Source organism: Leptodactylus fuscus, chromosome 9 (assembly GCF_031893055.1).
Source record: "Leptodactylus fuscus isolate aLepFus1 chromosome 9, aLepFus1.hap2, whole genome shotgun sequence".
In the NCBI taxonomy this organism is placed as follows: domain Eukaryota; kingdom Metazoa; phylum Chordata; class Amphibia; order Anura; family Leptodactylidae; genus Leptodactylus; species Leptodactylus fuscus.
In genome coordinates, this window is record NC_134273.1 from 86,138,442 (window position 1) to 86,426,799 (window position 288,358).

The following is a 288,358-nucleotide window of genomic DNA, read 5'->3' on the forward strand; positions in this document are numbered from 1 at the left end:
CAGGTCAGCTCCTTGCTTCCCGCTGCCCGCCTTTCTCCCTGACACACGCGGCTGAAGCTGCTCGCGTGCTCGCTTCGCCGCTGCGTCTCTCTCTCTCGCTGACACATGCGGCTGAAGCGAGGAGCTGACCTGTGTCAGCTCCTCGCTTCGCCGCTGCCGCCGGGTCCTGGCCTGTAGACGCGATGTACACGCCAGGAGCCAGCGGCAGCAGCGAAGCGAGGAGCTGACACAGGTCAGCTCCTCGCTTCAGCCGCATGTGTCAGCGAGAGAGAGAGACGCTGCGGCGAAGCGAGCACGCGAGCAGCTTCAGCTGCGTGTGTCAGGGAGAGAGGCGGGCAGCGGGGAAGCGTGGAGCTGACCTGTGTCAGCTCCTTGCTTCAGCCGCATGTGTCAGCGAAAGAGGCGAGCAGAGAGCGGCGAGGGAGCGGAGGAGAAGGTAAGTTTAATGTGGAGGTGGAACGTGAATCTGGGGGCAGATGAAGGAGAGGACGGCATGACACTGGGGGCAGAGATGGAGAGGACATGAATCTGGGGGCAGAGATGGAGAGGACATGAATCTGGGGGCAGAGATGGAGAGGATATGAATCTGGGGGCAGAGATGGAGGGACATGAATCTGGGGGCAGAGATGTGGGACATGAATCTGGGGGCAGAGATGGAGGGGACATGAATCTGGGGGCAGAGATGGAGTGGACATAAAACTGGGGGCAGAGATGTGGGGACATGAATCTGGGGGCAGAGATGGAGGGACATGAATCTGGGGGCAGAGATGGAGTGGACATGAAACTGGGGGCAGAGATGGGGGACATGAATCTGGGGCAGAGATGTGGGACATGAATCTGGGGGCAGAGATGTGGGGACATGAATCTGGGGGCAGAGATGGAAGAGGGACATGAAACTGGGGGCAGATGAAGGGTGTATATGAAACTGGGGGAGAGATAGAGGGGATACATATAATTTACGGGTGACTGTAGGAGGATTATACTGTGTGCGGGCACATGAAAAATTAACGAGTGGGCGGGGTCAACACAAAAGTGGGCGGGGCTAAATTTGCGGCGGCGCGCTATGCGCGCCGCACATTTTGTCCCTCTTTCGGTTCTTCAAAAGTTGGGAGGTATGCATTCAGGGCTCTGGAAAAGCTGGATGCAGCACTTATTACAAAGCAGTCACTAAAATACACCCCCGCCCCCCCGACAAGTGATTATGTGGTTATAAATGACTGTAATAATCCATAACAATGACGAATAGGCAGGACCGGGCGCAGAGAGGCCCTGCTGGGCTTTATTGAGACATTTAGCATCCCAAATTGGCGTCTATTACAAACAAGTGACACCACTCGCTTACCTAACCCTGTAACATGTAACATCAATAAACACAGGAGAATTCCCCGACTGTTCCTATGGACATGAGATGCTGCCACAGGTCTGAATCACGCCTTAATGCTTGTTTTATGGAGCATGGACCCTGCGCTGCTTCACAGATGGCATTATGTAAACTATGAGGCTCAGCGGGCAGGAATGTGGCGGCCGAGGGATGATTTATAAAGCTTATATTAAAGCGAGCCCATCCTGAACCAGAGGACGCAAGATTATACGCCATAAATGGGAGAAAGAGAGGAAAAGCCCTATTCAGCCATGGCGCAGCGATGTTACGGGGCCGCCATTATAGTGATAGGGGACTACTAACATATAAGGCTGGATTCTCACGGTATAAAATGGCCGATCCGGCCCCTCCGGTCTCCCGCAGCGGAAACTACCACACAGCTTCTCCCAGCTGAATAGGCTCAGAGGAATAACGTTGCGCCACTTAATCTCCCGCCATTGAAACCAATGGTAGGCCGAATCTGGGGCGGAATCTGCATAACATTGGGCCATGTGAACAAACCCCAAGTTTCTGAGACTTTTCTGCAGCCTTGTTCTGTTCTGTACATTTCTCTCTCACAATAATAAGATGCTTTGGGGGGTTTTTTGGCGCTCACTAATATTCGCCACATCTATAAGTCCTCAGCTCTACAGTCAATGAGGAAAACAAGATCTAGTGTGACGGTGACATCACTTTTTCTAGGAATCCATACAAAGCTCATCATGGGGAACACATCTGGGCAACAGAGCTGTGGAAATGTTTAACATTGCAGTGGAAGAAACATATTGTGGATCGGGAGGGGGGTGGGGGTGGCGGTATAACGTTATAGTATTGTCATAGGGAGATACCGCAGAATAACAACAAATAGGGGAGGGGGGAGGACGGTGAGATCTGATGGACCACAGATGGGAAGCTTTCTAGGACTGTGTCGCACGCCAGAGCAGCAGACAGTATCACAAATGTGTCTTCTGGGGGGGTGCCTATATACTAACTATAAGAGGGTCAGATATAGACAGCAATGAACCAGGATCTGATTCTTATAGGGGGCGCTACTAATTCTTCATCAAAAATAAGAAATAATACACAGTATGGAATGACTGCCCGAACTAATACAACCTCCAAAACCTCGGGGGATTCTAATATCTGCAACCGTGTTTGAATAAAGACACTCCAGCCAGTAGAGTGGGGTTGTGGTGGCCAGGCCATAGCGTTAAATGGAGGTAGTATTATAATAGTTATATTCTTGTACATAGGAGGTAGTATTATAGTAGTTATATTACTGTACATAGGAGCAGTATTATAGTAGTTATATTCTTGTACATAGGAGTAGTATTATAGTAGTTATATTCTTGTACATAGGAGTAGTATTATAGTAGTTATATTCTTGTACATAGGAGTAGTATTATAGTAGTTATATTCTTGTACATAGGAGCAGTATTATAGTAGTTATATTCTTGTACATAGGAGTAGTATTATAGTAGTTATATTCTTGTACATAGGAGCAGTATTATAGCAGTTATATTCTTGTACGTAGTAGTAGTATTATAGTAGTTATATTCTTATACATAGGAGTAGTATTATAGTAGTTATATTCTTGTACATAGGAGGTAGTATTATAGTAGTTATATTCTTGTACATAGGGGCAGTATTATAGTAGTTATATTCTTGTACATAGGAGTAGTATTATAGTAGTTATATTCTTGTACATAGCGGGCAGTATTATAGTAGTTATATTCTTGTACATAGGAGTAGTATTATAATAGTTATATTCTTGTACATAGGAGGTAGTATTATAGTAGTTATATTCTTGTACATAGGAGTAGTATTATAGTAGTTATATTCTTGTACATAGTAGTAGTATTATAGTAGTTATATTCTTGTACATAGGAGCAGTATTATAGTAGTTATATTCTTGTACATAGGAGCAGTATTATAGTAGTTATATTCTTGTACATATGAGGTAGTATTATAGTAGTTATATTCTTGTACATAGGAGCAGTATTATAGTAGTTATATTCTTGTACATATGAGGTAGTATTATAGTAGTTATATTCTTGTACATAGTAGTAGTATTATAGTAGTTATATTCTTGTACATAGGAGTAGTATTATAGTAGTTATATTCTTGTACATAGGAGCAGTATTATAGTAGTTATATTCTTGTACATAGGAGTAGTATTATAGTAGTTATATTCTTGTACATAGGAGCAGTATTATAGTAGTTAGAGAAATCATCCAGCAATGAAACGAAAGTTCCTCCAATAAAAAGCTTTGCTTTATTTCATGTCCACAGGATAAAATATAAACACGCAGTCACAGGAAAAGACAAAAAAGGCTAGCGTCAGACGACGCGTTTCGGATCTTATATCCTTCTTCAAGGTCTGATCAAGACTGACAAAAAGGCTTTTTGTCAGTCTTGATCAGACCTTGAAGAAGGATATAAGATCCGAAACGCGTCGTCTGACGCTAGCCTTTTTTGTCTTTTCCTGTGACTGCGTGTTTATATTTTATCCTGTGGACATGAAATAAAGCAAAGCTTTTTATTGGAGGAACTTTCGTTTCATTGCTGGATGATTTCTCGTACTATTTCTGGACTTCACTCCCAGCCAAGGGAGACAGGCATCCGGGCAAGTCCAAGGATATGCATTCAAATCGGATAACATACACTTGAAGATTTCTGCAGGAGAGCTGAGTATAATCCTTCCCTTTTTCCCTTTTCCAGTCTGTGTTATAGTAGTTAGATTCTTGTACATAGGAGTAGTATTATAGTAGTTATATTCTTGTACATAGGAGCAGTATTATAGCAGTTATATTCTTGTACATAGTAGTAGTATTATAGTAGTTATATTCTTATACATAGGAGTAGTATTATAGTAGTTATATTCTTGTACATAGGAGGTAGTATTATAGTAGTTACATTATTGTACATAGTAGTAGTATTATATTAGTTATATTCTTGTACATAGTAGTAGTATTATAGTAGTTATATTCTTGTACATAGGGGCAGTATTATAGTAGTTATATTCTTGTACATAGGAGTAGTATTATAGTAGTTATATTCTTGTACATAGGAGCAGTATTATAGTAGTTATATTCTTGTACATAGGAGCAGTATTGTAGTAGTTATATTATTGTACATAGGAGTAGTATTATAGTAGTTATATTCTTGTACATAGGAGCAGTAAAATAGTAGTTATATTCTTGTAGTAGTTGTATTCTTGTAGTATTATAGTAGTTATATTCTTGTACATAGGAGTAGTATTATAGTAGTTATATTCTTGTACATAGCGGGCAGTATTATAGTAGTTATATTCTTGTACATAGGAGTAGTATTATAATAGTTATATTCTTGTACATAGGAGGTAGTATTATAGTAGTTATATTCTTGTACATAGGAGTAGTATTATAGTAGTTATATTCTTGTACATAGTAGTAGTATTATCGTAGTTATATTCTTGTACATAGGAGCAGTATTATAGTAGTTATATTCTTGTACATAGGAGCAGTATTATAGTAGTTATATTCTTGTACATATGAGGTAGTATTATAGTAGTTATATTCTTGTACATAGGAGCAGTATTATAGTAGTTATATTCTTGTACATATGAGGTAGTATTATAGTAGTTATATTCTTGTACATAGTAGTAGTATTATAGTAGTTATATTCTTGTACATAGGAGTAGTATTATAGTAGTTATATTCTTGTACATAGGAGCAGTATTATAGTAGTTATATTCTTGTACATAGGAGTAGTATTATAGTAGTTATATTCTTGTACATAGGAGCAGTATTATAGTAGTTATATTCTTGTACATAGGAGTAGTATTATAGTAGTTATATTCTTGTACATAGGGGCAGTATTATAGCAGTTATATTCTTGTACATAGTAGTAGTATTATAGTAGTTATATTCTTATACATAGGAGTAGTATCATAGTAGTTATATTCTTGTACATAGGAGGTAGTATTATAGTAGTTACATTATTGTACATAGTAGTAGTATTATATTAGTTATATTCTTGTACATAGTAGTAGTATTATAGTAGTTATATTCTTGTATATAGGAGCAGTATTATAGTAGTTATATTATTGTACATAGGAGTAGTATTATAGTAGTTATATTCTTGTACATAGGAGCAGTAAAATAGTAGTTATATTCTTGTACATAGGAGTAGTATTATAGTAGTTATATTCTTGTACATAGGAGGTAGTATTATAGTAGTTATATTCTTGTACATAGGGGCAGTATTATAGTAGTTATATTCTTGTACATAGTAGTAGTATTATATTAGTTATATTCTTGTACATAGTAGTAGTATTATATTAGTTATATTCTTGTACATAGGAGCAGTATTAAAGTAGTTATATTCTTGTACATAGGAGTAGTATTATAGTAGTTATATTCTTGTACATAGTAGTAGTATTATAGTAGTTATATTCTTGTACATAGTAGTAGTATTATAGTAGTTATATTCTTGTACATAGGAGGTAGTATTATAGTAGTTATATTCTTGTACATAGTAGTAGTATTGTAGTAGTTATATTCTTGTACATAGTAGTAGTATTATAGTAGTTATATTCTTGTACATAGGGAATAGTATTATAATAGTTATATTCTTTTACATAGGAGTAGTATTGTAGTAGTTATATTCTTGTATATAGGGGGCAGTATTATTGCAGTTATATTTTTGTACATAGGAGCAGTATTATAGCAGTTATTTTCTTGTACATAGTAGTAGTATTATAGTAGTTCTATTCTTGTACATAGGAGTAGTATTATAGTTGTTATATTCTTGTATATAGGAGTAGTATTGTAGTAGTTATATTCTTGTATATAGGAGCAGTATTGTAGTAGTTATATTCTTGTATATAGGAGCAGTATTATAGTAGTTATATTATTGTACATAGGAGTAGTATTATAGTAGTTAAATTCTTGTACATAGGAGCAGTATTGTAGTAGTTATATTCTTGTATATAGGAGTAGTATTGTAGTAGTTATATTATTGTACATAGGAGTAGTATTATAGTAGTTATATTCTTGTACATAGGAGCAGTAAAATAGTAGTTATATTCTTGTATATAGGAGCAGTATTATAGTAGTTATATTATTGTACATAGGAGTAGTATTATAGTAGTTAAATTCTTGTACATAGGAGCAGTATTGTAGTAGTTATATTCTTGTATATAGGAGCAGTATTATAGTAGTTATATTATTGTACATAGGAGTAGTATTATAGTAGTTAAATTCTTGTACATAGGAGCAGTATTGTAGTAGTTATATTCTTGTATATAGGAGTAGTATTGTAGTAGTTATATTACTGTACATAGGAGTAGTATTATAGTAGTTATATTCTTGTACATAGGAGCAGTAAAATAGTAGTTATATTCTTGTACATAGGAGTAGTATTATAGTAGTTATATTCTTGTACATAGGAGGTAGTATTATAGTAGTTATATTCTTGTACATAGGAGTAGTATTATAGTAGTTATATTCTTGTACATAGGAGGTAGTATTATAGTAGTTATATTCTTGTACATAGGGGCAGTATTATAGTAGTTATATTCTTGTACATAGGAGTAGTATTATAGTAGTTATATTCTTGTACATAGGAGCAGTATTATAGTAGTTATATTCTTGTACATAGGAGCAGTATTATAGTAGTTATATTCTTGTACATAGGAGTAGTATTATAGTAGTTATATTCTTGTACATAGGAGCAGTATTATAGCAGTTATATTCTTGTACATAGTAGTAGTATTATAGTAGTTATATTCTTGTACATAGGAGTAGTATTATAGTAGTTATATTCTTGTACATAGGAGGTAGTATTATAGTAGTTACATTATTGTACATAGTAGTAGTATTATATTAGTTATATTCTTGTACATAGTAGTAGTATTATAGTAGTTATATTCTTGTACATAGGAGCAGTATTAAAGTAGTTATATTCTTGTACATAGGAGTAGTATTATAGTAGTTATATTCTTGTACATAGTAGTAGTATTATAGTAGTTATATTCTTGTACATAGTAGTAGTATTATAGTAGTTATATTCTTGTACATAGGAGGTAGTATTATAGTAGTTATATTCTTGTACATAGTAGTAGTATTGTAGTAGTTATATTCTTGTACATAGTAGTAGTATTATAGTAGTTATATTCTTGTACATAGGGGGTAGTATTATAGTAGTTATATTCTTGTACATAGGAGTAGTATTGTAGTAGTTATATTCTTGTATATAGGGGGCAGTATTATTGTAGTTATATTTTTGTACATAGGAGCAGTATTATAGCAGTTATTTTCTTGTACATAGTAGTAGTATTATAGTAGTTCTATTCTTGTATATAGGAGTAGCATTATAGTAGTTATATTCTTGTACATAGGAGTAGTATTATAGTAGTTATATTCTTGTACATAGGAGCAGTAAAATAGTAGTTATATTCTTGTACATAGGAGTAGTATTATAGTAGTTATATTCTTGTACATAGGAGGTAGTATTATAGTAGTTATATTCTTGTACATAGGGGCAGTATTATAGTAGTTATATTCTTGTACATAGGAGTAGTATTATAGTAGTTATATTCTTGTACATAGGAGCAGTATTATAGTAGTTATATTCTTGTACATAGGAGTAGTATTATAGTAGTTATATTCTTGTACATAGGAGGTAGTATTATAGTAGTTACATTATTGTACATAGTAGTAGTATTATATTAGTTATATTCTTGTACATAGGAGTAGTATTATAGCAGTTATATTCTTGTACATAGGAGCAGTATTAAAGTAGTTATATTCTTGTACATAGGAGTAGTATTATAGTAGTTATATTCTTGTACATAGTAGTAGTATTATAGTAGTTATATTCTTGTACATAGTAGTAGTATTATAGTAGTTATATTCTTGTACATAGGAGTAGTATTATAGTAGTTATATTCTTGTACATAGTAGTAGTATTATAGTAGTTATATTCTTGTACATAGGAGCAGTATTATAGTAGTTATATTCTTGTACATAGGAGCAGTATTATAGTAGTTATATTCTTGTACATATGAGGTAGTATTATAGTAGTTATATTCTTGTACATAGGAGCAGTATTATAGTAGTTATATTCTTGTACATATGAGGTAGTATTATAGTAGTTATATTCTTGTACATAGTAGTAGTATTATAGTAGTTATATTCTTGTACATAGGAGTAGTATTATAGTAGTTATATTCTTGTACATAGAAGCAGTATTATAGTAGTTATATTCTTGTACATAGGAGTAGTATTATAGTAGTTATATTCTTGTACATAGGAGCAGTATTATAGTAGTTATATTCTTGTACATAGGAGTAGTATTATAGTAGTTATATTCTTGTACATAGGAGCAGTATTATAGCAGTTATATTCTTGTACGTAGTAGTAGTATTATAGTAGTTATATTCTTATACATAGGAGTAGTATTATAGTAGTTATATTCTTGTACATAGGAGGTAGTATTATAGTAGTTATATTCTTGTACATAGGGGCAGTATTATAGTAGTTATATTCTTGTACATAGGAGTAGTATTATAGTAGTTATATTCTTGTACATAGCGGGCAGTATTATAGTAGTTATATTCTTGTACATAGGAGTAGTATTATAATAGTTATATTCTTGTACATAGGAGGTAGTATTATAGTAGTTATATTCTTGTACATAGGAGTAGTATTATAGTAGTTATATTCTTGTACATAGTAGTAGTATTATAGTAGTTATATTCTTGTACATAGGAGCAGTATTATATTAGTTATATTCTTGTACATAGGAGCAGTATTATAGTAGTTATATTCTTGTACATATGAGGTAGTATTATAGTAGTTATATTCTTGTACATAGGAGCAGTATTATAGTAGTTATATTCTTGTACATATGAGGTAGTATTATAGTAGTTATATTCTTGTACATAGTAGTAGTATTATAGTAGTTATATTCTTGTACATAGGAGTAGTATTATAGTAGTTATATTCTTGTACATAGGAGCAGTATTATAGTAGTTATATTCTTGTACATAGGAGTAGTATTATAGTAGTTATATTCTTGTACATAGGAGCAGTATTATAGTAGTTAGATTCTTGTACATAGGAGTAGTATTATAGTAGTTATATTCTTGTACATAGGAGCAGTATTATAGCAGTTATATTCTTGTACATAGTAGTAGTATTATAGTAGTTATATTCTTATACATAGGAGTAGTATTATAGTAGTTATATTCTTGTACATAGGAGGTAGTATTATAGTAGTTACATTATTGTACATAGTAGTAGTATTATATTAGTTATATTCTTGTACATAGTAGTAGTATTATAGTAGTTATATTCTTGTACATAGGGGCAGTATTATAGTAGTTATATTCTTGTACATAGGAGTAGTATTATAGTAGTTATATTCTTGTACATAGGAGCAGTATTATAGTAGTTATATTCTTGTACATAGGAGCAGTATTGTAGTAGTTATATTATTGTACATAGGAGTAGTATTATAGTAGTTATATTCTTGTACATAGGAGCAGTAAAATAGTAGTTATATTCTTGTAGTAGTTGTATTCTTGTAGTATTATAGTAGTTATATTCTTGTACATAGGAGTAGTATTATAGTAGTTATATTCTTGTACATAGCGGGCAGTATTATAGTAGTTATATTCTTGTACATAGGAGTAGTATTATAATAGTTATATTCTTGTACATAGGAGGTAGTATTATAGTAGTTATATTCTTGTACATAGGAGTAGTATTATAGTAGTTATATTCTTGTACATAGTAGTAGTATTATCGTAGTTATATTCTTGTACATAGGAGCAGTATTATAGTAGTTATATTCTTGTACATAGGAGCAGTATTATAGTAGTTATATTCTTGTACATATGAGGTAGTATTATAGTAGTTATATTCTTGTACATAGGAGCAGTATTATAGTAGTTATATTCTTGTACATATGAGGTAGTATTATAGTAGTTATATTCTTGTACATAGTAGTAGTATTATAGTAGTTATATTCTTGTACATAGGAGTAGTATTATAGTAGTTATATTCTTGTACATAGGAGCAGTATTATAGTAGTTATATTCTTGTACATAGGAGTAGTATTATAGTAGTTATATTCTTGTACATAGGAGCAGTATTATAGTAGTTATATTCTTGTACATAGGAGTAGTATTATAGTAGTTATATTCTTGTACATAGGGGCAGTATTATAGCAGTTATATTCTTGTACATAGTAGTAGTATTATAGTAGTTATATTCTTATACATAGGAGTAGTATCATAGTAGTTATATTCTTGTACATAGGAGGTAGTATTATAGTAGTTACATTATTGTACATAGTAGTAGTATTATATTAGTTATATTCTTGTACATAGTAGTAGTATTATAGTAGTTATATTCTTGTATATAGGAGCAGTATTATAGTAGTTATATTATTGTACATAGGAGTAGTATTATAGTAGTTATATTCTTGTACATAGGAGCAGTATTGTAGTAGTTATATTCTTGTATATAGGAGTAGTATTGTAGTAGTTATATTATTGTACATAGGAGTAGTATTATAGTAGTTATATTCTTGTACATAGGAGTAGTAAAATAGTAGTTATATTCTTGTACATAGGAGTAGTATTATAGTAGTTATATTCTTGTACATAGGAGGTAGTATTATAGTAGTTATATTCTTGTACATAGGGGCAGTATTATAGTAGTTATATTCTTGTACATAGTAGTAGTATTATATTAGTTATATTCTTGTACATAGTAGTAGTATTATATTAGTTATATTCTTGTACATAGGAGCAGTATTAAAGTAGTTATATTCTTGTACATAGGAGTAGTATTATAGTAGTTATATTCTTGTACATAGTAGTAGTATTATAGTAGTTATATTCTTGTACATAGTAGTAGTATTATAGTAGTTATATTCTTGTACATAGGAGGTAGTATTATAGTAGTTATATTCTTGTACATAGTAGTAGTATTGTAGTAGTTATATTCTTGTACATAGTAGTAGTATTATAGTAGTTATATTCTTGTACATAGGGAATAGTATTATAATAGTTATATTCTTTTACATAGGAGTAGTATTGTAGTAGTTATATTCTTGTATATAGGGGGCAGTATTATTGCAGTTATATTTTTGTACATAGGAGCAGTATTATAGCAGTTATTTTCTTGTACATAGTAGTAGTATTATAGTAGTTCTATTCTTGTACATAGGAGTAGTATTATAGTTGTTATATTCTTGTATATAGGAGTAGTATTGTAGTAGTTATATTCTTGTATATAGGAGCAGTATTGTAGTAGTTATATTCTTGTATATAGGAGCAGTATTATAGTAGTTATATTATTGTATATAGGAGTAGTATTATAGTAGTTAAATTCTTGTACATAGGAGCAGTATTGTAGTAGTTATATTCTTGTATATAGGAGTAGTATTGTAGTAGTTATATTATTGTACATAGGAGTAGTATTATAGTAGTTATATTCTTGTACATAGGAGCAGTAAAATAGTAGTTATATTCTTGTATATAGGAGCAGTATTATAGTAGTTATATTATTGTACATAGGAGTAGTATTATAGTAGTTAAATTCTTGTACATAGGAGCAGTATTGTAGTAGTTATATTCTTGTATATAGGAGCAGTATTATAGTAGTTATATTATTGTACATAGGAGTAGTATTATAGTAGTTAAATTCTTGTACATAGGAGCAGTATTGTAGTAGTTATATTCTTGTATATAGGAGTAGTATTGTAGTAGTTATATTATTGTACATAGGAGTAGTATTATAGTAGTTATATTCTTGTACATAGGAGCAGTAAAATAGTAGTTATATTCTTGTACATAGGAGTAGTATTATAGTAGTTATATTCTTGTACATAGGAGGTAGTATTATAGTAGTTATATTCTTGTACATAGGAGTAGTATTATAGTAGTTATATTCTTGTACATAGGAGGTAGTATTATAGTAGTTATATTCTTGTACATAGGGGCAGTATTATAGTAGTTATATTCTTGTACATAGGAGTAGTATTATAGTAGTTATATTCTTGTACATAGGAGCAGTATTATAGTAGTTATATTCTTGTACATAGGAGTAGTATTATAGTAGTTATATTCTTGTACATAGGAGCAGTATTATAGCAGTTATATTCTTGTACATAGTAGTAGTATTATAGTAGTTATATTCTTGTACATAGGAGTAGTATTATAGTAGTTATATTCTTGTACATAGGAGGTAGTATTATAGTAGTTACATTATTGTACATAGTAGTAGTATTATATTAGTTATATTCTTGTACATAGTAGTAGTATTATAGTAGTTATATTCTTGTACATAGGAGCAGTATTAAAGTAGTTATATTCTTGTACATAGGAGTAGTATTATAGTAGTTATATTCTTGTACATAGTAGTAGTATTATAGTAGTTATATTCTTGTACATAGTAGTAGTATTATAGTAGTTATATTCTTGTACATAGGAGGTAGTATTATAGTAGTTATATTCTTGTACATAGTAGTAGTATTGTAGTAGTTATATTCTTGTACATAGTAGTAGTATTATAGTAGTTATATTCTTGTACATAGGGGGTAGTATTATAGTAGTTATATTCTTGTACATAGGAGTAGTATTGTAGTAGTTATATTCTTGTATATAGGGGGCAGTATTATTGTAGTTATATTTTTGTACATAGGAGCAGTATTATAGCAGTTATTTTCTTGTACATAGTAGTAGTATTATAGTAGTTCTATTCTTGTATATAGGAGTAGCATTATAGTAGTTATATTCTTGTACATAGGAGTAGTATTATAGTAGTTATATTCTTGTACATAGGAGCAGTAAAATAGTAGTTATATTCTTGTACATAGGAGTAGTATTATAGTAGTTATATTCTTGTACATAGGAGGTAGTATTATAGTAGTTATATTCTTGTACATAGGGGCAGTATTATAGTAGTTATATTCTTGTACATAGGAGTAGTATTATAGTAGTTATATTCTTGTACATAGGAGCAGTATTATAGTAGTTATATTCTTGTACATAGGAGTAGTATTATAGTAGTTATATTCTTGTACATAGGAGGTAGTATTATAGTAGTTACATTATTGTACATAGTAGTAGTATTATATTAGTTATATTCTTGTACATAGGAGTAGTATTATAGCAGTTATATTCTTGTACATAGGAGCAGTATTAAAGTAGTTATATTCTTGTACATAGGAGTAGTATTATAGTAGTTATATTCTTGTACATAGTAGTAGTATTATAGTAGTTATATTCTTGTACATAGTAGTAGTATTATAGTAGTTATATTCTTGTACATAGGAGGTAGTATTATAGTAGTTATATTCTTTTACATAGGAGTAGTATTGTAGTAGTTATATTCTTGTATATAGGGGGCAGTATTATTGCAGTTATATTTTTGTACATAGGAGCAGTATTATAGCAGTTATTTTCTTGTACATAGTAGTAGTATTATAGTAGTTCTATTCTTGTACATAGGAGTAGTATTATAGTTGTTATATTCTTGTATATAGGAGTAGTATTGTAGTAGTTATATTCTTGTATATAGGAGCAGTATTGTAGTAGTTATATTCTTGTATATAGGAGCAGTATTATAGTAGTTATATTATTGTACATAGGAGTAGTATTTTAGTAGTTATATTCTTGTACATAGGAGCAGTATTGTAGTAGTTATATTCTTGTATATAGAAGTAGTATTGTAGTAGTTATATTATTGTACATAGGAGTAGTATTATAGTAGTTATATTCTTGTACATAGGAGCAGTAAAATAGTAGTTATATTCTTGTACATAGGAGTAGTATTATAGTAGTTATATTCTTGTACATAGCAGGTAGTATTATAGTAGTTATATTCTTGTACATAGGGGCAGTATTATAGTAGTTATATTCTTGTACATAGGAGTAGTATTATAGTAGTTATATTCTTGTACATAGGAGCAGTATTATAGTAGTTATATTCTTGTACATAGGAGCAGTATTATAGTAGTTATATTCTTGTACATAGGAGTAGTATTATAGTAGTTATATTCTTGTACATAGGAGCAGTATTATAGCAGTTATATTCTTGTACATAGTAGTAGTATTATAGTAGTTATATTATTGTACATAGGAGCAGTATTATAGTAGTTATATTCTTGTACATAGGAGTAGTATTATAGTAGTTATATTCTTGTACATAGGAGCAGTATTATAGCAGTTATATTCTTGTACATAGTAGTAGTATTATAGTAGTTATATTCTTGTACATAGGAGTAGTATTATAGTAGTTATATTCTTGTACATAGGAGGTAGTATTATAGTAGTTACATTATTGTACATAGTAGTAGTATTATATTAGTTATATTCTTGTACATAGTAGTAGTATTATAGTAGTTATATTCTTGTACATAGGAGCAGTATTAAAGTAGTTATATTCTTGTACATAGGAGTAGTATTATAGTAGTTATATTCTTGTACATAGTAGTAGTATTATAGTAGTTATATTCTTGTACATAGTAGTAGTATTATAGTAGTTATATTCTTGTACATAGTAGTATTATTATAGTAGTTATATTCTTGTACATAGGGGGTAGTATTATAGTAGTTATATTCTTGTACATAGGAGTAGTATTGTAGTAGTTATATTCTTGTATATAGGGGGCAGTATTATTGTAGTTATATTTTTGTACATAGGAGCAGTATTATAGCAGTTATATTCTTGTACATAGTAGTATTATTATAGTAGTTATATTCTTGTACATAGGGGGTAGTATTATAGTTGTTATATTCTTGTATATAGGAGTAGTATTGTAGTAGTTATATTCTTGTATATAGGAGCAGTATTGTAGTAGTTATATTCTTGTATATAGGAGCAGTATTATAGTAGTTATATTATTGTACATAGGAGTAGTATTATAGTAGTTATAATCTTGTACATAGGAGCAGTATTGTAGTAGTTATATTCTTGTATATAGGAGTAGTATTGTAGTAGTTATATTATTGTACATAGGAGTAGTATTATAGTAGTTATATTCTTGTACATAGGAGCAGTAAAATAGTAGTTATATTCTTGTACATAGGAGTAGTATTATAGTAGTTATATTCTTGTACATAGGGGCAGTATTATAGTAGTTATATTCTTGTACATAGGAGTAGTATTATAGTAGTTATATTCTTGTATATAGGAGTAGTATTATAGCAGTTATATTCTTGTACATAGTAGTAGTATTATAGTAGTTATATTCTTGTACATAGGAGTAGTATTATAGTAGTTATATTCTTGTACATAGGAGGTAGTATTATAGTAGTTACATTATTGTACATAGTAGTAGTATTATATTAGTTATATTCTTGTACATAGTAGTATTATTATAGTAGTTATATTCTTGTACATAGGAGCAGTATTAATGTAGTTATATTCTTGTACATAGGAGTAGTATTATAGTAGTTATATTCTTGTACATAGTAGTAGTATGATAGTAGTTATATTCTTGTACATAGGAGGTAGTATTATAGTAGTTATATTCTTGTACATAGTAGTAGTATTGTAGTAGTTATATTCTTGTACATAGTAGTAGTGTTATAGTAGTTATATTCTTGTACATAGGGGGTAGTATTATAGTAGTTATATTCTTGTACATAGGAGGTAGTATTATAGTAGTTATATTCTTGTACATAGGAGTAGTATTATAGTAGTTATATTCTTGTACATAGGAGGTAGTATTATATTAGTTATATTCTTGTACATAGGAGTAGTATTGTAGTAGTTATATTCTTGTATATAGGGGGCAGTATTATTGTAGTTATATTTTTGTACATAGGAGCAGTATTATAGCAGTTATATTCTTGTACATAGGAGGTAGTATTATAGTAGTTATATTCTTGTACATAGGGGCAGTATTATAGTAGTTATATTCTTGTACATAGGAGTAGTATTATTGTAGTTATATTCTTGTATATAGGAGTAGTATTATAGTAGTTATATTCTTGTACATAGGAGCAGTATTATAGTAGTTATATTCTTGTACATAGGAGTAGTATTATAGTAGTTATATTCTTGTACGTAGGAGTAGTATTATAGTAGTTATATTCTTGTACATAGGAGTAGTATTATAGTAGTTATATTCTTGTACATAGGAGCAGTATTATCGTAGTTATATTTTTGTACATAGGAGTAGTATTATAGTAGTTATATTCTTGTACATAGGAGTAGTTTTATAGTATTTATATTCTTGTACATAGGAGTAGTATTATAGTAGGTATATTCTTGTACATAGGAGTAGTATTATAGTAGTTATATTCTTGTACATAGGAGTAGTATTATAGTAGTTATATTCTTGTACATAGGAGCAGTATTATAGTAGTTATATTCTTGTACATAGGAGCAGTATTATAGTAGTTATATTCTTGTACATAGGAGGTAGTATTATAGTAGTTATATTCTTGTACATAGGAGCAGTATTATCGTAGTTATATTCTTGTACATAGGAGTAGTATTATAGTAGTTATATTCTTGTACATAGGAGTAGTTTTATAGTATTTATATTCTTCAGGCTAGTTTCACTATGAGTAAGGGACGCCTCAATAGTCCCGAAACGCGTCAGTTTTCTAGCGGTTTTTAACTCACCATGTCCAGTGTCTACCTTGTCTACACTATGTTTTTTTGTGTTTAAATGTATACTCCAGCCTATGGTGGCAAACAGAAATTTTAAAAGGATGAAATAAAAAGAAAAGTTTTTACAAGCTGTGAGTCGCGGACCCTTATATCGAACCTTCGGTTTGACAAGATTATACTTCTATTTATATTCTTGTACATAGGAGTAGTATTATAGTAGGTATATTCTTGTACATAGGAGTAGTATTATAGTAGTTATATTCTTGTACATAGGAGGTAGTATTATAGTAGTTATATTCTTGTATGTAGGAGGTAGTATTATAGTAGTTATATTCTTGTATGTAGGGGGCAGTATTATAGTAGTTATATTCTTGTACATAGAGGGCAGTATTATAGTATTATATTCTTGTACATAGGAGTAGTATTATAGTAGTTATATTCTTGTACATAGGAGTAGTTTTATAGTATTTATATTCTTGTACATAGGAGTAGTATTATAGTAGGTATATTCTTGTACATAGGAGCAGTATTATAGTAGTTATATTCTTGTACATAGGAGGTAGTATTATAGTAGTTATATTCTTGTATGTAGGAGGTAGTATTATAGTAGTTATATTCTTGTACATAGGGGGCAGTATTATAGTAGTTATATTCTTGTATGTAGGGGGCAGTATTATAGTAATTATATTCTTGTATGTAGGGGGCAGTATTATAGTAGTTATATTCTTGTATGTAGAGGGGCAGTATTATAGTAGTTATATTCTTGTATGTAGGGGGCAGTATTATATTGATAAGTGATAACATAGTAAAAGTTATGTATGTATATAAGTGTTTTCTAGATTTATCCTCCATTATTTGTGAGCACAGTCTTGTCCTTATAGCTATAGTACAATACAATATGTTTTTGTTTTTCGTACAATCCATATTTCCTCTAGGCAGGAGTACACATTTTTGTCGCTTGCACATACCATACAGCTTAGCTGTACTCCCGGAGAATCATAGTGCGGCCAAGACAACATAAAATATGAATGCCTGTAGTAAAAGTTATTGTACGTTGTTAATATGCAATAAAGACTTGAACAATAAGAGGCCCTTTAATATACCAGACCTGTATACATATAAATACTCTGCACCTCAAGGACAGGACACTGTTTACTACATGTATATGGTTTTCTAAAAGATCTTAGGACACTGTTTACTACTATATGGTTTACCCACAGGTTACAGAGCCTGATTTATGACTACATTGTTTACCCTTAGGCTTTAGGGCACAATTCACTATTATATAGTTTCCCATAGGCTATAGGGCACTGTTTGCTATATGGTTTCCCTATAGCCTGAGATGCTTTGATGTTAATTATATCGTATCCTGTACTTAATATATTACTTACAAGAATGCCAGATCACTAACCAGCTCAACCACATGTGGAATGTATGAAGTGGATACAGATGTTCCGACCGCACCACGCAACGGGGGAAGGAGAGGGGCAGCAAAGGCTTGTAAAAGTTTCATTGCCTGGGGAAAAATGTTATATATGGCTATATAAGTGAGTATCTGCCCATGTACACAAGTTTTTGTCATCTATAAAGTTTCAAATCTTTGTGTTGAATAATTTTATAGTCCGAGCTCGATTGTCTTATACAAAACTCCAATAAAAATCTGTCCACCTGCCGTCACCACTAGGGGGAGCTCAGGAGCTTACTGCATACTGGCTGCACATTGAACTAAATAATAAAACTGTACATATCACTTGTGCTTGATGCACTGCTTTGACTTCTTAGGGCCATATGAAGTCACATTCATATGTCATATGGCCTGATTGTAGCTCAGTCCCATTCAAGTGCATGAGACTGAGCTGTAATACCAAGCACAGTCACTATGCTATCTATGGTGCTCATCCCAATCCTGTGGCCTCTTCATCCAACTCATCTGTGGGGCCCTGGGTGTCAGACGCCCATCAATCACCTATCAAGGATAGGTCTTCAATATATATGACCCAGAAATTTCCTTACAGAGATTGATGTATGATGCATTAAGCCAATAGTAAACTTTACTGAGCTGAATGTAGGCGATATGGAGCTCTGTGTTTGGAAAGGTGGACATGGCAAGGGTGTACGCCCGACAACAGGTTCTGAATCATGCGGCCACAGGACTGACTAGAAACCTAAATGATGGGAAAGTGCACCTCTTGTACTTTGTCTACTATCACAAGGACCTGCACACCAAGGACATGTGACCAAGGGTCCTTCTGCGTGTACTACAATGTAATAAAAGTCAGTATTGCAGCTTGGTCACTAGGGGGCAGCATAGAAATGGAATTATTTATTTATATAGTTACAAGCATTCCAATGATCAACAGTTAAAGGGATAGGCAGGTTACAATAGAAGATAGCGAGGTGATACAATAGGAGAGTTAACAGCCTGTAATCCTAAATCTATTTATCTAAGGTTTCCCATTGTTGTCGTGACTTTCATGTGTATTGACCGCAATTGCCTATCCCTTGCTATAGGGCAAATAAAAGTGAAGCTGATTGTCTGTAGACCGATGACCTTCATCATGGACAGTGTGTCAAGGTCACTCCCAGGATCTGAGAACCTTCCATCTCCAGCATTTGTATCCTATAACTTGTTACAATGTATCTTATATGTGATCGGGACAATCTATCCTGCATTGTTGAAAGCTGTAAGGCCAGAACTGTCCATGGGGAAGGCTGAGTAAAACTGATGCCTAAGGTCCCCATTATAAAGTTGTCCTTTTATGAGGTGCCTTCCCAAAAAAGTCCAATTCACCATCCTATTATTGCCCACACCCCAGACCCTTCATATTCCTCATAGACCAGGTTATCAGAGGATGCTGGGAATTGTAGAGAGATCCAAAGTTTCCATTAGACCAGAGATCCTGCCAAGGTTGGGATTAGATGAAAGAATCTATTTCCGCCTCCCCCCCCCCAAAAAAAAATAGCGCCACACCTGTTCATTGGTGGTGTTTGGTATTGCAGTTCAGCCCTATTCAATTGACATAACCTATGGACAGGGAACCATTGATTGCAATCCCTTCACTATCTTGCAGTGAAATCCAAGAACTTCCCGTCTTTGAAGTCCATTCAATATTGGTAGAAGATTCAAAGCCGGTCCCGGGACTGAGAGGGTTAAACCAGTCTCCGAGTGTTAAAAGCCTTCACTTCTCTCCCAGTAAAGTTACTCAATGCCGCCAGATTTATAATGTCGCTGGTCTAACTTGTGTAACACTTTAACTTGTCCTCTGGGAGGCTGCAGCGCAATGAGGTTGATCCTGTAGACATGGCGGCTGGAGCAGGTTGCGCTACATTCCTCTTATATCGGATTCTAGGCCAAGGGCAGCTGACAAGGAGACTTTTAGAGCGCACCAGAAGCAGAATATGGAGATTATGATGTATATCTGGAGGAAAAGACGTATACAACATGGCGGACAGAAAATGTACTAAGTACGGTGTAATACCCAGGCTCCTCACCTTTGTTGAGACCCCTATCCTCATTTTATGTGCAAAAGTTCCTTGATCATTTTCTTGTTAATAAACTTCACTTTGTGCATTGACTTCAGGTTGGGCTTGTGCTTATCCACAGAATCAAATCAGAAGAAGCAGAGCTTCAGTGTAAAGCATGGGAAAGGGATAAAGATAAGATGTTCATTTCAGATCAACTCAGTTCCCACTAGATAACACAGTGAACATGGCGCTACTGATGTTAGCAAAGCCTTGATAGAGCAGAACTGCAGGGTAAAGCATTTCAGAAGCAGAGAGTATCTGGTGTTTGGTGCTAGTCTACCATGGATTTCTCGCAGTATGTACACACCTTTACCACCCTCCCACCTGGGGTTTGCCAGTTGCATGCTGGGAGTTGTAGTTTTACACCCGATGTTAGGTCCCCTTTAAATGACTTGTATTTGTTGTTATATTTTTTGGTTGCAATTTTGTATCCGGGGAAATATTTGCTGGATAAAGGTCAGAAATGACAGCGAATATTTATTGATCTGAGGATCCTGATGAAAGGGAAAAGATGAAAAGCGACAGATGGATGTGAAGGGATTGAGGGCCTGCACCTGGTGTATGGAAAACGCCTTCTCCACATAGCGGATCCTCTCCTGTACTCAGCTACATATGTGACAACTCTTCTCACTTCCCCTCCTCGGCTCCTCTTGGTAGATGATACAAAGTGTAATCAGCAGGGGGCGGCAATGAGCACAAGAGAAATCCCTCCCATGAGGAACCATGTGCTCCATTCTGAAGTGACAGGGCAGGACAAACTTTAGAAAATGGTTTTGCACCATTGTAACATTTTACGGTGTCCTGAAGTGGAGCAGAGCCGGGGTCCTGAGGTGGAGCAGAGCCGGGGTCCTGAGGTGGAGCAGAGCCGGGGTCCTGAGGTGGAGCAGAGCCGGGGTCCTGAGGTGGAGCAGAGCCGGGGTCCTGAGGTGGAGCAGAGCCAGGGTCTTGAGGTGGAGCAGAGCCGGGGTCCTGAGGTGGAGCAGAGCCGGTGTCCTGAGGTGGAGCAGAGCCGGGGTCCTGAGGTGGAGCAGAGCCGGTGTCCTGAGGTGGAGCGGAGCCGGGGTCCTGAGGTGGAGCGGAGCCGGAGTCCTGAGGTGGAGCGGAGCCGGGTCCTGAGGTGGAGCGGAGCCGGTGTCCTGAGGTGGATCAGAGCCGGGGTCCTGAGGTGGAGCAGAGCCGGGGTCCTGAGGTGGAGCGGAGCCGGGGTCCTGAGGTGGAGCGGAGTCGGGGTCCTGAGGTGGAGCGGAGCCGGGGTCCTGAGGTGGAGCGGAGCCGGGGTCCTGAGGTGGAGCGGAGCCGGGGTCCTGAGGTGGAGCGGAGCCGGGGTCCTGAGGTGGAGCGGAGCCGGTGTCCTGAGGTGGAGCGGAGCCGGTGTCCTGAGGTGGAGCGGAGCCGGGGTCCTGAAGTGGAGCGGAGCCGGGGTCCTGAGGTGGAGCGGAGCCGGGGTCCTGAGGTGGAGCGGAGCCGGGGTCCTGAGGTGGAGCGGAGCCGGGGTCCTGAAGTGGAGCAGAGCCGGGGTCCCTGGTCATGGGGAGATCAGGGCAAGTTAAAGAGACTCCAGACACCAGAATTTGGTTTCACAAAAAATACAGTAAACTTTGGCCTACAGTCTATTGACTTCAAAACCTTTTAACCCTTAATTCCCAGAACCGGTTTATCCACAAGCATCAGCTTCTCTGTCCTTACCGCAGGTCATCTCTTGAGTGTGGAATGGGCGCCGGCCTTGGGCCATTCAAAGAATGTTTCAAAAAATTGCTTCTCTGTTGCTCCAAAGAGCTCATTTGCATATTGACAAAATGGCGATATCGCAGCGACTGAGACTGTAATTCACAAGGCGAAGTCATAGGGTTGATTCAGGTGCCCCTGTCTGTTTATAGGACTGGGTTGATATGTTGGGTTATGGTGACACACACCCTTTAAGAATTTTAAGGGATTGTCAGGTTTAGAAGACCCATTTTTGGATACTTTGTCGTCTTAATAGAGGGGTCTTTTCTTTCAGGACCCTATTAATCAAAATATTAAAGCAGCTACAAAGAGTTTCTCCTGCCTTGGAGGACCCGACATGTCCATACATTACAAGTACAGCCCATTGGTTTGAATGGTAATTATGTAATACTTCATTTCCCCTGTGGAGGTGCTGTAGTCAATTTGAATCCATGCTGCTAGATCCCTCCAGCTGATCACTGGGGTCATTTGGCCAGCTTTGCATTATTATAGATGTTGTCAGTCTTATTATCTCCGCTGGCACAAGCCGTGGCCAAAGAAAACCGAGACGGGGCCCAGAAAATATCAAAGCAATGAATCTATCAGAGACAAGACGAGGCGCTCCCTGCAGCCTGCCGGCCAGACCTGCCAACCGACCATCAGCCACGGCATCAGCGTATTGTGAAAACTGCTGGCACCCGCACTGGGTCACCCGGTGTCTTCACAGCTGGGAATTCTTGCAGACGTTCGGGAGACCTCTGAGCCAATCTCTGGGCCGAGGCTCATTGGAGGACGGAGGCCTCACTGCCTGCCAAGTGCCAGCTCACATGAAGCAATGGAATCATGAAATATATAGCAGTGCTGACCTTGCAGCTGGCTGCCCATACAGCAGGCAGATATGATTTATTGACCTAGTGATGGCTGCAGATGTAGCAGTTTGTCATTTGGCACATAGAGGGGCTTCTAATCTAGGAAGTTCTTACAGCCAGGTTTTGTGCGGGGGCAGGGAAGTGACAACCATTCTCTACACAAAAAATGCTGCACAGGGACCGGTCATTCCTCTGGATTGCTCCATCTAGAACATCCAAACGTGTCACCAACCCGGTTAAAGGGGAGATACATTTACCTTAATTCATTCATTAAGTGGATTTTTGAGAGTGAGCCCAGGGTTCCACTTTGGTTTCAAAACCCTGGGTCACATGATCAGAACCGGCCCCTGACCCCTGGGTTGCTCTGCCTCCTCTCTCTCCCTCTGATCTCTCAGGTGCTATGGGGGCAAGCTGACTATCGTAAACCCAAGGGTTGGGGGCTGATTCCAATCACGTGACCAGGGGGCAGAATCAGTCTGGAACCCCCAGATCCATCATGAAGAATCTTCTAGTCTAAGAAGATCTTATAGCTGGGCCTAAGACGTGACCTCCATCCTGCAGCTGTCAGGTCAGGCCGGAGCTCCACAGGTTGGGGAACACTGTCCGATGGGGTTAAATCATTTTTAGTCCTTTATTGATCCATCTTAACTTTTGCAGTTTTTCTTCACCCCCTGGTGACAGATATAGATTACTCAGCCATTTGGGATTGCACAGTCACCTCGTGCCAGTTCCCCTTGACCCGCTGCGACCCTGTTACAAAATACGTCTTTGGCAAACGAAGTTCCAGAGATTTTGGCAAATGCCAGTCTGATTGCTGAATCCGTCCAGTGACCGAGTCCAAGGCATTAACCCCTGCAGACTAGACAAATGCAAGAAGGGCTTTCATGATAATATGGTGACGGGCATGCTGGGACTTGTAGTTGTGTCATCACTAGGCACGTTCCTGCAAAGCAGATATCCCATAAGAGCCGTCTCCATAGGGGTGCACAGGGGGTCTCGGACCCCGCTCTGGCTGATGGAGAATGTGACAACTAGATCAGGAATAGTAAATGAATCATTTATAGTATTTTTTTTCCAGATTTTCCCTTCCTGTAGAAATTACTGTCAAAGAATTTATATGGCTGGTTTATCCTCAGGACGGATCATAAATATCACATTGGGAGGCTGAACCCCCGACACCCCCATGAAGAGCTGCAGAGAGGACAAAACCAGTTCTAACCAAGCCGGGCTTGTTATGAGTTTTCCAAAAATCTTGGATTCGGCAAACTCTGTGATTTTTAGGATTTCTACAGAGGAGGAAGAGACTGCACACAGTGATTTCTACAGAGGAGGAAGAGACTGCACACAGTGATTTCTACAGAGGAAGAAGAGACTGCATACAGTGATTTCTATCGAGGAAGAAGAGGCTGCACATAGTGATTTCTATCGAGGAAGAAGAGACTGCATACAGTGATTTCTATCGAGGAAGAAGAGGCTGCACATAGTGATTTCTACAGAGGAAGAAGAGACTGCATACAGTGATTTCTACAGAGGAAGAAGAGACTGCATACAGTGATTTCTACAGAGGAAGAAGAGACTGCACACAGTGATTTCTACAGAGGAAGAAGAGACTGCATACAGTGATTTCTCCAGAGGAAGAAGAGACTGCACACAGTGATTTCTACAGAGGAAGAAGAGACTGCATACAGTGATTTCTACAGAGGAAGAAGAGACTGCACACAGTGATTTCTACAGAGGAAGAAGAGACTGCATACAGTGATTTCTACAGAGGAAGAAGAGACTGCACACAGTGATTTCTCCAGAGGAAGAAGAGACTGCACACAGTGATTTCTCCAGAGGAAGAAGAGACTGCACACAGTGATTTCTACAGAGGAGGAACAGACTGCACACAGTGATTTCTCCAGAGGAAGAAGAGACTGCACACAGTGATTTCTACAGAGGAGGAACAGACTGCACACAGTGATTTGTACAGAGGAAGAAGAGACTGCACACAGTGATTTCTCCAGAGGAAGAAGAGACTGCACACTGATTTCTCCAGAGGAAGAAGAGACTGCACACAGTGATTTCTACAGAGGAGGAAGAGACTGCACACAGTGATTTCTACAGAGGAGGAAGAGACTGCACACAGTGATTTCTCCAGAGGAAGAAGAGACTGCACACAGTGATTTCTACAGAGGAGGAAGAGACTGCACACAGTGACTTCTCCAGAGGAAGAAGAGACTGCACACAGTGATTTTTTTCAGAGGAGGAAGAGACTGCACACAATAATTTCTACAGAGGAGGAAGAGACTGCACACAGTGATTTCTCCAGAGGAAGAAGAGACTGCACACAGTGATTTCTACAGAGGAGGAAGAGACTGCACACAGTGACTTCTCCAGAGGAAGAAGAGACTGCACACAGTGATTTTTTCAGAGGAGGAAGAGACTGCACACAATAATTTCTACAGAGGAGGAAGAGACTGCACACAGTGATTTCTACAGAGGAGGAAGAGACTGCACACAGTGATTTCTACAGAGGAAGAAGAGACTGCACACAATAATTTCTACAGAGGAGGAAGAGACTGCACACAGTGATTTCTACAAAAGAAAAGGAGACTGCACACAGTGATTTCTCCAGAGGAAGAAGAGACTGCACACAGTGATTTCTGCAGAGGAGGAAGAGACTGCACACAGTGATTTCTACAGAGTAAGAAGAGACTGCACACAGGGATTTCTACAGAGGAAGAAGAGACTGCACACAGTGATTTGTACAGAGGAAGAAGAGACTGCACACAGGGATTTGTACAGAGGAAGAAGAGACTGCACACAGTGATTTCTACAGAGGAGGAAGAGACTGCACACAGTGATATCTACAGAGGAAGAAGAGACTGCACACAGTGATTTCTCCAGAGGAGGAAGAGACTGCACACAGTGATTTCTACAGAAGAAGAAGAGACTGCACACAGTGATTTCTACAGGGGAGGAAGAGACAGCACACAGTGATTTCTACAGAAGAAGAAGAGACTGCACACAGGGATTTCTACAGAGGAAGAAGAGACTGCACACAGTGATTTCTACAGAAGAGGAAGAAACTCCATAAAGTAATTTCTGTGGAAGAGAAAGGGACGGTGCACATTGATTTCTTAAGAGAAACAAGAGACTGCACACAGTGATCTCTACAGACGGGGAAGAGACTGCACACAGTGTCAGCAGATTCACACGTACAGACAGCTTTATCTTGTAGATGGGGGGGTCATTCACTGATAGATAAGGATAATTAGAACAGATATTTATTACATTATTGGTAGGGACTAAGTGTTATTTTTCTGTTGAAAAGTAATAAAATTCTGTGATCTATTTCATTGTCTTTAATAGGAAAGAGCGCGGCTTTGTAACATTTGTTCATTACAGACCCAGCACATACAGCAGAGCACTGGGGTAGCATGAGGCAGACACCCCACTAACACCATCTGTAGGGTGCGATGACATCACTGGACAGTCTGCAATGGCTGCTGCAGCTCCTCTTTTATCTTATATTTGCAGACTTTGGACCCCAATAGTTATCTGCCCCTCTATAGCTCCACCACAATAGAAGAGCGATTCCTAATGCATATGGTGGAGAAGGACATTACAATCCTACACGTCTATGAGACATTCTCTCATCAATCCATACTTGTCATGAATGGGATCAGCAAACAGATAAAACGGTGAAGGATTGAAGCCCAGGTCTGTGGAGGGGCGGCCGCTGCGTCATGTCACAGTTTAGCTCTACGTGGACCCCTGACCCGGCTGCCTGTGTTGTAATAGGAAATCCTCACAGCTCCATCTGCTCCTCATTAGATGTTAATGTTTTTAGGAGCCCCCCAGAGCTGTTTGTGGGTTAAGCTTGACAGGACCTTGCGCCTCAAATATCAACCTGCGAGCCAAGGTGACCTCATAGCGAGCTGTGATATCCAATGGAACAGGACAGGGCAGCGGTCAGCCTGAAAACATGCCATTAATAATCACAACTCGCCTTCTGAAACGCTCACATCCCCGGAGTCTGCTCTAAGCCAGGACACATGTTATATCCCAAACATAAACGAATCCTGTATATAACTACCAGGATAGCAGATATAGGGGACACTATAGGGACCGACAGCAAAGGGGACCGCTATAAGGTGAACGTGACCCCTACACTGCAGTATTACTTTTTGCATTAGTTGTTGTTTTGTGACATCACTGCGTGTATTATCCCTGTAATGTGACATCACTGTGTGTATTATCTCTGTACTGTGACATCACTGTGTGTATTATCCTGTACTGTGACATCACTGTGTGTATTATCCCTGTACTGTGACATCACTGTGTGTATAATCCCTGTACTGTGACATCACTGTGTGTATTATCCTGTACTGTGACATCACTGTGTGTATTATCTCTGCACTGTGACATCACTGTGTGTATTATCTCTGTACTGTGACATCACTGTGTGTATTATCCTGTACTGTGACATCACTGTGTGTATTATCCTGTACTGTGACATCACTGTGTGTATTATCCTGTACTGTGACATCACTGTGTGTATTATCCTGTACTGTGACATCACTGTGTGTATTATCCTGTACTGTGACATCACTGTGTGTATTATCTCTGTACTGTGACATCACTGTGTGTATTATCTCTGTACTGTGACATCACTGTGTGTATTATCTCTGTACTGTGACATCACTGTGTGTATTATCTCTGTACTGTGACATCACTGTGTGTATTATCCTGTACTGTGACATCACTGTGTGTATTATCCTGTACTGTGACATCACTGTGTGTATTATCCTGTACTGTGACATCACTGTGTGTATTATCCTGTACTGTGACATCACTGTGTGTATTATCCCTGTACTGTGACATCACTGTGTGTATTATCCTGTACTGTGACATCACTGTGTGTATTATCCCTGTACTGTGACATCACTGTGTGTATTATCTCTGTACTGTGACATCACTGTGTGTATTATCCTGTACTGTGACATCACTGTGTGTATTATCCCTGTACTGTGACATCACTGTGTGTATTATCTCTGTACTGTGACATCACTGTGTGTATTATCCTGTACTGTGACATCACTGTGTGTATTATCCTGTACTGTGACATCACTGTGTGTATTATCCCTGTACTGTGACATCACTGTGTGTATTATCCTGTACTGTGACATCACTGTGTGTATTATCCCTGTACTGTGACATCACTGTGTGTATTATCTCTGTACTGTGACATCACTGTGTGTATTATCCTGTACTGTGACATCACTGTGTGTATTATCCTGTACTGTGACATCACTGTGTGTATTATCCCTGTACTGTGACATCACTGTGTGTATTATCCTGTACTGTGACATCACTGTGTGTATTATCCTGTACTGTGACATCACTGTGTGTATTATCCCTGTACTGTGACATCACTGTGTGTATTATCCTGTACTGTGACATCACTGTGTGTATTATCCCTGTACTGTGACATCACTGTGTGTATTATCTCTGTACTGTGACATCACTGTGTGTATTATCCCTGTACTGTGACATCACTGTGTGTATTATCTCTGTACTGTGACATCACTGTGTGTATTATCCTGTACTGTGACATCACCTTGTGATTGAAATAATCCTGTCATTGCAGTAATTCCCAACTTTACTGAGACTTATCATCAATCTTCGGCGTTATTGTGGACTTTGGACAGGTAGGGAAGGGTTAATAAGGTAATTGATTATGATTTAAGACGAATATTTCTTCTAGAGTCGGCTCCATAAACAAGTCTGATTGACCATAAATCTGATACAATGGAGTTCTGAGTGTGTCCCCAAAGACGAGCGCCCTGCCAGGATCTGCTGTAACAAAATGATAACATCAACATCGATCTATAACATCTTATCATGGGACCCCAGGGGCCCGGACCAGCCAGAACTATCAGAGGTTTGTGTGAATTTTTCCTGAATAGAGAAATGTAGATACAATCTTAAAGTCCATGTCCGGCTTTTATCATCATGACATTGTTAAGTCTGAGGCTCTGGCTGATATATCTTCATAAGGGTTGGCTTTGTTTTTCTGATACTTCTAGACTCCAAATCTCCTGCAAAGACACAGCGGCAAATAAACAAATTCTACCTTCATGCAAATCACCACTAGGGGGAGCTTAATAGCTCACTGTATACTGTATGTATGAGAAGATAACCGACCACAATAAGGACATCATGGCTGGTTATCAGGAGGACACTACATGTATGAGAAGATAACCTGACCACAATAAGGACATCATGGCTGGTTATCAGGAGGACACTACATGTATGAGAAGATAACCGACCACAATAAGGACATCATGGCTGGTTATCAGGAGGGGACACTACATGTATGAGAAGATAACCCGACCACAATAAGGACATCATGGCTGGTTATCAGGAGGACACTACATGTATGAGAAGATAACCTGACCACAATAAGGACATCATGGCTGGTTATCAGGAGGACACTACATGTATGAGAAGATAACCTGACCACAATAAGGACATCATGGCTGGTTATCAGGAGGACGCTACATGTATGAGAAGATAACCTGACCACAATAAGGACATCATGGCTGGTTATCAGGAGGACACTACATGTATGAGAAGATAACCTGACCACAATAAGGACATCATGGCTGGTTATCAGGAGGACACTACATGTATGAGAAGATAACCGACCACAATAAGGACCTCATGGCTGGTTATCAGGAGGACACTACATGTATGAGAAGATAACCGACCACAATAAGGACCTCATGGCTGGTTATCAGGAGGACACTACATGTATGAGAAGATAACCTGACCACAATAAGGACCTCATGGCTGGTTATCAGGAGGACACTACATGTATGAGAAGATAATCCGACCACAATAAGGACATCATGGCTGGTTATCAGGAGGACACTACATGTATGAGAAGATAACCTGACCACAATAAGGACATCATGGCTGGTTATCAGGAGAGGACACTACATGTACGAGAAGATAACCTGACCACAATAAGGACATCATGGCTGGTTATCAGGAGGACACTACATGTATGAGAAGATAACCTGACCACAATAAGGACATCATGGCTGGTTATCAGGAGGGGACACTACATGTATGAGAAGATAACCTGACCACAATAAGGACATCATGGCTGGTTATCAGGAGGACACTATGTGTATGAGAAGATCATGGTTGGTTTTCTGACCATAGAAGTTCCTGCATTTATCACCACATCCATTGGACATCAGACTTCACCACTAAGATGATCAGAGAAAATTTATAAAACTCAGAATAATTAATGAATATTTATATTTACAAAGATAAACTTTGAATTGTCTACAAATGTCTATTTAGTTACTTACATGGGAAATTCCCTTTAAATCGGGACGCCCCTTTAAGAATTAAAGGAATTTTATGTTGTTTAGTTTTTTTAGTTTTATTGACTAGTTTGCTGTTTTCTGCTCGCAGATATTGAGGGCGAGTTACTTGCGGGGGGCGACCTCTGACTCCTCGCTCTGTATTTTAAGGATTTTTGCTATATCTATGGATCCTTCTGCAGTGCAGACCTTCTACACGTCGCCCCGTCTCAAGGGCCCGCTGCATACCAACGATATTTAGCGAGTTCTAATCGTCAAGGTCCCGCTTGTTGCTGTGACAACCCGGAAGGGACACACAGAGAATGTTCTATGTGAAGGCCGATGAAAGAGACAAAAGTTAATGTGTAACGGAAAATCCTGCAACTTGCAACTAAGAGAATTCTGCTCCATAACAGCTGAGGGTTCGCCAAGTGCAGCCGCTTCATAAAAACAAGAATATAAACAGCTCATGTGGTTCAGATAGTTATTCCTGGCAATGGAAGGAAAAATGGAGTATGGAAAATCATTGCCGTCTGCAGGGACAAAGTTACTAGGAAGCAGAGGTAGTAGTCACATCCGGGCCCTGGTGCGCAGGGGGGCCAAAAGCCCCTGTAATAGGAAGACTCCAGTAAGCAAGGCAAGGCAGACACAGCACTTGTCTAAGGAAGTTGCAGCTATGACCCTGTAGGAGTCCAGAGTAGCTGATCGGTGGGGGTCTGACACCTGGGACCCCACAGATTATCCGCTCAATGGTGCTCAGGTGAGGGCTGCTCCTATTACACAGGTTAGTGATGTCACGTCACAGTTTGGAGCTCAGTCCCATTCAAGCAAACAACAATCCACGTCATGTCCCTCATGCTTTATACTGCAGTTCCGCCTCTTCAGATTATCCTCCTCTAGATATTTCTATCTGAATTCACTTTGCAGTTTCCACTTCTCCACCTTAAACCGTTCAGTCTCTCTTGGCCGGTGTTTACTAAGAAGGGAAATAATCGTCGGCTCAGCTTAGCCAGTAATTAAATGTTTGGTGAAGTGTAGCCGCGCCGGATATCGTGTGCCCGCCGGGCGGCCAGGAGCCTGTCGGCAAGTTTATAATTGACTCGGATCGTTCCTGGTAAATGGCAGCAGATTAAAGGAAGTTATTAAAGTGCAGGGAACGCAATACTGGAGCCTTCATCATCATCATCATCATCATCATCTTATACCTGAGAGATCCAACTGTCCCCGGAGTGTGGGAATAGGAAAAGCTGAGTCGTTGGCTCCTGTTATATTTCATTACAATTCTGATGACATATTAATAACCAATATAATAATCTTCCTCCATGTTCTATGGAACTGCCTGTTAAGCAATTTTCTAATATATCACCAGATGCGCCCAACATGTGACTTGCAGATGGTGAAGGGGAGAGCGGCTGCAGAGTATTTGCCTTCTGCAGCTGCTCTCCTCTCCAGCTCTTATACAGTACCTGCCACTAGGTCTGGAAAGTCTAATGAGATCATCTGATCGACATCATCCCCCTGAGCAGTTTGACTTATTCTCCTTGTATTCAAATCAGTCCAGCTATTCCAAAGTTATATGCCCTTTAGTGTTTATCCAAATCTGTTCAGCCGTTCCACAGATATAAGCCCTGTTGATGTGTATAGTAGCCAAAACGGCGGTAACACTGTATGGCATACAGGACAGAGACCCTGCCCACATTAACCACAGTGGTACTGCCCACTATTCATCAACACTAAAAGGGCTTATATCTATGGAATAGCTGAAGAGATTTGGATAAACAAAACACCAAAATACTCAGGGTGACAGCACCGATCAGATGAGGTTTGTCATTGGACTACTCAGACCTGGTGAAAGGAAGCAATTTAGGTCCAAATCATATATTATGGCATCTTTCTGAGTCCAATATCTTAATATTGTATATTCAATCACATGCAGGCAGGCCGGGGGTGCAAGTACGGTAGCTGCTTTCACCTGATTGAATAGAGGGAGGAACAATCAGGAGCTTTCCCCCAATCACCATCACAGGAGGATTGTCACATGGTCAGGGCACTGTAAGAAAGATAACAAACCTTTACAATCCTCCTTACAATGGAACTGCTAGAAAGTTACAATGTTGTAAACTGTCTGAGAATTCCAAGGATTGTATTCCTCTCCTGCGTCCTTGGGATTTTACTGAATTGTTTCAAATGTCACTTTCTATACATTTGTAAATATGTTTGTGCAGCACTTTCATCTATATGGGGAACGGCAGCTATAAACCACCCAGCTTTCCCACAATCAGATATATTATAGCACTGGAGACTTATGCACCCAGTATCATAGGTTAGAACATTTCTGGACAAACAAACTTTGCCAAGATTGGACAATTTTTCCATTTTGTGAACCAACACCCTGGAGTATATTATAGGTCTGTGGTCCGCTACTTCATGTCTAGCACAGAGACCGAATAATCTTATGACAATACAATGTAAGATAATATAATACACTATAATATAATATTATTGGAGGGATTGCTCTTTGATGTGCAGTAATTCCTCTCCACCTCCGATATGGATCTTGTTTTCAGAGAATACTGATGATAAGGACCTCTACACATACAGATACATTGTGCTTGTTTGCTCACTTGGAAGAAAAAGTGCAATAATAACAATCTATGATGGAATAACAGGCCATAAACATAAGGAAAACCTGAATGGACTTCACAAACAACCTGCTGTTCAGCCTCGGATTGGACAAGAAGAGTCAGATAAACAGCTACGCGCGCCGCTAATCATTAACCCCAGAACTTTGACGCCAGTGCCATCCTGGGCAGATTCACCTGTTTGTTTGGACAAAGCATGACTAGACTGAAATCTGACGAGGAAAACAGAATAACATGTGTATCTGCGGCTTATCCTCCAGGACAGAGGCCTCACAGGTGATCTAGGTCGTACACATGGAGATGACCGCTAATGGACACAAGTCACAAGACACGGCCTCCGGGTGGGAACACTGCCAGCACTTTCATTCATCTAAAAAGCACTAGAGCAACTTAAGACCACCTTACTCCATGGCAGCCATTTTGGTCCTTAAAGGGAACCCGCCATAGTCCTATCTGCAGGTGGCGTGTTATGTTGCCACATAAGATACATATATTGAAGTCCCCTAGTGGGAGCTGCAAGAAACTTAATTTTTACAATGTATTTCTATGTCTATGCAGAAGATGTAGAACTCTGTATCAGAAAAGACTGAGAAGACTGAGCTCTGACTACAAAGACAGAAGGAATGTGAGGAGTCTTTATTGTCAGCAATAACCGCTTGTTCATTTGCTGGAAGACCCACCAAGAGCTCTTCATATCTCACTTTCCTTGGGCATCTTATTTACTTACCTGTTCTTCCTTCCAAACTTCTGCAGGTTCAGCTCTTCTTCTGCAGGTCCTGGACCTGCACCTGGAATGAAAATGAGCTGGACCTGGAGAATTAGAAATGGATCTGTTGAATGGGAGTTGGGCCTGCAGAAGGGGAGCTGGGCCTAGAGAGAAGAAGAGATGGACTTGCAGAAGGAGGGCAGGACCTCTTCTTCTTCTTGTGCAGGTCCATCTCCTCTTCAGCAGGACCTGCTCTTCCCCTGCAGGTCCTGCTCCTCTTCTCTCCAGGTGCAGGTCCTGTTCCTCTTCTGTAGGTCCTTCTTTTCTTCTCCATCTCCTCTTCTCTCCAGGTGCAGGTCCTGTTCCTCTTCTGTAGGTCCTTCTTTTCTTCTCCATCTCCTCTTCTCTCCAGGTGCAGGTCCTGTTCCTCTTCTGTAGGTCCTTCTTTTCTTCTCCATCTCCTCTTCGTTCCAGGTGCAGGTCCAGTCCCTCCAGAATTTTTAGGCTCTGGTCCCTATAGTCATACGTGTGTTTGGCCTCTGATGTCTCACCCCTTCTATATGGACGCGACGTAATGACAACACGATCAGGCAAAACATATTTTCTGAAGTTTATTGTCAAAGTAAATATATTTATATAGAACCTGGCGGAGAATCCAGTATTATTCTTATATACACGTATCACAGAGAGATTTCCATTTTGATTTCATTTACATAAATTTCGGATACGTTATTACAAGGCATTTATCTAGATGGAGATTTCTATATACAGATTATTTACATACATTCAGAGGACGTAAACCGCTTGGTCAGAGGCAGGTTGGTCAGATTGGCAGCTCTACATACAGATCGGATGGTTAGCTTGTGGCACCTCCACGGGAACAACCTTGTCATCGGCAAAGCCTGATACAGCAGAGAGGAACGGCCAAGGATCTATGGCAGCCCTACTTAAAGGGGATGTGCAAGATTAGATGAACATAGCTGCTTTCTTCCAAAAACAGCGCCACCCCTGTATGCAGGTGGTGTGGGGTATTGCAGCTCAGCACAACCTAATCTTGGTATAACTGTATTTGCTTGTTACACTATTTTTTATTTTTTATTTTTTTTTAATAGGAATGCAAAACTCATTAACCTCTTCAACGCCGATCACTAAACAGCCCTGTCCAACAACAAACCGTCTACATATAATTTCAGAATTTTTTTTCGTATTGGATTAAGGTGGAATTTAAGTGCATGATTGTAAAAAAAATTCACAGAAAACTATTAAAAGATAGAGATTTAAAACTGAATAAAATAAAGCTCAAACAGCAGCAGTAATAAAATATATATTATATATCTAAGACCGGTACAACGAACGCATACGTAATCCTGCGGCAGAGTCATGTGATCAGCTGGAGGCTCCTCAAAACAGACTGGAAGCTCAGGAGCGCCCCCTAGTTCTATGTAAAGGGGCCGGTACATTCAGTCTTGTTGTCTCCGCCCTTGTGGCGGATTGATGCGTGACATACAATGTAGCACATTCATCGATATGGTCGGGAAGATTCGCGCCTTCACTGCGGAGAAGGATTTCTTCTAAAATTACATTTTCACATTCTTTTCTACAGGATTTTTAAAAACTTTTTGTAATTTCATTTTTTTTAGAAAAATAAACGCACTGAACTTTTTCAGACGAAATAAAGCTTGTCGGAAAGGTTACAAAACCGCCATTGGTGTTGGCCTGAGAGGCTACGAGTTTTTTTTTGGCGTTTGGCAGAGAAGGCGATGGGAGACGGATCACAGTATCAGATAAGACAGCAGATTGTATTGTTCTATGTGGATAGAGATGAGAGCCCTGCACTGAGAAATACTGATATGGCGTCGGGTGGGAGGATGGGCTGGGGTCAGAGGTCATTCTGTTATAAATATTGAGACAAAATGACATAAAGTGACAGAATAATGAACAATGCCCCCAAAAACCTGAAAAACCGGGAAAACCAAGACCGAGTACATTCTTTGATCCCTTACGAGATAATATGGAAGAAAATACAGAAATCACAGAAACACAGTACAGTCATATCCAGGAGCAGAGCTGATGTATCTAATCCTATCCTGTGTGATACTGTATACTGAGCTGTGTATCTAATCCTATTCTGTGTGATACTGTATACTGAGCTGTGTATCTAATCCTATCCTGTGTGATACTGTATACTGAGCTGTGTATCTAATCCTATCCTGTGTGATACTGTATACTGAGCTGTATCTAATCCTATCCTGTGTGATACTGTATACTGAGCTGTATCTAATCCTATCCTGTGTGATACTGTATACTGAGCCGTGTATCTAATCCTATCCTGTGTGATACTGTATACTGAGCTGTGTATCTAATCCTATCCTGTGTGATACTGTATACTGAGCTGTGTATCTATCCAATCCTGTGTGATACTGTATACTGAGCTGTATCTAATCCTATCCTGTGTGATACTGTATACTGAGCTGTGTATCTAATCCTATTCTGTGTGATACTGTATACTGAGCTGTGTATCTAATCCTATCCTGTGTGATACTGTATAGTGAGCTGTGTATCTAATCTTATCCTGTGTGATACTGTATACTGAGCTGTGTATCTAATCCTATCCTGTGTGATACTGTATACTGAGCTGTGTATCTAATCCTATCCTGTGTGATACTATATACTGAGCTGTGTATCTAATCCTATCCTGTGTGATACTGTATACTGAGCCGTGTATCTAATCCTATCCTGTGTGATACTGTATACTGAGCCGTGTATCTAATCCTATCCTGTGTGATACTGTATACTGAGCTGTATCTAATCCTATCCTGTGTGATACTGTATACTGAGCTGTGTATCTAATCCTATCCTGTGTGATACTGTATACTGAGCTGTATCTAATCCTATCCTGTGTGATACTGTATACTGAGCTGTGTATCTAATCCTATCCTGTGTGATACTGTATACTGAGCTGTATCTAATCCTATCCTGTGTGATACTGTATACTGAGCTGTGTATCTAATCCTATCCTGTGTGATACTGTATTCTGAGCTGTATCTAATCCTATCCTGTGTGATACTGTGTACTGAGCTGTATATCTAATCCTATCCTGTGTGATACTGTATACTGAGCTGTGTATCTAATCCTATCCTGTGTGATACTGTATACTGAGCTGTGTATCTAATCCTATCCTGTGTGATACTGTATACTGAGCTGTGTATCTAATCCTATCCTGTGTAATACTGTATACTGAGCTGTGTATCTAATCCTATCCTGTGTGATACAGTATACTGAGCCGTGTATCTAATCCTATCCTGTGTGATACTGTATACTGAGCTGTGTATCTAATCCTATCCTGTGTAATACTGTATACTGAGCTGTGTATCTAATCCTATCCTGTGTGATACTGTATACTGAGCTGTGTATCTAATCCTATCCTGTGTGATACTGTATACTGAGCTGTGTATCTAATCCTATCCTGTGTGATACTGTATACTGAGCTGTGTATCTAATCCTATCCTGTGTGATACTGCTGAGCTGTGTATCTAATCCTATCCTGTGATACTGTTTTGGAGATAGTGTATCTAAGCTTATCATAAATATGAGAGATGAATTGCTTCTTCTCCCTCTTCCATTCCTTTGCTATGTTTGCTGGGACTTGTAGTTCCATCTCAGCTGCTGATGCTACAGAATGTTCCTGAGTAACACATTGGACATTGAGGGTCCCGTCCATGGCAGTGTTCAGCGTGACCCTTGCGGGCTGTCGGTTACCATGACATGATTTTTGGAATTTTTAGTGACGGCCTAGACTCAGATACGACAGATGATCATGGAATCGCGTGGACTACAATGTAAAGTGCCCCCATTAACCCTTCACTGGCAGGACGCGCACCAAGCTCCTCCGATGCTTCATTCACACCCATATTAAATAGTAGCAGAGAACCAACGTCCAGTCCGACCGGCCATATTTACCGCACCAATAAGTTACGACAGGAAGACGGACAAAGTGCTTGGGATGTCACCCGGATGCTAAGGGCGGGGGTCAGTTTGATAAACGTGTAGAACGGCTGCTCCGGGGAAATCTGTGCACCTTGATGTGTTTGGACAGGTGGTCGCTGCGAGCAAATTTCTTTTCGCAGACCGCGCACTGATACGGCTTCACGCCAGAATGTGAACGGCGGTGTCGGGATAACTCGTCAGATCGGGAAAACCTGCAGAAAAAAAAAAGAAATAATGTTCTAAAATGTGCAAGTGATCAAAATACCTTAATGTAAATCTTATACTCCATTCACATCCAAAGCTGCATTCAAATCATTGCTGAATTCCTGATCTGGGGCTGCATGACATCCTATTCTTCAACCTGACAGATAAACTACAAACACCCACAATGCAAGGCAGCAATTTGCAAAGCCACGTTATTGATGTATTTGTATTGCTTACGTATATAGCGCCATCATATAGCGCAGCACTGTACAGACATTCATTTGTATCTGTCTCTGCAAACATCTGTAGCCATTTATGAAAGCAGATACATGACGCCCCTAAATGTCATAGCCGACCCCCCCTCCTCTGATCATTTATAGCAATCACACGTCACATATAATAAGTCTTATGGTTAACACTTCATGTGCCAAATCTGCTGCTCACTAAGTGCCAAATGCAATTAAAGGCGTGAATCCTATATACAGCTGCTAGAATGTTCTAGATCATTTCTAGGGAATGTTACGTCCTATGATATAATACCATATATACGGATATATACATTCCAACCACTCCATACAAGGTGATGTTGTCCTGCTCACATAACAGTTCACTTGTAACATTGTAACAATTTTGATACATTGTGATCTCTTCTTAAGTGGACCTGATACAATGTATCACAAGTGGCGATGTAATAATTTGTATTCATGTATTTAGGGATGGACAGTATACATTACCCTGACACCCTATAGCGCAGCGTTCTGTTACATTGTATCAGCAGAATATCGGATAGTCTATTTATTATGTCCTCCTTCTACCATTGCCCTGTTCCTGACCCCGGTAGGAGATAGGCAAGGAGTCAAAATCAGTTTTCTGCGCTGTGGTTCGGCCTCGTGATTACAACATAGTGGATTTTTCATGGTATCTCTTTACAGGAAGTGAAGCTGCGGTTTCGGTAATCTTTCTTCTTGTCTTAAACCACAAATTAATTTCAGCTCATGAAATGATAGCGGATCGGGCGTCCTGCAATGTGCAATCGGGGAGAGGATCTGTATACCTTGTATAACCACTCTAGGCTTCCTATACCAGACAGCTCTGCCATCTGGACCCTGGATATGTCAATGGATCTGTCACTTGGTCACCCAGGCTCCATAGACATGCACAGACCCTGCTCTCTGCTTCCCATCCCTGCAGCTATATCCATTGCTCCAGAAAGACTAAAGCAGCGCCATCCAACTAGTTACTGCCCAAGTGTTGTAAAACTACAACACCCGGGTTGTCAGGACATTCTGGGGGTTGTAGTTCTTCAACAAGCCACAGGATAGAACATATAAAAGGTGAATAAGATAAGTTGGTGTTTTGCATATAAACACATCAAAGTTTAGGACAGTCTAAAGGCCGCCGTCTCTTTAAGACCTGGCTTCACTACAGATGGCTGACCTGAGCTTGGAAGCCATTCACGTCAAGTCAACCAACCATATAACTACAGTCAAGCACATGAACTATTGCAAATATTGTATCACTAGCTCCGCTGGACCCAACTTACAAAATAAGAGAGTATAACAGATATAATCATCTATATACAGTATACTTACCTATATATCCTCATCTATATACTCAGTCCCTGCAACACAGATGTCTGATATCCCCAAATATACATTCATTTCTCTATCTATATTTGTCCATAGGATCACTAGTAACACCAAAGTCACCTGAACTAAGACCATTTACATGCAAACCCATGAAGTCATAGAACTCGTCCTTCATCCATCTAATAACTAAGCATGGAAATAGCGATTACCGGAGTGATATAAATCTAATATAACAACTGGTAACATATGCTGACTGCACATACTACAAAGACAAGGCTAACAAACATCTGCCGAATAATGAGCTACAAATCCTCACCGTGTGACATCAGCAGCTGAAAGGGATCATACAATATTCATGGGATCCCTAATTGATTTTTGTTCCCCTGCTCGTAAAGGAAACATTGTCCAATCTCATCTTACAGTCCACCAATAGAGTCAACAAAAGTGCTATAGAAAGGGAGTCTATAGTATTCTGGTGGAAATATGTCATACAATAACTACTATAATACTACTCCTATGTACAAGAATATAACTACTATAATACTGCTCCTATGTACAAGAATATAACTACTATAATACTGCTCCTATGTACAAGAATATAACTACTATAATACTGCTCCTATGTACAAGAATATAACTACTATAATACTGCTCCTATGTACAAGAATATAACTACTATAATATTACTCCTATGTACAAGAATATAACTACTATAATACTACTCCTATGTACAAGAATATAACTACTATAATACTACTCCTATGTACAAGAATATAACTACTATAATACTACCTCCTACGTACAAGAATATAACTACTATAATACTACTGCTATGTACAAGAATATAACTACTATAATACTGCTCCTATGTACAAGAATATAACTACTATAATACTGCTCCTATGTACAAGAATATAACTACTATAATACTACTCCTATGTACAAGAATATAACTACTATAATACTACTCCTATGTACAAGAATATAACTACTATAATACTACTCCTATGTACAAGAATATAACTACTATAATACTACCTCCTATGTACAAGAATATAACTACTATAATACTATTCCTATGTACAAGAATATAACTACTATAATACTGCTCCTATGTACAAGAATATAACTACTATAATACTACTCCTATGTACAAGAATATAACTACTATAATACTGCTCCTATGTACAAGAATATAACTACTATAATACTGCCCCTATGTACAAGAATATAACTACTATAATACTACTCCTATGTACAAGAATATAGCTACTATGATACTGCTCCTATGTACAAGAATATAACTACTATAATACTACTCCTATGTACAAGAATATAACTACTATAATACTACCTCCTATGTACAAGACTATAACTACTATAATACTGCTCCTATGTACAAGAATATAACTACTATAATACTGCTCCTATGTACAAGAATATAACTACTATAATACTACCTCCTATGTACAAGAATATAACTACTATAATACTGCTCCTATGTACAAGAACATAACTGCTATAATACTACTCCTATGTACAAGACTATAACTACTATAATACTACTCCTATGTACAAGAATATAACTACTATAATACTACCTCCAATGTACAAGAATATAACTACTATAATACTGCTCCTATATACAAGAATATAACTACTATAATACTGCTCCTATGTACAAGAATATAACTACTATAATACTGCTCCTATGTACAAGAATATAACTACTATAATACTGCTCCTATGTATAAGAATATAACTACTATAATACTACTCCTATGTACAAGTATATAACTACTATAATACTACCTCCTATGTACAAGAATATAACTACTATAATACTGCTCCTATGTATAAGAATATAACTACTATAATACTGCTCCTATGTACAAGAATATAACTACTATAATACTGCTCCTATGTACAAGAATATAACTACTATAATACTACCTCCTATGTACAAGAATATAACTACTATAATACTGCTCCTATGTATAAGAATATAACTACTATAATACTACTCCTATGTACAAGAATATAACTACTATAATACTACTCCTATGTACAAGAAAATAACTACTATAATACTGCTCCTATGTACAAGAATATAACTACTATAATACTGCCTCCTATGTACAAGAATATAACTACTATAATACTACCTCCTATGTACAAGAATATAACTACTATAATACTGCTCCTATGTACAAGAATATAACTACTATAATACTACCTCCTATATACAAGAATATAACTACTATAATACTACCTCCTATGTACAAGAATATAACTACTATAATACTGCCCCCTATGTACAAGAATATAACTACTATAATACTACCTCCTATATACAATAATATAACTACTATAATACTACTCCTATGTACAAGAATATAACTACTATAATACTACTCCTATGTACAAGAATATAACTACTATAATACTACCTCCTATGTACAAGGATATAACTACTATAATACTACTCCTATGTACAATAATATAACTACTATAATACTGCTCCTATGTACAAGAATATAACTACTATAATACTGCTCCTATGTACAAGAATATAACTACTATAATACTACCTCCTATGTACAATAATATAACTACTATAATACTACCTCCTATGTACAAGAATATAACTACTATAATACTGCCCCCTATGTACAAGAATATAACTACTATAATACTACCTCCTATATACAAGAATATAACTACTATAATACTACTCCTATGTACAAGAATATAACTACTATAATACTACTCCTATGTACAAGAATATAACTACTATAATACTACCTCCTATGTACAAGGATATAGCTACTATAATACTGCTCCTATGTACAAGAATATAACTACTATAATACTACCTCCTATGTACAAGGATATAACTACTATAATACTGCTCCTATGTACAAGAATATAACTACTATAATACTACCTCCTATGTACAAGAATATAACTACTATAATACTACCTCCTATATACAAGAATATAACTACTATAATACTACCTCCTATATACAATAATATAACTACTATAATACTACTCCTATGTACAAGAATATAACTACTATAATACTACTCCTATGTACAAGAATATAACTACTATAATACTACCTCCTATGTACAAGGATATAACTACTATAATACTACTCCTATGTACAATAATATAACTACTATAATACTGCTCCTATGTACAAGAATATAACTACTACAATACTACCTCCTATGTACAAGAATATAACTACTATAATACTACCAACTATGTACACGAATATAACTACTATAATACTGCCCCCTATGTACAAGAATATAACTACTTTAATACTACCTCCTATATACAATAATATAACTACTATAATACTACTCCTATGTACAAGAATATAACTACTATAATACTACTCCTATGTACAAGAATATAACTACTATAATACTACCTCCTATGTACAAGGATATAACTACTATAATACTGCTCCTATGTACAAGAATATAACTACTATAATACTACTCCTATGTACAAGAATATAACTACTATAATACTACCTCCTATGTACAAGGATATAACTACTATAATACTACTCCTATGTACAAGAATATAACTACTATAATACTACTCCTATGTACAAGAATATAACTACTATAATACTACTCCTATGTACAATAATATAACTACTATAATACTGCTCCTATGTACAAGAATATAACTACTATAATACTGCTCCTATGTACAATAATATAACTACTATAATACTACTCCTATGTACAAGGATATAACTACTATAATACTACTCCTATGTACAATAATATAACTACTATAATACTGCTCCTATGTACAAGAATATAACTACTATAATACTACCTCCTATGTACAATAATATAACTACTATAATACTACCTCCTATGTACAAGAATATAACTACTATAATACTGCCCCCTATGTACAAGAATATAACTACTATAATACTACCTCCTATATACAAGAATATAACTACTATAATACTACTCCTATGTACAAGAATATAACTACTATAATACTACTCCTATGTACAAGAATATAACTACTATAATACTACCTCCTATGTACAAGGATATAACTACTATAATACTGCTCCTATGTACAAGAATATAACTACTATAATACTACCTCCTATGTACAAGGATATAACTACTATAATACTGCTCCTATGTACAAGAATATAACTACTATAATACTACCTCCTATGTACAAGAATATAACTACTATAATACTACCTCCTATATACAAGAATATAACTACTATAATACTACCTCCTATATACAATAATATAACTACTATAATACTACTCCTATGTACAAGAATATAACTACTATAATACTACTCCTATGTACAAGAATATAACTACTATAATACTACCTCCTATGTACAAGGATATAACTACTATAATACTACTCCTATGTACAATAATATAACTACTATAATACTGCTCCTATGTACAAGAATATAACTACTACAATACTACCTCCTATGTACAAGAATATAACTACTATAATACTACCAACTATGTACACGAATATAACTACTATAATACTGCCCCCTATGTACAAGAATATAACTACTATAATACTACTCCTATATACAAGAATATAACTACTATAATACTACTCCTATGTACAAGAATATAACTACTATAATACTACTCCTATATACAAGAATATAACTACTATAATACTACCTCCTATGTACAAGGATATAACTACTATAATACTGCTCCTATGTACAAGAATATAACTACTATAATACTACTCCTATGTACAAGAATATAACTACTATAATACTGCTCCTATGTACAAGAATATAACTACTATAATACTCCTCCTATGTACAAGAATATAACTACTATAATACTACTCCTATGTACAAGAATATAACTACTATAATACTACCTCCTATGTACAAGAATATAACTACTATAATACTGCTCCTATGTACAAGAATATAACTACTATAATACTACTCCTATTGTTAAATATTATTGCCATATTGGATACGTATATGAGGTCTATGTCCAGCAATCCTACAGATGGACCATATAAGTAATAATGACCTTGCTGTCCATATCGACCTTCTGCACCAACACATCAGTCACGAGGCCTTTGCATTAGAAATAGCTCATGTGAATTTTCCCTTTGCTGCCGTGTGTGTACAGTAGAGCCCTCACCGCGCTGCACTCATGTTACATATCACACGGTTCCTATTTTTGGGAATTATGAAGTGCGCTTCTACAAGGGCTGAATACCAGAGTCCACATCTGCAGCCTCTTCTCTGCTCTCTATATGAAGGACTTTAGGTGTTAGATTATCAGTTATTACCATCGGACTGAGTCATGCAAACATATGACAGATCACATGTTACAACAGGTTCTACAATACGGGCCCGTCCTCCATGTTACCACACCAACAAACAAGGTTACTGCAGGTTACAAACATGAGATGTACAGAAGCATCAGAACACACCCAGGGCTATGCTACAAGAGCCAACAACTCTACTTGGAATGTCATTCACTTCTTCAGAGCCAGGTGTCAGCCAATATGGCCGCCTTTACAATTGGTAAATATCCGCAGTGATACACCCAACCCAATGTACTAGGTTCAGAGAATAATAGGAACTGACCTCCATCCACATCCGGGCCACGTGCAAGCAAACGGCTTCTCCCCCGTGTGTCTACGCAGGTGCGCCTTGAGATGACTACTCTTGGTGTACATTTTGGTACATCCAGGAAAAGTACATTTGTGCATTTTTATGAGTTCTGTAGCAGGATTTTTGGGGAACTTCTGGCCAACCATAATACCAGACTGTCCCTGCGCTCCGCCACTTGGGCCCACAGGTTTAGCAGCAATGGGCACCGGAGCGATGCGGACAAATTTGGAGGACGTGTTTGACGACTGGACTAGTTGTGGGACCAGAGCAAAGGTCTGACCTTGAATGTTAACCAGAAGTTGCGCTACTTTAATGTTTTCTGGAAACTGTGAGGGCGAGGCTTGGTTGGCGGTGGACTCTTGTTTGATCTCTAAGGGTTGGATCTGTAATATTACAGGAATTCCACCTTCAACGGCAAGAGGGCCTGGACTTTTACTACCAGGTTCTTCTTGTGATGTGCAATTTGTCTGCTCCTTTGCATCCTCGTTTGTGTTGTTGGCCACCATAGGGGCCTGCTTGAGTTGCTCGGAAATCAAATGACCACAGTTCCTCAGTTCCTGTTGGGTTTCAACTTTTAAGTCAGTTTTCATGTTTTCCTCAAGAAACTCCTCAATTTCATCCAAGGTGGGATGAAACAACGAGGTCTCCTCCATGTCCACCCCAAAATCGGGAACTTTGAAGAACTCCTCCTTGACCATTGTTGGATGTTTCCTTTTGTCCCACCAAGATAAAGAGGCGTTACCCAAAGACGTCTGGGACAAAAGATAGTCTAGAATACTGTCCTGACTCTCCGCGCTGCCCGTACTACCATAGCTGGAGCTTAGCACCTGGGAATCAGGACTGGAACAGGAGCGGAAACTGGAAGAGTCACTGTCATCCTCTGAAGTGGGAGAAGGCAACATCTGATAGCTCCTTCCTCCCATCAACATCTCCGTTGTGTAGCCGAGGGTTGACCGTGTGGTCGAGAAGCATTCATCTGTAAGGAGCAAATGATCCACCATTCCTGGATGAGCTTCTGAGAAGATCCCAGCACCATAAGCAAAAAAACTAAATAAATATCTCTCAGGGGACGGGCTCTGCAAGAGAAGAAGACATGGGATATATGAAGTCAAGTCTGGTTATATCTAAGGAGCCTCTTTTTTGTTGTGTTTTATCATTACAACCCATGATATGGTCCCACCTACAGTAGACTTGCCAACAGTGGACAGCCAGCCTACAACCATCTTCTAGATGGTCTAGCGTAATACTGGGATACTCTTGTTTCCCACCTCACTTCATCACTATGGGTCAATTGTCAGGGCCACCTTTCATTCCTTGTTCAATATCACATCTGTTTCACCTGCCCCATGTTTCATGCCTCTTTCTCTATGGATGGAACAGTAGAGTTTTTACAGTTGCATGGTCTCCTAGGTTCCTCCTAATTTCTAAAAACTTGCATCTAGGTTAATTGGCTTCCTATAGGTATAACAGTCTCTAAGGTAGGAAAAGAAGACAAAAAAGAGCCAAACACAACTGAATAACCTGGTTTAGAAGATAAGAACATCTACAATAAACAAAAAACAATCCATAACTCAATCGCGCCGAGTAGAACATTGTGCTTGGAGAAACCACAGAGCCCTCATTCGTAGTCCTACGTAAGTCTTGTACATTCCTTCCCTTGGTTCTCAGAACTTTGGCTCAATGTATCGGCCAAATGCACTCTGAGTACAAGTTGTCTCATCCCCCTGTTGGCAGTGAAATGGTAAACTGAAGGTGGAATGTGTCCGTAATGAGATGTTTTAATGCAGGAACATTCAAAGATTGCTGGATCTGGCTATCAGTTCCGCACATAGGGCAAGATTGCTGGCTCCAGAGGGGAGCGGGATAAAGGCTCCTTTCTAAGAAGATGTAAGTCTATTACAAGGGTAACAGTCATCCCCCCGTCATATGAGGGCTGTGACTGTGCATGTATGAAAACCCTAGTCATGTTCACCGCCACACAGAGCCCCTTTCCACATGCTACACTGTTGCTCTGTGTTTTGCTCTTTCAGATGAATAGTCAATAGGGGATTATGTGATGTCTTAACCCCTTTCCTTCCAAGAATGAAGGTCAACCGTTCCTGGTAATTGTACATGTCATCATCTATCATGTCCATCGACCACATTGCAACAGCTGGTGGTCACGACTGATTATGGGTTCTTATAGACCTTTGGAAAATTTTGGTTACTCTTGCTCAAATAGCTCGGCTGAACCTGAAGAATTAGTATGGGAAGTCCATTGGAAAAGTTTGGTTATCCTTCCTTGAAGAGCTTAGCTGAACCTGATGGGTTCCTATAGGAAGACCTTTGGAAAAGTTTGGTTACCTTTGCCCGAATAGTGTGATTAACCTCATGAGTTCCTATAGGAAGATCTCTGGAAAACTTTGATTATCCTTGCTCAAATAGCTCGGCTGAACCTCATGAGTTGCTATAGTTAGACAGCTGGAAAATTTTAGTTACCCTTTCTTGAATAGCTTGGCTGAACCTGATGGACATTGTAGCCTATGTAATATATAGTGGACATGTTAATAGAATTATGACATCTGTGGTCCACCAGGTGCTTCAATGACCCTCTAAATCCCATGTGTGGAAATGTCTCTTGGCTACTACCAATGTTAAGAGTGGCTGAATGGGAACTTGGGAGCCCTAATTCTTCATAGTGGTGGGATCCCAGAGGTTGGACCTTCACCTATGACATGTTTAGAACCTATCTAAGGATCATATAATAGGGCGACCTCTTTACCAGCTCTTATGATGGGTCATTATAGAAGCCTCTTTCCATATACCCTATGAGTTGAATCTGAGGGTCCACCCTAAGACCACCGGTCATCATTGACTGAAGTCAATGGACATCCATGGCAATCGTGCACGCAGTTCGTGGTTCTCCAGAAAATTGTAGAGGCCACCAAAAGACCCTCACCCTCAATAAGAGGAATATCTGGACAACCCCAATAATACTGCACATGGTATCAATCCATGTCTCTGGTCTACTTGGATACAACAGACACCACACGCGCTGACCTGGAGATCATGTGGATCGGTTCTCTCCCCCCTAGTTTACATATGAGTAATTTTGCATAGGTGATGGCGCTTTACGTGTCTCCGGCAACAGCTGGACATATTTTTGAGGCTTATACTTGACAAACAAGAACTAATCAGCTGGGAAAGCGCCGAGGCCGCTTCCCTCTCGTGTGTTTGCTCTTGTGTTTAACAGAAGTGGAAAGATTGTTAAAATCTTATCAGTGACTTTGAAGAGTTACATATTAATCCGGGCGATAGGATAATGGGCGCGTGATGGCGGCACAACCAATCCCACGCACCAGCTAACATGACGGACAGGAGAAGGTTTCCACCCATCACTTAAAGGAGTTGTCAACCAGCTTTCCTAGAGCCCTGAAAGGCAAATGTCTAGTAATGTCTAGTAATGCAGTGATGCCTTCCTATATATCTAGACACATGGAAAGGTCCATTTTCTAGGGCCCTCCTTAAGTTTGCCACAATATGACCATTGGGATGAGCCCACTTACTTTCTATGGAGGGGGATATGTCAGAATTTAGGTGAAATTGTGGGAAGTAGGACCCATTAAATTATCACCATTTCACCTAAAATACTGCATTTATGGTCACATGACCACCGCGTTGCAAGAAATTCAATGGAAATTACACAATTTCTATGGGCAGAAAATGAAAGTTCCGTAAAAAGTTGCATCAGGCAATTCCAGAGAAAATCCTCATCTCCTGCATGACTAAGGGCTCGCTGACTGCACAGGCCAGGAGCAATGCACTTGACCCGCTGCAATTCTCCAGTAGTCAGCGGATTATCTAGAAGAATGTTTGTATTGTAATAGCAGAGCCTGGATCACAGATAAGACACAAAGAAAGCTGCAAAACAGGATCCACAGCTGCAAAAGCTGATAATTCATCCCAAATGGAACAGACATTCCCCTCTGACATTCTGGAGGTAGCGAGATGGATGATTCTTATTGGAAGAGAAAAAATGCTTTCATGTTACATGCCACATTGTGCAATAGATAGGAGATAGATAGATAGATAGATAGATAGATAGATAGATAGATAGATAGATAGATAGATAGGAGATAGATAGATAGATAGATAGATAGGAGATAGATAGATAGATAGATAGATAGATAGATAGATAGATAGAAGATAGATAGATAGATAGATAGATAGATAGGAGATAGATAGATAGATAGATAGATAGATAGATAGAAGATAGATAGATAGATGATAGATAGATAGATAGATAGATAGATAGATAGATAATAGATAGATAGATAGATAGATAGATAGATAGATAGATAGAAGATAGATAGATAGATAGATAGATAGATAGATAGATAGATAGGAGATAGATAGATAGATAGATAGATAGATGATAGATAGATAGATCGATAGATAGGAGATAGATAGATAGATAGATGATAGATAGATAGATCGATAGATAGGAGATAGATAGATAGATAGATAGATAGATAGATAGGAGATAGATAGATAGATAGATAGATAGATAGGAGATAGATAGATAGATAGATAGATAGGAGATAGATAGATAGATAGATGATAGATAGATAGATCGATAGATAGGAGATAGATAGATAGATAGATAGATAGATAGGAGATAGATAGATAGATAGATAGATAGATAGGAGATAGATAGATAGATAGATAGATAGATAGATAGATAGGAGATAGATAGGTAGATAGATAGATAGATAGATAGATAGATAGACCATTAATGTGAATGTGCTGATAACGGGACAGAAATAAACAACATAGCAGATGAGGTGTCCTCCATATTGATGTCCTGTCCCTGTCTGGCGGCGTACATCACGCTATAGATAATTCTGCTCTTCTCTCCTGTAGCTTTCCATGGCTGCTCACCTGCACAACCTCTATACAGGCAGTTTAAGGGTTAACCAGCCCATATCACTAGTGCAAGAAAGTGAAGTCACAATGGACTTTGTGGATTGTCAGGCCTGTTTAACCCTTAGAAGGGAGAGTTTGCCAGGGGGACTATGAGGGTCAGAGGCCTCCAGTCTGTTCCTGCAGAGGCCCCTGACTATACAGCCGATATCTGTGAACACTTTGTGATACTTTCCAGCAAACAGATGGTACTATCAGCGTCAGGTTTAGATTGCAAGCTCTGCAGTACACAGCAGCTCACGTGTTAATATACTTGCATTACTAGGATGCATTAAATGTCTGTCCATATTAAAGATGCCACATAATGCAGCCAGTGTGAACAGGTTGCTGCGTCTTATCAAAAGAAAATGGCGAAAATTCCCAGAAATGCTACTTTTATTTACGCTGTAAGGGATGGCTAACCGTATCAGATCTATGGCTTACAAGGGGTTAAGAAGCCTTAAAGTGATAGCAGCTTGATAGTTAATGCAGATTATCCTTGGCGCTGTTTGTGAATGGCGCATTGTACAGTCTATTATTGAGTCCTTGTGCTGTTCTCCACTCCCCTATCCTTGGCCCCTGGTGCTGAACATGACCGCTAGTAACCCTCGCCTGCCTGCCTTCCCTCCCTCCCTCGCAGCGCACACTGTCAACATTCTCCTCTCCATAACAGCCCACGAATAGCTCTCCAGCACATCGCATCTGAGCCCTGCACACAGCACCCATACTGCCCCACTATACTGCCCCCGGTACACAGCACCCATACTGCCCCCGCTATACTGCCCCCTGCTACACAGCACCCATACTGCCCCCGGTACACAGCACCCATACTGCCCCAGATACACAGCACCCATACTGCCCCAGCTACACAGCACCCATACTGCCCCTGCTACACAGCACCCATACTGCCCCACTATACTGCCCCCGGCACACAGCACCCATACTGCCCCACTATACTGCCCCCGGTACACAGCACCCATACTGCCCCCGCTATACTGCCCCCTGCTACACAGCACCCATACTGCCCCCGGTACACAGCACCCATACTACCCCAGATACACAGCACCCATACTGCCCCTGCTACACAGCACCCATACTGCCCCACTATACTGTCCCCGGTACACAGCACCCATACTGCCCCCGCTATACTGCCCCCTGCTACACAGCACCCATACTGCCCCCGGTACACAGCACCCATACTGCCCCAGATACACAGCACCCATACTGCCCCACTATACTGCCCCCTGCTACACAGCACCCATACTGCCCCCGGTACACAGCACCCATACTGCCCCCGGTACACAGCACCCATACTGCCCCAGATACACAGCACCCATACTGCCCCAGCTACACAGCACCCATACTGCCCCTGCTACACAGCACCCATACTGCCCCACTATACTGCCCCCGGTACACAGCACCCATACTGCCCCAGATACACAGCACCCATACTGCCCCTGCTACACAGCACCCATAATGCCCCCGGTACACAGCACCCATACTACCCCAGATACACAGCACCCATACTGCCCCCGGTACACAGCACCCATACTGCCCCTGGTACATGCCACCTTACAGAGCCACAGAGGTGCCCATGACAGTGCCCTAAACAGCAGCATCACAAGACCTATGTGTGAGCTCTGATTCATATTATCAACACATTCCCTGCGATACATTGTATCCACTACATCGACACATTCTGATAAACACTTCAGGCTCTATAAAATGTAGGTCACACTATAGAGGATGACATACTACCCCCCATCTGTCACTCTATAGAACCCATGGTAAACAACTCCCCCTCCCACCAACCAATCCTGCACGGTATAAACAACCACACCAGTCATTCATGGCACCGCTATATCCTTACATACACAGTCATGTTGTAGAAAGATTGTATACTGTATATATCTCATGTAACCATTACTATACACAGAGATGTAGCAGAGCTGAGCAAGTCATCAAGCATTGTTAAACCACCGGGTGCAGGTTTGCAGTCCTATGGTCAACCACAGGAAACACAGTGTGATGTGACCAGATAACAAACTCAGCACTTCTACACCGCAATGTTTACCAGATGTAGATGGAAGAATAGATAGATAGATAGATAGATAGATAGATAGATAGATAGATAGGAGATAGATAGATAGATAGATAGATAGGAGATAGATAGATAGATAGGAGATAGATAGATAGATAGATAGATAGATAGATAGATAGGAGATAGATAGATAGATAGATAGATAGATAGATAGATAGATAGGAGATAGATAGATAGGATATAGATAGATAGATAGATAGATAGATAGATAGATAGATAGATAGGATATAGATAGGAGATAGATAGATAGATAGATAGATAGATAGATAGGAGATAGATAGAGAGATAGATAGAGAGATAGATAGATAGATAGATAGATAGATAGATAGATAGGAGATAGATAGATAGATAGATAGATAGATAGATAGGAAATAGATAGATAGATAGATAGATAGATAGGAGATAGATAGATAGATAGATAGATAGATAGATAGATAGGAGAGAGATAGATAGATAGATAGATAGATAGATAGATAGGAGATAGATAGATTTGGTGTCAGCTCTCCAGCTGTTGCCCAGATGCAAATCCCAGCCACCACACAGGCAGTGCATGCTGGTACTAGTAGTCCCACAACATCTGGCAGCCCCTCGCTGGCACTTGACATACTAATAAATCCTGACCCCAGGACCAGTCCATGAAGCAGCAGGTCACCATATGTTGTGTTTTTGACAGGGAATACTCCACAGTGTGAACACGATCCAGGATCCTCTCCCTACCTGCTACTCCAGTAATGCAGCAGATCCCTGGGAATTATTCGGAAAGTTTTGGAGTTTTTCTCTGCGCCCTTGGAGTGACAGCTGCAGCAGCTCCTCTGGTACAATGTGCCCACAGCCCAGCAGAGTAGTACTAGTGATACTCACATGACTGTGTGTGCAGCAGGGGAAGGCTTGGAGAAGGCTCGACCACATCTACCTCGCCCATTGGCTCCTGGGCCCAGGAGGGGGGGTTTGTGCCTTTGTCGTCAATGGGAGTTTCCAAACCCCCCTCCTTCTTCCCCCTTATCCAAGCCAAGAAATAAATGTACAGGAATGTTTCCTTACACCATGCTGCAGGCATGTCATGTGGGATCATCTGCAGGATTCTCTGCAAAGGCTTCATAGAGTTGTAGCAGGGCTGAAGTTGTCATGTGGCGGCATCAGGGACAGTAGTCATAGTAAGTCATGCACAGGCCACAACGCCCCACACATTCCATGTGACAAACTCAGCCCTGCTACATCTGGAATAACCCAGATCTCTCCACATTTTAGCTAAAAATATCTGTGCTATGACTCTCACACAATGTTTTGATTTATACTGATACTGAAATGCCAACACTGACACATTGTAACAAACCCTCAGCTGTGAGCAGGACACACCGGACACAACTCTACTCATGACCCCCCTAACAATAAAACAGTCCTCAGTATTAGCCCTGACCGACGGCTCCAGCTTAGCTGCCCTGTGTATTGGAGGCCGGAGGGGTCTGTAATGTCTGACCTCTCCCCCATGCTTTATATTGTCGCCTTGCTTGGAGAGTCTCAGTGAGGGGGATTTAGGATGTCTATGGGGCTGAGGCAGGAGCTGTAATGTAATCTGAGGGAGAGCATGGTTGAGTCTATATTTGTGCTACAGTTGTGAATACATAAAGATGGCGCAATCTGAGCAGACATTACAGAACAGCGGGGGCGGCGGCGGAGTTGTATATTGTGCAAACCCTACATTTCATAAGATATCAGCAGTACATGAGTAGGGAAAGCAGTGGATAATATACTATAATGTACTATACTGTAATATACTGTACCGTAATATACTGACTGTAATGTACTATACTGTAATATACTGTACCGTGCTATAATGTACCATACTGTAATATACTGTACCGTGCTATAATGTACTATACTGTAATATACTGTACCGTAATATACTGACTGTAATGTACTATACTGTAATATACTGTACCGTGCTATAATGTACTATACTGTAATATACTGTACCGTGCTATAATGTACTATACTGTAATATACTGTACCGTGCTATAATGTACTATACTGTAATATACTGTACCGTACCATAATGTACTATACTGTAATATACTGTACCGTAATATACTGACTGTAATGTACTATACTGTAATATACTGTACCGTGCTACAATGTACTATACTGTAATATACTGTACCGTACTATAATGTACTATACTGTAATATACTGTACCGTAATATACTGACTGTAATGTACTATACTGTAATATACTGTACCGTGCTACAATGTACTATACTGTAATATACTGTACCGTACTATAATGTACTATACTGTAATATACTGTACTGTACTATATTATACCCTACTGTACTATAATATACTGTACTATAAAGTACTATACTATATTATACTGTACTATATTATAAGCCAACTTTTCCACAATGTACTGAACGATAATATGCATTATAATATATTGTACTGTACTATAATATACTCTACTGTACTTTAATAAACTGTACTATAATATACCCTACTGTACTATACTACACAGAAATGTTCTATATATTACTGCAGTGTACTGTACTGTACTGTGCTATACTACATAGTAATGTTCTACAATATACTGTACTGTGTTATACAGTAATATAGTCTACTATACTATAATATACGGTAATATAATGTACTGTGGTATAATCAACTGTACTATACGGTAATATACTGTACTGTACTATATTGTAATATACTGTGCTGCACTATAATATACTGTACTGTACAATACTATGATTTACTACACATTAATGTTCTATATACTATTCCAATGTACTATACTATACGATATACTATACTGTACTGCACAGAATTGCTCTATATTATACTATACTGTATATTACTACACAGTAATGTTCTATATTATTCTGTACTGTACTATACTGTACTACATAGTAATGTCCTATATTAAACTGTACAATATACTATACTGTACTATACTACACAGTAATGTCCTATATTATACTGTATTATATACTGTACTGTACTATACTACACAGTAATGTCCTATATTATACTGTACTATATACTGTACTGTACTATACTATACAGTAATGTCCTATATTATACTGTACTAAATACTCTACTATACTACACAGTAATATTTGCTATTATACTGTACTACACAGTAATGTTCTATATTATACTGTACTATATACTATACTGTAATATATACTGTACTATACTACACAGTAATGTTCTATATTATACTGTACTATATACTATACTGTAATATATACTGTACTATACTACACAGTAATGTTCTATATTATACTGTACTATATACTATACTGTATTGTACTACACAGTAAAGTTCTATATTATACTGTACTATATACTGTACTATACAGTAATGTTCTATATTATACTGTACTATATACTGTACTACACAGTAAAGTTCTATATTATACTGTACTATATACTATATTGTACTATACTACACAGTAATGTTCTATATTATACTGTACTATATACTGTACTGTATTGTACTACACAGTAAAGTTCTATATTATACTGTACTATATACTGTACTGTATTGTACTACACAGTAATGTTCTATATTATACTGTACTATATACTATACTGTACTATACTACACAGTAATGTCCTATATTATACTGTACTATATACTATACTGTATTGTACTACACAGTAAAATTCTATATTATACTGTACTATACTACACAGTAATGTTATACATTATACTGTACTTTTTACTATATTGTACTATACTACACAGTAATGTTCTATATTATACTGTACTATATACTATACTGTAATATATACTGTACTATACTACACAGTAATGTTCTATATTATACTGTACTATATACTATACCGCACCATACTACACAGTAATGTCCTATATTATACTGTACTATATAATGTACTATACTACACAGTAATCAGTGGCGTAACTACCGCAGAGGCAGCAGTAGCAGCTGCTACAGGGCCCGGGCCATTAGGGGGCCCGGTGACAGCCGCTACCGCTGCGTTTTTTTTTCTCAATAGGCTGTTACGGGCCCTATTCACTTGCCGATCCTGGCTGGGCCGGGATCAGCAAGTGACACCGCGGGCCCCTCAAAGGCTATCATTATACTCGGGGGTCTTTGCAGACCCCCGAGTATAATGATCGGCAGACAGGAGAGGTAAGGGAACATAAAAAAAATGTTACTTACCTCTCTGCGATCCTGCCAGGCTTCCGTCCTACTTTTTCTGACGTCTCTGACGTCACATGAACCTGGCCTGCTTCCCGAGTCATGTGACGTCCGACGTCATTAAAGAAGGACGTGAGCGCGGGCGACAGCGTAGGAGCCGGGAGACAGGTAAGCAACAGTGTTTTATTTTAATGTTCTTATTCCCCAGATCTCCGGTTATTATACTCTGGGGTCTGAAAAGACCCCAGAGTATAATAATTGTTTATGGGTGTCCACAGTGGGGCATAATACTGTGTGCAGGGGCCACTATGGGACATAATACTGTGTGCAGGGGCCACTATGGGACATAATACTGTGTGCAGGGGTCACTATGGGACATAATACTGTGTGCAGGGGCCACTATGGGACATAATACTGTGTGCAGGGGCCACTATGGGACATAATACTGTGTGCAGGGGCCACTATGGGACATAATACTGTGTGCAGGGGCCACTATGGGACATAATACTGTGTGCAGGGGCCACTATGGGAGATAATACTGTGTGCAGGGGCCACTATGGGACATAATACTGTGTGCAGGGGCCACTATGGGAGATAATACTGTGTGCAGGGGCCATTATGGGGGATAATACTGTGTGCAGGGGACACTATGGGACATAATACTGTGTGCAGGGGTCACTATGGGGCATAATACTGTGTGCAGGGGCCACTATGGGACATAATACTGTGTGCAGGGGCCACTATGGGGGATAATACTGTGTGCAGGGGCCACTATGGGACATAATACTGTGTGCAGGGGCCACTATGGGACATAATACTGTGTGCAGGGGCCGCTATGGGGCATAATACTGTGTGCAGGGGCCACTATGGGACATAATACTGTGTGCAGGGGCCACTATGGGACATAATACTGTGTGCAGGGGCCACTATGGGGTATAATACTGTGTGCAGGAGCCGCTATGGGGCATAATACTGTGTGCAGGGGCCACTATGGGACATAATACTGTGTGCAGGGGCCACTATGGGACATAATACTGTGTGCAGGGGCCACTATGGGACATAATACTGTGTGCAGGAGCCGCTATGGGGCATAATACTGTGTGCAGGGGCCACTATGGGACATAATACTGTGTGCAGGGGCCACTATGGGACATAATACTGTGTGCAGGGGCCACTATGGGACATAATACTGTGTGCAGGAGCCGCTATGGGGCATAATACTGTGTGCAGGGGCCACTATGGGACATAATACTGTGTGCAGGGGCCACTATGGGGTATAATACTGTGTGCAGGAGCCGCTATGGGGTATAATAATGTGTGCAGGGGCCACTATGGGGGATAATACTGTGTGCAGGGGCCACTATGGGGCATAATACTGTGTGCAGGGGCCACTATGGGACATAATACTGTGTGCAGGGGCCACTATGGGACATAATACTGTGTGCAGGGGCCACTATGGGACATAATACTGTGTGCAGGAGCCACTATGGGACATAATACTGTGTGCAGGGGCCACTATGGGACATAATACTGTGTGCAGGGGCCACTATGGGGGATAATACTGTGTGCAGGGGCCACTATGGGGCATAATACTGTGTGCAGGGGCCACTATGGGACATAATACTGTGTGCAGGGGCCACTATGGGGGATAATACTGTGTGCAGGGGCCACTATGGGACATAATACTGTGTGCAGGGGCCACTATGGGACATAATACTGTGTGCAGGGGCCACTATGGGGCATAATACTGTGTGCAGGGGCCACTATGGGGGATAATACTGTGTGCAGGGGCCATTATGGGGGATAATACTGTGTGCAGGGGACACTATGGGGCATAATACTGTGTGCAGGGACCACTATGGGGGATAATACTGTGTGCAGGGGCCATTATGGGGGATAATACTGTGTGCAGGGGCCACTATGGGACATAATACTGTGTGCAGGGGCCACTATGGGACATAATACTGTGTGCAGTAATGTCCTATATTATACTGTACTGTACTACACAGTAATCTCCTATATTGTACTGTACTATATACTGTACTGTACTATACTACACAGTAATGTCCTATTTTATACTGTACTATATACTATACTGTACTATACTACACAGTAATCTCCTATATTATACTGTACTATATACTATACTGTACTATACTACACAGTAATGTCCTATTTTATACTGTACTATATACTATATTGTACTATACTACACAGTAATGTCCTATATTATACTGTACTATATACTGTACTGTACTACACAGTAATCTCCTATATTGTACTGTACTATATAATGTACTATACTACGCAGTAATGTCCTATATTATACTGTACTATATAATGTACTATACTACACAGAAATGTCCTGTATTATACTGTACTATACACTATACTGTACTATATTACACAGTCACAGTAATGTCCTATATTATACTGTACTATATACTATACTGTACTATACTACACAGTAATGTTCTATATTATACTGTACTATATACTGTACTGTACTATACTACACAGTAATGTCCTATTTTATACTGTACTATATACTATACTGTACTACACAGTAATGTCCTATATTATACTGTACTATATACTATACTGTACTATACTACACAGTAATGTTTTATATTATACTGTACTATATACTGTACTGTACTATACTACACAGTAATGTCCTATTTTATACTGTACTATATACTATACTGTACTATACTACACAGTAATGTTCTATATTATACTGTACTATACTACACAGTAATGTTCTATATTATACTGTACTATATACTGTACTATACTATACTACACAGTAATGTCCTATTTTATACTGTACTATATACTATACTACACAGTAATGTTCTATATTATACTGTACTATATACTGTACTATACTATACTACACAGTAATGTCCTATTTTATACTGTACTATATAATATACTATACAGTAATGTTCTATATTATACTGTACTATATACTGTAATACACTACACAGTAATGTTCTATATTATACTGTACTATATACTGTACTGTACTATACTACACAGTAATGTCCTATATTATACTGTACTATATACTATACTACACAGTAATGTTCTATATTATACTGTACTATATACTGTACTGTACTATACTACACAGTAATGTCCTATATTATACTGTACTATATACTATACTGTACTATACTACACAGTAATGTTCTATATTATACTGTACTATATACTATACTGTACTATACTACACAGTAATGTTCTATATTATACTGTACTATATACTATACTGTACTATACTACACAGTAATGTTCTATATTATACTGTACTATATACTGTACTATACTACACAGTAATGTCCTATATTATACTGTACTATATACTGTACTGTACTATACTACACAGTAATGTCCTATTTTATACTGTACTATATACTGTACTGTACTATACTACACAGTAATGTCCTATTTTATACTGTACTATATACTATACTATACAGTAATGTTCTATATTATACTGTACTATATACTATACTGTACTATACTACACAGTAATGTTCTATATTATACTGTACTATATACTGTACTATACTACACAGTAATGTCCTATATTATACTGTACTATATACTGTACTGTACTATACTACACAGTAATGTCCTATTTTATACTGTACTATATACTGTACTGTACTATACTACACAGTAATGTCCTATTTTATACTGTACTATATACTGTACTGTACTATACTACACAGTAATGTTCTATATTATACTGTACTATATACTGTACTATACTATACTACACAGTAATGTCCTATATTATACTGTACTATATACTGTACTATACTATACTACACAGTAATGTCCTATATTATACTGTACTATATACTGTACTATACTATACTACACAGTAATGTCCTATATTATACTGTACTATACTACACAGTAATGTTCTATATTATACTGTACTATATACTGTACTATACTACACAGTAATGTTCTATATTATACTGTACTATACTACACAGTAATGTTCTATATTATACTGTACTATATACTGTACTATACTATACTACACAGTAATGTCCTATATTATACTGTACTATACTACACAGTAATGTTCTATATTATACTGTACTATATACTGTACTATACTATACTACACAGTAATGTCCTATTTTATACTGTACTATATACTGTACTATATACTATACTATACAGTAATGTTCTATATTATACTGTACTATATACTGTACTGTACTACACAGTAATGTTCTATATTATATTGTACTATATACTGTACTATACTATACTACACAGTAATGTCCTATACTATACTGTACTATACTACACAGTAATGTTTTATATTATACTGTTCTATATACTGTACTGTACTACACAGTAATGTTCTATATTATACTGTACTATATTATACTGTACTGTACTACACAGTAATGTTCTATATTATACTGTACTATATACTGTACTGTACTATACTACACAGTAATGTCCTATATTATACTGTACTATATACTATACTACACAGTAATGTTCTATATTATACTGTACTATATACTGTACTATACTATACTATACAGTAATGTCCTATTTTATACTGTACTATATACTATACTGTACTATACTACACAGTAATGGCCTATATTATACTGTTCTATATACTATACTGTACTATACTATACAGTAATGTTCTATATTATACTGTACTATATACTGTACTGTATTATACTACACAGTAATGTTCTATATTATACTGTACTATATACAGTACTGTACTATACTACACAGTAATGTCCTATTTTATACTGTACTATATACTATACTATACAGTAATGTTCTATATTATACTGTACTATATACTGTACTGTACTATACTACACAGTAATGTCCTATATTATACTGTACTATATACTATACTATACAGTAATGTTCTATATTATACTGTACTATATACTGTACTGTACTACACAGTAATGTTCTATATTATACTGTACTATATACTGTACTGTACTATACTACACAGTAATGTCCTATATTATACTGTACTATATACTATACTATACAGTAATGTTCTATATTATACTGTACTATATACTGTACTGTACTATACTACACAGTAATGTCCTATTTTATACTGTACTATATACTGTACTGTACTATACTACACAGTAATGTCCTATATTATACTGTACTATATACTATACTATACAGTAATGTTCTATATTACTCTGGGGCCCATGAAACTGGGGGGCAAATGAAGGGGAGTGGGGGGACGGCATGACACTGGGGCAGATGGGGGGGGTTACGGCATGACACTGGGGCAGATGAGGGGGAGGCGGCATGACACTGGGGCAGAGAAGGGGGGACATGAAACTGTAGGCAGATGAAGGGGGAGAACGGCATGAAACTGGGGACAGAGATGGAGGGGGCCCAATGAAATTGGGGGGCAAATGAAGGGGAGGGAGGAACGGCATGTCACTGGGGAAGATGAAGGGGGGGGAGAATGGCATGATACTGGGGAAGAAGAAGGGGGGGGGGAACGACATGATACTGGGGCAGATGGGGGGGTGGAACAGCATGACACTGGGGCAGAGACGGGGGACATGAAACTGTGGGCAGGTGAAGGGGGAGAACGGCATGAAACTGTGGACAGAGATAGAGGGGGGGACATGAAACTGGAGGCAGAGGCAGGGTGTATATGAAACTGGGGGAGAGATGGAGGGGGGGGCATATAATTTACGGGTGACTGTAGGTGACTCCTGCGTGACGTCACTCGCTTCATCTGCGACACACAGTGTCGCGACTCCCCCGTCTCCTTTACAAGGGGGCCCACTGAGGCTCTGTCGCCCAAGGGCCCATAAAAACCTGGAGCTGGCCCTGACTATACTGTACTATACTACACAGTAAAGTCCTATATTATACTGTACTATATACTGTACTGCATCGGTCCCTCCTGCACCGTGTGACTGTAATCCAGTGGAAAAGACAGTACTGATGTTGTAACCAGGTGTGATGGTCCTGGAGCGAGTATAACCATGGGTAGCGTGCTCTCAGAACTGAAATGAAGAATAACCCCCAAATCTCAGCATGTAGTCAGCGCCATCTACTGGACATTATATGTTACTGCACCTGAGGAAACGTGTAAATAACCCATCCTACTAGAAATCCAAATTATCTGTGTATCTAAACCTATCCTGTGTGATACTGTATACTGAGCTGTATCTAATCCTACCCTGTGTGATACTGTATACTGAGCTGTGTATCTAATCCTATCCTGTGTGATACTGTATACTGAGCTGTGTATCTAATCCTATCCTGTGTGATACTGTATACTGAGCCGTGTATCTAATCCTATCCTGTGTGATACTGTATACTGACCTGTGTATCTAATCCTATCCTGTGTGATACTGTATACTGAGCTGTGTATCTAATCCTATCCTGTGTGATACTGTATACTGAGCTGTGTATCTAATCCTATCCTGTGTGATACTGTATACTGAGCTGTGTATCTAATCCCATCCTGTGTGATACTGTATACTGAGCTGTGTATCTAATCCTATCCTGTGTGATACCGTATACTGAGCTGTATCTAATCCTATCCTGTGTGATACTGTATACTGAGCTGTGTATCTAATCCTATCCTGTGTGATACTGTATGCTGAGCTGTGTATCTAATCCTATCCTGTGTGATACCATACCTCCCAACTTTTGAAGAACCGAAAGAGGGACAAAATGTGTGGCGCGCGTGTCCCCTCCATCTCTGCCCCCAGTTTCATGTCCCCTCCATCTCTGCCCCCCAGATTCATGTCCCCTCCATCTCTGCCCCCATATTCATGTCCCCTCCATCTCTGCCCCCCAGATTCATGTCCCCCCTCTCTGCCCCCTATTCATGTCCCCCCTCCATCTCTGCCCCCAGATTCATGTCCCCCATCTCTGCCCCCAATTTCATGTCCCTCCATCTCTGCCCCCAGTTTCATGTCCCTCCATCTCTGTCCCCAGATTCATGTCCCTCCATCTCTGTCCCCAGATTCATGTCCCCTCCATCTCTGCCCCCATATTTATGTCCCCTCCATCTCTGCCCCCCAGATTCATGCCCCCCCTCTCTGCCCCCCAGATTCATGTCCCCTCCATCTCTGCCCCCATATTCATGTCCCCTCCATCTCTGCCCCCATATTCATGTCCCCTCCATCTCTGCCCCCAGTTTCATGTCCCCTCCATCTCTGCCCCCATATTCATGTCCCCTCCATCTCTGCCCCCCAGATTCATGCCCCCCCTCTCTGCCCCCCAGATTCATGTCCCCTCCATCTCTGACCCCATATTCATGTCCCCTCCATCTCTGCCCCCATATTCATATCCCCTCCATCTCTGCCCCCAGATTCATGTCCTCTCCATCTCTGCCCCCAGTTTCATGTCCCCTCCATCTCTGCCCCCCAGATTCATGTCCCCTCCATCTCTGCCCCCATATTCATGTCCCCTCCATCTCTGCCCCCAGATTCATGTCCCCCCTCCATCTCTGCCCCCAGATTCATGTCCCCTCCATCTCTGCCCCCATATTCATGTCCCCCATCTCTGCCCCCAGATTCATGTCCCCACATCTCTGCCCCCATATTCATGTCCCCCATCTCTGCCCCCCATTTCATGTCCCTCCATCTCTGCCCCCAGATTCATGTCCCCCATCTCTGTCCCCAGATTCATGTCCCCTCCATCTCTGCCCCCATATTCATGTCCCCTCCATCTCTGCCCCCATATTCATGTCCCCTCCATCTCTGCCCCCAGATTCATGTCCTCTCCATCTCTGCCCCCAGTTTCATGTCCCCTCCATCTCTGCCCCCCAGATTCATGTCCCCTCCATCTCTGCCCCATATTCATGTCCCCTCCATCTCTGCCCCCATATTCATGTCCCCCATCTCTGCCCCCCATTTCATGTCCCTCCATCTCTGCCCCCAGATTCATGTCCCCCATCTCTGCCCCCAGATTCATGTCCCCCATCTCTGTCCCCAGATTCATGTCCCCCATCTCTGTCCCCAGATTCATGTCCCCTCCATCTCTGCCCCCAGTGTCATGTCCCTCCATCTCTGCCCCCAGATTCATGTCCCCCATCTCTGTCCCCAGATTCATGTCCCCCATCTCTGCCCCCAGATTCATGTCCCCCATCTCTGTCCCCAGATTCATGTCCCCCATCTCTGCCCCCAGTGTCATGTCCCTCCATCTCTGCCCCCAGATTCATGTCCCCTCCATCTCTGCCCCCATATTCATGTCCCCTCCATCTCTTCCCCCCAGATTCATGCCCCCCCTCTCTGCCCCCCAGATTCATGTCCCCTCCATCTCTGCCCCCAGTGTCGTGTCCCCTCCATCTCTGCCCCATATTCATGTCCCTCCATCTCTGCCCCCAGTGTCATGTCCCCTCCATCTCTGCCCCCATATTCATGTCCCTCCATCTCTGCCCCCAGTGTCATGTCCCCTCCATCTCTGCCCCCATATTCATGTCCCTCCATCTCTGCCCCCAGTGTCATGTCCCCTCCATCTCTGCCCCCATATTCATGTCCCTCCATCTCTGCCCCCAGTGTCATGTCCCCTCCATCTCTGCCCCCATATTCATGTCCCTCCATCTCTGCCCCCAGTGTCATGCCGTCCTCTCCTTCATCTGCCCCAGGCTCGGACTACACAGGGATTGTTTGTCGTCTGTTACCATGGAGACACATAGATCTGCACAAAGCTGTAAACAAAGCACGTTGACTAATGTAATGAAGATGATTTGTAGTGACTTTCTAGTCTGTGTTGGACACATTGAGACAATAACACAAATATCTGCAGAAGTTTATAGAAGATCGGGGAAATAAAAAAGAAGATGAGATTATCTAAAGTCTAAGGGGACGCAATGTAACCCCCCAACACCGCCAACAGGTCACATGATGATGGAGAAGGCCCAGCAGAATATTCCGGAGACCCCACACATGGCAGATACTCAGAGAACACAATGACATTAACTATGACTGGACAGGAGCTACAGCAGCACCTCCTGTTATGTGAACATAATGCAATAACTGCAATAAAGACTGACACATAAGAAATGGAAGGAGTCACTGGATTGAATGCCGATTATATGTGATTGAACGCCCATCAGTGGCCATCACTTATAACAAGTTAGATCACTGAGAAGATCTTTTGGGATTTTTGGAGGTTTTTTTCAATAATAAATTTCAGAATAATCGCTTTGTATTTCTTCCAATATAAATCCTGCGACCCCTGCAGGACAACCTGTATTACTACACTGATCCCCGCTATACAATATTTAGCATTAACTGCTCCATCTGCTGGACAATCTTCATTATTACACTGCTTCCTCTGCTGGACAGTCTTCATTATTACACTGCTCCCTCTGCTGGACAGTCTTCATTATTACACTGCTCCCTCTGCTGGACAGTCTTCATTATTACACTGCTCCCTCTGCTGGACAGTCTTCATTATTACACTGCTCCCTCTGCTGGACAGTCTTCATTATTACACTGCTCCCTCTGCTGGACAGTCTTCATTATTACACTGCTCCCTCTGCTGGACAGTCTTCATTATTACACTGCTCCCTCTGCTGGACAATCTTTATTATTACACTACTCCCTCTGCTGGACAGTCTTCATTATTACACTGCTCCCTCTGCTGGACAGTCTTCATTATTACACTGCTCCCTCTGCTGGACAGTCTTCATTATTACACTGCTCCCTCTGCTGGACAGTCTTCATTATTACACTGCTCCCTCTGCTGGACAGTCTTCATTATTACACTGCTCCCTCTGCTGGACAATCTTTATTATTACACTGCTCCCTCTGCTGGACAGTCTTTATTATTACACTGCTCCCTCTGCTGGACAGTCTTCATTATTACACTGCTCCCTCTGCTGGACAGTCTTCATTATTACACTGCTCCCTCTGCTGGTCACCGATAGAACTGCAGAGAACGGGCCGCGTTGTGTGACACGTCACGTTGCTATGGCGATCACCTACACTGTACACACTGGGCGGATTGCTGCCGCTGCTGTATATGCGGTAAGTGGAGGGACACTTTCTATTTCTCATGTTCATGTGTTTTTTGTTGCCCGGATATGGACAGACAGGGGTGGAGGGGGTGTCGGATGTCGGTGTGATTCTGCCCTGGGTAATGTCTTATTGTAGAACTACAAGTCCCAGGATGTCTGCAGAAATAATCACGTGATGGCAGCTCCAATATATACACAGTGACCATTGGGGTAGTGTACACAGCGATCAGGGATGGCGGTAACCAACTCTGACCCTGTCAGCCCGCCACATACACCCCTGACCCTGTCAGCCCCCCATAACCCTGACCCTGTCAGCCCCCCACATACACCCCTGACCCTGTCAGCCCCCCATATACACCCCTGACCCTGTCAGCCCCCCATATAAAACCCTGACCCTGTCAGCCCCCCATATAAAACCCTGACCCTGTCAGCCCCCCATATACACCCCTGACCCTGTCAGCCCCCCATAACCCTGACCCTGTCAGCCCCCCATATAAAACCCTGACCCTGTCAGCCCCCCATATACACCCCTGACCCTGTCAGCCCCCCATAACCCTGACCCTGTCAGCCCCCCACATACACCCCTGACCCTGTCAGCCCCCCATATACACCCCTGACCCTGTCAGCCCCCCATATACAACCCTGACCCTGTCAGCCCCCCATATACACCCCTGACCCTGTCAGCCCCCCATATACACCCCTGACCCTGTCAGCCCCCCATATACACCCCTGACCCTGTCAGCCCCCCATATACACCCCTGACCCTGTCAGCCCCCCATAACCCTGACCCTGTCAGCCCCCCACATACACCCCTGACCCTGTCAGCCCCCCATATACACCCCTGACCCTGTCAGCCCCCCATATACAACCCTGACCCTGTCAGCCCCCCATATACACCCCTGACCCTGTCAGCCCCCCATATACACCCCTGACCCTGTCAGCCCCCCATATACACCCCTGACCCTGTCAGCCCCCCATATACAACCCTGACCCTGTCAGCCCCCCATATACACCCCTGACCCTGTCAGCCCCCCATATACACCCCTGACCCTGTCAGCCCCCCATATACAACCCTGACCCTGTCAGCCCCCCATATACACCCCTGACCCTGTCAGCCCCCCATATACACCCCTGACCCTGTCAGCCCCCCATATACACCCCTGACCCTGTCAGCCCCCCATATACACCCCTGACCCTGTCAGCCCCCCATATACACCCCTGACCCTGTCAGCCCCCCATATACACCCCTGACCCTGTCAGCCCCCCATATACAACCCTGACCCTGTCAGCCCCCCATATACAACCCTGACCCTGTCAGCCCCCCATATACACCCCTGACCCTGTCAGCCCCCCATATACACCCCTGACCCTGTCAGCCCCCCATATACACCCCTGACCCTGTCAGCCCCCCATATACAACCCTGACCCTGTCAGCCCCCCATATACAACCCTGACCCTGTCAGCCCCCCATATACACCCCTGACCCTGTCAGCCCCCCATATACACCCCTGACCCTGTCAGCCCCCCATATACACCCCTGACCCTGTCAGCCCCCCACATACACCCCTGACCCTGTCAGCCCCACCATATACAACCCTGACCCTGTCAGCCCCCCATATACACCCCTGACCCTGTCAGCCCCCCACATACACCCCTGACCCTGTCAGCCCCCCACATACACCCCTGACCCTGTCAGCCCCCCATATACACCCCTGACCCTGTCAGCCCCCCATAACCCTGACCCTGTCAGCCCCCCATATACAACCCTGACCCTGTCAGCCCCCCATATACACCCCTGACCCTGTCAGCCCCCCATATACACCCCTGACCCTGTCAGCCCCCCATAACCCTGACCCTGTCAGCCCCCAATATACAACCCTGACCCTGTCAGCCCCCCATATACAACCCTGACCCTGTCAGCCCCCCATATACACCCCTGACCCTGTCAGCCCCCCATATACAACCCTGACCCTGTCAGCCCCCCATATACACCCCTGACCCTGTCAGCCCCCCATATACACCCCTGACCCTGTCAGCCCGCCATATACACCCCTGACCATGTCAGCCCCCCATATACACCCCTGACCCTGTCAGCCCCCCATATACACCCCTGACCCTGTCAGCCCCCCATAACCCTGACCCTGTCAGCCCCCCATATACAACCCTGACCCTGTCAGCCCCCCATATACAACCCTGACCCTGTCAGCCCCCCATATACAACCCTGACCCTGTCAGCCCCCCATATACACCCCTGACCCTGTCAGCCCCCCATATACAACCCTGACCCTGTCAGCCCCCCATATACAACCCTGACCCTGTCAGCCCCCCATATACAACCCTGACCCTGTCAGCCCCCCATATACACCCCTGACCCTGTCAGCCCCCCATATACACCCCTGACCCTGTCAGCCCCCCATATACAACCCTGACCCTGTCAGCCCCCCATATACAACCCTGACCCTGTCAGCCCCCCATATACACCCCTGACCCTGTCAGCCCCCCATATACAACCCTGACCCTGTCAGCCCGCCACATACACCCCTGACCCTGTCAGCCCGCCACATACAACCCTGACCCTGTCAGCCCCCCATATACAACTCTGACCCTGTCAGCCCCCCATATACAACCCTGACCCTGTCAGCCCCCCATATACACCCCTGACCCTGTCAGCCCCCCATATACAACCCTGACCCTGTCAGCCCCCCACATACACCCCTGACCCTGTCAGCCCCCCACATACACCCCTGACCCTGTCAGCCCCCCACATACACCCCTGACCCTGTCAGCCCCCCACATACACCCCTGACCCTGTCAGCCCCCCACATACACCCCTGACCCTGTCAGCCCCCCACATACACCCCTGACCCTGTCAGCCCCCCATATACACCCCTGACCCTGTCAGCCCCCCATATACACCCCTGCCCCTGTCAGCCCCCCATATACACCCCTGACCCTGTCAGCCCCCCATATACAACCCTGACCCTGTCAGCCCCCCATATACACCCCTGACCCTGTCAGCCCGCCACATACACCCCTGACCCTGTCAGCCCCCCATATACACCCCTGACCCTGTCAGCCCCCCATATACACCCCTGACCCTGTCAGCCCCCCATATACACCCCTGACCCTGTCAGCCCCCCACATACACCCCTGACCCTGTCAGCCCCCCACATACACCCCTGACCCTGTCAGCCCCCCATATACAACCCTGACCCTGTCAGCCCCCCATATACACCTCTGACCCTGTCAGCCCCCCATATACACCCCTGACCCTGTCAGCCCCCCACATACACCCCTGACCCTGTCAGCCCCCCACATACACCCCTGACCCTGTCAGCCCCCCATATACACCCCTGACCCTGTCAGCCCCCCATATACACCCCTGACCCTGTCAGCCCCCCATATACACCCCTGACCCTGTCAGCCCCCCATATACAACCCTGACCCTGTCAGCCCCCCATATACACCCCTGACCCTGTCAGCCCCCCATATACACCCCTGACCCTGCACAATATCATCCAGGTACGTCCTACAAAGTTATTTAATGGTCAGCGACTGGTTGAAGGTTTTATTCTCCCCTTAGTGATGGCGATGGCGGTGCCCACTGTAGGGGAACATCTGCCGGCCCGATAGAGAGCAGCCACTACAGATGAGACCTATGTGTCCTATGGATATGCCATAAAGTTCCCTGTTATCTCTCCTCCCCTCCCCCCTCTTCTCTTTTTGCCACAGCCGGTTGACCAGAGACCCATCGCCGTCCCACCACCAGTTCCATCTATACAGCGCACAATGTCGTCCATGACCTTAGAACGCTCCGTTGTGTCACGGGAAAGCTCAGCGAGCGGATCCAGTAAGTAGTGAAACAACAGAGCGGTGATACCGGCTGCCGCCAGTCAGGGGCGCAGTGATGTCACACAAGGGGCCTGTCACTGAACTGTATCTATGTGCCTACAGGGGGGCTCCGGACGGGGTCTCATCACTCTGCCCCAAGGTCCGTCCTCAGCTCGGCCAAGTCATGGACAGACACAAAGTCTGTGGTCTCAGGTAATGTGGCTGCAGGTGGGTGGGATATAGTGTGTCATGTCTGCCGGCCGTATAACACCATTCTCTGCACCACAGCCCATGAGAGGAAGAAGAAGAAGGAGGAGGCGGCCAATCCCTTCCAGATCCCGCCCGATGTAGACGTCTTCCAGATAAGAGATCAAGAAAAGGAGAAAAAGCAAATGGTAAGTTCTAAAGACACAACATAAAGATCTAGAGATGTATATACAGTATATACTATGTATTATCCTGTACTGTGACATCACTGTGTGTATTATCTCTGTACTGTGACATCACTGTGTGTATTATCCTGTACTGTGACATCACTGTGTGTATTATCCTGTACTGTGACATCACTGTGTGTATTATCCTGTACTGTGACATCACTGTGTGTATTATCCCTGTACTGTGACATCACTGTGTGTATTATCCTGTACTGTGACATCACTGTGTGTATTATCCTGTACTGTGACATCACTGTGTGTATTATCCTGTACTGTGACATCACTGTGTGTATTATCCTGTACTGTGACATCACTGTGTGTATTATCCCTGTACTGTGACATCACTGTGTGTATTATCCTGTACTGTGACATCACTGTGTGTATTATCCTGTACTGTGACATCACTGTGTGTATTATCCTGTACTGTGACATCACTGTGTGTATTATCCTGTACTGTGACATCACTGTGTGTATTATCCTGTACTGTGACATCACTGTGTGTATTATCCCTGTACTGTGACATCACTGTGTGTATTATCCTGTACTGTGACATCACTGTGTGTATTATCTCTGTACTGTGACATCACTGTGTGTATTATCCTGTACTGTGACATCACTGTGTGTATTATCCTGTACTGTGACATCACTGTGTGTATTATCCTGTACTGTGACATCACTGTGTGTATTATCCTGTACTGTGACATCACTGTGTGTATTATCCTGTACTGTGACATCACTGTGTGTATTATCCTGTACTGTGACATCACTGTGTGTATTATCCTGTACTGTGACATCACTGTGTGTATTATCCTGTACTGTGACATCACTGTGTGTATTATCTCTGTACTGTGACATCACTGTGTGTATTATCCTGTACTGTGACATCACTGTGTGTATTATCTCTGTACTGTGACATCACTGTGTGTATTATCCTGTACTGTGACATCACTGTGTGTATTATCCTGTACTGTGACATCACTGTGTGTATTATCTCTGTACTGTGACATCACTGTGTGTATTATCCTGTACTGTGACATCACTGTGTGTATTATCTCTGTACTGTGACATCACTGTGTGTATTATCCTGTACTGTGACATCACTGTGTGTATTATCCTGTACTGTGACATCACTGTGTGTATTATCCTGTACTGTGACATCACTGTGTGTATTATCCCTGTACTGTGACATCACTGTGTGTATTATCTCTGTACTGTGACATCACTGTGTGTATTATCCTGCACTGTGACATCACTGTGTGTATTATCCCTGTACTGTGACATCACTGTGTGTATTATCCTGTACTGTGACATCACTGTGTGTATTATCCTGTACTGTGACATCACTGTGTGTATTATCCTGTACTGTGACATCACTGTGTGTATTATCTCTGTACTGTGACATCACTGTGTGTATTATCTCTGTACTGTGACATCACTGTGTGTATTATCCCTGTACTGTGACATCACTGTGTGTATTATCTCTGTACTGTGACATCACTGTGTGTATTATCCCTGTACTGTGACATCACTGTGTGTATTATCTCTGTACTGTGACATCACTGTGTGTATTATCCCTGTACTGTGACATCACTGTGTGTATTATCTCTGTACTGTGACATCACTGTGTGTATTATCCCTGTACTGTGACATCACTGTGTGTATTATCCTGTACTGTGACATCACTGTGTGTATTATCCTGTACTGTGACATCATTGTGTGTATTATCTCTGTACTGTGACATCACTGTGTGTATTATCTCTGTACTGTGACATCACTGTGTGTATTATCCTGTACTGTGACATCACTGTGTGTATTATCCTGTACTGTGACATCACTGTGTGTATTATCCTGTACTGTGACATCACTGTGTGTATTATCCTGTACTGTGACATCACTGTGTGTATTATCTCTGTACTGTGACATCACTGTGTGTATTATCCTGTACTGTGACATCACTGTGTGTATTATCTCTGTACTGTGACATCACTGTGTGTATTATCCTGTACTGTGACATCACTGTGTGTATTATCCTGTACTGTGACATCACTGTGTGTATTATCTCTGTACTGTGACATCACTGTGTGTATTATCCCTGTACTGTGACATCACTGTGTGTATTATCCTGTACTGTGACATCACTGTGTGTATTATCCTGTACTGTGACATCACTGTGTGTATTATCCTGTACTGTGACATCACTGTGTGTATTATCTCTGTACTGTGACATCACTGTGTGTATTATCCTGTACTGTGACATCACTGTGTGTATTATCCCTGTACTGTGACATCACTGTGTGTATTATCCTGTACTGTGACATCACTGTGTGTATTATCTCTGTACTGTGACATCACTGTGTGTATTATCCTGTACTGTGACATCACTGTGTGTATTATCCTGTACTGTGACATCACTGTGTGTATTATCTCTGTACTGTGACATCACTGTGTGTATTATCTCTGTACTGTGACATCACTGTGTGTATTATCCTGTACTGTGACATCACTGTGTGTATTATCTCTGTATTGTGACATCACTGTGTGTATTATCTCTGTACTGTGACATCACTGTGTGTATTATCCCTGTACTGTGACATCACTGTGTGTATTATCTCTGTACTGTGACATCACTGTGTGTATTATCCCTGTACTGTGACATCACTGTGTGTATTATCTCTGTACTGTGACATCACTGTGTGTATTATCCCTGTACTGTGACATCACTGTGTGTATTATCTCTGTACTGTGACATCACTGTGTGTATTATCCCTGTACTGTGACATCACTGTGTGTATTATCCTGTACTGTGACATCACTGTGTGTATTATCCTGTACTGTGACATCACTGTGTGTATTATCCTGTACTGTGACATCACTGTGTGTATTATCCTGTACTGTGACATCACTGTGTGTATTATCCTGTACTGTGACATCACTGTGTGTATTATCTCTGTACTGTGACATCACTGTGTGTATTATCCTGTACTGTGACATCACTGTGTGTATTATCCTGTACTGTGACATCACTGTGTGTATTATCCTGTACTGTGACATCACTGTGTGTATTATCTCTGTACTGTGACATCACTGTGTATTATCCCTGTACTGTGACATCACTGTGTGTATTATCTCTGTACTGTGACATCACTGTGTGTATTATCCTGTACTGTGACATCACTGTGTGTATTATCCTGTACTGTGACATCACTGTGTGTATTATCCTGTACTGTGACATCACTGTGTGTATTATCCTGTACTGTGACATCACTGTGTGTATTATCTCTGTACTGTGACATCACTGTGTGTATTATCCTGTACTGTGACATCACTGTGTGTATTATCTCTGTACTGTGACATCACTGTGTGTATTATCCTGTACTGTGACATCACTGTGTGTATTATCCTGTACTGTGACATCACTGTGTGTATTATCTCTGTACTGTGACATCACTGTATGTATTATCTCTGTACTGTGACATCACTGTGTGTATTATCCCTGTACTGTGACATCACTGTGTGTATTATCTCTGTACTGTGACATCACTGTGTGTATTATCCTGTACTGTGACATCACTGTGTGTATTATCCTGTACTGTGACATCACTGTGTGTATTATCTCTGTACTGTGACATCACTGTGTGTATTATCCTGTACTGTGACATCACTGTGTGTATTATCCCTGTACTGTGACATCACTGTGTGTATGATCCTGTACTGTGACATCACTGTGTGTATTATCCCTGTACTGTGACATCACTGTGTGTATTATCCTGTACTGTGACATCACTGTGTGTATTATCCTGTACTGTGACATCACTGTGTGTATTATCCTGTACTGTGACATCACTGTGTGTATTATCCTGTACTGTGACATCACTGTGTGTATTATCTCTGTACTGTGACATCACTGTGTGTATTATCCTGTACTGTGACATCACTGTGTATTATCCCTGTACTGTGACATCACTGTGTGTATTATCTCTGTACTGTGACATCACTGTGTGTATTATCCTGTACTGTGACATCACTGTGTGTATTATCCTGTACTGTGACATCACTGTGTGTATTATCCTGTACTGTGACATCACTGTGTGTATTATCCTGTACTGTGACATCACTGTGTGTATTATCTCTGTACTGTGACATCACTGTGTGTATTATCCTGTACTGTGACATCACTGTGTGTATTATCTCTGTACTGTGACATCACTGTGTGTATTATCCTGTACTGTGACATCACTGTGTGTATTATCCTGTACTGTGACATCACTGGGTGTATTATCCCTGTACTGTGACATCACTGTGTGTATGATCCTGTACTGTGACATCACGGTGTGTATTATCCTGTACTGTGACATCACTGTGTGTATTATCTCTGTACTGTGACATCACTGTGTATTATCTCTGTACTGTGACATCACTGTGTGTATTATCCTGTACTGTGACATCACTGTGTGTATTATCCTGTACTGTGACATCACTGTGTGTATTATCCTGTACTGTGACATCACTGTGTGTATTATCTCTGTACTGTGACATCACTGTGTGTATTATCCCTGTACTGTGACATCACTGTGTGTATTATCCCTGTACTGTGACATCACTGTGTGTATTATCCCTGTACTGTGACATCACTGTGTGTATTATCCCTGTACTGTGACATCACTGTGTGTATTATCCCTGTACTGTGACATCACTGTGTGTATTATCTCTGTACTGTGACATCACTGTGTGTATTATCTCTGTACTGTGACATCACTTTGTATCATTTTCGTTTCTATGCAGGATAAGGAGCGGAACAAACACCTGAAGGTTCACCAGAAGACGACTTACAATACGAGGAGAAATGCAGAGATGGGGCGGCTGAGGAAAGAGATTGAAGCTGAGGAGATGGAGGAGTCCGGGGGGGAGGTGGACAAGGCTCTGGCTCTGCACGAAAACCCATCATGGAAGCTTGCAGTTACAAGAGGTGATTTTAAGGAGCAAAAATGGCCGAACCCTCTGACACGGCTCCTCCCCTTTATAGTGGGCGGGTCTGGGGGGGTGAAATATTTTGGTGTGTCCTGAGCCCCCTCTTAGGGTCCGCTGTATGTTGCACCTCCGCTTTCCGTGCACGCGGTAGATACGAGGACACGTCATTGTTAGCGCTATGTAATAAATGTAACGCAGAATATTCTTATCCAGACAGAAACATCCAGCGGGAGAATCTGAACGACTACATCAACAAGAAGAGAGAGATGTTCCGCCTGGAGGTTAGTCGTAGCGTGGCCGTGACCGCGGGGATCACGTGTACATTACATAGGACCATCAACAAACCCATGAAAAGCCGCGGCCCACCACGATTGTTTCTAAGCACTGCCATGGATGGCCGTGTATAGTCACAATGTCATACTTCCCTTCACCTGGGGGGGCGCTGATCTCTTGATCTCTGAGTATTAACATGGAGCCATTGCTATGTCGCGAGTCTGACATCCCATAGTAATTCCCCGCATTGATCTGGTGCCGTTTCTTCTTCCTAGTACGGCCTCCAAGTGAAGCGAGACGAGATCCAGAAGCTGGAGACGATGGCGGCCGCCGAGGAGCTGAAGCTGGAGAAAGCCGAGCAGTTTCTGGAGCAGGACGCCATCAGATTCGATGAGTTCCTTAAGGAGAATGACAGGAACTCGGTGGAGGCCATGAAACAGTAAGGACCGGTGCGGGGGTCACGCTTGGGGGCGTCAGAGCATGCTGGGAGTTGTAGTTTCCCAACCGCTGCAGAGCATGAGGTTACATCACTATATACAGAGAGTGCAGGGTTTGGATGGATTATTATACTGCAGCGGCATGTGTCACGCACAGTATTACCCAGCAGGGGGCGACAAACCAGTCTCATGTATCGGGATTTACATTTAGGGCCGACAAAGAAACCAAACTGAAACTGGAGCGAGCAGCCGAGATGAAGAGTCTGAGCGGGCAAATGATGAACATTAAGAGGTAAGAAAGATGTTCTGGCAGGAACAGCGCCACCTCCGTCCATGGGTTGTGTCTGGTACTGCAGCTCAGCACCATTGAAGTGAATGTGGCAAATGTGCAGTACCACTCACAACCTGAGGACACCTGTGGCACTGTATTGGATTAGGCAGCCATGTTTTACTTTAACCGTTTACTTTCCTTCCCATCCTCTCCAGTGACATTGCAAAGTCGGAGGAGATTCTTCGGGAATATCTCATGTACAAGGAGTTTCTGTTCAGATTGTCTCCCAAGGAATGGCAGGAGGAGAGGCTGAAGAAGAAGGCGAAGGAGCGGGAGAGCAAGATACACCTGCCGCCCATCAGCCGGGAGAAGGAGAAGAGAGGCTCCGTGTCTCACAAGGTGTCCGCATCACCGGTGGCCGGGAAGAGTAAGTGCAGACATAGAGCGGCCCTGCGACTGCTGCACTGACCAGTATATATACAGTATATAGGCTCTAGTAATAAGCAAACGTGCAGGCTGGGGCCAGGAATACAGTATGAGGAATAAACGCAGCATCCTCGGGGGTCCAGGGCAGTAAAAGGGGATAAATACCGCCACCCCGGGGGTCCAGGGCAGTAAAAGGGGATAAATACCGCCACCCTGGGGGTCCAGGGCAGTAGAAGGAGATAAATACCGCCACCCCGGGGGTCCAGGGTAGTAAAAGGGGATAAATTCCACCACCCCGGGGGTCCAGGGCAGTAGAAGGGGATAAATACCGCCATCCCGGGGATCCAGGGCAGTAAAAGGGGATAAATACCGCCACCCCGGGGGTCCAGGGTAGTAAAAGGGGATAAATTCCACCACCCCGGGGGTCCAGGGCAGTAGAAGGGGATAAATACCGCCATCCCGGGGATCCAGGACAGTAAAAGGGGATAAATACCGCCACCCCGGGGGTCCAGGGCAGTAAAGGGGGATAAATACCGCCATCCCGGGGATCCAGGGCAGTAGAAGGGGATAAATACCTCCATCCCGGGGATCCAGGGCAGTAAAGGGGGATAAATACCGCCACCCCGGGGGTCCAGGGCAGTAAAAGGGGATAAATACCGCCACCCCGGGGGTCCAGGGCAGTAAAAGGGGATAAATACCGCCACCCCGGGGGTCCAGGGCAGTAAAAGGGGATAAATACCGCCACTCCGGGGGTCCAGGGCAGTAAAAGGGGATGAATACCGCCACTCCGGGGGTCCAGGGCAGTAAAAGGGGATGAATACCGCCACCCTGGGGGTCCAGGGCAGTAAAAGGGGATAAATACCGCCATCCCGGGGTGTGGTCTATAATTAGGGCATGTCTTTCATCCAGAAATGTTGCTGTGAACACGACAGAGAAAGTAGCAGAAGTTAATTTCCAAAAATGAACAAGTACAATTCACGTCTCCCTTCTTATCTAGAACCTGAGTCTCGATCCTCGGGCCCCCTGGCTAGCCGTGACTCCACTCGTGACACCCGCCAGCCGTCCAGATCCAGCCTCAAGACCGTGGCCTCTAAAAAAGCGTAAGTAAAATGGCGGGTGAGGTTGCACTTACTGTCACTGGCCTGAAGGGGGTGTATGCTGTGTATCCATACATTGATAGTGGTCTCAAAGGGACTTGGGGGAGAGAGGGGGGGGGGGGTGACATCTGCTCTCTTCTTGGGTCACAGTGATCTGTGTGTCATCTTTACAGGAACAGTGCGACAGTCCAAGAAGAGGAGAATAGTTCTGAGAACCCGGTGTCGTCGGACAGTGAAGAGGTGAGGAAAGTCTTATGGAAAAAACGTAAAGGGGGTCTCGGGTTTGGACAGTCACTTTTTAGGACTATGCCCTCTGAATCTTTACTAATAGGCTGTGTCTGCTGAATATTCATGGGGATTGAGGGGGGGTAGACTAGTTTTGGGGTTCGTGATAATATCTCAAGTGTTCTATAGGGATAAAGATAAAAGGGGCCATTGCCCTGGTGGGCTAGGGTAGTGAAAGGGTTAATACTGGCATCCCCAGGGGCCTAAGGCAGGAAAAGGATGTATAACAGCAGTCCTAGTGTTGTAGAGTAGGGAAAGGATTAATAATAGTATCCCTGGTGGTCTAGGACAGTACAGGGATTATTAATAGTGTCCCGGGTGGTCTAGGGCAGTACAGGGATTAATATCGGCATCCCGGGTGGTCTAGGGTAGTGAAGGGATTAATATCGGCATCCCTGGTGGTCTAGGGCAGTAAAGGGATTAATATCGGCATCCCGGGTGGTCTAGGGTAGTGAAGGGATTAATATCGGCATCCCTGATGGTCTAGGGCAGTAAAGGGATTAATATCGGCATCCCGGGTGGTCTAGGGTAGTGAAGGGATTAATATCGGCATCCCTGGTGGTCTAGGGTAGTGAAGGGATTAATATCGGCATCCCTGGTGGTCTAGGGTAGTGAAGGGATTAATAATAGTATCCCTGGTGGTCTAGGGTAGTGAAGGGATTAATAATAGTATCCCTGGTGGTCTAGGGCAGTAAAGGGATTAATATCGGCATCCCGGGTGGTCTAGGGTAGTGAAGGGATAAACTCACAGCTGGTGCACAGTTGTTACTCACCTCTCGGGGCTCCTGGCTAGTCTTTGCTGCCTCAGTGGGATGATGGTGGTTGTCATCTTCCTCCTCCTCCTCCTCCTGCCTGTATTGGTCAGGATTCTATGACATGGCGGATTTGCTTGATCTTCTTCCTGCAGGAGTCGGAGCTGTACTTCACTGATCCACAACAGCTACTAAACATCTTCTCTGAGATGGAGGAGCGGAACCTGTCACTGATCCAGAACTCGCAGGAAACAGAAGAGGCCTTAGAGGAGATCAAACAGAACATCACCATGACAGAGGGGAAGATGTGAGTCTGATACATGAGAGCGACGGACAGCCGAGCTTTTACTACTCTACCATTGTGTGTATGCAGCTCCTATACAGGCATGTGTCTCCATGGTTACAGACTCTAGACAAGACACCGTGTAGTCAGACACACTATTTACCTTCTATAGGGAAAATGAGACCCAACAGCTGAAGGCGCAAATCACTCATCTGCAGGGAGCAATAGCGCGGGAGGAGGAGCGAGCCGCAGACCTGGAAATGAAGTGTCGGGTATTCGCATTTGGACAATACAGTTTTGAAGAGCAGGTGAGAGAAGAGCTGAGCCAGACATAGGTGTGTACAGAATAGTGAGCGCAGCTCTGGAGTATAATACAGGATAAGTAATGTAATGTATGTACACAGTGACTGTACCAGCAGAATAGTGAGCGCAGCTCTGGGGTATAATACAGGATAAGTAATGTAATGTATGTACACAGTGACTGTACCAGCAGAATAGTGAGCGCAGCTCTGGGGTATAATACAGGATAAGTAATGTAATGTATGTACACAGTGACTGTACCGGCAGAATAGTGAGCGCAGCTCTGGGGTATAATACAGGATAAGTAATGTAATGTATGTACACAGTGACTGCACCGGCAGAATAGTGAGCGCAGCTCTGGGGTATAATACAGGATAAGTAATGTAATGTATGTACACAGTGACTGCACCGGCAGAATAGTGAGCGCAGCTCTGGGATATAATACAGGATAAGTAATGTAATGTATGTACACAGTGACTGCACCGGCAGAATAGTGAGCGCAGCTCTGGAGTATAATACAGGATGAGTAATGTAATGTATGTACACAGTGACTGCACCGGCAGAATAGTGAGCGCAGCTCTGGGGTATAATACAGGATGAGTAATGTAATGTATGTACACAGTGACTGCAGCGGCAGAATAGTGAGCGCAGCTCTGGAGTATAATACAGGATAAGTAATGTAATGTATGTACACAGTGACTGCACCAGCAGAATAGTGAGCGCAGCTCTGGAGTATAATACAGGATAAGTAATGTAATGTATGTACACAGTGACTGCACCAGCAGAATAGTGAGCGCAGCTCTGGAGTATAATACAGGATAAGTAATGTAATGTATGTACACAGTGACTGTACCAGCAGAATAGTGAGCGCAGCTCTGGAGTATAATACAGGATAAGTAATGTAATGTATGTACACAGTGACTGTACCAGCAGAATAGTGAGCGCAGATCTGGAGTATAATACAGGATGAGTAATATAATGTATACACAGTGATAATTATATGTATATAGTATGCACCAGTTCTCCACAATCCCATTCCTTCTCGGTCAGTATATAATAGTTCACCACGTAGATGATTTGTGGGACATTCCGGGTCAGTGGGGACATATACTCATACAATACCTGACGGATCTTTTGACTTTGCAGGAGAAGATGTTGACCTCTCTCACTAAGAAGGTGGGTGAAGTATACCAAGCCTGTATAAAAGAAAACCGAGCAAATCTTAACGCCTTGCAGATGTTGACCATGATGGAGCAGCAGGTGGAGGAGCTCCTGGACAACATTGAGGCCATCCCTAAAGAAAGGCTTGAGATTGCTGAAAAAGCAAAGGAGAAGGAGCGGCGGCTGAGGTGCGGTGAGGTCTCGGTGCTTGCTTTGGGTTCACCACACTCTTGGAAATATGACCAGGTTAGGACATGATGACAGCGGAGCTGGAGACGATTTGTTTCTTTCTTATTTCAGGTTAAGAGACGAGAAAATTAAACAGCAAAAGCTGCACCAGGAGGAGAGACTGCGCCGCGCCTTAGAGAGAGCACAGGCCGACCCCAAGAAAACAGTAAGATTACATTCACCACAAATTCCATCCCAGCCCTGGGTGTAATGACCTGACCTAACAAAATATCAGGGACCTAAACCGTTCTTATCTGCAGCATTAGTGGAGAGGCCGCAGCATTGCACGAGATGATGGGTGGTGGTCCTGGGTGTAGGACCCCCACTGATCACATAGCCATGTATCACACAAAGCCCCTTTAATAGTAGTCACAACCTTTTCTGCCACCTATAAGGTCACCTTTATGCTTCAGGTGAACCTTAAACCTGTTGAGAATCCCCCCGATGCATTACTATACGGTGAAGCAGCACTGACCGCTTTTTCCTTTGTAGACCGGCAGGAAATTGATGACCCGCTCCGACCCGCCAGCGATGAAACCCAAAATTGAGAAAGACCCGGATGCAGACAAGGAGAAGGAGGAGGCCATATATTTTTTCAGCTAGGACTATAGCGGCTGTATGATGGATTTATTAGATTTGCTGTAATGTAATTGTGGTTTATATCAGGGCTCTGCCGCCTCCTTCACTCTGGAGCAGTCGCCTTGGTACTGAATTATTATAGATTTCTATCTATTGCAAATACAATGAAGTGTCCACCATGATGTCACATTACAGCGATCACTCACTTGTAGAGCGGACTGGACGGGTTTGGGGTAATACTTGGTTACATCACTTAGGGATTGAATACAGAAAGTGACCATAACAAGGCTGTGCTGTCTATCTCATGTATGTGGGGGCGATCCCAGATATCAGGAGAAGCTTCTTCCAGACCCTTCTATACCAGTCTTTCCAGGGAAACACATACAGCTGACCAAGCCAAGCATGCATGTGTATGGGGGACCCTGTACATTGCAATACAGATTGCAAAAGGCATCACAAATCCAATCCAGTACAATATTCAGTGCTGCAAAGCAAAAGGGATAACTCGCTTGTTCATTCTGCTAAAAACCTATTATCGCATCCTTTTTGAGTCTAACCCATCTGTTTGTGTATTCTGTTTGGGGGAGTCCGCATGGGGAGCCCCCTGAACGGAGCACCAAACGCAATTGCAAGCGCTGTGCAGTAAAAACACACGAATCCCCATAGACTATAATGGGGTCCATGTGCTTGCCACCAGATCTCCGCACAGAACATGCGGACAGGAAAGTAGTTCACAATCTACTGTCCTGTCCGCATGATTCATGTGGGCAGCGCACGGCAAGCTGAGTGTGCAGTGGAAAGAACACAGTGCTGCTGCCAGGCTCTAGTTTGGATCCCATGCTATGTAGCTCAGTACTTTCCAAAGTTGCCCGCAGTAGTCACACAAGTCATGAGATGCAATACTGCAAGAGTTATGTTTCATAGTTTAAAGGGGATTCCCAGGATCTGAATATTAACCAGTCCAAGATCACAATGGTTGGGGTCTGCTTTCTTGCAGTTCCTGCGACCACCTGTGTGCATGGCTGCAGCACTTGTGAGCTTACATTGCTTACCACCAGGCACAATACTGCTTGTACATGATATAGTGTCTATGTGCCATTGTGCTAATGAGACAGCTATTCACAGATCATGTCACAGGCAGTACAGAAGGTCCGGTGATCATGATGAGGTCACAAAAAGTAAGGGGTGCCGGGAATGAGACCCCAACAAGTTACTGTCAAGCTTTCCTAAGAAAACCCCTTTGATTGTGCCGATATAGAAACACGCCATCCAAGGACAGAGTTAGAATACTTTTTATTTTTTTTTTAATACTTTCCCTATTCACCAAAATGCAACCATTAAAAAAATTTTCTCCAAGAGAAGATATAAATATTAATTTGTACAACTTTGTACAAAAAAAAAAAAAAAAAAATTCCTGCAGTATACACAAATAAATACCTGATATTATAATTTACACCCGAGGCTGGGTCAGTCACATCCACAGCTTGTTATAAAGGAGTCAGTCTTTCCAGGAGGACAGTGCGTGGCTGGATCAGACTGCCCGCTTTATGCTCCGGAGGTAGGTGCACAGGATCACTGCGGAGATGACTTGTGTGGAGAACGAGAGTCAATACTTTTCGGATACGGCGGCAATCGTTTGCTAACGGGAAACGTTCATAAAAGACTGTGGAATACTCGTCCTGACGAAGCTTTGAGCCACTTTGATTCTTTCCAGGTGGACAGAGAAAATCCTGAAAGGACTTGGAGGAGGTGAAGAGCAGCGTCTGGAAACTTATTTATGGCAAAGTGCAGGGTTAAGGATCAGCATAAAATCCAGTGCAAAACATATGTCATACTGGAGAACGGATGTGCAGGGCGTCATCTCCTAAATACCACGTGACTGGGGTGAACGGAAGAGACGACGCCACCCTGCCGGCCGGCTGCAATAACACTTGGTTTTCCTGATTGAGCGCAGCTCCGGCTTATTCAAGGTCCTGCAGGTTTATTGTGCTTCCTGTAAACTGGGAATTATCTGAGGCTGCATCGTCTTCTGCTGACACGTGAGGCTCCTAGAAGAAAAGGAGGAGAAGTTATAGGTGCACGAAGAGTAAGAGATATTAAGACAGCTGGGTGAAATTAAAGGGGTATTCCAGGACCTTTACACTAGATGGCCTATCCTAATAATAGGAGATTGGTAGGATCCAATTCCTGGATCACAGTAGGAAACACAGTGCTCAGGCGGGCACTACCTACCTGGCATAGCAGTATACATAGTGTAGAGGCTGTGTCAGAGTAATTCCATCATCAGAGTCCCACACTACCCCTTTAATGCGGCTTCCACAAACTTTCATGTCCTCTAACATGGAGTAGATGGAATTCTGCGCACAGTCTTGTCAGTATGTTCCCCAGATGCAGAGATGTTGGTGCTGAGCAATGAGCTGTAAAGCCAGCCTGTCTGAAAGTGAAGTGATATCAGCACCAAAAGTAACGGTAGTGATAGCTCTGCATCTGGGGAAGATACTGGCCAACCTGTGAGCTCTGTAGTGGTATACAACACTTTAAAGAATCAATACACATAACAGCAAAGGAGTCTGAACTGGATCATTTTAGCAAGACCTCATAACTATCCTAAGTATGGGAGGGTGTGCACGCTCTCGATAGCTGGTGTAAGGGGTTTCAACATGCCAAATCCTTTGTGCTGAAGGGAAATAACCCCCATGGTGACCTTTAGGGGTGCAACCTGCAGGCCGGTGTTGATCTGCATAGAAAAGGGGTAGTGGTGCACGTGTGCAGTCAGCGCCACAGTTCACCCTGGAGAGCAGACCCCCCTAAGGACAGGCAGTCTATGCTGAAGTGTCAGAGGAACCGTTTGAAGTGAATAAAGCATTTCTATTGGTTAAGCTATAGGAATAGAAGACAGAACAGAGCAGAATCCCTTCTATAGACACATGGGGTTACATCCAGATACATGAGAAAAGCATCCAACCTGCAGGATATGAACAGGCAGATCCACCGTGAGCTGTGCGTGCGCGGCCGGAGACTGGGCCCCGAGCTGGAAAGGCAGATCCCCGTCCCCCGGAGGTTCATCCTTAGAATACAGAAAATGATAATTAAGGGAATCCATTTTAGGATAATTTCTTGCCCATATCAAACAGAGGGAGAAAAAACAAAACAAAAAACTTCCGCCTACCTGAAGAAGCTGGATCTGCACATATTGTGCCCCGGTTGATGGATCTCTTAACGTCAGCCCGCCATTTGACAAAACGCTGTTACCAAAACGGCTGCCCGCAGGAGAGACGGCTTGGGTTGGTTTAGTACCTTTACTTTTCCTCTGTGGATGTGAAGTCCCTACAAAAAATATAAGTGTGGCTTCTGAATAAACTGCCCCGATAGACGCTGACCTACAGAATAGCCGCCATTTTCACAGACATGATATAATATATACAGAGATCTATCTTTCATACATTATATCCAACACACAGGCCTCAGTGTGAAGGGAACAGATACAAGAACCCATGGACAATGTGTAATATTATAACCTGGACAGACCCAGATCTCTGCTCACCTGAGCTGCTTGCACTCCCCTTCTTTTTGCTCTTGGCCAGCTGAATGGCTCTGTAGTCCGTCCTCGCCGAGCCCCCGCTCTCCTGAGAACAGAGAATGAAATGAATTACAGCTTGTCCAATGAACATATCCATAGATGTTATATGTAAGTGAACCAGACCTGCCAGGATCAGGCAACGATCTGATGATCTGAATGACAGACCTTAGAAAGAAGAAGGGTCAGGCATGTCGGATTTTAACAAGCTGAATACTTTGCTCTCACAGCAGATAAACCGCTGTTGGGGGCATCCGGGGGGACAGAGGTGTCTGTACGTGGCTTATCTGCCTCTCCTCATTGAAAATACATGAATGTCCCATTCAGTTGATTGTGGCATGTGTATGTGAGGGATCGGGAGGAAGAGCTGTTGGCCACCTTTAGATTTTGACCATATGGAATACCGTGCAAAAGTTTTAGGTTGCAATATAAGAATACTTTAGAAAAACTGAAGGAGTGCCAATAGTTTATTTTATTTCTGCCCTTTGGAGTCCTGGAAGTGATGATATGACCCTCCACAAACATAGCCCTGATCTCATCACCCAGTCTGTCTGGGAGGACATGACTGGAGAGACGGATTGGAGCAAACAACATCCACAGAAGATCTGGGCTTAGTTTTCGAAGATGACGAAAACAACCTCCCCGACGAGTTCTGCCAAAAACTGGAGAAGGCGAAAGGCAAAGGTCACATCAGATACTGAGGGGATTCACAGTTCTCTTTTCTTTATTTTATTAAATTGCCAAAAAACAACTATTAACCCTTCTATTTCTGAAAGCATTTTTTTCCAAACCCGCCTAAAACCTTTGCATAGTTTGTAGCTCGATACCTGCCAACTTTTATATCCAAATTATTTTGTTATTTTTTTTTTAGACACAATATATGTAAAAAAACAAAAAGAAAAAAAAAAAACACCGTGTAAACTTACCAATATGGAGTTTCCAGCCACCGGACTAAAGTCTATGTCCTTCTGAGAGCTGTAGTTGCCCGTCTGAGGAAACACAAACTGCGTCACAACTTTACTCCCCTCCTGCTGGCTCACAACCTCTGAAGCTGGGATAAGGCTCCTGTCGGTTTTGGTCTGTGTCAATAGTTCTGGTATGGAGCCGCTGGTCCCCAGTGTCACTGGAGGTGTTAAAGTTGTGGCATCTATAGTCAGATTATTTGTGGATGTAAGTGCATGAATGTCCTGGTTGGATCCTCTCATTGATAAAGATGCTAAGGAGCCCAGCGCCTCGGCATTCACCGTCTGTACATCATCCAGCTGCAGGCTTCCTTGCTGCAGAATGGACGCTGCTGCCCCCAGCAAGAGGGAACTCTCCAGACTGTTGTTGTTATCAGTATTGGACACCAACACCAAGGGGTCAACGGGATGTACCAGGGAGTTATTGTTGGCCGACAGATTGCCCCCCAGTGTAGACCTTACAGAAGACACATCGATGGTCAGTATTCCAGAGTTAACCAGGGTCAGGTCAGCAGAGATTCCTGACCCATTCGAGGACACGTTGCTGAACAGTGAGGAGAGGTCCAGGTTACTTAAGTCACTCTGTCCTGAGCTTGTCAGTTCACTACTAGGTGTGAGAGAACTTGCAGCCTCAAGATCTAGAACACAAGACAGGAAACAAGATTACTATTGAGATTTCTATGAGAAGGAAGTCTCTTGCGTAGGTTTACATCAGGATTTGTAAGCCAAAACCAGCAGTGGATCCAACACTTGGCTTACAAAAACTATTGTGCAAAAAAACCCAAACTTTCACTTCCCCATCACCATGCTGATACCTTCTACTGGTTTCCATTTACTGGGCTCCATAGGATTACTGTAACTAATCATAGGCCACTGTTACTTAGTTAGTGGCCACAGTAGTCATGTGTTGATGTACCACATTATTGCTGGAGCCCGGTAACCAGAAACTAGTAGGGATCCTGAGAGCGTCAGGGGACTGAGGGGGCGACTATTATGTTTTTGCATGGTTCACAATCACTTTAAGAGGTTCGTTATCTGGGGACTTTACCTTAAACCCCCCCTACAGTTTTGGATGAGCAGGACTCGGGGCATCTAGCCCCCCCAGATTTAGAGATATCACTGGTTAATGCGGAGGCCCATATACCGTTATATAGTCAACGCTTTCACCGATGTACATGAGAATCCGAACAGTTGACCATACAGGGAGAGGAGAAAATGGATTTTACTAGTCCCCTGTCCCTGTCACTTCAGATAATGCCGGGGGAGAGGGGACCATGGACTTTTGTTCATGATCTCACCCCCATTATCAAACAGGAGTATACTAGCTATTTAACCCATGCGATGAATCTTGGGTTTCTGGCCCGGTTTCTCCTACTTCCTCTCACTGTTAGTACATACAGTATAGGGGCCCCAGATAACCCCTTTAATACCAATACAATAAACAGCAGGAGATTTACCCAGTGCAGATTGTTGTAGGTTATTACAGGGAATAAACCTACCATGAGCGTGCTGCTTAACCATGTGAGATTTCAGGCTCTGCTTGGAGGTAAATATCTTGCTGCAGTTGGACACTGAACAACGCGTCTTTGTGGCGTCCACGTCCTGAAGATGCTTCTTAGAGTGGATGTACAGGCTGCTTCGGGCTGAGAACTTGGCTCCACAGCCTAGCAGGGAACGACAGGAGGACAAAAATAAATAAATAAGGGACCTTTTAGCACATCATACTGCCGCCATTATTAACATCCAGGGAGCACGTTTACTACTATACTGGCAATAAATACGTTCATTGTCTTCACAGCCGGGTTACAAGGTGAACATGTGTTATAAGTCTTACCCTCTACAGGGCACTCGAAGGGTTTGGTGCCCAGGTGAGTAATTTTGTGACCTTTCAGATGCTCGGCTCGGGTAAATGACTTTCCACAGCCTTCTACGGGACATGGATACCGTCTGTCATCTTCATGTTTCCTTGAAGCAAAAGTAACAAACTATGTGAGCAACATTCATAAATGACAATATGTTACATAGAAAAAAGAAATAAAGTAAATGACTACTGTATGTACAACGCTTATCATAACCCAATAACCCAGGCGTTGTTACATTTGTCAGACATCTATACTAAGTCCAAAAATCCAGTAGCTTTCTCTCTACATAGGGCTCGTTCACATCTGCGTTCTGCTCTCCATACTGCAGGTTTCCGTTTCCTGCATAAAACAGAGCAGGATACGGAAACCTGCAGGACTCTTTCTCACCCATTCATTTGAATGGGTGAGAAAGATGTCCGGCAGTGAGCGTTTTAGGCTCTCCGCCACGACACCGGGTTTTTTAAATCCGGACACAGAGTCGGACATGCAGTACTCTGTGTCCGGATTAAAAAATAAAACGCATAAAACGCTCACCGCCGCACCCGGTCTGTGCTTTCCGTCTTCTGGCATGCAGAAGACGGAAAGCACAGAACGGAGACCAGAACGCACGTGTGAACCTAGCGATAGTGTCCAGCCTATAGCTCTGTCTGGATTAACCTAAAAGGACATGGTGGTATTTAACATATAAAGAAAGCAGATCAAAATACAACACATAGAGAAGACCCTTTAAAAATGTAGATAGATAGAGAGGAGAGAGAGAGGAGAGAGAGAGAGAGAGAGAGAAAGGAGAGAGAGGAAAGAGAGAGGGGGGAGAGGAGAGAGAGAGAGAGGAGTGAAAAGAGGGGAGAGAGAGAGGAAAGAAAGGAGAGAGGAGAGGAGAGGGAGAGAGAGCGGAGAGAGGAGAGAGAGAGAGAGGGGAGTGAAAAGAGAGGAAAGAGAGAGGAAAGAGATAAGAGAGGAGGGAGAAAGAGGAGATAGATAGGAGATAGATAGATAGATAGATAGATAGATAGGAGATAGATAGACAGACAGACAGATAGGAGATAGATAGATAGATAGATAGATAGATAGATAGATAGATAGATAATGTGTGTGTATATTTGGTCTTTTCTGCCAACCCCAGCACCGCCGCTGTCCTTGGCTTGTCCTGGTATTGCACATCTTAGTGGTCAGAGTGCTGAGCTGTAATAGCGCACACAAAGTGTAAACAGAGGTGGTGCTGTTTTTGGGAGAAAGCGGCCATGTTTTTCAAATCCTGGAAAACCCATTGAAGAAAAACAAGCAAATTTTCAAAGGTTCAGAAAACATTCAAATCATTTTTTTTTTTTTTTGTGATAGCAAGACATGGCAGGTCCAAGATACCTTTTATGTCTTAAGAGCTTGGACATGCTTGTGAAGGATGAGCCGCAGCTTTCAAAGTCACAAATAAAAGGTCGTTCACCTGAAACAAGCAAAACCAATCAGACTCACAAGTCACAGACATGGAACACAGGCAGCACTTTAGTCTTATTGGGGTTCGCCCACTAATGCAACTTATCCACTGCCGTGAGATTAGGGGATAAGCGGGGGGTCCAACTGACGGGATCCCCACAGATCACTAGACCAGGGTTGTCTTGCACCCCCATCTAAACAGAACCGCAATGTTGTTCTATCGATCAATAGTGCTGTTGACTCCAGCTGTAGTCCTATGATGCCACAGCAGTGCACTTGTGCGAGCACCACTACACTCATAGGGTGGGCAAGGTGCCCCGTTCTTGTAATCTGTGGTGGACCAACAATCTGGAATTTATTCACTATGCTGTGGGTAGGAAATAAGTTGCATTAGTGAGCAAACCTATATAATGTGAAAGATTAAAAAAGCAAATAAACAAAAAAGTCGAAAGCTAAATCCCTACAAATAGAAAGTGAGCTGCTCTACATCAATATTCCAAGGACTAGGCTATGCAAAACCTCAATCTGCAGCCTGGCAGGGAGGGATCACATGGCTAGAACACGGACGTTCATCTGGAGAATGATCGCTCAGCATACTAAAGGACTGCTGAAAACTAGTCACTGGTAAAGAGAAGTAAAGAGAAGTAAAGAGCAACCAGTCTATAATAAACTGACTCACGTGCAAGACAACATCAAGAAACAGGACACTTGTAAGTTCCTGCTGAGCATTACAGTGACTAAAATAGAGCAGAACTGCCATCTATGCAGTGCTACAATACAGTCACTAAAGCAGCTCAGATACACTTTGCAAGCGCCCTTACATACAGAGGAGAGATTTCTGTGACACGACGACCTACCTGTATGACTACGTAGATGTATTTTCAGCCTGCACGCCTTATCGTATTGCTTATTGCAGCCAGGGAAAGAGCAGACGAATTGTTCCTGCTCCCGTACATGCGCTCTGTGATGGGAGAATAATGCAGTCACTGTAATAAAACTCTTGTCGCAACCTACAAAGAACAAAAGTGTTCAGTCTCAAAAACAGTCACAATCTTAAAAATAAAACAGACAACAGCAAGACAATCTGCACATAAATAAGTTATAAATCCATACAGACCTATGTATATCCATTGTTACAGACTATAAACACCTGCTGGTCCTGCACTCATCCTTCTAATTGGTCCCTAGCTTGATGTCATGATATGGGCAGTAGGTTAATAAGAAAGGGGCATATGGAAGGAACCACGACTGCAACATCCGACTACACAGTTTGTTTCCATAGGATAGGTCACCAGTATGTCATTTGTAGGGATTCGACACCCAGACCCCACACCGCTCAGCTATTGAGGCAGAATCTGCTAGTGGACAGACAGCGTGTGCAGCAGCAATCCTATTCAAGTAATACCAGTGGTACAATTTCCTGAATGCAGCGCCAAGCAGTGGACAGGGCTCCTATTCGTGTATAAGAGCGGTGCTGTCCGCGCTTCCCATCCCACAGTTTGCTGCAAAAGCTGATCCGCGCAGTATCCCAGGTTTCAGCTCTCCACAGATCATATACTGATCACTTACCCCCACCAATCAGCTATTCACATAAGAGGCGGCACTGGCACTAAATAACAACACCTTTATATATCGCCAACATATTCCGTAGCACTTTACAAATCAAAGGTTGAGGCGGCTGGATTTCCACATGTGCAGTTCTTTCATAACAGAAGAGAAGTTCTGAACTACAAAACCAGTGAATGTGGAGCTTGGACAAGTAGCGGCACCAACTAGGACCTGTCACTGTCCATTAAACATTTCTGCCTCTGGGTCGTGACATTCCTCAGTTGTTTCTCCTGGAAATATATGGATAATGGCCAACTAGGCAGAACGAATTCTGCAGTCAATAGGATATATATAATACAGAGCCAGCACTGACTGGACTATAAACACACCTGGATGGGATTCAGTGATAGACCCTGCACTGTTTTTGCAGCAGAAGCAGCACGTGGCCTCCTACTTGATTAAACCCCACAATATATGAGGGTAGTCAGTAGGCAAACCCACAGCAGAAAGCCGCAGATTCCAAAGAGGCAATTTTTGGGGTGGAAGACTGCCTCAAATTCCTCCCTGTGAAAAGATGATCCAGAATTCACTAAAAATACAGAAGGGGTCAGCAATCTCCAACAGTCCAACTGCGGTGAAACTACAACTCCCAACACTGATTTCTATCGGAGATCAAAAATCAGCAGGCAAGTACGTACGCTGACAGTGGTAGTCTTAGAACGCCGGGTCATGCGGGAGGTTGCTGAGCCCTGCAACTAGTTTCTTTAAAATGGAGCATCATAGCACAAGTTCTTTGTAAAGCATGTTCACACTAGTGTTTGAGCCTCAATCCCCGAGAAAAGTCCTACAAGAAGGACTTTTCTCTCCGCCATTTTTAGTAGAAGCTGGGTGGACCCCGTTATAATCTATGGCAGGGATAGGGAACCTTCGGCTCTCCAGCTGCTGTGAAACTACAACTCCCAGCATGTTCCATTCACTTCCATGGGAGTTCCAAGAACAGCAGAGCAAGTATGCATGCTGGGAGTTGTAGTTTTGCAACAGCTGGAGAGCCGGACGTTCCCTACCCCTGATCTATGGGGTCTACAGGTTGCCCCATGTAACCATTTTTAGGTGGATAGTTTACATTTTTTCGGGTCCGCTTGTGGACGAAACCCAAACACTATTGTGAACCTAGCGTAATTAAAAAAAAAAAAAAAACTTCTCCTCCCTTAGCATCACAGAGACCTCATCTGCCCTGATAATTTGTTACACTGTATCAGTGCAGGTAAACAGTTTGGCTCACTAACACTTTCTAAACTGGAATGTCAATAAAATTTTAGCAAGTAGAGATCTTGAAAATGAAGAATTGATACACAAAAGTCTAATAGAGGTTTGCTGGACTTTACTTTATACAAGGACTAGCATAAAATCCAACTCCTATGCCCCTCGTACACACACAGGATCTAGTGGGGCAGTTGTGCGCTCCTGTACATACAATACATATACAATACAGTGTTGGGTATTTGGATACTTCTTTATCGAGGTGCTTAAATACTGGATTTACTGCAATGATATGGGATAGATGGGGAGGTGACAGCGGCGCTGCACACACTCTGCCTTGCTTGTGCCACAATCTTACTCCATCACCATATCATCAAGATTTCGTATACAGGTATAGCGCCATATCATCCATGCTGTAGGTGACTTTCCAGCCACATACCATTAAATTCACACTTATACGGCCTCTCGGGCTCAAAATGCGTCCTCCTGTGTGCACTCAGCTTGGTGGCGGTGGGGAAGGCCTCGCCGCAGGTGTCACAGCGGAACAGGTTCTCCTGCTCGTGGGCTTTCAGGTGGGCTTTGAGGTTGTAGACAGTGGTGAAGCTCTTGCCGCAGCCCGGGGCGTCACAGGAGAAGGGGCGCTGCTTGTCATGTGACTGCAGGTGGCGCTTGAGCTTATAGAGGGTGGTGAAGGACCAGCCGCAGTTCTCCACCTGGCACTTGTAGGGGCGCTGTTCCTCCGTGTGGCTCAGTAAATGGACCTTCAGCTGCTGTTTACGGTCAAAGGCTTTGGCGCAGCCGGGCTCGGGGCAGCGGAAGACCAGCAGCACGCCTTTCCTGGCCAAGTCCAGCGCCTCCCCCAAATTCACCTGCAGCTCCCCAATGTCCCCTACCAGGAAGCCGGCCACCTGCTCGTCCACAGGCTCCCGCAGCACCATGTCCACGTCCTCCAGGCTCTCGGAGAAGCTGTGCTGGGCCCCGGAGCTGCTGCTGCCCGGCTCCCCCTGCGGTGACAGCTCGGAGGCCCAGCTCTGCTGAGGGATGGCCGGGGCGCTGCAGCTCCCAGTCCGAGGCTGCGGCCTATCCGCCGGCCCTTCTCTACTTCCTCCCAGTGTCAGCAGCCCGTTCTCCAGCCGCACTGTCACGTAACCGGGCAGAGCCAGCTCTGAGGACGGGCTGGGCCTCGCTGGCAGCGGAGGTGGTGGCGCTGGTTCCGGGGCCTGGGAGCCACTGAGGCCCATAGCGCCCAGGTTGACCACCATGTAGATGGGATGTATACCGATATCCTCTTTGTGCAGGCCGGCCTTCTCCTCGTCGTCCTCAGCGGCCTCTGCCAGCGCTTCTCCCTCAGGGAGCCCGGCGCCGCCATCTTGCTGCCGTTGCCCCGTCGGCCCCTGGATTTCCATCTTGGTGTCCCTGTAGCATGTAGTTCGCGCGGAAGGAGACAGCGAAGGCCGTGACAGATAGAGAGCGATGAGCAGGCAGCCGATATCCATCCGCCAACTCCGAGTTAGCAACGAGTAGCCAGGACTATTTTTTTCTTGCCTATATAATCACGTGACTTTCAGTCCTAAATTTAAAGGGGGTTTCTGGTGTTGGAAATAAAATCTGCTGAATATTAAAATAAACTCGTGGCGTGGCCGCCCGATGGCAAAATCTGTGGCACGCACGGTGTGACAAGCCAGGCCTCTAACCCCAGCCATGCTCACTGTGACCCCATTCAATCCATAGGGGACAGCAGGGAGACAGGCAACAGGTCACAGCAGATTCTGGCCAAATCCACTCCCCCTTTATTGGATATGACCGCCACATAAAGAGCCTAAGGGGGCAGTCACGTTACTCCAGGACATATAATGTAATGGCGACATCGGGTGCCTATATGTCCAGGAGGGTCGGCCCTTATTCTGGAATCTCTGGAGTGTAAGGTCACCCGGGCCCATGTTGTGACACCGATCTAGATAATGGTGAAGCATATAGTAATGGGGCAACTCGCAAACTACTTCATTCCGTAAGAAAAGAAGAAGATGAAGGCGGGAAAGAGCGAGGACAGGAGGAGGTTGCTGAAAGAGGAAGGGGTGACCGCAAGAAGACATTGGGCCGTGGAGGACCGCCCACGATAGGTATGATTTACAAAGCCGCTTGGCTTTGCATATGTGACCCCGCCCACCAATGACAAAACAAAGCCGGAAGACAGAAGATTTCAAAGAAACGAAGACTGGTGAGTATGCGACCTGGGACAACCCCTTTAAAGGCTATTCACGCATATGTGGGGCTCATACAGAAAAATTTTGCTGATAGAGCCCCTTTAAGAGGAACATGCTGTAGGCCTATCATGATAGAAATTCTGCTGCATGTGTGCAATGTTTGTCCCCAGGCTGCACTGTAATATCACCTTCCCCCCCCCCCAGCAGTTCCGATTTTGTTTTTGCCATTGGAACGCGCGTCCCTCAGTCGTGTCTACACACAGCACTGCCCATTTACTGACTGTGTACTCTCTGCGCTTGCGCTTCTTTTTTCAAGTCTATGTAAAGCAAAAAAATTTGTTTGTGTCACACACAGACATCTGAATAAAATAAAATTTTATATGAACATTCATGTACGGTATCTATGAAAAGGCAGGTGGCTGCGCAGTTCTCTCACATCCAAGTTCTGGAGCCAGAGGACGTCAAAAGGCCAATCCACCACATAAAAAGATGGATATTATATGACTGTACATGGTAGGTGAGGGGCCAGTCACAGAGGCTTCATAGTGTACAATAGTGGTCACAGCCCTAGAAAATCCAGGCATGTCCAGACCCCAAACAGGCTGAAACTTACAGATCTCGCTTATTTGGGAATAGGACTATGCAGCGCCTCAAGTGTCCAGTCCTCCCAATATCGCCCCAGCCCAGAGGCCGCACCTCTGTCCATACACTGGTAATCCTATTCTGAGCAATAGGAGAGGCAGACGGCATGGTGGAAGTTGTAGTTTTACATCAGAGACACAAGATTTGTTTTTTCTGACTGGTTTTCACATTTAGACACTAGGGGGCAGATTTGTCCAGGTCTAGAACCAGGACAGCGTCTACATGACCAGGCAGAACTCAGAGTCTGTATATTTAGTCTTTTGGGAAAGGGTGTAGATCAGAATATTTTCTTGCCAATGGTTGGCGTTCTGACAGCGGCAGCCATAATTAAAATAAACTCGACTTCGATGATATAATGTGATAAGACACTTGTCAGCCCACGGGCGAGTCCTTTATATGCTCTTTACTTGCTGAGAACAAGCACCAATTCCCTCCTTTAGGCTGAAGCCCACATTGCAGGAACTCTGAGCCAGGCGTGGACGTACAAGAGCTTCCTATAGGTTTCCTATTACTTTTGCAGCCACTTATTCCATAAATGCAGATTCTCCATTTTTCTCTTTAACCCCAAATACTTGTTACATCCCATCAACACTGATCAAAAACTCCTATTAGCATAAACGAAAGAGCCATATAATTATTATTCATGATTTAATGACTGTCTTTACAAGGATTTACCAATTTACGATCAATATATGAAAGACGCAAGAACATCGAACATTACTCTTGCACAGAACTGCCGATCAGATGGAGGAGTTGACATTTTGTCCGTGACTTTTGACAGACTCCTTTCCAATGGTCACTTCTCCGGTCCGGCGGCATCCAGCACACTCCTGTCCTTTATGATGTAGGGCAGTGTCACTCTCAGGCTCCGATCTTCCTCCATCGAGTTGATAATCGTGTCATAGGCATTTCTGTTGCCTGACCAACAGCGTCTGGCCACCTGCCGAGAATAATATCAATCCTTAAGGAGCAGTAACCCAAAATTATTTCCATCAATGCACTAAAACGGTGGATTACAGGGAACAATGGCTTCTACAGCACGACAAGTGTAAGAACTGCAGGTTAATTGTCTCAAAGGATTAATACAATTCATTACACCTATATAATATGCCACTGTGATTGCAGTAATGGCCGACACGTTAGGGATGGCTGAAGGATGAAAGTTGTTCACTACTAAATATCCTGGCTGTGCAATATTCACAAATCTGCCAAAAACAAATATTTCATGTCATATTAATCATGTCAGGCCCAAGTTGCTCCTAAAATTGGAATTTTTTTTTTTTTTTTTTTAACCAACCCCATTGGACACGTCCCAGGCCAGCATAGTTTTCGCATTTTGCTCAGCCTCAGGAGATCCGTCCAGAACGAGACCAAAGCCACCATTGATGACCTCGCCCCTGCAAGGAAGCCAAAAAGCAGTATTAGATGCAGAAGGTGATTCTTCAGAGATGTGGTGTTTAGCAACGACAAATCTATTCCCCAAACTCATCCCGTTCCCACACACAGCTGATCTATACAGAGCCCAAAATATCAAGAGGGCAAGGTCATATCTTAACATGTATGAAGTATGTGAAGTCTTTTCTTTAAGGTTACTCTAGGACAGTCAATATCTGTTCATCCAAAGCCTGAAGGGTGTACAAAACTCGAGTTCTCCCTCCCAGAGTATGTGAATATGTCGTTCTGTGGTGGAAGGTCTTGGTAGGACACTAGACAGCTATCCCCCTCCATTACATGATCTTCTGAAACCAATAAGCTATAGATATTATAGATTTCTTTATGCTTCCTTCAAAAGACAACCTCCAAAACCTGTATACTACATTCCAAATATTCTACATAGAGCGCCAGCTACCACCATATAATAGCTTTGCTCACCAGCCAACACCACCTCCATTGTGAAGCGCTACCCATGTGGCCCCTCGGAAAGAATCTCCTACGAAGTTCTGTACGGCCATATCTGCAAATACAAGAAAATCATGAATGGTCAAGACTTTTGTAATCTCAATATACAACATTGTACATACTGCCACGCAGTATCTAATAATAATACGCCATACAGTTTTACATAAAACCAGTTTTAGTTTGAGCTCCTGTTTTCAGGCGAACCCCTTAGGAATCAGAGGCTCCGACTAGTGTCCTGGTTGTTGGCACTTAGCGATTTAACATCCTTCAGATTCTGGGAAACTTTACTTCTGTACGTACCTGCGCAGTAGGCAGAGCCATCATATATGTTGGAGGTTTCTCTGTAAGGACTGTCTGTCCCACTCACATCATGATGATCTCGACTAATAACCACAGGACCCTGAAGATTAAAAGTGGAACACAAGATGGGAACAGATTTGATGTAGGAGGTCATTACGGTACAAGAACGGCAAAAAACAACTTATTAATCCGTCATTTTACCTTCACTTGTCCTGAGGCCACCGCTTTATTAATGGCAACAGCGATGGAGATTCTCCCCTTCTGGTCAGAGTATAAAATTCTTGCTTGAGAACCAACCACCTGAAAAAAAAAAATGGAACAATGCATGAAACAAAAGACAACTTAAAGGGAACCCTCCACCAAAACATTTAAAGGGAACCTTTCACAACCTCCACCAAACCAGCCATTTGCATAGGTCCTGCTCCTTCGATTCCAGCACAGTTGGAATTTTTTCTCTAGCCCCTACCATTGCCGAGCAGTCAGTTCATTTCCACAAAGTTACACTCTGCTGTCAGGTGGGTGGTCCCTGTTTTATCCTTTGTCTGGGACCGCCCACTTTATGAGAGCAAAGTTTTGCTGTTCCCAATATCAGTGATTGCTTGGGAACGGTGGGGGCTACAGAAGATATTCCAACGGTGCTGGAATCAATGGAGCAGAGCCTATTGAAGGCTGTAATGAGTTAACGTTGGTGACAGTGGTTAGAGGCCCCCTTTATGGGTTGTCACGTAATATTTTACTTACGCAAGAGGCAATATCTCTGGAAGAAAGTAACCCAGAGACCAAGTCTAAGCTCCAACATTTGCTGGACTTGGAATTTTTTTGCTGGTTTCCATTAGAAACAATCAGCAATTTAGCTCTACCCATCCGGCAGACATGAGATCTAACAATCTAGCTCACTGTGCACGGCTATATGGTAACGACGTCATCAGAATTTAGCTTTTAACATAGAGAATACACCAAAAGGCAGCAAGATTATATAAGGAGGAATACAAGTCTGATCTCTGAGACCCCTTTAAGAGGTCAAGTATGGAGCAGATATGGCTGGAGGAGGAAGGACATTACCAGTTTGTGTTTCCCGGCGTCTCGGATCCATCGTAGGTTATCATGGTACTGATTCTTCACAGCATTACTGACTGAGGAGGAAAATACAGCATAAGGGAGTGCAGGAGATGGAACCGGAGCCAAGAGGTCCCCAGACTGTACAGTGCTACAGAATGTGTCAGCACCACACACACATCATGGATAGTTTGTTATTTTTTTTTTTTTTTTAAATAAATGCAATCTGATGGAGATTAAAGATATTCAGTGTGATCAGAAACCTTGTCAGGAACGGCCTGTTATTTTCATGACAACCACTTATAGCCTTATTGTGGTAGGAATGCGACGCAAGTTCATCTAGTTATACATGTTGTATGTACCGGCGAGTGTCTTAACATAGTATACAATAGACATCACCTATGTACATACATTACTTTTACTGATCCTGAGTTGTATCCTGTATCATACTCCAGAGCTGCACTCACTATTCTGCTGGTACAGTCACTGTGTACATACATTACATTACTTATCCTGTACTATACTCCAGAGCTGCGCTCACTATTCTGCTGGTGCAGTCACTGTGTACCTACATTACTGATCCCAAGTTGACCCTGCACACTGTAAGGACCCATTTACCTCCTTGAGCAATAATATCCTCCATAACAGTGCCTGCAATTTGGTCAGTGACTTCAAGGTCAGCCGGATCTCCGGAGGTGCACACCCAACGGAATGGTCCGAATCCCAGCGAGAAGATATCTCTGTAATAGACACAAAACTTAGAAGATATTTGGGCTTCCTTATTTATTACATGGACAGATGAGCTGCCGCCTGTCCAGTGACCTGGGGGTTTACACCTGCGGTCGGGGTTTCTATAATGGGGTCCCCTGGGTTTCTGTCCAAAAAAAAGGCAGAAAATGCAGAGAGAAGAGCGCTGCTTGCAGGACTTTCTTCCCCGTTTTGCTTTTAAAAAGTGGAGAACAGAATCCCCAGGCAGAGACCAGGCGCAGGTGTGAACCTAACCTTAACACACCAGGACTTGGAGCCCAGGAAGCTTCCAGAAATGTTCTCTTGGTGGGGGAAAATATAAATTGCACCTTGCATAATTTGCATGCTCACCCCATTATATGTTGCATGTACGATGGATATCTGAATTCCACGCCTCTTTCTCCTTTACCTTCAACATCAGCACCTGTAAAGGATCCAAGTTACACAAATAAGAGAATGATCCATTGTCCAGGTTGGAAAATTCATTTTTGTTAAGAGACCCCTAAGGACCCTCCCCCCCCCCCCCCCAGTGACCAGCTGTAATCTATAGAGAAGTCTGCAAAATGCTTTTAATTCCCCTGTAGCACCTCCACAGGCGATATTAGGTATTACACCACTCATTGCAATCCATGTTCATTCTGTATAATGCATGGACATGGCAGGTCCTCCAGAGTGAGACTCTCTGAAGATGCTCTTGTTAAGTAGAAGAGGGTTCTGAGTTTAGAATACCCCTTAACCAGAAACCCCTTTAAGTATTTGAGAATTGTTCCTTAAATCTCCCCCCCCCTCCATATTTAGACGCTACTCACCAGCTCTTTTTGCCTCCAACAAGAATGCATTTCCATAGTCCCAGAAAAACATGCCGTTATCCGACAGCTTATTGATCGCAGCGATGTGTCGCCGTAAACTGCAGGAAACATTCAGAAGAGTTAGCGCTTATTCTAGGGTAGCACATCCTAAATACGTCTGCATTTAGTCTAGTGGCAATATTTCAGCTCATCCTGAGGACTTGGGTGGCCATTTCCAGTCCTTGCCACATATTTCAGGACCTTACTATGGCATTGGACATAGTGACTAACAGGCAACACATTTCAGGGCCAAATATTGCAACTGGTTTCTCAATGGTGAATCCCAATAAGAGGCCCAGCATAGCCTGGAGAGGCAAGGAGAACCACTGGGAACATGAAGTGCGTTGGTCCCTTGGACAAAAAAGGCGATTTTCAGTCATTGGACACAATGGACACCTTACAACACCTTGTTCTCTTTGCACAATTCCTGATAACATTTGGGGATCCCGACCATCTCTCACCTTTCATGGACGAGCTGGCGGAAGGTCTGGGGGTCAGTGCTCAACATCTTATTGGCTTCAGCAAAGGACAGCTGTGCTGGATAATATCCGCCACTGAACGGATTGTGGCAGGAGGTCTGGTCCGACCCAAGATCCACCAGCAGTTCACCAGACTTATCCAATTCTTCTACCAGTCTTTCCCTAAGAGACAACCAGAAGGTTAACTTCAAGATCCTGAGCTCCTATATAAAAATAAGCGCCCCCCCCCCCCATTGCTGCTTTTGGACCCTTTGCAGATGGCAGGGATCAGCTATGACCAGAAGAAGTCACACCCCAAGTGACAACCAGACCGGCCGCCATTACAGCACCCACAGGAGTTGTCGGCCAGCTTTCCCAGAAACATGAGCAGGACCCAGATGAAAAGAATTATAATCTGACATATTAAACGGGACTTATTTTTATCCTTCAGGGGAAATCTTCTATAAATCCCCAAATATTTCTCATTTTAGAACTCCAGAAATAAGATCCCCCCCACGACAAGTATCACGAGAGCGCGTTGCTCTATAATAGAGCACAGATTTCTCCCTGGCACATTGCGACGTGACTATTACAGGCCCCATATGTGCAGCAGATAACTTGCCAAAGGTCCACGATATTCCCATGGTATCCCAGGCACAGCGCCGCCTTGTCCTGCCGGGCTTTTCTGTGGAAGACAAAGATTGTGCATTTATGGAAAGTTATTCTGGAAGTGTTCTGCTGTAGAACTGGGGGCGACGATCCTCAAAGAGTTAAACTTATGGAGCTCCTAGACCCGTGCAGGTTCTTGGGGGAACCAGAACATAATCCTCTATTGTAATTCTGTCTGATGTAAGGGAGGTAACTGCTGCAGTGAAAATCCCTATAGTATTGGGAAGTGTCAGTATATTATTAGGCTTAGTGGTCACAGTGAAAGTGGAAGATTTTTTATGTTATTTTAATTTTTTACATATATATGGCATGGAAAGTTAAGGACCCCATTTCCCCTCACCTGATCCTGTGGATACATTCATCCAGAGACGACGTTATCTCCGTAAGCCAGCCCTGCTTATGTCTCTTTAGCAGAGCGCTCTCATCAACCTGTGAAGAGACAGCAGCGTCTAGTGTCACCTACTTCATCACACCGACAATGGCTTAACATCCCATCCGATAAAGCGAGACCTTGCAATTCTCTACCTCAGCAATGACCCCAATACAGCCCAGAATGATGGCCGCTTTCGCCTGCGCTCCGCTCATGCCACCCAGGCCGGAGGTCACGAACACTTTCCCAGTAAGGTCGTCTACGCCGAGATATCGTCTTCCAGCGTTCAGGACGGTCAACTGTGCGAGACGTCAGATAAGTGAGATATGAGGACAGACACAGGGCAAATGCAACACTTAAAGGAACGCTACACTAAAACCGATCTATTGCCGCACCAAGTGCTCGGCCTGAAGGGGAGGAGAGGGCATTGGGTTTTATTTTATTAAAACCTTGTATTCACTGTACATAATTATGGGGCGGCCATCTTGCCCGAGCTTCACCTTTGCTCTGTTAACAGCATTTAGTGATCTGCTTTACAGCACTCAGACAGCAATAGTCTGGAGCCGACTCATTGAGGAGTATGGGAGAATTTACTAGCCAAGCCCTGTGCAGCAATAAGATAAAAGATCATTTATTGTCAGTGATATAATGATGGAGTGGAGTTATCCTCTATTGTAATCCTGACTGCTGCAAAGAAAACCTGAACAGAAATGATAAGTATTAGTCTATTAGGCTTAGTGGCCAGAGTGAAAGTTGTAAAATATGTATATTTTTTTGATTGATTCCCAAGTGTTTTTAGGAACACATTCCCTTTAACCAACTTTAGTAAACAGGATTAGATTACTTCTCACCACTTACCACAGTGCCATGCACAATCCCCTGCGGCCCAATGTAGCAGTAGCTCCCCGCCGTCATCTGTCCGTACCTTCCAAAAAGCAAGTTATCAGTTAGCAGGAAGACGTTTTAGGGTTTTGACCTCAATGGTTTAAGGAAGCCAAGATCCATACCGTTATGTGCAAGTGCATTAAACTAACCGGGTGCTGCATTAGAGGATCCTGCAGACAGCAGCATAGATCTGAGCTTCCTAAGAGTATGGAGAGAGAATACAGAGAGACTGTGCACTTACATTGTGACTCCTAAAGCAAACATCTTCTCGTACTCCTTCCTGGAAGAGTAGTTGGGAATGACCTAGCAATCCAAAAAAAAATTAACAAAAACCATCATAAATGGAGTGTTGTGTGACCCTAGACAAGCCAAGAAAGGATCATCATGAGCAGCCTCACCATCCCATTAGTGATCACCAGCCGTGGAGCTCCAGGGAGACTGGGAAAGAGACCCAGAGGATGGCCACTGTACATGACTAGGGTCTGTTCCTCCGTCATCTGCGACAGATAATGCATCACCAGCCAGAACTGCAGACACGAGGAGGAGAGAGTGAATTATACACAGGAGGAACAACAGTCCTAGAAGCAAGTGGAGCCGACGTCTCAGCAAGGCCTATGCTCATACCAAAGCCAAGGCACAATGGCAGGACTGGAACACCCATCTACCCTTGTCTATGAAACGCTTTTGGCCTGTACACAGGTCATGCCAACTGGACATATTTGCACTGCTGAGGTTACAAAGTTACAGAAACGGAGATACAAGTCCAATAAGTTAGTCTAGTTAATAACACACCGGCACTAGGGCACGGAGCTTAATAGCCAGGTTGGCACGGATCTCCTTTGTATTCACTAGTCAGTAATTCTTTAACTTTGCATCAATCAATAGTACAAGCTTATATAAGAATCTTTGCAAAACATCTTGGAGAAAAGTGCTTCTTTCACCACTTATCAGGCTCTTTTCCCCCCTCCCTCCTGAACTGACTGACTCCTCTGCCAAATAGGAGGTGTCTCTCGCCCGTTCCAGAGTTAGGGAGCAGAACCTCCTGTCTATGGGAGACATCACAGCAGCTAGAAGGAACATCTACTACAGAAACTTCCATCATGTGACACTGTAGAGGTCATAGAGGACGACCCCGGGATAGAGTTTTTAGTTTTTCCATTAGATACCACAAGATCACACGGAGTTAACGCACGCGCAGTCTGGCACGTATACACGTGTCAGCGCTCAAAACTGATCACATTCATTTCATTGCAAAATTACACACATTATAGACCCGTAACAACACATTGAAATGAATGTGATCCGTTTTCAGCACTGACACGTGTATATGTGCCAGAACGCACGCGCGTTAACTCCATAATGGGTAGAGGAACCGTCCACCACCAAGAAGAGTATGAAGAGTGAGGCCTCCAGGGAAATCCAGTTTCCATGATGTTCAGCCCCTTCATTACTATAATCTTGATAGACTTACCTGCGCCCAGTTACTGAAGACCTGTCCATTGCCGCCGTACGTCACCAACTCCTGGGGAAACTAATAATAAAGGCGTGTTATCTCCCATTATAAGCTCCAGGGTTATGTATACAGGGCCACCACCCGTCCCTGGCACTCAGGGCAACCTTCTCATGGAGTTACCAAGTCAGGCCAGCTGGGCTGTTATTTTGGCATTGTATAGTGGTGTTTTTTGGGCACGATTATGTGCTCACTTGTACGGCACTATTATGTGTGCACTGTGTGGCTGTATTACATAACCGGCACTACAACATAGCACTGTAATTGGCCAGTATATACAAGCCGATCGTCCACCATTAGTCCAGGGTCAGATACAGTTTTCTTGCACGATAACCTACAGTTAAACATGTCAGCCACATCCCAAGTCCGTACCTGAGCCACCGCTGGATCCAGGTTATTCATAATCATGTGCATTATGGCCGCCGCCTTTATGGTTTTGCAGGGATATTGGCTGATCGGATAAGCCCTTATATAAAAAAAAAAAATATATAAAAAAATAGTGCGGCAAGTCAACAGCACAACTAGGGGGCACCATTTACAAGCCCAAGACATAATTGGCCATTTATTTTTCGATTGACATCCATTATCATCATAGGAAGTATCGCGCCCTTACATGACAGTATATGGGGTCACCTCTGACATGGATCTAACATATACTCTGATTTATGGTCCCGTTATGGGGAGTCCCATCATACTCCTCTAAAGCCCCCTGAACTCACCTCATTTGGATCTTTGGGCAGAACCTGTACATGTAAATGTGTCCAAAACGTCTGAGCTCCTCAACAAATTCGGGGGCCAGGATGGACTGATGCTCCGGAGGAATATAGCGCAGGGCGTTCTCCAAAGCAAGCTGAAAGAAAGCAGAGAGAAGCCACAATTCACTGAGCTTGCAGCATATACACTTGTTTGGCTGTGCGGTAGACTGAAAGCTATTGCTCCCTGTTATCAGCCACAGGCAGACCGCTGTGTCCACAAAGTGCAGGTTTGATTTAGTTAATGGGGTCTGTCCAGGGGTCAACGGGTCTCAGCTTTGACCTTAGCAACACAGTCACATCCATGAACCTGCCATGCATAACAGGGAAAAGGTCTCCATCCAAATATTTAAGGATACAGAGAGGACTTTGTAGCCATTAGTCCAGTATCCAGTAGTCACATCTGCCCAAGTCTGACATTTTTTGGAAGGAGGGTGTAATATTAATCAATACTTGGCGGCCTCCATTGGCTACTTGAAGGACAGTGTTTGCAACCAACGGTCTGATGCAGGAAGACTTCCATGAAGGAGGTGTTCTCGTGTCTTCAGGTCTTCCATCCCAACCTCTGTTGCTAAATCTGCCTTAGTGACAACATGGCTGTACGAGTAAAGTACTTTTTGGCTGCAACATCACTATATTTAAGCGGAACGGTCATCGCCTTGTCCTTGGGAAGGTCAGAGTAGAGGGAAAGTGAGCCAGGCCAAGCTCAGCTTCTTCCTCCTACTCCGAGCCATAGCTTTACCTTAGTCATACAGGAATCTGCTCGCCATGTCCATGGGGGGTGAACCAAGACCTCCACTTTCCCCTATTCTGACCCAACTAAGGCCAGGACAGCTGGACGTCACACATTTAGAACAATTACACTGTATCCACACAGGGACATTGTCACCAGCGTTTACCAAGGAAGATGTCAAAGTCAACTTCAGTATTGCACGTCATCAGAACAGAACAGGTCGCCAATAGCAAGAATGGCGGTCCCATGGGCACATAGTAATTGCTCAGTTCTCACAATGGCCAGGCTCGGCTTTGGAATTACACTCCATGGATAGAGAGCCAGAACAGTAACAATGGAGGTCTGGATAGAAGACCCAACTTTTGATGCGAGTCTTCCTGCTCAGTGTCACTACAAGCCATAGTGAGCGAAGACTAGACATAGGTCAATTACTAACTCTGGCAGACCCCATAAGACTGGGCCAGAGCATTATACACAGTCCTACGGAAACAAACAACCTCTAATAACTGAGAGCTGCACCAGGTGACGCATCCAACTCTGCTACATCATTTTATGGGAATATATTAGAGAGCAGAATTACTGGGCACATTCAGAGCGAGCCTTGTGCTGGGGATTAGGATATATTATAGAGAGCGCTGTCTTGATCCTGGGGAGGCGGACATCTGTGCTGGACTACTTGTTTACAGCGACTTGTTGCTCAATAAAGGAATGATTAACCCATTGATAACACACACACACACACACACACACACTTTAACGCCTTACTACTGATGTCACTGAAACGAGCTGCTCCGAACAGCAAAAAGCATGCACACAGAACCAGGGTGCAGTATGTAAAGAGTTGCACCCCCTTTCTCTTCAGCTTTGCAGCCTCTTAAGTCAGACACATGCCCCTGCACCAGAATGGAAGCCACTTGAATTACAAGTCGTTTCAGGCCGAGGTGTCCCTGCCAATCTCTGCCCAATTTTGCAGAAACCGGAAAGGTACAGATCAGGACAAGTGGGATAGGAGATGGCCTTACACCAAACAAGGCGCTGATAAATTCTCCCCATTGTGGTCCAACACAGGTTCTAGTCTATGGGGCCCAAAGACATCAGAGTACAAGTTAAGGTATTAGGATTGGGAAAATGCAAACCTGGTACAAATTTTAGAGCCCAGAATTTTCAACCTAGGTCTCCCCCACCATACATGGAGTACAGACTGCCATCAGACTTTAGGACAAAAACCACACCAGCTGTGAACAGACCCTAAAAACTCACCCTCTCCTCCTGTGCAGAGAGCTGTGGTGTCCGGACAGGGGCATGGGGAACCCCTTCATCCCTTCCTCTATTTGGGGGCAGGGGGTGGAGGGGGATGCCAGCACACAGCTCTTGCAGACTGATCATCCTGAGCAAATGGATCAACTGGACTGACACAGGAGGGCCAGGGAAAGCTATCAGGTCTAGCAGGCACACCCACCTCCAGGCTGCCCCCTTATTGGTCAGTACCCCTCCCCAAATTAATATGTTACCTGAGCAAGTCCTCAGACAGACAGGACAGAGCAATCACCCTGCAGGCACCCAGGCAGATGTGTTACCTCCATGTCTATAGCTCTGTATGCCGGCCGTATTCCTGCTGATCAGACACAGTAACATGTAGAACAGCTGTACTGAGATGTGACCCATGTCCAGACACCAAAATGCACCACAAACCACATCACAATCTGCACATATACCCAAATGTTATCTGCTTGTTATTGATAAAAATAATAGGAAAACAAGTCTTTATTCAAAAAACAGCGCCACCCTTAGTCATAGGTCATGTCTAGTATTGCAACTCAGCCCCTTTCACTTGAATGTTGCAGTACCAGACACAGTCAGTGGCAAAGGGGAAAGTGACCAGTGTAAGGCCGGATTATCCAATGTGAAGATCTGCGGATTGTTATAAGGTATTAGTGTAGGGAATTAGAACTATGGCTGACAGTCCATGACTACTGACTGATCCCACTGACTCAATAAGGCCAGGGTCACACATGAGCTTGGGTCTCTGTTCTTGGGTCCATTTGGGGACCTGAAAAACAAAAACCCAATCCAATTGAAAAGCGGTTAATGATGGAAACCCAAAGACCCCATAGGGACTATAATGGGATCCAGAGGGTTCTACCCAAAATATACACAGAGAAAAATCCTGCTCGCAGGTGTGAACTAATGGTAAGGGCCCTAAATGATTCTTATAATCCCACATACCAGAACCTGTGTGTATTATCCTGTACTGTGACATCACTGTGTGTATTATCTCTGTACTGTGACATCACTGTGTGTATTATCCTGTACTGTGACATCACTGTGTGTATTATCTCTGTACTGTGACATCACTGTGTGTATTATCTCTGTACTGTGACATCACTGTGTGTATTATCCTGTACTGTGACATCACTGTGTGTATTATCCCTGTACTGTGACATCACTGTGTGTATTATCCTGTACTGTGACATCACTGTGTGTATTATCCTGTACTGTGACATCACTGTGTGTATTATCTCTGTACTGTGACATCACTGTGTGTATTATCCTGTACTGTGACATCACTGTGTGTATTATCCCTGTACTGTGACATCACTGTGTGTATTATCTCTGTACTGTGACATCACTGTGTGTATTATCCTGTACTGTGACATCACTGTGTGTATTATCTCTGTACTGTGACATCACTGTGTGTATTATCCTGTACTGTGACATCACTGTGTGTATTATCCCTGTACTGTGACATCACTGTGTGTATTATCCTGTACTGTGACATCACTGTGTGTATTATCCCTGTACTGTGACATCACTGTGTGTATTATCCTGTACTGTGACATGACTGTGTGTATTACCCCTGTACTGTGACATCACTGTGTGTATTATCCCTGTACTGTGACATCACTGTGTGTATTATCTCTGTACTGTGACATCACTGTGTGTATTATCCTGTACTGTGACATCACTGTGTGTATTATCCCTGTACTGTGACATCACTGTGTGTATTATCCTGTACTGTGACATCACTGTGTGTATTATCCCTGTACTGTGACATCACTGTGTGTATTATCCTGTACTGTGACATGACTGTGTGTATTACCCCTGTACTGTGACATCACTGTGTGTATTATCTCTGTACTGTGACATCACTGTGTGTATTATCTCTGTACTGTGACATCACTGTGTGTATTATCCAGTACTGTGACATCACTGTGTGTATTATCTCTGTACTGTGACATCACTGTGTGTATTATCCAGTACTGTGACATCACTGTGTGTATTATCCCTGTACTGTGACATCACTGTGTGTATTATCTCTGTACTGTGACATCACTGTGTGTATTATCCTGTACTGTGACATCACTGTGTGTATTATCCTGTACTGTGACATCACTATGTGTATTAGCCCTGTACTGTGACATCACTGTGTGTATTATCTCTGTACTGTGACATCACTGTGTGTATTATCCTGTACTGTGACATCACTGTGTGTATTATCTCTGTACTGTGACATCACTGTGTGTATTATCTCTGTACTGTGACATCACTGTGTGTATTATCCTGTACTGTGACATCACTGTGTGTATTATCCTGTACTGTGACATCACTGTGTGTATTATCTCTGTACTGTGACATCACTGTGTGTATTATCCCTGTACTGTGACATCACTGTGTGTATTATCTCTGTACTGTGACATCACTGTGTCATTAAATGATTTTTATACACTTTCTGGTCCATAGATGTCTATGGAAAGTGCCTGCAGTCTAGGTTCCCTCCAGCAGAGGGCGCTGTTCCTTCGCATTCCAAAAACCAGTGAGTGGGCGGAGCCTTTACCCACGTGTTGGGCATTTAATTTAAAGAGACAACAGTCTGGGAGAGAGTAATGAAAGTGACAGCCAGGAGAGGATTCAGCATCTCAAGGAGCCAGGACCAGAGCATCACCTGGAGCCTGAAGTGTCCTGGAAGTTCAGGGGGGTCTTGGTGCGGGGTCTGCACTTATCACAGCACAGTATATCATGCACAGCCAGGCTGCAGTATATAGCATGGGGATATAGTACATGGCATAGAGCTGCTCTGTACTGGACTGATCTGGACAAGAGTCTGGTCTAGGGGTGGAGTGCAGGCTGACATCACAGCTGAGGAGTCACAGAGACATGTAGAGGTGTCAGCCCCAGACATGTGAGCACCTGCCCCTACAGCAGCAGATACTGGGGTGACCCTGGGGCAGGCTATGCAGGGTTAAGGGGAGCAGAGCAGCCTTCACTAGTATCCTCATCATCATCATCATCCTCACCATCACCCCCATCATCTGGGACCTGTCATGCAGAACAAGGGACTCACATTCATTGTGTTCCTGGAATGGATTGTCTCAGTGCACACCGCTCCAGGTAAGGCTGGATGGAGGTCACGTGACTACAGTTATGGGGGGGTGAGACAGAATGCTGGGACATGTAGTGCACATCATTGAATACAATTATATGTGAGGGGACTGACATCTGATATGTATATTATAAGGCATGTGAAAAATCTATCACATATAGATAGAAATGACATCGATAATAGAAGATACCAGAGCTGGATATTAGAACATATAGAGATCTGATAGGTAAGTGTGAGACTGATCAATACGATTGATAGAGAAGAGATTAATAGATAGTTATCAGCACTAGATAGTAGAACAGATACATGATAGATAGATAGATAGATAGATAGATAGATAGATAGATAGATAGATAGATAGATAGATAGATAGATAGGAGATGGATGGATAGATAGATAGATAGATAGATAGAGGAATGTGAGGTTGATGAATATGATTGATAGATAAGTATTGGATAGATGGTATGAGATAGATAATTGAGCAATAGAGAAATCGTTACATCTGGATACATAAGAAGAATAAATCATTGGATACTTAAATATGAGAGATATCAGAATAGAATGATAGAAAATAAATAGATAATATAATGGATAGATAAATATATAGATAGGTAGATATGAGATGGATATCCTTCTTGTGTTCCTGATACATATGCCCCAGCTGCTGCAGAATCTCTTGGGTGCAGCAGCTGTCAGTAATACATAGAGCTGTCTATGTGACGGGCCATTGTCTGATCAAGATGGAAACAGTTAGTACATTATTATTCCAGCTTGTTGGTAGGATCCTGCATTTCCATAGATACATCGGGATCTTCTTTCTCCCTTTGATGTCACTTGGCTCCTGTTAGTTGAGAGAGCCAAGAAAATGTGACACATGATCAATACTGAGGATTATTATAGAACATTCCAGGGCTGGAGAGTTCCCCACACCGGATATCATGTCATCTGTGTGTATTGATAAGGGATAATGTGATGGGCGGTGGGGTCTTATTTCAGTGTGTCTGTATGATCACAGGTCAGCAAGAAAATCTCCACAACCCACCCCCCGAAAACTGAGAATTAACCCATTCTGGTGATAACACATTATCTGAGAGAGGTCAGTGTCTAATGTGACTGATCCGGGTCTAGGTATAATCCAAGATGTTTCCAGCCACCAAGTATTCTAATATGTGAGGAAACCTCAGACTGGGCCAGGACATTCAGTATTCTGCAGGATGGTAACGGAAACAGCAAACATGTGGAGAGTCAGAGCTTAGCCCAGGTTCTGTAATACTGAGATACAGCTCTGGAGTATAATACAGGTAATGTATATACACAGTGACTGTACCAGCAGAATAGTGAGCGCAGCTCTGGAGTATAATACAGGATAAGTAATGTAATGTATGTACACAGTGACTGTACCAGCAGAATAGTGAGCGCAGCTCTGGAGTATAATACAGGATAAGTAATGTAATGTATGTACACAGTGACTGTACCAGCAGAATAGTGAGCGCAGCTCTGGAGTATAATACAGGATAAGTAATGTAATGTATGTACACAGTGACTGTACCAGCAGAATAGTGAGCGCAGCTCTGGAGTATAATACAGGATAAGTAATGTAATGTATGTACACAGTGACTGTACCAGCAGAATAGTGAGCGCAGCTCTGGAGTATAATACAGGATAAGTAATGTAATGTATGTACACAGTGACTGCATCAGCAGAATAGTGAGCGCAGCTCTGGAGTATAATACAGGATAAGTAATGTAATGTATGTACACAGTGACTGCACCAGCAGAATAGTGAGCGCAGCTCTGGAGTATAATACAGGATAAGTAATGTAATGTATGTACACAGTGACTGTACCAGCAGAATAATGAGCGCAGCTCTGAAGTATATTACAGGATAAGCAATGTAATGTATGTACACAGTGACTGCACCAGCAGAATAGTGAGCGCAGCTCTGGAGTATAATACAGGATAAGTAATGTAATGTATGTACACAGTGACTGCACCAGCAGAATAGTGAGCGCAGCTCTGGAGTATAATACAGGATAAGTAATGTAATGTATGTACACAGTGACTGTACCAGCAGAATAGTGAGCGCAGCTCTGGAGTATAATACAGGATAAGTAATGTAATGTATGTACACAGTGACTGTACCAGCAGAATAGTGAGCGCAGCTCTGGAGTATAATACAGGATAAGTAATGTAATGTATGTACACAGTGACTGCATCAGCAGAATAGTGAGCGCAGCTCTGGAGTATAATACAGGATAAGTAATGTAATGTATGTACACAGTGACTGCACCAGCAGAATAGTGAGCGCAGCTCTGGAGTATAATACAGGATAAGTAATGTAATGTATGTACACAGTGACTGTACCAGCAGAATAATGAGCGCAGCTCTGAAGTATATTACAGGATAAGTAATGTAATGTATGTACACAGTGACTGCACCAGCAGAATAGTGAGCGCAGCTCTGGAGTATAATACAGGATAAGTAATGTAATGTATGTACACAGTGACTGCACCAGCAGAATAGTGAGCGCAGCTCTGGAGTATAATACAGGATAAGTAATGTAATGTATGTACACATTGAGTGTACCAGCAGAATAGTGAGCGCAGCTCTGGAGTATAATACAGGATAAGTAATGTAATGTATGTACACTGTGACTGCACCAGCAGAATAGTGAGTGCAGCTCTGCAGTATAATACAGGATAAGTAATGTAATGTATGTACACAGTGACTGCACCAGCAGAATAGTGAGCGCAGCTCTGGAGTATAATACAGGATAAGTAATGTAATGTATGTACACAGTGACTGTACCAGCAGAATAGTGAGCGCAGCTCTGGAGTATAATACAGGATAAGTAATGTAATGTATGTACACAGTGACTGTACCAGCAGAATAGTGAGCGCAGCTCTGGAGTATAATACAGGATAAGTAATGTAATGTATGTACACAGTGACTGCATCAGCAGAATAGTGAGCGCAGCTCTGGAGTATAATACAGGATAAGTAATGTAATGTATGTACACAGTGACTGCACCAGCAGAATAGTGAGCGCAGCTCTGGAGTATAATACAGGATAAGTAATGTAATGTATGTACACAGTGACTGTACCAGCAGAATAATGAGCGCAGCTCTGAAGTATATTACAGGATAAGTAATGTAATGTATGTACACAGTGACTGCACCAGCAGAATAGTGAGCGCAGCTCTGGAGTATAATACAGGATAAGTAATGTAATGTATGTACACAGTGACTGCACCAGCAGAATAGTGAGCGCAGCTCTGGAGTATAATACAGGATAAGTAATGTAATGTATGTACACATTGAGTGTACCAGCAGAATAGTGAGCGCAGCTCTGGAGTATAATACAGGATAAGTAATGTAATGTATGTACACAGTGACTGTACCAGCAGAATAGTGAGCGCAGCTCTGGAGTATAATACAGGATATGTAATGTATGTACACAGTGACAGCACCAGCAGAATAGTGAGCGCAGCTCTGGAGTATAATACAGGATAAGTAATGTAATGTATGTACACAGTGACTGCACCAGCAGAATAGTGAGTGCAGCTCTGCAGTATAATACAGGATAAGTAATGTAATGTATGTACACAGTGACTGCACCAGCAGAATAGTGAGCGCAGCTCTGGAGTATAATACAGGATAAGTAATGTAATGTATGTACACAGTGACTGCACCAGCAGAATAGTGAGCGCAGCTCCCAGATTATAATGCTAAGGCCCCACGGGCCGTAAACACAGTGATAAAACGCTGCGCAACGAACCACTGCGTCTTTGCATTGCGGTTCTTTCCGCAGCGCTTTGAAGAGAAAGTTCACAGAGTTTTCCTCCGCAGACTATCTCTTCCCATTATATCTATGGGAAAGCCGCCTGCGTTTCTGTAGCTATAATTGACATGCTGCGATTTGCAAAGCCGCAACGGCTTTGCAAATTGCTTCGTGTCCGCACTGCATTTTTTTCCACAAAGTGGGCATGGGATTCGCATGAATCCCATCCCCTTGCTTGCACTGTAAAACGCCCCGGCCTAATGTAGATTTCGGTACATCACATGATACAGATCTCTATGCCGCGCTGTTTTCAGCAGGTTATAACTTTAATACTTGTTTCCAGCAATGAGTTCCAGATTACAAGGTTTTGGCCTCCACTGATTCTTTCCATCTCGCACATGTTTGGATGACACTTGGATCCTGGAAGAAGATGTTAGATTATTTCCCGCGCTCTTTGGCTCTGTTCAGATAAGGGATTCATTAGCAGAATGTAATAGCAATCAATGGCCATAACAGTTTACTAATCATTTATATATGACTTTCTATAGAACCAGCTTAAAGGGTCAAAACACCTAAAATGATCAGTTTATAATAGTACAGTGGTATTATAATGGGAGTGTCTGGCATCGGTGTATGGATGTGAATATCTCTGGAGGTGACACACAATGGTGATCATGGGGGCTGGAGATCTCCACTCACTGTCTCCCCTTCTAATGACTGATAGTGGATAAGGTGTTTGGAAATCAGTTTTATAAACCAGGCCTCCCCTTTAAGAAGTTCCCTGATGTCAGTTCTACAAGGGTGACCTTGCATTGGAGTATTTGTTAGAGACAGAATGTGCTGTGTTTCAGAACTGACAGCACTTGCCCTGGACTCCATGATGTCAGTACGACACGTGTTCCCTGCGCCAGATGTTACATGCTGCAGATCTGCTCTGTGTCACCAGGACAGTGATCATCTCCTATCATTCACACACTATTTTTTCTAGGTACCACGTCGGAATATGCTTAAGAAAGGCTACTCTTCTCCTACCCTTCGTCGTCTTCTCCGTGCTGCCGTTCGCCTACAATCCCGGTTATTGTCGGTATGCAAATTAGCTCTCTTGCAGCACTGGGGGCGTCCCCAATGCTGTGAGAGAACTCTCTCCAGCGCCGCCTCCATCTTTGTCAGGAGCGTCCTCTTCAGCCTCTTCTTCCAGTGGTGGCTTGTAACTTCTAGGCCTCGGGCCTTGGGCAGAGCAGACTGCGCATGCCCACAGGCCACGAGAAAATGGCTGCTTGCACAGTATTGTTTGTATAATTTGCATACCGACAAGAATTGGGATTGTAGGCGAACGGTGGTACAGAGAAGACAACAAAAGGTAGGAGACGAATAGCCTTTCTTAAGGCTATTCCGATGTAGTACCTATAAAAATAGTGTGTGAATGATAGGATCCCTTTAAAGGTATTTCTAGTTTTATATTCTGGGTATCACTTCTCAGCCTGTTCACTTGATTGGGACTGAGCTACAAACATATGAATATGGTGTCACATGTCTTGTGAAGCCAGCTGATCCACAGGGGTCTCAGGTTTTGGACCCCACAGATCTCTCGTGAGGAAAGGTCATCACTTAATAAACCCCAGAAACCCTCTTCGATTTACTAACATAGTTGTTGGTCAGTAGGCTAGTGTGGGAAACCGTCAGTAGGTAGGTAGCTGCTGGCCATTATGATACGGCTATATTCACACATGAGAGATTAATTTCTGCAGCTGATTAATTTCATTCTAATTCCATTCTTGCTTTGGCAGTAAATTCCTTAAAACCTGTTCAGACGTCTCCAGGTGTAGAAATTTCTGCACCAAGTTTGCCATGTATGAATTTGCTCTAAATTATAGTCTTGCGGCTCCAAAAATGATTGAATGGGCATCTAAATAGATATGAATGGATAACGCCCTTGTGTAATAAGTCTTGGAGGTCTCTCCTGCACTGCTACATTCTGATACATTGTATCCATAGTCCATTCTCTTCGGTTACTATGTAACGTGCTGTGATGCCTCCAGTGCTGGGTAAGATGTGGTTAATGTGGCTGCGGGATCCCCCCCGGCTTATCGGGGGTTATGAGACAGGATGCTGGCCGATTATTGGAGAATGGATCCGGTTCAGCGGCTGCAGTCAGGAAATCAGTGCATGCAACAGCAGCTCCTAAAGAGATAAGGCCGCGTCCCCAGTCATCAGCACTTTATGAATTATTGAAGGTCTCCCCTGGTATCTGAGGCCGCTCCGCTGTCTGTGCGCCAGGCTGGCAGGATGGTGACCCCTGACTGCGCCCAAACACCATCATTAGAACTAGTGTGCAACAAAGCCATCATCTGGTATTGCAGATACAACGCTCCATACCTTCACTGTATGGGTAAGACGCCTGTGCATAAGGAAACGATTGGAAACTTTATAATGGCGCTCACAGATGGGCAAACTGGTCTCAAAAAGACTAGATTCATCCTGAACTTTACAGTCACTCATGAAACATTATTATATTCCCTTCAGTCCTCAGAGTATAATTGGAGGACCAAGGGAGGTGCAGAAATATAATAAGCACAAATACTCGCCATCCTTCACCTCTTCTGGGGTCCTCTGGTCCTCTTTGGTCATCATGAAGCCTCTTCCGGCCTCCTGGATGATGGTCATGGGTCTTAGGAGACGGCTGAGACCTGTGATTGGGCCTCAGTGGTCACATGGGTTGTATGAGGTTATGACGTTGGCTTTCCATATGAGCACGGAGAGCCAATACCAGGCCAAAGCAGTTCTCTGGGGCCCCTCATGTCACACAGTAAAGGGGAGGGAAAGTGAGCACCAGTCTTTACTGTTTCCATTGCAAAATCAGTAATGGGGCCCTCACATTCCATGTGCTATCTATTATACTGGGGCTCCAGGGCCTGGCTACCTCTGCACCCCCTATAGATATGCCCTTGCTTGTCCTGTAATGGAGCAGAACAATGCATATGTGAACGACTGATACAGACTGATACATGTTATCTGCACTGATACATTATAACAGACTGTAGCGGATCTGGATAAGAGAGAGATTTGATACAGTTGTAACAAACCCTCAGTTGTAAGAAGTATCAGGTCTGTCCTGGGTTATGTGTGCTAGTTCATTGACAACCTGCAGAAAGGTGCACATGGAAGGTGGACATGGAATCCTCACTTTCTTTCTGTTTCCTCTTTAGATTCAGCCAAGCTCCACCACCTCCGCTGTGATGGACATTCCTGTAACCCGCCAGTTGGAAACCTTGCCATTGGCCGAGCGCCGGTCACCCTCACCACTTGTGGCCAGAATGCCAGTGAACTCTATTGCTTCTACCCTGAGGCCCACTTCCATCAGACCCCGGTCTCCTGCAGCCAAAGCCAGTGCACAAAATGTAGCATCAACCAGCCGGAGAACTCGCACCTTCCTTCACACATGACAGACGATGTCTTCTCCAGCCCGGGTACCTGGTGGCAGTCCGCGCAGGGTGTCCTCCGGGAGGAGATCAGGCTGGACTTTGAGACAGAGTTTTACTTGACGCACGTCATCATGGTCTTCAGGTCTCCGCGTCCGGCAGCCATGGTTCTGGAGAGGTCCTTTGACCATGGGAAAACTTGGCGAGCTTATAAGTATTTTGCTACTAACTGTACGGCTACTTTTGGCCTTCAGGACGACCTGAATGAAGAGGGGTCACTGTGCACCTCCAGGTATTCAGATGCCTGGCCCTGTACAAGAGGAGAGGTGAGCAATGGAGCAAATATATGAGCAGAGACCAAGAAGTAACAGCAGAAACCAAACCATTATCTAAATGTCTCCTATTGTTTTGTGTGTGCAGCATCGGAGCAGTGCTATGTGTCTTCATGGTTACAGACTACATACCGTGCGGTCTGGTCCTGCACCCATGTGGCACTCCCTTCTATCTATGCTGCTGTCTAAAGATTAGCTACACATGCCTGTAACCATGGAGACACACGGGCCTATGTACACAAAAACAATTAGATATGATGATATTATAGATGTAAAACATTGATACTTGGGGTACAGGATAATGACAGGCTCCCCCTAGTGGTGGCTGCAGGTAGCCAGAATTGGAGATATCTCAATGGCTGATGGCAGATGATAAAGCTTGAAGTTTATTTGTTGGCCTGATTTACACCAAAAATATGCCAAAATGGTCTCCATGAAAGGATTTTCTCATTGCACAAGGGGTTAAATGCATAGAAGAGCCCATCTGCCCCCCTTGCACATAACAGAACCGCGGGGGTCCCAGGCGCTGCCCGTCAGCAGCAGTAGACACACTTGTGTCAGCCGCGTTGGAATTCAATTTTTTCCCGACTGCTGCTGCAATAGAATGGAGGGTTTCTGTGGCACAGCGGGGTGAGCATCTCCTAAACAGTGGGGGGCTGGGACATGGACTGTCGCTGCCGGGATGAGGGAATTTGTTATAAATGTTCTGTAAATCATGACAGTTGACCGGACACGAATACAGTGACGCAGATCACGCTACATGTGCAGTCACAACAGAGCGCCTGTGGCTGGGCGATGTGCTGCCATTATTAACCCTCAATTATTTCTCTTATTATTCATTATACACAATATCTTATACTCCAGTCACATCCTGAGCTGCAATTACATATCACTGGGCATTTCCCATGCCCTAAGCTGGTCTCCAATAATTCACTGCACAAAGCATTTTCTATAGCACATTACAGAGCCTGGACAAACACATGAGGCCTATAGCAAAAGTAGGAAAGGGGCCCTCAGCCATGAACAGTACAGGATAATACACACAGTGATGTCACAGTATAGAGATAATACACACAGTGATGTCACAGTACAGGGATAATACACACAGTGATGTCACAGTAGAGGATAATACACACAGTGATGTCACAGTACAGGATAATACACACAGTGATGTCACAGTACAGGAATAATACACACAGTGATGTCACAGTACAGGATAATACACACAGTGATGTCACAGTACAGGATAATACACACAGTGATGTCACAGTACAGGGATAATACACACAGTGATGTCACAGTACAGGATAATACACACAGTGATGTCACAGTACAGGATAATACACACAGTGATTTCACAGTACAGGATAATACACACAGTGATGTCACAGTACAGGGATAATACACACAGTGATTTCACAGTACAGGATAATGCACACAGTGATGTCACAGTACAGGATAATACACACAGTGATGTCACAGTACAGGATAATACACACAGTGATGTCACAGTACAGGATAATACACACAGTGATGTCACAGTACAGGGATAATACACACAGTGATGTCACAGTACAGGATAATACACACAGTGATGTCACAGTACAGGATAATACACACAGTGATGTCACAGTACAGAGATAATACACACAGTGATGTCACAGTACAGGATAATACACACAGTGATGTCACAGTACAGGATAATACACACAGTGATGTCACAGTACAGGGATAATACACACAGTGATGTCACAGTACAGGATAATACACACAGTGATGTCACAGTACAGGATAATACACACAGTGATGTCACAGTACAGGATAATACACACAGTGATGTCACAGTACAGGATAATACACACAGTGATGTCACAGTACAGAGATAATACACACAGTGATGTCACAGTACAGAGATAATACACACAGTGATGTCACAGTACAGAGATAATTCACACAGTGATGTCACAGTACAGAGATAATACACACAGTGATGTCACAGTACAGAGATAATACACACAGTGATGTCACAGTACAGGGACAATACACACAGTGATGTCACAGTACAGAGATAATACACACAGTGATGTCACAGTACAGAGATAATACACACAGTGATGTCACAGTACAGGATAATACACACAGTGATGTCACAGTACAGGATAATACACACAGTGATGTCACAGTACAGGATAATACACACAGTGATGTCACAGTACAGAGATAATACACACAGTGATGTCACAGTACAGAGATAATACACACAGTGATGTCACAGTACAGAGATAATTCACACAGTGATGTCACAGTACAGGATAATACACACAGTGATGTCACAGTACAGAGATAATTCACACAGTGATGTCACAGTACAGAGATAATACACACAGTGATGTCACAGTACAGGATAATACACACAGTGATGTCACAGTACAGGATAATACACACCGTGATGTCACAGTACAGAGATAATACACACAGTGATGTCACAGTACAGGATGATACACACAGTGATGTCACAGTACAGGGATAATAGACACAGTGATGTCACAGTACAGGGATAATAGACACAGTGATGTCACAGTACAGGGATAATAGACACAGTGATGTCACAGTACAGGGATAATAAACACAGTGATGTCACAGTACAGGATAATACACACAGTGATGTCACAGTACAGGATAATACACACAGTGATGTCACATTACAGGGATAATACACACAGTGATGTCACAGTACAGAGATAATACACACAGTGATGTCACAGTACAGGATAATACACACAGTGATGTCACAGTACAGGATAATACACACCGTGATGTCACAGTACAGGGATAATACACACCGTGATGTCACAGTACAGGGATAATACACACAGTGATGTCACAGTACAGGATAATACACACAGTGATGTCACAGTACAGGGATAATACACACAGTGATGTCACAGTACAGGGATAATACACACAGTGATGTCACAGTACAGGGATAATACACACAGTGATGTCACAGTACAGGGATAATACACACAGTGATGTCACAGTACAGGATAATACACACAGTGATGTCACAGTACAGGGATAATACACACAGTGATGTCACAGTACAGGATAATACACACACTGATGTCACAGTACAGAGATAATACACACAGTGATGTCACAGTACAGGATAATACACACAGTGATGTCACAGTACAGGGATAATACACACAGTGATGTCACAGTACAGGGATAATACACACAGTGATGTCACAGTACAGGATAATACACACAGTGATGTCACAGTACAGGATAATACACACAGTGATGTCACAGTACAGGATAATACACACAGTGATGTCACAGTACAGGATAATACACACAGTGATGTCACAGTACAGGATAATACACACAGTGATGCAGCTTTGGATGTGACTGGATCACAAGTCAAGCAGATTGACTTAACATTGATTGTAGATGTTAGTCTGTACATTATACTTTGGAATATCTTTGTATTTGCTTCTTCTTTACCTGCAGGTGATATTTCGAGCCTTAAATCCAGCTAACAGGATTGACGATCCCTACAGTGCTCAGGCCCAGGACTTGCTGAAGATCACTAACCTGAGGCTTCTGCTATTAAAGAGACAGGAATGTCCTTGTCAGGCGGTGCCGGGGTTAGAGGAGAAGCCCCAAAGATTTGCTCATTACGCCATTTATGATCTGATCGTACGTGGAAGCTGTTTTTGTAACGGACACGCGGAGGAGTGTGAACAGACGGGGAATGTGTCTGGGTCTAAACCCGCTGTGAGTAGTTTTCTATTGTTCTTGCATTGTGTACAGAACCAGGAAGATCAGATTGAACAGAACTAAACATTTTACCCATAGAGGACAACATTTGTACTATGATGTAATGAACTGATCTGTTGCATGGTTTTGCAAATGGCTGTCAGATGTTATTTCAAGTCAATTCTGTAATGTAAAGTATTCCAGAGGTTCACAAACTTACACCAGTAGCGGTAAAATCAACCATGGAACAAAGTGACACTGTCTAATCTAGCTTGTGCATCCATTCCTTGCCATTTTCAAGAGATCTGTTTGCTGTCAGTGGACGAGAACATTGTGGTTCACATACAGAAGCTGAAGACCCCTCCTGAACTATTACATCTTACGCCTGAGAATTTGCTACATTGTATCCAGTCTAGAGACGCATTTGTGAAGTCACAATCTCCAGACTGATACAATGTAGCAAACTCATAACAGGAGGGAGGTTTGTGCTGTTGAGGTTTAGTTCAGGTTACTTTCTGTGTCTGAGTCTCAGCTTGAAAATCTGCAGAGAAAAAAAGTTCGTCATAGTGCCCAGTTATACTTCGTAGGCACCTTCAGTAGGGTTGAGCCGATCTTGAGATTTCAGGATCGTTTTTTAAAATCCGATTTTCGATAATTTTCCAGCCAATCCCAATTGTGAAATTTGCTTGATCGCCGATCGGGATCCAATCTTTCCCGATCCCAATCCCTCAACCCTAGTCACTTTATGTTTATGGAGTAGGGCTGAGTCGATCTTGATATTTCAGGATCGTTTTTAAAATCTGAATTTCGATAATTTTCCAGCCAATCCCGATCGTGAAATTTTCTCAATCGCTGATCGGGATCCGATCTTTCACGATCCCTCAACCCTAGTCTTCAGTTCACCCAGGGGAGCACTGAGGCCTATAACTGAGCCACGAAAGTCACATGGGGTGAGTTGACTTCATGATGCTTGTGTTGGTGCACAGCAGGCACCAAGGAGGCTGGAAGAAACCAGAAGAAGACCGAAGACACCCATAAAGGAGTACTGGATGCCACAAGGGAGCGCAGGAGCTAAAAATTACAAGTGAGGAAAAGTGAGTACAGGCACTCTGAGTACCCCAGAGCATAATAATGGCTTTTGGGTGTCAAACCACAAAAATCTAGCAACCGGTCTACTTATCTCTAGTTTGAGATCTCCGGATGTAATCAAGTCAGTTCCATTCACTGAAGCAAGCAGAGATCTTGAAAATGGTAAAAATTGTAGAAAGCTGCAGAACATTTCATCACACAGCGGTTGAGCTTCATTTACAGAAATCTTAAGGTCGCAGGTTTTTCTAGTAAGATAATGAAGTGGCGGTTTATTATTTTTTTCAGTAAGATTCACCCTCTTCCAGTAACTGTGTTGTCTCGGGGACGGCTCATCCATTATTGTCACTACCCGGATAGAGTCCCACTCAGTGAGCCGGAGGCCCTGGGGGAATGCTGGCACGATCTGACCTCCACAGGGAAGGGGTAGCTGGATCAACTAACCCCTCACCCCACCCCATGCATACCGACCAACTGGCAGCGCTCCAGCAGAGATGTGACCCAGCCCTAACTGTAGCCCCCCCCCCGCAGCTTTGGGTTCAGCAAAATGTTAATGCACAGACATAGAGCAAGTGGCTTCAGCCGGAGCAGTCGGTGTGTGGTCACTTCCTGACTCTGTGATATGGTCATGCTGGAGCAGTCTCTGCTGTGTAATCAATAGGTCAGAACTATATGGACAGTGCTCAAACTACATGGTCTACTTTTGGCATGCCGTTATGTATGTACGCCATCAGTGCACTGGTTTCATATCACTGGCCCTGGTGTCTGGTGGTTTACTGTTTTTGTCTCTGTTGCCTAGGACTTTCTAGTCCCTGATATCCAGTGGTTTATTTTCCAGTCCTGGGCGTCTAGTAGTTTACTGCTCCTGTTCCCAGTATCCAGTGGTTTCCAGTCCCCGGTGTCCATAACTTCACTGCTCCTATTCCTGGTATCCAGTAGTTTACCGCTCCTGTTCCCTGGTATCCAGTTGTTTATTGCACCTTTTCCTGGAGTCCATGGGTTTCCACTCCCTGGTTTCCAGTAGTTTATTGCGCCTGTTCCCTGCTGTCCAGTTGTTTACTGCTCCTGGTGTTCAGTGTTTTCCAGTCCCGATGTCCAGTAGTTTACTGCTGGGGTTCATTGGTTTCCAGTCCCTGGTTTCCAGTTGCTTTTTGCTCCTGTTCCTGGTGTGCAGTGGTTTCCACTCCCTGGTTCCTGTTGCTTATTGCTCCTGTTCCTGGTGCGCAGTGGTTTTTTGCTCCTGTTCCTGGTGTGCAGTATTTTTTTTGTTCCTGTTCTCTTGTGTCCAGTGGTTTCCACTCCCCAATTTCCAGTAGTTTACAGCTCCCTTTCCCTGGTTTCCAGTAGTTTATTGCTCATGTTCCCTGGTGTGCTGAATTATCTGTAAGTATCCCTGCTGAATTTGTGTTAAGCAATATACCCCGGTCATGAGCAGTGACATTCAGCTATCTCCCCTGCCGCTAAGCTCCCTCCCGACCACATGACAACTCTGTTTAATATTCCTTGGTGTCACTTTGCTTCTGGTCCATTTATTAACAGTATATGTTTTCCCAGTATGTGATATGCTCATCCTGTTATTGTATTTTGTGGCCCTTTTGTTGGAGCTGGGGCCATATATGTAAGTTTTTTTTCTGTATTTGCAGTCCTATACTGAGATATGGCCAGGTAGCCAGTGATCATCATTCCCTGCATTGTGATGTCACTTTGTTTGAGAAATGTAACTGAAGTAGTGCAAAGGGGTGAGGGGTGTTGGGGTCCACATGTCGGGGCCTGTCAGGAGGTGATCAGGCTCTTGATTTTTCCATGGGGTCCTTCCTCCACTGCTTATTCTCCACGTCCCACATTACACCCTGCCGCAGATTATGTACTGCCCTGCAGGGGGTGATGTCTGGCGGGTGGCTCCAAGCTGGTGGCTGCGCTTGGTTCCCAGGTCACCTGAGGTAAATCCTGTTTTTGCACAGAGAGATTTCTTAGTGGATTTATTCACATTCCTTCTATAACCCTCCTCCGATTCCAAAAGTTCTCTTGTCCAAACATCTTGTGCCTTTACCCTGATAATCCCCAGCAGAGTTTCCAAACTATCTGATCTATGCTGTGCCAGGCTTGGTGACCTCCAGGCATGGTGCGGATCTGCTGCTGGGTCGGCAATTCAAAGACCAGCTGGATGGAAAAGAAAAAAAAAAAAAAAAAAAAGATGCCGGGTCCTGTGCCAGATAACAGACATCCCAGACAGTGACATGAGCTGCAGAGCTGGCAAAGCCCAAGAGGAGCCGCTTCTGCACATAGAGCCGCTGTGTCCCCCATGGGGGAGATACCTCTGCACATAGAATTTCTGGGACCCCCAGGGGGAGCCGCTTCTGCACATAGAGCTGCTGTGTCCCCTATGGGGGAGCCACCTCTGCACATAGAATTTCTGGGTCCCCCAGCGGGAACCATCTCTGCACATAGAGCTAGATATTACCTTCTGGAGGGCGCCCGTGGCTGCCAGTTACCAGAGGATGAGCGGCACCTCTGTGGGGTCTGAAGACAATAGTGGGAGTGATTGTTATGGACTTATCATACTACGTAAAATTGGAAATGGGGGGGGGGGACGTAATGTTGTGCATTTTTCAGTGACTGTATCACACATGAAAGGATTAGCTAAACCAGGCTAAAACACAATATCACACATGATCTGCTTAGATACATAGCTAAACACACAGTATCACACATAGTGGGCCTGGATACACCAGTATAGTAGACCGTATCACACATGGTAGGCCTAGATACACCGGTATAGTAGACTGTATCACACATGGTCGGCCTGGATACAGCGGTATAGTAGACCGTATCACACATGGTAGGCCTGGATACACCAGTATAGTAGACCGTATCACACATGGTAGGCCTAGATACACCGGTATAGTAGACTGTATCACACATGGTCGGCCTGGATACACCGGTATAGTAGACCGTATCACACATGGTAGGCCTAGATACACCGGTATAGTAGACTGTATCACACATGGTCGGCCTGGATACACCAGTATAGTAGACCGTATCACACATGGTCGGCCTAGATACACCGGTATAGTAGACTGTATCACACATGGTCGGCCTGGATACACCGGTATAGTAGACCGTATCACACATGGTCGGCCTGGATACACCGGTATAGTAGACTGTATCACACATGGTAGGCCTGGATACACCGGTATAGTAGACTGTATCACACATGGTAGGCCTGGATACACCGGTATAGTAGACCGTATCACACATGGTAGGCCTGGATATACCGGTATAGTAGACCGTATCACACATGGTCGGCCTGGATACACCGGTATAGTAGACCGTATCACACATGGTCGGCCTGGATACACCGGTATAGTAGACCGTATCACACATGGTCGGCCTGGATACACCGGTATAGTAGACCGTATCACACATGGTAGGCCTGGATACACCGGTATAGTAGACTGTATCACACATGGTAGGCCTGGATACACCGGTATAGTAGACTGTATCACACATGGTAGGCCTGGATATACCAGTATAGTAGACCGTATCACACATGGTAGGCCTGGATATACCGGTATAGTAGACCGTATCACACATGGTCGGCCTGGATACACCGGTATAGTAGACCGTATCACACATGGTAGGCCTGGATACACCGGTATAGTAGACCGTATCACACATGGTCGGCCTGGATACACCGGTATAGTAGACTGTATCACACATGGTCGGCCTGGATACACCGGTATAGTAGACTGTATCACACATGGTAGGCCTGGATACACCAGTATAGTAGACTGTATCACACATGGTAGGCCTGGATACACCGGTATAGTAGACTGTATCACACATGGTAGGCCTGGATATACCGGTATAGTAGACTGTATCACACATGGTCGGCCTGGATACACCAGTATAGTAGACCGTATCACACATGGTAGGCCTGGATACACCGGTATAGTAGACTGTATCACACATGGTAGGCCTGGATACACCGGTATAGTAGACTGTATCACACATGGTCGGCCTGGATACACCGGTATAGTAGACTGTATCACACATGGTAGGCCTGGATACACCAGTATACTATATTAAAATGCGAAAGCAAAACTTGCCCATAACAACCAATCATAAGGCAGCTTTCATTTTGTATTCCGCTCTTGAAAAGTGAAAGCTGTGCTGTGATTGGTTGCTATGGGTAACAAAGAACTTTTTGTTTTTGGACCATTTTACTAAATCTGCCTCAATATCTCAGCAGACAATAAGACACGATGGGCTTAGATTGGGAAGATTTATTAAAACTGCCCATAGCAACCAATCACAGGGCAGTTTTCATTTTGTATTCGGTTCAATAAATCTGCCGTTATTAACTCGCGAGGCCGATGAGGAGACTACGAAAGACGAACAGGCTGAATTCTGTAGACACGTCACAAAGTACACAGCCTGCATTCATGTCATGTAAGATCAGATCACCTATATATATATGCATTGTGCTTTATCTTACCAGGTCCACGGGAAATGTGTCTGTCAGCATAATACCGAGGGGGATCACTGTGAGAAGTGCGCCCCGATGTACAATGATCTCCCCTGGAGGCCGGGAGACGGGAAAACTGGGGCCCCCAATGAGTGCAAACGTAAGTGTGAGGAAGAGTCATGGGATGGATAGATATGTGAGAGAGATCAATAGATATGATAGATAGATAGATAGATAGATAGATAGATAGATGATAGATAGATAGATAGATAGATAGATAGATAGATAGATAGGAGATAGATAGATAGATAGATAGATAGATAGATAGATAGATAGATAGATGATAGATAGATAGATAGATAGATAGATAGATTAGATAGATAGGAGATAGATAGATAGATAGATAGATAGATAGATAGATAGATAGGAGATAGATAGATAGATAGGAGATAGATTAGATAGATAGATAGATAGATAGATAGATAGATAGATAGATAGGAGATAGATAGATAGATAGGAGATAGATAGATAGATAGATAGGAGATAGATTAGATAGATAGGAGATAGATAGATAGATAGATAGATAGATAGATAGATAGATAGATAGGAGATAGATAGATAGATAGATAGGAGATAGATAGATAGATAGATAGATAGATAGATAGATAGATAGATAAATAGGAGTTGGATAGATAGATGATAGATAGATAAATAGGAGATAGATGGATAGATAGATAGATAGATAGATAGATAGATAGATAGATAGGAGATAGATAGATGGATAGATAGATAGATAGATAGATAGATAGATAGGAGATAGATAGATAGATAGATAGATAGATAGATAGATAAATAGGAGTTGGATAGATAGATGATAGATAGATAAATAGGAGATAGATGGATAGATAGATAGATAGTTAGATAGATAGATAGATAGATAGATAGATAGATAGATAGGAGATAGATAGATGGATAGATAGATAGATAAATAGGAGATAGATAGATAGATAGATAGATAGGAGATAGATTAGATAGATAGGAGATAGATAGATAGATAGATAGATAGATAGGAGATAGATAGATGGATAGATAGATAGGAGATAGATAGATAGATAGATAGATAGGAGATAGATAGATAGATAGATAGATAGATAGATAGATAGATGATAGATAGATAGATAGATAGATAGATAGATAGATAAATAGGAGATAGATAGATAGATAGATAGATAGATAGGAGATAGATAAATAGGAGATGGATAGATGATAGATAAATAGGAGATAGATGGATAGATAGATAGATAGATAGATAGGAGATGATTGATATAGATAGATAGATAGATAGATAGATAGATAGATAGATAGATAGATAGATAGATAAATAGATAGATAGGAGATAGATATCAGACAGATAATTCTATGTGATTAGGCTTCAGTAATCTCTTCTTCTCCCCGTCTCCATGTGTAGGTTGCCGTTGTCACAATCACGCTGTCAGCTGTCGCTTTGATCACAACGTCTGGCTGTCCTCTGGAAAGAAGAGCGGAGGAGTGTGTGAGAACTGCCAGCACAACACAGAGGGGCACCGCTGCCAGCGATGCCGGGCCGGCTACTACAGGGACCCCACAGAGTCCATCAGCTCCCCTCTGGCCTGTAAGGGTAAGTCAACAGTGTACCAGACCCCAGAGGATAGCCGGCTATTTAAATGGCAATTTTTTGTTAGGAAATACCTAACCATGGTATACCTGTATGAGCTATGCATTTTGGGTTACCCAATAAATCGGAGGACATCCATGGTGGCACCCATTGTTTTCATTTGGATCCTCATTACAATCTCTAGCTACTATAGGGGAGTCTTGAGTAGTTTGTGCTCCTCTATTACATAAGATACAACTCCATTGTAGACAGCCCCTTTAAGATACGAGCTCAGTAAGCGTGTGCCTTGATGCATTGGTGAGCAATTTGTCTCAGCATCTTGTGCCAGGAAATAAGCCCATAAAAATGCGCAAAACTGCCAGTTTAGATGCCACGTAACCAGTGCATCAGACACAAAGGAGAGGGAGATAAAAGGCGGACGGCCGCCCGACACACACCTGCCCCACAGCTACAGCATAACACCGGATTCCTGGGTTTTGATATAGTGTGATATGATTCATTTGGAGCTGGGATTTTCACTGAGAGCAGGGCATTACTCTTCACGGGGGCCATAATGCCAGTCCTTTGTTCCGTTAAGCCTCTGTCTCCTTCTGTGATACATCTGGGGCATTAGCAGTGCTCATTCAATTATATCTTGGCTTTTTTTTTTTCTTGTGCCATAATCCGACGTGCCTGTGTATGCAAAGCACAGCTGTGAGCGGGCGAGAAGCGACCCATTCTTATTAAATAGCTGAATTATGTTTAATCAACCTGATGCCAGGATATAATTAAAGGGAATCAGCCGAAAATCTATCTCTATTTACTGAGCAGATACATGTAGTCTGCTAAAAGAACTACTATACTACTACTAATATAACTACTATAATACTGCCCCCTATGTACAAGAATATAACTACTATAATACTGCCCATATGTACAAGAATATAACTACTATAATACTACCTCCTATGTACAAGAATATAACTACTATAATACTGCCCCCTATGTATAAGAATATCACTACTATAATACTGTCTTCTTCCATTAGATTCTCGTGTATTAGTCTGTTCTATAACTCTCATTATTATTCATGTAACAGAATGTTCCTGTAATACAATTGGCTCTGTGAACGAAACCCTGAACCGCAGTTGGAAGTGTCATCCTAAAACTGGTTTCTGTTACTGCAAACCCGGTGTGGCGGGCCCACACTGTGATGACTGCTTAATGGGATACTGGGGGTTTGGAGAAAATGGCTGCCGTCCTTGTGACTGTGCGAGAGACTGTGACCCATACACAGGGGAATGTCAGAACAGGTATTGTGTATTTCAGTATTGTTTATGTAAGTGACCTAATGATGTAATAAATGGCATTGATGATGTCACCACTATCTATTTTACAGCCATGGCAACGAGCACTATCTAAACATCCCTATTGGTGGACGGATTCCTGACTTCATCGATGTGCCAACCAATGAGAGTGAAGATGACTGGAAGTGGACGAGTGAACAAGGCTTCTCAGCTCTGCGGCATCCAGGTAACCGCGACACATGGGACTGCGACTACAATAGGAACCCTCCACGTATTCCGAACCATCTAGAAGCTTCCAGTTATATTCTACAATCTTTGCTACCAATCTTGTATTGTCAATCACATGATCATATGTTATCCCTTTTCCACCTGAGCTCAAGCCATGCTGTCAGTTGTAGTCCGCCACACCTGGCACGTCAAAGAATGACTGCATTAACCCTTTGGCTGACATCTTGTATTTTTTTTCACATGTACCCGTTTCGTCACGTGCGTCCTCCAGAGAAGTGTGTGTGCAAGGAGCGGATGCTGGGGAGCATAAAGGATTTCTGCCAGATGAAATATGCGTATGGTAAGTGGGAGATCGCTTGTTACTGCGCTCTCCAGATCTTATCGATAGTCAAATTCTCCACATTTCTGACCCCTGATGCCATTTTTGATATGCCAGGAATCTGAAAACCTTATAAACAACTGACTTTGGTCTTGTCTTATACTCCAGTCATACCCAAAGCTGCATTCTATGTGCTACTTCACTTATACAAGCAGCTTTGGATGTGACTAGAGAAGAAAATACTATGTCAATGAAGATGTCTATAGGAGGTTATTTGTTCTCTATGGCAGTCATAAAAGCAAGGATCCTGTCTGCACACGATAAAGGAACGCACGCGGAAGTGGTGGTGAAAGTGAGAAAAATCCTGAAATCCGGGAAAGTGAAAATAGGACGGAACAATCGCAGCATCTACCCAGAATCGTGGACCAATCGTGGTTGCACCTGCCCCATCCTTAACCCAGGTATTGCCCAAATATGAATAAAAAAATTTGATCCACGTACAGCCACCACTAGGGGGCAGACAGATTTATACCATTAGAAATAAGCTCTTGTGCTCCCCTAGTGGTGGCTGCAGGCAGAAGGAACGTTACCATGTCAGGTATTTGCAGGTCTTTATCAGAAAAATGGGGCTATAAAAATATATGATAAAAAAAAACGTCAGCACAGATTTAGACTAAAACCATGAAAATAAAAACTTAGAAGAGGCAGAAGATGCATAAGAGGGATGCATAAAGGATGTAGAATCTGCCTGGTGGGCGCAGGGTCGTGCCACGCAGCATGCCACAGTCTCATCCAGTACTTAAAGGGTCAGGACTGGCAGCCTTGCAGTGTATGCCAGCGTTTCATTCTCTCCCAGAAATCGCTGACAGACACAGTGCCCTTTCTGTTCGGGGCAGGTCTGGCCTGTCCGGGACACAAGATCAGTTGCTTCTGTCTCTTATCCAAAAGTCTCATTCCACAAGTGGAGCTGAATGAATCGAGCTGTTCATGTGCAGTTATCTGGCAGGGCAACTCTCACCCCTCGGAGCGCCAGGGTCGCAGACGTTGGGCATTGTACTCCTAATTCTGATGGGGTTATGTAATACAGGATTATGCTGCATGACCCATAGTGGCTGAATATATTCCAATATGTGATTTCTTAGGGGTAGGGGGTCCTCCATGTATCTAATAGCCACAGGGTAGAGGGGTTACAAGGAACCTTGGAGGGCCCAGCATGTCCCTGCATTACATGGCCAGTCCTTATAAAGTGGTTTGATAGAACTTAGACCTTAGGATAGGCATCAGTATCAGATTGGTGGGGGTGACACACTCGTCCCCTACAGATTAGTGGTTTGGAGTAGACACTGTGTGAAGCCCCTGGGCATTGCATTGCAGCTCAGCCCCATTCACAGACCATGTCATTGATGGATGTGACCTCACTCGACCTGTTAGTGGCGCTCACCCAAGTGCTCCTATGGCTTCGAACAGCTGATCAGTGTGTGTTTGGGGTGTTGGACCTCCTACCAATAACCCAAACCCACAACCTAAGACAGAGATAGCCAAGTACAGAGATCAGCTACGATAGTCAGTCCCAAGGAGCAGCAGCGTGCACGAATGACCCCCATTCCATGATTAGTCGCAATTTTGTGTCCACTCCTTTAAGTTATAGGGGAATATCAAGGAATTAAAAATGAGTTTATATTGAACCAGACCTCTATAACATGAAGGATATCCCCCGCTTCTGATCCACACGCCCTATAACTGCCATGCTTGTCAGGTGACTTCCTTTGGTGTCCAGTGTACATGCCAGTCACAAGTCATACGTGTAGAGTCTACTGTCTGAGAATACACATGTAGCAGCAAACCCTCCCACATCTTGTCCAGCAGTTTCAGTTGATAAGAACAGACCCTTGACAGATCCCATTATAGCTAATGGAGTCCGTCAGTCTCTGCCTGTGACTGCCGTTGTTCTGCCTGTCCGTTGTTATTGTCTCTGATGAACCAGAACGGATAGGCCGATGCTTGTGTAAACCTAGTGTGAGATATAATATGTATTTCAATACACTTTATCTTTCAGGTGTAGACTACTTAATAGCCGGACCCGAGGACACCCGCAACAACAAGCTACTGGTCAATATGAACAGTCTTGTCAAGCCCTGGAAGGCAGTCTGGGCCAAGCAGGCCATTGACTTCATCCGCTCTGGCTGCAAATAGGTCTTGGAGGAGTCGGACGGATCCTTGATGTTTTCTCATAAGGGCTTTTTCTTCTCTTCATCTGGCGGTAGCGTAGATCATACTCCCTACACAAGGAACTCTTAGGTCAAGCTTCCTCCTCCGGGGACCTCCTGGAAAGACAAGCACTGACTGAATGACAACTAATGGTGATCAGGAGGATCCGGCGCTGTGAGTGACTGCTTTCACGATGGGGAAAGCTCCTTGTAATTCACTAGAAGTCTAAGATGACTACAGATACTTTCATTGCTGCAGAAAACCTTGGATGTGGATATCATTGGCCTGGACTGTACATACTTGCATGCAACCAAAGACTAATTTGGTCCTTCATGGACTTTTTTAAAGGAGCAGTACACCTTATAATAGTGCAGGAGCGTTATAAGAGGAGTGGCGGATATCCCACATCACTACAATTTCTTGGCACTGAAGACGTGTGACAGCAGCTTCTTATTGTACACTCAGCCTCTGCCCAACCAGAAGTGGCCGATAACAGGGAACAATAGATGCACTGGTGGATGGACTGCAGTGTCCTGTGCCCGGCAATGATTCTTTGGGTAGTGTCTGTAGGGTTACTGACCAGTCATGAGATGGCGGCCAATCACAAATGCCCTATGTTCTCCCACTGACTATTTTCTTCTAGGAACAAAAGAGATTTAACCATGTGTGTGCCACAAAGTTTGGGGACAGGATCAGGGGGGCCTGTGCTGTTCTGGCTCCTGACACCCCCTTTTCTCGCTCGGGGATCTGAGCTCAGTTCTTCCTCCTGTAAATATAATTTTGCTTTAGTTTTATTTCCTTCGCTCCCTGTTGACACCCGCAGAGCGCGGCTAGAACACGACAACCCCGACCCATACGCACTTTTTGTACTTAAATGTAAATTAAAGTTATTTAAACATTTCTGACCAATTGCGACTAACAAGTCATTAATGTATAATATAACTCCAGGGACTGTGTATCTAATCCCATCATGTGATACGGTGTGCTGAGTTGTGTATCTAATCCTATCCTGTGTGATACTGTCTGCTGAGCTGTGTATCTAATCCTATCCTGTGTGATACTGTATACTGAGCTGTATCTAATCCTATCCTGTGTGATACCGTATACTGGGCTGTGTATCTAATCCTATCCTGTGTGATACTGTATACTGAGCTGTGTATCTAATCCTATCCTGTGTGATATTGTCTGCCGAGATGTGTATCTAATCCTATCCTGTGTGATACTGTATACTGAGCTGTGTATCTAATCCTATCCTGTGTGATACTGTATACTGAGCTGTGTATCTAATCCTATCCTGTGTGATACCGTATACTGAGCTGTGTATCTAATCCTATCCTGTGTGATACAGTCTGCTGAGCTGTGTATCTAATCCTATCCTGTGTGATACTGTATACTGAGCTGTATCTAATCCTATCCTGTGTGATACCGTATACTGGGCTGTGTATCTAATCCTATCCTGTGTGATACTGTATACTGAGCTGTGTATCTAATCCTATCCTGTGTGATATTGTCTGCCGAGATGTGTATCTAATCCTATCCTGTGTGATACTGTATACTGAGCTGTATCTAATCCTATCCTGTGTGATACCGTATACTGGGCTGTGTATCTAATCCTATCCTGTGTGATACCGTATACTGAGCTGTGTATCTAATCCTATCCTGTGTGATACCGTATACTGGGCTGTGTATCTAATCCTATCCTATGTGATACCGTATACTGAGCTGTGTATCTAATCCTATCCTGTGTGATATTGTCTGCTGAGATGTGTATCTAATCCTATCCTGTGTGATATTGTCTGCTGAGATGTGTATCTAATCCTATCCTGTGTGATACTGTATACTGAGCTGTGTATCTAATCCTATCCTGTGTGATATTGTCTGCTGAGCTGTGTATCTAATCCTATCCTGTGTGATACTGTATACAGAGCTGTGTATCTAATCCTATCCTGTGTGATACTGTATACTGAGCTGTGTATCTAATCCTATCCTGTGTGATACTGTATACAGAGCTGTGTATCTAATCCTATCCTGTGTGATACTGTATACTGAGCTGTGTATCTAATCCTATCCTGTGTGATACTGTCTGCTGAGCTGTATCTAATGCTATCCTGTGTGATACCGTATACTGAGCTGTGTATCTAATCCTATCCTGTGTGATACCGTATACTGGGCTGTGTATCTAATCCTATCCTGTGTGATACCGTATACTGAGCTGTGTATCTAATCCTATCCTGTGTGATATTGTCTGCTGAGATGTGTATCTAATCCTATCCTGTGTGATACTGTATACTGAGCTGTGTATCTAATCCTATCCTGTGTGATATTGTCTGCTGAGCTGTGTATCTAATCCTATCCTGTGTGATACTGTATACTGAGCTGTGTATCTAATCCTATCCTGTGTGATACTGTCTGCTGAGCCGTGTATCTAATCCTATCCTGTGTGATACTGTATACTGAGCTGTATCTAATCCTATCCTGTGTGATACTGTATACTGAGCTGTGTATCTAATCTTATCCTGTGTGATACTGTATACTGAGCTGTGTATCTAATCCTATCCTGTGTGATACTGACTGCTGAGCTGTGTATCTAATCCTATCCTGTGTGATACCGTATGCTGAGCTGTGTATCTAATCCTATCCTGTGTGATACCGTATGCTGAGCTGTGTATCTAATCCTATCCTGTGTGATACCGTATACTGAGCTGTATCTAATCCTATCCTGTGTGATACCGTATTCTGAGCTGTGTATCTAATCCTATCCTGTGTGATACCGTATACTGAGCTGTGTATCTAATCCTATCCTGTGTGATACCGTATACTGAGCTGTATCTAATCCTATCCTGTGTGATACCGTCTGCTGAGCTGTATCTAATCCTATCCTGTGTGATACTGTCTGCTGAGCTGTATCTAATGCTATCCTGTGTGATACTGTATACTGAGCTGTGTATCTAATCCTCTCCTATGTGATACCTTCTGTTGAATTGCTGGAGCCTTAAAGGAACATTCTGAGTAAAAATGATACCTAGTACACATCGCTACGCTGAAGTCAGACCCAAAGTGATGGCACATCCTAGCGCTAAAAATGGGAGCCCCCCCCCTTCAATCTACATAAATGTTAAATAATTGTATAATACCATATAAAGTTGAGTTACATTTTATATATAGCTCAACTCCGGAGCTGTATTCTTAATTCTGCTTCTTTCCTCTATGAGCTCAACAGCCAGATCTGTAGGTTAATGCTCTCAACTTGCACATTGTAACAAATCATCAGAACTGATTTCGCTTGCAGAGGATTGTTTAGACTGGATACAACTGTAACAAACCCTCAGCTGTGAGAAGGACAGAGTCAGGATAAGTTTCAGCCTATGGACGGATTCTGTTTCCTTTTACTGATAACAAGCAGAGATCTTGGAAATAGTGAGGAGCTAAAATATATTTATAGGTATTTCTCCACCCACCGCCATCTATCAGCCCGACAACCCCGTAAGAGCTCACAAGGTTTGTCGCTCCCCTTCCCGCACCCGTCAGAGTTTTCCTCCTCTATACAAGACGAAACAGAAGCCCCCCTCCCCCTCTTTGTGTTTACCAGTTTTAGAACTACAGCTTCCAGCCCGCTCTGGCAGCCTGACTACAACTGGAGACATTGCCAGGCATGCTGGGAGTTGTAGTTTTGCAAGAGGTGGAGTTCCCTGCAGCAAAATCAATGAAAAAATAAAAAAATTTAAAAAAAATCTGAAAATCTTGCGAGAAGGTAGAAAGAGATTTACTATTTTGCAGTCACACTCTGCAGTGATCCACAGATAAGGAGTCTGGTGTATTCAGTGCAGTCAGGAGGAGGCGCAGCAGCAGCAGCGGCGGGTGTCAGCTCTGAGGCACAGGAGGGCGCCGTCTGCTCCTCTACACATTTCAGTCTTGGCCGTAGCCATAGGCGGCCATCGAAAGTAGAGTGAGGAGCGTGCAGGAGCCAGGGAAAGTAACAGGAAATCCCCACAATTAAGCTGATTGTTCCCTGAAGGACACACAAGTGTTCAGTTATATCTGCTTCTGGAAAAGCTGAGTGGCCACGTATAGGACCGCTGTTTTTACCACCCAGCTTTCCCAAATGGTTGAGACTAGAGTGCAGTGGTTAAAGTGTGTTGCGGGTCCAGTAGGAGGCGCTGTCTCAGTTCTGGGCTGCCCATCACAGCTAACATGGCCTCTATGTATTGCTGCAATGTGACCAGTCTCCCCCATAGATGACCCAAACCCCCCTGGTTTGACACAGACTCCACAGCCAAGGCAGCGCCACCTGCTGGATCCAGGCCAGGGAGAACCTACTTCCAACCCCATTCCATTCTAGCACTTAGCTTTCCCAAAGCCCTGAATGGCAAATGAACCCAATTATACAATGATGTAGGAACAAAGAATATATTACAATACAGACTTGCACCTCAGAGCAGTAGCAGGGCTGATAACCCAGCTTTTCCATTAGCAGATATAGCAAGAGTTTCAAATTTTCTTAAAGGGGAAATGCTCTTTAAGGATTATCAGTGATCTCCAGCTATTAGGCGACAACCTGCACCCTGCTTCTGTGAGTGGGATTGATGAGGGACACCTCTGAACGACATGGTCCATAGAGCAGGGGGAGGAAAGATCTTCTTGGAGGCCCCACCCCCTACCCTGGCATTAGCTGGACGCCTCCTCTGCCGGCACTGGGGAAGCCTCTGTCGGTGCCGGTTCCGAGCTCTGCTTGTCTTTGATGTCCTCGTCCTCGTCTTCCTGGGGGTAGAGGTCGGGGTATTTCTGCATGCACTCCTGCATCCCCCTGAACTGCTCCAGACAATCTGAGCCCTTCACCTCCTCCTGGCTGTAGTGGAAGCAGGAGAAGGCCGCTTTAAACTGCTCCCCACACGGTCCGCTGGCCATACCCCCCAGGCACGGGCAATTCCAGTTAATGTCTCCATTGGGGAGAATCAAACCTGGAAAAGCAACAAAAAGTAAGAAATGTCAGTGTTACTGAGTAAGGCCCTGCCTGTGGAGATGTAGAAGAGCCAGACATGTTGTGATAAACCTAAAGATTTTGGGCCTTTTCCTCTGTTGCTGGGTTTTGAGATAACACACTTTCTGGTATGATGTCAGAGCTGTGCTGTGTGCCCTGACCCTCACTACTGCTCCTCCTTCCCTCTCACAGCAAGCTACTCACAGACTCAGAGAGAAGAGCAGCTGCATCCCCCTCCTCCCTGCCCAATATTTTTTGGTTTACACTCTATTTGTTTTTGGGACTGACTAAGCTTCTGAAAATTTCCAGAGATTGTGAAAGGAGGGAAAAAAGGACTACAGGCTGATGCCACTTATAGGGGGTTTATGGTCCCAAATAGATTTCGATACTGATCCACAGAATAGGCCATCAGTTTGTGATCCTCCAGGCACTGAAAGCTACACCAGTGGACAGGGAATTGCCTAGTAAAGTAAGAGGGGCACTGCAGCCCTGTCCATTGTATGGTGGTAGCGCCTCGCCTATTGCTGCAGAGCTGCTTCCACTCCCTGACCACTGCTGTAGCTTCCAGCTTAGCAGATATACATGGGTTCCGGGTGTCAGACTGCAGATCAGACATTGGCGACCTATCCTGTGGATCCGTATCAAAATGCATTTGGCACTGGAAAACCCCATTAGGATTTTAAGATGCCATTTAGCCGTTTCCAAGCTGGTAGACCACAGCGAGCATACATCATTGCTTATAGCGAAGCTTCTTTGCCATACAGAGTAGATGTAATGGGGCTCATATTGGTCATCACCCAGTTTTCCTAGAGAAAGATAAATCTAGGAAACTGCTGAAGTGCAATCCATTACCACTAAACAGAGGAGTGTGGCTCAAGAACTTACAGTCTATGGAGTTATCCTACTAACAACCCTGTGCATATAGATAAGAGTCTGACATCGGGGCACCAACTGCTGGACCCCCTGTTATTGGAGCGGTAGTGCACGTGCAAGGCCATTACTGTATTTGCTTCTGTGGGACTGATGCAGCGCTGCACCCAGTGATCTCCATTTTTCCCATAGCATTGAATATAAAGATTACGAACCTGTTCAGCTAATCTTTGGGGATCCAAGCAGTTGGACCCCTACATTCAGACAAGATGGGAATACTCCTTTAACTAAATTTTGGTAACCTTGGGAGACAACTCGGAGTTCTTGTCCTCTTCTGCCCCTGCCCATTCATTACTACATCCCTGTGTTTACATTGTGTCAGTATATACTGCACATCTGAATAACAATAGGCATCCTGGGCACACATGACAGATGGCGGCGGGGCCCGGGTTGCCTGAGCACCACAAGGTCAGGGCACTCTCCGCCCACATGTTATCTATCCCCTGGAGGAAGGAGGAGCGGCCACAGGGCCCTGGAGTAATTCCCCCTGACCTGCGGTTAAGGTTGTGGGTGACATAATGCTCAGCAACATACACACACAAAGCTTTCTGTAATGCCCGGCCATGTTTTCAATCTTTTCGAGGTCAGTGGCAGCTTTAGACAATATCTCCCACCCGGCAGACCCCCCTTCCTTTAATACAAGTGACAGGCAGGATGAATCCGACTATTCATGTCTCGTTGCCAGCTGCAGCCCGCCCGCTACACCAGTCCTTTCAGGAGCAGTCAGCCAATGATGGATGGCATTAACCCTTCAAATCCTTAGTGCCAACCTCAGGAGCGAGACCCCTGGGCCAGGGATTGTGCGAGATGATGTAACAAGTGTTACAGGTCTAAACTGTGACCAAATATTACATGCTGCATATACAGAAGCTGCTGCTTAGTATTTTATTCTCCAGTCACACAGAAAGCAGAGCTCATGACATGTACAGTGTTAGATCCCAGCTCTTAGGTCACGTGATTTAACGCATACCCATGCAAAAGGGGAACCAGGGGAATTTTTTCTTTGGATGTGACTGGAGAAGAAAATGAGACGCTCAAATGATAGTAAAGGAAACCATTGACAAAATGATCTGACTCTCTATATAGAGGTTAACCTTGCACCAAAGCAGATGCGACCTCCTCTATGGAGACATGGAAGGAATCTTGTAGGTTAAAGTACCGTAATATCGCGCCAATCCATTTGAGAGCTGGCATCACTAGGCCTCCTGTCTTTCTGATGCCAGTGTCGTCAGCCTGTGCAGGCGATATGCAAGCTGTGGTCGTGTTGTGATGCTATATGTCTCTGCAGTAGGTCAGTGCATGCTGGTGCTTGTAGTTTCACAAGCGTGAACATTGCTACATCACATGTGTCCCTGCAATGGACATCAATGCGAATCATCTGTGAAGCTTCGAATACTTACACCCTAAGGTGTGTAAATCATCACTTTATATAGAATCCGCCTCACCAAGCTCCATGGAACTAAGCGGCCTGCGTCCGTAGCCCCGCCCCCTTTAATGAACACGTACAGATAATCCGAGGGTACGTGCTTTCCATACCAGGACATGCTTAGAGACATCCGCTGACTCTGCACCATGGGATAATCTGGTTTTTGGATCAGGGTCCATTTCCAATTTAACTCTTTGCAGCAAATCAATTTTTTTTTTTTTTTTTGCTATCTGCTCAGTCTGGAGACAAAAACATCCAATGAGTCATTATAAGCCGGTCACTGATGCCAAGTCTGCCGAGGGTGAATTATGTGGTTGTGTGATACACAACTCCCCCAAAGGAGAAGGGAAAAGTGTCCCAATCCTGCCCCCTGGAGACAAGTTATAGAACTACGCCTGTTTTCCAAAACTAGAATAGAGTAGGGGAACATACAAGTGCACAATTGCAACAAAGGTGCAATCCCATTCATTAAATATGGCCATGAATTACTTGTTCTATATCTATCCTACCCCTCCTCCCCCCTCAAAATCTCTGAGACCAACTTAGGCTTTACATTAAAGAACTTCCTAAAACACAACACCTTAATATACTTGCTTTGTGTTGTAATTTTGTCAACACCTTCCTGATGGTGACGCCCTTGAAACCAGACATATCTGTAAGGTCAAACAGACTTGTAGGACAGACCACACAAGTCCTTGGTTCCCCCTCATATATGGGACAGTCCCCCAAGGAATAAGGCCTTAGTACATGATCTCCGCTCTCCAAGCTATGCCGGGCTGTTGAGTTGGTAGGCAAAACCTCTGAAGCCTTCATAAATGGCTGAAAGCTACGGTCAGACAAAAGCAGGAAAAATCCTAATTCATTAAAAAGCCAGTGACTGATTCCTATGAAAGGAAATATGTAACAAACAATATTATAATTATATATAGTTCATTATACTATATTAATAACTGACCTAAATAATTCAATAGGTCATCAGTATGTGATCTGTGGGGAACTGACGCCTGCAGCCCGCACAGATCATGTGTTCTAGTGCCACTCCTATGATTTGCAGCCCGTCCACTAGCAGTTTATGGCACCTGGAGGCTCCTGGAGCCAATAATCCTGCAAATAAGTCATCAGGATGAAAATTCGATTTGGGGCCTGAAAACCTCTTATTATTATTATTTGAAACTGGAGTCAGAGACTTTATTCTGACTCTACCCAGATATGATCACGACTCCAACTTCACTGCCCTGAAGGCCTGTTGACCCTAGATCTTCCAGACAGAATGGTCTCCATTGTTTATCCAATAGATACAGTCATAACAGAATCAATTAGCCCAATTGACATTTTACTGCAGAGGCAATTACCTGAGATCAGGAGACTATAACATGATGTGCCTGCAGTACGCTCATGTAAGAGGCCACATAAAAATGGCCGACTGGACAAGCGCAGTCAGCTCTGTCCAACGCGAAGTGGCAGAGGCGACTGAGCATGTGCAGGATTTGGATCCCGATAACCTGTGGGTGCTGATGCTGCAGAGACACGTCAGCACAGGAAAAGAGAGAATGCGCTGGATCAGAAGAAAGAAGACAAACCAGAGAAATAAAGGTAGGAGAGGAATAGTCTCTCTAAAGGCTTTTCCGTGAAACATCATTTTTCTAATGATAGAATCCCTTTAATGTCCATTGCTCTAATCCTGTGACAGAGGCGAGCAATAGTGAGAATCCCCCCTAACACGCAGGAAAGGACAAGACAGGACAGGGGAGAGATTTACCACTACCAATCTTTTTAGCTTAAGGAGCATTGACTAGACTGGATGGTTTTCAGTAACCTATAGGACGCTTTACAACATACATTAAATACCCCGGATCCCAAATAAATAACGTCACCGACCTTGGTCTTCGTAAGGGTCATTGGGGTCATCAGGAATGAGCTCCGCACTGCTTGGCGTCTCGTGGTCTTCCTTGGTTACAAAGATAATTTTATCCTTTCCTGGAATAATCACAAAAGGTGTTAGAAATAACAATGCCCCTGAATTAACCATCTCTGTGCTGGACAGAAACACACACTTTCTGTAGGGTACGAAGGATGTGGCTGTAGAATCACCTCTACAATGAGGTTTATAAGCAATATACTGCTGACAGACTCCCTATAACAGGCTATGGTTATAGATGATCATAATAAAGAAAAGAGAACTGTAAATCCCATCACTGTTTGGTGTGACCTTTGCCCTTTGGAGGAGGAGTCCTGGAAGTGATGATCCGGCCCCCACAGATACAGCCCTGATCTCATCATCATCCAGTCTGTCAGGGATGAAGGGATTGGAGGAAGCAACATCCACAGAAGATCTGTGCTTAGTTCTCCAAGATGGCGGTGGAACAACCTCCCTGCCCAGTTCTGCCAAGCGCCGTCTGCAAGTACCGAGAAGAACTGATGGGAGGCAAAGTGCAAAGGTCACACCAAATATCGATGGATTTACATTTCTATTTTCTCCATTCACAATAATAAATGATTAATCCTTCTATTTCTGCAAGCATTATTACGGCACAGCACACCCAATCCCTCATCTGCCTAAAACTTTTGCACAGTACTTTAGACAGATATTCAATTGACAGATACATAGAGTACAATCTGAGCCATAGTATAAGTGATACGTGTCCAATGGCTGTGAGTCACTCCAATGCCAAGCACAGGGTTCCTGTGCCCCCCTATTAAGTAATGGTTGGATCTATGCGCTGCATTCGATTTTGCTACCTCCCTCAGTCCCATTGAAATGAATGGGGCAGCAGTGCACATGTGCGACCATCACATCATTTACAAAGGGGGCACAGGACGCCCAATCGGGGGATCATAGGGATTCCCCTGTTGTGAAGCACCCCCCCCCCCCCCCAACTATATCAGAGAATAAGACACTGTCACTCCTGGGGAATTGGAATAAAAATAAAATGAGTGAAATCTCTAATGAAATCCATTGTTACCATAGTGATAAGGAATGGCCCCTGCACCAGGACACTCAATATCAGCGCTGAGAGGAGTTGCCCTTGAAATGCATTAACCCCTTGTGCCTCTCTCTTCCCTGATTTACCCAGCTGCTTCTCTCCCAGACTCCATTCCCTGCCCCCACATCCATCGTTTCCCTGTCTGCCGCCCTCTTCCCAGCTCTCCCCTCCCGTCCTCGGCACCTCTTGCCCCCTCATGCCCTTCCTCACCCTCCTGCCTGCAGTAGGACATGGCTGCAGCTCTGTCACACTGTGCCCGGCACCGCGCACTCTGCTCACGTCACACGAAGAGACACCGAACATATGAAAGCCCCCTGCGGTGCTGCCCTTGTCATTGCCTGTATTAGATGACCTGGTTATCAGAGATGATTGACTTCTTCTGAGGCCCACCACATCATGTCGTGTCACTGAACCATAATCTACAGACAGACATTCCAGAAGGAACAGCTATCGGGGTCACCGGAGATTGAACTACAACTCCCATGGTGCAGTGCGCGGCTGGGACCGAGGCGCATGCGCAGATGTGTGCAGGGACAGGGAGGTAACTTTGTAAGAGAGAGGAGCTGGCAATAAGTGAGAGGAGACGTCTGTGCCCGAGGCCCCTGACTTGTAGCCTTCTTCTTCATAGCCAAACATGGCCAGACAGGTGAGTCCTATGACCAGCAGATGGTGCTACATGTAATGGGCTACTTCTGCATTCCAGCTGTTGTAGAACTGCAAGTACCAGCATGTCTAAGCGATGGGATGGCTAGTTGCATGCAGATGAACAGTCCTGGAGACTTCTCATGTGTTTCATGGCTTTAAGACCTCTGTTTGCTTTCAGAAAGTTCTCACAGCTGAGGGTTTGTTACAGTTCCATCCAGTCTACACAGTCCTGTTGAGTTATCCACATCAAACCTCTCGCCTGAGCTAAGTATCTGTTACAATGTGTCAGTCCAGACCTCAGATTGTTGACATTGTAACAAACCATCAGAAGTGAGAAGTCAATTGGCAACGTTCTTATTTACATATATGAGTCATAAGCAAAAAAGTACCCAGCTCGCCAACAACGTCCAGACCTGACATCCACACCCCTGAAATAAGGTGCGCGAAACAAACCGATAAAGCCCAGACCCAGAGAGTAGTCAAACTGATCAGCACCCAAACAACTGGATGCAACTGTAACAAACCCTCAGCTGTGACCTGATGCTCAGTTTTCTGCCTCTGAATGTAAAGGTGAATATTTCCAGCAAACAAAAAAGGCGAAGAATAGAAATAATCTGTAACACTGAGGAACTCTCACCATATATATATACACAGTGACATTGGGTGTGTCTGTTCATCTCCCTCCAGTATGCAGATTCCACCAGAGAACATACCTCCATTAGAAGTGAACCGGCCCCGGGGTTCCTCCAGCGTCTCAGCGATACAGCCGGGGGCATGCTGGTTGGCCTTGTAGCCTTCACCCTGTCATTCTATCTCCTGTTTACTAATGAGGTAAGAAAAGCAGCTAAAATGTCCCTTTAAGACCAGGGTGGTACAACAACTCCTATAGTACAGGATAAGTAATGTATGTACCAGCAGAATAGTGAGCGCAGCTCTGGAGTATAATACAGGATAAGTAATGTAATGTATGTACACAGTGACTGCACCAGCAGAATAGTGAGCGCAGCTCTGGAGTATAATACAGGATAAGGGATGTAATGTATGTACACAGTGACTGCACCAGCAGAATAGTGAGCGCAGCTCTGGAGTATAATACAGGATCAGTAATGTAATGTATGTACACAGTGACTGTACCAGCAGAATAGTGAGCGCAGCTCTGGAGTATAATACAGGATAAGTAATGTAATGTATGTACAGTGACTGTACCAGCAGAATAGTGAGCGCAGCTCTGGAGTATAATACAGGATAAGTAATGTAATGTATGTACTCAGTGACTGTACCAGCAGAATAGTGAGCGCAGCTCTGGAGTATAATACAGGATAAGTAATGTAATGTATATACACAGTGACTGTACCAGCAGAATAGTGAGCGCAGCTCTGGAGTATAATACAGGATAAGTAATGTAATGTATGTACACAGTGACTGTACCAGCAGAATAGTGAGCGCAGCTCTGGAGTATAATACAGGATAAGTAATGTAATGTATGTACACAGTGACTGTACCAGCAGAATAGTGAGCGCAGCTCTGGAGTATAATACAGGATAAGTAATGTAATGTATGTACACAGTGACTGCACCAGCAGAATAGTGAGCGCAGCTCTGGAGTATAATACAGGATAAGTAATGTAATGTATGTACTCAGTGACTGTACCAGCAGAATAGTGAGCGCAGCTCTGGGATATAATACAGGATAAGTAATGTAATGTATGTACACAGTGACCAGCAGAATAGTGAGCACAGCTCTGGAGTATAATACAGGATTAGAAATGTAATGTATGTACACAGTGACTGTACCAGCAGAATAGTGAGCGCAGCTCTGGAGTATAATACAGGATAAGTAATGTAATGTATGTACACAGTGACTGCACCAGCAGAATAGTGAGCACAGCTCTGGAGTATAATACAGGATTAGAAATGTAATGTATGTACACAGTGACTGTACCAGCAGAATAGTGAGCGCAGCTCTGGAGTATAATACAGGATAAGTAATGTATGGTACACAGTGACTGCACCAGCAGAATAGTGAGCGCAGCTCTGGAGTATAATACAGGATAAGTAATGTAATGTATGTACACAGTGACTGCACCAGCAGAATAGTGAGCGCAGCTCTGGGGTATAATACAGGATAAGTAATGTAATGTATGTACACAGTGACTGTACCAGCAGAATAGTGAGCGCAGCTCTGGAGTATAATACAGGATAAGTAATGTAATGTATGTACACAGTGACTGCACCAGCAGAATAGTGAGCGCAGCTCTGGGATATAATACAGGATAAGTAATGTAATGTATGTACACAGTGACTGTACAAGCAGAATAGTGAGCGCAGCTCTGGAGTATAATACAGGATAAGTAATGTAATGTATGTACACAGTGACTGTACCAGCAGAATAGTGAGTGCAGCTCTGGAGTATAATACAGGATAAGTAATGTAATGTATGTACACAGTGACTGTACAAGCAGAATAGTGAGCGCAGCTCTGGAGTATAATACAGGATAAGTAATGTAATGTATGTACACAGTGACCAGCAGAATAGTGAGTGCAGCTCTGGAGTATAATACAGGATAAGTAATTTTAGGGCTACTTTGTACTATGTTGGATACATGTTTGTATAGAATGATGGGTTATGAGTATATTTGTGGTTATCACAGGGTCGGGCAGTACAGACAGCGGCCTCTCTGGACGAGGGACTTTCAGTTGTGGTTCCTATAGGAAATATCCAGCGGCTTGATCCTACAAATGAAGGACATTTGCTGCACTTGACTGGACACCTGCAGACATCAAAGGTCAGTGTGAGACAATGGTGTATGTTGTGAAACTACAACTCCCAGCATGTTCTAAGAGTTTAGGATCAGCCTCTGACTACAATTTTGTCTTGTGACATCTGCTGATCTTTTCCTTTTTGTGATACAATTGTATCTAATGTTGCACATTTGTACTGTGCAGGAATTCTCACATAGTCTCCATGAGACATCACACATAGTAACACGCTTATAACACGCTAGTCACTCCACCGTCTAGGACAGGACTCCGTCTTATATCATTTTACAAGGCTGCACGACCTGCCAAGTTATCTGGGTGTTGCTGCAGCTGAATCATCATTGTGGTTTAGGAGGACACAAAGGCTGTATGTACGGAGAGCTGGACCAATGCCCGTAAGATATTGGTGTTTAATTCCTGAGCTGTATACTGCACCTCCTGCCTCGGTGTTCTCATTATATCCTGCCGGCACACAAGGAGTTAACATTCCCTTACAATGATGAACAATTTGATGTCACTAAAGTCTAATTATTATAATCTGCTACTTTCTATTATTCTTTGTGTTTCCCTCATCAACATTTGTAAGATCTTGCAAGCAGGGAGAGAATCCCCAATCAGAGAGCGGGTGCAGGTGTGATTCTAGCCTGATGCGGTTTCTTCACTGAAATTTTGTAACAATTTTTAATTTGTTTTTTTTTATTTTCTGCAGCCGCTTTTTGACCCAAACTATGGGGTTTCCATGCACTGCGTACAGCTGAAGCGCCAAGTGGAGATGTACCAGTGGGTGGAGTATGAAGAATCCAAGTAAGAATTCTCTATATCATTCATTTTTCCCAGCGAAAAAGCTCATTATAGATCCCCTGGGTCTGGTCACCCATCTTTTCTTGCATCCTGAATTGCAGCTTTCTTTGGTTAAAGGGGTTTTCCAGTCCAAAACTGAGTTTTCATAGTGATGATCTGTCCACGGGATAGGTTACTAGTATGTGATTGTTTGGGATCCAACTCCCGGACCCTACACAGATCGTCCTGGTGCTGGCAGCTGCCTGGTGCCCCAATATGACTTGTATAGGAGTGCTGCTTTCACTAGTAGCTTCTGACATCCAGAAACTTCTAGAAGATTTGATCTGTGCAGCATCCAAGTGTCAGACCCCAGCAGGTCACATGCTGATAACCTATCCTGTAGATATGACATTAGTATGAAAATTGAATTTAGGGCTGGAAAACCCCTTTAAGCAATGACACAGTTCATACTCCCTTTATCCAGACAGTTCTGGGCGATGGCTGTATTGGTAGCCATATGGTTGGTCACCCAGCTTTTCTAGAAGCAGAATAAACAGCTAGTTCTATGGACTGGCCAGCAGTGTCTGTTTAGATAATTTTTGCAAACATTCGGAGCCTTGCTTTACCCTGCAGCGCTGCCTTTGCAGGATTCCATGTGGTTCGCCAATCATGGTGGTGTCTGCAAATCCAACCATATGAAAGGTGCTTTATTAAAGGGACAATACACCTGCCATCTGTCTAGTGTCTGCAGTCTATTGCTCTTTGTTATCCGCCATTAAGGCTGGGGAGAGATACATGGTCCTGATGTCTTCTCTTGTTCTACAGGGAGTATGAAGAAGGAGGAGAGAAGAAGACAGAGACTAGATACACGTACAGTGAGTACCTCCATACCCGGACATCTGTATTACTGACTGTTATCTGTCATGGCTTCTCAGTAATGGGAGCCTTTGGAATACTTGGCGCACATTTTGGTGCATGTGATTGGCACAAGTGATGCCTCCATATTTATTGAGTGAAAGGGAAATTTCCATTTGTGTAACACTCGGAGCCGCTCTGTATCGCACAAGGTTTTACGTCATGTTGAGAAATTTCCTTACACTGCAGATGGGAAATATTACAGGCTCCGCTTTTAAAATATTTGGTAACTTTGGTCATACTTTGCCTATCGCAGTGTCCTATCCTCTAGTCACACCCAAATCTGCATTCAGAATTTTGCTGTTGGAGATAGAAGGCGTCAGGTTCAGGAATGCAGCTGTAGTTGTTATCCTGCAATGTTGCTAGACCTGAGAAATTTCACATTTTGAAGTTGTCCTTGCCATTTTCCTCAGACACTGAATGGAGGTCAGAGGTTGTCAGCAGTCGACATTTTGACAGAGAGATTGCCCATCGGAACCCCAGGTGAGCGCTCACAAGTATCTAATCTGCTAATACAGTGCAATGGCCATAATACATGAGCACAGCAGCCCCCTCTGGTGGCCAGCAGCACAATTCCAACTCCAGCCGCAGCCCCATGCGGTGATATTTTGTTACAATGTAGTCGCTGATCACATTATCTATGGATACAAATGTTTATTTTCCAGCGCCATGGCGGTAGAGTCATACACAGCGGTGGCTGCAGACGTACAGGTCGGAAGTTACTATTTATCGAAGGGTAAGTGGTCGCATGTGTTTACACCTCAATCCCTCTGCCTGGCGGGAAGTAAATAAAAGTAAGGCTCACATGGAGAAATCTGCCACAGATTTGGGAGAAGAGTCTGCCTCCGAATCCATGGCAGATTCCGTCCTGAATCTGCCGTCCATTGCGTTCAATAGGAGGACACATACAAAAAATCAGTGCCTTACTTGATGTATCGGCATTCTGTCACGGCAATCCTGCTGCCGAATACGAATTTCTCTTGGGTTTTCGCTCATCACTTCTTCTGTTTTGACGACATGAACAATAAATTAAAGCAACAGTTAAGGGTTTGTCTAAGACCCCATGTGTATTGGATACGGATGCCCTGCCCTCAGGATAGACCATCAGTATCTCATACCCCCATCCTTCACCGATTAGCTGAGCCGGCGGACAGAATCTATATACAGGGTAGAAGGTCAGAAGCAATAGGAATAGGAACAGAGCCAGAAGCTGTATACAGTGCACAGCTCTGTAGCGATGACAGGGGAACAGCAGCCATGCTCCTGTATACAGTTTCTCGCAGCTGGATCAGCCATTTGGTGGGGGTCCGACGCCCAAACCTTTCACCAATCAGATATTGATGCAGTATCCTGTGTATAGGCCTTAAGTATCCAATACACACGAGGTCTTAGACAACTCCTTTAAGGATGTGGGTGGAACGATCCATAAATTATACATATATGGTGACAGCTCATGTCCCCCAGAGCAGCGCTCTTCTCTCCTTTTTACCTCAAACTTCTGATCTTTCCATTTTTGCTCCAGGACTGATTAATAAGATCGACAACTTTAAGCAGCTGAGTCTGTCTCAGATCAAGAATCCGCACATGGATGTCACCACTGAAGGAAATTACTTCTATCAGAGCGCCAATCCCAAGAACCCAGAGGTACATACCATGAAATCTGATAATCCGGCCTCCTCAGGACCAGCGTGAGGTGTCCGGACCATCAGATATGTGTATAGGCGTCCACTGCCCACCTAGATTAGTATTAGAGATGCCATGGGCACCTGAAGTGTCGGTAACTCCTGGTATTATGGCGTGGGAATATTATTGTCATGTTGGGATTTCCAGGCCATTGAGGCCCAACTAATACTGCAAGTGTTTGGGATTTTCCACTACATAGAAATGAAAGACAGGCAGAATTTTTTAGTGCATTCTGCAACAACAAGTCCACAGAACTTCTGCACGGCTGATTTGCTACAAAATAATTGATAGCATGCAGAAATGTTTGTAAGATCTCATCCACATGGCTTGTACTGTAATCTGCTGTTTATTCTCAAAATGGGGGGGGGGGGGGGTTCACCAAACATAATGGTAATGTTATCGCACTCACATTGAATCTCTCTTGCAGGTGGGGGATTTGCGCATCTCTTTCTGGTTTGCCGGAGTTGCGATGGGAGGCCCAACGTTTGGAGCAGTTGATGCGGTAATTCCATATAATGCTGGCTATTCATGGTAACATCAGTGAGGTGCGAGGTTTTATGTGCCTCATGAGAGAATACAATGGGAACTTGCAAGCACTGGTGGCTTTTTTACAATTGTGGGATATGGATATGTCCTGCCCCATGCCCAGTGTGTCAGCTGTGTTCGGCGGGGTATTCATTGCATATTAGTAAGATATATGAGTAGTGGGGCCCTGACACCCAGGACCCCCACATATCAGCTAGTTGAAGAGGCCTTAACAATTCGTGGCCTCTTCATTGAACTCCAAGCACAGTGCAGCACATATTATAGTAGCTGTGCTTGGTATTGCAGCTCAGCCCCATGCACTTGAATGTGACTGAGCTCCTGCTCTACCATGTGATGGATAAACGTAATGTCATCCTCAAACAGCTGATCAGCAGAATTCTTTATGTCCGACCCCCACACTGATCACATATCAACGACCTATCTTAAGGGTCAGTATAAAGGTCATGTAAAACTCCATTAAAGGGAAAGTTCAACCCATGATTTGGCGCGATTATAATATAAAGCTCCTTTCCACCAGGTGAGCATCATAGCACGGCAGCGAGGAGGAGAACTGGTATCTTACAAGACCAAATCTGGAGACCAACTAGAACTACTGTACATGGGGAGCCACACAGCGGAGGTGCGTATGATAAAAGAGAGTTGGCGGGTGTCTCCCCCTCCCCTATACTTACCATGAGGGGGTGCTGTGTACCTTTCAGGAGATGTTCCATGCAGAGCATCAGAGCAACATCATGAAGACCTGGGCCCTGCGCGCTGCCGGCTGGCTGATGATGTTCGTAGGCATAAGTCTGATGACCAAGATCATCCACACTCTAGGTAAGTACTCTTACATGAGATGGACAAAGTAGTGTAATTATACAGTAATAGCATCCCTTATGGGGTGACCCTAAAGATCAGATGGTTAATGAGGCCGCAGGATTTAGGTGAATGCTGAATATGAAGCATAGTGACTTACATAATATGGGGGGCTGTACTTTGTATTGCAGCTCAGCCCCATTCAGTTGAATGGGACTCTGCTGCTGCTATACCATGTGATCGATGTACACAGGAAAGCGGCTGCAAGAGCTGGGGCTATGTCAAACAGTCTGGTATGGCAGGCTGCTATCTAAGTATTATTATTGTTTATTTGTATAGCACTAATAACTCCATGGTGCTTTACAGTACAAGTTCTGGAAAAGCCCTTTAAGACTGCTAAAACCCATCGTCCTATGTGTTACACTGCAGCTCTACCTCTTTAGACTGACTGCTGTGTATATGCACAAGCTCTATAGTACATCATTGTCCATTGTACTTCTACACTGTATTGTAATTGTCCATACCTCTACTGATGGTTTCCCATTGCTCCTATTACAGTGGACTGGTTTCCTATTGTCCGTGATCTGGTAAATCTGGGCCTCAAGCTCTTCGCCTTGTGCCTCTCCTCGTCACTGTCTCTGCTGACCATCGCCTCTGGCTGGTTGTTCTACCGCCCACTGATAGCCCTGATGCTGAGTGCTGCCGCCATTGGTATAATCCTCCTTGCCCGATCCCGTGTTCCTGCCAAAAAATACCAATAGCAATCCTTCCCTGCTCCCGTCTCGAGCCGAACGTGCTGGTGACAAGGTTACAACGCTCAGTTTGGGGTCAATCAAGCAATAATGTCGTCAATGTAACTTTTTGATACTTTTTATATTGTTTACTGTATGGAATAACTTTGCTTTTCATATCTTGCACTGAGTGTGTTCTCCAGTCACATCCAGAGCAGCTTCTTTGGTCTCTGGTAAGGTCTCCTGACATCACTTTGCATCTTCCTAGCCTGGTGCATTGTTTGACCTGAACTTTTTATTGCAAGGTTTAGCCACTAGGTTTTCAATGCCGCTTTGGATGTGATTGATGTATAACACAACGTAGCTCCTGATCAGAACACTTTATGCAAAGCAAACTCTATGCAACTTTTTATATATAAAATACGACTCCAGGTTTACAGGACATAGTCACTTCCCGTTTATGCAAAACTCCAGTTTTTGCCAAAGAGCTTCTCCCCCTGACCAATAAGGATAGCAGCGCTGTATATCCTTATCTGAAGTACAACATTTTTGAGACCTGGAGCCTCGGACCTCATCACTGCTGGGATATGATCGAGGTTTTCGGCAGTCAGGTGACACATGCAGCCCCTGACTGCTGCGATATTGCAAGTCCCAGCAGGAATGCTTACCTGTATATCACTGTATACAGCCGCAGCTTGTTACTATGCAAGAACCGTCCAGTTCTGCTTTTCGCCACTGCAGATTTTCAGGCACATATGGGAGGCAAACAATGTTCTTAGCCTGTTACCATCATTGGAGCATAGTTACTGGGGTATCATGATATTTTTGTATTTAAAGTGAATTATTTTTTTGCGCTCTATAAAAGTTATTGAAACTTTGTAGAATAAGGTGTAGAGGTGCCAGGACACCCCAGCTCCTAGTCTACGCCTGCTGACCTGGCCAACCAGAAGCATTTACTTTGTATATAGTGGGCACAGTGACGTGGTCATATTGGAAGTTTTACATCTATCCTCATATAGTATTTTCTCAATACGTAACAAAATACAGGAGAGGTTGCAAATTCTTGAAAGGTCTCCATTATCAGACACACAGTATATACTAGTACTTTATAGTTACTGCAAAATGAAGACTCTCAGCATGCTCTGACAGCCTCAAAGCATGAGAGGAGTTGTGGTTTTGTAAGTTCTGGAGGGTACTACTATATAATACCAGTCCGTATGAGTGCCAGATGTACAAGCCTGAACAGTATGGGGCCTAATAGGTCTATACTCATTATGTACATCCGGAGCAGTACTATCACGTAGCAGAGCGGATAAAGACACAATCACATGTAGCTTGTGCCTGGGTGTGGGGGAATAAAATGCACTTTGGTCACATTTGGCTTTTCTCATCTGTAAAACATTTATTTTAAGAGTCTTTTACAAAATCCTATTTATTCTTCAGTCCACAATTATTATTTTTTTTGCATTTTTTTTTCTTATAAACCGTGCTATTGTAATATTCTATTCTTATTATTACTATACAGTATTTAAAGGAACACTCCAGCAAAGTAATACCATTCTCCCTAATGCAGGGTGTATGATACATTATTGTGTGTCGTCCTCTGCACCAGGTATAACACAACATTCGTTTTGCCTGAAGTGTTCCTTTAACGTCAGTCACTGACAGGCAGCCGAGACTTGTGTATCTTGTGTGTGAATTAGACTTGCTTTTCAAATGGGAACAAGTGTTTTTCTTCTCCTTTTTTCTCTCTCTTGGTTTTCCGCTTCTTTTTCTCTCCCTGCTGATCTTCAGCCTTTCGGTTCTGGGGCCAGGAGACGGCGGTGTCCAGAGCTGGCGTCTCGGTTGCTGGTTTCTCCTCATCTGATGAGAATCCTTCTCCTTCAGCTATAGGGGTCAGATGTTCAGAGTCCTGCAGAAATAAAACAGGATCAGGGTAAGGGGCCTGCACTAGACCCCACATATAAGGAAGCAGAGCTGAACACAGTAGGGTTTTTCAGTTTTTAGCATTGCTGGCTTGACTTGCTATTTAAAAGGGTTTTCTGGATTTTATAATGAAAGGACCTATCTTCAGGATAAATCATCAACTAAAGATTGACAGGGGTCAGACACCCAGGACTCCCACCAATCAGCTGTTTGAAGGTGCTGCAGCCTCTTCAGTATTTACTAAGCAGAGTGCTGCACATTACATAGTGGCTGTGCTTGGCAAGGCAGCTCAGCCCATTCATTTGGATGGGATTGAGCTGCGATCAGGCCATGTGACCGAAGGACATCACATAGCATGGCCTGTGAAGAGGACGTGTCACTTTAAACAGCTGTTCTGCAGGGCTCCCAGGTGTTGGACCTCCACAGATCTATAATTGATTACCTATCCTAAGGATAAATCATCAATGATTAAGTCCCAGAATATCCCTTTAATGTGTATGGAAACCTCCCAACTCTTCACCCACTGCAGATGCGAGGAGAGAAAAGGATTGGGAATGTTGAAATCAAACATGGCTAAAGATTTGTTCTCGTGGGAGATTAGTCATCGGCAGAGGTGTCTGACACCAGCTTATTCCAACACTGCTTAGCTGAGCATGGGAGTTCATGGGGTAAACCAATGACTATCTATCTGTATGTCTTACTTCTGGTTGGTGGAGCTGTCTGGATCACAGTCACCATCAGTTCTTACCTTCTGTCCATATCGAGCTTTCAGTCTCTCTCTGATCAGAAGACCCTTCACCAGTAGTTTCCAGTTACCCAGCGCTCGCTTTTCTCGCTTCTACAACACAAGGTTAGAGACTGGTAAGAATACAGATTTTAACCCCTTGCTATTCTTATAATAGACTGAGCTTGGTTGTTGGTCTCTTCATGTGGCTGAGTTTCTGGATTCTGCACTGTGACACTTACCTCTTTCTGCTTGCGCTCTATGTCTGCTTGCTCATTCTCCCAGGCGGCCAGCAGGACATCTTTATATTCCTCACATACAATATAACCATCAGTCCTGGGGAAGGAGGAAAAGAAATAAAGTTCTGCAACTTTCTAACATACTTTCTTGCAGTCTACTTGCTGTCAGAGAATGGCAGTAGGGTCAGATTTATAGGACCACATTGTTTGGCTGTAAACTACAACTTCTTCCAATCACTGACAGCAAGGAGATATCCTGCAAACAGTAAAAGTAAAGGGCTCCAGATTTTGGGGTTTGCCAACTAGGAACACTGGATAAATTAGGTACAAACCCCAAATGCTATGTCAGAGGATGCATCAGCCTTACACAGGATGCGAGAAGCCACAGTGGAAGTCAAAGCCTGTGATGGCGGTGGCGCAGTCGATGTCCAGCTTCTTGGCCACTCGGTGCAGATTTGGGACTTGTAAATGGCAGCATCCGATGGGCAGCATGTTGGGTTTAAACAGGTACACGTTACCAAACTCATTGCGTGGAACCTGCAGATCAAACAAGGAGTCTGGTTACAGCTGTGGACTGGCCAAAGATCGAAAATCTACTGGGTATCTTAACTCTTACCCTGATGTCAGGTGAAAAAAGGATCTGGCCGTGTGATTGTTAACATGTGCAAGAAGATAAATTGAGAGCAGAAACTTATTCCCCTCTCCCAAATGAGAATACATGCATACTCAGCCAAGCCGAGCATGCACGTGTATAGGGATGGGAGAAACAGCAGCGAGCTGATCACTGTCTAAGGTGCATGGCCACCTTTAACCCCTTAAGGACCAGGCCATTTTTTGGTTTCGCATTTTCGTTTTTCCCTCCTCACATTTCAAGAGCCATAACTTTTTCATTTTTCAGTTCACAGTGTCACATGATGGCTTATTGTTTGCGGGACAAATTGTACTTTGTAATGGCACCATTCAATATGCTGTGCAATGTACTGGGAAGCTGGAAAAAAATTCAGAATGAGGTGCAATTGGAGAAAAAATGCATTTGCGCCATTTTCTTATGGGTTTAATTCTTACAGCGTTCACTGTTTGGTACAAATGACATGTTACCTGTGTTCTACGTGTCAGTACGAACGCGGTGATACCAAATTTATATAGTATTTGAAATGTTTTGATACTTTTAAAAAAAATGATAAACTTTGCAAAATAGAAAAAAAAAATTGTGTCATCATGTTCTAACACCTGTAACTTTTTCATATTTCCATGTATGGAGCTGGTTGTGGTGTCTTTTTATGTGGGACAAGATGACGTTTCTATTGATACCATTTGGGGAAAGATCTGATGGTTTGATCACTTTTTATTCAATTTTTTTATAGGAGGCAAAGTGTTGAAAAAAACGCTTTTTGGCTGTTTTTATTTTTTTTGCCACTACGCCGTTCGCAGTACGGGATAAATGTTTTAATATTCTAATAGTTCGGGCATTTTGGAGCGCAGGGATACCTAATATGTTTATGTTTAATGTTCTTTAATTACTTTTATAGCTAATCTAGGGAAAGGGGGGTGATTTGAACTTTTATATTTTTTTTATTTTTTTAATACTTTTAAAAACTTTCTTTTCTTCTGTTACATTTATGATCAGACCCCTTAGGTACCTTGAAACCTAGGGGGTCTGATCGCTCATACTATTCACTGCAATACTACAGTATTGCAGTGAATAGGAAAATCGCAGGACTTCTATTAGAGGCTGCCTCTGGCATCGTCTAATAGATCTTGTGCAGAGACAAGCCTGGAAGCCTTCAATAGGCTTCCGGCTGTCATAGCAACCGATCACCGCCCTCATGTGACGTTCAGGAGGGCGGTGATCGGCGAAACATGGCGGCGCCCGTGCCGCCGGCGCCGTTTACACACTGCGGTCACGTTTGACCACAGTGTGTAAAGGGTTAACAGCAGCGATCGGCTCGGGCACCGACCGCTGCTGTTAGTGGCAGGTCCTGGCTGTATTATACAGCCGGCATCTGCCGTGTATGGAGCGAGCTCAGCGTGTGAGCTCGCTCCATACATCCCCATGCGACCCATGACGTACAGTTACGTCAAGGGTTGCTAAGGGGTTAATGAAGTGTCAGTTCTCCCAAATGAACAGTAGGGACTTAAAGGGGATGAATAGCGGTAATGCATGCTGCATGATCAATATGAGACCTAATATTAGACTTTCTGGATATCTGTGAAACAGGGATTTGCTCATATTGCTGGGCTTTGGGTGACCATACATATTACATATATGTTGTCCATGCCCTCTGATTTTGGGGCGAATAGCTGACTAATTTGTATGACGTCTTCCTATTCTCTTCTAATGTTTGATGCTGTTGCAGTTTAAGCCACTAGAGATGAGCGAGTACTGTTCAGATCAGCCGATCCGAACAGCACGCGCCATAGAAATGAATGGATGCACCTGGTACTTCCGCTTTGACGGCGGCCCGCCGCTTAACCCCCCGCGTGCCGGCTACGTCCATTCATTTCTATGCGAGCGTGCTGTTTGGATCGCTCATATCTATAAGCCTCCAGAGGGGTTTGACTGCAGCTTTCTTCCCTCTCCAGCCCACTTTCATGCTCAGTAGAGTCAGGAGTGCATGTGCACGGAGTGGAGGGGGTTCAGAGTGATAGCTGACTGCCCAAATAATGTTCAGCTGACGGGTATCTCATGTATGGGCAGCAAATGTTTTGTCAAATTGCACAATATAAAAAAAGTCCATATTACCAAATGCAGGACTAAAGGACTTTTCCATGTGTCTACATATGGATAACATGGCAAATAAAGTGAAGATTACAAACTTCAGACTCTGAAACATCTGCTCTCACCTTTCCATCCACAGCTACAGGCGGCTGATACTCCTCCGTCTGCCATTGGCCAAATAGAGCAAGGTCATTGCAGTCCTTCTCGGGATCTGCCAGTCGGGCTTTTCTCGCTCGGTTAGACTGTCCCTTCACCATCTGTGATGGAACAAATCAGATGTGACATGAATGACATTACCAGCGTGTCCTCTAAGTGTTTTCTGTTAACAGCAGGATAATTTTCCATACAAGTTGTCAGTCTACTCAGTCACCTTGTAAGGCACTTCGCCCAGCCGCACCACACGGGCCTCCTTCAACCACGTGTCTCTAGAATGCAGAGTGTGAACACAAGACCTGGAGAGAAGCAGAGGGTGCGAGTTACCAAAAAGAGTAATTTTATGGGTCACATTGGATCCCTCATTCTCTAGGCTATCTCGCCAGCTATATTAGTTCTCATGAGGTTGCTTTTTCAGTTTCCTGGTTAATCCAAAGTCTCACCGGCACCTTCTCTCAGCTCTCACTGGTAGTCCTGTTCATTATTAGATCATATACCTGGAATAAACAGCTTCCCCTCTACAGTAGCCGAGGACGGCCGCGGAATCTGGGTAGATGGCTTCATACTTCAGTAAGTGTCTCTTCAGAGCATAGAGAGGATGGTTCTTATACACGGTGATTGAGGTTGGCAGTGGCTGATCCTGTAGTTTAACTTCAAACTAGAGAAAGAAAATTTGGAGTTAAACATTAGTTAACATTTTATACGGTCCTGATCCTGAGCTACTCCAGAGCTGCACTCACTGCTCAATGTCATACTGAAAATTCTGCTGGCTTATTAGCCCCTGTTATGCCCCCAGTGGTTATTTTGCACCATTGCATTGAAATACCCTGCCCTTTCACCTGGGATTTTTGGACTGCCCTTCGATAGTCTATGACCCATACCTCTGCATCCTCCTTGTCTTCCTGTGTAGTGTTAAGACTTTTATAAGGCATCAGCGTCTCCTCCCACCACTCTGTATCCACACGCCTTTTGCGGGTATTGGTCATCCACTCTGGATCGTATCTTCGCGTCACATCTTTAACTTTCCCAGAACTGTCAATCCCCACAATATAAGTAACCGGTTTGGTGGCCGCCTTGAAGCACAGCGATGGTTGGTTAACTTTCCCATACACACAGTCCACACACACCCACTTCTCTTCCTTCTCCAGGTAAACCTCCACCCATTGGTCGATGCCTCTGGGCGGGGGTGCCAGCTTCACCTCATCCTCTTCATCAGTGGATATGATCTTGCCTCTCCTCGTAGATTGAAAGGCGCCATCTTTGGGTGAGCTCTTTGCTTTAGGCTGCCCTGGACTCTTGGCGGTGCCCTCCCCCGACCTCTTCCTGTTCGCCTTTACAAGAGACGATCCTTCGACTTTTCTGTCAATAGACACATCCCAGTCAGAGTAGTCGCTATCCTCGCTGTCATTGTAGGAGTAGTCAGAACCGCTGCTGCGCTCTTCACTATCACTCTCCTCTTTGTAGGACACTTTGGAGGCCGCTTTCCTCCGGAGCTGATTTTTGGGACTTGCTCTACTCTTAGTGTCTTTAGAAATCTCCCCTGACTTGTCCTTTGAGGCTTTTCGGGCTTGTTTCTTAGGCGTGGCATCTACTAAGGGCTTCTTGTCTTCATCTTCTGAACTGTCCAAGGAAATTGTCTCTATCTCCTTCTTTAGTTTTGCTTTCGATTTTCCCTTGGAAGAATTTTGGGGTTTGACGACTTTCTGAGACCTCTTTGAGGGCTTCCCTTTGGGGCTGCTTGTCATCTGGAAAGTAGATAGAGGCAGATGAGCTCAAGTTGCCATTATCTATTATATCATCAGCCATGATGAATTCTTCTCAGAAATGTTCATCAACAAATGTAAGATAGTGAAGTTTTGGTCTCTGGTGTTTGAAGAATAGTTGACCTTACCTTGGCAGGTGGTTCTTTTAATGGGATTGGCTGGAGGGAGAGGACCAGACGGCTCAGGAGCTGCAATGCTCGGAGCAGAATCAAAAACAACTGCAAAAGGAAAAAAAAAGGATCCATGACAACTTCTCTGTACATGCAATGTTAAACCTAGAGCTACAAGGCGACTTGTGAGTGTGCAGCATTAAAATTGCAGATTATTCTGCATTTGTTACAAAGGATAGTGAATGTGGCTGCACAATAATCCAGTAGGCTTGGATTTCTGATGACTGTTGCATCCAAGTAACTTGCAGTAAGTAAATTCACTGTCCTTATATGTAACGTAGTAGTGCAACTTTGCAATCTTATGTTGCCTAAGCACAAATTGCTGTGTAGTTCCTACCCTAAGGGTGGCCATATAGCATTCTTGGTTTTGGCTCAAAAAACCACGACAACACAAAAAAAGATGCGTTTCTGCAATGTAGGGCCTTAGCCTAAAGGTGGGCATTTTCATTAGGTGAACCCATTGATTTTGCAGGGATACGACTTCCATCTAATGTGTCAAGGTGTAAGAAGGCTCAGGGATGTTGAATTTCAGCATACCCAAACCTTTGTGTTCAAGAAAGATAGACAGCTTAGCCCAATGTGCATGGGACAGATCTCTGCTATCTTTACCTGCACCGATGCAGCAGTACTACAGTAAATGCTATGTGATGGCTGGAGACTCTAATACAGATATGGCATTGGGTAGAGGGTAACTCACAGATCAGTTTGGGTATGACGGGTATGAGCACTCAGACCTCCGTTCTGAATAGAGCAGTGGTTGGGCAGTGTGCACACCGTTACATTAATTTCCATGGTCAGTGCTGGAGATAATGTAGTACTGTACTTCAGCTGTCTCTGGCACTCCCATTAAAATTAATGGAGTGGTGCACGTGCTGCCCGACCACCTGTCCATTTAGAACGTGGGACGAAAGTCCCTCATTCTCTGTATAAGTGGGGTCTGAGTAGTCCTATGCATAGGCGATAATTCGCTTTCATAGGCAAATTCAACAAAAAACAAAACAAAAAACCCAAAACACAGCCTTAAGTCAGTGAAGCGTCTTCTTACATGCACCATCTCCTCTTCATCCCTCACTCCGTACACTCCAAATCTGCGCTCCAGCCTGTCTGACAAGGGTTCCTGATCATTGAGAGACATGTCCGGATTAATGGAAAATGTGGTTGTGAACCTGGAAAGGAAGATACGTTACAAGGAAGCAAACGGAACATAACCCTTTACATAGCGGCAGTTACAATAAATCTGATAATTCTATTATAGAGGACGTCTTACCACTTCACCAGGTTACTCAGGTACACCACATCTACCCGGGCAGTGGGAATGTTTGTAAATTTAACTGGAACTACAGACAGCGCCACAGCCTGAAGGTCAGGGGAGTTGCATGTGTCGCTGCGGAAGAAACCACTAGCAAGAAGGCAAAGTAAATGTACCTAGGGGCAAAAACAAAACCACGTGGATTTAAGGCCGGGCTCACACTTTATCCCCCCCCCCCCCCCCCGTCCAAGATGGATTACCATAATTTATAAATTTCTATAGGAATTCATGCAAAGTACGTATCCAACACCTGCAGCATGTCTCACCTTGTGCGTGTCTTCTCGCAAGTCCTTAGTGAATCGGTTCATCATTCGGCGCAGATAAGCGGCAAACTCGGCCTTTCTTTTCTCTCTGCAAAACAAAAATAGGTCTCATTGTAGTTCCTTCCTGTGTCTCAAAAATAAATCCACATGAAGAATTTAGACTTTACTTACCTTTCCAGCCTGCATTAAAGGGATTCTGCCATTAAAACTTTTTTTTTTGTGGATAAGACGTCAGAATAGCCTTTAGAAAGGCTATTCATCTCTTACCTTTAGACGTGGTCTCCGCCGCGCCATTCCTTAGAAATACTGGTTTTTACCGGTATGCAAATGAGTTCTCCCACCGCTGCCAAAGAAGTGTCCAAGCACCGCCACCTCCTTTGTCCGCCACAGGCTTGTAACTTATAGCAGAACAGAGCAGACTGCGCAGGCGCACAGGTGACGGGAAAATGGCCGCTTGCACCGTATTGTTAGCGGCCATTTTCCCGTGGCCTGTGCACCTGCACAGTCTGCTCTACTCTGCTAGGTTACGAGCCTGCGCCGAAAGAAGACATTGAACATGACGCGGCAGAAAAAGAAGGCGGCGGCGCTTGGAGACACTTCTCTGGCAGCGGTGGGGACGCCCTCATCGCTGCGGGAGAACTAATTTGCATACAGGTAAAAACCGGTATTGCTAAGGATTGTACTATTGCTAAGTATTGCTACTGATTCTTCAAGTGGATCCAAGCCCATCCACATCCGAGCAGCCCAGGAGCAGGTGTCGATATATTGAGGGTGAGCTGAATATTCTATGTTTATTGCTAAGGAACGGCGCTGCGGAGACCACGTCTAAAGGTAAGAGACGAATAGACTTTCTAAAGGCTATTCTGACATCTTATTCACAAAAAAAAAAAAAAAAAGTTTTAATGGTAGAATCCCTTAAAACCCCAGAGCTGCATTCACAAATCTGAAATCTCTCAGCATGCTTTGCTTGCTCCGGGACGTGTACAACACGCACTGTAAACTATCCGTTTGGGGAACGTGTGACAACAATCTTTCTGATTGTTTCCTACAAACCAACAGCAGACATTATGAATGCAGCTCTGGAGTACATAGTACAGGCTACTTGCACTGTTTAGTTTAATGGGGTTGTCCCATCATTTCCCAGCCATCAGGAGAACAGGGTACCAAAACGCCTCTTCTTTATGAATGGGGTGCCAATGTGCTTGGGCAATGCTTCCTTCACTGCTGTGAGGTTGTACTGGCCGCCTCATAGCAGTGAATGGATGTGCCAGTCACACAATCGCACCAGGGCTACGTTCACAAGGTGCGATTGTGTGACTGGCCCATCATCTGTTGTCCCATGATCTGACATTTATGTGTCTTTAATGCGAGAACCCTTTCAATTTTTTGCAGACAGATTTTACCTTCTTAATCTTTTTTTGGCCGCTTCTGCTGTTTCAATCTCTATCTCCACGGACTCGGTGGGCAACCCCGAATCATTGGATGTGGTGGCTTGTAAGGCATCCAGGGCTGTTGCATTGAGCTCTGTTGCAAAAGGGGATAGAGAGAGGATTTATATGCGGATATGCTTATTGCACAATGGCTAGATACTAGAATGTTCTATGACTTAGATTATTTCTCGCTGTATAAAGTCACTGCCCCATTATATATTTGGCTGCTCCTCCCTTGTCTAAATGAATAACTAGAACAGCGGCCCTGCTGGAAATCTGTAGGTCTCTTCTATTCTAGTCACACGACGGAGCAGAGACTCAGCTGTGTATTTAACGGCTCAGGGCAGAAACCGCGCGGTATCCGTTTTTCCATGGACCCATTCACTTCAATGACGTGCTCTAATTTTTCATGGATCGAGGCCACAAGAGTCGTCTGAATAGGCTCTTACGGATTATCCATAAAAAAAATTCATACATAGAGTTTAAAGGAATTTATCTGCTGTAACTGTCTATGGGAGTCTAAAACACACCTCCTGTCCTACAGACTCCGCCTGCTGCTCTGATTAACCACTATGCTTTACACTGAAGCCCTGCTTACTTATCGGCACAACTCTACAGAGCTTATTTCCAAGAGAAAAACAAGAATACCCAGTAACTGCCGTATACAGAGTCGAAACTGAGGGCAAGTGCAAATGTAATAGGCGCTGTCTCAGAGGAGAGAACCCCTTTAAAAATCTTCTCTATTCAGATGAACAGAATCTAAGTTTTACTGTAAACACCAATTATGGAAACAATATAGTTTCTTGCGCTGCCCGCCCATTCATAGCCCCGTATAATACCTTCCACTTCCTCCCACTCCTCATCACTGTCCTCTCCGTCTTCCGCGCCGCTTTCCTCTGTAACCGCTGCCTCGGTGATCGCCGGCTGTGACTCCAAGAGTAATAAGTCTCTGGACGAGGACAAATAACAAAAGATGAACGTTTTAACCCTTGGTAAACTAAAGACAAATTATTATACTATAGAAATGCAGAATGTGGCATTGATACAAAGTATAGATAGAGGCGGAGTCATGATGAGGGCGGAGCATGACACCAGGGGGGATTCAATGGATACTGGTTAATTCATTAATACAAGATACAATTGTTGCAGTCCGGCTAACTGGTTCCATTTAACTCTTCACAGACATGGTGAAGTTTAACACTTTGGGAACAGCTGATTTTCCCTTCTCTGTACTCTATGGGGCCGTTTGGTGTGGGACGAGGCGACGTTTCGAGCAGTAACATTTCGTACACGCAACTTTTATTCACTTTTTAGGAGATGGAACACAAGTGAGTGATACACTCACTCTATCTCCTTCTCTGGATCTTCTTCCTTCACTTTCTTCTTCTCGGCAGGCTTCTTGACTCTTGCAGGTTTCTTCGTGGCAGTGTCTCCCCCGGGCGTCTTATCTGCCCCTTTCGCTGCCTTTTTTGTGGTTTTTGCACCTGCTGCTGCACCCCTGCTCTTCTTATTTGGCGCCTTCTCGTTTTCGCCTGCATCCTGCTCACCAGCTGCGTATAAAACCCCCAGAGAAGACAAAAGAGACACAAACACATTAAAAATAGAATTTCCTCTAATATTAAGATGCAAAAAAAAAAATCTAAGTTAATTCTTGGTTTATCTGTTTCCGGGAAAGCTGGGTCACGGGTACAGTTGTTAGCGAAGCTTTCCTATATAGTCAGTGTCCCGATTCCACCAGCGCTCCTAACATGGAATAGATTTGTTTAGATCCAGGGACCAAGTACATCTAACAGCTGAAGTTCTGTTACAATAGCATCCAGTACAGACACTCGAGGAGCTGGATAGCCTGATACATTGTAACAAACCATCAGGACATGGAGGAGACTGCTGCGGCTTATGTAGGGGATGGACAAGACGGGTCGCCATTGTAACAAACCCTCAGCAGTGCAGTTTGTGACCCCCATTCACTGACACAAAGTGGAAATCTTAAGAATAGTATAAAATACAAAGAATAAGAATAATTGGGACTCTCATTTATTTGCGTCATTGCTTTGATTGGTCGCCGAGATCATGTGACGCATTCTGGACACCTCATCATGGAATATCCCTTTAAGACTGACAATTAGGCAGAGAAATCCTTTAAGGGCGGAGCTTGCAATGATTGTTATGAAGGATGATGCTGGTGCAGGTAGTCACACAATTAAAGGGGTCGCTCAGATCTCCCCACCTTTGCCCTGTGCTGTCTGCGCCCTCTTCCCCGGCTGCTTCCTCGGCTTTTTGCCTTCAGTCCGCGGTTCCTCGGGGCCCCGGCGCTTCCCCATCCTCCCTCCTCCCGTCCTCGGCTCCCTCAGTCTCCTCAGCCACACATGCTGCTGTTGTATAACAAGAAAATCACAGGAAGTCACATGACACCGCAGCTCACTGCTGATTGGCTGAGCGTCCGTCCCGCTTGACAGCCGGATAAATCTCGCGAGGGCTGCGTTACCACGGTGACCGGCCTCTTCCGCTGAGCGGGGTTTTCAAGATGGCGGATGATGGAGAACAGGTGAGAGGAGATACCGGGGTTCATGCTGTTACTTCTCGGGGCTCCTGCGGAGTGAGGGCGGATATCATGGGGTGTTAGTGAGCCCTGGACTGACTGAGGAGAATTGGCGGGTTCTCCTTACCTGCTGTGTCCTAGAATAGATCATGCGGTGCTACAATCCGCCTGACTGAGGTGAACTCAATGTATGTACACTGCACCAGCAGAATAGTGAGCGCAGCTCTGGAGTATAATACAGGATAAGTAATGTAATGTATGTACACAGTGACTGCACCAGCAGACTAGTGAGCGCAGCTCTGGAGTATAATACAGGATAAGTAATGTAATGTATGTACACAGTGACTGTACCGGAAGAATAGTGAGCGCAGCTCTGGAGTATAATACAGGATAAGTAATGTAATGTATGTACACAGTGACTGCACCAGCAGAATAGTGAGCGCAGCTCTGGAGTATAATACAGGATAAGTAATGTAATGTATGTACACAGTGACTGCACCAGCAGAATAGTGAGCGCAGCTCTGGAGTATAATACAGGATAAGTAATGTAATGTATGTACACAGTGACTGCACCATCAGAATAGTGAGCGCAGCTCTGGAGTATAATACAGGATAAGTAATGTAATGTATGTACACAGTGACTGCACCAGCAGAATAGTGAGCGCAGCTCTGGAGTATAATACAGGATAAGTAATGTAATGTATGTACACAGTGACTGCACCAGCAGAATAGTGAGCGCAGCTCTGGAGTATAATACAGGATAAGTAATGTAATGTATGTACACAGTGACTGCACCAGCAGAATAGTGAGCGCAGCTCTGGAGTATAATACAGGATAAGTAATGTATGTACACAGTGACTGTACCAGCAGAATAGTGAGCGCAGCTCTGGAGTATAATACAGGATAAGTAATGTAATGTATGTACACAGTGACTGCACCAGCAGAATAGTGAGCGCAGCTCTGGAGTATAATACAGGATAAGTAATGTAATGTATGTACACAGTGACTGCACCAGCAGAATAGTGAGCGCAGCTCTGGAGTATAATACAGGATAAGTAATGTAATGTATGTACACAGTGACTGCACCAGCAGAATAGTGAGCGCAGCTCTGGAGTATAATACAGGATAAGTAATGTAATGTATGTACACAGTGACTGCACCAGCAGAATAGTGAGCGCAGCTCTGGAGTATAATACAGGATAAGTAATGTAATGTATGTACACAGTGACTGCACCAGCAGAATAGTGAGCGCAGCTCTGGAGTATAATACAGGATAAGTAATGTAATGTATGTACACAGTGACTGCACCAGCAGAATAGTGAGCGCAGCTCTGGAGTATAATACAGGATAAGTAATGTAATGTATGTACACAGTGACTGTACCAGCAGAATAGTGAGCGCAGCTCTGGAGTATAATACAGGATAAGTAATGTAATGTATGTACACAGTGACTGCACCAGCAGAATAGTGAGCGCAGCTCTGGAGTATAATACAGGATAAGTAATGTAATGTATGTACACAGTGACTGCACCAGCAGAATAGTGAGCGCAGCTCTGGAGTATAATACAGGATAAGTAATGTAATGTATGTACACAGTGACTGCACCAGCAGAATAGTGAGTGCAGCTCTGGAGTATAATACAGGATAAGTAATGTAATGTATGTACACAGTGACTGCACCAGCAGAATAGTGAGCGCAGCTCTGGAGTATAATACAGGATAAGTAATGTAATGTATGTACACAGTGACTGCACCAGCAGAATAGTGAGCGCAGCTCTGGAGTATAATACAGGATAAGTAATGTAATGTATGTACACAGTGACTGCACCAGCAGAATAGTGAGCGCAGCTCTGGAGTATAATACAGGATAAGTAATGTAATGTATGTACACAGTGACTGTACCAGCAGAATAGTGAGCGCAGCTCTGGAGTATAATACAGGATAAGTAATGTAATGTATGTACACAGTGACTGCACCAGCAGAATAGTGAGCGCAGCTCTGGAGTATAATACAGGATAAGTAATGTAATGTATGTACACAGTGACTGTACAAGCAGAATAGTGAGCGCAGCTCTGGAGTATAATACAGGATAAGTAATGTAATGTATGTACACAGTGACTGCACCAGCAGAATAGTGAGCGCAGCTCTGGAGTATAATACAGGATAAGTAATGTAATGTATGTACACAGTGACTACACCAGCAGAATAGTGAGCGCAGCTCTGGAGTATAATACAGGATAAGTAATGTATGTACACAGTGACTGCATCGGCAGAATAGTGAGCGCAGCTCTGGAGTATAATACAGGATAAGTAATGTAATGTATGTACACAGTGTCTGTACCAGCAGAATAGTGAGCGCAGCTGACAAGGGCAGTCCCAATCTAGCCCTCAAGCAAGACCCTAGTTGTCCCAAACGGGTCTTGCTTGAGGGCTAGATTGGGACTGCCCTTGTCAGGGCGGGAGTCAATGGGGGCTAGAACGCATCGGCAGGTAAACAACAGGGATTGAACGTCCTCCTGTGATGGGCCTGGTTCTGAGTGAGACTCCCACTCCTGATATCTGGTAAGACCGTTCATTTTTTATGTCTTCATCTTATCAGGCAGACTATATGGAACAACTTGTGGTCAGTATACTTTATGGTTATCATCTAAAGTGACATTGCCAAAAAATCTCTATTCAGATGGTTGTGGGCTCATTAGGATATATGAGCATTTTGATAATATATTATCTCCAATAGGGGTAATTTTTATGGTTATTGTTTGTGAGCACTAATACTTTTAAAAGAATGAATAAATGTTAAGTTTTATGCATCAGTGCGCTACTAAAACACAGTGACTGTACCAGCAGAATAGTGAGCGCAGCTCTGTTATATAGTACTGGATGAATGAAGTAATGTATGAATACTCTTGGCCACATTTATTATCTGGGATGAGCCTAGAAAGTGGCCAAAAATGCCCCTCAACTTATTTACACTTTTGACGCTGGATGCACATTGAAGCCGAGCTTGCAACATTTTTTGACATTGGGCAGAGTAAGGTGGGAACGTGGGTGGTCGGGTGTAGGGATGCCAAAATCCATTAGATAACAGAGTTCAGTTGCACCTCTGTGCCATTTGCAGTTAGAAAGTACAGGAGAAGTAGGTGATGTTGATGTTCTTCGTGGATTTCTGACATTGTGCACTTTCTTTGTGTCATACACAGCAGCAGACCACTAACACGGTGGAGGAGCCTTTGGATCTGATCCGGCTCAGCTTAGACGAACGCATTTATGTGAAGATGAGAAATGACCGGGAGCTCAGGGGACGGCTGCACGTACGTGTCACGTTTACTATCCTTTATATACGATATTACAGATGCCGGATCAGTCCATTATTAATCCCAGTCTTCTTAAACAGGCCTATGATCAGCACTTAAACATGATACTGGGGGATGTAGAAGAGACTGTGACTACCATAGAGATCGATGAGGAGACCTATGAGGAGATCTACAAGGTATTTGATGTGTTTGGGTTTTTTTTTTTTAGTCCTGGCCTGTAGAGAATAGATAAAAAGTGAAAGCACTTGAAGAGGTACCCTAGCCTTAGAGTAGGTCACCAGTATAAGATTGGTCGAGGTCAGACACCTAGGAACCCCAGTGATCAGCTATTTAGTCCATGGTGTACAGAGCCAGAATTAGACTGCTCTGTACACTGTGTAGTGTTTGTGCTGCAGCTTATTGGCTCAGCTCCCAATCTTCAGCACCATGAGTGGCTTATAGCACCACTGTGCAGGATAGGTCTATGAAGAGGCTGTATCACCATAGGTTCTTCATTATTAGTGTCAGTGGGATTCCCATAGGCCGGACCCCACCCACTATAAAGTGATGGCAGCAAAGATCTCTTGCTGTCAGTGAGAAGAAAAAAACTGTTCTTGAATTCCAGATGTTAAAAAACTCCTAAAACGTAATGCCTTGCACAGCTGGGGGGGGGGGTGGGGGGGTGGGGTGGGGTGGTGTTACAATTGTATCCAGTCTAGACAATCCTGTAAATGCATCAGTAGCCGCACACAACACTCCCTCCTATAGTGTGACAATGTATCAGTACAGATGATATCTATGACCCTGCAGTCCAGGCTCTTCACCTCTCAAACGATTGTCTAGACTGGGCACCTCTGTAGCAAACCTTCAGCTAGGAGAAGAATTTGGGCCTGTACAGTTTTTAGCCTCAGAATTGTCCTCATTCACTGGCAGCAAGCATCCGTGTTGCCAATAGTGACAGAATGAGAGAATTTATTTTATCATGCCTTGGTTAATGTTTATATTTAATAAAAATTTGAAAACCCGTTTCGAATAGCACGCTCCCATAGAAATGAATGGTTGTAGCCGGCACACGGGGAGTTAAACAGCCAGCTGGCGGCAAAGTCTGCGTGCCGGCCGCTTCCATTCATTTCTATGGGAGCGTGCTATTTGAAACGGCTGTTTGGAATAGTGTGCGCTCATCTCTACCCATTTCTTCTCTTTGCTCACCTGCAAGTGCCTAGAAAACTGTAGTTGAGTAAATGTAAAATTGCAAAATGTAAGGTTAAATGGTTTTTCCCATGAAGCAAGTTATTTCCTATGCAGCAGACAGTGGCTAACTTGTGGATTCGCTCAGACCCCACCGATCAGGAAACCAGGCTCTGAATGGAGCGCTGGTCAGGCAATACACACCGAGCCATTCCATTTCGATGGGAGTGCCGGAGATAGGGGCTGTACTTCAGCTCTCTCTGATGCTATCATTGAAATTAATATAGTCGTGTGCGTGCTGCCTGACCACTGAGATATTCTTAACAGGGTACCCAAGTATCCCCTTCTCTTGATCTTTGGGGAGCCGACCTCTCAGACTGATTTGCTTTGTGGGGAAACCCTTTTAAAGGTGCCGTCACGTGCTACACATTTTGATGCAGACGTTCACAAAGTTCTATAAAGTTAGTTGGTAGCAAGAGCCTCAATATTTGCAAGCCCTGCTCAGGTGAATGCAGATTTTTGCTGCAAAAATTTCCAGTGTATAAAGGCTCCCTAATAACTCTGAATGTATGTGTTCTGCCCATGATCAATAGGGCCCATGCACTGCGATCCTGATGGCTAGACTGAGGTGGGCTCTGCAGCACAGCAGCCTCCCAGTGAGACCCTCTGATGTGCGCTAGGGCTGTATCTGAGGAATGACTAGAAAATATATGGAATTACTAGAATATTTCCCCTCATTTTTTTTTTTCAGTCCACGAAGAGGAACATCCCCATGCTTTTTGTCAGAGGCGATGGCGTTGTGCTGGTTGCTCCTCCCTTGAGGGTTGGCTGATGAACCTGGGGACAACGAGGTCCACAGTCCAAGGATATCCAGACTCTCCCGTAGCTCCTGGCCTGTGTCTGTGCATTGGTCTTGTCTTACTGCCGTGTCCTCGGTGTATTTTTGTTGTAAGATGATTCTAATGTCTGACCCAAAATACGGATCTTCTTCCAGTTTTTGTTTTTTGTGTAAGATCTTTTTTTCCCATTTTCACTTTCATGGCGGATGCCACGGTTTACTTTTGATTTTAGATTGGATTGGTTTTTTGAAAGTTGAAAAACTTTAATTCTTTTTTATATTGAACGCTGGTAACAGGAATCCGATACAGGTTTTACTGTATTCAGAAAGATTGCTTTCATTTGGGGATTACCAATAAAGATCACCGGAGCTGATGTCCGGCTTAGGTTTCTGAAGTTGTGTGTGAAGTCTGGTTTTGTAGATTGTATGGGGTATTATCTGTGGACAAACTTCACAGGGGATCAGAATATGACATTCTATTGTTTCGATGAGTCCCTTACCCTATAATCCCTTTGTTACATTTCGCTGTTACCCATCTACAACGCTGAGAGGTTTTTGAGCCTTTTCTACACTTTGCAGGAAATTAAAGGGGTATTCCCACTAGATGATGTGATCATTTGGGATCTAAATTATAGGGACCCTCAGTGATCCTAAAATTGAAGGGTTTGAAGCATTAGTGTAATGCTGCTTCCACCCCTCGTTTTTTGTTTGTTCCCACCACAGGGGCGGCTTTGGCCATTTAATGTGAATGAGGTCAGCTGCAGATTCCTGAATGTCTACAAGCGCTGCTCTGAAGGAGACACATCATGGTTGATGGAGGTCTAACACGTTACACTCGCATTGATCATAAACTGTTGACTTACTCTAGCAGTATGCTAAGACAATTTAATTGATCCCCTATCCATAGTAGGATAGAGGATAACTTGTAGAGCAGTGGGTGTCCAAATGCTGGGACCCCCACCAATCAGAAAAAATAGGGATCCTGTCTGTGGCTTTATTGATGGAGCAGCAGGTCACATGTGCACTCTGACGTTGCATCTGCCTCTGTAGGGCCAGGTACTGTATATCTGAGAGTCCAATGCAAATGGTGAGCCTGTGCCCCATCTCAGCTGAGATGATGATAACAAGTGACCCCCTGTCATGCTGATTGTGGGGTCCTTGCAGTCAGAACCACACCAGCTAACTTCTTCTTGTACCCCAGAGGTTATGAAGGAATTCTACCACTAGGTGGCATCACATGCTCTGCTATTGGACCCATTAACATTAGACTTGATAAGGCCTCATGCACATGCAGTGTGCTAGCCACATTTTTCACAGCTAGCACACAGACCCGTTCATTTCTATTACACCATACGCACGCCTTTGTATTTTCACGGTCCGGTGAATGGAGCTGTGAGCAAAACTCAAGACCGGTCCTATTTCTGTCTTTTTTGTGGACCATGCTCACTGACCCCAACAAATGAGGAAGTGGACGCATGGCCAGTGCACTGATAATGTTCCGTGTGTTGCCCGTTCCGTTCAGACATGGCTCGGCGGCACGTACATGGTTGTGTGCATTATAGGGAGCATTCATGTGGCTGTTTTTTGGAGCACGTCAGGGATGAAGCTCTCTGTGATCACTTGTAGAACTATTAATATCTGGTTGGAGACAAACTCTGGATGATACAAGCTGGGGGTGCGCTCTGGTAATGTTTTATACTGAAACACCCCGGAATCTCCTGATAAGGACTATCCCTTGTGGCTTGTTCACACACTGCTGTATTTTTGTATAATGCTACTGTATATCCCTCCCTGCGCTCGTCCTGACCCGACACGTTCTAGTAGGATTGAATCTCCTGTAATCTCCCGCTGACCTGACCCGGTCTTAAGCAATTTCACCACATCTTGGCCGTGGGTTTTTTCCTTTGTGCTGTGAGTGTAAGTGAAGCTTCTCATATCTCCTATCTGAATAGCTGAGCGGGATTATAGGTGAAATCCATCCCAGAGAATTAAAGGGTTATCCACTTGGGACAACACCCTTTTATTGAATGGGTCCAGCTGAGTGGGTGAGGGTTCTAAGTGCTGAGAATTTTAGCTGTCCTCTATGGGGGAATGTGAAGTGTTATGGCCCTGTGGAAGTCATGGTGTGCAACAGCGCCCTCCTGAGCCAGTGGTGACTTTCACAGTTCTTTCTGCAGTAGTTAATGGATGGGGTCCAAACTAGGGAGCAAAGCTATCATATACCCTAAATGGGCTCTCGGGGATTAGAACAACCACTTGTTGGGGCTTTGTGTCTTTTTATTGGAATCTATAGCAGCCAGGTTTGATTCATTCATTCATTCATTCATTCATTCATTCATTCATTCATCCATCACCAGGAAGTGACCAAACAACCTGCCTATCCTACTCGTGTATATTCAGATCTTCCCTCCGCTCTTTGAGGCTAAATGTGGAGGCGAAATGTTCAGCAGGGAGCTCATTATTCTCATCACATCAAATATTCCCAAGATCTTTGGAGCAGCTCAAGAGGCGACGCAGCCGCTAATCCCAGATCACATCTCTGACAGCTATAGGTGTAAACAGGGATAGGATGGGAGCCAGACTTCAGTAAAACATTCAATGGTTAACTATCACTGATAAAATACAACCAAGAGAAACTCATCATAGCTATAGTGCAACTCTCCTTCCTGTGAGGTTAATGTTCCTTTAAGTGGAGGGCAGTATTATAGCAGTTATATTCTTGTACATAGGAGGTAGTATTATAATAGTTATATTCTTGTACATAGGAGCAGTATTATAGTAGTTATATTCTTGTACATAGGAGTAGTATTATAGTAGTTATATTCTTGTACATAGGAGTAGTATTATAGTAGTTATATTCTTGTACATAGGAGGTAGTATTATAATAGTTATATTCTTGTACATAGGAGCAGTATTATAGTAGTTATATTCTTGTATATAGGAGTAGTATTATAGTAGTTATATTCTTGTACATAGGAGTAGTATTATAGTAGTTATATTCTTGTACATAGGAGGTAGTATTATAATAGTTATATTCTTGTACATAGGAGGCAGTATTATAGTAGTTATATTCTTGTACATAGGAGCAGTATTATAGTAGTTATATTCTTGTACATAGGAGGTAGTATTATAGTAGTTATATTCTTGTACATAGGAGCAGTATTATAGTAGTTATATTCTTGTACATAGGAGTAGTATTATAGTAGTTATATTCTTGTACATAGGAGCAGTATTATAGTAGTTATATTCTTGTACATAGGAGCAGTATTATAGTAGTTATATTCTTGTACATAGGAGGTAGTATTATAGTAGTTATATTCTTGTACATAGGAGCAGTATTATAGTAGTTACCGTATTTTTCGGACTATAAGACGCACTTTTTTCCCCCCAAATTTCAGAGGAAAATGAGGGTGCGTCTTATAGTCTGAATGTGGGTTTGCAGCATGGCCGCGCTACTGCCACCGCTGGTTTTCTTCAGCGGCAGTAGCGCGGCAATCCGCAGGCCCCAGCAGCTAAGACAGTCCCCGGCATCTGCTGTAATAGACCGGCGGATGCCGGGGAGTGTCTTAGCTGCCGGGGCCTGCGGATTGCCGCGCTACTGCCACCGCTGGTTTTCTTCAGCGGCAGGAGTGTGACAATACTGCAGGCCCCGGCAGCTAAGACACTCCCCGGCATCCGCCGGTCTATTACAGCAGATGCCGGGGACTGTCTTAGCTGCCGGGGCCTGCGGATTGCCGCGCTACTGCCGCTGAAGAAAACCAGCGGTGGCAGTAGCACAGCCATGCTGCAAACCCACTGCTCCTCCGCAGGTCCCGACAGTTAGTTAGCCCCCCCCCCCCCGGCCTCATACCTTTAGTGATGCAGGCCGGCTCCTGCACGGCGAGGCCGCAGGAGCCGGCCTGTTCCGATGACAGCCGGGAGCCTAATGAAGGCTCCCAGGCCTGTCATAGATATATATTACTATCGCGGCTGGTCTATGACCCTCCGCGATAGTAATGTATAGAATCTCCCATAGACGGCAATACACTTGTATTGCCGTCTATGGGACTTGCAATCAAATGATTGCAGGTTCAAGCCCCCTAGGCGGGGGATATTAAAATAGTAAAAAAAAAACCCCACTTAAAAAAAATATAATAAAAAATAAAATAAATAAGTTCACCTCCTTTCCCTAGAATACATATAAAAGTATAACATTACTGTGAAACATATACATTAGGTATCCCTGTGTCTGAAAATGCCCGGTCTACACCTGGCCCCACAAAAAAAACGCCCTATACATCCCCGTACAGCTGCAGGGTCACCTGTCAATGTGGCCTTGCAGCTGTTCCAAAACTACAACTCCCATATATTAAATATTTTCCCATTTTTTGCCTGAAAATTTTTTTTCCCTATTTTTCTCCTCTAAAACCTGGGTGCGTCTTATAGTCCGAAAAATACGGTATATTCTTGTACATAGGAGCAGTATTATAGTAGTTATATTCTTGTATATAGGAGCAGTATTATAGTAGTTATATTCTTGTACATAGGAGTAGTATTATAGTAGTTATATTCTTGTACATAGGAGGTAGTATTATTGCAGTTATATTCTTGTACATAGGAGTAGTATTATAGTAGTTATATTCTTGTACATAGGAGTAGTATTATAGTAGTTATATTCTTGTACATAGGAGTAGTATTATAGTAGTTATATTCTTGTACATAGGAGTAGTATTATAGTAGTTATATTCTTGTACATAGGAGTAGTATTATTGCAGTTATATTCTTGTATATAGGAGTAGTATTATAGTAGTTATATTCTTGTACATAGGAGGTAGTATTATAGTAGTTATATTCTTGTACATAGGAGGTAGTATTATAGTAGTTATATTCTTGTACATAGGTGGTAGTATTATAGTAGTTATATTCTTGTACATAGGAGGTAGTATTATAGTAGTTATATTCTTGTACATAGGAGGTAGTATTATAGTAGTTATATTCTTGTACATAGGAGGTAGTATTATAGTAGTTATATTCTTGTACATAGGAGTAGTATTATAGTAGTTATATTCTTGTGCATAGGAGGTAGTATTATAGTAGTTATATTCTTATACATAGGAGTAGTATTATAGTAGTTATATTCTTGTACATAGGAGTAGTATTATAGTAGTTATATTCTTGTACATAGGGGCAGTATTATAGTAGTTATATTCTTGTACATAGGAGTAGTATTATAGTAGTTATATTCTTGTACATAGGAGTAGTATTATAGTAGTTATATTCTTGTACATAGGAGTAGTATTATAGTAGTTATATTCTTGTACATAGGAGCAGTATTATAGTAGTTATATTCTTGTGCATAGGAGGTAGTATTATAGTAGTTATATTCTTGTACATAGGAGCAGTATTATAGTAGTTATATTCTTGTACATAGGAGCAGTATTATAGTAGTTATATTCTTGTACATAGGAGTAGTATTATAGTAGTTATATTCTTGTACATAGGAGCAGTATTATAGTAGTTATATTCTTGTACATAGGAGTAGTATTATAGTAGTTATATTCATGTACATAGGAGCAGTATTATAGTAGTTATATTCTTGTACATAGGGGGCAGTATTATAGTAGTTATATTCTTGTACATAGGAGGTAGTATTATAATAGTTATATTCTTGTACATAGGAGCAGTATTATAGTAGTTATATTCTTGTATATAGGAGTAGTATTATAGTAGTTATATTCTTGTACATAGGAGCAGTATTATAGTAGTTATATTCTTGTACATAGGAGGTAGTATTATAATAGTTATATTCTTGTACATAGGAGGCAGTATTATAGTAGTTATATTCTTGTACATAGGAGCAGTATTATAGTAGTTATATTCTTGTACATAGGAGGTAGTATTATAGTAGTTATATTCTTGTACATAGGAGCAGTATTATAGTAGTTATATTCTTGTACATAGGAGTAGTATTATAGTAGTTATATTCTTGTACATAGGAGCAGTATTATAGTAGTTATATTCTTGTACATAGGAGCAGTATTATAGTAGTTATATTCTTGTACATAGGAGGTAGTATTATAGTAGTTATATTCTTGTACATAGGAGCAGTATTATAGTAGTTACCGTATTTTTCGGACTATAAGACGCACTTTTTTCCCCCCAAATTTCAGAGGAAAATGAGGGTGCGTCTTATAGTCTGAATGTGGGTTTGCAGCATGGCCGCGCTACTGCCACCGCTGGTTTTCTTCAGCGGCAGTAGCGCGGCAATCCGCAGGCCCCAGCAGCTAAGACAGTCCCCGGCATCTGCTGTAATAGACCGGCGGATGCCGGGGAGTGTCTTAGCTGCCGGGGCCTGCGGATTGCCGCGCTACTGCCACCGCTGGTTTTCTTCAGCGGCAGGAGTGTGACAATACTGCAGGCCCCGGCAGCTAAGACACTCCCCGGCATCCGCCGGTCTATTACAGCAGATGCCGGGGACTGTCTTAGCTGCCGGGGCCTGCGGATTGCCGCGCTACTGCCGCTGAAGAAAACCAGCGGTGGCAGTAGCACAGCCATGCTGCAAACCCACTGCTCCTCCGCAGGTCCCGACAGTTAGTTAGCCCCCCCCCCCCCGGCCTCATACCTTTAGTGATGCAGGCCGGCTCCTGCACGGCGAGGCCGCAGGAGCCGGCCTGTTCCGATGACAGCCGGGAGCCTAATGAAGGCTCCCAGGCCTGTCATAGATATATATTACTATCGCGGCTGGTCTATGACCCTCCGCGATAGTAATGTATAGAATCTCCCATAGACGGCAATACACTTGTATTGCCGTCTATGGGACTTGCAATCAAATGATTGCAGGTTCAAGCCCCCTAGGCGGGGGATATTAAAATAGTAAAAAAAAAACCCCACTTAAAAAAAATATAATAAAAAATAAAATAAATAAGTTCACCTCCTTTCCCTAGAATACATATAAAAGTATAACATTACTGTGAAACATATACATTAGGTATCCCTGTGTCTGAAAATGCCCGGTCTACACCTGGCCCCACAAAAAAAACGCCCTATACATCCCCGTACAGCTGCAGGGTCACCTGTCAATGTGGCCTTGCAGCTGTTCCAAAACTACAACTCCCATATATTAAATATTTTCCCATTTTTTGCCTGAAAATTTTTTTTCCCTATTTTTCTCCTCTAAAACCTGGGTGCGTCTTATAGTCCGAAAAATACGGTATATTCTTGTACATAGGAGCAGTATTATAGTAGTTATATTCTTGTATATAGGAGCAGTATTATAGTAGTTATATTCTTGTACATAGGAGTAGTATTATAGTAGTTATATTCTTGTACATAGGAGGTAGTATTATTGCAGTTATATTCTTGTACATAGGAGTAGTATTATAGTAGTTATATTCTTGTACATAGGAGTAGTATTATAGTAGTTATATTCTTGTACATAGGAGTAGTATTATAGTAGTTATATTCTTGTACATAGGAGTAGTATTATAGTAGTTATATTCTTGTACATAGGAGTAGTATTATTGCAGTTATATTCTTGTATATAGGAGTAGTATTATAGTAGTTATATTCTTGTACATAGGAGGTAGTATTATAGTAGTTATATTCTTGTACATAGGAGGTAGTATTATAGTAGTTATATTCTTGTACATAGGAGGTAGTATTATAGTAGTTATATTCTTGTACATAGGAGGTAGTATTATAGTAGTTATATTCTTGTACATAGGTGGTAGTATTATAGTAGTTATATTCTTGTACATAGGAGGTAGTATTATAGTAGTTATATTCTTGTACATAGGAGGTAGTATTATAGTAGTTATATTCTTGTACATAGGAGGTAGTATTATAGTAGTTATATTCTTGTACATAGGAGTAGTATTATAGTAGTTATATTCTTGTGCATAGGAGGTAGTATTATAGTAGTTATATTCTTATACATAGGAGTAGTATTATAGTAGTTATATTCTTGTACATAGGAGTAGTATTATAGTAGTTATATTCTTGTACATAGGGGCAGTATTATAGTAGTTATATTCTTGTACATAGGAGTAGTATTATAGTAGTTATATTCTTGTACATAGGAGTAGTATTATAGTAGTTATATTCTTGTACATAGGAGTAGTATTATAGTAGTTATATTCTTGTACATAGGAGCAGTATTATAGTAGTTATATTCTTGTGCATAGGAGGTAGTATTATAGTAGTTATATTCTTGTACATAGGAGCAGTATTATAGTAGTTATATTCTTGTACATAGGAGCAGTATTATAGTAGTTATATTCTTGTACATAGGAGTAGTATTATAGTAGTTATATTCTTGTACATAGGAGCAGTATTATAGTAGTTATATTCTTGTACATAGGAGTAGTATTATAGTAGTTATATTCATGTACATAGGAGCAGTATTATAGTAGTTATATTCTTGTACATAGGGGGCAGTATTATAGTAGTTATATTCTTGTACATAGGGGGCAGTGGTTATAAGCGATGTAAGATTTGATGGAGACTCTTTTTCGCATATAATGAATGTGTAACTTACGGTATGTCAGTTTTCTTTGTAGGGAGACAATATGTTTTTGTACTTTTATTGTCTTCTCTGTAGTTGGACTCGCACTTGGGCTGGGGAGGCTTCTTGTGTTTTTGTGTTGCATAACAAGCTTTAGGCAGCGGTGACACGTGATAGATCTTTCACTATTATGTAATGTTGTATTTATAAACTAAAGTCCATTTTTGGGGGGGTTTTTGGAGGAGGGAGGAGATGAAAGCAAAATCCTGTAACTTACAAAATTCTTAATTTACCGTTGTGGAGACAGGAAAAAAAAAGTTATTGACTCCAACTTCAACCGATATGACTCCAAAATCAAATGGTTATTTTTAATCATATTAGACAATGAGTAATATTGTGTTATAATTAGATGTTTGGCTTGTTACTCGCTTAATAGGAATCAGTCACTGGCTTTATATGGTGTTATGGAGGATTGTTTCTGCGGGGCTGTGGATATATTGCACTAAGTGGTTTCTTGCTCCTATTCCACAGTAATGTAATTTACAGCCGCCTCCTATACATTATCCCTAGTAATATGCAGCTATAGACCCAGATACCACAAAACAATCTGCTATTAAAGCGCTTCAGGAACTTGGTAGACTCCGCAGAAAGTGTGCATGAAATCGCTCACCCATCTCCGGATAGGATTTGTGAAAAATTCTGTGTTCTTTTATGATCAACACTCTTGACTGAAAAGCAATAACACTGTTAATACCAGATGTGACTTTACCTTGTTTTTCTCAAAATAATGTTAAGGCAATATCTGCATTCTGATTTGTAAGGGCTGGTCATACGCCTTACATTTCCATCATTTGATTGGACGTGTAGATACAGTGAACCGGTTATTCAGAGCTGGCTGACTGTAGACTTGAGTCAGATTGGCCATGCTTGGTTATCTATTTGCAGGTGTTTGGCATGATCTGCCAATCCTCAGCCAGCCTGCACTGACTCTCTGCACTTCTGGGACCCATACTATACTCTGTATGTAGCTGGAAGCAGGTCATGGTTTAGTGGCCAGGTGCCGGTACTGCAGCTCAGCTCCCATAGACTTGACTATACAGAGACTAGAGCCATCTGCTTTCACCTACATGCAGTGTATAGTGCTTGTGTTGGAAGTGACCCCCAATGACATGTATATGATTTACCCTATGGATAGTCCATAAATAAATCCTGACCATCCCCTTTTATGCCATTGGTGGGATTGTTTATTCTACCATTAGAGGAGAGTATAAAGTGTATGGCCTAAGACCACCCTGATCTGACCTCGTGTGCCTTGTGGTCGGAAATTGTCAAAGTTGTCTCTGTCTGAAAGACATCTGTGTCGCAATTCTTCCAAACCTTGTGTGGTTTCTTTTTTGCCAGAAATGTTGCTCTTTGTACCTGCTACACTTGGTGACCAATAGGGGGAGCTATGTCTCTGTTCCCAGGGGTCACAAAGGTTAATGTTATCGTCTTAGACAAACCAAACCCTTTATTCAGGTGCTGGTAAATACACAAGACTATTAATTTCTTTACTTTAGGGCTTATATGACATAATACAGACTACGCAGGATGGGATGACCCCGCAGCGGTTTGTTTATTTTACACAATGTTTTTTATTTTTAGTTCATTCTAACCAGAAAACATGGCCACATTTATTTTCTGTTGTTTTGTTTGTTTGTTTTTCTTTGCACTTTGGTCCTCAGCTTACCTGTGTTTTTTTGTTTTTTTTGTTTTTTTTTGGTGGGGGTGTTCCCTTCCCCTTTTTTTTCTTACTCTTCTCCCGCTGGGCCTGGCATGATCTTCAGCAGTTATTTGGGTGTATGTCACAACTTTGCCCACTATAAATAGTGGAATAATCCCATTAGTAACAATGCAGTGGATTTGGAGTTACTTACGAGGGCAGTATTTATGTGACTCCATGTTTCCACCCTTGAAGCCCAATAGAGGGATCTAGCCCACACTACAAAGAACCACCGCTCAGAATAGGCTCAGTTTGGTGGCAGCTGACGTGGGTGGCTTGAGAGAAATCCGTGCTCGGCACTGGAAGGATCAAGCAGAGATATTGGCTGTGGGTAAGCCGAGGTCATGGCAGGCAGAGGTTTTTTTTGTGATAAACAGACCAAAGATCAAGGCAGGTGGCAAAGAGTCAAAGCGCTAATCGGGCTTAGGTCAGGTCAGGGCAGGTGAAGCGGGTTCAGAGTCAGGTGAAAAAGGGCAATGGTAGAAAAAACACATTGGTACTAACACAAGGAACCTTATTACTCCAGTACCTTCCAGTGGGGTAAGTGCATTAGACGGCCTAAATGTGCAGGGTATTGGCTGTGAACAGATTATAAGATTGACCAACGTCTTAAAGGGCTCCACAGATTACAGCTGGTTGCTGAGGGTCCAAGCAAGGAGTCACTTGGTAATCTGCATATTGCAAGGAACTCTTCTAACTTGTTGGGTTTATCCAAAATAGAGACTCACTATAAGGACACTGTCAATCAAAAAAAAAATAAATCATGTGATCGGGTCCTGGATCCCAAATTCAAACCGCTTAGCTGTCACCCATCTTTCTTACCTCTTAATGCTGATGTGGGGTCAGGGAACCTTTAAGAAGCGCATTGTAAGACTTAAGGTATGAAGTTTTATCTTTTGATCACATCCCGTCATGGAAACGCAGGAAAATCTTTAATCTTTCCTTAAAATAACATTTACAGAGATTTTTCTGCTTTCCCATGGTACATCCACTTCCATATTTGGTACCAAATACGAAACTCACACAAAGATGGGATAGATGTTTAAATGGAACCTGTCAGAAGCTTTGGGGGCAGAATGTAAGGTGACAAGTCTGTGTAGATGACGTCCGCCCGTCCCATGCAAGGTGTGGAATATGATCACTGACTTGCAGATGAGTCCAGGAGTCTGCATTGTGCCCAGACAAGTCAAACTCATGACACATCTTTGTGCTGCAAGGGTATGTATGGTTGGCGGCTGTATTAGGCATTCATCACATTAATGTTTACATTGTGAACTTTGCTCTGTACACATGTGGGACATGCTGAAGACGCAGCGTGACAGTAACCCAACATGTCAGGTGACAGAGTCTGTGACTCCTGTTTTAGTCTTGTTGCATCCACAGCAAACCCCACTTTAGCAGAAATTCTAACTTTTTTTTTTTTTTTCTACATGACCAGTCTCCCCAACTCATCCAGTCCTAGCGCCCTTGTTTATGACTTGACCTTTTCTCAACTTCGTTTTATTGAGAAGTAATAATACTGCACATGGCAAGGTGACAAGACGAGGCGGCTGAGGGCAATGGCTTCTCTCCACGTCTCCTGGAAGTTAAACAATAAAAATGTTGAGAAATTGTTGTGGAGGAGAAAGTGTATTGTGCTGTGGTCATGCATGCCTTCCGCGTCTTCCGTTACACTCTCCGTATCACTGTCCTCCCCACAGACTAGAGCGATTAATGATTTACTGTTAGTATCAGTCTTTGCCCTGATATCGCCACCACCAGGAGTGTTTACACTGGCTACTGTTCTGCTACAATTGGCTAAAGAGTAACTGTGAAGACGAAGCAATGGACTGTGCATGACAACCCGCCGGACCACAGTACAAGTTACACATTCGGTTGTCATCCAGGTTTTGTCTCAATTTATATGGTAAACGAAAAACTGAAGGGTATAGAGGTGAAAGCTACTCCTATAGGTCACACCAAAAGGAGCGACTGTCACACTATAGGCATTATTACCGTATTTTTCGGACTATAAGACGCACTTTTGTTCCACCAAATTTGGGGGAAAAAGAAGGGTGCGTCTTATAGTCCGAATGTGGCGCCTGGCATCCGCTGTACTAGAGAGAGGGATGCCGGCAAGGGATAGATGCAGGTGCCGGGCCTGAGCCATCGCTGCGCTCCTCTGCCCTGCATGAAGCCAGCAGCTGCAGGGGCGATGCTATTCCGCTCCTCCGTCCCCCCGCCGCTGGCTTCATGCAGGGCTGAGGAGCGCAGCGATCTCAGGCCCTGACACCTGTGATGGTGTCTATCCCTCGGGTCAGTTTCGGTGGCCCCTTCTCCCCCGGTCCCCACCGGCCCCGTACCTGTGAAGTTGCAGGCCGGCTCCTGCGCGGCGATATCGCAAGAGCCGACCTGTTCAGGTGACAGCCGGGAGCCTAATGAGGCTCCCAGGCCTGTCACGGCTATATTAGTATTGCGGCTGGTCTATGACCAGCCGTAATACTTATATACAGAATGTCCCATGGACGGCAATACAGTTGTATTGCCGTCTATGGGACTTGCAATCAAGTGACCGCAGGTTCAAGCCCCCGGGGGGGGGGGAATAAAATAGTAAAAAAAAAAAAAAAAAAAAGCTTTAAAAATATGAAATAAAAGTTCTAAATCACCTCCTTTCCCTAGAATATATATAACAGTAGAAAATCATATATCATAAACCGCTGGGCTTTTTTTCAATACAAGGTGATCTAAGCAATAGATATTCCCTAAAATGGTAAACTAAAAAGTACATCTGACCCCGCAAAAAAAAACAAAACACTCTATGCGTCCCCGTACAGCTGCAGGGTCACCTGTCAATGTGGCCTTGCAGCTGTTGCAAAACTACAACTCCCATATATTAAATATTTTACCATTTTTTTGCTTCAAAATTTTTTTCCCTATTTTCCTCCTCTAAAACCTAGGTGCGTCTTATAGTCCGAAAAAATATGGTAATTCCCGGGGAAAGGAGCAGTAGTCAGCTGACAGCTATTCCTGATCACACCAAAGGACTAATAGTCAGGTTATTGTAATTTTTCATGACCAGGCAATGGAGTAGCCGTCCTATCGCAATCTGTTCCTGCTGTTGACTGAGCAAAATTCTCCTGCTGCAACATAGGGAATGGAACGGCAAACGGATGACAGCCACTCCTGTTGATCACAACGATCCCATCTAACTGTTTACAGGGTATGGAGTAGCAGTCAGATGACATCTACTCTTATGAGGCTCTCACACGGAGTAAAATGGCGCTGATTCTGGCACGATAACTCGCGTAAGAATCAGCGCTGCAAAACAGAATCCCATTGAGTTCAATGGGCTCCATATAGCGTGCGTAACACATTGCACTCAATGGGATTCTGTTTTGCAGCACTGATTCATACGCGAGTTATTGTGCTAGAATCAGTGCCGTGTCACTCTGTGTGAATGCTCACTTACTGACTACACAGCAGATGTCAGATTGAGATTTTTACTGCTTACCTGGAATGGAGCAGCAGTCAGATGGCAATTGTTCTTATTCATTACTAAGAATGGACCAGCAGTAAGAGATCGCACCAAAAGGACCCGCTGTCAGATTATAAGTACTTTACTGTAGCTATCTGATCACATCTACTTCTGTTCAAAGAGAATGGAACAGCTGTCAGATGTCGGCCACTTCTTATGATCACTGGCAAGACAGCAGTCATGTGACAGTAGGTCCTGCTGCTTGATTGGGCAGCCATAGTTGTGATCAGGAGGGGTATACGGTTAGATGTGCTCTGTTGCCTATTAATGGATTTTTCTTATTTTCCTAGAATCCACATTTGCTAATAGAAAAGAAAATAAATATCGCCGTCCTTGTGAATACTTTATTACATTTGGCATCCAAAATATAAAAGTCCGGGTGGAATTCATACATTGAGTAATGTTCATGTCACATGCTGATATCTTCACAATTTAACAGAAAACTTTCATATCAAGTTAAAGGGATTTTCCAGGTTCTCAATATTGGAACATTCACTTGAATGAGACAAAGCTGCAATAACCTGCACAGCTTACAAGTGTACGGACCAGTGTCAACGATGAAGAGGTCACAGCATTCACCCCTTTAAATAGCTTATTTGTTGAGATGCCGAGAGTCTCTCCCTCTCTGATTTCATGCTGATGCGCTATTGTACAGATATGGCATCAATATTATGTATCTGGAAAATACCTTTTAACATGTTATTAATGTCCTTCACATCTATATTAGGATAATGTATATTCTTACTCAGCAGAAATATACTTGAAGTTTTAATACTGCTCCTATGTACAAGAATATAACTACTATAATACTACTCCTATGTACAAGACTATAACTACTATAATACTACCTCCTATATACAAGAATATAACTACTATAATACTACTCCTATGTACAAGAATATAACTACTATAATACTGCTCCTATGTACAAGAATATAACTACTATAATACTGCCCCCTATGTACAAGAATATAACTACTATAATACTGCTCCTATGTACAAGAATATAACTACTATAATACTGCCTCCTATGTACAAGAATATAACTACTATAATACTACTCCTATGTACAAGAATATAACTACTATAATACTACCTCCTATGTACAAGAATATAACTACTATAATACTGCCTCCTATGTACAAGAATATAACTACTATAATACTACCTCCTATGTACAAGAATATAACTACTATAATACTACTCCTATGTACAAGAATATAACTACTATAATACTACTCCTATGTACAAGAATATAACTACTATAATACTACCTCCTATGTACAAGAATATAACTACTATAATACTACTCCTATGTACAAGAATATAACTACTATAATACTGCCCCCTGTGTACAAGAATATAACTACTATAATACTACTCCTATATACAAGAATATAACTACTATAATACTACCTCCTATGTACAAGAATATAACTACTATAATACTACTCCTATGTACAGGGATATAACTACTATAATACTACTCCTATGTACAAGAATATAACTACTATAATACTACTCCTATGTGCAAGAATATAACTACTATAATACTACTCCTATGTGCAAGAATATAACTACTATAATACTACTCCTATGTACAAGAATATAACTACTATAATACTACCTCCTATGTACAGGGATATAACTACTAGAATACTGCCCCCTATATACAAGAATATAACTACTATAATACTGCTCCTATGTACAAGAATATAACTACTATAATACTACTCCTATGTACAAGAATATAACTACTATAATACTGCTCCTATGTACAAGAATATAACTACTATAATACTGCTCCTATGTACAAGAATATAACTACTATAATACTGCTCCTATGAATAATAGAATATTATAATCTTATGACATAGATATTTCATGTATACTATGTGCATCTTCTCAGTGATCTGTGTATATACTTGGTGTAATATATGGCAGAGTATTTTTGCACAGAATAGTAATAAGATGGTGTCTTGTAGCTTTCTCGGTCCCTCAGGGTTCAGATGAAGGCCTTCTCTGTACTGATGTCAGGCGGTATCTTATGTGACATTACATACAATTACATGAGTTGCTGATATTGCTGGGACTTGTAGTGCTGCTGCTGTTCATTGAGCCCCTCACCTGTCGGCCTGGGCGTCACCCCTGGATTTCCTTGCCCTAGTTCTTATTAATGTGTTTTATTATGTCCTTGTGTTTGTTATCCGGTCACACAACATTACAGACAGGTATGATTTGCCCGGCAGGACTAATCGCTTAATTCGTTCTTGTCATGGATTTGCCAGCCTAAGCTGTGCCCCAATAAATGATCTGGGTCATGTGATGGGCAGATTCTATCTCACCTTGTCAGCCTGACTACTGTCCTTGTATCATTGTAGTGCGCTGTGCGCTCCTGGACAACATGGAGTGTTCCCGTATCTGCACCCCTTGTTAGTCTGTGGTACCTGTTGGGGTGCTGACTTCTGCCCCCCTTCCCCCCCCCCCTGCACCAGGGATATACTGTGTTGTGTTTAGAGGGATTTTCCACTTTTTTATGAATGAAACTTCTGTGTTCTGAAAATTTTGCAACCTTGTAAAATACTTTTTGTTGTTATTCTTCCCCAGTAAGTGATAAGGAACATCATACAGACCTCTAATCTGTAAAGTTGTCACCGCTGAGGGTTTGGTACAATTATACCCAATCTTTGCAGTACGCAGCACAGAGCTCTCGCCTTTCCAGGAGTTTGAGCTAATAACTTTTACCTGCACTGATACATTGTAACAAACCTAATGTGTCAATCCAACAAAGTGTCAGAAAAGTGGTCTCCGGCATGTGGCTCTGAAGCTGTGGGGAAAGTACTACTCCCAGCATGCCCTGCTAGCCTGCAGCTAGATCACAACTTATTTGCAGAGTCCTTCTTCCCCTGGCCTTTTTTATCCTCTGGTAAGGGTATATCCATCAGTATGCGATTGTTGGGGGTCCGACACCCTGACCCTGCACCAGTCAGCTGGTCCAGCAGTATCCCATGGCCCGCCGCTGCTGCACAGGACGGGGTTGGATGCAGATGTCCTCCTATTTAAGTAATAGGCTCAGATTTGCAGCCTCGTCCACTGTATAGTGTTGCATCGGGCACTGTGTCTCTGTCACTTGGATAGCTTTCGCCCCCTCCTGTGCTGTCGTTTCCAGATCCGCTGATTGGTGCAGGCTCTGGGTGTCAGGCTATCACTGATCAGATACTGATCTTAATCCTGTATCAGTATAAATAAACACCGGGATGCCAGAAATGCATATTAAAATCCAATCTTAGGCCCCTTTGCAAATACCTCCTCCTAAATCCAGCATCTTATAGGTGACCACTTTCCATTTCACATGACGTTACATAGTATCTCAGTTAGACACCCTCCGCCTCAGCATTTGCATTTGCAGTGTGGTCCAATAGTAACCAAATCTACCTCTCCTGAATGCGCAACCCTAACCCTATAACCTCTAGCTTGACTTGCACATGGGGGATGGTGACCTGACATGGACACTAGAGCTGAGACAGCGCCACCTACTGGATCCATGCTTATAACCACTCCGTCCTAGCATCTGCCCAGCTCGTACCCCTGTATCCTCTGCGCTGCAGCACCCATAATACATATTCTGCCCTTTCTTACAGATGTGATCCTACATCCGCTCGCACCTCCCCGCTTCCTTTCATGCTCCTCTGCCTTGTGATTATCATACCCTTCCTTTGATCTCCGGCACATGACAGATCCTGCATGTGGCTAAATCAGGAATACCAAAATTAGTTGTTATTATTATTATTATTATCAGGCCCATTATCAAGGAGTAGAATTTCTGTCTATGTACATAAAGGAACTGCGCCATTTATTCTCCGTTCTTCAGGCCTCACCGTTCCCAGCTCCCAGCCCATGCCTTGTATTGTTACATCCTTTGACTTAGTGGAATGAAACCAGCTAGCAAAAATACACGAAAAGCCACAACCTCCCCAGGAGCAGTTCTAGGAACTTACTATTTCAGAGAAAATGGCACAACCAATTGTGCCGAAACATTGTGTACTGGCACTTCCATTGACTTGTACTATTCATGTTCCCAGTAAGCACAAGTCGCATGATGAAGTTAGACGATAACCTATTACATGCAGAGCTTTCAGTAAGTGTCTGAGTATTGGAGGTCAATGAGCAAAGTGCCTGAACTCTCTTCTAGATTAAACTCAGGCAGCATTTCTATCATTCATTTCCATGATGTTAAATTATACAGTTATGTCTTAAAGTGAGTGTAACCAGAACCCAGCATATCACCCCAGCCCCAAAAATAGATAGGTTACTGTCACCAGAACCAGCATATCACCCCAGTCCTGCAGATAGATAGGTTACTGTCACCAGAACCAGCATATCACCCCAGCCCTGCAGATAGATAGGTTACTGTCACCAGAACCAGCATATCACCCCAGTCCTGCAGATAGATAGGTTACTGTCACCAGAACCAGCATATCACCCCAGCCCTGCAGATAGATAGGTTACTGTCACCAGAACCAGCATATCACCCCAGCCCTGCAGATAGATAGGTTACTGTCACCAGACCAAGCATATCACCCCAGCCCTGCAGATAGATAGGTTACTGTCACCAGACCCAGCATATCACCCCAGCCCTGCAGATAGATAGGTTACTGTCACCAGAACCAGCATATCACCCCAGCCCTGCAGATAGATAGGTTACTGTCACCAGACCCAGCATATCACCCCAGCCCTGCAGATAGATAGGTTACTGTCACCAGAACCAGCATATCACCCCAGCCCTGCAGATAGATAGGTTACTGTCACCAGACCCAGCATATCACCCCAGCCCTGCAGATAGATAAGTTACTGTCACCAGACCCAGCATATCACCCCAGCCCAGCAGATAGATAGGTTACTGTCACCAGACCCAGCATATCACCCCAGCCCTGCAGATAGATAGGTTACTGTCACCAGAACCAGCATATCACCCCAGCCCTGCAGATAGATAGGTTACTGTCACCAGACCCAGCATATCACCCCAGTCCTGCAGATAGATAGGTTACTGTCACCAGAACCAGCATATCACCCCAGCCCAGCAGATAGATAGGTTACTGTCACCAGAACCAGCATATCACCCCAGTCCTGCAGATAGATAGGTTACTGTCACCAGAACCAGCATATCACCCCAGCCCAGCAGATAGATAGGTTACTGTCACCAGAACCAGCATATCACCCCAGCCCTGCAGATAGATAGGTTACTGTCACCAGACCCAGCATATCACCCCAGCCCTGCAGATAGATAGGTTACTGTCACCAGACCCAGCATATCACCCCAGCCCTGCAGATAGATAGGTTACTGTCACCAGAACCAGCATATCACCCCAGCCCTGCAGATAGATAGGTTAGTGTCACCAGAACCAGCATATCACCCCAGCCCTGCAGATAGATAGGTTAGTGTCACCAGAACCAGCATATCACCCCAGCCCTGCAGATAGATAGGTTAGTGTCACCAGAACCAGCATATCACCCCAGCCCTGCAGATAGATAGGTTACTGTCACCAGAACCAGCATATCACCCCAGTCCTGCAGATAGATAGGTTACTGTCACCAGAACCAGCATATCACCCCAGTCCTGCAGATAGATAGGTTACTGTCACCAGAACCAGCATATCACCCCAGCCCTGCAGATAGATAGGTTACTGTCACCAGAACTAGTCCCTGCTCTCCCTTCATAGGTTTTGCACTAGATTCAATGCAGTTTAAGACTAAAAAGCTAAAACACTTGTGTTCACGTACTGTATGTGATCCTGAGGGCATACCCCCTATAGAGGCAGCCTATAGAAATGTGATTTACAACCTGTGGCCTGTTCCATAACTACAGCACAGACTGTGGCTGTCAGGGCTGGTTGTTGTAGTCTTATAACAGCTGGAGATCCACAGACCAGAAACCTCTGCTATAAGGAATAGCACAAACCCTGATGGACTTCCCTGATTATTACATTTTCTAGGACTCTCCCTCTTTAGGGGTACTGTAAGATCAGCAGACCTGGGAGAACCGAGCTCAGGGTCATGGATAAGAAAGGTGAGTTCAGAGAGTAGGTGCCGCTCTCCTCTGTCTATAGTGGCAGGGAACCTGCAGGGGATTTGGGTCTCCCTGCACTTATACTGCTTTGCAGTCCTCCCACCACTAGGTGGAGGCATTCTCTTTGTGTCCTTGTGTTAATACATTGCTATATAGGCAAGGAAGATTCAGACTGAAAATACAATTTCCTGCAAAAACCACATTTATAATAAGATTTGTGCCCAGATACATTGTTTTATTCTTATTATTTGTGTCACTGTCCCTTGTATTAGAGGCTCTTGGCCTCCGCCAGTGATGTGCACGCGTCCACCATGCTGCCAGTTTCTGGACGTTGTTTACCTGTTCCACAGGAGCCAACCCCGGCCTAGCCGAGCCCCAGCCTCCCCTGGCTAACCCCGGCTAATCCTAATGCATTGTGTCAGGTACGCTGTAATCGGCTGCGCTGCCGGCCCTAATGGATCAGATTAGAGTAGTTAATGAATTATTTTTAGGCGACAAATCTCAAGCTGTGAAGGGTTTTTTGTTTCTGTCTGGGAACAAATTGCAGCTAAATGGTTTGACATTTCACTGGGTGACGTATAGAGGCGAAAAACAAGAGGAAAGTAAAGATTCTGCTAAACACCTGCATGGAGTGAGCAGAATGTACTCGGGCCTCGTATACCGCTGTTGTCAGATTTGCTTCCCCTTCACAGGATGGACAACGGCAGCTGCAGAAGATCCAGGATCCTGCGGTTTCCATGTCTGCCCATCGGCACCTATAGGCTGTGTATGGGGCAGAGTGTTGGGAAAGCTGGGAAGAAACTGAGCTGCAATGGCTTCCATATTGTGCTCTTCCCTCATCTAACCCTATAACCGTAGCTTTCAGTATAAGGCTAGGGCTACATAGGGAATTTTGGCTGCAACCACAGACCCTCAGATCACTCTGCAAGTCTTTCACTTATGTTATTGAATGGAGCAGCATTGCAAAAACAGTCAAACCTTGCTGGACTTTTTTCTCAATGGTCACGGCATCTTTAGAGCCATAACATAATTATACAGCTCGTGTTTTTCTCTAAATTTTTATACCTGAATCCTCTTACAAAATGGCAAACGATGATCCCATATGATACAATACTGTATCCAGTGAAGCTTCTGTTCACATCACATTAAGGGGCAGGGGCTATAGGGGGTGCAGAATTAGCAGACGCGACTCGGCTTTGGACCCTGAGTGGGCCCCAAAGATCCCTTAAAATATCACAGTATTCACAATGGCACAAGGTGGGCAGGGGCCACATTACAGATTGTGCACCTCTGGACTCATGCGCATGACCAAGTGTGCAGGTTGAGCGGGATCCCATTTTTTTTTATTTTTTTTTAATGGAAGGCACTTGGATAAGACTCGTCGTTGGATAACACATCCCAGTGCCTTCTGTGCTGTATTGAATTCAATGGGGGTTCCGTTTTGTTCCGGAGCTGGATAGGACATGTACCATAATCCTTAAAAACAGAATGGAGCATCGCAAACTGCATGCTCGGTCATGTGCATGAGGCCGAAGAGCCCTCCATGGGAAGTAAATATCAAGAGGCTCTCCTAATTTATTCCCCCGCCATAAGGTATATCATCATGTGCTGCCATTGTAAAGAGAAATAATACCGCACTGTACACTTTATTACTGTGTATCTATTAGGAGTTGCATAGTCTAATACACTATTCCAAATGGTTAAAATAGAAAAAAAATATATCTGTCTATCATGGCTGGCCTGACATAGGGTTCTGTTCGGTGTATGGAATGCTACGTATACATAGGAGCCATTGTATAATATCAGACATATGATGCAAATGTAGATGGCGTAGCAGACCCTCGTACTACCATAGCTTCCCTATGTATCACTGCCATATATCCCACATAATACTTCTATTTAGTGCCAAACTGAAACTGCCAATAATAGCTGCTAATAATACCGCCATAGAGTACAGTACAATTCCCTGGTGGTCTAGGGCAGGCAGAGAGTCTCCAACCTCTCTGACATCTGTCTCTAGCAGTGAATTAAACCTAGAGAGCGCACAGCTCTTTAAAAAAAATCGCCGTCTCTTGTTACAAAGTATATTTAGCATTACTGGACACAGGTTTTTGATGAGAAAGACTCTTAAACTCTATCAAAAGCGCATGAGCGTAAACCTGATATTTGCTCTACGGGAATTATTAGGCAGCACCCTTGTCAATAGATCATATTAGCTTCACCTTATCTCTGCTAATTTGGCGGACTCTGGGGAATTTCTACAGCAGCTGCTACGTAAACTGAAGCGTATTGACTATTAATAGCGCCGCAGATTGATGCTTGCTATCTTTTTACTGTTTTTGATTATGTTGACAGCTGTTAAACTTCAATAAAGATATTTAATGATTCACACAATCTATCTACAACCTCACTGAGATCAAAGAGAAGGAGCACCAAGGTACAGGAGGGATCTACAGAGTACAGTATGTGAAGTCAAAAGTCAAGTGTCTGGAGAGAAGCAGGTCCTGGAAAGGTGGCCATACACTTAACATAGCTGTCAGCTGAATACTTGTTTAATGGACAGCTATTCCATCCAAATGTATCTTTACCCTGGGAGGAACGTTTTCCTGGACTACTATGGGATGTAAGGATGATACTATAGGATAAGAATTTAACTACCATAGTACCTACCCCATTTACAAAAATACAACTATAATAATACCACCCCAATGTACCAGAATATAACTACTATAACACTACTACTACGTACAAGAATATAACTGCTATAATACTACTCCTATGTACAAGAATATAACTACTATAATACTACTCCTATGTACAAGAATATAACTACTATAATACTACCCCTATGTACAAGAATATAACTACTATAATACTACCTCCTATGTACAAGAATATAACTGCTATAATACTACTCCTATGTACAAGAATATAACTACTATAATACTACTCCTATGTACAATAATATAACTACTATAATACTGCTCCTATGTACAAGAATATAACTACTATAATACTACCCCTATGTACAAGAATATAACTACTATAATACTACCTCCTATGTACAAGAATATAACTGCTATAATACTACTCCTATGTACAAGAATATAACTACTATAATACTACTCCTATGTACAATAATATAACTACTATAATACTACTCCTATGTACAAGAATATAACTACTATAATACTACTCCTATGTACAAGAATATAACTACTATAATACTATCTCCTATGTACAAGAATATAACTACTATAATACTACTCCTATGTACAAGAATATAACTACTATAATAATACTCCTATGTACAAGAATATAACTGCTATAATACTACTCCTATGTACAAGAATATAACTACTATAATACTACTCCTATGTACAAGAATATAACTACTATAATAATACTCCTATGTACAAGAATATAAGTACTATAATAATACTCCTATGTACAAGAATATAAGTACTATAATACTACTCCTATGTACAAGAATATATCTACTATAATACTGCTCCTATGTACAAGAATATAACTACTATAATACTGCTCCTATGTACAAGAATATAACTACTATAATACTGCTCCTATGTACAAGAATATAACTACTATAATACTACTCCTATGTACAAGAATATAACTACTATAATACTACTCCTATGTACAAGAATATATCTACTATAATACTACTCCTATGTACAAGAATATAAGTACTATAATACTACTCCTATGTACAAGAATATAAGTACTATAATACTACTTCTATGTACAAGAATATAACTACTATAATACTACTCCTATGTACAAGAATATAACTACTATAATACTACTCCTATGTACAGGAATATAACTACTATAATACTACTCCTATGTACAAGAATATAACTACTATAATACTGCCCCTATGTACAAGAATATAACTACTATAATACTGCTCCTATGTACAAGAATATAACTACTATAATACTACTCCTATGTACAAGAATATATCTACTATAATACTACTCCTATGTACAAGAATATATCTACTATAATACTACTCCCTATGTACAAGAATATAACTGCTATAATACTACCCCTATGTACAAGAATATAACTACTATAATACTACTCCTATGTACAAGAATATATCTACTATAATACTACTCCTATGTACAAGAATATATCTACTATAATACTACTCCCTATGTACAAGAATATAACTGCTATAATACTACTCCTATGTACAAGAATATAACTACTATAATACTACCTCCTATGTACAAGAATATAACTACTATAATACTACCCCTATGTACAAGAATATAACTACGATAATACTACTCCTATGTACAAGAATATATCTACTATAATACTACTCCCTATGTACAAGAATATAACTACTATAATACTACTCCTATGTACAAGAATATAACTACTATAATACTACTCCTATGTACAAGAATATAACTACTATAATACTACTCCTATGTACAAGAATATATCTACTATAATACTGCTCCTATGTACAAGAATATAACTACTATAATACTACCTCCTATGTACAAGAAAATAACTACTATAATACTGCTCCTATGTACAAGAATATAACTACTATAATACTACCTCCTATGTACAAGAAAATAACTACTATAATACTGCTCCTATGTACAAGAATATAACTACTATAATACTACTCCTATGTACAAGAATATAACTACTATAATACTACCTCCTATGTACAAGAATATAACTACTATAATACTACTCCTATGTACAAGAATATAACTACTATAATACTACTGCTATGTACAAGAATATAACTACTATAATACTACTCCTATGTACAAGAATATATCTACTATAATACTACTCCCTATGTACAAGAATATAACTACTATAATACTACTCCTATGTACAAGAATATAACTACTATAATACTACCCCTATGTACAAGAATATAACTACGATAATACTATTCCTATGTACAAGAATATATCTACTATAATACTACTCCTATGTACAAGAATATATCTACTATAATACTACTCCCTATGTACAAGAATATAACTACTATAATACTGCTCCTATGTACAAGAATATAACTACTATAATACTACTCCTATGTACAAGAAAATAACTACTATAATACTGCTCCTATGTACAAGAATATAACTACTATAATACTACCTCCTATGTACAAGAATATAACTACTATAATACTACTCCTATGTACAAGAATATAACTACTATAATACTTCCCCCTATGTACAAGAATATAACTACTATAATACTACTCCTATGTACAAGAATATAACTACTATAATACTGCTCCTATGTACAAGAATATAACTACTATAATACTACCTCCTATGTACAAGAATATAACTACTATAATACTACTCCTATGTACAAGAATATAACTACTATAATACTACCTCCTATGTACAAGAATATAACTACTATAATACTACTCCTATGTACAAGAATATAACTACTATAATACTACTCCCTATGTACAAGAATATAACTACTATAATACTACTCCTATGTACAAGAATATAACTACTATAATACTGCTCCTATGTACAAGAATATAACTACTATAATACTACTCCTATGTACAAGAATATAACTACTATAATACTTCCCCCTATGTACAAGAATATAACTACTATAATACTACTCCTATGTACAAGAATATATCTACTATAATACTACTCCTATGTACAAGAATATATCTACTATAATACTACTCCCTATGTACAAGAATATAACTGCTATAATACTACTCCTATGTACAAGAATATAACTACTATAATACTACCTCCTATGTACAAGAATATAACTACTATAATACTACCCCTATGTACAAGAATATAACTACGATAATACTACTCCTATGTACAAGAATATATCTACTATAATACTACTCCCTATGTACAAGAATATAACTACTATAATACTGCTCCTATGTACAAGAATATAACTACTATAATACTACTCCTATGTACAAGAATATAACTACTATAATACTACCTCCTATGTACAAGAATATAACTACTATAATACTACCTCCTATGTACAAGAATATAACTACTATAATACTACTCCTATGTACAAGAATATAACTACTATAATACTACCTCCTATGTACAAGAAAATAACTACTATAATACTGCTCCTATGTACAAGAATATAACTACTATAATACTACTCCTATGTACAAGAATATAACTACTATAATACTTCCCCCTATGTACAAGAATATAACTACTATAATACTGCTCCTATGTACAAGAATATACAGTCCTATGAAAAAGTTTGGGCACCCCTATTAATCTTAATCATTTTTAGTTCTAAATATTTTGGTGTTTGCAGCAGCCATTTCAGTTTGATATATCTAATAACTGATGGACACAGTAATATTTCAGGATTGAAATGAGGTTTATTGTACTAACAGAAAATGCGCAATATGCATTAAACCAAAATTTGACCGGTGCAAAAATATGGGCACCTCAACAGAAAAGTGACATTAATATTTAGTACATCCTCCTTTTGCAAAGATAACAGCCTCTAGTCGCTTCCTGTAGCTTTTAATCAGTTCCTGGATCCTGGATGAAGGTATTTTGGACCATTTCTTTCTACAAAACAATTCAAGTTCAGTTAAGTTTGATGGTCGCCGAACATGGACAGCCCGCTCTCAAATGATCTGAAAACAAAGATTGTTCAACATAGTTGTTCAGGGGAAGGATACAAAACGTTGTCTCAGAGATTTAACCTGTCAGTTTCCACTGTGAGGAACATAGTAAGGAGATGGAAGACCACAGGGACAGTTCTTGTTAAGCCCAGAAGTGGCAGGCCAAGAAAAATATCAGAAAGGCAGAGAAGAAGAATGGTGAGAACAGTCAAGGACAATCCACAGACCACCTCCAAAGAGCTGCAGCATCATCTTGCTGCAGATGGTGTCACTGTGCATCGGTCAACTATACAGCGCACTTTGCACAAATAGAAGCTGTATGGGAGAGTGATGAGAAAGAAGCCGTTTCTGCACGTACGCCACAAATAGAGTTGCCTGAGGTATGAAAAAGCACATTTGGACAAGGCAGCTTCATTTTGGAAACAAAAATTGAGTTGTTTGGTTATAAAAAAAAGGCGTTATGCATGGCGTCCAAAAAGAAACAGCATTCCAAGAAAAACACATGCTACCCACTGTAAAATTTGGTGGAGGTTCCATCATGCTTTGGGGCTGTGTGGCCAATGCCGGCATCGGGAATCTTGTTAAAGTTGAGGGTCGCATGGATTCCACTCAGTATCAGCAGATTCTTGAGAATAATGTTCAAGAATCAGTGACGAAGTTGAAGTTACGCCGGGGATGGATATTTCAGCAAGACAATGATCCAAAACACCGCTCCAAATCCTCAGGCGTTCATGCAGAGGAACAATTACAATGTTCTGGAATGGCCATCCCAGTCCCCAGACCTGAATATCATTGAACATCTGTGGGATGATTTGAAGCGGGCTGTCCATGCTCGGCGACCATCTAACTTAACTGAACTTGAATTGTTTGTCCAAAATACCTTTATCCAGGATCCAGGAACTGATTAAAAGCTACAGGAAGCGACTAGAGGCTGTTATCTTTGCAAAAGGAGGATGTACTAAATATTAATGTCACTTTTCTGTTGAGGTGCCCATACTTTTGCACCAGTCAAATTTTGGTTTAATGCATATTGCGCATTTTCTGTTAGTACAATAAACCTCATTTCAATCCTGAAATATTACTGTGTCCATCAGTTATTAGATATATCAAACTGAAATGGCTGTTGCAAACACCAAAATATTTAGAACTAAAAATGATAAAGATTAATAGGGGTGCCCAAACTTTTTCATAGGACTGTAACTAGTATAATACTACCTCCTATGTACAAGAATATAACTACTATAATACTGCTCCTATGTACAAGAATATAACTACTATAATACTGCTCCTATGTACAAGAATATAACTACTATAATACTACCTCCTATGTACAAGAATATAACTACTATAATACTGCTCCTATGTACAAGAATATAACTACTATAATACTGCTCCTATGTACAAGAATATAACTACTATAATACTTCCCCCTATGTACAAGAATATAACTACTATAATACTACCTCCTATGTACAAGAATATAACTACTATAATACTACTCCTATGTACAAGAATATAACTACTATAATACTACTCCTATGTACAAGAATATAACTACTATAATACTACTCCTATGTACAAGAATATAACTACTATAATACTACCTCCTATGTACAAGAATATAACTACTATAATACTACTCCTATGTACAAGAATATAACTACTATAATACTTCCCCCTATGTACAAGAATATAACTACTATAATACTACCTCCTATGTACAAGAATATAACTACTATAATACTACTCCTATGTACAAGAATATAACTACTATAATACTACTGCTATGTACAAGAATATAACTACTATAATACTACTCCTATGTACAAGAATATATCTACTATAATACTACTCCCTATGTACAAGAATATAACTACTATAATACTACTCCTATGTACAAGAATATAACTACTATAATACTACCCCTATGTACAAGAATATAACTACGATAATACTATTCCTATGTACAAGAATATAACTAGTATAATACTACCTCCTATGTACAAGAATATAACTACAATAATACTGCTCCTATGTACAAGAATATAACTACTATAATACTGCTCCTATGTACAAGAATATAACTACTATAATACTACTCCTATGTACAAGAAAATAACTACTATAATACTGCTCCTATGTACAAGAATATAACTACTATAATACTACCTCCTATGTACAAGAATATAACTACTATAATACTACTCCTATGTACAAGAATATAACTACTATAATACTTCCCCCTATGTACAAGAATATAACTACTATAATACTACTCCTATGTACAAGAATATAACTACTATAATACTGCTCCTATGTACAAGAATATAACTACTATAATACTACCTCCTATGTACAAGAATATAACTACTATAATACTACTCCTATGTACAAGAATATAACTACTATAATACTACCTCCTATGTACAAGAATATAACTACTATAATACTACTCCTATGTACAAGAATATAACTACTATAATACTACTCCCTATGTACAAGAATATAACTACTATAATACTACTCCTATGTACAAGAATATAACTACTATAATACTGCTCCTATGTACAAGAATATAACTACTATAATACTACTCCTATGTACAAGAATATAACTACTATAATACTTCCCCCTATGTACAAGAATATAACTACTATAATACTACTCCTATGTACAAGAATATATCTACTATAATACTACTCCTATGTACAAGAATATATCTACTATAATACTACTCCCTATGTACAAGAATATAACTGCTATAATACTACTCCTATGTACAAGAATATAACTACTATAATACTACCTCCTATGTACAAGAATATAACTACTATAATACTACCCCTATGTACAAGAATATAACTACGATAATACTACTCCTATGTACAAGAATATATCTACTATAATACTACTCCCTATGTACAAGAATATAACTACTATAATACTACTCCTATGTACAAGAATATAACTACTATAATACTACTCCTATGTACAAGAATATAACTACTATAATACTACTCCTATGTACAAGAATATATCTACTATAATACTGCTCCTATGTACAAGAATATAACTACTATAATACTACCTCCTATGTACAAGAAAATAACTACTATAATACTGCTCCTATGTACAAGAATATAACTACTATAATACTACCTCCTATGTACAAGAAAATAACTACTATAATACTGCTCCTATGTACAAGAATATAACTACTATAATACTACTCCTATGTACAAGAATATAACTACTATAATACTACCTCCTATGTACAAGAATATAACTACTATAATACTACCTCCTATGTACAAGAATATAACTACTATAATACTACTCCTATGTACAAGAATATAACTACTATAATACTACCTCCTATGTACAAGAAAATAACTACTATAATACTGCTCCTATGTACAAGAATATAACTACTATAATACTACTCCTATGTACAAGAATATAACTACTATAATACTACCTCCTATGTACAAGAATATAACTACTATAATACTACCTCCTATGTACAAGAATATAACTACTATAATACTACTCCTATGTACAAGAATATAACTACTATAATACTACCTCCTATGTACAAGAAAATAACTACTATAATACTGCTCCTATGTACAAGAATATAACTACTATAATACTACTCCTATGTACAAGAATATAACTACTATAATACTACCTCCTATGTACAAGAATATAACTACTATAATACTACTCCTATGTACAAGAATATAACTACTATAATACTACCTCCTATGTACAAGAAAATAACTACTATAATACTACTCCTATGTACAAGAATATAACTACTATAATACTTCCCCCTATGTACAAGAATATAACTACTATAATACTGCTCCTATGTACAAGAATATACAGTCCTATGAAAAAGTTTGGGCACCCCTATTAATCTTAATCATTTTTAGTTCTAAATATTTTGGTGTTTGCAGCAGCCATTTCAGTTTGATATATCTAATAACTGATGGACACAGTAATATTTCAGGATTGAAATGAGGTTTATTGTACTAACAGAAAATGCGCAATATGCATTAAACCAAAATTTGACCGGTGCAAAAATATGGGCACCTCAACAGAAAAGTGACATTAATATTTAGTACATCCTCCTTTTGCAAAGATAACAGCCTCTAGTCGCTTCCTGTAGCTTTTAATCAGTTCCTGGATCCTGGATGAAGGTATTTTGGACCATTTCTTTCTACAAAACAATTCAAGTTCAGTTAAGTTTGATGGTCGCCGAACATGGACAGCCCGCTCTCAAATGATCTGAAAACAAAGATTGTTCAACATAGTTGTTCAGGGGAAGGATACAAAACGTTGTCTCAGAGATTTAACCTGTCAGTTTCCACTGTGAGGAACATAGTAAGGAGATGGAAGACCACAGGGACAGTTCTTGTTAAGCCCAGAAGTGGCAGGCCAAGAAAAATATCAGAAAGGCAGAGAAGAAGAATGGTGAGAACAGTCAAGGACAATCCACAGACCACCTCCAAAGAGCTGCAGCATCATCTTGCTGCAGATGGTGTCACTGTGCATCGGTCAACTATACAGCGCACTTTGCACAAATAGAAGCTGTATGGGAGAGTGATGAGAAAGAAGCCGTTTCTGCACGTACGCCACAAATAGAGTTGCCTGAGGTATGAAAAAGCACATTTGGACAAGGCAGCTTCATTTTGGAAACAAAAATTGAGTTGTTTGGTTATAAAAAAAAGGCGTTATGCATGGCGTCCAAAAAGAAACAGCATTCCAAGAAAAACACATGCTACCCACTGTAAAATTTGGTGGAGGTTCCATCATGCTTTGGGGCTGTGTGGCCAATGCCGGCATCGGGAATCTTGTTAAAGTTGAGGGTCGCATGGATTCCACTCAGTATCAGCAGATTCTTGAGAATAATGTTCAAGAATCAGTGACGAAGTTGAAGTTACGCCGGGGATGGATATTTCAGCAAGACAATGATCCAAAACACCGCTCCAAATCCTCAGGCATTCATGCAGAGGAACAATTACAATGTTCTGGAATGGCCATCCCAGTCCCCAGACCTGAATATCATTGAACATCTGTGGGATGATTTGAAGCGGGCTGTCCATGCTCGGCGACCATCTAACTTAACTGAACTTGAATTGTTTGTCCAAAATACCTTTATCCAGGATCCAGGAACTGATTAAAAGCTACAGGAAGCGACTAGAGGCTGTTATCTTTGCAAAAGGAGGATGTACTAAATATTAATGTCACTTTTCTGTTGAGGTGCCCATACTTTTGCACCGGTCAAATTTTGGTTTAATGCATATTGCGCATTTTCTGTTAGTACAATAAACCTCATTTCAATCCTGAAATATTACTGTGTCCATCAGTTATTAGATATATCAAACTGAAATGGCTGTTGCAAACACCAAAATATTTAGAACTAAAAATGATAAAGATTAATAGGGGTGCCCAAACTTTTTCATAGGACTGTAACTAGTATAATACTACCTCCTATGTACAAGAATATAACTACTATAATACTGCTCCTATGTACAAGAATATAACTACTATAATACTACCTCCTATGTACAAGAAAATAACTACTATAATACTGCTCCTATGTACAAGAATATAACTACTATAATACTGCTCCTATGTACAAGAATATAACTACTATAATACTTCCCCCTATGTACAAGAATATAACTACTATAATACTACCTCCTATGTACAAGAATATAACTACTATAATACTACTCCTATGTACAAGAATATAACTACTATAATACTACTCCTATGTACAAGAATATAACTACTATAATACTACTCCTATGTACAAGAATATAACTACTATAATACTACCTCCTATGTACAAGAATGTAACTACTATAATACTACTCCTATGTACAAGAATATAACTACTATAATACTACTGCTATGTACAAGAATATAACTACTATAATACTACTCCTATGTACAAGAATATATCTACTATAATACTACTCCCTATGTACAAGAATATAACTACTATAATACTACTCCTATGTACAAGAATATAACTACTATAATACTACCCCTATGTACAAGAATATAACTACGATAATACTATTCCTATGTACAAGAATATAACTAGTATAATACTACCTCCTATGTACAAGAATATAACTACAATAATACTGCTCCTATGTACAAGAATATAACTACTATAATACTGCTCCTATGTACAAGAATATAACTACTATAATACTACTCCTATGTACAAGAAAATAACTACTATAATACTGCTCCTATGTACAAGAATATAACTACTATAATACTACCTCCTATGTACAAGAATATAACTACTATAATACTACTCCTATGTACAAGAATATAACTACTATAATACTACTCCTATGTACAAGACTATAACTACTATAATACTTCCCCCTATGTACAAGAATATAACTACTATAATACTACTCCTATGTACAAGAATATAACTACTATAATACTGCTCCTATGTACAAGAATATAACTACTATAATACTACCTCCTATGTACAAGAATATAACTACTATAATACTACTCCTATGTACAAGAATATAACTACTATAATACTACCTCCTATGTACAAGAATATAACTACTATAATACTACTCCTATGTACAAGAATATAACTACTATAATACTACTCCCTATGTACAAGAATATAACTACTATAATACTACTCCTATGTACAAGAATATAACTACTATAATACTGCTCCTATGTACAAGAATATAACTGCTATAATACTTTTGGACCAGAGTTCTGGCATAGACAAGCCCTACTTCTTTTCCTAATCCTATTGGACTCGGCGCGGTGTCCGCACATCAATCATGGAGTTGTGTCCTCTGATTCTGTCACTGAGGTGTTAGAGTTATTGGTGTCACATTTATAGGACAGCTGCAATCACTACATAATGTGCGGACACTTATACACTGAGTACAATGCTACTGGGCCTAGTAGTACAATGTTGTCTCCTATCTCTCTCTTTCTGGTAATGTTGGGTTATTTCGGGTGATATCAATGACTTGTTACTACTATGTTTAGTATATTTTCAGCAGTAACATGAGCTGGAGTGAGAAATGAAGCACACGATGCTCTTACCTGACCGCTGTCTATCCGCCTCATCATTTTACAGTCAGTTTTTGTTTGTTTGTTTTTTTTACCATGTCAGCATTTACCTTTGTTCCAAACTCTGACTACTGGAACGAAACTCTGGACTTGTTGTGAGGTTTTTTTGTGGATTGTATGAATGTGGTTAGCAGAACTGGCAGAGAGGAGCCGCTGCCATAACAAGGGGACATTATCCAAGTGCCATAAACCTGCAGACTAAAAAATACACGGTCAAGATCACAAGATCAATACAAGATCTCCAGACAGGGGCCGGGCCCTCACCTCCAAGTACTTCAGAGCAGCCATGTTTCCTAACCTCCTGCTGTTCATCAGTGACTAGGTATCATTCTCATTGCAGGCCTCACCTACACCAACAACAGCCCATCACCTGCAATTGTCCATTTACAAGACCTCTGCTTCCTGTCACTTAATGTTTGTTACATTGTATCCATTCTAGACAATCCTCAGAAACTTCAACAGTATGGATGCTAGAACGGGCTTGCACTTGGGCTACAAGGACGCAGGGGGTTCCAGAGCTTAGGTGGGCCACATGAATGTATCCCCAAAAGAGACGCTCAGTAGAATACCGACATGGCCCCCAGGACAGAAATAAGGATTAGCCAGAAGGCTATAAGCGAAAAAATCTGTCTGTGTGGTTACAGGAATTTGCAAACAACGTCAGGATATATTTGCTTGTTGGATGAATTTTACTGCCGGTTCCTAAGTACGGCGCGCTAACCATACTGATACCTGAGACTGTAACAGAATATCAGAGAGGTTTGTACTACCAGTGTATATTATCTATACGGTCCTACGTACCATTGTAGCAAACTCTCAGCTGTGAGAACTAGCAGGTGCAGGGTTTCTTTTCAGGCTCTAGATTTTACCATGACATGAAGCAGAGGTCTTATCTTGCCATAATTGCTCAAAGGCGTTTTCTAGATAATTTTGGATACCCATTAGGAAACCAGGGTGAAATAAAATACAAAAGGAAGTGATACTCACCCACCCCTGGTCTGTAAGTGATATTCTCCTACCCCTGGTCTGTAAGTGATACTCTCCTACCCCTGGTCCGGAAGTGATACTCGCCTACCCCTGGTCCGGAAGCGATACTCGCCTACCCCTGGTCTGTAAGTGATACTCTCCTACCCCTTGTCCGGAAGTGACACTCTCCTACCCCTGGTCCGGAAGTGACACTCGCCTACCCCTTGTCCGGAAGTGATACTCTCCTACCCCTGGTCTGGAAGTGACACTCGCCTACCCCTGGTCCGGAAGTAAGTGATACTCTCCTACCCCTGGTCCGGAAGTGATACTCGCCTACCCCTGGTCCGGAAGTGATACTCGCCTACCCCTGGTCCGGAAGTGATACTCGCCTACCCCTGGTCCGGAAGTGATACTCTCCTACCCCTGGTCCGGAAGTGATACTCTCCTACCCCTGGTCCGGAAGCGATACTCGCCTACCCCTGGTCCGGAAGCGATACTCGCCTACCCCTGGTCCGGAAGCGATACTCGCCTACCCCTGGTCCGGAAGTGATACTCTCCTACCCTTGGTCTGGAAGTGATACTCTCCTACCCCTGGTCCGGAAGTGATACTCTCCTATCCCTGCTCCTTCTTCAGTTCTGTTCCATTCTGTGACAGAACTTAATGGGTCGGACATGAAGCAACTTGGGTGACTGATGCGGCCAGTCATTGGTCTCAGTGGTTGCAGGTTGGGTACCAGTAATATACAGTAGTAAAAGTGACATTGGTGGTACCCAACATGTGACTGCTGAGACCAATGATTGGTCATCTCAGCTGTTTCATTTCCTGTCCAGGCAGGGGGGGAACCAGTTCTGGAATGGAAGACCCAGGGGTAGGTGAGCATTGTCCTTTTCATTTTAGCCCATTCCTAGACAACCCCCTGGCTTTTCAGTTTTAAGAAGGGAATACCCCTGCAACCCCAGTTTAGAATTTGGAATATCTAACATAGATTCTATGGAGTTCTAGGCTTCCAAAATGTGTCTTAGTTGGTGGGGAACAATATAGGAAGGTGGGGTTCCACTTTAAAAGGGTTTTCCAGGAATTGGACAAACTCCCATGGAGGCCGGGAAGGTGTAACATAAAATCAGTGTCTTTAGTGGTCACTGGTATGGAATCGACGGGGCATGTGAATGAGGACACTGATCCTTCCCAGTGACTAATGGGGGGCCAATGATTGGTTTCAGCTGTGATGTGGGGCGCAGGACTTCTGGTAACGGGGGCACGACACAAGACTGAATGGACAGAGCACTGGAGTTTGTGCAGTTCCTGGACATCCTCTTTATGGGTATGTATGGAAAGAATCTGCTGCAAAATTCGCCATTCATCAGCAGCCAAATCTGCATGAAGTAGTGAGGAGTTTGCTGTGGATTTCCCTGGATTTTTCCCCATGCATCGTGAAAGCTGCAGCGTATGGTGGATTTAATAAAATCTCTGCTTCTGTAATCTCCACAGCAGGACAGTCGGCAGCGATCATATGCCATGTATGTGCCCTACAGCCTATCACTGCTCATTTCTGAGACGCCGCTGACAGCACTATGATGGAGATGGGGTCTAGCGAGGGGGTCCCGTCTGTATTTTCTATTGCTGCGTCATACGCATTATGGAATGGAATAGTCATGAAATCAAATCTAAATGCGATGATGTCAGCGAGTAGATATGTTCCTCCTAAGTAAACGGTGACGCTGGAGCTTCGTCTCTTAGGACATACCAAGGAACCTCCACAGCCAAGGCTCCGGCTGTTTGCTGAGAATAACCTCTCGGTGTGTGAGTGCAAAGAACTTGTAATTCTAGATTGTAGGAACGTTATCTTCTCTGTAAGGGACACACACAGTAAACAAAATGAATAGTTGGGAGAGAAGATGACAAATCACCGATATGTACCGGTCCCCCATGTCTAGCACCTTCTGCTCCAATGACAGGGGCAATGTTGAGCCACCAATGACATTGGACTCTGTCTTACCCTATCCAAGTTAGAATTAAAGGAGAAGTCCACTCCTTTGTATCAGTCTCAGTCCATGTTTAGAAGAAGATCTATCAAATTCTGCTTGTAATAAAGGGGGGGCTATTAAATGTTCTATATGCAACCTAGTCAGCTCCAAACAAGCCAGCCGTCATCCAAGGGATTCTCAATGGCCATTACTTCATGTCCTGCCAGGGATGAAGCCAAAGGATTGACCTGACTAGTAGGGAGCCTAGACTAAGTACGGGGACCCCAACTACCCGAGAGTACCTAAGGGTCGGCTGACAACAGGCTGACCACAAAGTGTCCCCGTTTTACAGCAGGAACTTGCCGCTTTACCTGATCGTAAGTGTACAATGTCACAATAGCGTAACCACAGGAGAAAATAGGCATTGCACTCTGTCCATTCATATCAATGGATTCACTGGACAGGAGAGGTCCTCCAGAGCAAGAGACACTGTTTCTAGCCAAAAGATGAGGAGACTCCACTTCATTCCCCTCCTCCCAGTTAACCTAGAGTTCTAGGGGGCAGCGGATGTGATTGAGTATAAATTGGAGATGCCATGGGGAAAGTTGGGCAAGATGAACGCAGTGAATCCAAGGTCAGGGCACCTCGCTCCAGTGCACATGTGCCCGATGTACAGAGCATGCACAATGGAGCGGTGCACTGACCTCGGCTTCAGTGTGCACAGTATGCATGTGCCAGAATCCCTCAGCAGACGTCAGGAATCTTCTCACTTTGTTTCTTAAGGACCCTAAACTCCAACTGCTTCAAACAGCCTGACAGGATCCATTGAAGATGCCAGTAATGGGTTGACCTTGCCTAGAGCGAGCCAGTGCTGCAACACATGCTGTACTATGGCCAGCTTTTTGGCGGATATTCATACACAGCAGATTAGTTGGTTGCATTAATTTTCATTAATTTGAATGGGATTCTTTTGGTGGCAATGCCATGGGTTTTTGCAACCCCTCATTAAGAGAAGCAGTTGCAGAAATGTGTGAATTTACATTTATGGGCTCGGAGTATGGCGGCATGGCCAAGTGTGGCGTTATAGTAAAATCTCCTGCTTTAGGTCTATGAAATATAAGGCCAGGGCTTACATGGTGACGTTGACCACGATGCTGTCACTTATGTAGGTGAATGGGGTTGCCTTGTGACCCCCGAAGGGGCTGCGATTTGTATTTTTTGAGACTAGAGGTCATGGTGACAGTCAAAGGGTAACAGCGATCTTCACTCCAAAGTCATTGTGTGACCCCAGCTATAATATCCTCTTCATTTTCATTCCACTCTTTACGTTGGCTCAAATAACTGCATGAAAAATTGCACCAAAAACTACGTATGCGAATCAAGCCCTATAGTGCCATATGCAGAATGACAGTGATCCCAGTGCATTAGCACCTATACATTGCTTCATGTAGAACTGTTATATCGTGTAAATGCTTCATCTGGATCCGTGCTGATCTACGAGCTGCAGCAAGGGGCTCATTACTCAATATTATCCTAACGTCTGGCCCGGAATTCTGGGAAACGTTCCGTTTTTCCTGGTTAACAACGCTGGCGCCAGCACATTCCCAGGCTATCTCGTGTCTTGGCTCCATATGGCAGAAAAATAAACGTTCCTCCTGTCGCAATCTCGCTGGAGCGGCCGTCTTTATAATTGTCACAGCAGCTGATAGTTGTCACGTGTTATTGAAGCAGCTGTCAGCTTAGAGGAATCCAAGGGAGAATGGAAAAGTACTGAGGTGACAGGCCCAGAGCTGCGGGGTCCCACCAGCCCGCAACACCACCTACTAAGTCCTCACTGCTGCCGTATCTAGTGGATGTCACCTTGACTTTAGATTGAGAGCCCTGACAGGTTTTATATATACTATATGTGTGTGTATGTGTATATATATCTATATATAAAACCTTTTTGTATGGCGTGCCAATTTAAATGAAAAAATCAGGGACACCTGCACTACCACCCAATAATTGTAAGGCTGACGACCCCTGTACTAAAGTCATATAGCACAAACCGTAACAAGAAGTGCTGCCGCCAGATTCATTTACTGCTACAGTATTTACCAGGACACCAAGTCCATGTACAGCCCCCAATTAGTGATACATTTATGTGTCCTGGAGCACCGGGTGGCAGCACCATGAGGGTAGTGACACACTATGTATATAGATGCAGCAATACCTATATACAGTCCTAGACCTCTGGTACTTTCACTTCAATGTAAAGCTGTGTTCACATGTGCATTTTTCCTATTGGAAAACTGCACATATGTTTTGTGCAAAAACACAGTCATACAGAATAATGTCCCATAGTGGCCCCTCCACACGGTATAATGCCCCATAGTGGCCCCGTCACACGGTATAATGTCCCATAGTGGTCCTTTCATACAGTATGATGATCCATAGTGGTCACTCCACACTGTATAATGGGGCTAAGCTGCAATACCAAATATAACCCCAACGCCGTGTATGGCGCTGTGCTTGGTATTCAGTGAAAAGGCCGCAGCACACAACCATAAAGCCGATCAGATATTGATGACCTATCCAAAGGAAACTTCATCCATATTTTATTCTCAGGAAATCCCTTTATTTTGTGTTGGGGTGTTGTACAGAGGATTGTCTAGGCTGGACACAACTGTAACAAACCCTCAGCTGTGACAGTTATCAGGTCTGGGCAGGATTTCAGGTTGAACGGAAACACTACTGTTCCTATTCTTAAAATGGCAAGGAATTGAAACTTACAGTATATCGGAAGGTGGTAGGGTGTTTATCAGCATATATCTGATATTCTGGAGCCTTGGAAAGCTGGGTGATGTCCCCCATGGGAGCTGATTTACAAACACCATGAGCTAGACAATGGCTCGTATATCGCGGCGGTATCAGGAACTGAGTTATTATCCAATGGAATTTCCTATGATTGATTTTTGGAATTTTTTTTCCGCTTTTTGTCTGTTCATAGAGAGAGGATTACAAATAATTTACTGGTCTTATTACTGTGAGTCACCAGGACAGGCAGCGGGCGGGGGCCTCCCTTGTATCATTTATGTTCCTCAATTTCCCATCACTTTGCAGTGTGACCGTGGTCATGTGAATCTGGACACGCTTATACTATGTTATCTCATACATACAGACTAGCGTCTCATTGATGGATCCCAATAATAAGGAACCTGCACCTAAACTCCTAGACAAGAGCTGCTGCCAGGGCCATGACATCCTGCAGGTGGCAGCACAATTCAGGTGGAGGTCCTAGAGGCCCGACCCCACTGATCTATCATTTATAGTCGCTAGATGATCCATGCATTTGTCTGGAGTACCCCAAAATAGCACCCCCTTGTGGCGGTGCTCTCTGATTCACACTTTTCTGAGGAGTTGCCCTTTAATCCGTTGCGCTGCACAGTCTGTTTGTTCTTCTATTTTTATAACGGCATGTTAATGGATGGAGAGATGTTTTTAGACAGTGAACTTTTAAGGTCCTTTGGAAAGATGACCATTCCTGGCGCTTCGGGATGTTTTCAGGGAGATCTTGGCAGCTGATCCTGCTCTGCACAGGGGTGGTCGGGCAGGGAGGACGCAGGCTTTCTTCTTACGGTTTTCTGGTGGTTGCTGGACACTGTAGATAAGATTAAGGGCCACATTCCCTTTGGCTTTCTATGGGGCTTGTAATATGGGGTGTAAGAGGGTTCCTGTGTCATTCACAAAGCTCTAAAATTCTGCTTCTGTCCCCAGTGACTTGTCCTCAAAGACCCCCCACAAGCTCTTCATTACAATATGGAGGACATGAGCATTTTCTTCTACACTCACCGGCCACTTTATTAGGTACACCTGTCCAACTGCTCGTTAACACTTAATTTCTAATCGGCCAATCACATGGCGGCAACTCAGTGCATTTAGGCATGTAGACATGGTCAAGACAATCTCCTGCAGTTCAAACCGAGCATCAGTATGGGGAAGAAAGGTGATTTGAGTGCCTTTGAACGTGGCATGGTTGTTGGTGCCAGAAGGGCTGGTCTGAGTAGTTCAGAAACTGCTGATCTACTGGGATTTTCACGCACAACCATCTCTAGGGTTTACAGAGAATGGTCCGAAAAAGAAAAAACATCCAGTGAGCGGCAGTTCTGTGGGCGGAAATGCGTTTTTGATGCCAGAGGTCAGAGGAGAATGGCCAGACTGGTTCGAGCTGATAGAAAGGCAACAGTGACTCAAATAGCCACCCGTTACAACCAAGGTAGCCAGAAGAGCATCTCTGAACGCCGCACAGTACGTCGAACTTTGAGGCTACAGATGGGCTACAGCAGCAGAAGACCACACCGGGTGCCACTCCTTTCAGCTAAGAACAGGAAACTGAGGCTACAATTTGCACAAGCTCATCGAAATTGGACAATTGAAGATTGGAAAAACGTTGCCTGGTCTGATGAGTCTCGATTTCTGCTGCGACATTCGGATGGTAGGGTCAGAATTTGGCGTCAACAACATGAAAGCATGGATCCATCCTGCCTTGTATCGGTAACGGTTCAGGCTGGTGGTGGTGGTGTCATGGTGTGGGGAATATTTTCTTGGCACTCTTTGGGCCCCTTGGTACCAATTGAGCATCGTTGCAACGCCAAAGCCTACCTGAGTATTGTTGCTGACCATGTCCATCCCTTTATGACCACAATGTACCCAACATCTGATGGCTACTGTCAGCAGGATAATGCGCCATGTCATAAAGCTGGAATCATCTCAGACTGGTTTCTTGAACATGACAATGAGTTCACTGTACTCCAATGGCCTCCACAGTCACCAGATCTCAATCCAATAGAGCATCTTTGGGATGTGGTGGAACAGGAGATTCGCATCATGGATGTGCAGCCGACAAATCTGCGGCAACTGTGTGATGCCATCATGTCAATATGGACCAAAATCTCTGAGGAATGCTTCCAGCACCTTGTTGTATCTATGCCACGAAGAATTGAGGCAGTTCTGAAGGCAAAAGGGGGTCCAAGCCGTTACTAGCATGGTGGACCTAATAAAGTGGCCGGTGAGTGTACATTGACATGCTAGGATTACTTCCTTAGGGTTCAATTCCACAACTTTTTCAAGATCTCTAATTCCTAACAGTGAATAGAAACGCTCCTCCAGACCTGACAGCTAGGATAGGTCATCAATATCAGATCTGTGGGGGTCTGACACTCGGCACCCACCGCTGATCAGCCATACTGCACAGTGCCATACATTATATAGTGGCTCTGCTTCATGTTGCCGTCAGGTCATCTAACTGATAAGTGTGAAAGGACCTAAATTCACCTGACCCCTTTAAGTCTGAGCCCACACATTGTGGAGAAGTTTTTCTTTTGCAGATTTTGTTGCGGTTTTTGAGCTTCTTCTATTTTTCTCATTCCTTTTGTTACCACTCCCAGCTTGGGCTCAAAAACCGCAGCAAAACCTGCAACAAAATTCTCAGCTTTTCTGCCTCAGCCTGAAACATTGTTACAATTGTATCCAGTCTAGATAATCCTGCAGAGATTTGATACATTGTATGAGAGCAGCAGCACAACTTGTGGGGGTCCCAGTGACGGACCCCACAACCTACACTGTTATGTCAGTAGTTTACTGGTTGTTCCCTCCTCTGTAACCGCTTATGGTCTGTGGTCAGTGGTTTGGGATATTTTCCTGAATAGCTGGGATTTTCGTGGCCGCAGGATATTTACGATGTGCGGACGCTGGGTGTATTCCCCCTCACATTACGAGATCCGTGTTTTATCATTGTGGGGATTAGTTAGTACAGTTGTGGCTGTTTCCTGACCTCAGATTTAGGGTCCCTGAGTTTAGAATGAGATCGCTGGGTTGCCCTATACTTGCCTCTGCCCAGTCATGTTGGTAATATGTTGGCTCTGCTACATCGCTTATGACAAACCCTACCGTACGATATCTCCTTCCTTTGCTTTGATAAGATGACGAATAACCTTGAAACATATTTTATATTGCAAACATCTGTTCATCCAGATCTATAAATAGGGACATAAGTGACCACAAGGTGCGAGAAGGACAGGGCGCCCTACAGAGCCCGCCGAGAGCTGTCCCCAACAAGACTCAAGACGCTACATAACATCAAGGTCAATCTGCAATAAAGGGCTTAAAGGGATTCTATCATTGGGAAAACTCATATTTAACTAAGCAGATATTTGTGTAGCCTTTAGAAAACTTATTCCAGACATACCTTTTATTTGTTTATACTCTCAGACGTTTTTGAATTAGCCCACTTTTATTGTTATGCTAATTACCAGCAAGGCGCACTCGGGAAGTGCACTGAGCAGTGTTGGTGTAAACAGGGGGAGGTGAGAGCAGGGAAGGCTGATGAGTCATCATCATCATCATCACCAGAAGCAGCCTTCCCTGCTCTCACTTCCCCCTGTTTACATGTGGGCTAATTCAAAAACATCTGAGAGGATTAACAAATAAAAGGTATGTCTGGAATAAGCTTTCTAAAGGCTACACAAATATATGCTTAGTTAAAAATGAGTTTTCCCAATGATAGAATCCCTTTAAAGAGGATTCACAACTGTGTATAAATAATGGAAATTTATGAGACTTTCTAATACAATATACCAATTACCTCACCTCCTGACCATAAGATCTCTGCTTGTTGTCAGTGAAAGAGAATATCTTGTTATATCCAGAAGCCAAAAACTTGTTTATTAAGATGGTATCCAATATGTACAGTCATCTGTGAGCTAAAGAGTATAATACAGGAGAATAATGTATGTACACAGTGACTGCACCAGCAGAATAGTGAGCGCAGCTCTGAGGTATAATACAGGATAAGTAATGTAATGTATGTACACAGTGACTGTACCAGCAGAATAGTGAGCGCAGCTCTGGAGTATAATACCGGATAAGTAATGTAATGTATGTACACAGTGACTGCACCAGCAGAATAGTGAGCGCAGCTCTGGAGTATAATACAGGATAAGTAATGTAATGTATGTACACAGTGACTGCACCAGCAGAATAGTGAGCGCAGCTCTGGGGTATAATACAGGATAAGTAATGTAATGTATGTACACAGTGACTGCACCAGCAGAATAGTGAGCGCAGCTCTGGAGTATAATACCGGATAAGTAATGTAATGTATGTACACAGTGACTGCACCAGCAGAATAGTGAGCGCAGCTCTGGAGTATAATACAGGATAAGTAATGTAATGTATGTACACAGTGACTGCACCAGCAGAATAGTGAGCGCAGCTCTGGAGTATAATACCGGATAAGTAATGTAATGTATGTACACAGTGACTGCACCAGCAGAATAGCGAGCGCAGCTCTGGAGTGACTCCTTTTTATGTAGATTGGTTTAGTCTGAGGTGCTGATCCCTTGGCCAGTATATATCGGTATATACAGACATATTACATTGCTATTACTGCCTGGGTTTTGTTCAGTCTTCCTGTTAAATAACTTTTCCATAAATGCCACAAAATGCCATAAATGGGGAACAGTATAGGAGTAAATAGAAGGACATGGAGGTTCTTGGTTTCTCGTCTCATTGCAAGATCCCGATTATTTCTTCTTTCTGGCTGGACGTCAGCGCTATAAATATAATCGTGAATGGAAATATCTCCCTGTCATAACCGTAGTCTATAAAACATCTCTCAGGATGTGAATCTGGAACATCTCCAGGGAAGGCTCATTGTAAAATGCTCTTTAGGGATGGTGTGCTACTCAGGCACGTATCTAAGCCTTTCATGGGTGCTGAGCTTTGTATCTAAGTCTATCCTGTGTGATACCGTCTGCTGAGCTGTTGTATGTAAGCCTATGATGTGTGATACCGTCTGCTGATACAGCTCTACAATGGGATCCCATTTACGGTTATAGTGTTCTCATCAGCCTCCAAAAATATGCCCCGAGGACTCTTTCCAGTGGAATCCCATGCAGACCTGGCATGTGTCCTGTGCTGCCAACTTCTCCTTGAGTTTGGCATTAGACATCATTCACATTGACACAAAATGCTCTTGTCAGCAGGAGGATTAACGGCATTGTGTGAGCGAGACATATTCACGTATCAGTATGAAGGTGTGACAATGACCACGAGGATCGGAGACCATGATGGGTGAAGGTGGGTGACACAAGGGTACATGGGCTAGGTCAGTGTCACCCACACAGGCTGTAGAGGTAACAGTTGTACCTGGACCCTGGTGCATTGTAGGTTTCGGACCCCTTTGTTCTGTTCGATTGTTTCAAAAGCTTCTAGATAAAATGTGGTTTGTTTCTAAGAGCAACAGCAGAACAATAAATGCAGCTCTGGATGTGAGTGGAGCACAAGACATGATGTAACGCCAGTAAACTACTAAACATTTCCTGCAGCATTAAACTCGGCCCGCCGCCTGGCCGTTACTCCCTTAGTAGTATAAACAGGGTGTTCTGCGCCATCCCTCCCCCGTCCTGTTTACAGCCGCTTAATCCATTCTTATTTTAGGGTATAATTCTTTTTAAACAAAATCCTGTATCTGTGGCCCAAGCCGGGGCCGATCATCACATGCTGAGCTCCCTCTAGATTTACTAGTTGTTTGCGAACGCGTGCAATCTTTATTGCTTACAAAAGCCATCATAACCGCCTTATCTGAGAACATCTCCCAGAACATCAGGTACTCGTGTAAAGGGGAAAGACGTCGCCATAAATGAATGGGAGGCGCACACCGGAGCAGCCGCACGTAGGGAGAGGCGAATAGATTCACAGGAAGGGCAAGGTGAGGAGTCAGGGCTAATGGTTCATCATGGCAACTGTAGAAGTGCCAATAGACCTCAATGAAATGTGCAATCCAAAGTTCTGATTTCTATCCAAAATGCTGATTAAATTCTCAGTACCTCTTATAGCACAGATAGAATTACATGATAAGATTCAGACATTCTGCAGCCACCACTAGGAGGAGCTCATAAGCTTACAGCATAAGTATATAGATATATACAGTAAGCACCTGAGCTCCCTCTAGTGGTGAAAGCACACAAACCTATATCATGTGTCTATGTTGGTGATTTGTAGCTCAAACCATTATATAAATATGTTACGAAATTATTCTTGCACGGAATTTGGCCATATATACAATAAATAATTACAGTAATTACTGTTACAGTAGCAGGGTAATACACACAGTGATGTCACAGTACAGGGATAATACACACAGTGATGTCACAGTACAGGATAATACACACAGTGATGTCACAGTACAGAGATAATACACACAGTGATGTCACAGTACAGGGATAATACACACAGTGATGTCACAGTACAGGATAATACACACAGTGATGTCACAGTACAGGATAATACACACAGTGATGTCACAGTACAGGATAATACACACAGTGATGTCACAGTACAGGGATAATACACACAGTGATGTCACAGTACAGGATAATACACACAGTGATGTCACAGTACAGGATAATACACACAGTGATGTCACAGTACAGGGATAATACACACAGTGATGTCACAGTACAGGATAATACACACAGTGATGTCACAGTACAGGATAATACACACAGTGATGTCACAGTACAGGATAATACACACAGTGATGTCACAGTACAGGGATAATACACACAGCATACCTCCCAACTTTTGAAGAACTTTAGCCCTGCCCACTTTTGTGTTGACTCCGCCCACTCGTTAATTTTTCATGTGCCCGCACACAGTATAATCCTCCTACAGTCACCCATAAATTATGTCCCCCCTCTATCTCTCCCCCAGTTTCATATACACCCTTCATCTGCCCCCAGTTTCATGTCCCCCCTCCATCTCTGCCCCCAGATTCATGTCCTCTCCATCTCTGCCCCCAGATTCATGTCCCCACATCTCTGCCCCCAGATTCATGTCCTCTCCATCTCTGCCCCCAGTTTCATGTCCCCCCTCCATCTCTGCCCCCAGATTCATGTCCCCCCTCCATCTCTGCCCCCAGATTCATGTCCCCACATCTCTGCCCCCAGATTCATGTCCCACATCTCTGCCCCCAGATTCATGTCCCTCCATCTCTGCCCCCAGATGCAGATCTGAGTTGAAATCGGGACATACCTCCCTCCAACCGGGACCGCGGGACATGTCACCCAAATCGTGACTGTCCCGCGGAAATCTGGACGGTTGGGAGGTATGCACACAGTGATGTCACAGTACTGGGATACAGAGGGGATACTGTACGTAGTAGATTACTTTGGAGCTCCATAGTAAAGCAGGATGGGACCACATACAGTTTTGTGCACCCCCATCCATTGTCCATAGTCACCAGTACCTGCACCAGTCAGGTTGGTGATCGCCCCATTGTGGTTTGGACTCCTGGTGCCCAGACTGGGGGAGACATCTGGTGCCAAATGTGGAATTCTCCTTTAAGAAAGTGAAAGCAAATTCTAAAAACAAGCCGTGTCAGTATGTTTGTGCCGGGCTCAGTAAACAGTTGCGGGGGCGCTCGTTCCTTCTCCTGTTTATTTAACCTCATTTATTCATTTCAGTAAATTTCATGTTAATATTTAAATTCTCCAAATATTTCCGCATTCCTGCCGCACCGCACAAGGCTCTCTGCTGCTCCGGGGAGACGCCGCGTCTTCTGGCCGCCATCCTGCACACATTTATTTATTTAAGGAATGGCCGCTCTGGGATTGGGGGGGGGGGGCTGATTATTTGTCATCTTGTTCATGTTGTTATTTTAGATAAAAACAGGGAAAATATGAAAACTGTTCTCAGGCGACTGCTCGGGGGAGAGGACAGGGGTCTCCTCCACATACCGTAGGCTTGGATACATGGTCGTGATGGGCCTAGATACATCAGGAAACCGTATCATACACACAAAAAGTTTAGAGATTTGCACAAAGTATCATATATGGTAACATTAGTAAAGTTCAGCAATGACAGGTTTAGATACATTACAGATGGGAGGCTTAACATATAATATGGGAGATGTATCTGCAAACAGATTCACTGTGTCTAGACTTAAATACAAGGTACTCGGAAGAGGATCACAAATGATTCAAGACCCCCCACCTATCTACCTTCATTCTATGGGATCAAGGATTTAGAGGAGCGACTGGGACTTTGGAGGACAAGTCACTGAATGCAAAGTATCCTTATTCCTCCTAACCAGCACAAATTATAGACTTAGATGCATCTATGATAAGATTAGATACACAGCTGGCCAGACAGTATCACACATTATAAGAACATATTATACTGACACTGACTGAGCAGATGGTATCACACATTTAGATACCCAATACAATGAATATACTGATAGGATAATACATGATACTATTATATGATGGATCAGCAGACAGTATCACAGATGATAGGCTTAGATACACAATGCTACTGATACCATACATGAAAGGAATCCATATAATGTCTGGGCAAACAGAATCACACGTGATAGGATTAGATACACCGCTCAGAGAGAGTATCATACATGACAAGATTAGATACAGCTCAGCAGACAGTATCACACAGGATAGGATTAGATACACAGCTCAGTATACAGTATCACACAGGATAGGATTAGATACACGGCTCAGTATACAGTATCACACAGGATAGGATTAGATACACAGCTCAGTATACAGTATCACACAGGATAGGATTAGATACACAGCTCAGTATACAGTATCACACAGGATAGGATTAGATACACGGCTCAGTATACAGTATCACACAGGATAGGATTAGATACACAGCTCAGTATACTGTATGACACAGGATAGGATTAGATACACAGCTCAGTATACAGTATGACACAGGATAGGATTAGATACACAGCTCAGTATACAGTATCGCACAGGATAGGATTAGATACACAGCTCAGTATACAGTATCACACAGGATAGGATTAGATACACAGCTCAGTATACAGTATCACACAGGATAGGATAAGATACACAGCTCAGTATACAGTATCACACAGGATAGGATTAGATACACAGCTCAGTATACAGTATCGCACAGGATAGGATTAGACACACAGCTCAGTATACAGTATCACACAGGATAGGATTAGATACACAGCTCAGTATACAGTATCACACAGGATAGGATTAGATACATAGCTCAGCAGACTGTATCACACAGGATAGGATTAGATACACAGCTCAGTATACAGTATCACACAGGATAGGATTAGATACACAGCTCAGTATACACTATCGCACAGGATAGGATTAGATACACAGCTCAGTATACAGTATCACACAGGATAGGATTAGATACACAGCTCAGTATACAGTATCACACAGGATAGGATTAGATACATAGCTCAGCAGACTGTATCACACAGGATAGGATTAGATACAGCTCAGTACACAGTATCACACAGGATAGGATTAGATACACAGCTCAGCAGACTGTATCACACAGGATAGGATTAGATACACAGCTCAGAGAGAGTATCATACATGACAAGATTAGATACACAGCTCAGCAGACAGTATCACACGTGACAGTATTACTCTTTCACAGGAACCCTCTCTTGGTAGATCTTTTTATGATAAAATTCACATTACATGATGGGGGTTGTAGTGCTGGGCGGTGCAGCTGGCATGGACACATCTGTAAGGTGCCAGCGAGGGACGAGGGAGAATACTGCAGCTGCAGCTCAAAGCTTGTACGTGGGGATCTGATACATAATCCTATAACGCTGGGACTCAGCTTGCATGTGAGGCTTAAGCATCTGACCCTCATCTCCCTGCCAAATACCCAGATTACACCGAGAATCCCCGGCATACAGAATGCCCCTGTGTGCAGCCCTAAGCGCGCCACCTCCAGCCAGGCCTCAAACAGGTACATTGCATTATGTACCTGCCACTGGAGATATGGACTAAAACTTCATGGGAACCATATCCAGCTTGTATGGCTGTATACTGGGCGTCACTCCGAAAATACAAGTCATTACAGATACCTAAGCCTGACTGTCAAATCACAGTAGTATTAATCAATAACTGCATACATTTAAGTCTTGGGCGATTTTGGCTGCGATTCTGGTTGTGTAACTCTGCACCTTCTTCAACAACACCACGCAACAATGATTCTTCTACTGAGAGAAAAACTTGTGATTCATACTAAAAAGAGCACCCTGATACCAAATATGAACTTGGAATTTGCCTGACACGTCTAGATATTAAGTTATACAAGCAAAGCTTATGCAGTTAGAATATGAATGCATTATATATTGGACATACCCAGACCAGACATTCCCATCTTGACTTTTTCCCACCCAATTTGGGATATTTCTACAATGGATATGAAGGCCACTGGAATCCCAACATGATGGGGGCCGACTGCTGGTTCTTGCAATGGAAAAATATGACCGTCCTGGGCCTTGCTCAAGTAAGACTGGTCACTGAAAAAATGAGACTTTTTGAAATTTTGTTCTTCCTTTACATTTTCATACACTGTCTACTGCAAAAACGTTGAGGAAGATCAGGAAATTGTTGGAGTAAAACTCGTTCTGTTCAAATTTATTCAATGTTTTCCAAGTTGCCTAATTCATTTAGGCATACTTAAGCATAGCATAATTTCCTGACGTGTTACAACAATTCTGACTTCAGACTTGGAATCCGCACACCCAATTTAGTACAGGACAAGTGGCTTTTGCCCAGTAGCAGACGAAAAGTGTTTTTTTGTTGCATGGTGTAATGTAAGGAAGTGGAGTCACATCACGACCCCGAGGGTCCAGCAGTGCGTCATATGTTTGCGGCTAGAATTTACAGCATCCTTGGGGCTACAATGCGACTCCATTCACTTACAAAGTGGATGACGACATGGCTGAGCACAGTATTGGTTGTTACCCAACTTTCCTAGGGACAGATATTCACATCTTAGCCCTAGAAAGTGCCTTCTGGATCTTAAGAATAAAGAGGCTACGTCCCTACCTCACTCTGCGCAGTAGCGCCCTGACAACCTGCTGAGCAGGAACTATAGCACGACCTCTGTACAAGTGTACAGTGCTAATAGCAGTACCTGGCACAGTCTGGGGGGGCGGCGGCATTATGCAAGGAGTGTTGTAGCCACTTCATTCTCAGGATCGTTGGGGACCCTAAGTAATAAGATGGGAATACCCCTTTAATAACTAATAAATGGGGGTCCCATCTATGACCCCCTGCAATGATCTGCAGAGTTATAGTTGTTGTAATAGACGGCCTGTCCCAGCATTATACTATTAATATGTACAGGCAGCAGATGATACTTTCCCTGACAATAAGAGCTGTCTGTAGAGGAGGGGTCTTCTGGATGAGACCGCCCCTCCCGTCATAAAATGTGTTCCTATGAGCTCATAAAAGTGACCGTAAAACCACAAGACAGATCTCAAAATAAAGTATATGCACTCCGCAATCGCTGCGGATAAAAACAACAGGTGGAAGTCCCAGCCTGCACCCAGTCGCTGCCCACAGGAACCGGACCCCATTACAGGGGACTTGACCCAAAACTGGGGGCCGAGTGAGACAAATACAGCAGCTCAAAATTTTCACCTGTTCAGATAGTTTGCTGCAATGTATCAGTCAAGTAAAATGTAGCAGTCTGGAGCCCAAACTGTTCAGCTCATAGCAAATTGTCCAGATTGTATCCAGCTGTGAGAAGTATTGGGCCATGTTCATAGTTTGAGTTTATTCTTCTAGGACTGTATTTATAGGGCAGGAATATCTGGCGATAAATATCCTGGAAATCTTCATCTAGTAATCAGGTGGTCTGCACTGGATCTCAAGGTCTGCCCCTCAGCTTTCACATGTCTTATGGTGACCACTAGAGATCCATTGCCACTGCTTAGAGTTTAGTGGTGACCTAGTAGTATAGATGCCATGCCTAACAATCCAGTGCTTGTCTCTAGTCTCTTACTGCTTTACTGGTCTTGCCTGTTGTCCCAATGTGTCAGTCTTCAGGAGAAGCAGTCCCAGTATACACGTGGACAGACCAGTGGAGCGCTCCACGTCTATACTTGGACAGATCAGTGGAGAGGTCCCAGTCTAAATGTGGACACATCGATAGAGGAATTTCAGTCTACATGTGGACTTATTGGTAGAGAGGTCAGAGTCTACACGTGGACAGAGCAAAAGAGTGATCCCAATCTACATGTGGACAGACCAGTGGAACGATCTCCGTCTACACAAGGACAAACCGGGGGAGAGGTCGCAGTCTACATTTGAACAGACCAAAAGAGCAATTCCAGTCTAAAAATGGACAGACTGGTGGAGTTATCCCAGTTTACAAGTGGACATGTGGAGTTATCCCAGTCTACACTTGGATAGATTAGTGGAGATATCACAGTCTACACTTGGATCCCAGTCTACACCTGGACAGATCAGTGGAGAGGTCCTAGTCTACATGTGGACAGACCAATAGAGCAATTCCAGTCTATACGTGGATAGACTGGTGGAGCGCTACCAGCAGTGGCGTAACGATTGTGCGACCACAACAATAGGGTACAGGGCCTGCAGCCTTGTTCCCCGACCGCTATACATCTTGTTAATGGAAGGGGAATGACTTGGCCCCTTTCCATTAAAAGCCAGCCTGGGAGAGGTGTATAAAAATTAAAAAAAAATACTTACTCACCTATCCTGGGCTAGGCAGCTGCTCCAGGGCTCTTCCTATGGTAGATGCTAAATCCTAGTGGGCTAAAGGGCCTTTAATAATGTCATGACCATGTGATCAGATTCATGTGTGGGCGGAGCTATTCGGGATTGTACAGGACACTGTGGAAACTGCTGGGAACGGAGTCTGATGGAAGGTAAGGAGGAGAAAAGAGAACATGTGTGAGCCAGAGGGGGGAATTGGGGGGTTCAGGCTCTGGGGGGCCACTGTCAGCACATAATACTGTTTGGGGGCCACTGTGGCTACTGATTTTCCCCATGGTGAGACTAGTCAAGGATTATCTTATATAATACTTTTTAGGGGCCACTATGGAGCACGTAATACCTGTCAAAAAGGAGATCTGTGGCATTGGAGGTTTTCAGTGTCAACAATGATCAGATAGATTTCAAGCCAAACGACAAATATTGAGGAAAACTGTTGGGTTAACAGTCATGGCCAGGAATACTCAGCAGCGCCCCCTCAGGTTAGTTGGCAGAATGTGTGAAAACAGTTATTCAGTCCCAAGACACAAAGATTTCAAGACAATGTCGTGAGATTGAAGTTTTATTAAAGGCTTTGTGCAGGCAAACGGTTTTGTAGTGTTTGTACTTGATAAAGGGGAATTTCCACGAAACACTTTAGGCGTTGTGCTGTCTATCCTACTAATATTATAAAGATGTTTGTTCCTCAATCACACAAAAACGGCTGAACGGATTTGAATGACATCTGGCACATAGATAGTCTGTAACCTGGATTAACACATCGGCTACTTTGTATCCTGGTAAATGACATGGCTTCATGACTGTTATGAATGTATGTTCACATACTATATTACACTGCTCTTGCAGCAGCTTATCTCAGGTCCCAGGTCTGTTATCTCTCTATGTAAACACTCAGCTAACCCTCAGTGGATTGTGTACATGCATCTGCATATTATCTGATCTGCTCCAGGCAGTGCTGACACACTGGATAGGAAAACACTTTTAATCCAAATTGACAGTTTGGCTACTTTTAAACATGTCGGGAAAAATAAAATCTAACTTGTTGCAAAATTCTAAAACATCAACAGCTATGAAGTTAGCCAGAAGTCACAGAGTTCTCCTCAAGCGGAGCTGAGGGGGATCATCAGCGCAAACAACACGCTCATTATATGGCGTCCCAGTGAGCTGCTAGGATACCGGAACAATCACGAGGACAGCACGAGGAATGAGTCGCAGTTTATACGTGGACAGTCTGGTGGAAAGGTCGCAGTCTATACGTGGACAGTCTGATGGAGAGGTCACAGTCTATACGTGGACAGACCGGTGGAGAGGTCGTAGTCTATACGTGGACAGACCGGTGGAGAGGTCGCAGTCTATACGTGGACAGTCTGGTGGAGAGGTCGCAGTCTATACGTGGACTGTCTGGTGGAGAGGTTGCATTCTGTACGTGGACAGACCGGCGGAGAGGTCGCAGTCTATACGTGGACAGACCGGTGGAGAGGTCGCAGTCTATACGTGGACAGACCGGTGGAGAGGTCGCAGTCTATACGTGGACAGACCGGTGGAGAGGTCGCAGTCTATATGTGGACAGACCGGTGGAGAGGTCGCAGTCTGTACGTGGAGAGGTCGCAGTCTGTACGTGGAGAGGTCGCAGTCTTACACATGGAGTTTTCTCCATTTCCGCACATTGCTCACATATTTTGGCCACTGGCAGAGAACCAAGTGCTTGTAGGGCAGAAGTTCTCGGAGGTGACTGTGAATTCCTGAGTGTTCAGGAATGTTCTGGAAACTGATGTGAAGGTAAGAAGGTCAGGACAGCAGCAAACACAGGCCATTCCTCCAGATGTATCCAGTGCTGAGCTATCCATCTATATACCCTAGACACCGGGTATATACAGCCCACACATCTCTCTATCTCTATGGATCTCTCTCATCGCTTGCTATGTACTTACCTCTTTGGCTCGCTCTTGTTTTCCTTCGCACGTGTTTTTCTGCATCTCCCTCTAAGCGCCTCCCTCTCGCTGTATAGCCCCGCCTCTTTCCCAGGCCCCGCCCTCCCAGCAGGCTGCTCTGAGGCTCCGGTGATTTTCCACCATGCTTCTGCCGCCGCCGCTCTCATCACTTCCCCGGAGACTCCGACCAGTGATCTGTGAGCAGCAGCCGGGAGCAGAGCGGAGAACCGGAGCTGGGGAAGCGCAGGTGAGAGGAGTGTTTACACCTGTGTACTGCTCATCATCCATCACAAAGGACCTACTGCACCCATCATCCACAACACAGGACCTACTGCACCCATCATCCACAACACAGGACCTACTGCACCCATCATCCACAACACAGGACCTACTGCACCCATCATCCACAACACAGGACCTACTGCACCCATCATCCACAACACAGGACCTACTGCACCCATCATCCACAACACAGGACCTACTGCACCCAGCACCCTACATACAGGACCTACTGCACCCATCATCCACAACACAGGACCTACTGCACCCATCATCCACAACACAGGACCTACTGCACCCATCATCCACAACACAGGACCTACTGCACCCATCATCCACAACACAGGACCTACTGCACCCATCATCCACAACACAGGACCTACTGCACCCATCATCCACAACACAGGACCTACTGCACCCAGCACCCTACATACAGGTCCTACTGCACCCATCATCCATCACAAAGGACCTACTGCACCCATCATCCATCACAAAGGACCTACTGCACCCAGCACCCTACATACAGGACCTACTGCACCCATCATCCACAACACAGGACCTACTGCACCCATCATCCACAACACAGGACCTACTGCACCCAGCACCCTACATACAGGACCTACTGCACCCAGCACCCTACATACAGGACCTACTGCACCCATCATCCATCACAAAGGACCTACTGCACCCATCATCCATCACAAAGGACCTACTGCACCCATCATCCTAAATACAGGACCTACTGCACCCATCATCCATCACAAAGGACCTACTGCACCCAGCACCCTACATACAGGACCTACTGCACCCATCATCCATCACAAAGGACCTACTGCACCCAGCACCCTACATACAGGACCTACTGCACCCATCATCCACAACACAGGACCGACTGCACCCATCACCCTACATACAGACCCTACTGCACCCAGCACCCTACATACAGGACCTACTGCACCCATCATCCATCACAAAGGACCTACTGCACCCAGCACCCTACATACAGGACCTACTGCACCCATCATCCATCACAAAGGACCTACTGCACCCAGCACCCTACATACAGGACCTACTGCACCCATCATCCACAACACAGGACCGACTGCACCCATCACCCTACATACAGACCCTACTGTACCCAGCACCCTACATACAGGACCTACTGCACCCATCATCCTACATACAGGACCTACTGCACCCATCATCCTACAGACAGGACCTACTGCACCCATCATCCACAACACAGGACCGACTGCACCCATCACCCTACATACAGACCCTACTGCACCCAGCATCCTACATACAGGACCTACTGCACCCATCATCCTATATACAGACACTACTGCACCCATCATCCACAACACAGGACCTACTGTACCCAGCACCCTACATACAGGACCTACTGCACCCATCATCCACAACACAGGACCTACTGCACCCATCACCCTACATACAGGACCTACTGCACCCATCATCCACAACACAGGACCTACTGTACCCATAACCCTACATACAGACCCTACTGCACCCATCATCCTATACTCAGGACCTACTGCACCCATCACCCTACATACAGACACTACTGCACCCAGCACCCTACATACAGACCCTACTGCACCCATCACCCTACATTCAGGACCTACTGCACCCAGCATCCATTTTACTATATAGAAATAATTAGTTCCAGTTATCATACTACATGCAGCATCTATTGCACTCATCATACTACATACAGAGACTACTGCACCCGTCATTCAGAGTACTATACGGAAGTAATATGTCGCTCCCATCATCCTACACATAAGTCCTCTCCGTTTCTGTAGATAAGTGGCGGCACCAATAGATGTTACAATACATGGAGTATATACAGTGGGTACAGTCACAACTAGTGGAGTAGTGTATACAGATGTGCCGTGTATCTCACCAGTGTTTGACAAACAGAAAAGTGGTCAACTTGCCAGAAGCCTGAGCGAACCACATTGGTCTGGTCCATATATATGTGTAATATGTATATTTATATAATGTGGTCACTGCGCTGTGCTCATTTCTGCTGGGCTTTGTAGTTCTATACAGTGCATACAGTGCATATGATTGTATCTATCATGAGCATTATATACACATGAAGCATGAGATGGCGCTGTATGTGATACCAGGTTACCTTGTAGTTTTGTACTTGATCTGATGGTTTGCAGTAGAAGACATAGACCTAGCAGTGCTGAGTTTGTCATTTGTCACATTTCAGTAGCTGAAAACAATACATCATCTCTTCTTGTTAATCAAAGATAAATTTCGTCCCAACCAATTCAGCTCTGCTACATCTGTATGTGGCCTCCTGCAGGACGTACATTAGTAGCTGGCTTGTATCTCTAGTTTCCAGTGTCAGTGCCGTTCCAGCTTCGTTCTTCAATACTGACGTGTCACGCTTCTCCTCATACCTGGAATTTGTTCCAGAGCTGGAGACACTTGTATCTTGTACTGTCTTAGAATACAGATGTAGCAGAGCTGACATGTCTGTGACCCATTTGGGCGGCACTATTTGTGGCGATGCAGCAAGCTTATCTACAGATCATGAAGAGCTATAACAAATGTCATAGTGAGCTCTGCTACATCTGCCTCTTAGTCATTTTCATAGGCAAATTGGGTACGAATCACATGTGTGCTGTAAATATACAAATATGGATTCTGCATCTTTGTTTTTCCCTCGTGTAGTCATCGGCAGTCAGGTTTTGTGTCACATGTCTATTTATGGCCGTTATACCTGTGTAGTAGAGCTGATCTTGTAATGTGGCACTGCTCATAGTGATAGAACAATGTTGTTCTTGCTGTTTTATGGAGGACTGCGGGGAAAGTTTAGCTCAGGTCAGCAGTGCGTGCCGGGGACACGAGCAGACATAAAGGAGACTGTTAAAATTTGTCATATCCTGTTTGTGTCCCTTTTACTAATTTCTTCAGCTCTGCTACATCATTCAGAAGTAGAAAGTGACCATAGATATTGTTTTAGGGTCTGGTTCCATCTATTGTACTCGGTGCAGGGGCTGGCAATGAGAATGATCAGGTCCGCAGCTTGCAGTAAGCCTACAGTGCCACACACTGGATCCTAGACCTCTGCGCTCTGCTACTCTGTCGTCGTCTTCTGATCAGTTCATCCAAGTATTGCAATGAACCCCACACTATGTATGAAAATGTGTCCAAGCCTATGGGGGCGCTGCACTGACTGCCACAATACTGACCACACAAGGTAACAGGTCTATGAACTATTCTGGAGGAAAAGGATGGCCGCTGATCTTTGAGTTTATTTGCAGTTTTTGCACCACCACCATGGGTGAACATTGCCTTAAGGCCAGGCCGCCATTTTTTACATACTTTCCTTTGAGCTGACATAATCGGTCACGTAAATGTGCCACATCTAGGCTCGTCGTGCAGATTGCATGAACGTTTTTGTACCATGTGACCTTGAAATAGTGTCCAAATGTCCAACCTTACTAGGAGTTGTGCAACAAGCAAAATGGTCGTTTGGGATTTTTCTCGCCATCTTGAAGCGTTGATATTCTTGTCATCCTCACTTTTGTCCAGAATGTCTCCATATTTTGTGCCGTTTCTGATGGCCTAATCTGTTTCGATACATTCAGGCAGAATGTGTTTGATTTCCCTTGAGGCCTATCGGGTCCCAGTGTATGATGAAAATGAGCCATCGGACTGATCGCCTTTCCCATGGCCAGAGGCATCAGAGCTTTGTAAGGGAGGCCGGAGGAAGCCGCTGGCGAGCGAAGGAGGAAACGAAAAAGCTGTAACGACTGCTCCGTGTCCCAACGATTCACCCTCAGCTGTCGGATACTCTCCATTTTTAAAGTTATGTTTATATCTTAACGCATTGGCGACAACAGGTGCGACCGGTATATCCATTGTCATGGAAACCACCGTGTTCGCCCACTCCTTGCCATTTTAAATCATGGCGCCCACACAGAACACTATTTGTTCCATCACTGTGGCCGATTCAGCGAACGGTAACCAGAATCGCGCTTACTTATTGTAGATGGCAAGTTCTGCATCTTTCTGTTAGATTTTCTGCTTCAAGATGTCTGCTTGCTGTCAGTGGATGGGATCTTTCTTTGGTTTAAAACCCAAATAGACTCTAATACATTGCACAGCTGAGGGTTTGCTACAGTTTCACCTAGTCAAGACAATGCGGCAGCCACTTAAGCCGGTCACATTAGATTTCAGATGGCCAAACAAACCCACAAATCACATTGTAATTAGGAAAACTGAAAATATTGAGCGAGTCCAACAGTGGCGGACAAAAATACCCAGCAGGCCCAGACTAAAGACTGCTATCTGCCGGCCGCCATCTTTTCCATTTCATAGTTTGTTATTGGCCGAAATTGTCCTAGCAAAAATCTTCTATACATGGCTGCCTAGAAAGAAGAACGTTCACTGACAGCAAGCAGAGGTCTTAGAATAGTAAATCTGGCGGGGGTGATGGGCCTGCCCACCGAACTCCCTCACCAAGACCCCTTTTCGGAAAAGGCAGAGCGGCGATTTTCCACCACTTTTTGTCGTAGGGGCTCAGTAAATGGGCCCCACAGTGAGCAGGACTTTACATTTTCAGTCATGTTTTGCATGAAAGCCGAAAACCTTTATGGAAATGGGTTGTTCCCTTTAAGCGACGTTCCCGCCATTCACGGCTGTGTTATCGCGTTTCACCACGGCAGTCACTTCCCCCAACAAGGTTTTGTTTTTGGTAAAAAATAAATAAATAAATCAGCTGATTTATATAGAAAGGGGAAGTGGTTTTATTTCACTGCTCTACGTGCGGCTCGTCTCTCCTTACACCGGACTGGAAATTTCCATTAGATTTTGCAGTGAATGTATTACTATTATTATTATTATACAGTATGATTAGCTTGTAATAGGTGACATGAGGGGACAATGACTGCACCCTGGGGACGTATTCAGCTCATTTTGTCATTGATTCCATTATAAATAAAGTTGTGGCCTTTACTGTTTACAGATTAGACTAGGCCTCAGTTATGGAAACTACTGCAGCTGAGGTGTTTCCCATAGCAACCAATCGGATTCCAGCTCTCATTTTCACCACACAGATTATAAACTATATGGAGGAATCTGATTGGTTGATACAGGAGTGCTTGTTTCCCCATGGAACTGAATGATGATTTGATCAATCCCTCTTGGTTGCCATCTTTAGATTTCCCCCTGACAGGAGGCTCCCAGTAATGTGTCTATGATGTGGTGTCTGTAGTCTCCCACCGTATGCACCAAACATACATGGCAGGCTCAAGCTCGCCTGTGGAGGAATCTGTAGTGAAGAAGGGCTGGCTGAGCAGGAACCCCCATATGTCCATGTTCCCTAACCACAGGCTCAGGCTGCTCCTCTGTGCCCTGCTTTATACTGCAGCTCTGCTTCATTATGGCTCATCTCATCTTTCTGGGTTGTTTTTGTTACATGAGAGTGTCCATCGCCTGTGACTGACTGTGCTGCATTAGATAAAGGCTGAATGTTTTGGTGTAAATTAGATACGGCTAAATGTTTATTACGTTAGATATGGGCTGAGTGTGCCGTGCATTAGATACCAGATGAAGGTTTGCTGCGTTAGATATGGGCTGGGTATTTTGTTTGTTAGATCGGGCTGAGTATTTGGTACATTAGATACGGGCTGAGTATTAGGTACATTAGATACGGGCTGAGTATTAGGTACATTAGATACGGGCTGAGTATTTGGTACATTAGATACGGGCTGAGTATTTGGTACATTAGATACGGGCTGGTTATTTGGTACATTAGATACGGGCTGAGTATTTGGTACATTAGATACAGGCTGAGTATTTGGTACATTAGATACGGGCTGGTTATTTGGTACATTAGATACAGGCTGAGTATTTGGTGCATTAGATACGGGCTGAGTATTTGGTACATTAGATACAGGCTGAGTATTTGGTACATTAGATACGGGCTGGTTATTTGGTACATTAGATACAGGCTGAGTATTTGGTGCATTAGATACGGGCTGAGTATTTGGTACATTAGATACGGGCTGGGTATTTGGTACATTAGATACGGGATGAGTATTTGGTACATTAGATACAGGCTGAGTATTTGGTACATTAGATACGGGATGAGTATTTGGTACATTAGATACAGGTTGGTTATTTGGTACATTAGATCGGGCTGAGTTTTTGGTACATTAGATACGGGCTGAGTATTTGGTACATTAGATACGGGCTGAGTATTAGGTACATTAGATACAGGCTGAGTATTTGGTACATTAGATACGGGCTGAGTATTTGGTACATTAGATACGGGCTGGTTATTTGGTACATTAGATACGGGCTGGGTATTTGGTACATTAGATACAGGCTGAGTATTTGGTACATTAGATACAGGCTGGTTATTTGGTACATTAGATACAGGCTGAGTATTTGGTGCATTAGATACGGGCTGAGTATTTGGTACATTAGATACGGGCTGGGTATTTGGTACATTAGATACGGGCTGAGTATTTGGTACATTAGATACGGGATGAGTATTTGGTACATTAGATACAGGCTGAGTATTTGGTACATTAGATACGGGATGAGTATTTGGTACATTAGATACAGGCTGAGTATTTGGTACATTAGATACGGGATGAGTATTTGGTACATTAGATACAGGTTGGTTATTTGGTACATTAGATCGGGCTGAGTTTTTGGTACATTAGATACGGGCTGAGTATTTGGTACATTAGATACGGGCTGAGTATTTGGTACATTAGATACAGGCTGAGTATTTGGTACATTAGATACAGGCTGAGTATTTGGTACATTAGATACGGGCTGAGTATTTGGTACATTAGATACGGGCTGAGTATTTGGTACATTAGATACGGGCTGAGTATTTGGTACATTAGATACAGGCTGAGTATTTGGTACATTAGATACGGGCTGGGTATTTGGTGCGATAGATACAGGCTGAGTATTTGGTACATTAGATACGGGCTGAGTATTTGGTGCATTAGATACGGGCTGAGTATTTGGTACATTAGATACGGGCTGAGTATTTGGTACATTAGATACGGGCTGAGTATTTGGTACATTAGATACGGGCTGAGTATTTGGTACATTAGATACGGGCTGAGTATTCGGTGCGATAGATACGGGCTGAGTATTTGGTGCATTAGATACGGGCTGAGTATTTGGTACATTAGATACAGGCTGAGTATTTGGTACATTAGATACGGGCTGAGTATTTGGTACATTAGATACGGGATGAGTATTTGGTACATTAGATACGGGCTGAGTATTTGGAACATTAGATACGGGCTGAGTATTAGGTACATTAGATACGGGATGAGTATTTAGTACATTAGATACGGGCTGAGTATTAGGTACATTAGATACGGGCTGAGTATTTGGTACATTAGATACGGGCTGAGTATTTGGTACATTAGATACGGGATGAGTATTTGGTACATTAGATACAGGCTGAGTATTTGGTACATTAGATACGGGATGAGTATTTGGTACATTAGATTCAGGTTGGTTATTTGGTACATTAGATCGGGCTGAGTTTTTGGTACATTAGATACGGGCTGAGTATTTGATACATTAGATACGGGCTGAGTATTTGGTACATTAGATACAGGCTGAGTATTTGGTACATTAGATACAGGCTGAGTATTTGGTACATTAGATACGGGCTGAGTATTTGGTACATTAGATACGGGCTGAGTATTTGGTACATTAGATACGGGCTGAGTATTTGGTACATTAGATACGGGCTGAGTATTTGGTACATTAGATACAGGCTGAGTATTCGGTACATTAGATACGGGCTGGGTATTTGGTGCGATAGATACAGGCTGAGTATTTGGTACATTAGATACGGGCTGAGTATTTGGTGCATTAGATACGGGCTGAGTATTTGGTACATTAGATACGGGCTGAGTATTTGGTGCATTAGATACGGGCTGAGTATTTGGTACATTAGATACGGGCTGGGTATTTGGTGCGATAGATACAGGCTGAGTATTTGGTACATTAGATACGGGCTGAGTATTTGGTACATTAGATACAGGATGAGTGTTTAGTACATTAGATACGGGCTGAGTATTTGGTACATTAGATACGGGCTGAGTATTTGGTACATTAGATACGGGCTGAGTATTTGGTACATTAGATACGGGCTGAGTATTTGGTACATTAGATACGGGCTGAGTATTTTGTTTGTTAGATCGGGCTGAGTATTTGGTACATTAGATACGGGCTGAGTATTTGGTACATTAGATACGGGCTGAGTATTTGGTACATTAGATACGGGCTGAGTATTTGGTACATTAGATACGGGCTGAGTATTTGGTACATTAGATACGGGCTGAGTATTCGGTGCGATAGATACGGGCTGAGTATTTGGTATGTTAGGTACGGGCTGGGTATTTGGTACGTTACATATGGGCTGGTTACTTGGTGCATTAGATACAGGCTGAATATTTTGTTTGTTAGATACAAGCTGGTTATTTGGTACGTTACATATGGGCTAAATGTTTGGTGTGCTACATTTGTGTTCAGGGATGCATTTAGCCATTTTATGAACTTCTTCTTTATTTCCTCTTCATAAAAACATGATAAAAAGAGGAAGCGGACGCGGCGGTGAATTACTGGGGGGGGGGGAATCGGTTTGCCTTGTCATTTGCTGCCATATAATAATACTGCAATAACCATATAATATGCCTGTATACTAGAAGGATTCCCCCACCTGTCAGAGTTCTGACTTCTCCAGGTAGGTGGGGCAGATGTTCAGCACACATGTGATGGTCTGTTAAGCTGCACCAGGGGGCAGGCTATGGGCACCAATGACCTGTGCCATGTCCCCATTACTTTCCTGATGAGAACCATCGGCCATCATCCTCTCTGTGCTGTCTGTGTCTAGAAGCGTTAATAGGTCAAATCCATAGATCCCCAGGCCCTTGCCTTGCCATAGTACCCTGCCACATCTTTATGGGAGCATGGAGACCTGGTGCTGGACTTGAGGCTCCGGCACTTGATACCAGGAGCGTAGCGATCACATTGGCTACTAGGCCCTGCACCCTAAGGGCCCCCCAGAGGTCCCTCTGCCACATAAAATTTACTGCTATTGTTAGTAGCACAAGGTAGGAGCCCCATTACAGATTTTTAATAATGGTCCCAGGAGCTTCTTCTTGCTACAGTTACCTCTGGAGATGCCCTTTAACCACCACTGTTGTCTTGATCACATTGTTCAGTGTTGTCTAGGCATCCTATAATAAATATAGTATTTGCACAGTTTGATATATTACATTATTGTCCCTCTCACACTCTATACTGGATCCTCTGTGGCCCCCACCAAGCATAGGGGCTCTTTGCAGCTTTAACCTCTGCTAACCTTGTACCATTATGCACTATATTATTTGTATTAGTATCAGGCTATCTTCAAACCAGCACGGCTGAGGAAGGGTTAATGGGCACTGCGGATCTGGCCGCACTTCCCTTCTTGCCGCTTGTTGTAGTTCTTTCTCTAGCTGTCGGGTTATTTGCACGTTATAGAAACATCAATAAAGTATAATTGTGTCCCTCGGGAGGCGACGATCCAGGTGCGAGGCCGTGAGACTGTCACACTTCATAGTGGTTGTTCTCTGTTCACACAGGGCAGGTTTGTTGCTGACCTTTCTCTGACTGTCACATTTATCTAAATCGAGTTTGTAGAAATCTTTGTGCTTGCTGCCAATGCACACTCATTCAGGTAATTGGAGACGGTATATTCGCACATCTGCCGTGTGTACCTTTATATAGTTTTTTATGGACACTCTGGCGTTTGGAGCACAATGTTGTACCTGTATTAGCTCGTCCACTGTGGTTGGTACCAAAATGCTCGCCTTCTGTTACCATTGTTATAGGATTGTGAAATGTGCGGTAAGTGACAAGGCCAAACACACCAGCACAGATCTCTTTACTGTCCCGATAGTTTGCTACAGTGTATCAGTGCAGGTAACCTGTATCAGGCTATTCCGCGCCAAAAACTGAGCAGATTTCTGCATTACGTAAGTGGTTGTCAGTTTTCGAGTCTGGTGGTAACAAAGTGAGCTTGCAGCGCTCATCTCATGATGTAACGGCAGTGAAGGGGTTAATGCCGGAGCTGGAAATGTATCCGCATTCTGTTTCCCGCTCCCTGTGGCATTATCTGGGCGCAGAGGGCACGGGCTCCTTCAGTCTCCATGTCACGTACTGAGGGTGAGTCACCCACAAGCAGATGTCTCCTCGCCTGGGGCTCTTGCTCTGCCAAAAATAAAAATAAAAAGTTTACAAACTGAGTATCTGATAAGACATATATTCAAAAATAATGGGATTGGAGGGGGAGATAGTGCAGTGGGGTACCTGGTGACATCATCAGCGTTCATCCACAGGTTCAGATTATATGGGTTTCTCCTGGATTTTTCAGTTCTTGCACTTCTGGTGTCAGTCATTACTGCAAGAGCAAAGTTAGAAGTGGTAAGGCTTACTGTGTTATTATGTCCAATATGCTTTCACCCAAGTGTTGTGCTCCATGTGTCATTTATGTCTTCTACTCCAGTCACATCCAGAGCTGCTTTCACCATTCTGCAGGTTTTGTGATTGAGCAGTGCATATTGTGAGCTCAGATGGCACAATTAGCACTGAGCCTTCCGCTCTTGTGTCTAACATATCTGTGATGCTCTGGATGTGACTGGAGTATTAGATAGATATTAATTCCTTTGTGCTGATTTGGAATTACATCCTAAGTTCCTCAGTCTTGTGTGTTGCAGGTACAGGCGTCTGTCAGCCCTCAGGGTGTTACTTACATATTAGGCTTCGTACCTTGCTCACGTCTAACTCCTTGTCGCCGCTTATCTCCTCCAGGTAGAAAAATGTCCAACAAGGAGAAGTTACAGTATTTGAAGGACTTTCACAAAGACATCCTGAAGCCCTTTCCAGGCAAGAGCCCAGGGACACGTCCTGAGGATGAGGCGGACGGGAAACCCCCGCAGAGGGAGAAGTGGGCTAGTAAAATTGACTTCCTATTGTCAGTGGCTGGAGGCTTCATTGGTCTCGGCAATGTTTGGAGATTCCCGTACCTCTGCTACAAGAACGGCGGAGGTGAGTGGCTCTCAACGTATCTTGGGTTTAGTTCACATCTGCTGTGGAGTCTCCGTTGCAATGTGTGCCCGGAATTGATGGAGAAAAAAGTCCTACACAAAGGATTCCTCCTTCTCTAGTGTCAGTTTTAAAATGATGCCCACGTGACAGGACCCCATTGGGATCTGCGAATAACATTGAGTAACTGCTGTTTCAGCGTTCCACGCATCCCCCATGTTCGGGTCCTCCGATGGATCAGAACAATGGAAAGGAATTGCTAGTGAGAACCTAGAGTCACATTGATACCACGGCCTCCTCTTCGTGCTGTTAGTACATTGAATTATTCCTGATTTCATCCAGAGGCTGCGAGACCTTGTGCCGCTTATCCAGCTGATAGACCCGTTACAGTGTGCAGGATAGGAGTATAAATTCTGCTGGTTTGTCAAGCTGATGTGTTGTAACAGACTGCAGCTGTATGAGCAGGACTAGGTCACAATGGGTTCTCCATCATGAAGGGGTGGGGTTTAATAGGGGTAATTTTTAGAACTTTAAAAGGGTGCAAAATCGGCACAAATGTCCCTTATGTCAAACACTGGAATCACAGTAAGATAAGGTGAGTTCTATGATGCAAGGTGAAAAGAAAGGGGCAAATGGAAAAAAGTAACCCCTAAGAAGGTAGCAGAACATTAAGTCTTGTTAATGACTTTCTATAACGAGACCTGCAGCTGTGTCCATTCTTCTGCTCAGCTGCCTTTGTCCTAATACCATATGTCTGTGCTGTGGCAGGTCAGTGTTATCATAGGGACATGAGGTCTGTCCCTACAGTCTGAGATCCTTCTGCGACTGAAAGAGTTAAATAAGACGCCTCATTCTGCTTTACTTCTTTTTCAGGTGCCTTTTTAATCCCATATTTCATCTTTCTGTTCGGGGGCGGTTTACCCGTGTTCTTCCTGGAGGTTGTTTTAGGGCAGTTTACATCAGAGGGAGGGATCACCTGCTGGGAGAAGATCTGTCCAATCTTCACAGGTAAGAACACTTTGTACAGCGCAGCGACAGCGGCCATTGTTCTGCTCCACACTCCATGACTGACCGCAAAATAATTGTATATCCCGAGATTGTTGTACTAGAGTCACCTGACATAGACACTCGGGGTACAGGATAATGACAGGCTGACACTCTGGGTACAGGATAATGACAGGCTGACACTCGGGGTACAGGATAATGACAGGCTGACACTCGGGGTACAGGATAATGACAGGCTGACACTCGGGGTACAGGATAATGACAGGCTGATACTTGGGGTACAGGATAATGACAGGCTGATACTTGGGGTACAGGATAATGACAGGCTGATACTTGGGGTACAGGATAATGACAGGCTGATACTCGGGGTACAGGATAATGACAGGCTGATACTCGGGGTACAGGATAATGACAGGCTGATACTCGGGGTACAGGATAATGACAGGCTGATACTTGGGGTACAGTATAGTGACAGGCTGATACTTGGGGTACAGGGTAATGACAGGCTGATACTTGGGGTACAGGATAATGACAGGCTGATACTTGGGGTACAGGATAATGACGGGCTGACACTTGGGGTACAGGATAATGACAGGCTGATACTCGGGGTACAGGATAATGACAGGCTGATACTTGGGGTACAGGATAATGACAGGCTGATACTTGGGGTACAGGGTAATGACAGGCTGATACTTGGGGTACAGGGTAATGACTGGCTAATACTTGGGGTACAGGATAATGACAGGCTGATACTCGGGGTTCAGTATAATGACAGGCTGATACTCGGGGTACAGGATAATGACAGGCTGATACTCGGGGTACAGGATAATGACAGGCTGATACTTGGGGTACAGGATAATGACAGGCTGATACTCGGGGTTCAGTATAATGACAGGCTGATACTCGGGGTACAGGATAATGACAGGCTGATACTCGGGGTACAGGATAATGACAGGCTGATACTCGGGGTTCAGTATAATGACAGGCTGATACTCGGGGTACAGGATAATGACAGGCTGATACTTGGGGTACGGGATAATGACAGGCTGATACTTGGGGTACAGGATAATGACAGGCTGATACTTGGGGTACAGGGTAATGACAGGCTGATACTTGGGGTACAGGGTAATGACTGGCTAATACTTGGGGTACAGGATAATGACAGGCTGATACTCGGGGTACAGGATAATGACAGGCTGATACTCGGGGTACAGGATAATGACAGGCTGATACTTGGGGTACAGGATAATGACAGGCTGATACTTGGGGTACAGGATAATGACAGGCTGATACTCGGGGTACAGGATAATGACAGGCTGATACTCGGGGTACAGGATAATGACAGGCTGATACTCGGGGTACAGGATAATGACGGGCTGATACTTGGGGTACAGGATAATGACAGGCTGATACTCGGGGTACAGGATAATGACAGGCTGACATTTGAGGTATTTGGGATTCTTTGTATGGTAGTGAAACACACAATGTAATTTTTGCAGAAGTTCTTCTGTTCCATTTCTGTGTCTCGGCGGCCATTACTACAGTCATGTGACATATTAGATAACTGCTATCTGGCCATGACTGCTGTGTATGTGAATGCTGTAATATTACAGCACCAGGGTCTGTGCCAGGACATGGTGTTATTCTGAGCCTGTCCTGTATCTACAGCTGCTTTATGCTGCACAGATGAGGCCTAGGGACAAGGTGCTGAGCATGGAGAAGTGTCAGGAGCTTCTTAATGGGGTTTTGTAGTGAAAGGTTACTTCGGTCTCATAATGATTCTTGGACTCCAGTAATGTTACAGTGCCTTACAGAAGTATTCACACCCCTTGACCTTTGTCACATTTTATCACCTTACAATCACAAACGTAAATGCATTTGAAGTGATAACAGAACAACGTCGCATATCCTTGTGTAGTGGAAGGAAAATGATACAAGGTTATCAAAATTGTAATCAAATAAAAATCTGAAAAATGCAAATGTCTTCACCCCGCCCCCCCCATATCAATAATATGTAGAGCCGCCTCTACATATTCTTTAGGACTCGGTCTGAGCTTTGTACATCTAGAGATGAGATTTCTGCCCCTTCTTCTTCTTCTTTGCAGCCAGATTGGATGGAGCGTCTGTGATCACTAGTGTCCTCTAACAAACCACTGAGGCCTTCACAGGACAGGTGGATTTATACTGAGACTACATTACACACAGCGGGACTGTATTACCTTATTAAGTGACTTCTGAAGGTGATTGTGTGCACTGGATATTATTTAGGGGTATCAGAGTACAGGGGGCTGAAGGCTTCTGCATGTCAAACTTTTCAAATTTTTATTTAATTAACATTTTGATAACCTTGTATCATTTTCCTTCCACTTCACAATTAAAATACATTTACGTTTGTGGTGATAAAATGTGAAAAGGTTCATGGGGTAACAATTACTTTTGCAAGGCACCAAAATCATTTACAATAGTATCATCCAGGACGGGGCAGTGACAGGGGCGGCGCAGTGACTAGTGATGGGTGGGGCAGGGGCGGGGCAGAGACTAGTGACAGGGGTGGGGCAGTGACAGAGGCGGGGCAGAGACTAGTGACAGTGGTGGGACAGTGACAGAGGCGGGGCAGTGACTAGTGACAGGGGTGGGGCAGTGACAGAGGCGGGGCAGAGACTAGTGACAGGGGTGGGGCAGTGACAGAGGCGGGGCAGTGACTAGTGACAGGGGTGGGGCAGTGACAGAGGCGGGGCAGAGACTAGTGACAGGGGTGGGGCAGTGACAGAGGCGGGGCAGTGACTAGTGACAGGGGTGGGGCAGTGACAGGGGCGGGGTTCTGACTACTGATAGGTGCTAAAACCTCAAAGCAACCTGGCTGCCATCAGGTAGTGGGAGCAGAAGATCTGCCTATGTATGTACAGATGTGTGTAGCTGCACTCTGTATAACTGTGTGGGTGTCTATGTTGTATATAGTGCTACAGAGTGTATATATCCTGTTGACTCCTATACCATCCCCTATTCATTTTCAGGGACTGTGTCACTTGGCCCCTGCAATTGGGCCTGATAAATTTAGGGTTAATATTTGTGCTCCAGGCCAGGCATTCCTTCCCCGTGACTCTTCTGCGTCTTGCAGTCACTTTTGGCTGTCCCTTGCACTTTACCCATGTGGGTGTCCTGTTAGATACGGCCATTATGTGGGGTAACAATAGTCTATTATGCTGCGGGGTCACTGTGTGTGGTAATCATTGCTGGGGGGAGGGGGGGTCATTTATTTCATACACAGAACAATGTATGTTGATCATGTCCGTGTCTCCGGCCGCTGTCCTGGTTATTTATAGACGTCTCTGCTGCTCTTTGTGTTTCCTCCAGGAATCGGTTACGCCTCTATCGTCATTGTGTCTCTCCTCAACGTCTATTACATTGTTATCCTGGCCTGGGGGGTTTATTACTTGTTCCAGTCTTTCCAAAGTCAGCTGCCATGGGCCCTGTGCCACCAGCCGTGGAACACCCCGAACTGTGTGGAGGACACACTCCGGAAGAACAGGACCATGTGGTTGTCTCTGAACGCCACGAACTTCACCTCCCCGGTTACAGAGTTCTGGGAGTGAGTATATACCGTATACACTGTTATTACATCTGGCTGCCCATAGAGGGGGCTGTTTACTCCCGTCATTAAAGTTATCCGAGGACTTTTTATAACTCAGTTCTTCAGAACCTCAGAGAGCTGGGCTGGTGCTGACTCTGGGTCACATGATCAGGACCTGGTTACAATAGGAATTAGATTGTATAATGAGATGTCTAATAGAAGACTAATTAGGGATTAGGATATTTATATCATATGTATATTATATAGCTGCGTATACATATCCCAATCCCAACCAGTGATATCTCTGGAAATAACTTAGATAGCGCTGTGTGTGTGTGTGTGTGTGTGTGTGTATATATATGTGTGTGCAGGTTAATTGTTCTATCGTCCATTGATTCAGACTATCTGTCAGTCCAGCACCAGGGCCTGATTCTAAGAGTATGAGCCACTTGGTTACAGTACACACTATACTACACACCTATGGGACTTTTCCTCGCAGCCCCCCCCCCCCCTTCCCCATATATTAAACCTAGTGATAGTTCTGTTTGTCCCGTCGGTTAATCATTGACTGCCGGGTTTGGAGACGTCCCATCTTGGCTTTGGCAAACAGAGCGAGTGCCAGCGCCAGGACCAAACAGGACACGTCTCTTCTCCTGCCAAGTGCAGCCAAAGTGGAGATTCACAGAGCGAGGAGAAGCAGCCACCTAGAACACTCCACCTGAGAGGCGGCCACATTGCCCGTCACCCAACTTTCCTAATAACAGATACAATTGAGAAATGATAAATCTATCTGGGCCGGGGCGTATAACTAGGCAGAGGAGCCGAATGCAGGGAAAGCTTGGTGACAACTACTCTGGGACACGTTAGCCTGTCAGTTGTCATCCATCTTTCCCAGAGACAGATATAGCTACATGGGAGGATGTATCATGATATACGTGAGCATGCAGAACTTGGCGACAACCCCTGTGGAAACTGTAACTGAAACTATATGTAGGTTGTCACCCAGCTTTCCCTGAAACAGATGTAGATATAGATGTATCAGTGTATGACTAGGTGACGGGGCCATTCAGGAGTCTTGGAAAGACTGGTGAGCCTATGAGGATTGTAACAAATCAGAAATGGGATGTCACCCAGCTTTCCTGAGCCCAGATATGAGTAGTCACTTATTTTAGGCCCTGCAGCTTGTCCCTCCCTGTGTTACACGATATATTGTATTTATTCAGATATTAATAGAGGCCGGGCAGGCGCCATCTGTTCTTTATGACCGCGGCGTCTTACTGTCCGGGAAGTTGGAAGATAAATACTTTAGATCTAAAATAGACCCGGGACGCTTTGAAGTCCTAATCCCTCTTGTTCTGCCGCAGCTTTGACAGCGACTAAGTCCCGAAACTCAATTTATCGCGTCACTTAATAGAAGATTTATCAGCGATAGAAGTGTCACCCCCAGCAACCAATCAGACTCCAGCTAGCTGCAAAATGAAAGCAGTCACCTGATTGGCCGCTGTGGAAACCCAATCCGAGCTCAGCTTTCACTTTACAGCTTTAGTATGGTTGCTATGGGCAACAGGGCCTTTCTTTTTTGGGGGCGGATTTTTGACATTTCCACATTTTTCACTTTCTCTTGCCCCTGACAGTCGGGGCGGCGACCTGAAGCCTTAGAAGTGACCCCCATATTGTGTAATGTTAAAATGAAAGTAAAAGGTCACAAACAGATCAGGTGTCAGAGCTCGGCCTACTTACTGATGGTTTCCATATCACAATAGAAGACATAGGTGTGGTATTGGCCTCGGAGCACGTTACACGTATGGGATGTGCGGCTTTAGCTTTGTTTACTTCACAGTAGATTGTGGTCGCACGGACAGAGCGCTCTCAGGACCTGCAGATGTTCAGGAAATCGGGGTCAGAATGGAGGAGAACACGGCCGGGCTCGGTGACGTCGCTGGAATGTGTTTGTCTGCGGCTTGTAGACGATACGATCTCCCTGCCCTGAGTCTATAAAGGACAGGAGCAAAAATTAGGTTTATCTAGTTGTTTTCCAGCTATATCTCATCCTAAGAAAGCTGGGTAGAACTAATATGGCTGCCACAAAGTTTACAATCGGCTTTCTCAGACTCCTGAATGGCTGATCTCTCTTAGGATCCATTACCATGCAATCAGTGACATTTACCATTCAGGAGACTTGGAAAATTTGGTGACAACTCTGATGGCCCAGAAGCCGGTGTGATTTGATGCTGTTGCGTTCCCACTGAACACTTTGTGCCTCGATTCCCTGTGAGTTTTCAGCGTGCACCCCTGGCCTTGTTAGGAGGGTCAGGCACTGCCAGACATTCCAGGCATTTGTTGGGGAACGTCCAGCCGTAGTGGAGGAGCAAAATGAAAGCCAAATGCCGTGATTAATGGCCGGAGTGGCGGCGGCGGCGTAATGAGGGCGGGAAATAGCATTGTTTAGTCTCCATTAACATGGTCGCCTGACAGCTTGGTGCACTGAACCGCACAGTGCCCCCTGCTGGCTACTCCTCATAATACATGGAGTGGCCCATCAGATCTGAGAGCCATTGTAGGCCCCCAGCTCAGGTTCTACCAATACCAACAAGCGCTGGGCCCCCCTGCTATACAAGGTAGGGCTCCAAATATATTGTTATGATGTGGCCCCTCTATTATCTACTGAGCCAAAGCCTCAGCAAAGGGTTGAAAAAACATGTCAAAATCTACAGCACAGCAAATTTAGGCACCCTAAGCCCCGCATGTGTCCACTTTGGTTCTGCCCATTCCTTTGTTGCCCCCACACTATACAATGCGCCTTTAGTGACCCTGACACTGTATTATGCCCCCTGTATGATTCTGTGCAGCTCATAGTGGCCCCTGCAGTATATTGTCCCCCATTAATATGGCTCCCACTATCCCACAGTATAACGATCCCCTCAATGTAGCCCCCAGAGTGTAATGTACCCCTGCAATGTGGCCCCCACAGTATAATGATCCCCTCAATGTGGCCCCCACAGTACAATCATCCCCACATTGCTCATAGCCTGACTCTGTTGAGGGCCAGTGGTTGGTAGGAGCTTTGCCTGCGCTTACTCCAAGCACAGTGTGAATACGTTCTTACCGCTGTCGACCTTCTCACATGACGAGACCTTTGAGACTTTTTTTAGGTTTTTGATGGAGATTTTGATTTCTTTTAGGTATAAAGTTCTTAACATATCAAAGGGAATAGATGAAGTTGGTGTCTTGAAGTGGGACCTGGCGCTGAGTCTGCTGCTTGTTTGGGTCATCTGCTTTTTCTGTATTTGGAAAGGTGTCCGCTCCACAGGGAAGGTAAGAAAAGGTGCCGGGCTGACATTGGGTTCAGTGGCTGCGGATGTGACATGACAGCGGGGCACTGTATGGTGCTGCCTCCAGTATCTGACCACATAGCTATAGACTCCGGTCAGGAGGAATTTTTTGGCTTAGTACCTGCGCCCCTGACCGCCCGGTGTTGTTCTCTCCCTCCAGGTGGTTTATTTCACAGCCACGTTCCCATTCATTATGCTTCTTGTGTTACTGATCCGCGGGGTCACTCTTCCCGGAGCTGCAGAAGGGATCAAGTTCTATCTGTACCCAGACATCAACCGCTTGGCAGACCCTCAGGTGAGTGCACCATTTATCTGTGCTGTATGTCCATGGTATGATAGTGCTGCAGGGAGAGATGACACAGGCTGCACATAGGTAAGAGGGGGAATCGCACACTCCTCAGCATCAGTGTCCGTCCGCACAAGGAAGAGGAGATCCTGCACGGGCTGTAGAATGAAAAATGAGGTATGAAGCTGTGCTGATATGTGTGCAAAGCAGAAATGTAGTAAATGCTCAGGAGTCGGCTCTGGTGATGGTTACTAAGGAGCAACCGAAAGGGAAATCTCCCCAGGTCTCCGTACACTTGTACATTAGGGACCTGCTCACACGTCTGATCTATAAACGCATCTCTCCTTCTAGCGAGCTATTTATGGGGCGCAGCGGCTGGATATTAAATTGCTGCAGTCCATGGGCCGGGGTCTGGTATTGCAGCTTAGTCCCTTTTATTTGAAGACCAGACATAGCACGTGGACAGGATTGGTCCTGGTTTTATGTTCTTATACAAACCCTTGCACACAGTGGAAATTTGGTCTTGTACCCAGTCTGGAGATCTTGCATCATAGTGATCTATAATACTAGGAGTCCCTGTCTCCACACCGCTCGACTGTCCATATTATATACAGTACATGACAGGACATGTAGCCGGGGCAGACCGGTACTCCCAGCATTATACATCATGTGATGTAGAGAATCATGGACTCCTCAGTGGGTTTAATCTATGTTCATGGGTTTTTATAGGCAGCAGGAAGGTTGTAGGAAAAATGACTTCTGTGCAGGTGCCCTGATCTATCATCAGGGAGCTCCTGCCCTTGGAGAGGAGAATTGAGGTGTTTGCTGTTACACATGGAATGCCTATGGATAAGGAAAACCTCCCAGCATACACTGCACAGTGTGAATTCACCCTTATATCAGATAATAGGTTCACTTTAGATTAAAAGAATTGCTGCAGATTGCTGGACACGGGGACAGGAAGTCTTGTCATGGGGACGCAGAGACAGGAGGCTATATCTGCTTATGACCGATCTCTTCCATGTTACTCTACATTTTGTCTCCTCTCGCCATAAGGTCTGGATTGATGCCGGCACCCAGATCTTCTTCTCCTACGCCATCTGTCTGGGAGCCATGACATCCCTGGGGAGCTACAATAAGTACAAGTACAACTGTTATAGGCAAGTTAGCGGTCGGAGGGGGCGGGTGGTGTGCGGGTTGTGCTGTTGGTCATTAACACTGCTCCGTGACATGTGTGTGACATAGGGACTGTTTGCTGCTGGGATGCCTCAACAGCGGTACCAGTTTTGTGTCTGGCTTCGCAATTTTTTCCGTCCTGGGCTTCATGGCACAAGAGCAAGGGGTGGACATTGCAGATGTGGCAGAGTCAGGTACTGTATGACCACGACACGGTGAGGGCTGTCGCCGACTGCTGGAGAGTTGTGTGACAGAAACTCCATACCAAGATCCGATTCCCACAGATACTGGGGAGCAAAACAATACCTAAATGTAACAGCGTCCATCAAAGGAGGGTTATGACAGCGCACTACACCCATATCTACATCACAGGAGGGTTATGACAGCGCACTACACCCGTATCTACATCACAGGAGGGATATTACAGCACTTTACACCCATATCTACAGGTGACATCACAGGAGGGTTATTACATCATACTACATCCATATCTACATCACAGGAGGGATATTACAGCACACTACACCCATATCTACATCACAGGAGGGATATTACAGCACACTACACCCATATCTACAGGTGACATCACAGGAGGGTTATTACAATTATTGCACCATTATATAGAGATGACATCACAGGAGGGCTATTACATCACACTACACCCGTATCTACAGGTGACATCACAGGAGGGTTATTACAGCGCACTACACCCATATCTACAGGTGACATCACAGGAGGTTATTACATCACACTACGTCCATATCTGCAGGTGACATCACAGGAGAGTTATTACATCACACTACGTCCATATCTGCAGGTGACATCACAGGAGGGTTATTACAATTATTTCACCATTATATAGAGGTGACATCACAGGAGGACTATCATATCTATTGCAATTATTTGGGGTAATCCTATACACTCCTGTCCACTGGATTTCACTGGCGCACCCGTACATGATGCAGTGTAGTATATACCATCCATGATGCAGTGTAGTATATACCATCCATGCTGCAGGTCCTAATGAAGAGCGGCGCTGCTTTACCCCCTATTGCTGCACAGAGGAAGCAGGACCTGAACCTGTGCCCACTCCCCTTCCTCTGTATTGTTAGGGAGCAGTTCAGCAGTCTGCATGTATCTGGGTTGACTCTGCCAGGGAGCCGTAGTGCGCTCCTCCTTACCCCGGTAATGGCCATGCCCTGCAACCGGATCTGCTGCTTTCAGGCCCCCATAGGCATCCTCCTATCTTATAATACAAGCTGACCAGCCCATCTTCTGAGTAGTCAGCGCTCAGGAGCTCTCCGTTATGGCGTCATACCAGCGTGGTACATCTTACGTGTTACAGCCTGGATTTTGGTGCCTGTGAGATGACATTCACTATGTATATGAGATTGTGCAGATGGTATATAGATATATTAATAGATATCCGTGCATCTGCCTGATGCCGCTGCATGTCATATTCCGCCGCCTTCCATTTTGGGCATTCGCTAAAGCTACCAGGGCTCACGTGATTCTTTTTCTATCCTCTTGCACGTATAAAAGAGGGAGCACTGACACCTGAACTCCTGAAAAGTGAACTGTATAAGCCATAGCGTGTGCCCACTGTACGGCGACTGGTTACCCCTTGTTGGCATTACCCATCATTGGTTGCTACAAACAATGGAGGAGATGCCCCCGATCTAGTACATGTGCCGGGACCTGAACCCTGGAGCTCCAACATCACGTGTCATCTACATGTTGAGTAACTTTGCTTTACTTATCTTGTATTGACCTTCTATTACATTGTGACTTCTACTCCAATCACATCCTGAGCTGCATTTACAGTTGTGCTGCCGGATCAGAGCATTCCCTGTAGAGGATTGTTGGTGTTTATAAACTGATGTGAAAATAAACTACAACTCCTACTGTACACTGCACGATGGGGGTCCAGCTGGCCATAGGCAGTGCTGTAGTTTTACCAAATCTGCTGCATTTGCCATTGTCCTTGGTGGGGAAGGCGTCTCCCACAGAAGCCGCTCCGGGAGCTTTCTCCTAGATCTGCTTCTGCTGCAGTTTTGGTATTTGGGTGGATGATGTGGGTGAGAGTCGATGTGATGTCAGATAAGACATAATTATTACCCTACAGCAGGTTGTACACTTCACCCAGTGCATGCTGGGATATGTAGTGATGGAATGACCAATCCCCACCCTAGATAGCTCATCATTCAGGCAGCGCCGCGTCCTCCATCTTGTACAGGCGTGGACTGATTATGATTTCTCCCTTCCCTGCCCCTTTTTATTATTCTTTTAGGTCCTGGCTTGGCGTTCATCGCATACCCCAAAGCCGTCTCCATGATGCCTCTGCCCTCTTTCTGGGCAATTCTCTTCTTTATTATGCTTTTGTTGCTTGGACTAGATAGCCAGGTAAGTAACACCACAGAGTACGTATAATAAAGACATGTACAGCTATCACTTGTCTATTACCACTAGAGGGGGCGCTATACAGATGGAATTCTACAGTACAGCTCCCATTGAACACAGTAATAACTCCTGAGCTCCCTCTAGTGGTGACTGTATAATCTGTATGTAGTGAGCTCCCCCTAGTGGTGACTGTATAATCTGTATGTAGTGAGCTCCCCCTAGTGGTGACTGTATAATCTGTATGTAGTGAGCTCCCCCTAGTGGTGACTGTATAATCTGTATGTAGTGAGCTCCCCCTAGTGGTGACTGTATAATCTGTATGTAGTGAGCTCCCCCTAGTGGTGACTGTATAATCTGTATGTAGTGAGCTCCCCCTAGTGGTGACTGTATAATCTGTATGTAGTGAGCTCCTCCTAGTGGTGACTGTATAATCTGTATGTAGTGAGCTCCCCCTAGTGGTGACTGTATAATCTGTATGTAGTGAGCTCCCCCTAGTGGTGACTGTATAATCTGTATGTAGTGAGCTCCCCCTAGTGGTGACTGTATAATCTGTATGTAGTGAGCTCCTCCTAGTGGTGACTGTATAATCTGTATGTAGTGAGCTCCCCCTAGTGGTGACTGTATAATCTGTATGTAGTGAGCTCCCCCTAGTGGTGACTGTATAATCTGTATGTAGTGAGCTCCTCCTAGTGGTGACTGTATAATCTGTATGTAGTGAGCTCCCCCTAGTGGTGACTGTATAATCTGTATGTAGTGAGCTCCCTCTAGTGGTGACTGTATAATCTGTATGTAGTGAGCTCCCCCTAGTGGTGACGGTATAATCTGTATGTAGTGAGCTCCCCCTAGTGGAGACTGTATAATCTGTATGTAGTGAGCTCCCCCTAGTGGTGACTGTATAATCTGTATGTAGTGAGCTCCCCCTAGTGGTGACTGTATAATCTGTATGTAGTGAGCTCCCTCTAGTGGTGACTGTATAATCTGTATGTAGTGAGCTCCCCCTAGTGGTGACTGTATAATCTGTATGTAGTGAGCTCCCCCTAGTGGTGACTGTATAATCTGTATGTAGTAAGCTCCCCCTAGTGGTGACTGTATAATCTGTATGTAGTGAGCTCCCTCTAGTGGTGACTGTATAATCTGTATGTAGTGAGCTCCCCCTAGTGGTGACTGTATAATCTGTATGTAGTGAGCTCCCTCTAGTGGTGACTGTATAATCTGTATGTAGTGAGCTCCCCCTAGTGGTGACGGTATAATCTGTATGTAGTGAGCTCCCCCTAGTGGTGACTGTATAATCTGTATGTAGTGAGCTCCCTCTAGTGGTGACTGTATAATCTGTATGTAGTGAGCTCCCCCTAGTGGTGACTGTATAATCTGTATGTAGTGAGCTCCCCCTAGTGGTGACTGTATAATCTGTATGTAGTGAGCTCCTCCTAGTGGTGACTGTATAATCTGTATGTAGTGAGCTCCCTCTAGTGGTGACTGTATAATCTATATGTAGTGAGCTCCCTCTAGTGGTGACTGTATAATCTGTATGTAGTGAGCTCCCTCTAGTGGTGACAGTATAATCTGTATGTAGTGAGCTCCTCCTAGTGGTGACTGTATAATCTGTATGTAGTGAGCTCCCTCTAGTGGTGACTGTATAATCTATATGTAGTGAGCTCCCTCTAGTGGTGACTGTATAATCTGTATGTAGTGAGCTCCCTCTAGTGGTGACTGTATAATCTATATGTAGTGAGCTCCCTCTAGTGGTGACTGTATAATCTGTATGTAGTGAGCTCCCTCTAGTGGTGACTGTATAATCTGTATGTAGTGAGCTCCCTCTAGTGGTGACTGTATAATCTATATGTAGTGAGCTCCCTCTAGTGGTGACTGTATAATCTGTATGTAGTGAGCTCCCCCTAGTGGTGACTGTATAATCTGTATGTAGTGAGCTCCCTCTAGTGGTGACTGTATAATCTGTATGTAGTGAGCTCCTCCTAGTGGTGACTATATAATCTGTATGTAGTGAGTTCCCCCTAGTGGTGACTATAGAGAATTACGCCCACACCTTTATATCCCTTCACCCTGTCACTTCCTTAGACATCTTTTAATATTGTTAAAAGGGTCCTTGAAGACTCAATGTCTTTCTCTTCTCCTTAGAATAGTTAGTCAATATTGGATCTTTTGGTGTCAAACACTCATCAGGTGCTGGGAATCCATGGCTCTGCCGGCAGTCACACATAGGCTTAGATACAGCTCAGTAGGGTGTATCACACAGGATAGGATTAGATACACAGCTCAGTATACAGTATCACACAGGACAGGATTAGATACACAGCTCAGTATACAGTATCACACAGGATAGGATTAGATACACAGCTCAGTATACAGTATCACACAGGATAGGATTAGATACACAGCTCAGTATACAGTATCACACAGGATAGGATTAGATACACAGCTCAGTATACAGTATCACACAGGATAGGATTAGATACACAGCTCAGTATACAGTATCACACAGGATAGGATTAGATACACGGCTCAGTATACAGTATCACACGGGATAGGATTAGATACACAGCCCAGTATACAGTATCACACAGGATAGGATTAGATACACAGCTCAGTATACAGTATCACACAGGATAGGATTAGATACACAGCTCAGTATACAGTATCACACAGGATAGGATTAGATACACAGCTCAGTATACAGTATCACACAGGATAGGATTAGATACACGGCTCAGTATACAGTATCACACGGGATAGGATTAGATACACAGCCCAGTATACAGTATCACACGGGATAGGATTAGATACACAGCTCAGTATACAGTATCACACAGGATAGGATTAGATACACAGCTCAGTATACAGTATCACACAGGATAGGATTAGATACAGCTCAGTATACAGTATCACACAGGATAGGATTAGATACACAGCTCAGTATACAGTATCACACAGGATAGGATTAGATACACAGACCAGTATACAGTATCACACAGGATAGGATTAGATACACGGCTCAGTATACAGTATCACACAGGATAGGATTAGATACACAGCTCAGTATATAGTAACATACAGGATAGGATTAGATACAGCTCAGTATACAGTATCTCACAGGATAGGATTAGATACACAGCTCAGTATACAGTATCTCACAGGATAGGATTAGATACACAGCTCAGTAGGGTGTATCACACAGGATAGGATTAGATACACAGCTCAGTATATAGTATCACACAGGATAGGATTAGATACACAGCTCATTATACAGTATCACACAGGATAGGATTAGATACAGCTCAGTATACAGTATCACACAGGATAGGATTAGATACAGCTCAGTATACAGTATCACACAGGATAGGATTAGATACACAACTCAGTATACAGTATCACACAGGATAGGATTAGATACACAGCTCAGTATATAGTAACATACAGGATAGGATTAGATACAGCTCAGTATACAGTATCACACATGATTGGCTTAGATACACAGCTCAGTATACAGTATCACACAGGATAGGATTAGATACACAGCTCAGTATACAGTATCACACAGAATAGGATTAGATACACAGCTCAGTATACAGTATCACACAGGATAGGATTAGATACACAGCTCAGTAGGGTGTATCACACATGATCGGCTTAGATACCCACCTCCGCAGTCAGTATCACACAGGATATAGCTCCAGGCTGTATCTAGTCATATGAGTGATGGTCTGTATAGATGGGAGTTCTCGCTGTGGATTCGCGGACGCCATATTGTTTCGCTCTTGTCTCTTTTTGCCCCCTGACAGTTTGTTGAAGTTGAAGGACAGATCACATCACTAGTTGATCTGTACCCGTCCTTCCTACGGAAGGGTTACAGGCGAGAGATCTTCATCGCTATCGTGTGTTTCCTCAGCTATCTCCTGGGGTTAGCTATGGTCACACAGGTAAGTACCCAGGACCCTCGTACCCCCTCCCCTCCCCCGTACCTGTGTAACCTGCTGCCCATTATGGTGACTGGGCCTTGTAGTGAGGAGATCAGAGCCGCTCATGTATCACGGTCCTGCTCTTCAGCTCCCCCTGCAGTGCTATATACCTCCCTGTGTATGGTGGTTATTTGGGGGGACATAGCGGGAGGTGCTGAGCTCTCAGCTATGCCCCAGTCTCTGTATGTGAGACTCTGTGCCCGCGCACGCCGCGTCCTGAGCACCAGATGGGCCTCATGTTTATTTGTTCTGTAAGTGATGTAGGAAATGAGGCAATCCTAATATTCCCCCCCGCACCGGCCGCCAGCTCGCACGTTACCAGCATTTTCCTCTCTCATTAAAGTGCTCGGAGATGTTTTTCACAAGTTGATCAGACGACACAGACTATTTAAAGGGATCCACTCCACACCTTATATGTAGGACTCTTAAAGGGGTTTCCAGCCTAGTGGGTGATGCTGAGGACTTCCCCTTAGGATAGATTATCGGTATCAGATTAGTGGGGTCTGACACCCAGTTACCCTTAGTAGTCACTAGTACTGATACTATAGACTGCAAGGAGCCAGCAGCAGATAGCGCCATCCACTGTGGAGTGGCCACGCCGGGTACTGCAGCTCAGCCCCCCTTAATCTAATATGTATGATATCCCAGCTTAGAGTGGGGCACAGCACAGCCCCGTCATTGTCAGTAACGTTCCCTTTGTTCCCCCGCAGGGCGGCATGTACGTGTTCCAGCTTTTTGACTACTATGCAGCGAGCGGTGTCTGCCTCCTGTGGGTTGCATTCTTTGAATGTATTGCTGTAGCCTGGGTTTATGGTAAGCTTTATGGCGTGTGTTTTGGTTGTACCCGGTGCCCTGACCCCGGCCCTGGTGTCACCTGCTGATCTGTGGTCTAACTCCGCAGGCGCTGATAAATTATATGACAACATTGAAGATATGATCGGGTACCGGCCCGGACCATGGATGAAGTGGAGCTGGTGTGGGATCACTCCTGTGCTCTGTGTGGTGAGGGCGCCGCCGCTTTTAGGATGTTGTGCCTCCCTTTAGTGTATTATGCATTACTTCTGCCGACACTCAGTACTTGGCTGTATTGTAGCGCCCACTGTAGGAGAGAACAAGAAACTGCAGTCTGGACATATATTTAAAGGGAGTGTGCGCTGCAGCTGTAGGTCACATGGGATGTCGTACTGAGCACCCCCAAAGCTTTAATAATCCAATCGATGCAACAGCTTGATAAAAAGCCATTTTTGTAAGCATGCAAATTAGGCCAAAGTGCCCCGCCCACTGCACTTCAGCCTCATTTACATATTTATAAAACATGGCTTTTTTTTTTATTTCAAGGACACTTCCCACTAATGGACGAGCTAAAGCTCTGAGGGAGCGCGGTGTAATGTCCCCTCTAGGATAGCCGGGGGAGGGGGAGAGAGGGGTCTGTCCTCACTAATGCCTGATTACATTCTATTACAGGGGTGCTTCATCTTCTCGTTAGCCAAATATAACCCTCTGACGTACAACAAGTATTACACGTATCCAGATTGGGCCATCGGGCTGGGCTGGACCTTAGCTCTGTCCTCCATGTTGTGTATCCCATTGGTCGTGGTGTATAAGATTGTGCGCTCAGAAGGATCATTGATCGAGGTACGTGAAGGCCGAGCTGGAGAATCTATAACCTGATAAGTGTCATTGTCCCGTACCCCGAGTATCAGCCTGTCACTATCCTGTACCCCGAGTATCAGCCTGTCATTATCCTGTACCCCGAGTGTCAGCCTGTCATTATCCTGTACCCCAAGTATCAGCCTGTCATTATCCTGTACCCCGAGTGTCAGCCTGTCATTATCCTGTACCCCAAGTATCAGCCTGTCATTACCCTGTACCCCGAGTATCAGCCTGTCATTATCCTGTACCCCGAGTGTCAGCCTGTCATTATCCTGTACCCCGAGTATCAGCCTGTCATTATCCTGTACCCCATGTATCAGCCTGTCATTGTCCTGTACCCCGAGTGTCAGCCTGTCATTATCCTGTACCCCGAGTGTCAGCCTGTCATTATCCTGTACCCCGAGTGTCAGCCTGTCATTATCCTGTACCCCAATTATCAGCCTGTCATTATCCTGTACCCCAAGTATCAGCCTGTCATTATCCTGTACCCCGAGTGTCAGCCTGTCATTATCCTGTACCCCAAGTATCAGCCTGTCATTATCCTGTACCCCGAGTGTCAGCCTGTCATTATCCTGTACCCCAATTATCAGCCTGTCATTATCCTGTACCCCAAGTATCAGCCTGTCATTATCCTGTACCCCAATTATCAGCCTGTCATTACCCTGTACCCCAAGTATCAGCCTGTCATTATCCTGTACCCCGAGTGTCAGCCTGTCATTATCCTGTACCCCAAGTATCAGCCTGTCATTACCCTGTACCCCAAGTATCAGCCTGTCATTATCCTGTACCCCGAGTGTCAGCCTGTCATTATCCTGTACCCCGAGTATCAGCCTGTCATTATCCTGTACCCCATGTATCAGCCTGTCATTGTCCTGTACCCCGAGTGTCAGCCTGTCATTATCCTGTACCCCGAGTGTCAGCCTGTCATTATCCTGTACCCCGAGTGTCAGCCTGTCATTATCCTGTACCCCAATTATCAGCCTGTCATTATCCTGTACCCCAAGTATCAGCCTGTCATTATCCTGTACCCCGAGTGTCAGCCTGTCATTATCCTGTACCCCAAGTATCAGCCTGTCATTATCCTGTACCCCGAGTATCAGCCTGTCATTACCCTGAACCCCGAGTATCAGCCTGTCATTATCCTGTACCCCAAGTATCAGCCTGTCATTATCCCGTACCCCGAGTATCAGCCTGTCATTATCCCGTGCCCCGAGTATCAGCCTGTCATTATCCCGTACCCCGAGTATCAGCCTGTCATTATCCCGTACCCCGAGTATCAGCCTGTCATTATCCTGTACCCCGAGTATCAGCCTGTCATTACCCTGTACCCCGAGTATCAGCCTGTCATTATCCTGTACCCCAAGTATCAGCCTGTCATTACCCTGTACCCCGAGTATCAGCCTGTCATTATCCTGTACCCCGAGTGTCAGCCTGTCATTATCCTGTACCCCGAGTGTCAGCCTGTCATTATCCTGTACCCCGAGTGTCAGCCTGTCATTATCCTGTACCCCGAGTATCAGCCTGTCATTATCCTGTACCCCAAGTATCAGCCCGTCATTGTACCGTACCCCGAGTATCAGCCTGTCATTCTCCCGTACCCCCAGTGTCTTTGTCATTACATTTCCTTTATCACCTCTTTTCCCATCTTTGTTTCCAGAGGATTAAGTCTGTCACAGCCCCGAGAGAGATCAATCGCTGGGCGAAGGATTCGGAAGGTTCTGCACCTTTCTGCCCCAACGGCGACCACATAAAGCCCACGCACGTGATTGTGGAGACCATGATGTGACGCAGCGTCCCCTCCCCCTCAGCCGAGAGAAACACTCAATCCGGAGGTTTACTAACCCTCTCCTTAGATTCAGATTTATGGAGATCTCTATTTGCACTAGAATTCTGATTCGTCGGCTCTCGTAGAGAACGTTGTATAATATGTGTGCGCACGTGCGTATTTTCTATGACCTTGTAGTGAGCGCTGATCTCTCTGTGCAGAGGCCGCGACTCACCAGGAGATTTTAAACATTTTTATATTTCGATACAGATTTTACTTTTATCTCTTGTATCTACCTCCAGTCCTATTCTTCCTTCTCAGGCCGCTCCAGCTGCAGGGAAGACTCAGGCCCGGCTTAGGCCTCTCAGCAGCTGGAGGTGAAGAGCGCCCCCTACAGCATCTACGCACAGACAGCAGGTCACATCTGATCACCATATTACCTAAGGCATATGTATAAATCTACATGGACTGATCCAAAGTGAAATGACCTATTCTAGAATACGGTGCACTGCATTATGGGTGCTACAGAGCTGTGCTCACAAACATGGCTCACACACTGACCAAGCACATGGAGCCTGACCGTGTAACCTGGTGATCAGGAGTGACCCCGAGCCGTAACGGCTTATTTGATAAATGTCTTCGGATATATTCACATGCGGCTGGTTTGTTGCAGAAATGCCTTTACCTGCTGCAGCAATAATGAAGGATTATGAAGATAATCTTGTTTCCCTTAGTCCTAATAGCAGCACAAGACCCCATATTGTGCTGCTGTAGGACGACAGGGAACTCCTTTCATGTAAATGGAACTTTTTCTTTTTCATTTTCTGCAATAAATCTGCTGTGTGTGAATTCACACTTGTGCACCAGTCTGGAGAGAGCCCAGATCATTGCAGTGATCCGATTGGCTGTGCTAGATGTCGGGTTACGTACAGTCGTGCAGTATTTTACTATAAGCTGGTTTTTATATCGTCCACCATATATCGGAGTATTTTCTTACTTGGGAAGGTTTCTTGCATTTTGCCCAAATGCTGCGTTTCTGGCTCATACCATGCACGTGTTCGCTCCCAGCCCAAAGGACCCCGAGACTTTCCAGGTGTCAAATATCAGACTGAACGTGCACAAAGCAATGGGATCGGGGCGAGTAGTTTTGGTTGTGCTGGTAAGGACAGGATTGATTGACATCCATTGTGCGGTGATAGATCGCCAGATATTGCAGCTGATACATGAATGTGGTCTTGTTGGGACGGGCTGGTTGCAAAAATGGATCAGGTTTGTTGTTTTTTGCACAACCAAATTTTACTTTCATTCACTGCAATACCGGTGACTGTTGTTCTGTAGCCCCAGCCTAAAATATCAGGTCACATATCCAGGGGTCTCCTAAAGAGAGGTCCAGGTCTGTAGTACAGAAGGAACGGTCAGATTCAGGTAGGTGATGGCGCTTTATACATTGTGGAGCAGCGACTACTCATAGGTGCGTCTCATCAGCTCCAAAAATAGAGGCTTTACAATGATCCCTGATCTACAGCGCCAATTGTAAAGCAGAATGAACTTAGTATAGTCCCCGTGAGGGTCCCCACATACATGGCCATAACAGTCAAATATGGACAGCACCAAGTTCAAGCTGAGATCATTCTACACCCTTTGGTTTTGGGGAAACTTACTGATGCACCTATGAATAGCCCCTGGCCCATAATGGATAAAGAGGCCGTTGTCTACACTAATCCCACAGTTCATTCCCAGCTATTAGTCTGGATCTCTTTTTAGGGGACCCCCTGTATATAGAACATCTTGTCTATCAGCCATTGCCCTGTGGAGGGAGCGGAGACCCGCCCCCCGTACCCCCAGTAGTATTGTCCAGGATGTCCTGTATTGTTGTGGAGCTCATGAGGTCTCTGCTGCCATCTTGTGGCCAGATTGAAATTATCATTTTATAATTCTATTATTTGCATCGGATGGATTTGGGGTTACAGAAAAGTTGTGATAAGTATAAAAATCCATCCTGTATATGTACAGACCAAAGAGAACTCCATATTGTGAATGCCTGGGGTCTGGCAGTATGGAGGAGGGGGGTATATTTTAATATTTGCACAGTTTGAACCCCATATTTCCCTGTGCTCCATTGTTGCAGCTTTTAGACACACAATGGGCAAGTATGGCCCAAAAGAGATTCCCGGAGGGTGTACACCCTAATGATATATAGAGGGAGAGACTGTAAACCCAGTTGTTCACACCCACTACTCACTAACTCCGCCTATAAGTGCCATAACCCCGCCCAGCAATGGACATTCCCAATTTAGCTTTATACAGTTTTGTTTTTCTAAACAGAATTTTGTAAAATCTCTGAAATGTCTGACAATCCCCTCCCCCGTCCTGATCATCCCCTCCCCCATCCTGATCATCCCCTCCCCCGTCCTGATATAACCCTGTAAGATTTTAGCTCCATCATCGGGCTCTAGGACATTTGCATTTACCTCGTCTTCTCCATCTTGGTCCTTGGTTGTTGTCGTCCCTTCTGCTTTGTAAGACATAAAATGAGTTGTCTAATACAGAAATCCATCTAACCTTTATACCCACACAGTACAGAGAGGGGGGGGCACAGTGCAGGTACACACAATGTGAGGTGTGGCCCCCTGCTCGGGCCCCCGTACACTCATCATTCCCAGTAACGGTCCTGGCCACGTTCTGCACCTTCACTGGTCGATAAAGCAAAAGTGTTACATGATATGAAACTGAATGTAGAAACCAGGGAAATCAGATCACCAAGTCTATATACGTATAACCTGACGATACAATGATGGGGGTCACCAACCTAAGGTCCAGCATTAACCCTCTCCCCACTGGCAGTGAGTGTGGCTCCCAGCAGGGGAGGGGTGGCATATATTTCCTGTATACACTGTATCACTGACTTCACTCCGCTCTTATATCCTGTATTAGAGGCTTTTGTAATTAACTTCAATAATAAAGAGATTAAAATCGTGAAACCCGTTATCGTCTGTGCGGCCTCCATGTGTGTGCCGACCTGTCAGGAGAGGCGGCGAGTCCTCCATGTGTGTGCCGACCTGTCAGGAGAGGCAGCGACGAGTCCTCCATGTGTGTACCGACCTGTCAGGAGAGGCGGCGGATCCTCCATGTATGTACTGACCTGTCAGGAGAGGCAGCGACGAGTCCTCCATGTGTGTGCCGACCTGTCAGGAGAGGCGGCGAGTCCTCCATGTGTGTGCCGACCTGTCAGGAGAGGCAGCGACGAGTCCTCCATGTGTGTACCGACCTGTCAGGAGAGGCGGCGGATCCTCCATGTATGTACTGACCTGTCAGGAGAGGCAGCGACGAGTCCTCCATGTGTGTGCCGACCTGTCAGGAGAGGCAGCGACGAGTCCTCCATGTGTGTACCGACCTGTCAGGAGAGGCGGCGGATCCTCCATGTATGTACTGACCTGTCAGGAGAGGCAGCGGCAAGTCCTCCATGTGTGTACCGACCTGTCAGGAGAGGCAGCGGCAAGTCCTCCATGTGTGTACCGACCTGTCAGGAGAGGCGGCGGGTCCTCCATGTATGTACTGACCTGTCAGGAGAGGCGGTGGCAGGTCCTCCATGTGTGTACTGACCTGTCAGGAGAGGCGGCGAGTCCTCCATGTGTGTACCGACTTGTCAGGAGAGGCGATGAGTCCTCCATGTGTGTACTGACCTGTCAGGAGAGGCGGCGGGTCCTCCATGTGTGTACCGACCTGTCAGGAGAGGCAGCAACGAGTCTTCCATGTGTGTACTGACCTGTCAGGAGAGGCGGTGGCGAGTCCTCCTTACATCAGACACTTGTAATTTGTTCCGAAGCATCTTCTCTTAGCATTCTACATTGTGATGTTCTTCTGTTGTTCCTCCTGGAAATAGGTGAATGGATTAAACTGGGTCTTTCCGTTTCCCCCTCTGTGCAGGAGCGATGGACACAACCTCAGCTAGAAATAGCCAGCCGTAGATTTATTCACAGATTTCCAGGAGGAGTAACAGAGGATCTGCAAGAGGATGGTAAAGAATTGTTATATTGCAGGTAATGTATGCAGACAGGACACAAACCCTGAAGTAACCAGTTATTGTAGAAGTCACATGACGTGGACAGACCTGGCGGGAGACCCATATCCACGGGGAGACCAGCCGGGTCATCAGTCACACAATCACGTCTGATAAAACATCCACAACACTTCTCTGCTCCATTTGCATCCAAATCCAATTCTGCCGCCTTCCTGTTACCATAGAGCGGTGCATTGTGGGAGCAGAGAGACCCTCGCGCACCAATCCGCTCAGGGTTTCCGAGGGCAATCGGCAGAATTTTACAATATCTTTGTGAATGGAGAATAATCCATAAAATTATCATAAAGCAGTAAAGTGTCTGCTGGAGGCCACGCCTAACAAGAACTACAAGTCCCAGCAGCTCGGAGGGGTCTCTGATAAATACCCAGGAAATAAATGGCCCCCACACATGTAAAATTCCAGATTTTATTAATAAAAACCCTTTTTTTCCCCACAATTTTTCATTTTTCTTTGCTTTTAAATACAGAAAACTTTATTTACAAATGTGCCCAGAACAGGAATAAAATAAACTCTCTCCTGCGCCGCTCGGATTGTGCTTTCCGGATACATAAGAAATCCTAAATCTGTAGAAAAATACTTTACAAGTTCAGTTACGGATAAAAATACTCCTCTGGTAATGCGGGAAACGGACGCGAGAATGCATAGGAAGGAAGAGTACAGGGAGACCATTAAAGCCAAGAATCGGGGGGCTCTGTACCCACAAATATTGCATATAAAAATACCTTCAGTCCCTGCTATGGCACGTAACGTAGAAATGGCAGAAAGATGGCGGCGCCGGACGGGGGGAGGAGCGGACAGGGCGCCAGGCGGGGGGGGGGAGCGGACAGGGCGCCCGCAGCTGCTATGGGACACTGGGTAAGTTACACAACGGCAACCATTGTAGACGGAATCCACTTACCTGGCTAGAGACAGGACTGGGGGATGTACTGTGGCGGCCATCTTGTCAGGCTGTTGCCAAACTACAACTCCCAGCATGCCTCAGAGGACAACACTGCTATTGGCATCATGGCAGCGATCTGTATAAACATCGCATTTCTTTGGCCGCCATCTTGAACACATAACTCATGTTCCTCGATATTCGCCGCCTTACAATTATTTCAACACATTTTATATAAAAAAAATTATTATTCCGTCTTCTATTAGCTTACAAAATGGCCGCTGACCTACCTCAGAATTCATCACCGGAGGGCGGGAACTGCTAAAATGGCTGCTCAGAGACCAGGCCTCACCTAGAAACCAGTGACCAGGGCGGAGTCGCTCATATAACCAATCAGGTCACAGCTTCTACATCCTAACCTGCACTGAGAGCTGGATTCTGATTGGTTGCTTTGGGTAACCCTCCCCTACAGGCCCCGGTTTGTGCCATTTACAATCACTTTCCTCCATTTTTAGACATGAGATGCATTTGCCGCGGTTACGGCGCCATTAGGTGCGATCACACATGAGGAGACCCCATAACAATGGCGGCAGGCTGCGTAATACAACATGCTGACCGCCATACACTGCTGAAGGTGTGAATAAAAATCTAAGCCACGCTTACAACAAATGGCCGCCATTATCACCAGTGGGGGTGGGGGTGTCTGTAGCAGCCAATCAGTGTCTGTTCCCGCTCACCACGATGAATTCTGATTGGCTGACACAAATTATTTTGCACGTGAAGGTTGATGAGGGGAGAGAAGTGCGTGTTCTCGTGGCGCCATGTACGGCGCTGAGGTGCGGTCCTTGAAGTGCATTGTGGGTAGTAAGGAATAAACCAATCGTGTTCCATCTCAGTGCTGGGGTCGGGCTGTGGCTCTCCGGGGGGTCGTAGTGTCACGGCAGTGCTTCGGGGGCCGCCCAGTGTGACCAGATACGGGGACACAACGGCAGGTCGGCCATATTAAGAGAATTTGTGCATTAGTGGGGCGTGAAATCTAGTGAATCGATAAATAGTGAGCGTGAAGGGCGCGGGGGCGTATAAAGTGCAATAGTGTATAAATACTAGAAATGTGCGAGGGGGGGGGGGGGAGGGGTCACCTAATATATCCGCAACACACATTGCACAAAGCACAAGGAGGGTTCCCGCTTCTCCGGGTCATAAACTAAGGGGGAGATTCTTCTTATTCCTAATATGAGGTATAGAGTCAAATAATAAAGTGATAGCACCATGAGGGGGGAGGGGTGATCTGCGAGGACGGGGGGCGCCGACATCCTAGTGAACCCACCAGACAACATGGGGCAAGTAAAAACAGGAGGCGATGGCCAATGTGAGGTGCCGCTTACTCTGATGGCTGCTTCTTCTAGGGCAGGGGATACAGGAAAGTCATTTTGGGCTCCTCAGAGGGTCTTTGTGCTCGTCTTGGATTCTAAACTAGTGGGGTGCTTAAGGGTCTCCTCCCGTACCCCGCTGGGCAGAGACTTCCGGCTGATGACCAGGTCTAACCTGTCCCCGGCGTCAGACAAGAGAGGCACTGCCAGGCAACAGTCAAAATCTCGTGTGCGCACGTGGTTCACCTGTAGGGGGAGACACATGGGGGGGGGGCTTCAGTTATGGGCACATCCGTACATTACATAGTATTATAGTATAGTGTTATACTAGAGGGGGAGGGTCCCCCATATATCCTCACCTACAAGACTGCTGCCCCTGTCTAGGTCACTGGCCAATGGATACAACCATGAATGCAGGAACCTTCTATGGTCTGAGACTTATAAGGATATCATGGCTGGTTATCAGGAGGACACTACATGTATGAGAAGATAACCTGACCACAATAAGGACATCATGGCTGGTTATCAGGAGGACACTACATGTATGAGAAGATAACCTGACCACAATAAGGACATCGTGGCTGGTTATCAGGAGGACACTACATGTATGAGAAGATAACCAGCCATGATGTCCTTATTGTGGTCAGGTTATCTTCTCATACATGTAGTGTCCTCCTGATAACCAGCCATGATGTCCTTATTGTGGTCAGGTTATCAGGAGGACACTACATGTATGAGAAGATAACCCGACCACAATAAGGACATCATGGCTGGTTATCAGGAGGACACTACATGTATGAGAAGATAACCCGACCACAATAAGGACATCATGGCTGGTTATCAGGAGGACACTACATGTATGAGAAGATAACCTGACCACAATAAGGACATCATGGCTGGTTATCAGGAGGACACTACATGTATGAGAAGATAACCCGACCACAATAAGGACATCATGGCTGGTTATCAGGAGAGGACACTACATGTATGAGAAGATAACCCGACCACAATAAGGACATCATGGCTGGTTATCAGGAGGACACTACATGTATGAGAAGATAACCCGACCACAATAAGGACCTCATGGCTGGTTATCAGGAGGACACTACATGTATGAGAAGATAACCCGACCACAATAAGGACCTCATGGCTGGTTATCAGGAGGACACTACATGTATGAGAAGATAACCCGACCACAATAAGGACATCATGACTGGTTATCAGGAGGACACTACATGTAGGAGAAGATAACCTGACCACAATAAGGACCTCATGGCTGGTTATCAGGAGGACACTACAGGTTACATGTGCTGTTTGTCTCTCTGATAATCCAGACTTTCATCCTATAGTAATTCCCACTGATATTGGATTCGAGGACATTTCCGGTAATTTCTCTCTAGTGATACATTTATTACACATGAAGGACACCTTGTATATAATGGCTTCTTCTCCTTGCTCTGTGTGATTTTTGGTACACAATTGGTAGCGATATTCACCTGCAGGATCCTGTCGTAAGGCTGAAGGCCGCTCCTGTCCGCTGGACCCCCGGGACGGATCATATTGACATAAACCCCTTTCTCCAGGAGCCCGTCTGAGACGCTGAAGCCAAAATCATCTGTCTCCAAGTCCTTCATGACGGTGACCTGCAGAGACAGACGGCCATGTTCTGCTTATGGCACACAGACAGGGGAAGGGGCTATGGGGCTTGGCCAGTATTCAGTGGTCTGGGAGTCCTGTAGTGTCACATTATCATCATCTGCCTCAGCCTGGTCCGAGTAGCTGAGGTCTGGGCTGCTGTATGCAGGGGCCACACACTGGGGGCCATTCCTTCACACTGAGGACCCGGCATACGGCAGCGCAGATCTCTGCACCTGGGCCATTGTAGTACGAGATGAGGTGAGAGGGATATAAGGGCTAGGACTGTGTCATCACCTTCAGCAGTTCTGCAGCAGCTGCGGTCACATCTTGGCCGTCTTCTTTCAGGATCTTGTTTTCCTGGTTGAGCTTGTTCTCTTTTTTGGGGCTGTTTTTAGGGTGGTGGGATCCTCCTTTCCGATGCAGGAAGCGGCTGCTCTGATTGGCGTTTTCTAGGAGCAGTTTGCTGCTGTCGAGCCCAATACTTTGCACAGTGCCGGTCATGATGGAAGCCTAAGGAAGCGAATCACAGGGTGACCCCACAGGCAAGGGGATGGGTACAAGGCCGGCACCACGGAGTATTATAACATTAATCCAAACTGGGCATGTAATATTATAGATTATACTCTACTCACATCCAAAGCTGCATGCAGAACCCTCCTGGCTGTCACCGCTGCTCAGCTGTGAACTGTTTTGTAGATCAGACTGCAGAGCCGCATTAACCCTTTCCCTGCACTCCTCCAGGCATATCAACAGTAACCCCCACATTGGCCTAGACCACTGGGTAATCTGATCATACTCCATTCACCGTGTGCAGTAGTATATTATAATGGTCATACTTCTAATGCCACCATTTATATGGGAATTAACCCCCATTACGGCCCTAGATCACTAAACTGCACTAACATCATCCCCTTTGCTGCCCTAAATCACCACTGATGCTCCAATAACCCATCCCCTTCGCCATCACCCACCAGGTATACAGACAGTAACCCCTTCACTGCCCTAGACCACCAGGGATGCTTACATTAACCCCTTCACTGCCCTAGACCACCAGGGATGCTTACATTAACCCCTTCACTGCCCTAGACCACCAGGGATGCTTACATTAACCCCTTCACTGCCCTAGACCACCAGGGATGTAGATGAAACCCTTCACCCCTCTAGATCCGTAATGAGCAGCTACATTGGGAACATTACAGCTGACAGTCTTGTTGGGGCTGCGGCTGGATTAGGTGAAGCTACGTTGGGTAGACAAGGGGGTCCCCAAGTTCTATCTACGCTCCTGCCTCTTAAATTATGATAATCCTATAAAATCCACCAGCACCAATTACCTCGATCTCCCTGAGGAGCTCCGACTGTCCGCACGTTTCTAGATCTTCCAAAGCTTCCCCAAAAACTCGCCAGAAACTATCATCGTGCTCGGTCTCCAGGCCGTTGGGCTGGCTGGGGTATCTGTTGAACCAAACATGATGAGTCTTCAGGAGCTTCTTCTGAGTACCATTGCGGCTCATACTGTCAGGTCTTCAGATACAAGTCTACATATCATGAGTGCGCACCGCGAGGTCCCACTCATCCCGACAACGCAACGCACTCACCAGATCATTCTCCAAGAGAAGGAGCAGCAAAGGGACATGAGGCTGGAGGTGGAGGAGGACATGCAGGTGGAGACAATGGAACTGACAACATGGAGGGACAGGGGTGAGAAAGAAAAATAGCAAAACCAGGAGGCCCCGGGAGTTGTTAGTACACAGGAGGAGGGGTGATGGGTTCAGAGCTGAGACATAGAAGACCTAGGAAGAGAGAAGAGAACACAGAGGAGAACAGACACCGAGGTGAGAACATGATGGCAGGAGAAGAACCTCCAGGTATCTGTGGGGCAGTCACTGGGGGCGGCCATGATGGTGAATGGGGGGAGGGGAGGTTAGTGGGACCCTAAATTCACATTCAGTGTCCAGTTACAATTTCCAGTATCTCTGCTTCCTGTTAGAGAGTCCAAACCTGGATAGACTGGATACAACTGTAGCAAAACCTCAGCATTGAACAAGGAGGTCCCCGCTCACTGACAAGAAGCAGAGATGTTGTAAATTATATTAGACCTTTGCATAACTTTCATGATGCAACGTACATGAACCAGTGAGCTCAGGATGAACCTTCCAAAAACATTTAGTGGGGCGTTGTACCAGGACATAACAATGCAATAGTCAGGGTCTATGGAAAGCTGGGTGACAACTCCTATGGATACTATTAGTGGCCAGGTAATCTAGGAGGGATCAGCGGCGCCTCCCTGCCACGTACCGAGCTGGCTTGTCCCACTCCTCCTCATTGAAGCTGCCGTCCAGGAAGGGGTAACTCTTTCGGTGCTCTACGGGCGGCGTGTTCATCTTCTGCCGGCTCGTTCTCCACTCGTGGGGGTGTAAAGAGATTCCCACAGCCTGATGCATGTAGTTACCTGGAGGAAAGTGCAAAGTGAGTGACGGGGAGGGGGAGGGGAGGGCTCTGAGGATATGTGGCACTAACCAGATCTAGGACACTTTGGGTTACTTTGCACCACAATTCTGCACTAAGCTTAGTACATCTGCCCCAGTGTTTGTGATGGCGCCTCGAAGTGGAGGGAACGAGGAAAAGGGGGGAGGGGGGGGTTCTGGTCTGAGGTCTCATTAAGGGGTAGATTAGAGGGTTGGGGGTCTAATTCTGGATTGGGTATAAGGGCTCTTGAGGGATCTGTATTAGGGGTCTGTACTGAAGGGCTTTAGAGGGTCTGGGGTTTGGTCCATGATTATGTTGGGACTTGTTTGTTATATGATTTGTATATTATATGTTTGGGGGGGGGGTTATATAAATGGACGTGACCTATAGCTAAGACACTTTGTATGGCGCTCGGGATGTGCGATGGTCTGGTCCTAATGTTGTCATCTCCATGATGTCCCTTCTCAGTATTTAGCAGGAAAACCTAAACCATAGACCAGGGTCTAAATCTTAGGGAAAGATCTATGGCCCCTCGTCTATGGTGCCCGGATCCCGCAGTCAGGGGCTGTCCTAATATAAGGCTCTTCTTACCATGACTTCCATAGCCCGTATCAATACCAGACCCGTCCCAAGACTCCAGGGCGCTGTCCACACTGGGGATGGTTGTGGAGTAGATTTCGGATAACTTGCTGGTCTTCTGAGAGTCGGTGAGGTCGTCTTCAGGGTCACTGCCTTCATTTACCCCATCAGAGAGCTTCTGAGACGGTGACCCTGGAAAACCAAGACCACAGGTGAGACCTCGCTGACCATAGAGGCGCCATAAAATCCAACAGTTCTGCTCCGATTTCCTTCCTTGGCCTCCACAACCCCCTGCCCCCTCCTTTATTTGGCCCCATAGCCCCCACCCCTGCAGTGCAGACCACTCACTCTCCGCTTGCTTCTTGATCTTGAGGGTCACCGTCTCCCCGGCCATCTGCAGCAGGTGAATCGCCTCGCTCAGCGGTTTTCCCTTTAGACTCACGTTGTTAATGGCCAAGATCCGATCTCCGATGTGAATTGCTCCAGTTCTGCAAAAAGACACGAAACGCTGCTACAGCAAATAGTAATAGCACAGAGGCAAAAAGATCAACGGCAGCACCGGGGCCTGTAAACAGCATCACATAGGGCAGGGGTCCGCAACCTTCGGCTCTCCAGCTGCTGTGAAACTACAACTCTCATCATGCTCCATTCACTTTCATGGGAGGTCCAAGAACAGCAGAGCAAGTATGCATGCTGGGAGTTGTGGTTTGACAACAGCTGGAGTGCCAAAGGTTGCCTACCCTGGACATAGGGGCGCCCCACCATCCTGGTGGCCAGGAGTGGTACTGCAGGTTATGGTATAACAGTCTCCAGCATTGCTCACCTTTCAGCCAGCCCTCTCTTTGTCAGCCCGGAAATAACAATTGGATCAAAGGGTTCTTCAGTCCCTGATATCGTAATACCCAGCGGACCGCCATATCTCTTCAGCTCCACAGTGTAGATGATGGCGCCTGTTGTCTCCTGCTCATCTGCAAAACAAGGGAATGAATGAATATATAGACATTTGTGGTAGATGAATCGTTTATTCCATAGATGTGTATTAATACCAGTATTCTCGCATATATGACTCCTCCCCTATATAATATACACTTACCGTATGTGGTGCAGTAGTAGATTATAATGGTCATACTCCTAGTGCCATCTAGTGTTTATACGAGGGTAGTGCAGTTATTCTAGGAGTTATTTGTGAGTACTAAAATATTTTTGCCCCCCGCCGCAGTCTCTGCTCCTTCCTGACAGGCAGCGATTCCTATTGGCTTCCCTGTGGTGACCAGATATCCCTATATAAAGACCTGAGTGTGGAGAGTGACTGAGCATGTGCGACCACCAGTCCTCGGCTCAGTAGGTGGACACGCACATTGCTGAACACTCTATACAGCAGGTGGTGCCATACTAGGTCACATATGTCATATTCCAGGACTGGCTCGTTTTGTTAATGGACATTTTTATGCTCTAGACACCCCCTTTAAGCTTGGTATATGGGATCGGTCATCTCTTGGCAGCTGTGATCACCTCTGCCACGCACCAGCCCTCAGATATCGTATCCGGTTATACCTGAATTGTCTTCATCCTTTCGGATTTTCAGTTTCACCAGCTCCTCACATTGGCGCAGGATCTGCACAGCGTCTTCCATGGAGCAGTTGTCCAGTCGGATGTTATCTATTGCCAAGAGCTTGTCCCCGGGCTCCAAGGTGCCAGTTCTGTAGTGAGGGGCCACAGGTTACTCTATAGCAGCAGCGCAGGGTAATGACGACCTCTCACATTGACTCCTACGCATCACATCCTAACCTATAACCCCCCCCCCCCCCCCCCAACTACTGACGTCACCCCACTACAGCTGTACATTAACAGAATTGATAGAAAACCTATTAAAGTTGTGGGATTTGACTTCTCAGACCTCCGCGGAGAATTCTTGTCTGCTACAGACCTAATACTTCTCACAGCTGAGGGTTTGGGACAATTGTATCTGGTCTAGGCCTCCTCTGTGAGCTATAACTCCTGGACTCCATGTTACGTATACTGATGTGATACAGTACGGAGATCACTACAGGGATGGGTTTAGCCCGTCCTCATACGCGGACACGGCGCCCCTACCTGTGTGCCACGCTGCCTTTCTTGATGTCCGATATTATTAGGGGCTCCCCGGGTTTTCTGCTGGCTGTGAACAGAGAGGAATAACAAGAGTTAATAAGTTCAGAGGCTGCGGCTGCGGGACAGTGCGGTCACATGACACGGAGGTCGGAGGAGGCGCGGCAGCAACGTGCTGGTTGTCACAGTGAGACCAGGTGGTTGGGCCCAGTCATACATATATAGTGGGGAGTTATAGGGTGAAGCCTCCGCCATCTTGTCTGCTGGGCTGTGAGTTTTGGCCTCAGGGGCTGCCGTTACCTCTTGTGTCATGTGATCACACTGTGCGCCCAGCACTCAAACTGACCCCGTGTGCGGAGATCCCAATACCCAACACATGACACAGCTCGTATAGGCCCACGTATTGGGGTATAGGCCTCACCCCTTTGTACCTCATGTAGGGCAGACGCCTCGCCTCCTGTACTCCACATATAGGGCAACGTCTCGCCTTCTGCCCCCAAATATAGGGCATACACCTCACCCCCTGCCCCACACATATGGCCAGACACCTTCTCCCTTGTACCCCACATACAGGGCAGATACTTTGCCTCTTGTACCACATGTGGGGCAGATGCTTCACCCCTAGTAACGCTCCTATAGGGCACATGTTTCGCCCCCAGTACCCCACGTACAGGGCAGAGCTTTGCATGCAGCTCGCTGGCACATTGTTATGCAGACGCTGGTCCAGGATTTCCTGGGATAGAAATGATGGAAAGTAAAGAGAATAAATCACAGGACTTCTCCTTCCACAGGGACAGGAAGAGCGGCAAGAAAAATACACGAGAAGATCGATTCCCGTCCGGATAATAAACGTCTCATTAATTCAGCGACGTCTCTGCTGGGGCCTCCGTTTTGGAGATGATTAACGAGGGGAAGACGTGAGGGGCGATGGCGGCGGCCGCTCCCTGTGACACACGACTGCAGCGCTGGGGATATAAACCTCTGGATTATAGGATCGTACATGGCTTTAATATTCACCCCATGGCCACAGAGGGAAATGACAGCGGGTGGGGGCGGCTAATAACTCACACAATGCAGGAAGATGGCCACAAGCGATGGGATTTATTAACCGTTTCTGTGTCCGGTCATTAAGTCCTGCGGAGATCTATAACAGTTCTCTACAGGAGGGGGTCAGACGGTCCATTAGTCTGCAATACTCCATGTGGGGCCCAGCGTCTGGTCCTACCCTATAGGATGTCTGTATAGGGGGCTCTTATTCTTCTTGCCGTCTCTAAAATACTAAGTGAATTAGATTTTTTTCTTGTAAACGGTTGTATGGATCTCAGAGTCACCTTTAATATGTGTCACCCTAGGCCTAGTGCATACTGTATGAGAGTGCGGGAAATCTATGTATATAGGAGTATGTGTCGTCCCCTAGTATAGATAGGAACAGCCATTGTCACATGTCTCCCCAGTACTTACAGCTGATGGTAATGCCCAGCTCCACGCCTCGCTTTTTCGGCAGCTTAACATGGAACGTACCACTGCTCGGAACCACAGACTCTTGGAGAAAGCAGAAAAAGGGGAATCAATAATGGAAATATTAATAGAGTCATTGCCTAGAGCAGCAGCCGAAGGTTCTCCCTCCATAAGGTGCTGGTTGTGCCAGGCCCTGCACACATCTAGGACGTCATCCTCATCTACATTTGTTGCTGCTCTAGTGTTTTCAGTGTGAATAAGGGCTGATCATAGAGGCAGACGGCACCAGGCGATGTGTGCACACAAACCCACACTCCGGCTGTTACTCCTGCCGTGAAGCTCAGCTCTTCTGGCTGTTACAGACTGTGGGGGAGCAGAGACTGAAGCCAGAATAGTCTTCTATCCCTTGTAACTCACCAGCCACATCATACTCGATATCCAGGACGACTTTATTGGATAGCGCGGCGTCCCGCAGGAGCTGGTTGGCTTCCTCCAGAGTCCCATCCTCTGTTAAAATACCATTGATAGAGAGCAGTCTGTCCCCCACCTGCAGGAGGCCGCACCTGCGGATATGGGAATCAATGCAATAGAAAAAGTCATGGGAAAGCCGAGTACCTGCAACAAGAACTTGTTCACGTTATCTGTGCTGTACTATAGCCACCATTATCCATGGGACTTCGGATCAGATAGGCCATCTGTATCCCTATTGGCCGCCTATAGCCACTAAAGCAGGGCCAGCAGCCTTCAGCATTACAGCTGCTGTGAAACTACAACTCCCAGCATGCATACCTGCTCTGCTCCTATAGAAATGAATAGAGCATGCTGGGAGATGACCTTTGCACTGCACTACTAGTTTTGTGGACAGTTTTTGTGCATATTTTGCATGGCAGTCTCTAGTAGTGCTAGGTAATATAATATGTAATTATATAAATGTTCTTCTTGACATTCTTGCAAATATATAATCTGGTAGACTCCTAAACTACTATCCCCAGCGTATCAGTCATGATGGTATAAACATGCAGTAACATTGATGTGCAGTACAGCCACAATATAAGCAGTACACTAGATGACCACCAGAGGTCTCTGCAGTACTGTCTAACTATAACCATACACCTGCAGTACACTGGATGACCACCAGATGTCTCTGCAGTACTGTCTATGTATAACCATACACCTGCAGTACACTAGATGACCACCAGATGTCTCTGCAGTACTGTCTATGTATAACCATACACCTGCAGTACACTGGATGACCACCAGATGTCTCTGCAGTACTGTCTATGTATAACCATACACCTGCAGTACACTGGATGACCACCAGATGTCTCTGCAGTACTGTCTATGTATAACCATACACCTGCAGTACACTGGATGACCACCAGATGTCTCTGCAGTACTGTCTATGTATAACCATACACCTGCAGTACACTAGATGACCACCAGAGGTCTCTGCAGTACTGTCTGTATAACCATACACCTGCAGTACTGTAGATAACCACCAGATGTCTCTGCAGTAGTTTAGTCCTTGTTGCTTGTATAGCACCACCATAGACTACAGCGCTGTACACCAGTGTAGTCACTGTCCTTAATCCCCACAAGGGTCTGACAAGTAACCATGGGGATCCATAGTAAACCTGGGGTCCCGACTCCATTAGATTATGAAAGCTTTACAATTATTTTGGGCTCTATACTGCCCCCTTTGTGTCGCCCAGAGATCTGCAGTCATTACCCCACTTATCACTAATTTGACCCCCTTCAGATTTGGGATGTGGCCCGTTTAGGCACTGGATCCCATAGATGCCAATATGGGGCCAGAGAACAACAGCTTGCGGCTCTACTGACAATCATGGATGTACGCAGAAAAACACACAGATTATACAACGTTTTCATGATTTTTTTCTCCATTTTGCAGGTGAGTCCTGGGCTGGAGAGGACATAGTGGAGCCCGGCAGGTATGAGCGGAGGGGGCGAGCGATGACTGTGGGCAGAGGAGTTCATTATAAGAAGGGTCACCCTCCGCAGGGATACAGTATGGCGTCTGCCCCTGGGCCAAGGCCTGACCCCGTTACTGAGGACGGAGCAGCAACAATCTTTGTAATTTAGTTATCTGGAAGCAATGCAACCAGACACAGGAACAGACGACGGGGGAGGAGGACGGCGAGGAAAATGGAATCGTTCCTGGGTGTCGATAAAGAAGCTAATTAAAATTTGCAGTCAATTAGCTCTCGGAGCAGAAGCCGGGGAGAGCGGAGCTATAGATCTGCCGTCCTTGTGGGAGAGCGCCCAGCAAACATGGCTGCTTTCCATTTCACGCGTGCTGCACAAAATATGTCATTCTGACAAAGTCTCCGAGTCTGAACCTGCTGCTGAAGCCCCGGAGAAGCCGGAACCTGAAGAGACGCGAAGGCATTAAAGGGGAACTCCATCCATCATGTGCTTGGGACTATCCATTATTAGTTAAATGATTTCACGTGACCGTAACGTCAGCCGTCATCCAGGAGGGTGTCAGGGCTCCACCACCATTACTAGCGCCACCGAATAGTCCTAAAGGAAAAGCCACTTACAATCCTGAGGAGAGGAGCCCTCCATATGGGCGACACCATAAAGTGTCCTGGTGTCAGATACTGTGACATCAGACTCCGCTCCTGGGTCAGGACACACGTGGTTGGTGGCGCCGCACTAAGATATATATTCTATGGGGGCAACTGCGGTATCACATGGGGTGTGAGGTCTGTACACATGAGAGGTCTGTATATATGGGACCTTCTGGTGTCCAGGGTCTACAAAAAAAGGGGCCTGGTCTGGGATCTGCAAGGATGTAGGGCTTGGTCTGGGGTCTGTATAGGATCGGGTTTCGTGTTTGGCATTCTGGGGTCCGTATATATAGGAAGATTGGGTTCTATATAGATGGGGGCTCTGCACTGGGCTCTGTATAATGATGGGTCAGTATAGAGGATGGGTCTGGTCTGGGGTCTGTATAGATGAGGGGTCAGGGCTGGGGTCTGTTACACTGTTACCCCTTCCTGTCACTTCCCCTCCCCCACACACATTACTCACAGAACGTCTCACCTCTCCGCGGGACTGTCGGGCTCAATGAATCGGATAAGCGGGGGAGAGGACAGGGTCTCCGTGGCAAATATCCCTCCCTGCAGCTGAATACCAAATCCATTCAGAGGGTCCCCGCGCAGGACGATCTCGGTGGTCTCGGTGTGGATGATCTGCCCCCCGGGGCCTACAGTGCTGGAAGCCAGGGATACTGAGAAGGGAGGAGAAGAAGAATGAGCAGCCATGACACGGGGGAACCTCCTGTATATTCTACACCAGTCACATACCAAGCAGCACCTGGGTTATTGTGGGGGGGGGTCACTGCTTACATGAGCTTTTATGGTCCTTCCTGCGCTGCCGCCGGCGGGTCATGGTGGTCCTCGGGCTCATCTGATGTGCGGAGCGGGGGAGGGTGTTGGAGTTCTGGCTGCTACTAAACCCTGGCGTTCCGGCTGAGGAAGAAGAAGAAAAGTTTGTGGCAACCAAAGCTGCAAAGAGAAGGAAAGGAAAAAAAAATAATTGAAAAGAACATTCCTGAAAATTCTAATTTCTCAAAATTTTTTAAATCAGCTGCAGCCACAAGTCAGGGCTAAAATCTCCCAGAATCCTCTGCAAGTTCAGGATCTACAACCAGTTTGCTCCTTAGGCTAAGAGTTGTGGAACATCTGCTGTCATCTGATGGAATAAACTATAAGTACCTGCCCCCTGTATTGTAGGAACGCTGCAAAGCCGTGCAGGGCTCTGTATATGGAGCAGCTTGCTGACGGTTTCCAGTGACAGTCAGTATGGCTCGGCACCACATGATGATGGCAGGGTGCACTATACCTACATTTACAGTAGTCTTGATTTGAGCTGGGGTTCCAGGTGGGCGTCTTGCAGTGCCCGGGGTGGTGGGTGTGACAGTAGTTGATGCAGGGGTCCCAGCAGTGGTGGTGCTCACTTTTTTGCACTTTAACTGTATGAATATAATAATGAGGAATCTCAGAATATTCAAAGAACTAGGAGAGCGTTCACATCACCATTGTAGCACGCGCGGATATTACTCTACTCACACCCAGAGCTGCATTAACTTAGATCCCAGACCAGACTCCTGATTACAGGGGGTGAGAATGGATTTAGGATATACATATTAACATAAGAGGGGCCCAATATATTAAGCCACGCCTTTTGATAAGACCACTCCCACTTTTCCATGCCGCTCACTACTGTAGTATCACCAGGGCTCTACCAGGGTGACATCTCTGAATCTGATCCTATGTTTACAGCTGAAATAAGCGGTGATGTAGGTGCCTGGCAGCCACTTATCTCTCTTACATCTCTGCAGCCATTTCCAGTTTAACTGGTTTCTATCCATTATCTGACCAGTGACCAGCAGAGACGTCACACTGTATACATAACATCATATGTGGCGGTGATACTACCCTGCACATGCTGGCGATATACTCCCTGGGATACGTCCCGGCCTATAGATGGCTGCTATACATTGCGCCAACCTTGCCCTGTTAGATGACAGCCCTTCATGGATGACAAGAGCGCTTTCCTCTGCAGACTGACTGCAGGCAGCGGGCCGGCCCCAGATCCCACCACCCAGGGGGGCCCTGCACGCAGCACTGACTGACCAGTCTCCGGCGGCCTCAGAGAGAGCCTGCTGTGATGGGCTGGGAGGATCTCCAGTTTCACATTCTCTGTTGTGCTCGCAAGCAGCTGCGTTGCCTCCATGACAGTGCAATGCTCCGTGCTGGTGCCGTCTATGGACAGGATGTGGTCGCCGGGGTGAAGAGCGCCACACCTGCAAAAGATGGGGTACAATGACATGTGTGTACAGGCGCCTATCACATGGAGGCCATCAAAGCCTTAGTATGTAGAAGGATGGAAAGTGCACAGTTATAATGTAATGTATGTACACAGTGACTGTACCAGCAGAATAGTGAGCGCAGCTCTGGAGTATAATACAGGATCAGTAATGTAATGTATGTACACAGTGACTGTACCAGCAGAATAGTGAGCGCAGCTCTGGAGTATAATACAGGATCAGTAATGTAATGTATGTACACAGTGAGTGCACCAGCAGAATAGTGAGCGCAGCTCTGGAGTATAATACAGGATAAGTAATGTAATGTATGTACACAGTGTCTGTACCAGCAGAATAGTGAGCGCAGCTCTGGAGTATAATACAGGATAAGTAATGTAATGTATGTACACAGTGACTGTACCAGCAGAATAGTGAGTGCAGCTCTGGAGTATAATACAGGATAAGTAATGTAATGTATGTACACAGTGTCTGTACCAGCAGAATAGTGAGCGCAGCTCTGGAGTATAATACAGGATAAGTAATGTAATGTATGTACACAGTGACTGCACCAGCAGAATAGTGAGCGCAGCTCTGGGGTATAATACAGGATAAGTAATGTAATGTATGTACACAGTGACTGTACCAGCAGAATAGTGAGCGCAGCTCTGGAGTATAATACAGGATAAGTAATGTAATGTATGTACACAGTGACTGCACCAGCAGAATAGTGAGCTCAGCTCTGGAGTATAATACAGGATAAGTAATGTAATGTATGTACACAGTGACTGCACCAGCAGAATAGTGAGCGCAGCTCTGGAGTATAATACAGGATAAGTAATGTAATGTATGTACACAGTGACTGCACCAGCAGAATAGTGAGCGCAGCTCTGGAGTATAATACAGGATAAGTAATGTAATGTATGTACACAGTGACTGCACCAGCAGAATAGTGAGCGCAGCTCTGGAGTATAATACAGGATAAGTAATGTAATGTATGTACACAGTGACTGTACCAGCAGAATAGTGAGCGCAGCTCTGGAGTATAATACAGGATAAGCAATGTAATGTATGTACACAGTGACTGCACCAGCAGAATAGTGAGCGCAGCTCTGGAGTATAATACAGGATAAGTAATGTAATGTATGTACACAGCAACTGCACCAGCAGAATAGTGAGCGCAGCTCTGGGGTATAATACAGGATAAGTAATGTAATGTATGTACACAGTGACTTTCCATCTCAAATACTCACCGGTCAACTACACTGGCAGGCTTGACTTTATCGATGATTATGACTTGCTTGTTGCGGTGAGTGCCGGTGCTCAGAGATATGCCCAGGGTGGATCCTGGAGTCTTGGCTATTTCCACTAGCAGAGGTCCTGATGCGTTTGTCACAGTGTCTGGATGGACAGACAGACAAATAAATGTTTATCCTGCCTCTACTTTATATTCTAGGCCATGGTATAATTTTTATACAACAGTTCAGTCCTCGATGGGTTATTCGTTCTTTACTGAAGTCCACAGAGAGGAAGTTGGCTCCGCTCCAATCAATTAATTTCCTGCATCAGATGATAAGTGGGGTGACTGCGCCTCGGAGGGTTCCAACTTGTTAAATGACTCCTAGCGAGACGCATCAGTAATCTGCTTTTCAGTCCCTACTGGGGTGAGGAGAACAACTTGCCAGGACTGGCACAGACACCGCACACAGACTGGCCCCTTCCTCCAGCTCACACTGCTGACCCAGACCGAGACCACCACACAGAACGGGAACCGTCACATGGAGGACGCTGTACAGTCCGCATGTTACAGAGTGGATTAACCCCTGTGTGACCACCATACAGAACCAGAACCGGAACCGTCACATGGACGGGGTAAATGGCTCCAATGTGAATCCCTGGGTTATAGAAGTGACTTTGGTTTGTGTTTACACCTCTTGTGCTGACCATTTACATCCGGTTTGATTGATATATTTTTTTTTTTTTACAATTCCAAGTTGAAACTAAAATAGTGTACAAATAATAAGTTCATTTTGATATATTCTATGTGAAATCTCTGGCGAATTTGGAGTTTTGTCATTTATATTAAGTATGCATATGTATGTGCCATGTTTGCATATAATATATCCCCCATGAGGACATAAGAGACCCCCGAGACACCTGCACATTTTTTTATTTTATTTTTTTATTTGCATTTTTCCACTGCAACCGGGGAAACCATTAGACTTACAGGAGGAAAATAGAGACGGACAGAGCTCTGCTACACCGGGAGACCACGAGCAGTCGCATGGACGCCGGGTCCAATAAGATCCAGTATAACCAATCATCAATTCTCTGCTCTTTCTAGGTAGACTCACATAAAGGAGGCGGAGCCATCTGTGATTGACAGCTCTCTTTGTATGGACAGTCATGGAGGAGAAGCTGTCAATCACTGACTTGACTTTCAGCATATAAACAGCAGCAATGTCCATGGATAAGCGACTGGTTATTCTGGATCTTCTACAACACCACTATATATTTACCTGCTCAGCTCCTCCTGGCCTCTTCATGTGAGGCTCCCATTATACGGCATCTATGCTTATGGTTTGGGTTAAACAAGACGGCCAAAAATGTCTGTGTTAATTAATTTCTTAATATTCCATTAATACCCCCTGTAGGATAAGATGGCGTTAGATGATAAAATTACATCTGTCTGTAGCCACCACTAGGGGGAGCCCAATGCATACAAAATTATACACACATCCCAATGAAATAAAAAAATCCCCATTAAAGTCTTCAGTAAACTCCAAAGCTCCCCCTAGTGGTGGCTGCAGGCATCTTGAAATCTAGGGTTTTTTTTGCAGCTATTTAATGAATTGTATATCTACAGTCATCTAAATTCTTCCAGTTATATCATCAATTCTTCACAGATTCTGCATTTTTATGAAAAGTTCTCACCCATAAGTGCAACCTCATATTCAATCTGGAAGACGGCGTCCTGGCTGCACTGCCGGAGAATGTTCAGAGCGTCACAGAGAGGAACATTGTGTAAAGCAATACCGTCCACACACAGAATCCTGTCCCCGACCTTCAGAGTGCCTTCCCTAAAAGAGGAAACAGGACAAGAGCAATAAGACTGCAGTTCTATACCTGTACATAGGGGGCAGTATTATAGTAGTTATATTCTTGTACATAGGAGTAGTATTATAGCAGTTATATTCTTGTACATAGTAGTATTATAGTAGTTATATTCTTGTACATAGGAGCAGTATTATAGTAGTTATATTCTTGTACATAGGAGTAGTATTATAGTAGTTATATTCTTGTACGTAGGAGGTAGTATTATAGTAGTTATATTCTTGTACATAGGAGCAGTATTATAGTAGTTATATTCTTGTACATAGGAGCAGTATTATAGTAGTTATATTCTTGTACATAGGAGTAGTATTATAGTAGTTATATTCTTGTACATAGGAGTAGTATTATAGTAGTTATATTCTTGTATATAGGAGTAGTATTATAGTAGTTATATTCTTGTATATAGGAGTAGTATTATAGTAGTTATATTCTTGTACATAGGAGTAGTATTATAGTAGTTATATTCTTGTACATAGGAGGTAGTATTATAGTAGTTACATATTATGTGTAGTATTGTTCATACTGTTGGAGCGGATATAGCTGCAAGATCCAGATTACCATTTAACCCATTTATTTCTGACTATTCTTTGGACAAGGACACCTGCGGTAAAAAAACTGAATCCACACATCAGATTACAGATTAACCCTTGCATCCACTGCAGGTGTCCATTGGAAGTCGTGCATTACTCTCTGTTATCGGTCTGGATGAATTTTCCATGTGCTTAACTGAGCAAATTAAAATGACAAATAGCTCTAAATCATCCGCGATATCCGACAGCGTCTCACTTTGATCAGTACAATCTGCTTAGGTCTGTCTGTCACTGCCGGGGCACCTGCATATCTTAATGGAAATTTTGCTCATTCATTTAATGTTAAGAATCAAGAAACTAAGACGGAAGGATTCAGCAGGGATTCGGGCAACCTGATGTACAAGGTTATTGTGTCAAAACAATAGTGATGGTGGGGAAGGGGAGATTGATGAGGCCAGTGATGGTGGGTGGCAGCCTGAATGATCGGTCGGTCAAGGTCACATACAAAGGTGATGTCACTAGAACTCTTATCATACTAAGACTACACGGAGCTGTACATACATCCCCATTATGGGTGGGATAGTGACTGTGTAATAAGCATACAGTCAAAAATGATGTGCAAGGATTTTTCAGTTTTTGGAAACACATTGAACGGTGGTCTGATCCAATCATCTAGAATATTCCAGAATCCGTTATCTCCTCGGTTCAGTTGATTCTGGATTAAAAGAGCTTCAAAAGCAACATTTAGATTTCACTGCAGATCTATAATCCTGTCCTAGTTACATATATAATAGATAGTCACAAAGTGGGAACATGGAAATGATACTGGGAAACTGCAACCTAGTGCAAGGCCTCTGGCGGCAGTATTATAATTTTATAACCAAGAGCTGCGCTCACTATTCTGCTGGTGCAGTCACTGTGTACATACATTACATTACTCATCCTGTATTATACTCCAGAGCTGCGCTCATTATTCTGCTGGTACAGTCACTGTATACATACATTACATTACTTATCCTGTATTATACTCCAGAGCTGCGCTCACTATTCTGCTGGTACAGTCACTGTGTACATACATTACATTACTTATCCTGTATTATACTCCAGAGCTGCGCTCACTATTCTGCTGGTGCAGTCACTGTGTACATACATTACATTACTTATCCTGTATTATACTCCAGAGCTGCGCTCACTATTCTGCTGGTGCAGTCACTGTGTACATACATTACATTACTTATCCTGTATTATACTCCAGAGCTGCGCTCACTATTCTGCTTGTACAGTCACTGTGTACATACATTACATTACTTATCCTGTATTATACTCCAGAGCTGCGCTCACTATTCTGCTGGTACAGTCACTGTGTACATACATTACATTACTTATCCTGTATTATACTCCAGAGCTGCGCTCACTATTCTGCTGGTGCAGTCACTGTGTACATACATTACATTACTTATCCTGTACTGATCTTCAGTTGCAACCTGTACTACACTCCGGAGCTGCGCTCATTCCTTCATGTCAGAAACCAGATTAACCAATTTTTCTGGATTATCAGAATCATCGAACATTGAGATTACAGGATTATGTAAATGTATGTTGTATTTTTAGGCTTCCGTATGTGGTGGAGAATAATTCTTTCCTAAAAGACAGGACTTGTATTTAACGGTGGAATTAGAAGAGGCGCTCGCTCATCCACCGTCCTAAACTGTGGAATTAAAGCGACATTAGCAGTCATTTGCAATATGCCTCCCGCTCCCCGCCTGGTGTAAGTAATACGGGGGATGGATTTATGAAAGTGCCAGGCTGCGGATCCTGCTGTCGTCCTCACAAATGCTGCATTTAACCTGTTGTATGCCGGTTACTCCCACTTCCTTCGATACGTGTTCTGATCCCTACCTATCTGCGGGTCCGCCCGGTCTCACGTAGGTTACCACCAGAGGCCTTGATTTGTGCCAGTCGTCCTGCGCCCCTCCTGTAAAGTAAAGTACAATTATTTCATAACCAGAGCCTATTCTTAAAGGGACAGGGACACGCTGCACACTACAAGCCCCCCCCTCTATGCTCCACAAGCTTCAGCGCTACATACAGAGTTAGATATGGATCTCTGCTCCCTCTGGGAATTACAAGGGCAGTTCACCACTGAGGATAACGTGGGGTGAAAGCTCACTGGAGCATAAATGGAAAAATACCGCAAGCAGCATCTATACTTTGCCAGGGGATCGTTCTGTGCTGCCCCAAGTGGTGGCCTGTGTTCATGCCGTCTCATCAACAAGATGCTGATTTTTGCAGTTATTTTGGAGGCAGATTTATTCTAGCTCGAACGTATTATAAAGGGTCAGTGTCAAAATGCACAATACATATTGAGCTGGCGCTGCATGTCTGGGAAAGCTGGTTGATAATACAGCTCCAATGAGGATAGCTACCCAGCTTTCCAAGACTCCTGAATGCAAAAATTGCTTTCTCATTCCCTTATGTGGCGGCAACAGCTGGTTTGTAATTCAGCAGTCTAGGAAAGCTGAGCAACAAACCTTTAGGAAACTGTAATCACCTCCATTTTTGGTTGTTAGCCAGCTTTCCCAGAATCAGAAAGAGCTCAAATGCTTCTGTTTTTTTTACATTTTTACAAGAAAAGTGTGTTTTAAGCCGGACGCTGCTGTACTCACCTCTCATAACAAACCCAAAGCTGTTGCCTTCTTTGCACAAGGTGATCTCCAGCGTCTTTGGGATGATGGCGGCGTTATCTGGAGCTGGGAAATAATAAGACTAAATGAAACGGGAGAAGCGCAGAGGAAGAAGAAATATCAGATTTATCCCAAGGACTAAATGCGTCAAAACCTAAATCCTTCCTAATCTGATGCAAGTGTGTGAACATTGATCCATGACGGCGGCAGGACGCGGTGCGGTGACATCTGCAGCCCCCTCTGGACGTCACTCCATGGACAGTGGATATATTAGGGTCTGGGGTCTGTATAGATTTCCTGAGTCTGATGTGACTTACGTCAGATTGTTATTAATCTAGAGGATCTGATAAGACTTACAGGGTCTGGTCTGGCTTCAGATATTACTATGAGGTGTGGATGTGTTTAGGGGCTTTGTTCTGGGTCTGATATTAAATTAAGGGTTTGGGATCTTTCACTATTCGCACTGTCCTAGAGTATGATCTTGTCCTATAATTATTGGGGTCTCCAGTAGTTCTCTAATGTTACAACCTATTGAAGAATATTAGCATTTCCTTATGTCCTGCATCCTCCATCTTTATATACCTCCTTGGTGTCCCCTAATTCTCTTAGACGTGACCCCATATAGTATATGACTTACAGACCGGGGGCAGCTCATACTCCACCTCCAGCACCACCCTCTCCCCCACGTTCTTGAGCAGGCTGATGATCTCTTCATGTCGCAGTTTTGTCAGATTAATGCCGTTCACAGACTTTATATAATCCCCGATATTCAGCTGGTCACTTCTGTAGAAATAGAATATAGAAAAGTTATCAAACTCATCAGAACTCTGAAACATCAGTGGCAGCGATCTAAGTCAGGGAGCTCACCTGGCTGCCAAGCCGCCCGGCCTCAGGTTGGACACCCGGGGTTTGCCATCCTTGTCTGTGCCCCCCGAGATGGTCAGTCCTAACGTGCTGCCTTCCTTCTTGATAAGCTCCACAATCGTCACTCCCCGGAACTCTTCTGAGGAGCAAAGTGACAACCGAGATGAGTCTTCCCCTCCCTCCAAGGTTACACATCTGGGGGTAGGATCACTAACCCTGGTGTAGATCCCCTTGGGTAGGTCAGTGATAAGTGCACCATAGGTAATATAGGTAGGTACTGTAGTGGCCCCATCAATGTAGTATTGCAGCGGCCATTGTAGATGGCAAGGACAATGATGGGATAAGTATTCAGCCAATGCCATAGATCCCGATAGGTCTATGGTCAGCAAGGCCATTCTCCCTCAACAAGTCGTTATAGGTTCTAGTTACTCCTTTCTGGTTTTGGAAAAGCTGAGTGACAACCAGAGCCATACAACCAGTTATAGCTCCCACCCAACTTTCTAAGAGTCCCAACAGCAAGTTGGGAAAAGTTATAATAGGCACACTTGACAATTTGGAAGCCTTGGAAAGATGTGCGACAGCTCCTTGTATTCCAAGACTCCAGAATAGCTTATCCGCCTATTTGTGCATGGATGCATTTTCAGGTCCCATCTTGCTCTATGCCGATCAGGACCCTGGGAAAGCTGGGTGAGCAGATATCCTCTGGGGAAACCATAGCGGTTGCCAAATGCGTTATCATCCAGCTTTTCCAAAATCAAATCTAAAATGAATAATGTTCAGTGTCTGCGCCCCGCATGTGGTCTGTGTTTCTAAGCGTAGACTGGAGACTTTTACCAAGAGCAGTTCACTTAAAATTATATAAATATTCATTGACCCAAAAAAGCAAAGAAATAGAAAAAAGCAATGAAACGCACCGGGCGCCAGCTGGGCACAAGTTGGTCCAGCGCTCCTAGGAATTGAATTAGCACTTATTTAGGAGCGGCAGAGAAAGGGCAGAGGAAGGGTTAAAGCCGGCACATGGCGCTGATCTGATGGCTTCTGGACGACTGGCTGCTCTGCTGGAGTCCTTGTCCTATCCATCTCACCTGCTGCTGCTCGAATTATCAGCTGCCCAGGCCGGCTCCTCACACGCCCCGCACACACGTCTTAATACGACTGCAGATGGCACCTTGCGGGGATATTAATGCTTCCTCGCTGTGGTTTAATTTCTGTCCTGACAAAAATTTAAATTGTAGTTTCGGGGGCCCTGCTGCTCCGAGGCGACTCGCACGGAGGCAGGATTATCCCGGGGAGTGAAGAAAACACACGTCAAAAAGTCGCCAAAGTCTCTACCGCTGAATACATAATAACGAACTGCAATTCCTAGAGCGACATGACAGCGAGCCTGGAAGGATACTGACAATAGAAATCTGCAGCGGCAGGTGGAGATCCCCTTTAAGGCTGTGCCCCATAGCTATAACACTGAACCTGAGCCCCCTGATTTTATATGTGCACATCCCTATACAGAGGGGTGAGCACTTTCCACCCCTTGTAACAGTTCCTAGCCCCCTGTACAATTTCAGCCCCCCAAGGTATAAGGGGCTAGTATCACTCAGCAATGACCTCCATTAACCATGACCTGACCTAAATTTCCACTTCTATTGCTTACACATGGAATATATGGTATATATATGGTATATGTAGCACATTAGGGATAATTTTAGAAGAAAAATCAGCCATATAGGTCGTTTTTAAGGTTATAAAACTAAGAACAAAGATCTTTTGAGCTAAGGCATTAAATTGCAGCTCCTCGTGGGCGGGGCTATCCAGCTAGCTTCAGATAGTTCCACCCCCAAGGAAGTGAAAAACTTCTTATGTTGGATTCAGGACAGAGGCTCACTAGGTGTGGTGGGTAACAATTTCACGGTGTAATAAATGACCTCATTTGGTATTTACCTGGAATGCTCTGACGCCTGGAGACCAACGCCACATCGTTCCCTGACAAGTCTTTGCTTCCTTTGGAGTACGGTCCATCATCTAAAAGAGCAAAGACGGGGCCTTAAAATATCAGATATTGCTGAAGTCTGAGACGTAGATCATACAATCTATGAGTATCAAGAAATGCTTAGGAAAATGTGAAGAAAAAATTTAAAAAAAAAAACACATTTATAACCAAAACATCTTCAGACCCGGAGAAGTCCCTAGACGTGTTGGAAGAGACGACCTGCATTAGGAAAGGTCGCAAGGATGACAACCTGTGCAGCTGTCTCCAGCCATTGTGATACTACAATTCCCAGCACGCTCTGACTACCTTCATCTGGCACAGCATACTGGGAGTTGTAGTTCCTCTGCAGCTGGAGAGCCCCAGGACCCTTTAAGGAGTAAATATATATCTTTATACGTAAGGCTTCTTCTCCCGCTCCCTCTGTATAACTATATTTATGATCCACTCGCTCGATAAGAAGCCTCACAAATCTAAAAGTTTTACAATGACGTCTATGGAAAAAGAAAAAAGAAGACTGAGAAACTCAATAGAGAAGTATAAATATGTTTCCTCGGCAGCTCTTAAGCGTCATCCCGGAGACACTTCAAGGCTAGGTGCCGCAATCTGTTTGTAGTCTGCGAGCCGTAAAGATCTGACATATTTTACACGGCCGGTAACTTCCAGTCTCGATATCTTATGATTATATTTTTTTTACTTTTCTTTATTTTTATCAGGCCCCAGATAAGAAAGATTTCAAGGACTGCACGAGTCCAAGGCAGCTGTAAAAAAAAGAAAATGACAAGTTCCACTAAATAAATTTTACATCAGCAGCTGCGGGAGATTGAAATCACAAGAGCGACACGATGGTAAATAGTACAAGGAGACGTATTCGATAAGAGGAGGATTAGCCGGGAACATCTTGTATGGGAGTTGTGCGAGGCGAGGAATCAGCACTGCACCATGTACAGCATTACTGGTTATATGGTGGGGGGGGGGGGAAGAGGGAGATGCTGCTGCAGGGAGACTAGAGGTCAACCATAGAACCATGATGGTCAGAGGATGTGCAGGTCATAGAGGTCCAAGGCCCTAGAAGTCCGGTCAAGTATAAACTGAATATAGGCCCAGACTCCTGCCTTGCCAAAGTTTTCTCAACTATTCCGGCCACCATGTGAATGGCAACGCTAGGGAGTACCCCATGGACAGCGCCACTGTGAGGACACTATACATGGCACATCTATAGGTGGTGCTGCTGTGAGGGGACACCATGGGAGGAGCCAGCGCTGGAACACCATGGGAGGAGCTATTAGGGCACACTATACATGGCACATCTATAGGTGGTGCTGCTGTGAGGGGACACCATGGGAGGAGCTATTAGGGCACACTAGACGTGGCACTTCTATAAGGACATTAAAGGGGACATTATAAAGGAGTAGGATGATAAGAACCATAGAATGAAGAATCGCACCGGTGAACAGTCGCAGCAGCGACACATCGTTGGTATCTAAAGTCCAAGCGCCAGCCAACTAATTTAGTTGAAATTGTCCATTTGGTTTAACCTTAAATGTGTTTGACCACCTTAAGATAGCCCGACTAGGGAGAATCTATGAGGGGCACCGCCACGGGGGATTCTATGAAGGACACCGCCACGGGGGATTCTATGAAGGACACCGCCACGGGGGATCCTATGAAGGACACCGCCACGGGGGATCCTATGAAGGACACCGCCACGGGGGATTCTATAAAGGGCAACACCACGGGGGATCCTATGAAGGGCACCGCCACGGGGGATCCTATGAAGGGCACCGCCACGGGGGATCCTATGAAGGGCACCGCCACGGGGGATCCTATGAAGGACACCGCCACGGGGGATCCTATGAAGGGCACCGCCACGGGGGATCCTATAAAGGACACCGCCACGGGGATTCTATGAAGGGCACTGCCACAGGGGATCCTATGAAGGGAACCACCACGGGGGGATTCTATGAAGGGCACCGCCACGGGGGATTCTATGAAGGACACCGCCACAGGGGATTTTATGAAGGACACCACCACAGGTGATCCTATAAAGGACACCGCCACGGGGATTCTATGAAGGGCACTGCCACGGGGGATCCTATAAAGGACACCGCCACAGGGGATCCTATGAAGGGCACCACCACAGGTGATCCTATAAAGGACACCGCCACAGGGATTCTATGAAGGGCACTGCCACGGGGGATCCTATGAAGGGCACCGCCACGGGGGATCCTATGAAGGGCACCGCCACGGGGGATTCTATGAAGGGCACCGCCACGGGGGATCCTATGAAGGACACCGCCACGGGGGATCCTATGAAGGGCACTGCCACGGGGGATCCTATAAAGGACACCGCCACGGGGATTCTATGAAGGGCACTGCCACAGGGGATCCTATGAAGGGAACCACCACGGGGGGATTCTATGAAGGGCACCGCCACGGGGGATTCTATGAAGGACACCGCCACGGGGGATTCTATGAAGGACACCGCCACAGGGGATTTTATGAAGGACACCACCACAGGTGATCCTATAAAGGACACCGCCACGGGGATTCTATGAAGGGCACTGCCACGGGGGATCCTATAAAGGACACCGCCACAGGGGATCCTATGAAGGGCACCACCACAGGTGATCCTATAAAGGACACCGCCACAGGGATTCTATGAAGGGCACTGCCACGGGGGATCCTATGAAGGGCACCGCCACGGGGGATCCTATGAAGGGCACCGCCACGGGGGATCCTATGAAGGGCACCGCCACGGGGGATCCTATGAAGGGCACCGCCACGGGGGATCCTATAAAGGACACCACCACGGGGGATCCTATGAAGGGCACCGCCACGGGGGATCCTATGAAGGGCACCACCATGGGGGATCCTATAAAGGACACCGCCACGGGGATTCTATGAAGGGCACTGCCACAGGGGATCCTATGAAGGGAACCACCACGGGGGGATTCTATGAAGGGCACCGCCATGGGGGTAGTTTTGACCTCTGCTGTAAATACTTACACACTGGACAGTACTAGTGCAGTATAATACATATCTCTTTACAAGATGGCAGCCATCTACAGAACAGGGAGTGGATTTCCAGATGTGACAAGGGATGGCAGCAGGGATGTGTCCGAGCAGTAGTCATTCAGTACAGGAAATATCAGCGGCTCAGTGTAATGTAAACCTTGTACAGGGAACTGACACCAACCAGTCACGGGCACCGGCCTCAGTTTTAAATAACTTGGTGGAGTGGAGTACCGCAGCTGAACTATGACAGGGCTGGCATTGCTGCCATACCGAGAACCCTACACCCCCCGCTTCTCCAGGGTCTCTCTCTATCCTCACACAGCAAATCACGTTTTACACTCAGAGAAATTTAACCCCTTGTCGATCTATGTCAAAGTGCAATCACTTACAAAACCTTACTAGGTGCAATGTAAACAAGATGTCCTAGCACCACGCCTCTGCCTACCGGGTACTAGGACACCTCCGCAAGGGCCAAACAACTGGGGTGGGGGGGGGGGGTGTCAGGAGAATGGTGCATAATACTCATGGGCCAGGCTCTTATGAAGGCATAAACCAGTGACTGGGGGCATCATTCTGATTTGGTCACCGGGCTCCTTCTCCATGTGAGCCCAGGAAATATTCCTGAATTCCAATCACGTCCAATCCAATAACTAAAGCCGATAATGGAGGGAAGTGCTTTAAATACCAGAAATTAAGGACGCAGCGTCTTATCTGCTCACGTCTTAGATCCCGGTCATACCGCCACCATACAGCCGCAGTGCCAATCATGTGTGCAATATAATTGGTTTATAGGAAGTAGCAGAGACCCCTACTGAGAAATTTTAATTTACTAAAAATGTTCTTGGCTAAGCAAATATTACACAGAATGCGAAACTAATAAGCGAGAAAAGATATTTCTATTCATACAGAAAGAATACAAAGGAAATGGTATAACATATATATATGGACCATGCTGGTATAGCCTGGGTATACACTGTATATAATTATATATGTAGAGCCGGTATAACCTGGGTATATACTGTATATAATTATATATGTACAGCCGGTATAACCTGGGTATATACTGTATATAATTATATATGTACAGCCGGTATAACCTGGGTATATACTGTATATAACTATATATGTACAGCCGGTATAACCTGGGTATATACTGTATATAACTATATATGTACAGCTGGTATAACCCGGGTATATACTGTATATAATACTATATGTACAGCCGGTATAGCCTGGGTATATACTGTATATAATTATATATGTACAGCCGGTATAACCTGGGTATATACTGTATATAACTATATATGTACAGCCGGTATAACCTGGGTATATACTGTATATAATTATATATGTACAGCCGGTATAACCTGGGTATATACTGTATATAATTATATATGTACAGCCGGTATAACCTGGGTATATACTGTATATAATATATATATACAGCCGGTATAAGTTATACATCTTCTTGTATATAGTGATATACAGCACGCTGGTATAACCTGGGCATCTCCTGTATCGGTATTACCGGCCTTCTCCAGGATTATATAAAGCAGCAGATGTATAAATTCACCTTGAGCGTCAATTATCTGGTTCAGCCGAGGTTGTTATAACAAGAACAGAAGCATGAAAAAGGTTTTTCCGCTTTGGGGACGCTCGGCACATTTCCCACATAATTCACTGAATGTTACAACCTGGTTTGGGAAGAGTTAACACAATTCCGTTCTCTAAATCTAGGACATTATATATTTTTGCTTGAATTATGTAAATCTTAAGTTTCTGCTCCTAGACCCGGATTATCTTTATACCTGCTCTGTACTGAGAGGCAAACGCATAGGAGTCAGGAGGCGAAACCTAAAAGAGCGGTAACCCAGAGCAACCGGCCATTGTGTGTGGTCGCAACGGACTGCGGCATCT

At 43.5% G+C, this 288,358-nt stretch overlaps 11 protein-coding genes across 17 annotated transcripts in view; 5 read left to right on the forward strand and 6 right to left on the reverse strand.

The window, feature by feature from the left end:
- Positions 1 to 34,391: 34,391 nt before the first annotated feature.
- Positions 34,392 to 53,151, reverse strand: KLF15 (KLF transcription factor 15). The gene is made up of 3 exons (XM_075286768.1): positions 53,018 to 53,151; positions 45,232 to 46,334; positions 34,392 to 37,992 (listed from the first exon to the last, which is right to left on the reverse strand). The coding sequence occupies exons 2-3, from the start codon at positions 46,257 to 46,259 to the stop codon at positions 37,824 to 37,826; spliced, it is 1,197 nt and encodes a 398-aa protein (XP_075142869.1). The 5' UTR covers positions 46,260 to 46,334; positions 53,018 to 53,151; the 3' UTR covers positions 34,392 to 37,823.
- Positions 53,152 to 66,497: 13,346 nt separating this feature from the next.
- Positions 66,498 to 81,911, forward strand: CFAP100 (cilia and flagella associated protein 100). Its single transcript, XM_075287842.1, has 16 exons — positions 66,498 to 66,512; positions 70,235 to 70,352; positions 70,457 to 70,546; positions 70,622 to 70,728; positions 75,550 to 75,733; positions 75,949 to 76,016; positions 76,284 to 76,447; positions 76,657 to 76,737; positions 76,932 to 77,143; positions 78,140 to 78,242; positions 78,413 to 78,479; positions 79,432 to 79,583; positions 79,732 to 79,867; positions 81,006 to 81,208; positions 81,321 to 81,414; positions 81,741 to 81,911. The coding sequence occupies exons 2-16, from the start codon at positions 70,292 to 70,294 to the stop codon at positions 81,849 to 81,851; spliced, it is 1,833 nt and encodes a 610-aa protein (XP_075143943.1). The 5' UTR covers positions 66,498 to 66,512; positions 70,235 to 70,291; the 3' UTR covers positions 81,852 to 81,911.
- Positions 81,912 to 83,147: 1,236 nt separating this feature from the next.
- ZXDC (ZXD family zinc finger C) lies at positions 83,148 to 93,906 on the reverse strand. The gene is made up of 10 exons (XM_075287430.1): positions 92,907 to 93,906; positions 90,517 to 90,669; positions 89,591 to 89,669; positions 88,201 to 88,331; positions 87,866 to 88,030; positions 86,331 to 87,004; positions 85,372 to 85,453; positions 84,997 to 85,154; positions 84,793 to 84,894; positions 83,148 to 83,875 (listed from the first exon to the last, which is right to left on the reverse strand). Exons 1-10 carry the CDS (start codon positions 93,871 to 93,873, stop codon positions 83,789 to 83,791), a joined length of 2,598 nt encoding a protein of 865 aa, XP_075143531.1. The 5' UTR covers positions 93,874 to 93,906; the 3' UTR covers positions 83,148 to 83,788.
- Positions 93,907 to 96,109: 2,203 nt separating this feature from the next.
- UROC1 (urocanate hydratase 1) lies at positions 96,110 to 106,926 on the reverse strand. Its single transcript, XM_075286145.1, has 20 exons — positions 106,801 to 106,926; positions 104,775 to 104,905; positions 104,428 to 104,521; positions 104,017 to 104,076; positions 102,944 to 103,072; positions 102,787 to 102,848; positions 102,519 to 102,585; positions 101,816 to 101,959; positions 101,631 to 101,719; positions 101,244 to 101,306; positions 100,625 to 100,804; positions 100,125 to 100,222; positions 99,667 to 99,739; positions 99,187 to 99,308; positions 98,575 to 98,645; positions 97,714 to 97,812; positions 97,513 to 97,612; positions 97,186 to 97,267; positions 96,611 to 96,710; positions 96,110 to 96,253 (listed from the first exon to the last, which is right to left on the reverse strand). Exons 1-20 carry the CDS (start codon positions 106,924 to 106,926, stop codon positions 96,110 to 96,112), a joined length of 2,034 nt encoding a protein of 677 aa, XP_075142246.1.
- Positions 106,927 to 109,692: 2,766 nt separating this feature from the next.
- LOC142218213 (netrin-4-like) lies at positions 109,693 to 132,566 on the forward strand. Its single transcript, XM_075286767.1, has 10 exons — positions 109,693 to 109,929; positions 116,907 to 117,445; positions 120,968 to 121,234; positions 126,804 to 126,930; positions 128,239 to 128,427; positions 129,503 to 129,716; positions 129,803 to 129,936; positions 130,210 to 130,278; positions 130,548 to 130,718; positions 132,314 to 132,566. The coding sequence occupies exons 1-10, from the start codon at positions 109,863 to 109,865 to the stop codon at positions 132,448 to 132,450; spliced, it is 1,914 nt and encodes a 637-aa protein (XP_075142868.1). The 5' UTR covers positions 109,693 to 109,862; the 3' UTR covers positions 132,451 to 132,566.
- A 3,648-nt stretch (positions 132,567 to 136,214) lies between these two features.
- Positions 136,215 to 143,083, reverse strand: CHCHD4 (coiled-coil-helix-coiled-coil-helix domain containing 4). The gene is made up of 3 exons (XM_075287403.1): positions 142,994 to 143,083; positions 141,678 to 141,776; positions 136,215 to 137,423 (listed from the first exon to the last, which is right to left on the reverse strand). The coding sequence occupies exons 1-3, from the start codon at positions 143,013 to 143,015 to the stop codon at positions 137,131 to 137,133; spliced, it is 414 nt and encodes a 137-aa protein (XP_075143504.1). The 5' UTR covers positions 143,016 to 143,083; the 3' UTR covers positions 136,215 to 137,130.
- Positions 143,084 to 143,324: 241 nt separating this feature from the next.
- On the forward strand, positions 143,325 to 153,040 carry TMEM43 (transmembrane protein 43). Its single transcript, XM_075287071.1, has 12 exons — positions 143,325 to 143,429; positions 144,116 to 144,259; positions 146,079 to 146,213; positions 146,897 to 146,991; positions 147,793 to 147,842; positions 148,296 to 148,365; positions 148,548 to 148,618; positions 149,405 to 149,526; positions 149,993 to 150,067; positions 150,629 to 150,730; positions 150,810 to 150,927; positions 151,465 to 153,040. The coding sequence occupies exons 1-12, from the start codon at positions 143,418 to 143,420 to the stop codon at positions 151,665 to 151,667; spliced, it is 1,197 nt and encodes a 398-aa protein (XP_075143172.1). The 5' UTR covers positions 143,325 to 143,417; the 3' UTR covers positions 151,668 to 153,040.
- A 48-nt stretch (positions 153,041 to 153,088) lies between these two features.
- XPC (XPC complex subunit, DNA damage recognition and repair factor) lies at positions 153,089 to 164,731 on the reverse strand. Of its 3 annotated transcripts, none has more exons than XM_075287070.1 (16): positions 164,567 to 164,731; positions 163,679 to 163,883; positions 163,173 to 163,282; positions 162,307 to 162,427; positions 160,907 to 160,991; positions 160,599 to 160,756; positions 160,377 to 160,497; positions 159,290 to 159,379; positions 158,280 to 159,143; positions 157,896 to 158,056; positions 157,616 to 157,697; positions 157,371 to 157,502; positions 154,894 to 155,063; positions 154,530 to 154,623; positions 154,312 to 154,401; positions 153,089 to 153,549 (listed from the first exon to the last, which is right to left on the reverse strand). In XM_075287070.1, the coding sequence occupies exons 1-16, from the start codon at positions 164,652 to 164,654 to the stop codon at positions 153,337 to 153,339; spliced, it is 2,784 nt and encodes a 927-aa protein (XP_075143171.1). In that variant the 5' UTR covers positions 164,655 to 164,731; the 3' UTR covers positions 153,089 to 153,336. The 3 variants fall into 3 exon arrangements, 2 of the variants coding, with proteins under 2 accessions (XP_075143171.1, XP_075143170.1); XM_075287069.1 differs by having other exon boundaries at positions 164,561 to 164,731; XR_012717461.1 differs by lacking the exon at positions 153,089 to 153,549 and having other exon boundaries at positions 154,368 to 154,401; positions 154,859 to 155,063; positions 164,561 to 164,730.
- Positions 164,732 to 164,816: 85 nt separating this feature from the next.
- Positions 164,817 to 170,584, forward strand: LSM3 (LSM3 homolog, U6 small nuclear RNA and mRNA degradation associated). The gene is made up of 4 exons (XM_075287690.1): positions 164,817 to 164,878; positions 168,071 to 168,181; positions 168,265 to 168,360; positions 170,103 to 170,584. Exons 1-4 carry the CDS (start codon positions 164,858 to 164,860, stop codon positions 170,181 to 170,183), a joined length of 309 nt encoding a protein of 102 aa, XP_075143791.1. The 5' UTR covers positions 164,817 to 164,857; the 3' UTR covers positions 170,184 to 170,584.
- A 53,825-nt stretch (positions 170,585 to 224,409) lies between these two features.
- On the forward strand, positions 224,410 to 257,174 carry SLC6A6 (solute carrier family 6 member 6). The gene is made up of 14 exons (XM_075286602.1): positions 224,410 to 224,547; positions 235,464 to 235,700; positions 236,571 to 236,705; positions 240,057 to 240,291; positions 243,456 to 243,588; positions 243,766 to 243,900; positions 244,948 to 245,051; positions 245,137 to 245,261; positions 247,358 to 247,470; positions 251,265 to 251,402; positions 252,152 to 252,254; positions 252,343 to 252,443; positions 252,906 to 253,076; positions 254,752 to 257,174. The coding sequence occupies exons 2-14, from the start codon at positions 235,472 to 235,474 to the stop codon at positions 254,878 to 254,880; spliced, it is 1,851 nt and encodes a 616-aa protein (XP_075142703.1). The 5' UTR covers positions 224,410 to 224,547; positions 235,464 to 235,471; the 3' UTR covers positions 254,881 to 257,174.
- Positions 257,175 to 260,970: 3,796 nt separating this feature from the next.
- GRIP2 (glutamate receptor interacting protein 2) overlaps positions 260,971 to 288,358 on the reverse strand; it is a 202,714-nt gene continuing 175,326 nt past the window's right edge. For all 5 annotated transcript variants that reach the window (XM_075286607.1, XM_075286609.1, XM_075286606.1 and 2 more), the window contains exons 2-24: positions 283,378 to 283,458; positions 281,446 to 281,581; positions 281,216 to 281,361; positions 280,561 to 280,644; positions 279,794 to 279,869; positions 277,185 to 277,330; positions 275,504 to 275,651; positions 274,081 to 274,250; positions 273,291 to 273,416; positions 272,791 to 272,949; positions 272,486 to 272,672; positions 269,834 to 269,979; positions 269,420 to 269,500; positions 267,965 to 268,028; positions 267,425 to 267,570; positions 266,694 to 266,838; positions 266,219 to 266,358; positions 265,883 to 266,062; positions 265,121 to 265,274; positions 264,157 to 264,277; positions 263,120 to 263,335; positions 262,684 to 262,830; positions 260,971 to 261,433 (exon numbers count right to left, since the gene is read on the reverse strand). In XM_075286607.1, coding sequence (XP_075142708.1) covers positions 261,257 to 261,433; positions 262,684 to 262,830; positions 263,120 to 263,335; positions 264,157 to 264,277; positions 265,121 to 265,274; positions 265,883 to 266,062; positions 266,219 to 266,358; positions 266,694 to 266,838; positions 267,425 to 267,570; positions 267,965 to 268,028; positions 269,420 to 269,500; positions 269,834 to 269,979; positions 272,486 to 272,672; positions 272,791 to 272,949; positions 273,291 to 273,416; positions 274,081 to 274,250; positions 275,504 to 275,651; positions 277,185 to 277,330; positions 279,794 to 279,869; positions 280,561 to 280,644; positions 281,216 to 281,361; positions 281,446 to 281,581; positions 283,378 to 283,458 — 3,176 coding nt within the window. In that variant the 3' untranslated portion in view covers positions 260,971 to 261,256. The remainder of the gene's footprint in view (positions 261,434 to 262,683; positions 262,831 to 263,119; positions 263,336 to 264,156; positions 264,278 to 265,120; positions 265,275 to 265,882; positions 266,063 to 266,218; positions 266,359 to 266,693; positions 266,839 to 267,424; positions 267,571 to 267,964; positions 268,029 to 269,419; positions 269,501 to 269,833; positions 269,980 to 272,485; positions 272,673 to 272,790; positions 272,950 to 273,290; positions 273,417 to 274,080; positions 274,251 to 275,503; positions 275,652 to 277,184; positions 277,331 to 279,793; positions 279,870 to 280,560; positions 280,645 to 281,215; positions 281,362 to 281,445; positions 281,582 to 283,377; positions 283,459 to 288,358) is intronic.

What these genes read in the sequence shown, in the direction of transcription:
- KLF15 (XM_075286768.1), bottom strand. Translation starts at nt 46,259, where the DNA reads ATGGTGGATCATTTGCTCCTTACAGATGAATGCTTCTCGACCACACGG. An exon ending in TGGCCCGGATGTGGATGGAG is followed by an intron (nt 37,993 to 45,231) that starts GTCAGTTCCTAT and finishes TTTTTTCTGCAG; the next exon opens with GTTTTCCCGATCTGACGAGT.
- CFAP100 (XM_075287842.1), top strand. Translation starts at nt 70,292, where the DNA reads ATGTCGTCCATGACCTTAGAACGCTCCGTTGTGTCACGGGAAAGCTCA. An exon ending in ACCGTGGCCTCTAAAAAAGC is followed by an intron (nt 78,243 to 78,412) that starts GTAAGTAAAATG and finishes TCATCTTTACAG; the next exon opens with GAACAGTGCGACAGTCCAAG. An exon ending in AGGCCGACCCCAAGAAAACA is followed by an intron (nt 81,415 to 81,740) that starts GTAAGATTACAT and finishes TTTCCTTTGTAG; the next exon opens with ACCGGCAGGAAATTGATGAC.
- ZXDC (XM_075287430.1), bottom strand. Translation starts at nt 93,873, where the DNA reads ATGGAAATCCAGGGGCCGACGGGGCAACGGCAGCAAGATGGCGGCGCC. An exon ending in ACATCTACGTAGTCATACAG is followed by an intron (nt 89,670 to 90,516) that starts GTAGGTCGTCGT and finishes TGCTTGTTTCAG; the next exon opens with GTGAACGACCTTTTATTTGT. An exon ending in GGGGAGTGCAAGCAGCTCAG is followed by an intron (nt 85,155 to 85,371) that starts GTGAGCAGAGAT and finishes TATTTTTTGTAG; the next exon opens with GGACTTCACATCCACAGAGG.
- UROC1 (XM_075286145.1), bottom strand. Translation starts at nt 106,926, where the DNA reads ATGATCAGTCTGCAAGAGCTGTGTGCTGGCATCCCCCTCCACCCCCTG. An exon ending in GGGAATATCGTGGACCTTTG is followed by an intron (nt 100,805 to 101,243) that starts GCAAGTTATCTG and finishes GTTGTCTCTTAG; the next exon opens with GGAAAGACTGGTAGAAGAAT. An exon ending in GGATATTATTGCTCAAGGAG is followed by an intron (nt 98,646 to 99,186) that starts GTAAATGGGTCC and finishes TTTCCTCCTCAG; the next exon opens with TCAGTAATGCTGTGAAGAAT.
- LOC142218213 (XM_075286767.1), top strand. Translation starts at nt 109,863, where the DNA reads ATGCAGAACAAGGGACTCACATTCATTGTGTTCCTGGAATGGATTGTC. An exon ending in ACAGGGGAATGTCAGAACAG is followed by an intron (nt 129,717 to 129,802) that starts GTATTGTGTATT and finishes TCTATTTTACAG; the next exon opens with CCATGGCAACGAGCACTATC. An exon ending in CCAGATGAAATATGCGTATG is followed by an intron (nt 130,279 to 130,547) that starts GTAAGTGGGAGA and finishes TCTCTATGGCAG; the next exon opens with TCATAAAAGCAAGGATCCTG.
- CHCHD4 (XM_075287403.1), bottom strand. Translation starts at nt 143,015, where the DNA reads ATGTCCTACTGCAGGCAGGAGG. An exon ending in GTCCTACTGCAGGCAGGAGG is followed by an intron (nt 141,777 to 142,993) that starts GTGAGGAAGGGC and finishes TGATTATTCCAG; the next exon opens with GAAAGGATAAAATTATCTTT. An exon ending in TGACCCTTACGAAGACCAAG is followed by an intron (nt 137,424 to 141,677) that starts GTCGGTGACGTT and finishes TTGCTTTTCCAG; the next exon opens with GTTTGATTCTCCCCAATGGA.
- TMEM43 (XM_075287071.1), top strand. An exon ending in GTGGAGTATGAAGAATCCAA is followed by an intron (nt 146,992 to 147,792) that starts GTAAGAATTCTC and finishes CTTGTTCTACAG; the next exon opens with GGAGTATGAAGAAGGAGGAG. An exon ending in ATTGCCCATCGGAACCCCAG is followed by an intron (nt 148,366 to 148,547) that starts GTGAGCGCTCAC and finishes TTTATTTTCCAG; the next exon opens with CGCCATGGCGGTAGAGTCAT.
- XPC (XM_075287069.1), bottom strand. Translation starts at nt 164,654, where the DNA reads ATGGGGAAGCGCCGGGGCCCCGAGGAACCGCGGACTGAAGGCAAAAAG. An exon ending in GCCAAAAAAAGATTAAGAAG is followed by an intron (nt 160,992 to 162,306) that starts GTAAAATCTGTC and finishes TTTGTTTTGCAG; the next exon opens with AGAGAAAAGAAAGGCCGAGT. An exon ending in TGTGGCTTCTCGCATCCTGT is followed by an intron (nt 154,624 to 154,893) that starts GTAAGGCTGATG and finishes CTCCTTCCCCAG; the next exon opens with GACTGATGGTTATATTGTAT.
- LSM3 (XM_075287690.1), top strand. Translation starts at nt 164,858, where the DNA reads ATGGCGGATGATGGAGAACAG. An exon ending in AGCTCAGGGGACGGCTGCAC is followed by an intron (nt 168,182 to 168,264) that starts GTACGTGTCACG and finishes CTTCTTAAACAG; the next exon opens with GCCTATGATCAGCACTTAAA. An exon ending in CCTATGAGGAGATCTACAAG is followed by an intron (nt 168,361 to 170,102) that starts GTATTTGATGTG and finishes TTTTTTTTTCAG; the next exon opens with TCCACGAAGAGGAACATCCC.
- SLC6A6 (XM_075286602.1), top strand. Translation starts at nt 235,472, where the DNA reads ATGTCCAACAAGGAGAAGTTACAGTATTTGAAGGACTTTCACAAAGAC. An exon ending in TACAAGTACAACTGTTATAG is followed by an intron (nt 245,052 to 245,136) that starts GCAAGTTAGCGG and finishes TGTGTGACATAG; the next exon opens with GGACTGTTTGCTGCTGGGAT. An exon ending in GGTTAGCTATGGTCACACAG is followed by an intron (nt 251,403 to 252,151) that starts GTAAGTACCCAG and finishes GTTCCCCCGCAG; the next exon opens with GGCGGCATGTACGTGTTCCA.